The sequence below is a fragment of the Dermochelys coriacea genome, chromosome 7 (assembly GCF_009764565.3).
Source record: "Dermochelys coriacea isolate rDerCor1 chromosome 7, rDerCor1.pri.v4, whole genome shotgun sequence".
Lineage (NCBI taxonomy): Eukaryota > Metazoa > Chordata > Testudines > Dermochelyidae > Dermochelys > Dermochelys coriacea.
Window position 1 is genome coordinate 25004500 of NC_050074.1, and position 273804 is coordinate 25278303.

General features: G+C 40.2%; 2 protein-coding genes and 2 long non-coding RNA genes across 35 annotated transcripts; 1 reads left to right on the plus strand and 3 right to left on the minus strand.

The window, feature by feature from the left end:
* Nucleotides 1-8880: 8880 nt before the first annotated feature.
* Nucleotides 8881-20090, minus strand: LOC122461219. Its single transcript, XR_006283046.1, has 3 exons — nt 19977-20090; nt 15618-15624; nt 8881-8904 (listed from the first exon to the last, which is right to left on the minus strand). It is a non-coding gene; the product is annotated as an uncharacterized LOC122461219 (long non-coding RNA).
* A 41967-nt stretch (nt 20091-62057) lies between these two features.
* LOC119858363 (sarcolemma associated protein) lies at nt 62058-221150 on the minus strand. Of its 29 annotated transcripts, XM_043519972.1 has the most exons (26): nt 220843-221107; nt 219267-220731; nt 152787-152940; nt 140386-140458; nt 133464-133500; nt 131448-131510; nt 124735-124830; nt 124319-124390; nt 122298-122438; nt 117845-117982; nt 117034-117202; nt 116897-116947; nt 116285-116335; nt 106441-106503; nt 101457-101540; nt 98749-98805; nt 95749-95829; nt 95421-95480; nt 87028-87150; nt 86000-86074; nt 82481-82801; nt 79688-79805; nt 71747-71918; nt 68094-68228; nt 63384-63473; nt 62058-62344 (listed from the first exon to the last, which is right to left on the minus strand). In XM_043519972.1, exons 2-25 carry the CDS (start codon nt 219462-219464, stop codon nt 63390-63392), a joined length of 2616 nt encoding a protein of 871 aa, XP_043375907.1. In that variant the 5' UTR covers nt 219465-220731; nt 220843-221107; the 3' UTR covers nt 62058-62344; nt 63384-63389. The 29 variants fall into 29 exon arrangements, with proteins under 29 accessions (XP_043375907.1, XP_043375903.1, XP_043375913.1 ...); XM_043519968.1 differs by lacking the exon at nt 63384-63473 and having other exon boundaries at nt 220881-221114; XM_043519978.1 differs by lacking the exon at nt 87028-87150 and having other exon boundaries at nt 220843-221114.
* Nucleotides 70395-71733, minus strand: LOC122461220. The gene is made up of 3 exons (XR_006283047.1): nt 71389-71733; nt 70761-71159; nt 70395-70701 (listed from the first exon to the last, which is right to left on the minus strand). It is a non-coding gene; the product is annotated as an uncharacterized LOC122461220 (long non-coding RNA).
* A 4960-nt stretch (nt 221151-226110) lies between the features above and the next one.
* On the plus strand, nt 226111-272193 carry DENND6A (DENN domain containing 6A). Of its 4 annotated transcripts, XM_038409654.2 has the most exons (20): nt 226111-226362; nt 233774-233812; nt 233916-233958; nt 239663-239775; nt 242013-242093; nt 243575-243680; nt 245045-245124; nt 247116-247178; nt 252048-252103; nt 252501-252623; nt 252790-252885; nt 259393-259487; nt 261815-261880; nt 261980-262044; nt 262718-262807; nt 263510-263563; nt 263654-263763; nt 268349-268451; nt 268923-268997; nt 270160-272193. In XM_038409654.2, exons 1-20 carry the CDS (start codon nt 226183-226185, stop codon nt 270289-270291), a joined length of 1770 nt encoding a protein of 589 aa, XP_038265582.1. In that variant the 5' UTR covers nt 226111-226182; the 3' UTR covers nt 270292-272193. The 4 variants fall into 4 exon arrangements, with proteins under 4 accessions (XP_038265582.1, XP_043375923.1, XP_043375925.1 ...); XM_043519988.1 differs by lacking the exons at nt 226111-226362; nt 233774-233812; nt 233916-233958 and adding an exon at nt 235052-235082; XM_043519990.1 differs by lacking the exons at nt 226111-226362; nt 233774-233812; nt 233916-233958 and adding an exon at nt 237643-237681.
* The last annotated feature ends 1611 nt before the right edge of the window (nt 272194-273804 follow it).

Below are 273804 nucleotides of genomic sequence, written 5' to 3' on the forward strand. Positions count from 1 at the left end.
CATCTGCCACAGACTTCCTTTGTGATCATGGACAAGTCATGTAGGCCCTAATCTCGCAAACAAGCACTGGTGTTTACGTCAATGAGACTGTTCATGTAGTTTAGTTAAAGCTAAGCAGACTCAGGGCCTTAATGTCACAAGGGGTATGTCTACACAGCACTTAAACACACGTGGCTGCCTTGTGTCAGCTGACTCAGACTCATGGGGCTCGGGCTATGGGGCTATAAACCTGCAGTGTAAACATCTGAGTCTGTTGACCCTGGATGTCTACACTGCAGTTTTATAGTTCCACAGCCCAAGCCTGAGTTAGCTGACATGAGCCAGTCACAGATGTTCAACTGTAGGGTAGACATACCCTTGTATCTCAGGTTTCAGAGTAGCAGTCATTTTAGTCTGTATTCACAAAAAGAAAAGGAGTACTTGTGGCACCTTAGAGACTAACAAATTTATTTGAGCATAAGCTTTCGTGAGCTACAGCTCACTTCATCGGATGCATTCAGTGGATCCACTGAATGCATCCGATGAAGTGAGTTGTAGCTCACGAAAGCTTATGGTCAAATAAATTTGTTAGTCTCTAAGGTTCCACAAGTACACCTTTCCTTGTATCTCAGTTTCTCCATATGGAGAATGGAGATGATGATAATTGATGGTACTTTCTTCCTCCCTAGCCTCTTGGTCTCTCTTATCTATTTGGCCTGTAAACTCTTTACAAGAGGGACTGTGTCCTACTATGTGATTATACAGTGCTTAGCACAATGGAGGCCTGATCTTTATTTGTTACTTCTGGGTGCTACCAGACTACGAGTAATATTAATAATTGTTAAAAGGACATCTAAGATAAGACTGTGTTTTTAGAAACACCAAATGGGGCTTGAGCTCTCACCCATTTATTCTGACTAATTTATTGGCGTACCACTCCCTTCCACAAAAGCACAGCTTGTGATTTGCTACTGACTCATTTGATGACAATAAAGAATCAATAGGACTACCTTATTTGGAGTTGTCACGTCATTATTTCCCCCAGTTTAGTGGTATTTTTCACTGCAAATATGTGACATTAAAGGGTATAGTCAGCTTTCTATATAAGCCTTCTCCCCTAATTAAAAACCCTTATCTACCAAGTATAGTAGTTTGATAACAACAGCCCTGATCCTGCAAATATATACACATGTACTCAACTTTACTAACAGTAGTAGTTCCACTGATTTCAAATTGTACGTGTTTGCAGCATTGGGCCCATTGTTAATATATTTTATAAGTATATCAACACACTGTTTTCTTTAAAACACAAACTCATACCTGTTACATGATTCAGACTTTGAAGATGCTAGAATGTGGCATAGGAACCAAATCTATTAAAACATCATAAATATAATTTTATAAAACTGTCCTGCCTCCTGAACATAAAATTAAATACCAATTAAATACCAATTATTAAATTATTTACCAATTCCCAATTATTTCTTTAAAAGTTTTTTTAATGACAAGACCTTTATTATAATGAAGTGCAAGGGTATTCTGGATTATCTATAGAGAAATCTAAAGGTTTTTTTCAAACAATATCATTTCTCTGATGTAAACATATCTGCTAGGAAATAGAATTAGACCACCCAAAGCAAAGATAAAAGTGATATTAACTCATATTTGAACCCAATTCTCTTTGGTAAGAGAGTAGCAAACAGTTTAAAACAGATCTAGATAACAGGTAATCAATACGTAACAAAAATTAAAATGAACTGAGCTCAATGACAGGTTTCAGAGTAGCAGCCGGGTTAGTCTTTATTCGCAAAAAGAAAAGGAGTACTTGTGGCACCTTAGCGACTAAGGTGAAAGCTTATGCTCAAATAAATTTGTTAGTCTCTTAAGGTGCCACAAGTACTCCTTTTCTTTTTGAGCTCAATGAGTCATATTTTATGGTCTACCACCTATTTCCTTTTTTTTAAAAAATATGATTGGCTCAAACACTGACTAAGCACTGAGTAAGAATGTTCAGATCTAGCCTAATATTTACTTAGGCCCAGCTCCTCTGAGCTATTTAGGTGCCTAATTCCCACTGAAATCAATGGGAGTTAAACACCTAAATGCCTTTGAGGCTCTGGGCCTTCGTGTTTTAAGTGAAAAACTAGACAGTGGGAGAACTATGCCAAACAGTAGTTTGCATGCCCATAGTTATCCATATGCCATGGGCACAAGCTGGTATAGCACAGAACAATATGTGATAGAAGCTATGAGGTGGGCCTGTTTCAAAGGCTACTTTGCATTGTATAATTTGTATTCCTAATTGTGTATCGACCTTGGCACAGGTTGGGGGGAGGTTTTCCCTTTACCATATAGCAACCCTTTCAACAGCAGGATTTATCAATTGTTTATAACATTTTAACTTCAGCTATATTTGCTGTAGTCCTGCTCAAAAAAGTATGGTGTAAAAAGTTACAGTGGAAAAAAATGTTTTATTTTTCATTCTTCTGTAACTTAAAAATTGTGAAAGGGATTTTGCTCAAACTTTCCAAAAAAATTCACCTTTAGCACAGAAAATGTCAACCCAATAGATGAGTGTTTCATAACATTTTGAGCATGTGCAAACAGGGGATTTTAATTAAAACTGTTTTGCATTTTATACATCTTCCCCTTACTTCTCTGTCCTCTCCCCACAAAAAGCCAGTATAAAATGCGGGGAAAGAGTGCAGACAGTTACAAAACCAAGGCCAATCAGCCTTGCCATGTGGCTTAAATGGCCACTCAGAATCCCTTCAGTCCCATAAATGTGCATTAGATGATATGGGTAATCTAGGGGAGTGGATGCTGGACTATGAGGCTGGAGACAGCGGTTTGATTCTTGGCTTTGAACTGCTGTGTGATCTTTGGTAAGTGTCTGTGCCTCTATTTCCCCTTTTTCTTGCTTAGTTAGAGTGTCAGTCCTTTCAGGTAGGACTGTCTCTTACTTGTTTTTTGTAAGTGGTTAGCACAATAGGATCCAAGCCTTGATGTTGTTGTGATATAAATAAATAAAATAATAATAATAATAAAGCACTGAAGGGGTGGGGGTGGAAGGAGCATTGTTAGGGCTAGTCTACACTGGCAACACTAAAGTGCTACCGCAGCAGCGCTTTAACATGCCTTTTGTGGTCGCAGCAGAGCGCTGGAAGAGAGCTCTCCCAGCGCTCTAAAAAATCCACCTCCACAAGGGGCGTAGCTACCCGCACTGGGAGCACATTTTACACTGGCTCTTTACAGTGCTGAAATTTGCTGCGCTCGAGGGGGCAGGGTTCACACCCCTGAGCGAGAAAGTTGCAGCGCTGTAAATTGCCAGTGTAGACAAGCCTTAGGCTCCAAGCAGGCATGCATCAAGAGCCCAATCCAATTCCCACTGGGGAGCAGGAGCAGATCCCAGGCAGATAATGGTGCCTTTAGCAGCAAGCAGAAGTTGCTCCCATGACCAGTGACTAACAGCTATCATCTGAAAGGAATAGCAAAAATAGCTCCATAGAAGTCGGAGCTGGGCTGCCATAAGAAAGGCTGCCCGGGGTCTGACGGATTCTTGTGAATTAGACACAATGGCCAGAGACCCAGGTTCCCCTTGCTGCTCTGGTTGCACAGTGCTTAGGCAGGATTTGGCCTTTGTGTTTACTCTCAGTAAAGATGAATGAGAAACAATGATGGGTTTATAGCATCAATTAAAAAAACAGTCATGCCCTAAGCGGATCTTGTCCCACCCACCCTATCCACAGAAAGCCGTGTCTGCAGGGGAACTGATGTTCCACTGTACAAGTTTGCGGGACAAATTCTGGGATCCCAAGTAGCCCTGCTATATCTGTGCTCCCTATGCCCCAACACATGTGGTCGATACTAGAGCTGAAACAATTTTGATAGTCTTTTGACCACACAGATCCACAGGCCACAGAGAAGTGGTGCAGGGACCGCAGGAGTGGCTACAATGCTGAAGCTGCAGTTGCAACCACAGAGTGGTTCCATCGCTGCTCTGCAGCCTTCCTTCCTCTCAAAGCTGCAGAGAAATCCCCAGGTACTTGGGCTGTGCATGGAACCAGGATTTGGCCTTAAAAGCTGAATATTAGTACAGTTAAAATTTACTTATAAAGTAAACTTGAAGATATTTCAACAAAAATGAACACGTTTCAAATTATGTTTTCATCAGAAGACAGTGAAGTAAAAACATACACTAAACCGTACATCCCTACTTGTTGGAATACCTTCTTTGTTCTATATATTATTGCAAGTATATTAATGTAGGCATTGAAGAAATACCTTACGTATATATTTGTACTAGTAAATGTGTGTTTATGTGACTATATACATATACACATAGATATAGCAACACAATATTCAAGAGTAGATCCTATTTCTTTTATTTATTCTACTTGGCAATTATTGAGTTATGATGTTTCCTCACCAGCCCTTCTATTGCCCAATTAGACATCTATGTAGAGGGGAGAACTTCATCACTATTATTTTCTCCTTCAGTAGTTTTTTTCCATAATTTTTCATCACTGTTTGTTTATAATAGTTCAATGAAAGCCTGAAAATGAAATGTGCTCCTTTATTTAAAAAATCAGTATTCTTCCGTTGCAATACACACATTGATTTGTTATTATAGGACTGCTTAGAGTATTTTGGATCAAAGATGCTATCACAACACATGAAATGTAATATATTGTAATTCTGGGCTACTGACATTTAATTTATATGTATAAAAAACAACACTGAATTACGTTTTGAAATAAAATGTGACATACCAGTATTCAGACTGACATGGAATTACTTTGCAACTAGGAATTACAAAACCAAAAAGGTACAGGAAACTTTGGGTCTGCCAGCCTTGACAATGGCTCTGACCCCTGTGACCTTTGTGGGAGTTTTGCCTAAAGTTCCATTGATAGAAAATAACCTCATCACAAATTATGTATGATATACATAGCATGGTGCTAAACATGTCACAAAAACAAAGTGTCCTTAAATGTTAATACTGTACTGAACTGGCTAATACCTATGCCACTGCCATGTGGTTGATGGAATCAGAAGTGCTGAAATGTGTGTCAGAGAATCTATACTGCTATTCATTAACTGAAATTTTCTCTTAGCTCCTTTGGAAGAGGATGGATTCTTGGAGCAGGAGGATCTGAGTTCTGTCTCTACTGCTTGAGCTCTGTGTATATATGTAGAGGAAAGTAACACTTGCCTGCTATTCTTTGTATATCATATCACAGAAAGAAAATGTAAATGTAAAAGATATCTCTAGTGTAAGAATGTATCTCCTCTCAGTAGCAATACGCTGTGAAAAGCCAATGATATTCTACTTTATCCTTTAGAAAACCCTCTTTCAAACCCAAATCAGACAAAATGGAAATAATGCTTCACACCTCAAACTACAGGAGTACAACTTGCTTCTGAATCCCTAGTTCTCACTCATGACAAAAGCATTAAGCTACTAAAATGAAGTGCTACTTAAGAGTTCTAGCTGAAAATTACATCTTGGATATATGTGTTGATTAGTATTGGGGTCAAATTAGGAATTGGGGTATCATGCAAAGATTGCTGTATATAGTCTTCCCTTCCCCCCAGAATCCCTTAAATTACCGCCAAATTACAAGGCATATGCCTTCTAGAAAGAATTGTCCAGCTAGAACTCAGCAAAAGGACTTTATGTTACATACTTGTGCTTGTTTTTTCTGAAGACTCGTGTTAGGGATAGGGAATAGCAGCTCTCAGCTCTCATTGTTTCTTTAAGGAGTGGTCTTTTTAAACTTCATTTCCATCAGAGGGAGGGTGTGGAAAAGACACTGTTGCTAACATTCATTGATATTATTAAACTGAGAGCACATGATTGTGGGTGACTAATGCAGTCCAAGTTTTGCTTCATAATAACCAACTTTATCATAGTTTCATGTGACTGTGTTCTTGGATCACTCAGAATTATATATTGCTTATGAAATAGATCCCAGACATCTAGGATACAGTGCATACTTTCATTGCAAAACTTTTTTGCATTCTATAGTAACTGATTGCCTTGATTTTAGGAGAGGAAAGAATGAAAATATCAAATGTTAATTGATCATATGCAGAGTTTTGGGAAAGTGGGTGTCACTTATAGCTAAATATAGTGTTTCAGTTGGTGGAAAGATTGCTCTCTGTTTTTTGACAGGGTTGCAATACCACTTGCCTGCTATTCTTTGCATATCACATCACAGGCAGAAAATGTAAATGTAAAAGATCTCTCTAGTATTAACTCATATAGAGAGTGATTAACTAGTCTTAATAGGAGTACATGTGATATGGCTAGGTACATACATTCTTTAACTAGGGTGTATCTCGTCTCAGTAGCAATATGCTGTGAAAAGCCAACAATATTCTACTTTATCCTTTAGAAAACCCTCTTTCAAACACAACATACCATGAGGGTTTCATACCTCCGTGTTGTAGAGCTGTGGATCTCAACCTTTCCAGACTAGTGTATCCCTTTCAGGAGTCTGATTTGTCTTGCATACCCCAAGTCTCACCTCACTTAAAATTACTTGCTTATAAAATCAGACATAACAATACAAAAGTGCCACAGCACAGATACTGAGATATTGCTTACGTTCTCATTTTGTCTGTATGAAATTTTAGTTTGTACTGACTTCACTAGTGCTTTTTGTGTAACCTGTTATAAAACGAGGCCAATATCTTGAGGAGTTGATGAATCCCCTTGGAAGACCTCTGCATACCCCCGGGGTACACGTACACCTGGTTGAGAACCACAATTGTAGAGGCTTGGGAATTGTCAGGACAGTGACTCTGAAACAAAGAGAAAAGGGACAAGGATTGTGGCACCCAGCTCTCTTTGGAAAATTAGCAGTGGATTTAAAATATTTATAAGACTTCAGCATGTACTCGGTTTATACAAACACAGTATTGTGTTGTATGATACAACCAAAATACATGTACAACAAATGCCACAAAATAAAATTTAGTATTTAACACAGTCAAAGCACTACACAAACTGTGATGAAGTTGCCCTTAAGCATCCACTACCACAACTTTGTACTCACATGTCACTATCTGTGCCCTGCACCAACTGAAGAAAAAGGGAAGACAGCTAATTGGCATGAATCTGATTGATTGCATCATAAAGAATTTTTGAGATATTTTATGCAGTGGCTAGACAGGAGGCAAAGGAGTTCTTTGCCTCTAGCCTCTACAATAGCAGCTGCAAAACTTTGAGCAGATTTGTTTTGAGTTGCGGACAGTCTGATTAATCCTTCTTCTTTGCCTTCTGTGACCTTTATCCAGTGTTGGGCTGAGACAGCAGCATGGGTGGGAGTGTTGTGGTTGAGACAGGCAATCCAGATAAGATGGAGGTGATGTCTGTAGTTTAGAAGAAACAACCAGAAGCTATTGTGGAGATTGTGATGGCCCTTGGTACTTACATTCATAATTTGGGAGCAGCCCAGTTAGATCAACATCTGTTTTCAGATGATCAAGTAGCAGCTGTGGCCAGTGTGGTTTTTTTTCATCTATTCTTGGTCAGAAGAGTACAGCCTTTTCTTTCATATGCAGAGATCTTGCTCTCTCCATCCTTGCCTTTGTCACTTCAAGATTAGCCTACTGCAATGTGGATCTCCATCTTACATATCCAGAAGCTGAAATTAACAAAGAAGGTAGCTGCCCATTTGCAGAGCAGAATGTTTTGCTGTGAACCTGTGTTGCTGTTATTGCTCTGGTATCTGCACTGGTTCCAGATAGTCTTTCAGGTGGAATTTAAGGGATTTGTTTACCTGAAAAGCTGTAAACGTCATGGGAGGGACCTGCCTACTTCTGAGACAACTCCCTCCCTCCGCCATGTCGGTGAGCTGTAGCTCACGAAAGCTTATGCTCTAATAAATTTGTTAGTCTCTAAGGTGCCACAAGTACTCCTTTTCTTTTTGCGAATACAGACTAACACAGCTGCTACTCTGAAACATGTCACCATAGTTAGTGATCAATGGAGGCACTAGCATTGTGAGAGGAGCTGCTGGCAGGGCATTCACCATGAGATCCTCTCAATTTCAGAATTCACTCCACTTCTTGATCCAAAATAACATGAATTTGTTGCTGTTCAGAACATGCTGCAAGACCCATCTGTTTTCCTGGGCTTTTGGGGCGGGCAACACTTTAGAGGGAATTGGGGAGGGTCTCAAGATGAATGGGTTTACTGGGGTACGGCTCATTGGGGTGCTTCGTTACATTGCATAATTTTATATGTGCTTTTAAGGGATGGCAGAGGACTCATAATTTAAAGTAGACACTTTTTTGATTCAGAAATCAAAATAAATAAATAAATGCTCTTTTCCATGGATAGAGGGTATCTGGTAGTTCAGACATATAGGCCTTGAGCCTGCAGTCTTTTCTCAGGAAAAAAACTCATTGAGAATTGACTGCAACAACTGCCACTGTGGGTATGGCCTTGGGGGTTTAAATGAAATTTAATTTAATAAAATAAAAACTTTAAAATATTAATTTAAATATAATTAAAATAAATACATTGATTTGAAGAACTTAATTCAGGGTCAAACATCAAGCTCTGAGAAACCAGGGCCATGCAGGAAAGCAGTACATTGTACACCTACTCGTGACTGCATATTCAAATCAGTTATTTGTGTGTGCCGTTTTCATTCAACATCGCAGTGGCTAGTTGCACATGCACCACCAGCTTGCATGTGCAGTCACAATAACTGCTGGTAGTTTAGGAATACAATTGCTCATCCATTTTTGCCTGTGACCTTGGGCTTTTCTAGGTTTTGAAATTCAGTCCCTGAGAAGTGTCTGTCCATGTTTAAATGATATTTTCAGAACAAAATATATTACTTATCCTGGGCCATGTGGATCTCTGAGACAGAAATGAATAGTTTTCAGAGTAGCAGCCGTGTTAGTCTGTATTCGCAAAAAGAAAAGGAGTACTTGTGGCACCTTAGAGACTAACAAATTTATTAGAGCATAAGCTTTCGTGAGCTACAGCTCACTTCATCGGATGCATTGAGCTGTAGCTCACGAAAGCTTATGCTCTAATAAATTTGTTAGTCTCTAAGGTGCCACAAGTACTCCTTTTCTTTTTGAGAAATGAATAGTGTTAGAGTACAGAGGGCTGGCCAAGCTCCTCCTCTGGACAGCTGGATGAACCTTAGAAGAGAATGTCTTCCAGTAGAACAGATCATACATTTTCAAAACAAAAACCAGAGGACTTCTATGTGAAATAAATAGTCTGCAACAACAGGGAAAGAATATTAGGCTATCTTGGCAGCTCATGCTTTAGAATGCAAATTTCTGTTTTGATGAGAATGCAGATGGATGGAATGATTGCATGTAAGCGTATTCATGCTATTTATTAAGAAAGGCATGACAGAGCTGACTGTTCATAACTTTCACTTCCATTGTATTGCTCTCATGGTGGTTTAATAAATAAAAATGATCATTTGAAATGCATCTGCAATCTTGTAACTCAAAAGGAGCCAAATCTTTTATTTTTTAGCTTTCTCACAAAACAAATTTTTCCCAGATGGAAAACTTGCACGAGAAGTCGAAGTCTTATAGCTCATTTTCAAAGACATTGTATGGACCTCCGGGACGGCTGATAAACCTTGGCTGTAGCATCAAAAACACAATTCTAAAATACGGTTCTAGGGCTCAGTCCTGAAATGTGTTGAGCCCTCTGCTCTTGACTCCACCAGCCACTTAAAAATATGCACCTTTAGGTACACAAGTAGTTGGCCCAGCTTGGGAGGTCATACAGTCAATTTGGTGGCATTTCTCTGTTTGGTATTGTTGGTTGATGATAGCCATTAGACATTCCAGCATAACACTGCCCCCCATCTCAGCCCCACTCTTCCTCCCCACACAGCTTAAAAATGCTGACATCACGAGAAAGAAAACTGGGAGATGGGAGAATAGGGATTCATACACAGAGCCCCTGGCGGAAGGGGAGAGAACAGGGGACGATCATGTGTGGGGAATGGGGGGGAAAGAGGGGACCCTAGTCTAGAATGGAAGAGGGAAATGGGGAAGGTGATCTTGGGGTTGCATACAGCCCCTGGAATGAGGTGGTGAAAATAGATGACCATTGGATGGGAGAAAAGGGGAAAGAGGGAATACACAAAGCTGCTGGCATGGGGGAAAAGGGGATAATGGGGGGCACATGGAGTATTTGACATAAGGAAAAGGGGATAATGGGGTGAGGGACACAAAGTCCCTGGCATGAGGGGGGGAGTTGGAGGGAGTCCCTGAAATAGAGGGACATGGAAGAGTAGCATACATGGAGCTGGGGGGTGGGGGCACTGAAGAATGCAAGGAGTCCCTGGTATCTGCAACATGTTTGGCCTACAGAAGCAATGACATGCGGCGACTCTCCAGTCCCACTGAAGTCAATGGGACTACTCAATGCTTACAGTTAAGCACATGCTTAAATGCTTTGCTGGAATGGGTCCAGAGTGCTCAGCACCTTGTAGTATTAAACACTCAGGGTCCAATACACACATACGTATAGTCTGCTAAGGGCAGTTTTGCCCGACAGAATGAATGCAGGTGATGGCATCACTTAGCAAAGTTCCCAAGTCTGTCTCAGTCCTATGAATCCAGGAGTCTCTGGGGTGATCCCGTGGGTGGCACCAGGTAGGGTCAGGGCATGAACTCCTTTGCAAGTTGATGGAAAGTTTGAGAGCGTGGCATGCTGTGTCATTCTGTCCATCCTGATGACGTTGGCAAAGAGCATTAACAGCATTAACGGTGCTTTCGGATACGATGCGTGACTGAAGGGAAGCCAGATCTTTGCGAGACTGTGACATTTTGCACAAAATCAAATCACTTTATACTCAGGATTTGGTCCTGACAGTGTACATGGAATATCTCTAGCTGCTCCAGGTCTGCCTGTTGGAGGGTCCAGGTTTCCAACCCATATAGCAATACAGGTAGTACACAGGTTTGTTAGATCCTGAACTTAGTCTCAGCACAACAACATTTTTGCATCCATAAGTGAGACGTGGACTTCACGCAGGAGGCAGCAAAACCTATTTGCTGAAGAATATCCATTTTGATACGACCATTTGAACTCTGTTTGCAGCCTAGGTAGATAAACTTGTCAAAGCTCTCCACGGTACTCGGTTCCACCTTCACGGGGTTCTGGTGACCCAGCCTCTGCAGTTCTGGACCTTGGACTTCTGCCATGAGATAGTCAGCCCATAGTGCTGGCCCCATCTTGGATACCTTGGAGGGCGGGGCTGGAATTCTCTGACTTCTCTACAAGCAAGTTGGTGTCATTGCTCTGGATAACAATGGCGTTAAGGAGTGGCTGCATCCTGCCAAGCAGAATGTGAATGAAGACCTTCCAGGGACTGATAACAATAAGATTGGTCAATAGTTGCCACAGTCAGTGCGAGGTCCCTTGCCCTTGTTCACGGACAATGTGATACCATCTTACCATTCTGCTGGTACTTTGCCACACTTTTAAGAACAGTTGGTGCAGGCCGATGCTCACTGGTTTCAAAGCACCTTTGAGCAGCTCAGGTGGAATGCCATCAGGTCCAGCAGCTTGTCCATTCCATAACTTTTGGATGACCTTTTGTACTTCCTCGAATGATGGAGGATCAATGGTCATCCCCCATCTTACAATCTGTGTGAAGTCAATGAGATTTGGTTGCACATGGACTGCTGGGTAGGCCTGTCGTAGGGTGTTCCTGCCCTGTAGGGTAGGTATTTAGTGTGGCTCAGTATGTACTCCCTGCCTCACTTTTCCTTCTCAAGAAGCCAGTAACTCTACTTCAGGCACTCTTGATGCTTGACTTAGTAATACCCTCCTTGGAACTTGTTTATGACAAAACCTCATCCATGATAAAAAGTCCCAAACAAACATTGTTTCAGGCTTTCAAGGTGCCTCTGAAGCCTGCCCGCTAAGCTCAGTTTCTGGTCCCCTCAGGATTAGCTCTCTGTCTTCATCTGTCCTGATGGTAGGAGCCCTAGCCCTCCTCCTGGAGCTGGGTAGTTCAAGCAGTTATTATCCCTCTCATTACCACCAGTCCCCAGCTCACCTTCTAGAGCTGGATTGTAATTTATTTGCTTCAGCTGGCCTTAGTTAGTCCTCAAGATCAGAGGGTTTGGCAGCCTTCTCCTAGTGGTGCCTGCCCCCTGCTAACTCAGGGGCCTACAGACACCTTGTTACTTCCTTCAGCATTTACAAGCATCTTCCCTGCAATGCTCAGGGAAGAGGAGGCAGCATTTATGCTGGTCCCCTTCTCCCAGCTCATCCCCAATTGGATGGGTGAGCGGGGAGCCTTGCCCTGCTCTCTTTGCAAGGCTCCTGACCTCTGGCCCTTAAAGAAACAGTAACAGGGTTTCCTGCCCAGTTTCTATTAGTTTCTACCCGTTTCTACTCCCGGTACTGCTTCCTCTCTCCCAATATGATCCAGGTCCTTGAATCTATAATCGAACTTTTCAACTCTGACAGAGCTATGCCAGGTGGTGGGATGGACTGACCAGTAGGCAGTACTGCCCATTAGGGGCAGGCTACCCCGTCACAAGGCCCTAAAGGGATTCATTTTCCTCTCTGTGTGGTTCCCAAAGAGAGGGCACACATAATAAGAGAGGAGTTACACTGGTCTAGTGCATTAGGCACCAGATTGGGAATCAGGAGATCTTGGTTCTGTTCTTGGCTCAGCTGTTGTCTTACAATGTGACACTGGGAAAGTGACTCAACCTCCTTGTGCCTCTGTTTACCAATCTATGAAATGGGGATAATAATACTTACCTACCATTGTGAGGTTCTATGGATCTATATAAGTTATACTATCAGGCAATAAAGAAGCAAATACAGGTGTTATTGGCAAGGCGAGATGGGAAGCAGATGCTAGATTTGTCCATTTCAATGTGTGCCTCCCATAGAGCTGAAACAGCATAGGATAATCCAGAGAATAACCCATGTCACATTTTGTCTGATTTACACAGGCAAAAAATAAAAAATAGTCCCATTTCAATCGGATCCAAAGTGAATTCAACTCAGCAGTGTGGACTGATTGGCAGAGAGTTTCATATTCACCGTCTAGTACCTTGCTCCCCATTAGGAACACTGTCTTCATAAATAATATTTACTATATATTTCCTGCGGGTAAAAAACACTGACAGGTGTCATGCTGTGAAGAGAAGAAAAATGCCCAATTCTTATAATTTAGAGTCATTAAGAGCAAAATTCAACTCCAGCACAAAGTCTGTGCATCACTTAATACCCTATTCTGAGGGCTTCAGTAAGACTTAAGTCTTGGACAGGCCCTTTGTACAGGGATGAATTAAATTCACTCTGAATGCACAGCCAGAAGTACAAACTAGAAATACAAAGAATTCTCATAATGTGTATATACCTTTAAAGCTGATGGATGGCACTCATGTGGTCAGCCTTGGAGAGCCTTAGAGGAGTGCACTCGGGGTTGTCCCCTCCCTATGCCTCGCCTTCCACAAACAGGTCAGGATTAGTGTGTGACTTGGCACACCTGACTAGACTGATTGGGCTTGATTCTGATCTCTCTTGCTGTGGCCAGATTTTCAAAAGAGCTCAGCACCCAGGAGCTGCCATTCAGAACAATAGAGAATTCCCCATTGATGAACTGGGAGCTATCTATATTATTGTGATGAATGTAAGGGGGACCAGGGGTTTCCCTACATCCCCCCCCAGAATTTCCCCAACACCCCCGCCTCCCTCCCAGTTTTGTGAACTAGTTACATGCAGTGTTGCCAGTTTAGTCATTGTTTGGAAATTTGAATTGAAATTGAAACATTAGTACACACTTTAAAAGCATATAAAGTGTATGATAAAATATGTGTATCTGAAAAAGTATAATAGATTTGAAAAGTATGAACATAGACTAGCTTCCTTATACAGCTGTTGTTTTTTATGACAATGTCAGTGCATTCATTTTGGTGATGTTGGCCAACCTAATAATTTCAAATTATGATTTGTAAGCAAAGTCTAAATGAGCTCTCCCTGACAGCTAGTGATGAGCTGGGGACTGGGGGGAAAGGCTTCAGGACCACATCGTATTTACATTCACACCTAATCTACCTAGGTATTCAGCAAATAGAGGTGTGTTGCCCAAGTGATAGATTTTGGCTGGGGTTGGGTTACAAATCACTTGAATGTAGGGAGGTAATGAAATTTTATTATTCTTATTGTAGGAGTAAAGGGCAGTAGAACTGTACTTAGCATGTGCTGATTGAGGGCATTAAGAGAGAGGGTGGGGACAGGTGTTTTGCTTGATGATCTGCCTGAGTCACAAGTACTATTTGACCTGCCCCTCTCCACTGTTTAAAGACAGAGCTGATTAGGCTCCATAGAGAGTCTTTTGTTTTGTTAAGTGACCACTACAGCTGAAGTCACTGATAATCAGGTCTAAGTGCTTAGGCCTGCTGTGGGACAGTATATCTGTGGAAAAGATGACCCAGTCTGCTCGGTGGGGGAACCTCACCGAGAGCTCAGCTGAAATCACTGAGAGCCTGGGGGGAACCTCAAGAGACCAACTTGCAGAGGTCACAGTGGCAGGTGGCAGCAGAAGGTTGCACAGGGTCATTGGCAACAGAGCGATGGAGTAAACAGTGGCACAATGAACAACAGTGGCCAGAACGAACAGTGAGCAGCTGGAGGAATGAGCAAGGTGCCTTCTTGCCCTCCACCTGGGAGATGAAATCGTGTGAAGGCAGCTCTGAAATCTGAGTCTCCATTGACCAAGGACAACACCAGTGAGTGTTAATGAAGTTGTTAATAATGTTGGAGACACAACACAGTTCATGCGAACAAACATGGCTGTGGCATCATACTTTCTATTTAAGCAAGAGATACCACATACTACAAACTGGAGGCCAATGTTAAGTGCATTGTCACTCGTTCATCCTGAAGTTGAACACTGGTTCTGAACAAGGCCAGCAAATGCTCACTATCTTTCTGCAAGAAACTCAGCTGACTGACTAGAAGCATGTGGTGTAACAGTGAAAGATTCAACGGTTGAAAAAGTGAATAACTCTCTCACCACATTCAAAAATTTTCATACATGCCTGATGAATGCACCGATGCAAATGGGCATCAAGTATTAAGTCATTGTGTATGTTATCTTGATGTCAGTGGTAGGCCAGTAGATGCATTTCTAGATGTTCAAGTTATAGAAGACACATTGGCTGCATCTGTAACAACCCACATCTTAGAAGAGTTAAATGCTTGTCAGTTGGACCCCAAACAGATGGCTGCTTGTGCATTTGATGGAGCTGCAAACTTCTTTGGAAGACATGGTGGAGTACAAGCTTTGCACAGAGAAAAGTGTAATCCTGAACTCTCCTATACACACTGCAGAGGCTATCTACTCCAACTAGTGCTAGTACAAGCTGCAGACTCTTCAAAAGACATTTTAAAAGCTATAAATTTAATGTCTTCATTATATTCTTTTTTCAGCAAGAGTCCAAAAAGACTGAATATCTTGGAAAATATAGAAGATACACTGGGATTGAAGTTCAAATTAGTCCAACCTGGGAAAACCCTCTGGCTTTCTCATGAGCGATCCTTGGCTGTTGTCTTAAAATTACTCCAGCCATTATTATCCCATGCACCGCTATAGACTAGGGACCAAATGACTAAGCAGCAGTTCTGCAGAAAAGGACGTAGGGGTTACAGTGGACGAGAAGCTGGATATGAATCAACAGTATGCCCTTGTTGCCAAGAAGGCTAACAGCATTTTGGGCTGTATAAGTAGGAGCATTGCCAGCAGATCGAGGGACGTGATCGTTCCCCTCTATTCAATATTGGTGAGGCCTCATCTGGAGTACTGTGTCCAGTTTTGGGCCCCACACTACAAGAAGGATGTGGAAAAACTGGAAAGCGTCCAGCAGAGGGCAACAAAAATGATTAGGGGACTGGAACACATGACTTATGAGTAGAGGCTGAGAGAACTGGGATTGTTTAGTCTGCAGAAGAGAAGAATGAGGGGGGATTTGATAGCTGCTTTCAACTACCTGAAAGGGGATTCCAAAGAGGCTGGATCTAGACTGTTCTCAGTAGAAGCAGATGACAGAACAAGGAGTAATGGTCTCAAGTTGCAGTGGGGGAGGTTTAGGTTGGATATTAGGAAAAACTTTTTCACCCGGAGAGTGGTGAAGCACTGAAATGAGTTACCTAGTTAGGTGGTGGAATCTCCTTCCTTTGAGGTTTTTAAGGTCAGGCTTGACAAAGCCCTGGCTGGAATGATTTAGTTGGGGATTGGTCCTGCTTTGAGCAGGTGGTTGGACTAGATGACTGTACGGGAGCAGCGCCTGCCGATGTGGGCAACATGCAGAACCCCCTGGGCCCTCCGCCTAGGAGCCAGACAGGCCAGCCCCTTCTGGGAGCCACCTGAAGTAAGTACTGCCCAGCCTGAGCCCATATCTTCACCCCTCACCCCAGGTCGGAACCCCATCCCACAGCCTAACTGCCTCCCAGAGCCCACACACCTCACCCACTCCTACACCCCAACCCCCTCTCCCTGCCCTGAGCTCCCTCCTGAACCCCAAACCCCTCATTCCCAGCCCAACCCTAGAGCTCACACACCCATCTGAAGCCTGCACCCTGTCCCACACCCCAACCCCTCAGCCCCAGCCCAGAGCTCCCTTGTGCACCCCAAACCCTTTATCCCTGGCCCCACCCTAGAGCCCTCACCCCCTCCCGCACCGCAACCCCCTGTCCAAGCCCAGTGAAAGTCAGTGCGGGTGGGGAAGAGCAAGCAACAGAGGGAAGGGGATGGAGTGAGCAAGGGCGGGGACTTGGAGAAGTGGTAGGGCAGAGGCGGGGTCTTGCAGAAGGGGCGGGACAAGGGTGTTCGGTTTTGTGTGATTAGAAAGTTGGCAGCCCTAGAAGGCCATTTACTGTTATGCTTTGTACATGTGAGGAATGAATAAATTATGCTTTGTTTCGAAGAACCTGGCTCTGTTGCACTGCAAACATATACTGTCACCGACTCCCAAAGGGAAACTCCTGGAGAGTCCAAACCACAATTGGACCTGCTGAAGTAGTCATGGCTGGTGCCTGGCATTTAACCAGGTCTGGTTTGAGCACGGGTGAATTGGAGAATTCCACCCCAGGAGCGGTAAAGGCCCGAGGCCTGACACCTAGAGAAGTGCATTCTGAGACCCCAAGAAGAGATAGTAGCACAGCTAGCCTGGTAAGGATGACACCCCCCTCAGCTCAAACAATGGGAGCTGCTGAATGCAGAGCTTTCAAAAACCTGGCTCTCAACTGCTCGGTCTCCATTCTCAATCTGTAAAACAGGGCGACTAGTCATACTTTCTTTGTATCTCTTGTCTAGTTAGATTGTAAACTCTTCAGGGTAAGGACTGTCTCTTACTATGTATTTGTCAGCTCTGATCTCAGGTGGGGCCTGTCTGCGTGGTGATAATACAGCTAATAATTTATATTATCTTCTCTATTCACAAGTAGGGACGTACTTGATTTTGATCTCATTAGACCAGTGGTTCACTCAACCTCTGGTTCATGTGTCAGCAGTGGTCCATAGGGTGCATTTCACTGTGCTTCACCTCCCTGTCTTAATGACGCGTCCCCTCCCCACAGCTCTCCACCTCCTGTTCAGTTGTGCAGTAAGGACAGGAGTTTGGAGCAGCCCAAGCTCCATTGCTGGCTGGAGCCTTGCACACCACTGAATGGAAGTAGTGAACACAAGCTGGGTCCGCCTGGCCCTTAACCTAGTAAACTGCCCTAGAAGTTTGGGACCCACTCTTAAACAGCATTGAGTAGACAAAACATTTGATAAAGGGACAAATTCTGCTTTTATTCACACACAGGCAGCTGCATCAGAATTTTTTAAAATTCGTACGGTGAAGTAAGGAATCAGCACTGTGCTGTGCTGAGATCTAGGTGGAGGGGTGTGCTGAGATTCCGGGCTGCAGGCACCTGTAGTTGGGGATGTCTGGAAGCCACTTGAGGAAGTGCCACGGACTTTGTCACACCCGTTACAGACACAGTTCCCGTGCAGCAAAATAATACCCTGTGGCTCCACTTGTAGAATCAGCTCAAGGGCTCCCTCCAAAATAACATGCTAATTTCCTTCCCAACCATATCCTCCTTACCCTTACTCATGTGGCGCCACAGAAGACATGCTGATAGAGCACACATCTCCCAGACTGCCAGGATAAGTGTGGTCTGACATCCACAAGATTGCCAAGTGAGTTTAGGCCACATTATGTCATGTGCAGCTGCACAGGACACATCAGGATATCAGTTACAATTTGATAAGCACTAGTGAGCACCAGGGTCATAGCCAAAGGACTACATTTAACCTGAAATTATACCAGGTATGTCTTGTGTACAAGAAAGGGGGAAATGGTCAGTCTTTTGGAACAGGAACAAAAAACAGCCCCAACCAGAAGTGTCATGTCTAAAGACAAGGCCCTCCAGCTGTAGTTAATCATCAGGAGTGAACAGAAGAAAAACAGGGCAGGCCTCAGGAACAGCTGCCCTAACCCCAGGGATATACAGTATATATCCCTGGAGGAAGCTGGGCAAACAGGGTTAAGACTACAGCTGGCTGGTGGGACAATGGACTTCTGTAGAAAAAGGAAAGCCTCACTCTGTGAATGGTTTCAGAGTAGCAGCCATGTTAGTCTGTATTCGCAAAAAGAAAAGGAGGACTTGTGGCACCTTAGGGACTAACACATTTATTTGAGCATAAGCTTTCGTGAGCTACAGCTCACTTCATCAGATGCATTTGGGTGAACGTGAGTCTCTGTCCAGGCCTCCCTGAAGGATGGGGAGGACTAGATAATTCTCCTTCTCTTACTCCCATTTCCAGAGAGCCCATACCCAGCTGAGGCAACGTTTCTGTTGAGTCTCTTGCTTTTTACTTTTAAGTAAGAGTGTTTTCCCAACGTCACTTGTGGATGGGTCCTTTGTGGCTTCAACTCTGGCTAGTTGGCCCACTACTGACATGACACCAAGGCACAGAGAGCCTGGCTACAAGAGAACTACAGAGGTGATTGTAGCTCTACTCAGAGGTGATTGTAGCCTCTTCTCCTAGGAGTCTGCGGCTGGCCAACTCAGCTCCAAAAGAGTGGGATGCTGGCTGGGAAAAGAGTGTGCTCTGGGCAGGAATGTACTGACCCAGTGCATTTCCTGGGCAATTTTAAAGCTGTCCTCCTCTGACAGAATCCTCAAGATAATTACTCCAGCCGTTATTATCCCATGCACCACTACAGACTAGGGACCGAATGGCAGTGGCAAGTTTCCAGCAGCAGAATATAGTGTATAGGTGTCTACAAACTGCTGAAATGCAACTATGAAATGCATCAAATTCCATCATTGGTGCTCTAAATTAAAGGTATCATGGCAGGTGGAGCCGTGTTTGAGGTAGCTCCCACCTGCCCCAGAGGCACATTCCTTGCCATCTGCCAACTCCTAGAAACAACAGTTTGCACCCAAATATGTTAGTTACTAGCTTAGAGAATAAAGGGATATTCAAATTAAGCACTTCCAATAACAGCTTGATTGAGTGCACAGTTTGCTTCTTTACAGTTCATATAGGGCATACACTGCCAATCAGAATGGCTAAAAGCAATAACAAAATATCTGTAGGGACAAAATAATGGGGTTTCTTTGCTATTAGTAACTGTACTAGCAAGGCTGATGGTTATCAGGAAGCACCAAGCCCCTCCCATCAAACTTCAAGAGGAGAAAAAACCTAGCCACTCATACTTGCCTAAACAAACAAGAAAACTGACTGTGCAGACAGGCCCTGATTCTATTTCCACTGTTCTGCCACTGACTTCAATGGAAAAAGGAGCAGGCTCTTAAACTGTATACAAGAACCGTATTGAATTTATGCTAACAAATATCTGTATTCAGAGTAGCAGCCGTGTTAGTCTGTATTCGCAAAAAGAAAAGGAGTACTTGTGGCACCTTAGAGACTAACAAATTTATTAGAGCATAAGCTTTCGTGAGCTACAGCTTGTGAGCTGTAGCTCACGAAAGCTTATGCTCTAATAAATTTGTTAGTCTCTAAGGTGCCACAAGTACTCCTTTTCTTTTTGCAAATATCTGTATTAATCCAAGATAAGAAGCTAAAAGCAGAGGCACAAATATTTTACAATGCTGCCACCTACTGCCAACAAATAAGACCAACAAGGGCACCATTAAATTGTAAAATCCTGATCTGAGACTAAACTCCTGATCTGCTTCTCCAGTGCTTTGTGCCTATGTACTCATTTGCACCTGTACAGAGTGTGCCTGCTATTCAATTGCTCTTACTCAGTTTGCAGAGGTTTGCAATAGTGAATTGGTGCCTATTTCTCTACCCACTTAGTCTAATTAAAATTCTGCATATACAGGGGCGGGTTTAGCAATACAGAGTGCAAAAATTGTGAATTTGGGTGTCTTCATGCTAGTTTAAAAATACGCAGCCCCTGGCAAACTCAACACCGGATTCTGATCATGCTTACCTTTGCGTCACTAGGAGTCACTCCACTGAAGATAATGAAATTACCATAATGTAAAATCCGCTGCAGTGTAACTAGATGCAAGCCCTCACAAACCAACAGCAATTTCAGAAAAATAAAACATCTCTTAAACCTGCTACACGAAAGAGCTTACTTCCTCTCTTAGTGCTGACCAACATAATCTGCTTTAATCTGAGGTACGAAGGCAGGAAAGGGAATGTGGTGCTGTTCCAGATTGGGGAATATTGTCTAATGCTATAGGAATGCAGTTGTGTCACGGTAAGTAACCCACACACCCTGTAATTGCCTCATTGCCATTCTGACATGAGAAAGGACAACACTTCTTGATAAATAGTGGGAAGTATTGTTACAGCTGAAGTTAAGGCACAAAATACTGCTGAAAGGACTCATTACCGGGAAAACCTGCAAACCATAACAATAGGCTATTGAGACCTTTTACATGACAATGAAGGGCGTGGGAATCTACTTTAATGGTAGGAGCTGTTGTCAAGTTTAGGGTAAAGTTTTAACAAGTCTGGGTTTAGTAACTTAAGCTCTGTCAGGAACACAGGCCAAATATCGTCAGGTCTACATGCACAGTTTCCATTGACTTTGCTGGCAGTCGTGCACCTGTATTCAAAGATAAAAACTGCCCTGACTCCATAGCAACCCATCACACTGGTTTTTATTGAGACTCTTATAAACTGTTGCTTCCCACTATTTTAATTTCTCTTACCAACAGGGGAGTTTTGTTATCAGCAGAAAGAAGATGAAGCATCTTTTATTAGTGCTACTTCTTTTCTTACGGATTTTTAAAAATCATTGCTTTCTGGGCTCAGAGCAGAAGAATGCTGCATTCATTATAGTTCACAGAAAGTATTGCATGTTACTGAGATCCATATGTACTCTTGAAAAGAGAGAAATGAGGCCAAGTTACTCTTGACAGGGCTGGGTAAACATTTCTCTTTAACACCCCATATCTTGTGTATAACGGTGCATACTGGACATGGGCACAACTATAGAATAGAAGGGAACCAGCACAAAGCCAGAAAAACCCAGCTATAAACCTGATTTTAAAAATAAATAAATAACCATTTCCATGCGTTTCATTTAGAGCTTTAAAATATTCATTTTTCATCTGATAGTCTAAAATATGTCATGCATTAAGACTTAGATTCCAACTCAATGAATGAGTCATCACCCAGTGGATGAAATCCCATATCTTCATGGTCACTCATAAATAATACAAACTAAACTTTACAGTAAACCATAAGTAAACAATAAAGTATATTAAAATTGGAAAATCAGAATCAGCTGTGGCCAGCCATGTTTAAGAACAAGGGCAGTGCACTCACACAAGAATGAAAGGCGAATGTGATACCATCACCATTCAGCCTTTAGCTAATGAATTTTGGATTGCAATTCTACTGAGGTTTCTTATAACACTGGGTGGGGCTAATGGTCACACATGAGAAACCACTGCAGATGTCTATTTGTAATTGCCAAAATATTATCCTAACCCCACAACCTCTTCAATTAGTCTATTTCATCTACTGGTCCCCTTTTCTGAGACAGCCACTTGGAAGCAGTTCTCATCTCTTGTCTTCCTACTACAGACTAATATCTCCAGCTGTTGACAATGTCACGGGGTATCATTTGCTCTCATGGCCTGTTATTGGGTCTGAAAGTTAACTGCAGTCTTTAATGTTAATAAGCAGTTAGAGTATCCAGATAAGCAGCATTTTGGGAGTGTCATTCCTTTACTCTCCGGCAGTACTTATAAAAGCATTTGGGGGTTTGGAAGCTCATATAATTACTATTACAAGTATCCAGGATTGGTGTTGCAAAGTATTTTATTAACAATTTCAAATAGTACTATCATCAAAAAATCTTGACAGCAATGAGTTGCAGAAGGCATTAATCACCATCAACCTCACTACTCTAGATTATGAAGTCAATGGGAATTAACGCTACTCAGCACCTTGTAGGTTCACACCCAATATCATCTTATGATTCTGAAATATACCTGATTGGTGAGAAAGAAATACACAAAAGGCAGCATTTTGCAAACTCATTATGACAAATTCCATAGATACTCTGCAGGGCAATAGGACCTCATGCCATGTTGGACAGGCAAGAGAGTGGCCAGTGGGGTTCCTTGGGAGCCCTTTCTGAAAGTTTAAAGCTCTTGTCCTCTGGCACAAGGTAGCACTAATAATACCACTGTCAGACCCCCTCAGGTACAAGTCCCTCCTCCCATACAAGTAGATGTACCTTTGTCCACATGGATGTTTCAAGCCCACTGTATTTAAAGAAGCTAGGAAGTCAGTTTCCAAGAGCATTTACTCAGCTAAAACCACCCTGCTTCTGAAGAAGAAAAATATTTTGCCACTTGTAAAAATCTTTAGGAAATGGGAATTCCCCCAGCGGCCTCTTATCCTGCCTATTTATTGGTTAATTATGCAGGCTAGACATTTATCTTTAGACCATCAGAGGAAGTGGATTCTTTTATACAGGCAAAAAACAGGATACACTTCACCAGGAATAGATTCATGTCCTGGGGAGGAGGAAGTGGCAGATTGATTTTTTTTTTAACTTGTTGCTGCGATGATTGTTTCCAATTGATGGTGCTTTACATGTTCAAATGCTGTACAACCATTACCCCAACTCATATATTAGTCCTTAGGAAGGGTTGTACTAACTTAAATGTCTTAGCATTGCACAGAAAATTATAGTCAAACAGGCATCCCTAGTTGCCAGCACTTGAAAATATATTCCTGGGACTATTTTGTGAAATAGCCATCGCCCAGGCACCTGCTGTGGATGGAAATGGTCTAGGGAAGTTGGAGGAAGGACTCTTTTAGGTTTGGAGGGCTAAATGGGGTTGGCGGGATTAGTTTGAGGTGGGGTGGGAATTGCTGATTCTGCTCTGTAGCAGCAACCCTGTGTTGTTCAGTGTAACAACTAGCGACCCAAGCTATGCTCCTCCTCACTGCCATTGAAACAACTAATGGCTCCCCTATGTGAGCCAGGTCATTGAGCTTTTGTATTGAAAGAGAAGGAGATCCAGAGGCATCATTTCTCAGGGAACAGGAAGTTTCCAGACCAGCCAGCAGTCCCAGGATGCCAGCTCCCTTGGGACTGTCCTAGCAAAATGTTGGCAGATATCAGTGTCCTCCTTATGGGGATGTTTATATATTAAATGTAGAAAAATTACTTTCAGTAAAAGGACGAAGAATCAAAACACACACATACAAAAGCCAGAGTTGCCAGAAAACTTGCATTTACCAGAATGAATTCACACCCTGCCTGACTGAGAAATCTGACTGCAGAGAATTCACTGGGGTTGGGGGACCAGACCCCATTCTCTCAAACTTGGGGCAGGCAGGCTGTGGGGTTACAGTGCAGTCCCCTCCAGAGCCACTATAGTACCTCTCATAATGACAGGTTTCAGAGTAGCAGCCGTGTTAGTCTGTATTCTCAAAAAGAAAAGGAGTACTTGTGGCACCTTAGAGACTAGCAAATTTATTAGAAATTTGTTAGTCTCTAAGGTGCCACAAGTACTCCTTTTCTTTTTATAGTACCTCTGCGTCCCTATGCAGTTCTACATAACTAGAGTCACATAAGCATGGATCATATGGCCTCTCTCCTTGTCCATCCACTTAGCCTCCTTGATACCATTTGTAGTGCACATGGAGACTCCTACAGCAGCATGCATAGGCAGGGCTGGATTAAGGCAACCTGGGACCCTGTGCATACAACATAAGGGGTATCCATGGCTCCATTCAATACCCCTCCCTGCCATTTACAGTGGTAGTAGCAGGGGACCTCCCACTTTTCTTCCAGAAAGGCAGGGTAACGTAATGACATCACCTTCTCCTCCTAGGTGTGGACTAGACCTCTTGCACTCTTCTTCTGCCACACACAGAGTTCTTTGCTGAGGTGGCAATGGCAGGGGCCTCCAGAGCAGTGGGTCTTGGAATTAACACCCATTGAAATGCCTGGGGCAGTTCACTGCTCTTAACTATTGTTTCAGGATCCCTGCAGACTCAGGAAGACATTCACCCATCGGTTACACTCAGGTCACATTTTCAGGATTTTCTTCACAGCCATGAAGCAAGAGAGTTACTGTTGTTAACATGAAAGCTAAGGTTCTTCTGTAATTCCATGACTCCAGAAGCTGGGGCCGTAGGCATGGGTAGGTATAGAGCAGGGGGTTCTCAAACTTCATAGCACCATGACCCCCTTCTGACAACAAAAATTACTACAAGACCCCAGCAGCAGGGACTGAAGCCTGAGTCTGCCTGAGCCCCGCCGGCACCCCGGCGGGGAGACCAACACCGAACCACAACAGCTTCAGCCCAGGGGGCTGTAATCTGAGCCCCATCACCCAGGGCTGAAGCTGAAGCCTGATCCCCACCACACAGGGCTGAAGCCCTGGGGCTTTGGTCCCAGACAGTGGGGTTCAGTCTTTGGCCCTGAACCCCAGCAAGTCTAACGCCAGCCCTGGCGACCCCATTAAAACAGCGTCATGACCCACTTTGGGGTCCCGACCCACCGTTTGAGAACTGCTGGATAGAGACACTTCTATATAATGAGCCACTCCACCTGCCTTCGTGTAAGCCCAGCACCAAGAGGAGGCACTGCCTCCCCCACAACTAGCTCTGTGAGGGGGTGGGGAGCCCTGGCTGAGCAACCTAGGCTCACTGAAGCAGATTACTGGATTGCCCATCCTGTTCCCATAGGGCAGAGAGAGCCTCAGGGAACATGATAGGCTAGTCTATAGACTAGCTGAGCCTCCAGAAGGGGACATCCCAGGTCAGAATGGCTCCCCTCTCAATTACATAGATCCCCCAGCAATGAGGGGACAGGAGCCGTCCAGGGAGCTGGAATAAGTGGGGATGTTGCTTCATGGAGCAGCAGCCCAGAATCGGTCCCTTGAGTACAGTAGAAGGGTATCACCTGCTCTGTGTGAAAAAAAATCCCAGCCCTATCGACCCAACATCAACCCTATTTTGAAAACATTTCTTTTGTGTCTAACGAGGGGGGCGCTGGTGCTTTGGAGCCCAGGGTTTTGGTGCACATTTGTCAGTATTTAATTTGCCATTTGTTTTTGAATCCCAGATAATAGCAGTTTGGGTCCACCCTCACCCCTCAATTTTGTTTTTGTTTTTGTCTAGATTATTTTAAAATGCAAGAAAGCACAGGATGCCTCCTAGACCCCACTTAAATTTTTAAGCCTCCTGACAGCCTTCCTACTTTTGTTTACCTAGCTATGGGCCTGCTTCCCTCACTGGGCACAGTCACAACTGGTGTGGAAGATATTGTGCAGCCCTCAGCATCTGTGGGAATTCCTCACACATGTCATAGTTTGCACTAGGGAACAAACTATGTTCTTTAAACCCTTATCTATTTGAAACAGGGGAGCACCAGTCCAGACATATTGCCACTTTTGATGTAACTCAGCATGGTACTGCTCTGCTTATAACTCTGAGTTTGCTCTGACAGCTTTGCCAGCTCAGGTCCTGTGTATCAATTGCCTCCAGGAAACCGTAGCAGAATCCATTCTAATTTAACACCAATAAACCACCTTGACTTGTTAACAAAAGTCCTAAACCTAGTGGATAAAATCTCTGCAAAAGTACAGAGTTTAAAACCTAGTAGAAGGGCTGTATTCGTTTCCTTATAATGTTCTTTCTGTCTTATTCTCTCCAAATCAAATGAAGCACTACATTTTTCAATATGTAATTATTTTTAATCATCCCAAAACACCATATTTAATGAAAAACATCAAATTTCTTCTGTTAAAGAAGCAAAATATTATGCCGCATAACACACATTTTTCCTGAAAAAAGAAAAGGAGTACTGGTGGCACCTTAGAGACGAACAAATTTATTAGAGCATAAGCTTTCGTGAGCTACAGCTCACTTCATCGGATGCATTTGGTGGAAAAAACAGAGGAGAGATTTATATACACACACACAGAGAACATTTCATTTCATGTTCTCTGTGTGTGTGTATATAAATCTCTCCTCTGTTTTTTCCACCAAATGCATCCGATGAAGTGAGCTGTAGCTCACGAAAGCTTATGCTCTAATAAATTTGTTCGTCTCTAAGGTGCCACCAGTACTCCTTTTCTTTTTGCGAATACAGACTAACACGGCTGCTACTCTGAAACCTTTCTTAAGAGAAGTTTCCTAAAGAAGATGGATTTTTGTACAGATTCTACTGTAAGTTTCTTTTATTAACAGAAGAATATGGAGCCTTCCACTGGCAAAAATAATTCCATGTGTAAATATGTGATCAAAGACTTGTCGCTGGTGAGACTGCTATTGGAATACTATGTCCTGTTCTGGCATCCACAATTCAAAAAGGATGTTCAAAAATTGAACAGGGCTCAGAAAAGAGCCATGTGTATGATTAAAAGATTTGAATACATGCCTTATAATGAAAGACTTAAGGAGCTCAAGCTGTTTAGTTTACCAAGGAGAAAGTTCAGGAGTGGCTTGATTACAGTCTGTAAATACCTAAATGGGGAACAGAAATTAGATAATAGAGGGCTCTTCAATCTAGCAGACAGGTATAACAACATCCAGTGACTGGAAGCTGAAGCTAGACAAATTCAGATGTGACATAAGGTACATGTTTTTAACAGTGAGGGTAATTACCCCGTGGAACAACATATCATGGGGCTGTGGTGGAGTCTTCATCAGTGGAACTATTTAAATCAAGGTTGGATGTTTTTCTAAAAGATCTGCTCTACTTCCAACAGGAATTAATTCAGGGAAGTTTTATGGCCTGTATTATATAGGAGTTCAAACTAGATAAGCACAGTGGTCCTTTCTGGACTGTTAATCTATGAATCCTAGCATCCGATGAAGTGAGCTGTAGCTCACGAAAGCTTATGCTCTAATAAATTTGTTAGTCTCTAAGGTGCCACAAGTACTCCTTTTCTTTTTGCGAATACAGACTAACACGGCTGCTACTCTGAAACCTAGCAGATAATATATCTGTCCTACCTATTGCAGTGGTTGTGAGTTTCACCCCTTTTAGGAATTCTTATTTTGTTACTTCTTCTATTTTTTTCATCACTGCAATTAGAGTAATTCTTTTCACTTTCCTAAATCAAAAATGTATATTTGTTGTAAATGTTTTAGAGGTAAAAATAGCCTAGTTAGAGAAAGAACCTTTCAGCCATACAAAAAAGGAAGCTTTTTTATTACAGTATAAGAATTGTTTCAGACTGAGGTGATGACTGAGGACGGCTGCATAATCCCCCAGCTGCAGCTCTTGGGTTTCTCTGTAGTGTGAAGTTGGCTCTCCTTTCATTACTGATAACAGATTTACAGCATAGGTTTTTATCAATGCTGTTTTCAGACTTCACTATATGTAGCGGCTTTCAACTACAAATTCAAAGACTGAAATCAGGAAGGCAAATGACTTTTGTGCATGCTCTTGCATGTTTCTATGGTTTCATTTATTTTCCTAATTAATTTATTAGCTATTCCCTTTCATTAACTTTTTTTTTGTAGCTCCTTTTTGACTGTAGTTTTAAAAAAAATCTTCCAGGAAGCAGACAAAATTTTCCAATTGTTTTCCACCGTGTTTGTTTTCACTACTACTTCTAAAAGGAAAAGATCTTTACAAAAACAGGAAACAGTTCTGTACAGTGCTCTGTACTGTAATACCACACACACACACAAACAGTGTGTATGTGTGCATGTTTTAAACTTTTATGAAAAGTCAGGAAAAACAGCATGTACATAAAGACCATTAGGGCTTGATCCTGCTCCCATTCAAATCCATGGAAAAATTCCCACTGAGTTGAGTGGTATAGGATCAAACTCTTAATGAACAAAACCCACCATCTCATCCTAGTTCTGCTCCAATCTGACTAATAAAACACCCGCCAAAAACTCTCCACGTCAATTCAGTTAGAGATCAGATTTGTCATTATCTGTAGTTAGAGACCAGTAGGTGTTATCACTATAGAACCTGCATGGATTTGAAAAGACAAAAGCTGTGACACAGTACCTTCTTACAGAGCATTGTTAGTGCTCAGAACTTTCATTGTGTATTGCAAGGCTGGCCTGAGGTACGGGCAGAAGGTTCTGCTGCATAGGGCCCTCACTGTGGAGGACCCTATGTTTGAGAAGCATGTACCTATGTCTGCTGATCTGAATACACACAGAAAATACTCTCCAGAGATGCTGTCCTTAGAGAATACATGGAGGAGGAGGGGGCTATTTGGTTCCAGGTGGGGACCTCTTGTCCTGCTGCTTCACCTCTATAGGAGAAAGATCTGTCCTTATCACTGATCCTCCTGGAGGAAGACAGTAAAACCTCTCCACAAGAAGAATGAGGGGCTGGAACGGGACCAGAAAGGATACAAAGGAAAAGATCATGATGGTGCCCTATGTTGAGTCCCATCACCACAAGGTGATGTAAAGCCACCTCCGCACTTCATCAGGACCCTTCCATGACAGTCACCACAACTGGGGAGTTCCCCTTCCTCTTACCTGCTTCAAAGCACTGGCCTCCACTGATCTCAAGAAGGCTGGGAGCTCTACAGGCTCATTTCCTCTGGAATGTATGGATGTTTCCCGGGATCCCCGCGCATGTGACTTTGCACAGAAACCCTAGGACTGTCCCTGGTGTATCGCTGGAAATAGAACACTTTGGTGCTATTCTATTTCAAACACTATTTTTACAACTTTTCAGAGCTTCTTTTTAATGTATTCAGCAGTCATCACTTTTTTTCCCCCACAGTCACCCTAATTATTTATTTTTCTTGTTTTATTCTGCATGCTTTTCATTACTTAGGTCCCATGATATGGCAACAGCCTAAATGAAAAGCCATTGACTTCAGTCACAAGAAATTACTGGCTGCTTTTATTGTGAAGTACATTTTCAAGGGATAGTCAGAGAATACTAAAGATCTCAATATTGTTGCTCTCCACATCTTACAATTGTGAACGTTCACACTTTCCATGAACAACTCTGTTTCCCTGTAACATACAATAACAAATCAAACATACCTTTCAGGGGGATTGTCCTTTTTCGTATTCAAGAGACTCAACTGTGGTCGGTAAACACAATCTGGTAATTTTATTCTAGCAACACAAAGATCAGTAAAGAGCAATTTATGTTTTTCTGACTAAATTCTGAAACACATTGATTGCAGTCCCATTCACACTTGTCAGAAGCTACTATTTAACAGCACTCAGTGCTGACTACCTTCCTTCTCATAGATCACTATATTATTTTGATAAATTATACAAACCAATTAAATCACAGCAATAGAAGAAGATTGAAATAATCTTAGGCTGTTCCCTCATTGTAACTAGATAATAGAGGAAAAACAACAAATCCCATAAGTTTTTTTTGGAGATTCATATTACATTAGCTGTCATGGATGAGATGTGAATATCAAAGATAATTAGATTATGCTTCAGTTTGTTTTCTGTTCAATTAAATTTAATGCATATTTTTCCTCTTTAAAAGGTCATGTCTCTCCATTCAGTCTTGATTATTTTAATAAGTTTGTTAATATGATAAATGATAAAAAACATAATAAATGCTAAGATCATTAACTTCTGCAAAATATGCAGGCATTCTATGCTAAGGAAATAGTATCTCTGATCCACTGAGATATATGAAAGCTTTACATTATATAATTTATTTTTGCTCAACAACCAGTATAACAGGGAAGACAACATAGGCTTGACAAAACTAGTTAACATTTGATATGACTTAGAATGAGACCATGATGTTTTCAATGTGGAAGTTTGCAACATGGGTAGTTTACAATCATATGGAGAGGATCTTCTGTTGTTTAGAAACGGTAAATAAACATTTCATGCTGTTTACATTTAAGTTTTAAATAGCTTCCCATCAGACTAGGAAAAGATTAGATAAATTTGTCCATAATTTCTTCCTTACAGGAAAATGTTTAAACCCATAGCATCTTCCATTACTGCATGCAAGGAATTATCTTACTAAACCATGCTGTTCTAAAGCCCTCACAGTGCCTCAATTGCAGTTACCTAAAAAGTTCTACATTTTGCTGGTCTGGTAAATCTTTAGGTCCACAGACTTTATTAACACCAGGGAGAAACTGTCAACAACTTAAATATATTAATTGGTGAGCCATCTGCTCTCCCTCAGTGGAACACAGATCATTCTATTAGAATAAACTTGATCTGAATGTCAGACTGTCACTCCCCGCATTCTGCTTTATAAAGGTGAGCGTGTCGTCTAGTTAAAAAGCTAGCTGTGTAAACCCTACAGAATGATAAAACTATATACAAGGAGAAGTTTCATGGAAAGCGGGGGTCATAGAAGAGCAAACATATGTGCATGATCCCAGTTACAAGATCTTCCCCCTCTACATACCAGGCTAAGAGACAAAGGGAAATGGCCAGGAGCCTTTGCTGAATCCCAGGGCGGTCTTTCCTCTGACTCTCCTGCTCCTCCAAGTTCAGTCACTCTGTGTTACAGATTCCCCATTTTTGTACTGTCCAGTCTTATGTGTTCCTGGAAATGGATCTGATGAAAATGCTGATCTTTGGCTGCTGAATTACTGTTGTCTTAGCAGCAGGAGGTCACCAGGCTGCTAGTTTTATCTTTAATTCATTTTCCAGCTGAGAAAAGTTTAACTCTTTCATGTCCTCTATACTCCTGTTAAAAACCAAACCTCTGAGAACACCAAGTTTTAGCTAAACCCATTTCCTGCTTCTTACTGTACAGGATATGGTAACACTCACCTCTTTACCATAATAAAGCCTAACAGAACAACAAAGAATATACCCAGTGAAAGTCAGAACGCTATTTTTAGACCTGGGACCAAATTTTGCTCTGTTTGTTGGGTATACCTCTGGAAACAGTGCATTGAAGTCAATTGCCAGATTTTGGTATCAATAATTAATCCTTCATCATAATCAAGCCAAATCCTGAAGTCCTTACGCAGCTTGTACACACCTTATGCCAACAAATACCCAGTGAAGTCAGTAGGCTAGAGTGTGACCTCCCATTGGAAAGCCTGAAGGAGAAGTCTGGGGAAGATGACTCCTCTGAAGCTTTCCTCTGAATTTCTTCCAGTGTGGAGCAGAAATAGTGGTGATGATGGGATTTGCTCCCAGTGGAAGAATCTCAGGATTCCCTCCCACCCCCACTCCACTCCTTGGGTGTCTGCTGAAGCTACCTATGGATTCACACACAGCCTCTGTGCCTCCACACCAGCTTCCACCGCTCCTCCGCTGGAGCCATGCGGCCAGAGGTGCTCCAGCCTGGGAGCCCCTAAGGCTGTATGGTAGGATGAGGTCACCCCAACCATCCCCCTGGTTTCCAACTCTCTTCAAGCTCAGATCAGAGGGGCATCTACAGGGATAATGGGGGTCAGTGCCACAAAGGCTGTTGACCCCATCTTCCATATGCACACATGCAGATATGCAAGTGTACGGTGCATTTTACATATAGACCTGGGGAGGGGGGTCATGATGCAGCTCAGTAAACTCTTGCTTGAATGAAAAAGAGTGAAAAGGACCCTGCTGTTTGGCCCATATGGAGGAAGGCTAATCTCTACTTTGTGAGCTCTTCCTGGCAGAGACTGAGTCTTCCTATCTGTCTGTCCAGAGCCTTGCACATTGTGAGAGCTACTGTGGTATAACAAAAAGAAAAGGAGGACTTGTGGCACCTTAGAGACTAACAAATTTATTTGAGCATAAGCTTTCATGAGCTACAGCTCAAGCTTTTGTGGGTGAATACCCACTTCTTCAGATGCCATAAGCTTTCATATTCACCCACGAAAGCTTATGCTCCAATACGTCTGTTAGTCTATAAGGTGCCACAGGACTCTTTGCCACTTTCACAGATCCAGGCTAACACGGCTCCCCTCTGATACTGTGCTATAGTTATTACTGTGGTACGGGCATAGGACTGGGTGCCAGGAGATGAGAGTCCTGTTCCTGGCAAGAAGGCGGCTCTTTGTAACACTCACCACCACCTCTTTGCACTTACCTACAGCCACACTCTAGCTCTTAATTGCTGTGCCACAGTTTTGCCCTCAAACAGGGATAACACTTCCCTCCTCACACGGGTGCTGGGAGGCTAAATTCACTGTTTGTAACGGGCTTGGGGCTAAGGAATTTCAGCAGTTCATGGAAATAAAAAACAATATTGTAGCGTGACTATCCTGGCTTCATCTTAGCCATTGAGTAGCAAATTCAAAGGGGTTTGCTTTTCCTGACAGCCTCTTGCCCCTGTAAGTGCTTCATCTTGCTGCTGGCAGTGCATTCTGCTAGGTGCTGCTTTTCTCGTCAGATGGGCCTCCCCCTACATTTGCTCTGCATTTACTGAAGGTATCTCCCATGCACCCTGTTTGGAGGTCAGGCAAGGAACAATTTTTGGCTCATACATGCAAGATAAAGGTTCTGCAGGAGCTATGCATGCTCAGACAGTGTTATGTTATTAGCAGCCAAAGGAATTGGGTTTTCATGAGAGAATATCTGTGATCTAGTGTTGACATGATATCATCCCCTGGCACCATATCATCCAAAGACAGCTTAAAGCAATTGGTTAGGGCCAGCCTATTGTTCCCATCATCTCTGCAGAAAATCCTACAGGCAGGAGCCAGAAAGCTCTGGAAGCTTCGACTTATGAAGCATTCAGCTGATTGTTCCATTGGAGGGACATGAGGGAAGAAGTTGCTTGGCACTTGGTCCTGAGAAGCTGCAGATCACTAGGAATCTGCCAGAGGTGAGGACCATCATATGCAACATCCTTGTGCCTCCCCTCTGGCTCTGGGATCTCTTTGCTCCCCATCCAGCTGCGTGGGATGACACCACTCACCATTGCCAAAGGACCATTCCTCAGAACCAATGGGGGGCTGCACTGAAGTATTAGTCTGATTTTAGAGGTGCTGAGCACTTGCTGAAGAATTAGGCCCATAGTGGATAAGCAGATTCCCCAGGGAGGTGATGGGGGAATGATGAATGCCATGCATCTGGTCCACAGATTCTCCAAGTCTGCAGAGGCTCCCTCCCACCCCCAGCTATTTCCTAGAATCTAGAGAATGGTGCTGCAGAACTGGGTCCCATGAGCAGGTGGAGCCCTCACTGACCCAAACATAAAAGGAGATGTTTAATGACTGACACAAGTCTCTATTCAGTGATATGCTGTACACGGTCTTGAAAGCAAGTTATTCCCATGGACCACTGGCATTCACACCTGTTCATCACATTCATTTTTAACTGCAGTGTTTCATTCATTTTCCCCACCACTCTCATGCTGATGGATGAAGATTGATGTGGTGGGAGGAGGAAAGAAATGATGCCTTCTCAGAGCTCTTTTCTTCAATATGTCTTTAACACAGATTTTTGACATGCAGACAAGCTAAATCAGTCTCAGGTGAGCCCCTCTTCATCTACCATGTGATGGGATATGAAATCAGTATCCAATACCTCTACCCAGCTCCCAAGACTTGACCTTCATAAACCAGATATTTACTTGCTCAGCTGTGTTACTCAGAGGGCATGCACTGAGGCTGAAAACTGCTAGCTCTCTTTATAGCATTCACCATGACAGTAGGCACTTCATGAGTCATTTCTTGAAAGTTCATGCTTTGGGGATGGGGAAAGGAAAGGAGGTATAGGCAAGTCTCAGAGAGAGATGCTGGAAGGCAGCAGAATAAAATTTTGATTCAGATTTGCTCTCTGAGCATGCAGGGGGCTGCGGGGGGTGGGAGGTAGAAAGTACTTTTCTTCATCAGACATGAGTTCACAGTTTAGTCCATCTATAGGGCCTATGGATCCTAGATTCTGTCAAAGAAAAGTGAACAAAAAGATGGTATAAAAAAACTGTGGCATTAACCTGACATACACTAACTTCATGGCTCAGACACTTGTTGTTGCATCCCGTCCACACATCCTTCATCTATATATCTGTTTAGCTTGTAAGCTCTTTGGGGCAGAGAACATGCCCAACTCTTTGATGTGCCTAGTATACTTTAGGTCCTATAAAAATAAATAATCATAACAAAAACTCCTGTATGGCCTTGAGCAGGGGCATATCTTACTACTCAAAAAGGGAGAATACTGAGAATTTCAGTGCTCAAGTTAGACACAGTGAGGCATAACTCCAAAAGGTCAGTCTAGTCTCCATGGCATGCAAATTATACTGTCTTTCAACCCCTTACAATACCTAGGCACAGTAGGCTACATTAAAGGCAAAATTTTGCCCTAGGAAAGAGATGAAAGTGGAGCTGTCTATGCATATAGTTCAAGAGCTATCCTCCTAGCCTTGGCAAAGTAGATTAGAGCAGGTAAGGGGGAATGCAAAATGGATATACCATATGGTTGCTTCAAAAGAGGAACAATATGCACTCCTGGCAGCACACAGAAGTCCATGCGCTAACCAGCTGGAGGCTTGACTATGCTCTCACTGCACTGACAGGCAAGGTAACCTGGACCCCTTCCTTCCTAGTATTCTCCTGAGTATGAGTATTCTCATCCTGCCACTGTGTGGTGTGCTACTGGGGGAAGTCTCCCTATGCCTTCTTGGCCAGTGCTTTCAAGGGGAAGAGGAATACTAGCAAAGGAATACTCCTCACATCCTGCTGGCCAGCACAGAACTCCCAGGACCCGGTGGGAAGTGTGCAAATGGGGATTCTTTGCTGGTTCGTCGTAAAGGAGAAGTGTGCAGCACTAGGCTATAGCCAGCTGGAAAGCTGCCCATTTCTCCAGCCAGCAGATCACACCCAGCTGTGGCCATTGTGCACATGTTGAGATGAGTATCTGGACATCACTTCTTGTGCTTGCTTGAGTACCAGAATAAGATCCTGTCCAGCTGCTTGCATGGGGGAAAAGAAGAAAGAGTCCCCTTCATGCCCTCTTCCCCATAGCAGACTTGCACCATGGAGTGCAGGAGTCTCTAGCTCAAATCTTTAATTCTATGCACATGGCATTTCCTGTGATTTCACCACTGAAAGAGTGAGAACATTTTGAAGCAAAATCCCACTGTACAGATACTCTATTTATGGGCTAGCTCAGCTTTTGATCTGATGTTTGAGATCAGCTGCACTCTTTAATTTGATTTAAATACCAATGTTTAAAATAATTTTTCAAACCTAGTTCTGATGGGCTAGCTACTGGGTTTGCTATTTCAAATATGAATAATGTAATTAGAGATGACTGTGATTCTTGCCAGAGCTGGAATGCGAGAACCCCCTCACGTCTCAGATTCAAAACCTCTCTGCATTTCATAGCTCTTGCTTGTGTGCTAAAATACAAGAGGGTTTCTGCTTTCATTACAGAACCTATTTGTATTGCATTTTGAAAAGGCTTCTCATTTGGGAGCTCCCTGGTGGCCAGCCGTCTTTCCTGAGTCTGGTGTTACTTAGCCAGCAATTTTTTAAAAAATGTAATGCCTGAGGGCAAAAATACAACCAAAAGACAAAAATATGCGTTAAAATTGTTTAGAGAACAAAACTCTGTTAGACTATTTTGCTAGAGTCCAGGGAAATTACTTTTAAAATACATACACACTATATTAGAAACAGTAATACACTTTTAAAAGCACACTAGTAAAAGGTAATGATATTTAAAAAATTGAGCCAGTTTTTTAAACCCAGTTATATTGGGATCCCATCAGACACATTACTTATATTTTCAGCACAAGCAATGTGAAAGAAATGATAACCTTAGAGTTGGCTAAATATGGATCTTTTAGTTGCATGGTGTATTAGAAACTTAGAAAATGCCATGAATGTCAGTTTTTTTCTTCAGCAAAAACAAGCTGTCAGCCTTGAAATATGGTGACAAAGACATGGTGAATTGACTTCATTTCAGTTGTTGTTAATGGATTCCTACTCTCTAGCCACCTAAACAATTATTATAAGCCAAAATATTGCACTAGCCAACACTTAGTGCATTCTGGTACTTGGCAAACCTTTCAACCAACCTGCTCACAAAAATATTATTTTTCATTTTCAGCTTGGTTCTTACTGAGAACAACTCTTAAGGCTTTATCTACGGTTGTAAATAAAAGACCTTTTTGTGCTATAATAATTCTTAGGAATGGTAAAAATTGGAGGTTTTTTGGGGGGACAAAATCTTGCACAATATTTTTGCAAATTTATTTATCATTTCATATGGTTTCAAGTCCTCAAATTTTTGTTTTCTGTGATAGCTCAAGGACCTAAATATTCCCTCAATTATTTATTTATTTATTTATTGCAGTTCAGTATTTGACATTTTCTTCTGGCTTGAAGTTTTGTAATTTTGGGCATTTAAAATTTTACACAAAATTAATATGGCCTTCTCCTTTGGTCAGTGGAGGAAAAGAGGTGGGATAAAGCAAGCCCTATAATCTCACCCCCTCATTTAAATTGTTTAGACCAACACTCACACAGACAGGGTCAGGCTATGTCCAGTGGGAGCGACCAAGAATATATGTCAGAAGAAAATTTTGAATGCTGAATTGCAAAAAAAAAATTATTGAAGGAATATTTAGGTCCTTGAGCTGTGCTGGTTCCGACACATACCAGTCAGGAAGGTGTGTCTTTAAATGTGAATTTGAGCAGCTGGAGGGGGAATATGAATCTGAGCCTGAGGGAACAGGGGTTACCGTTCTTGGTTATTTATGGTGTCATCTGAGACAAAGGCAGCTCGTTTCCCACCAAGACCCTGCAGTGTACCCAAACCCTGATTGATTCTTACAGTGTGTACATTATGACTCCAAGGGGAGTAAGCTAAAAAATATACCAACTCCAGCATCAACGCTGAATATAAGACTAGCCACATTGAGTCAAACCAATGGTCCATCTAGCCTAGTATCTGAACCGAATTTTTTTTTTTGCTGTTAATTTTTGTCTTTAGCTAGCTGCTCTTCAAATTCTTTCTTGACTTGCATTATTATACTTTTATACTTGACTTGCTAGAGTTTATGCTCCTTTCCATTTTCTTAACTAGGATTTGTCTTACAATTTTTAAAGGACGCCTTTTTGCTTCTATCTGCCTCTTTTACTCTGCTGTTTAATCATGGTGGCATTGTTTTGGTCCTCTTACAGTTTTGTTTTATTTGGGGTATATATTTAGTTTCAGCCTCCATTATGGTGTTTTTAAATAGTCTCCATGCAGTTTGCAGGCACTTCACCCTTGTGATTGTTCCTTTTAATTGAATGTAAAACCATGCTGTAACCTGGCCTCAGTATCATCAAGCTCTCCAGCAATCTAGTGATGGAGGACCCCCAAATGGTTCAGAGCTTATGTCCATCATAATCTATCCCACCCTCCCACACCCAAGCCACATGGCCCTCTGTCCCCCAAACCATCCCTCTCCAAATCTTCCTGATATTGGTTCTTGTGGGGAAGGACTAATGACTTGCTATCCCTTTTGGTGCCTTTCGTGAATTGACAGCTGGTCATAGTCAATCCCTGATGCAGTTGCTGTGCCACTTTTTTTTTTCCTGATTTGCATCCCTTTACAGCACCCAGGAGTATGCTAGAAAAGAACCCAGCTAACATGCCTGTCTGCACACGCATCTCCAAGAAGGTGTGGCCTGTGGGTTAAGGGGTATGTCTACCCTTCACTTCTCCCATGTTGGCTATGGTACATATGTTCCACTGAGTGCCAGAAGCAGAGTTCTGTGCCTCTCTCGGTGGTATTGTGCTCCAGCTGATAAAATATTTGTGGCAGAGGATGCAGTTGGCTGTGGTTCTGCTCTCTTTCATGGACTTTGTTAGGTCAGGAAAAGGCCCTAATACGGTTTTAGCATTTGCTGAAGAAAATGAAATTATGTTACATTAAGGATTGCCTGCATTTCAGTTAGAAGTGAGCAGCCCCAAGAGTAGCTGGTAGCAAGGTAACCCTTTGCACCAACTATCTCTAGTGAACAGAAATAGGGTTTCCTCTTCCTTGTCTAGGATGATGAAGATTTGATGGTCTCTGGAGAGTGCAGTGGAAGCTTCTCAAGGCGGGAGTGGCCTACCTTGTTTTGCACCAGATCATGATCCAGTGTAAACGGCTCCACGCAACACTTTCTATGCAACATTTGCCTACCCATCTTTCAGATGGCACTAGCTTCTACTGACAGGATTTTCCATGGTGGCATATGGAGATCCAGAGTAGGATTCTTGGTGGCATGTACTGAACTAATGTCTTATCATGGCACGAGGTTGATGAAATACAACGCAGACCTACAATATGCTACTTTATAAGTGTTGGGAGATTTCCACAATTTTTTTTAAATGGGCCAAAATAAAACCATGGAATTTCCACTAGAATGAGCAAATGCCACGTCACTGATATTTTTCCCGATTATCTTTGAGGCACTCATATTTTTAGAATTAAAGACAAAAAGAGCTGAATTATCCAAATTTGAGGTAACATTTCCTAGTTATTCAAAACTACACAGACTATCTCAGCCTGTTTTAAATGGTTCACTATTAACAAAAATGATTATCTAAAGCCTTGGCTTTTTTCTGTTAAAAATCTACCTTTTCTATAAAAATAACGTTTCTGTATTCTTACTGTAGATCAGGGCAAGATGCTGAGCTTGTTTTTCTGTTTTCAATATCAGAATGAGCATGTTTCCTAATCCTTGTTACATCCACCACCTCAGCACCTCTGGAAAGTATGCTCAAAGGATATGGAGAAGTGAAATATTTCTCTCTCTATTTATTTTCAAAAGAGAACTTGGTCCAAGTGTTAAAAAGCTGTGGAAAGTAAACCCAGCAGAGAGAGGAGTAGCATGAAGCTATGTCCTCTGAATGCCTCCAAGTCTCTTTCATCTTGGTCTGAAAACCTCATTGTTAATCAAAGTAATTGCATGAGAACCACTCAGGAAATTCTTAAACATTCAAAATGAAAACTTGTCACTACAAATTCACTAGTATGGCTAAAATACAGATTATCTCTGTCAAACGTTGTGGGAAAGTTTGCTTTGCAGCAGTGAGGGCAGAATAAAATATTCTCCCAGTCTGCCTTGTTTATCTTAAAAACATATATACATGGACAGCGCTTCAATTAAACACTATTTTCTTTTCCCTCATGTGCATATCATTTAAACTTCCCATTTGAAGCTCATTTAAAGCATCTCTCCCTGGAATTAGGCTGATGATGTGTTGCCAGCAAGTCAGTCATATGATTAAGCTACCATAGGGCAGGTTGGGCTGCTTTGAATTTTAAGCATCACTTGTTTAGTCTCACCTCTGATCCCATTCAAATCCAAATGACCCCTCCACTATAATGTAGACAGATTTAAAGCTGAGCGCAAACTCCCACTGAAAAAGTATTAGGGAATGTGGGCTATTTTTGACCATAAATATATCACACATATTCATGGTCTCAGCTGGAGTGTGCATACATAACATAGCCAAGACAATCTGAACATTTTCCAAATTACTATGTTTAAACTGTTTCGTATCCGTCTATTTTCTAAGAATGCACTTTATGAAAACAGAGGTGCAGTGTAAACTGAAATAAACAGAACGATTTAATGCCCAGCAGACAAAGGATGAAAAGGCATTTTTTTAGGGCTCTTTACTTAAGGGACTGGAAATAAGCATATTCATATGTGCATCTCATCAGGATCACCACCTCCCAATTACACACTACTGAAGTCAGTGTGAAAACTTCCTCCAATTTCAATTTCAATTTCAATGGGTTTTGGATTAGGCTCCTGCACATATGCTTAACTTTTGAAACCACTGATACTACTCACAGTAGATGCCAATGAAGTGAGCTGTAGCTCACGAAAGCTTATGCTCAAATAAATTTGTTAGTCTCTAAGGTGCCACAAGTACTCCTTTTCTTTTTACTCACAGTAGTAAAGTTAAACACACATATAAGTGTTTCCAAGACCAGGGCCTTAATGAGTACCAGATTGTATTTTCCCCCACTGTCACCCCGAGCAGGTTAGCAGTCTTATTATGCTTATTTGTCATGGCTAGGAGCTCTAGTCATGTACCAGGGCCCTATTGTGTCTATACAGTACTGCCTGCCTATCTTATCACTGCTTCTGTCCCCGTCTCCTTATTCTCTTCCACTGCCAAATTGTCCTAACCCCAGGTATAATCCCCTGCTATGGCCTGCCTATCTGCTGCTGGCTCCTGGCCTAATGGGAGGGTTGGAAGTGCAGGAAGAAGGCTAAGTGAGTCAGGCTTGGCTTCTTCGGTGGGAGGAGAGGTATACTGTTCTCAGAATTCACCCAAGGATTTAATTTATCCCAGGTCAGGTGACTTTGCACAGTGCAGTGCTGGCTTGTTGCACCTAAGACAAGCAAATATTCAGAAGTACAGCAGAAAATTACATAGGAAGTGTCCTAACACTAAAATGAAGGGAGAGACTGGGAGCATGGATTTGTTTTTCTGAGAGATGTGTTCTAAAAGTGCAGGGGCTAGTCTGTAATATAGTTGGGCTGGCATGAGGCTCAGAAAAAGAATCTTTCTCCAGATTACTCAAGAACATCATATTAGAACAACTAGGTTCAAACACAACTGTTTGCTAGCAATACTGGGGACATGTAGCCTTAATGTCATGTGAAAATTAATGATTTAGTATACCAAGAAACATCTCTTTAAAATTAAGTGCTGGCTTTTGGGATTCTACTTCTCTTAAAAAGATACTCAAAATAGGTAACACCACATTTTGACCACATTGGAGTCTTTCTGTAATGTCTGTTTGCAAAGTTAGTGAAATACTTTATAAGTGGAGACTTTATTTTCAAAATACACAGCATTTAAAAAATCCTGTTTTTAAAAAAATCAACACAAGCATTCCTTTACTTCTGAGTAGCCCCTCCAATAACAACCTGACGTGTGAAGGAAGAAAACAAATGAAAGTGAAAAAGTGAATCTGAGCTTCACATTTCAAGCACCTCTTTTAAGCAAGAGTAAGGGAAAATAATTTAAAACATTACAAACAATATATTGACCATGCCCTTGAAACTGCTGTTCAAATGCCATTCCTGGTGCTATTATGGTAGCTGAATAGAGAACATTATTCTTTCCAAATAAGCTTGCCAAAGTCTCTTCATTACATTCTGGGACACTGCAAGGGCATTTGTTGATTTCAATGGCATAACACTAAAGTGGAACAATTCTTTGTGAGGTACAAAGGCTGTTTTTAAATTTGTTCTTCCCTTGCAGTGGAACAAAATAAAAGTGCTACTAACTTTGCCCAGATTACCAAATCTTGGCTGTTGTTCATCTTGGGAGATTGAGGGCTTGATGCTACTCTCACTGAAATCACTGTGAATGTTGCCATTACTCCAGAGGGGAACCACATCAGATCCTAGAGACCTAGATGCTTATCTACTTAGTTGACACCCTACATTTACCAGAGACTAGGGCATTACAGAAACATTACAACAGAAACTAGTTTTAGATACAAAGGAAAACAGTTTGTTTGTTTGTTTGTTTTTGTTACCATTTAAATTACCTCTGCCTCAATATAACAAATCAGGTGACAATGTTTAGCCTTGAATGGACAGGGTGCCTATAAATTCACATGAAGTTATAATTAGTTGTGTAGTTGGAGTCCAATCTCTTCCACACTAGGACCCTTTTTAGTCAAATATAAAAAATTCCTGCAAAAAAAAATCTATTTAATTTTTTCAGCATTTCATCTAGCCATCTTGAAACCTCACAGTTGTCTCTGAGCTGCATGCTATGGCCACTGGCACCTCCTTGTTACAGTGGAGATAGTATTCAGTTCCCTCCTGCTCTAAAAGCAAAGGTCCCTGTTATTTGAGCAAAAGGAGAACTGCTGTTGGCAGCGTGAAGCCTGCTCAACACACAGTTCAGCAGTTCTGCTGCTGTCCAGTAGCATTATTCACATACCTGCTAGCTAGCTCAGTACAGTATATTGGCATCCAATGCACTTAGTAAGGGTCCTTCAGACAAGGCCTTAACAACTGAGCTCATACTCATAGGTTTTTAGTCTCTAGCTGTGGCCTCAAAACCATTTGCACAACAGACTGGGTTGCTAATTTTTAAAATTGAGGATTATCGATTACTAAAATATGTGCGGTCTGGATCATTAATTACTTACAACGGCACTTATTAAAACAAACAAAACACACCATATTGCTTTGTTCAACTTAAAGTTCATGGTCAGAGCAACACAGTGGCCCAGAGGCTGTGCACGGGATATGTGTATATTATGGCCTTGGTGAGAATGAAATAAGACACATTGATATAGGGGAGACCTGGTTTCTAGAGTGGCTTTGGGACTCTAGCGCCTCCTCTGGTAAGCTGCACTATGGAGCATTGTTATGAACTGACTTTAAGACTCTAGGATTGGAAAGGTGCTGCTAGGATTCTTTTTAAAATTCAGTTGGGTTACAGGGTCTGATACTATCTTTGCCTAAAAGTTTGGACATGATACACGCACATTAAGCTAGTAGAGGCAATCTCAGATACTAGAATAGCACAAGATTTCTGTAATGAAATACAGGGTGGCTGGCAAAAAATTTTGACCACCCAAAGGGTGTTATGACTAGATGCACTATTGGTTCATTCTTGTTGTGATTAAAGAAAGCAAAACATTTACCCAGAATGTAATTTGTGGAGACTATTTTAGAGTGTCCATTTTCTTAGCACATCAGAGAATAGTAAAGCAACAGTACCAGGTACAGAGGGGTGGGGGTGGGGTAGTAGGTTAAGGGATTTCTTAGAACCAACTGCTCAGACAAAACAGTTTCTTGAGCTATGGCAAGGAGATTAGATCTGCCAATAGAACTAAGCAGAGGACCATTGTACTAATGTGCAAGACTCTATCTTTGGAAAATCTCAGCTGTAAAGTTTCCATATTGGTGGCACAACTGAAATATTGAGGTAGTTGTGGGAGTGTTTTCTTGGACTACCCTCCAAGTCTACTGTGGCAAAGGAAAAGCTTTGCAGACTTGGCAGAAATAAGAAGATTGGCATTAGTGCTATTCTATCCTGTCAGGCTAAATGTGAATTTCAGGGCCATACGTATACTTTCAGGCCAGTGATTAGGCAGGACCGGCTCTAGGCACCAGCAAAGCAAGCATGTGCTTGGGGGGGGCACATTTCCAGGGGTGGCATTCCGGCCATCCTTTTTTTTTCGGGGCAGTTGCGTTCTCGGAGCTGCGCCTCTTAGACCGAGCAAGGGCGCCATGCCCCCCGCCGCAGTGGGAAGGGGAAGCCCCAGCCCCGGGATGCTGAGCTGCCAGGACCCAACTGCTACCTGGGGAGGAGAGGGCGAGTCCTGCCGGGGAGCCAGGGCTGAGCCGCCACAAATGCACACTGGCCGCAGCGGCCGCAGTCTGCCTTGTGCCACCCCTTATATCGGGGCTTCTCTGCGGGGCCAGGCTGGGGAAGAGGTAAAGCCCCTGCAGGCGCAGGGAGAAGGTGACATCACTCCCTCCGCTTCCAGCACCACCTGCAAGCCCCAGTCCCACCTGAGCTTGGAGCAGCAAATTTTTTTGCTTGGGGCAGCAAAAAACCTGGAGCCAGCCTTGTGATTAGATCACAGCTTTTGTCACTTCTCAGAAGAGTTTTTATGGGTGTTAATATGTTCTTTTCTTTAATTTTCCCCTAACCACAGGCAGAATGAGAGCACTTCTCTGTGTATTGGTCTGGAAGCTTTTTGGTGATGGGACTATTTTATGTTCAGCTTTGTCCAAACATAAAGATAGCAAGCTTTGTGGGGCAGGGAGTAAGGGTCCCACCTTGCAAAGAAATGCAGACACACAGACACTTGCCCTCTACTGGAGACCCATTGACTTTAAATGAGACCACCACCAAAGCATACATAACTTGGTGGCCTTCTTCCCCCTGCCCTCGGCACTCCCAAGTGGTGTGGAGGGCATTCAGCAGACCCGCTGCATCTGGGTGAATTCCACCTATATCCATCCCTGTCTAGTCTCCTCTTAGTACTCTTATATATGTATAATGTTATGGCCTAATAATTCAAAGGGAGTTCCCACTTTAGACACATCACCTCTACGGAATTCCTGATGTTGATAGAACTCTATACAGGAGAAAGTCTCTCCTCTGACTGAAATGAAAATTCTGCTGAAGTAAATACATTCTGCACCCTACTGTATAATTTCCTGAAATTTCACAAGCATCAAGCTCTTAATATTAAAAAGAGAATGCACTCTTCTGGAATTCTATTGCCTTTAATATTCATTTTTTATTAATCATTTTTAATCAATATTTTTATTTAGCATTAGTGTGCTTTGTGCACATATCAATAGAGAGAAGCATGTAAAGCGATAATTCAAGGGAGGTACCAAAAATTGGCTGCATGACAGGGTTCATCTTTAATGAAAGTGAAACAAAACTGCTTGGTACATTTGGGAAGATTTCTGGAATTTCTTAAGGATATATTCTTGTGCAGATTCCACTGTATGCTTCTCTTTTGTCAAAAGAAAAGTATAGAAACCCTGCAGTATCAAAAATAATACACTTGAAATTCAATATCTGCTTCCTGTGTATCCTAGTGGATAATGTATTTGCCTTATATCAGAAGTCATATTTTCCCGCTCTTAAGAATGCATATTTTATTACTACTTCTATTAATTTATTCCATCAGTGCAATTAGAGTAATTCTTTTCACCTTTCTAAAGCAAAAATATACACCTGTTGCAAAATAATTCAGAGTTGAAATTAATGTAGTTAAAAATAGAACAATTCAGCCATATAAGGAAGTGACATTTTTCCTACAACATAAGAAAAATTTCATGTTGAAGTGATGGCTGAACAATCCCTCAGCAGCTGCTGTTGGGTTTTTTGTTGTTTGTTTGTCTTTTCTTGTTTTTGTTTTTTTGTCAAGCTGGTCCTTCGTTCATTACTGCTAACAGATTTATGGCATATAGGTTTTTTTTTATCAATGCGGCGTTAACGTCACTAATTAAAAAGACTTAAATTAGGACAAAAAATAAAATTTATGCAGGTGTTTGCATGATGTCATTTCATTACCTAATTAGGGATTTGGGTTTTTTGTTTGTTTGATTGATTTTGTTTTGTTTTGCACTTTTTTAAAGCCATAGTAAGTTCTCATTACATCATAACATATTTATTGGTATCTGAGTACATTACATACCATCCCCCGAGGCAAGCAACACATGGCAAGTATTAGGGATACAACACATATCTAAGGCAATTTACAGCAAACTGCTCTAGGGAGTGCATGGAAAGCCAACAAATTAATTGAAGGAACTGTGTGTACAATTGGACTGTTTTCTACAGAAGTTTACAAGTGTGAATCAGCAAGAAAACATGCAATTGATGCAACCCATTATGTTGGCATGTTGCAATATTAGTCACTGCTCTCAAGCAAATGGGCATTAGTTTTGAAAGAGAGAGAGAGAGGTGATTAGGAGGGGTGACAAGCATCACAGAGTCCACATCCAAACACCAACCACATGAAGAGCTATGAAAAGATGATGGCACAAACATAAACCATCTTTGGATTTAACTGAGAAAACCTCATGCTTCCCAGAACATCTCTGAATCAGTTCCTCAATGGAACCTCAGGGAGTGCTTCTTAACCAAATGAATTGATGGGCAATTAACTTTACTTCTCTCTCCTGGCGCCAACAAGAAAAAGGTAATTTTAGACTTTGGTATAAACCGTTTCCACTACTTCCCCAATACGGCTTGACTAAATTTTGGTTACCAAACAATTGTTGTTCTTTGCTTTCATCATTCCTCATTTCATTTATTCTGCCTTAAGCATCTGTTTGGGTTTTATTAAATAACCACTAGATCACTTGCTGAAAAGTGTGATATTTTGTGAGAAAGTATAAATGCACTAAAATTTAAAATATACATAAATATATACATAAAATATATTTGTAATTTTTAAGCTTTCCCCCTAACTACTGCTTCTAACATGAGCTTTGAAACTTACATTCATTTCCTTACTAACATTTGTTGGTAAATAGACCAAAGATGTGGGAGTTAGAGGCAAGGTCTCTGACAATGGCCTCATGGGGCCACTTTGTCTCCATGCAGAAAGAGCTTGTACCAGCCGGGACGGGCTGTGCAAGCTCTTGCAACACTTACAGAAGACAGTTAGTATAGTCCATAAGCCATAACTGTACTGAAACTTAAAAGAAGCTAGTTTATAATGGACATAAGTCCTACATTCAATGATACCCTAAAAAGGGCCTTTTTAAGGCAGGGCATTTCCATGTACCATTGGCATTTACCCCTGTTCATTCATTACATGAATTTTTAACACCAATGTCTCATTTATTTGTCCCCCGCTGCACTCACCTCATATAGATCTAAAACTGCCCACTTCTCCACCAGGTCAGGATTTTCTGACTCTGCTATAGGTCTGAATAGTTGCTCTTCTCTATTAGTTCTCTAGCGATAGGTAAAAAACTCTATCCTACATGCGTTCTCCCAGTTCTCCCTCCTTTGTGTCCTCCCAGTTTCATCTCTGTACATTCTTTGATGTAGTCTCTATGCCTGGATCCCCCGCCAGACTCAGGCTGCTATGCCTCCACCTACCCTATCGATGTAGTCCATCAATGACGACCCTATGGACCCTAGTTTCACACTAAGGTGTTTGTCCCTCTCGACACTGGTTCCCTCCTAGATGGATCACCCTTCCTCTTCTTCATCTCTGCAACTCCCAACGGAATCCGTCAGAGAAGGGGCAAGAGAGACAGAGAGAGAGAGGGATACAGCAGGCAGAGGACATGCTTCCAGGTAAGGAGAGACAGACAGACAGACACTGAGGGGTTATGGAGAAGTCAGTCTAGGCTTGAAAGGATTAGAGTTTTATGGGTAAATGTCAGTAAACGTCGATTTCACCATGCGCACAAACTGAAGAAACTTTTTTCCAATCAATAATAATTGAAATTTATAGGTGGACAAAGTAACTTATCAGAGTTTGATTTAAGGATAGTTACTGTGTATATTTTGACATGTGATGTTGACAATTTGTGTTTTAATGCTTATAAAGCTTTTAACTTTTTGAATTTCATCTACTCTCATTAAATAATTATTGTCTGACCCCCTTCCATTGCCTGATCCCCCCTAATGTCCCACTATTGTGAAATCGTAAATCAATAAAGTTAAAATAAAATGCTTAAAACCCATAATTTTGCACAATTGTGAAAATTTAAAATCGATAAAAAATGCTTAAAAATAAACTTCAATATTATCCAGCAAAATTATATTAAAACAATTGAATTGGGCCAAGTCTACCTATATATCAGTCCCTGGGTTCTTAGCCTCCACGGTTCCTAATAGATGGTGCTATAGCACAGGCTAGGACAAAGAGGCTCCAACAACAAATACCCAACCCTTTCCTATTTCCCTTTTACACTTTTGTTTCCCTTTCTTCTCCCCCTTATTTTGAGGCCTCCACTTTTGTTTCCTGTTTGACCCCACATTAATTATACATCTTAGCCTTTTTCTCCCATCTCCCTTCCTTGTTTTCTTTTCCCAGAGTCACTGTCTAGTCTGTGGCAGCAAGCCCTGGGGTAAATGACCTCAACCAGACTGGAAAACCCAGTCTTGTCCCGGCAAGACTGCAGGTAGTAGCAGAGGAGTGGGTGTGCTGCTGTGCAGTAGGGTGGCAAGGAAGAGGGATGACGTGTTAGTATGATTGCATCCTCCCTGGAAGGCCATTTAGGAGCAAGTCAGCTCTCATCCAGCTGTAAAGGAAATATAGCTATTATCAACTCATCCAGAGTTAGCTGTTTGCTGAATGTATTCCAAGTCTAATGACTTGGCCTGTATAGCAGAGGCTCACTACAAGCACCAATCTCAGCCGTGCATTGGTGCATCATTACTTTTACAGCACTGACAAGGAGGACATGGCATTCCTATTTGTGGTATTAAACAGACCAGACACAGCCTCAACAGGTGATCTTTACTAGTACACATTAATAGCCTTTCTCCCGGAGGCGTACAAACTTTTCGTCAGTTCACTGAACACCAACAACATTCTCAGGCCCAGATCCGCAAAAGTAATGGAGATGTTTTGACACTGAGCATTGCAACACCTCACTTTTAGGTACCTAGAAAACCACAGAAACACTGTGATCCATAAAGCCTGAGTTAGATGCCTAGGCTCCTACACAATGAATGGGGACAGCCTTGGAATGTGATCCACAATGCTCGGAGTCATCTAAGCTAACCAATGGGAGATGATAACAAGAGGGGAAGAGTCTTAAGCCCCACTCCAGAGATAAACACCTAAATCCACTCCACAGGAGGCACCTATCTGTGTAAGCAATCCAGGAACAAGGGGAAGATAGGTGCTTCTCTGCCTAAGTTACAGGTGGGGTCTGAGCCCATCGGCATGTTCAGAGGCTGTCTAATTTCACACAAAATAGGCAGGACCCTTATAATCTTCAGTCCATTGGGTAGTGCTCTCACCTGGGAGAGAGGTGAGCACCAGTTCAAGTCCCCCTGCTGCCTCCATAGAAGAAATTTGAACAGGGAGCTGCTTGCTACCTCTCAGGTGACCACCCTAACCACTTAGCTATGGGATAGTCTGATGTGCGTGTCCTTCAAGCTCTCCTATTGAAATTGTTCCACTTTAATTAAATAGTAATCAGGCCAGACAAGGAGCAAGACTCCTTCTATAGTCCAGTGAATAAGGGCACTCACCTGAGAGGTGGCAAATCCTTGTTCAGATCCTCTCTCCTCATCAGGCAGAGAGGTGGGACTTGAATTAATGGTCTCCCACATCCTAGGTGCATGCTTTAGACACTGGGCTAAAGGTTTATGGGAGGTTGTCCTCCCCCTCTCTCCAGCTGTTTTTTGTGGAATTAAGTGGCCTTTGAGTACACCTACCAGAGCAGGCCCCACCTGGAACTTTAGCAGAGGAGTGCATATCTTCCCCTGGTTCATGGATTGCTTTGGAGCTGAGGCAGAAGGCAGGGCACCCCAATGATTTTAGGCACCTACAGCTCTAGACAGCAGCTTTGTGGATCACAGTGGCACCTAAAATGGGATTTAGGTACCCAGCTCTGTGGATTCTTTACCTAAATACCTTTGTGGATGGGGTTCGCAGTGATGAATACAGGGAATCACTGCAATAAGACAGTAGTTACTGTTATTGTATTTCATGCATGAATGATTTGCAGAAGAATTCTGCAAACACAGATTTCAAAAGTGAGCTCGAAGAAAGAGCTAACTGCTACATTCATAGTATTGTGGTTTTCTGAGGATTGCAGGTATGAATTTTCATATATTTTTGCCCTGATTTTTTTTAATTTATAATTTTCTGCCAACAAATTACAATTTAATCTGAACTAGAGAAATTAAATCAGATTCAGAATAATAATTCAGCAGAAACCAAGTCATATTTGTTAAACAATTATGCTTCAAAAGGGAGCGTATATTTCCTGGGGGCATAATTCCTAACATATGCGCTCACTCGCTCTCTCTCTTTCTCAGCTCCTTTTGTAGACTCAGTTTGGCCATTACATCATGATGGTTTCATTTTATTAGTTAATAAGTGTTGCTATGTGGCTTATTTTGGGGCATTGATGCTCATCTTAATTTGATTAACAGGTAGGTAGAAGTGTGAGAGAGGCAAATAGTAGCAGAGAAAGAAGAAAAACTGATCCCAAAAATGCATCTTAAAATATTCTCTTCATTCACAGAAAATTGGCTATGCAAGTTAAAAGCAATATAATTATCTTGGCACACACTCTAAGAACTTTATGTTCTGGAGTTATATTTTGACATGAGAGAAATGTCAATGGAAAAATATCAACATTCTATTAAGCACAGATATGGTTCCAACCCCACTCCCTGTCATTAAGAATGGAGGTAGCTTGCATTTTTGCAAACACAGTGTATGAAGATAACCGACAAACAGAAAAAGCTGTCCTTCCATTGAGGATGTTTAAACTGGAAACTTCTTGAAACATGGAGTAATATCTTCTATTGCACAGCACTGAAAACACAGATGGCACTTTCAATAATAATGCATGATTTTGTCTCTTTCTTTGTTACTCAACTGTAGTGATCCAGTAGCAGGTCTTGTTTCTATCATGTTTGCAGGTGTTCTGTTACGGACTCCAGTGACATAGAGCAACTACTAGTGTTTATTTCTGACTTCCAGGAGCAGCTCTGTTAGGAGGGAATAGAGAAGGATTACTTTTACCTTATGAACTGAAGTTCCAGGGTGTGACCTTACTTCTGCCTCCTGATCACGTACATTGACAGCAAGAACTGAAATCCTCAGTAAGCACAATGCACTGAAATGTGGAGCTGTCTCCTCTTGGACGTTGTACACAATCGTTGAGGCTCTTAACATGAAATTAATAAAAGCTCAAAGGTGCAATTATTGGGCTACTCACAGTTTAAATGACCATTGTACTTAGGCCAAAGAGAGGCTACGTAAAGTTTTAAATGTCTACTGTCCTTTCTTGCTCCTCATAATGTAAGAAGCCATCACACCTACTTTCATTTCACTTTTATTAAACATTAAACGCTTGTTCTCTGAATCTTCAGAGCTGTTGGAGACATTTTACTAGCATTTTCTACTTGCCTTTGTTATTGACAATGCACAAACTACTCAAGTAACTGTCAGAATCGGTTTTCATACACACGCACATGTATATATGAATGAATGTGTGTGAGAAAAAGAAGGCAGAGTGACAAGATTCCTTTTCAGTTTCATAGGAATCCTTGTCCATCTTTTTAATAATAGGAAACTTTTAGTTAGGCTCTATGGATGAGGTAACGAACAATGAAGTAAATATTATATAAGTCTCTTAACTATCATGTACAATGGTGTAGCCTGCGTGATACAACCTTGAATTAAGACAACATAAGGGGATGCTGACATCAACAATTTTTTTTCTACACTAGAAAAAGTTTTACTGGCAAAAATCACCTTCAGTTGGTACAGGTGCCACATGCATCCACCCTTGATTGTGTGTCCTACTGACAAAACCCTCCACTTTTGCTGGCATAGTTATTCCCCTTTCCAAGAGATATTAGTCCTCCACCCATATAGGTCTATTGGTACAATATGTTTCCTGTTTAATATGCCCAGCACATAGCTTGAAGCTGCATCTGTTCCTGTTACCCACTACCTCTCTCCATGCTACGAGCACAGCTCCAGCTTTTCTTTGTGCTGCTGCACAGACCAGGGGAGATCTTGATTTTTCTCAGGCTGTGAAGAAAGCAGTGTACAGGTACAGAGAGGGCACTCGTTTCAAAAGAAATGGGGAATCCTGGGGCACGAGGCCAGGCAACAGGAAAGGAACTGAGACAGGCTTACCAAAACATTAAGGAGCAGAATATGACATCTGGAGTCACCCCTGTCTCTTATGCAGAGCTCGATGCTGTATTGAGCAGGGATCCTATCACCAGCCCTAGGATGATGCCAGATACTTTAATCTCTCCAGAGAAGGTCCTGGGGGACCAGTGGACAAGGGGGAGGTATTTGCTGTTGCTCAGGAAGGGGATGATGAGGCAGATTACAGCGAGTTGGTTAAAAGCCAGGGAGGCACTGTCCAGTCATATATACTTGCCTCACCCTCAACAGCTATGAACTCAGTCTGCCATTACTCCACCCACCTTCTCTCCTCCTGGTACTACACTGACACATACTGGCAACTGCTCTCACTTTTCAAATGCATCCCAGTTAATCAGTCTAACATTGTGCCATGGTCAAATACAAATAAATCTGAGACTATGTTGATCAAGTATTTTTATTGATCTAGTAGATTTCATTTCATGGTACTTGTTAGTCTTCTTAGAGAGAAACGGTGGTCCTGGAGTTAGGGGACTAGCCTAGGACATAGGAGACCTGGGTTTAAGTTCCTTCTCCATCACAAATTTCCTGTCTTACATGGGGCAAATCACTTAGCCACGCTCTGTCTCAGCTCCTCAACCATAAAATGGGTATAAGGGCCCTTCCCTACTTTCACAGGGGTGCTGTGAGGATAAATACATAAGAGATTGTGAGGTGCTCAGATACTACAGTAATGGGGACCAGATAAGTACCTAAGATGAATAAGCTACTTCAGCAGTGATTTAGAAGAAAACCCTCCTCCATGCAAAAAAGCTGAACATGCAGCATTTCTCACTGTGAACTACATGCCAAAATGTAGTTTTTGCAATTTTTATGCTGGCCAGTAGCAGCATCCCCTTGCTTAAAAAAAAAAAAAAGGCATGACAGCATTTGTGAAATAAGCAGGAAAACATGAGAATAGAATGTAAGAAACTGAAAAATAGCCATTCCTGCCCCACCCCAGTTTAACAGTAATAAGGAGGCAACCAGTGAATCAAAGTGTTAAATCTTCCCTTCCCATTGGAAAGGCATTTATTTACTCAGAAGACATCTAGCCAGCTGGGATATAGCAGTGCTGGATGAGCAACAGCTGCCCTATTCTCATCTCCTTTATAGTATTCTAGCTCAGCAGAGACTGGAGATAGCTGGCATCTGGGATAGTAATCCCCCAAACTGAATATTAAAAACTTGAATAGTTTCAGATTTGATGAGAGATCTAAAATTCTAAATTATATTTAGTGTTAAAAAATAAGTAACTTCATTCTGCCATTGTGGAATGGGTGTATTTGTAAACTAGCCATAATTTCCCTATAAACTATTTGTAAAGGGTACCTGCACCTGGCTGTTAGAGCTATAGCATTGAACTGTTGCAAAACAACTTTTCTAGAAAGCACATACTTTATTCATTCATTTAGTCTGGGTAACTGAACATATATAATTTGAGTAAAAATATATTTGTAAGCTACTTACCCCCAGTTAACACAGAATCAGGGCTCAGATTGGAATAGAAGTAGCAATGGAACTCTCCTGTGCTCTGCCCACAAGCCAAACTCCAGCACTTGAGATTGCGAAAATGAGACACTACTCTCGGCAGATTGTGCAGTTTCTCAGAATTTGATCACATGTTAGGCTCCTGATGCTTGGCTCCTTCTCAGCGGGGCAAAGATACACCCATTGACAGGCCAGGTTATGACCTACCACATTAATCACATACTTAAAGCCCAAGATGCCACTTTTATGATGGCATCAGAATCTTAAGTCTTCATTAAAAAAATATTTCTAGCCTCATGATTGTAAAGGAAAGTTTGAAAATGTGAATTGAGTAATTGATGGTATGACATCTGCCTGAGTCTGCAGACAACCTCCAGCAGGTCAAGTAGCAACAGAACCAAAAAGAAGCTTCCTGGCCCAAAAATCACCATCAGATAGACCTTAACCCTGGTTGCTTCAAGTGGGGTAGGTTTGGCTGGTTGTAAGGCATGGATGGGTTTTATGGAATTGAGTCAACCTTGGTAGGGTTTAGATACACATCGGGGTCCTCCTCTTTTTTTGACCCCATTGTCCAGGCTAAGATGTCTCCCTAGTGACATCCTCTCACGGTACCAAAATGAGATGCCACTAGCAATAGATTCATAATATGATCATCCCTCTACTTTTTCCACATGATTTGACAGCAGCAAAATAGTTAATTATCATTGGGCAGCTAAATTAAATCTCATTGAGATGAATGGGGCAGTTTACATCTCTCAGACCTTGTGTTTCAGGCTTGCAAGATGCAGGCAGGAATCTTTTTAAATTGGTTTGTATTTAACATTTTCAAGGTTTCAACCAACAGGACTAGACAGTTTCTATCTTTACTCAAATGTAGGGTGACCATATTTCCCTATGCTGAATACAGGACACCTGGTAAAATTACCCTTATTCAAGTGAGTTCAATGGCAATCCATCAGAACTATGCAGTACAAACATCCAAATTAACATCAAGTTGACTGAGCCCCTCTTAAAAAGAAATACTGCATAATTGGATTCTTTTTATTTACTTTCTTATCTTTAAGGCTTTAGAGTTCACACAGGGAGAGGTGACACACAAACACATGTGCGCACGCACGCACGCACACACACCTCTCTCTCACATGGGGGGCAGGGGGAGTGACTGACCGACCCTCCCCTCCCTGCCCAGCGCTCTCCACATTCCATGCCTCGCTGGGCCCAGGGAGGGACCCACCTCTCCTGGTACTAGGCTCCGTGTCTTCCCGAGGCAACATGTGGGTGGGCATGCAGGGTCACATGCCCCCTTCCCCAGATTTCTGTCAGGGTTCATACCAGAATGGGGCCAGCAGCAACCTTTTGTCGCTGTGCGGGAGGGAAGAGACGGAAGCTGCTTCCAGGCGCAGGGGGACGGGGGTGGGCGAAGGGATGACCTGGGCTGTGTCCTTGTAGAGCTCATCTCTTCCCCACATCCCTGCTCCCCTGTGGCTGGAAGAAGCTTGTGTCTTCCTGCCCGCACAGTGAGGTAAGGCAGCTAACACCTCCAGGCTGCTGCTGGCCACCAACATAACCCAGCTGCCTCCTGTCCCCCGGCTACAGCACGGGCAGGAAGGGGTTAAGCCCTAAGAACGCATTGTGAACCAGGGCCCAGGAAACCTGGGCAAAGACATGGCTCAGCAGGGGAGGGTGCTTAGGGGATGGAGCAGCCCCATGGTCCCTGAGGGCAGGACCTGGGGGGAAGGGTGGGTGAAGAGGGTGCGAAGATCTTGCTCAGGGGGTTGCTGTGGAGCCTGCAGGGTTGGGGCATGAACAGGCTGGAAATTGCTCCCCCCAGCCCCGCCACTCCAGAGCTTAGCTGAGAGGCACAGAGGCTGCCCCATGCCTGTGCTGTGTGGGGCTTTAGCATATGCAGGGCTTGGCTCCTCCTGGCCAGCGTCCCAGGCTGGAGGGTCTTGGGCTTTCCCAGAACGCCGACCCAGCCAGAGAGGCAATACGGGAAGGAAGGAGCCTGCCCATCAGGCTGTTGCTGAGCTAAGCGCTTCAACCAGGGGCTGGTTCTCCACACAGTGCTGGGAGTGGGATGCGCCCCGCCTAGGGGGATATGGAGGAGCAGTGGGGCTGGTGGTGGTGAAGGGGCACAGCAGGGAGAGGACAGCGAGAGGGGGAGCATGTAAAGGGCCAATGGGTGGGCAGCAGAGGTGACGCGAAGCCAGCCACTGCCTGGCGCCTGCCCACCCTCACCAGCCACCACAGCTCACAGTGCAGAGCCTGTGCTTACAAAAAACGGGATGGGAGATGGAGCCCTGCTGGCCAAGAGCCAGCACACAGTGGGGGCTGTGCTAAGGGACCAAGAGGGGGAGGGGCCAGCCCTGCATGCTGCAGCTTTGCCCTGCTACCAACCTTGCACACCCACCCCCATCATTGGCCACTAGACCCCCACCCCCACTCACCGCTGGTGGACGGGCAGCTGGGGAACAAGGAATCTGGCCAGCAACAGTACCCGCCAGTACTATTGGGGGTGAAGACAGAAAATACAGGACAATTTGCCCATTTTTAAGAAAAAATCGGGACACCTGCAGGAGGGCTTAAATATGGGACTGTCCCTTTAAAAATGGGATGTACGATCACCCTACTCAAATGAAAACCTACACTTCGAAGAACAAAATGGCATCATCATAAAAAAGATAGGTAGGGGGTTGCCACCCCAGCATGATCTAGCTCAATCTGAGCCCTACTTACAGTATAGCCAATGCAAGAAGTATACTGGAAGTACGTGTCTTACACCCAACTGTTGTCTTATATTTAAACAACTTACGATGTTATAATAATCTTCGCTTAGCAGAGTTTAATTCAGGTAAACTGGAAGTTGGTGATCTTAAATGAACAAAGTTAACCACTTTGTATTGGTTTTGGTGTTTAAGAGAATTGATGTGTCTTTAAGACAGGCCTGTGAGCCGATATTTTAGTCCTTTCATCCCAGTGCAATCTGCAGCAGATTAAATCTTGCAGATGTTTCTCTCTCTGCCCCTCTGAGAACAGCAATTGACCATGATTTTCCTGATAAATATGTATTCTGTGTAGATGCAAGACCTAATGCATCTGTTAAAATTACTGAGGGCTCACAAAAAGCCGTCGCATTTCAGCTTTGAAAAGTTTCATGGTTTTGTTTTGTTAAGTTGTTGTTCCTCTGCTGAGGCTGTTGACAAAGGTGAGCAGGGACGGTGACTGAACTGACACCCGTTTATTTCACGTAGGACCAGCAGCAGGAATCAAATTTTAACAAAAACTTAGTTTACTGCCACTCCTCGCTAGATCTGAGAGGAGAAGCTGTATATACTTAGCATGCTGCTTCCCTAGTGTCTACTAAAATTCTCTCTACAGAGGAGTAAGAATGTGCTCATAGAACTGCATTTGACTATCGTGAGGGTGGACCTGCCCCATGAAGTACTGATTAGAGAAATTACTGTAATAAATTGAAAGAAGGTGGCTGGGATATGATGAAGGGACTGAACCATCACAGCATACCAGGGGAAACAACAGAGTTACAACTTTGAAATGAATTGTGTGAACAGGCTCTGTCAACTAAAACTACTAAAGTTCAAGTTTTGATAACTAGATAAGAATTAGTAGGGAACATAGGTCATTGATGCAATGTTTGATTTAAAGAAGATAAGTGCTCACACAGTATTATCTGACCAAGGCAAATGTGCAAATGCGGGAAGAACCATTACGAAGCTGCAACGACCACCATTCTTCCTTCTGCCCCCTCACCCCCCAGGTACTATTAATTAGTGTGTATACATATATACATACATATGCATACACATATATACATACACACAAATATTTTGAATGAAAAATCCCCAGTTATGCTTACATTGCAATCGTATTCTATAATAGAAACAGATACATACTTGATGAAGAAAAACAGGTCTTCCCATTAGTGAACATTATGCACAGCTAGCCTGGGTAGAATGTCAGGTGATAGGGAGCCAGTAAGTGTGAGTTAGCTGCACTACTCTCTTCCACCCCATTGCATAAAGAGAATCTATGTAATTTTTTAAAACTGTTTTTGCCTCCATGCCCCAAGGAAAGGTATTTTGTAGTAGTGTTGGCAGATAGGGATTTGAGAGGAAGCAAGAGAGCAGAGCTATACAGCCCTATCTCTCTGGATTAAAAGAGGACCACTCAAAATCAAAGTCATATCAAAAGTCATACCAAAGAGTAACTACAACCCAATGATAAATACACACCCAGCCATCTTTACTAGAAAATGGTAAAAGTACATAAAACTGAATTACATTAAATCAAAAGAATACACCTTCTTTTGTTTTGGGTGGTGTGGAATGGGGTAAAGGTCCCTAAAAGTCAACAAGAGCATTCTCTTAATTGACAAAACAGCTTCAACTGAGGGATGGATAATCTTAGAGAAAGATGGCCAATAAAATAAGTTATCTGCCGAGAAGCAGACTACACAATTATGATGGTCCCTTCTGGCCTTAAAGTCTAAGAGTTCCACCTTTGTTACATGAAAACAAAGGTAAAGAACTACTGAAAGAAAATACTTTGATTTTGAAGCTGGAGAAAGTGCTTAGAGGAGTTGATATAAAGATAGATATAAAAAATAGTTTTAGACAAATAAGTTAAGATAAAGTATAAATAGCCTTACACTATGTTTGCATACGTGTGTGTGTATGTATGTTTTAAATGACAAACCTATATATCAGTATATCCGTAACTCCAAAATTACTAGGGAAAGTATGCCACTTTCCCACAAGGTATTGTAGTTGTCAGAGTGACACTGATGACCCGAGATTTTTTTTTTTTTTTTTTAAGAAGTGCCTAGAACCAGACAGAATGCATGTGCGAAGGTCAATGAAAGCTGTTATTGATGACAGCTCTAGAAAATTTGGTCAGAAGACACAAAATAAGTTGGGATTCACAAGTTTACTTGTCAAGATGGATAGTTACATTGACTCCAGCTATCATGCAGCAGTCAATCTGGCACTGACTCTTCAGTGATAAGACTGCTTGTTTCCTTTATGACATAAAATTGTGTCTCTCCATAAAATTCAGTCTTCATTTATCACCAATGTTATTCTGAAATTTCCTTTGGCAAAAAAATGACAAATCGTTCAAAAAGAGCTCACTGATCTGATCACAAGACGACTTCAACCATATTACAAAAGAGAGGTCAACTAATATAATTCAGTATAATATAATTATAATTTTATATTTATAATTCAATATAAACACGGTACAGGTAAAAAGCTTCTATTTTCTTTTAATTATACTTCCCCTTTAGGTTGTGAATCAAAGGTCTACTTTTGCAGTCCTTATACAGGTAAAACTCACTGAAGTCAGTTTTGCATCAGTAAGGACTGCAGTAGAAGACTAAAAATGATAAAACAGAGTAATATAATCTGGTTAGAGGAGACATGTTTTTAATGTGTCAGTTGGGCTGTGTAACTGATGAAACAGTTTTCTGGAACCAATCCTGCAAGATGTTGAGTGCCTCTCGAATATTATTAACTTCAATGCAACTTGAGGGTGCTCATCACCTTCTAACAGGCTCTCATTGCAGCAGGGATTTGTTAGTTTAAAAAAAATAAATAAACCCCCAAACTTTTGTTGTAATAATCCCCAGACTGAGTTAATTAGTAGTTACTCTCAGGCCTTGTAATTCAAAAAGGGTTGTAGATGTGCATGTAAATATAGATAATTTTGTAAACATATGCAGTAACAGTCAACTAGGAAGGCAGGTTTGTGCTCATTCGGGTGGCTGTGTTTGGAAAAGTTTTTTTTATCCACCTTCTCTTTTATTGTAAAAACTCTGGAGATCAGAAAATTCTGAGACACTAACCAATGCTCATCCAGGTATTCCCTAAAAGGAGCGTGAACTATGCATCTTAATTTATTCTTGATCATCTTTTAAACATGCGCAAGTTAACAGTTCCATGGAAGAGCACTGTACTATGGGAAATACTGTATTCTATATCTGGACACAGATGCATATACTGAACACACACATCCATGCAAAGTATACACATTATGTGTGTCTGTGTATATAAAGTGAATATAAATATGCATACATGCACATACATTCACTAAGTTAGGTACTTTTTTCTCATTTTAAATAGACATGCTAGATTAACATGGTCAGCTTTTGATGTTTTGAAGACTACTGAAAACTCACAATTCTTGTATTTGTGTAAAGGAAATAGTGCTGTGAAAATAGTGAGGGCTGTCAATGGTCAGGCATCTCACGGAATACTCAAATTGGCAGCCCTGTCATGCTAAATCTAGCTGGGCTGCAAGGTGGAAAGGATTGCTTGCAGTTCCTGCATCTGGCCACCAGGAGCTACTATATCCTCAGGTTTCATGTGGCCTCTCTGCCTCTCTTCTCCTTCAGCAGACCACAGGTCTGCCTGGAGGCCAGCACCAGGGAGGAGGCAGTTGTGGTAGGAAGGTGAATGGAGCAAGGTGGGGAAGAAAAAAGGGCTAAAAAGGGACAAGGCAGAACTAGAGAAGCTAGTGTGAGAAGGAGGGAGACTGCCCCAAGCTCCTGCACTACCCTCAACACCTCCTTTCACAGCTGCCCCAGGATCTCTGCACTATACATAACCACCCTCCCACCTTATCCATGGCTTTCCACCCCATCATAGGCACCCTCCAAGCTCTACCACCAAAAAAAAATAAATCTCTCTTCCAGATTTTTCCACAGCACCAAACCCCAACCCCCCTCACATTCCCATTCCTTTTCTGCTTAAAACTAGACCTGTACAGGAGAGAGATTTAAATTTAAACCGGTGTGAATGTGAAATGAAAAGTAAAACCTTTTGGATTATCAAACATGCTGCAAACATTGTAGTAATCCCTAGCACACACTGAATTTAACACAGATGTGCGGTTTTCAAATGAGATTCAACTCAAACATGCATATGGAGAGTAAAGTTATTTTATTAAATCATGCACATCACGTGTGTTAGTGCAAATAGTTTAATCTGTACTCGAGAAATTCTATTGTACTTTTTATACCTTTACAAAATAGATTTAAAACAATTATTTACTTTAAAAAATGTAATTCTGAAGTAAAGCATTTCAGAACAATATTTGCAATAATCTATATACAAGAGGTACCGAGTACCACTGGCATATGAGTGTTTTGTGATTGGGTGGCTTCCTGCAACTGAAAAAGATGAAATGTTAACTAGATGACCCAATATTATATTCTAAAAGTCACTTGTGGACTTATTCTTCCATAAATCTAATAATCCTCCCATTAGCAAATCCCAAATATTTTAAGATAGAACCTTTAATTAAAGAACAATGACCCTCAAAACCTCACACGGCAAATTACATGCTAAAATTCTATTTAAATATTCAACTATATCTGTTGATTGCCATTATATATTTTAAAGCCAATTAAATCTTCGCCGAGATTATCTTCCTATTCTTAGATTTCCATTAGATGAATTCATTTTACTTTTGACAGGTTTCAGAGTAGCAGCCGTGTTAGTCTGTATTCGCAAAAAGAAAAGGAGTACTTGTGGCACCTTAGAGACTAACAAATTTGAGCATAAGCTTTCGTGAGCTACAGCCCACTTCATCAATGAAGTGAGCTGTAGCTCACAAAAGCTTATGCTCAAATAAATTTGTTAGTCTCTAAGGTGCCACAAGTACTTCTTTTCTTTTTTCATTTTACTTTGCAATCTTTTAGTATATTATATAGGACCTTAATAAAACTTTAACTGAACTGTTGAGTTGCACAAGACAACTATAGCCAACACTTAATTCATGTTTTAACTACAGTGGTTACCCAATCAAAAAGTGGATAACTAACAACAGTTGCCACCCTTCAACTAGGAAATAAACTTTTTAATGGGGACCACTGTATGAAGGTATATTATGCATAGTGTGTCATGTAACATTGATGCAAAGGTTTCTAATTACCAAAAGTAAACTCTCTCAGCTTATTAACTTGATGCATACATGACCAGTTAGATGACTAACTTGGCAATAGCTTGCCTATCTTGGATTTTTTTACCCATAGATACATTATAGCACTCCCATATTGAAGTTTTCAGTAAAAACTTATCTAAATAGACAAATATTATTTCTCCAGTTCAGTTTTGAAAGTATTAAATGACTGAAAAAATAAGTTGCTAAAATGTGATGTGTGAAAATATTCAGACTTTAAAGAATGTGTCTCTTTAAATATATGAATTTAATAAATTAACTTTCGAACTAAAGGTAATATAAATTGAATCACTGCACTATGTCCACCAAATGACCAAGATTTTGCTCCCAGAAATACCTTAGTTCACTCAAGAACACACACAAGCACACACTCCCACGCACACACACAATATCCTAGGCAGGTGTTTGCCATCCAATGTCTTATCTATCTCTTTAAGGCTGGAAATGAATTGTATTTATTCCCAAAATTATTAATAGAACAATCTTTACTGAAGCAAAATATTTGTTTCCTTCAAAAGGCCTGGAAAGAGAAGTTATTTTAAGTCTTGTTCCCACTAGCTCAGTGACTTACAGCAAGTAAGAATGGTACATTAATGTAAAAAAATATTTCAAACTGAAAGGCACTGAGCATACTGCCTCTGTTTCCAAATATCTGTAAGGTTATTTGGCATGGGTATCCAAATCAGAAATGTGTTTCTCTTTTAAATCTGGCAATCGGATTCTAAAGTAAAATATCCACAAACCTACTCATTATAAATAATTTGGTACCAAGAAGCCTACTTTAGGCCACCATAATAGTATTTAGAATCCCAACATACTAATTTAAAAATTACATGAAATTGTAAGCAAAAATATTGCTCACAGTAGAATGAAGTCATAATTTTATTCCCTCTTTATAGACAGATACATTTTATACAGTTTAAAGCAAATGACCCTACTACTGTTCTCGTGCAGAGCTTTGTTGTATTAAGAGGTAAAAAGGAAGAGAATTAATCTGTTTTTCCCCCAGTATGTGAGTGATGCCAGCTTCTAAAGGGAGGACGGTGAATGGATTCAACAACAGTTCTCATGAAGAAGCTCTGGTTAGGCCTGGGTACAGCACCACAGCTGTTACAGCAACCAAAGCTGCCATCAGAGGCATCCAAGGCCATTGTCTCTGTGTGGAGAAAAAAAAAATCAATATCATATTTGTTCTAGTTTACACTACTCAGTTTACCCCTTGGTTCCGATAAGTCCTGAGCACCTGTTGATAAACATCACTAATATGTTTCCCAGCAACCCTTACTGTTGGGAAATCCTGACACCAAGGGGTCAAACCACATTTGGCTTATCACAAGGAACTCCAAGAGTCATCACAATGGCATGTCACAACGAGTCTCTTTAGTCCTACTGTATTTCCAACTTCGTTACAATACACACCTAGGATAATATCTCCTCTTAAACCTTTGAGGGATTAAGATGCTCTAATATTGTTTGTGCAAAAGTATTGCTAGGCCTATGCTATGCAATAACAGCATCCAACTTCTTTGCTTTGTGTGTTTAAGCCAGCTCTGAGATATTAGTGCTAAGTGGACACTATAAAGATAATTTATTATTTTATGTCAAGGGTAACAAGTATTTTACACAGGACATATTGGGAGACATTGTAAATGTAGTGCAAGCTTAGAGTTAAAAATGCAAACCCACCACCTATCTCTTATTCCCATCTTGTCCTTTTTCCACATTCTTCACAGCAGTAGTGAGAGAAGTGAAAAAAAGTGTACAAAGTCAGAGAGGAAATTCTAAATCCACAAATAAGAAATAAAAAGGACCAAATTTCAATTTAAACAGACAAACTCTTCATTTTCCGTATTTGATTAAGTAATTAGTTTTCTTTCAGGCCCTGTCACTGCAGTATTTCACAAAATATGCCCCATTTTGCTAAAGACAAACTGAGACCAAGTTAGAAGAGATGCATTCAAAATTGGTTAGGTTAGAATTAATTCATAGTTAGAAATATCACAAAGAAACCACACAGATGTTAAGTGATTAGTTGATTGTTCAGCTTGACAGCATCACCACTACGGCATATTAAATGAAGGGTTTGCTTCAGGTAAATAAATATCCGTGAGCATTTCACCATGCACTATTTTACAAACATGGCACAAACAGGCGACAGGGACAAACATACATTGACTGAACAGTAGTGCTTGTACCTTTCTCTACCACAATGGGCCGTAACACCAATACAGGAAAGCCAGGATTAGGCCGATGAATACGGCTGGGACGGGTTGTAATATGGAAGGCTAAAGAAGGGAAGGGATATTAAAAATCATTTTTTGCTATAAAATCAATAAGGTAAAGATGATTTAGATTGGGGAAAATAAGTCAGAGTGAGTTTTGTTTTAATCGAAATGTATTAAAGACATCTAAGACGATACAGCATGATCTAATTCGGTATACAAAGTTAGTACACCATTCTACTCAAATTAACATGGATATTTAAAAATAAGATGAAGTAAGCAGAAAAATGTTCTAAGGAAGCCCTTTGTCACCACTTAGAATTTAAGGTCAAAATGAGGCTTAGACTGATTTGTCAATCACATTAGTGTCTTCCTTTTTAAAAGGGGAAAAAAAAAAAAAAAGATGGGAGACTGAGCATGGGTTTTCCTTTACACAACGAAACCTCATCCAAGCATTACTAGGCAGTGGGCTCTGCATATTCAGAAGTTCCAAGCAGCACTACAGATTCTTCATCCACTTCTTTACATTCAGCAATTTTCAACCTCCTGCCCACAAGAAAAAATTCTCTTCCTATGAATAACTTACAATTATATCACAATGGAAACCCTATAGTCAAGACACGTCTATGAGAGTGCAACATTATTCAACATTAGCAACGAAATGTACCACAATGATGGAATACATATCCATCAGGGGACCCTGGGGAACAAAAATCTCCACCAGGTCATCAGCTTCTGATAGCCCAAATTGCTAAAAGTTGGACTTAAGTCTTGATCTCTCACGTTGTGACAATGTTGTGTCTCTAGACAAATTTCAGGCCCTCAACATAACATATATTGTCATCTTAACGTTTTATTTGCACAGAAATTTGTTCAATTAGTTTTAATAGACACTAACACACCTCTTTACTTTGAGCTTTGGCTAGATAACCTCTATCCTGTGTCATGCATTGGTTAATTCAATTTAAAAGGAGTGACTGATATAGGTGATGAGAATTAACTGATTAATTAAGTTTATTTTTTAAACTATCCTTAGAAGACACCTGCTTTTTCTGTTTCTCTGGCTATATATACGTGTGTAGACATACCCACTCAGAAGTAAGTTCAGATCATGCTAGATGTCTTTTTAGTGCTCTTTTGTGCTAAGCCATGTTGATTTTGTATAGTCAGCGAAATATGAGAAACTCATGTTCACAGACTTCATAGAATAAGTTACTAATAGATTTTTTTTAAAGTAATACAGGCATTTCATAGCATAACTTCATATAAAGGTCAATATATATGAAATTTAGAAGGTGTTCTATCCTGTGCAATACATGCCTTGAATTTATGCTAATTTAAATTTGTTTTAATCAAAGCAATATCCAATAGACAAGTTATGTGTAATTATAATCAAGGCATTTTCATGCAGTATCACTCTTGTAGTTTGTGCTGAAAATCCAAGTGACATCTTCCCACAAGAAGCATGGTGGTAGAAATAATCAATGCAGTGTCAAAAAAGTGCCAAAAGAATTTCAAATTGATCAAAGCACTTAACATGCTCAGAATCATTCACATGGATAAATCCATCACTTCAAGTCTCAGGAAATCATCAATAAACTACAAACATGCAAATACACATAGCTCCATAGGTCTATGCGTTTAGAACATAACATTGGGTTTTAAAATTACTTCTTCACCCCTTCAAAAGAAAGAGGAACACAAAAATCCTGTGAATTTCCAATATAAGTTTGCAAATGGAGTAAAGGAATTCTCTCCTCTAGCATTTATAGCACATAGAATGGTCTACTGCATTTTATTTTAGCTATCATTACATGCACCCATACAACATGCATGACATACATTAAAAGCAGCCACCACATTAAATGTATTTGCCCACAAAAGACAAGACAAACTTTTTATTCTCTCCCCCCACCATCCTGAAATATAATGAACGTTTCCTCATTGCTGTCCTCCTGTCAAACCAATGCTTGATTAAAAACATGCCCCTTACACAATGATTGAAGATCTGTAAACTCAGGCTTTGGCAGGCCACAAAAGGGAGGAAGTTCCACAGTTGGCGTCCTTTCTTCCAAAAAATCTTAGCCAAGAATGAGGTGAAAGATGATGGCTTCAGCCAGAAGAAGAGATTAGTGGTACTTGGAAAAAATCTTCTAGCCCCTTGGAGGCGTCAGGATTTTTTGAGTCACCTACCAAGATGATCCTTGAGAATGCCCAAGCTTAACTAAATTTTCAAAGTTTTAAAAACGTCACCCCATGAGTGTTGAATGGAGACTCCTCTTAGGACTCCCTCCATACACTCTTTGCTGTTGCTCATCTTATTCTGACTTCCTCCAGCCTCCCCATTCTCTTGTTTCCCCTCAGTCCTTCCTCACAGTTTTTCACTGACATACTTAGTTTGCTTCCTGAGGTCCAAGTTCTTAAAAGCTTAAGTGTAATGAATCTACTATTTACCACCAGCCACTCAGAGGATGTCTACACTGCATTATAAACTCAGGTTTGAGCCCAACCCTCCCCTTCCATCCACACAAAATCTATCTGACTCAAGTCAGCAAGCACTCGGGGCTCGAATTCTAGGACCCAATCTGGTGGGACCCTCCTGGGACTTGGGTCCTAGCCCTGTCAGTTTGCAGTCTGGACGCAGATCAAGCTATAAATCCAAGTCAGAAGATCTGCATAGTGCAACATGGGTGTGTTAGCATGGTTGTCAGACCTGGGTCCAGCAACTGTAAACCAAAGTTTTGAATGCAGTGTGGATGCTCAAGCATGGGCTTGGAAACACCTAGTCCACAAATGTGGGTGCCAAAGACCTGGGTTTAGAGGTATGTCTGCACTGCATTGTAATGTATTCCCAGCTGAATCAGGACCTTTTTCCTGTTCCCTCTCACTCACAGTGCTTAATGCCAGAAGGGACCACTAGAGTGTGGTCTGTCATTAAAAATTTGGGGAAGGATTCCAAGCAGGAAAGAAACTGCTGTGAGATCACCAAGAATAGCACATACAGCAAAAAGAAGAGTGAATGTGGCCTCCCCTTCTCTTTCCTCCTCTCCCAATTCTGCTGCATGTTAAGAGGTCTACAGGGGTTATATTAGCTCTAACAGTGTTGGTGGCATTCAGAGGACGCTGTGCTTTGTAGGCACAAAAAGTTGTCTCTGGCAGTACACTCCATCCTGTGATATATTTAAAATTAATTACTACAGAAAAGACCATTCCAGTTACTGAGACTGGAAAGTGTAGTGCATTTGAGCTATACTTCCCAACCTAAGTTCCCAGTAAGCTGCGCGGCTCTGCAGCAGCCTATTTAGCACCACGCAGGCGCTCAAGGAACCCGCCCGGGGACCTGCCATGGCTGGGGCAGGGGTGCCCTTCCCCTGACCCCCACCTAGCCCGGCCCCCAACCTGCTGTGCCTGGACCTGCTGGGATGGTGTGGCCAGAGCCACGGTTGGGGTGGGGCAGGATGGCCAGGGCTGGTGCCAGGCACAGCTGGAGCAGCCCATATCCACTGGGGCAGCATGGCTGGAGCGGCATGGGGCCAACCGCAGCCAGTCCTCTCTCTGCCTGGACCCAGCTGCAGCAACCCTCCCCGAGCCCAGACCTGCTGGGGCCAGGGGAGAAGCACCTATCCTGCAGCCGCAGTCCCAGAGCTGCTGCACCAGGGAGAGGTGCCCCTCACCCCCACCCCAGGTGTTGCTACGAGGAGAGAGAGCTGGGGGGAATCCTCTCTCCCCGCTGTAGCCCATGAGCACCCTCCTGCACCACAAACCCTTTATCCCCAGCCCCAACCCAGCGTCCACACCCCCAGCCAGAGCCCTCACACCTTGCACCACAACCCTCTGCCCCAGCCCTGAGCCCCTCATCCCTAGCCCGACCCCTGAATCTGAACCCCCAGCTGGAGCTCTCACACCCTTGCCCCAGCCCTGAGCCTGCACCCTCAGCCAGGGCCCTCCCACCCTATACCCCAAGCCTCTGCCCCAGGCCTGAGCCCCCTCCCACACGAATTTTGTTATGTGCACCAATATGAAGGTGATGTGTCACATACCACCTCCATATTGGTGCACATAATAAAATTCATTCCACACATGGGTGAGAAATATTAGAGGGAACACTGTTCTCAATGTGTGCAGCTCTAGCCCATCACGGCCCTTTGTCCTTAAGAGGCAAGACCAGAAGACAGTCAGAGGATAACATTTACTGAACGGACCACCACACAGAAAGAAAATATCCTGGGAAAGATCTGTTTTTCCTGTTATTTTTAATAAAATTGTGTCCAGGTCTTTCGGCTTCTGTACAGAAGATTTTCAGAGAGGATTTTTTGCATTTTTTTGTGAAGTGAAAACATTTTACCTGGCTTTGTTTGCTAGTCATTAGTCCAGATTTTTAAAGAGAGCAGAAGCACAGGGACATGTGTAAAACAGTGTATGGAGTTATGCACCTAATTTATGCGCACTATTACTGCAATTGTGTATTCAATCTGCATATTTGCACATGGAAATACACAGGAATCTAAATTGTTATTTGTATGTACAAAGACAGTAGGGCAGCACACATTAGGCACTTGCAGGTGGATTTTTGTACACATCCCTTTTGAAAATCTGGTCTTTACTGTGTAACACTCAGATGTTGTCACAATCAACAGAAGATTTGCCATCACAGAAGCCCACACATAATTTGTACAGACTTACATTGTTTCCTTTTTCTTGTAGCAGCTTCAGGTTGTCTTTACATTGTTTGAGCTCATCTGTGATTGATTGCTTTTCCTGCTCAGTCATCTCAAACTTCAACTTCAGCTCTGAGAGTACAGTCTGTGTCTTTTCATACTAAAAAAGCAAAGAAAAAATAATCTACAGACTCATCTTAAATTGGACATTAGATGTTAAGTTCTGTTGAAAGTAAGTCAATGAAGCTTCAGAAACAAACTTTATCAACCACGTTTCAAGATAATTTGGTCTGAACTAGCAGTTCTATATAAAAACAGCAGATGAGAGATCTGTTTGGAGGATAATTAAAACCATCTTGTATCCCAAAGAAAAACTACAACAAAGAACCTTTTTCCATTCCTACTGAAACAGTCCTCTAAGTTTTCTTTTTACTATGATTTCTCCCCCTTGTGTTGAAGGCTTAGAACTAGTTGCATGTATGCATTTGCTTTTTTGTAGCAAAGACACTCATAACATCCTACTGCAGGTATAACTAAAGGAGAACAAAGTCTTATTTATATAACGGCTTATCTTGCATGATACCAACATCTTTACTAATGCCATATGTTATATTCATAAATTACATCGCCTACTACTAGAATGCAGCCTTCTTCTTGGATAGAAGGCAGCAACTAAAAGTGCATACTACAGCACTTGGTTTTAAAAAATAAGTAAGGACCACCATTATCCAAATAAAACTGCACAGGGAATTTAAGAAGGCAGAATATAACACCACAAATCAAAATTTAGCCTAGAAATTAAGGCTACACTCCCCTATACTCCCCTAGTATAAAGTGATATGCAAACTTTATTGACAACTTCAGTAACTCTTTTACATTTCATTCAAAAAAATAGCACATCCAACCACAGTATGCCTCCTATGGACATACAGGACATGAGTTCAAAATGGACTCAAAGTAGTATTTCTCCTACTAAATAACTCAATCTACTTCCTACCACATTCAGTTTTCCTATGTAGGTTTCCCGTACATTTGCTAACCAGATCAGACCCAGCTTTGTTTGTGATATAATCAGCAGTGATGTTTCATCGGAATGATTTAAGTTGCCTAGGATATTCTAAAATAGTCCACTAATTCTGGAGTTTATCATTTACACTAACTAAAATATTTTCATATCCGGGGAGGAATTATGCAATTCTCAAGAAGGGTGAATTCACTATAGCATGTCATGTGAAACTACAGTGTGCTGGTAGCCAACTCCACTGACAGCAGCACCTGAATATATTCAACTTATGTGCCACACCAAACACAATGTGATGGTGTCCCTCATTAATCAAGAGGGACAATAAATAGTAAGAACAGGTGTTCGCATTGCACGGTTGTAGCCAGTGTCGCAAGATATTTACGTGCCAGATTCACTAAAGATGCGTATGTCCCTTCATGCTTCAACCCCCATTCTAGAGGGCATGTGTTCATGCCGATGACTGCTCTGCTTGACAACGATCCAAAGCTGTGTGGACCAATGCACATTCATTTTCATCATCTGAGTCAGATGCCACCAGCAGAAAGTTGATTTTCTTTTTTGGTGGTTCAGGTTCTTTGGTTTCTGCATCGGAATATTGCTCTTTTAACCTTTCTGAAAGCATGTTCCACACCTCCTCCCTCTCAGATTTTGGAAGACACTTCAGATTCTTAAACCTTGGATCCAGTGCTGTAGCTATCTTTAGAAAACTCACATTGTACCATCTTTGTATTTTGCCAAATCTGCAGTGAAAGTGTTCTTAAAATGAACATGTGCTGGGTCATCATCCAAGACTGCTATAACATGAAATATATGGCAGAATGTGGGTAAAACAGAGGTGGAGACATGTAATTCTCCCCCAAAGGAATTCAGTCACAAATGTAATTAATGCATTTTTTTTAAACGAGCATCACTAGCATGGAAGCATGTCCTTTGGAATGGTGGCTGAAGCACGAAGGGGCATATGAACGTTTAGCATATCTGGCACGTAAATACCTTGCAATGCCAGCTACAAAAGTGCCATGCGAACGCCTGTTCTCACTTTCAGGTGACACTGTAAATAAGAAGCAGGCAGCATTATCTCCCATAAATGTAAACGAACTTGTTTGTCTGAGTGACTGGCTGCACAAGAAGTAGGACTGAAGGGACTTGTAGGCTCTAAAGGTTTACATTATTTTGTTTTTGAGTGCAGTTATGTAACAACAACAAAAATCTACATTTTTAAGTTGTACTTTCACAATAAAGAGATTGCACTACAATACTTGTATAAGGTGAACTGAAAAATACTATTTTTTGTTTATCATTTTTACAGTGCAAGTATTTGTAATAAAAATATAAAGTGCGCACTGTACACTTTGTATTGTGTTGTAATTGAAATCAATATATTTGAAAATGTAGAAAAACACACTGAATACATTTGAATTGGTATTCTGTTTCACAAGTGTGATTAAAAGTGCTTAGACAATGTGTCAAACACTCCTCTGTCAAGGGAAGCTTCTTCCTATCATTCAAGATCTATAGGTATTCAAATTATTTTATAGGCTACAAGGCAACCTTCACAACAGATCATTGGGGGGCTAGAAACCATTGCTTTAAGCATCAAAGCTAAAAGCTGAAAGTTCTATATCCATAAAGGAGCTAAAAGTAGCAGCTCCTTTATGGATATAGAACTTCTACAGTTATAACGTAAATTCATGTTGTTAACATGTAACATTTTTTTCTGAAATATGAAAATGGTATATAACATCATGGTGATGAATTTATGACAAAGCAAGGAAAAGGATTACAAAAAGAATAATGAAAAAATCCACCAGTGGATTGTGTTCTTGAGAAAAGGAACTAACTATTGCAGCTTTTTTCCCCATAGAGTATGTGCTTTAGCAGCCTCATCTGAAGGGTTCTAACTTTGTCACATGCACTTCTTAATCACCTTCAAAAGTCCTGAGGATCCAAGTGAAGCTCTATTAAATAGGAAGGAAACTCATCTTTGCAGAGGATGTGAATTCCTAGTGCTTAGGAAAAACGGGTGTGTCTAATATAGTACACAAATTGTCTCAGAACAGTTACTACCTATTTATAGGTTTCAGAGTAGCAGCCGTGTTAGTCTGTATTCGCAAAAAAGAAAATGAGTACTTGTGGCACCTTAGAGACTAACAAATTTATTTGAGCATAAGCTTTCGTGAGCTACAGCTCACTTCATCCGATGCATCTGATGAAGTGAGCTGTAGCTCACGAAAGCTTATGCTCAAATAAATTTGTTAGTCTCTAAGGTGCCACAAGTATTCCTTTTCTTTTTTACCTATTTATAAAGGTTACTGGGAATTTAATGCTGTGGTCAAGAAGATGACTGCCTATCTAGCTGCCATCTGAATGGTAGTCGTAAGGGAAAGCTGCCCATGAACAGCTTAACAAACAGAGAAAAAGCAAGTATTTAGAAAGTTCCCAAACACACAACTTATTTGAGCTTCCCTTTTAGGTTCACAAATTTCCTCATTTGTGCATCAAGTCCCACTGACACAGAACCACTTATATTAATAACAATTTTCAGAAGTTTTGAGGTCATAACTCAAACTTTTCACTGTATTTCCATCTAGCATAAATATCAGTTGCTGGTCATAGGATCCAATCATAACAGGAATTAATGTCTTTCCTTTTACCTCTTTCTGAACGTCCTTTGCTTGATTCTCAGCTTCACTGAGTAGAGTTTTTAGACTAGCTGCATCGCGTTGATTTTGTTCCTTCAAAGATCCCACCTCATTTTCAAGTTCCTTTCGGGTCATTTCAAGAACACTTAGATCACTGGTTAGCGCTAAACTCTGTTTCTGAGAACTGCAAAACAATATTCAATTCATACCTCACATTTTAAAGTAAAACGTTTACATAATTTATAAAGCACTTTTTATCCCTAAGAACTTTACAAACCACATGCATACCATATGGCACTACCAAATTGCTCTACCCCTGGGATGGAGAGCAGCATCAGCACACCATATAACAAAGGAACCGGGGAACGTCGGTGCCACGGGTCTCTATCAGAGTCTGACTGTGGTGCCGTTCCTACTGCCGAAGCTGGGGTGCGTAGCAAAGTGCTCAGTGTCAGGTCTTGGCGCACCACCGGAGGCTGAGAACCAAGAGACAGCTCCATGGGGAGCTGTCCTAAGCGAAAGTCCTGCTCCTTCTTAGTCCGGGGATGAAAGCGCTTGCAGATCCTGCAGTTCTCTGCTTGGTGAGATTTGCTTGAAGTGTCTGGGGCAGAGTCGTGGGGGTCGCCCCTTGGCATAGGCTTGGAGCAGGAGCCTTAGGGCTTAAAGCCCGGAGCCTTGGGCATGAGCCCATGCAAAAGATGGAGAGGAGGGAAACCCCTTCCAACCCCACTAATAAAAACAACTATACTATAACTATAACACTATACTATAACTATCAACTATTAAACTATGTAGGAAAAACGCTAGGGAGAGTGGAGAGTAGCAAAGCCAAGCTCCACAGTTCCAACGACTGTCATGGGCGGTAAGAAGGAAGTAAGAGAGCGCTGGGTCGGCTGGGGTATATATCCAGCGCCATGAAGGCGCCACTCCAAGGGGCTCCATAGCTGACCCACCGAGTGTTGCTAGGGTAAAAATTCTCTGATGGCCGTGCACGTGGCGTGCACACACCTAATTGAAATTGATATGAGCAAGCACTCTAAGAATAATAATATTTTTCGGATTATCTATTTATACACAGAAAATAATTACGAATACTTTGAGTAGAAACTAACTCAGAAGAACAGTGAATCTCAATGAGATAGTTACAGTATGCATAATGTACATATATCTACTTCAATTCTAGCTTATCAGTAACAAATTAATAAATATCTTGAATATTCTAAAATAGAAAATATAATGGTCTTCATGAAAATCTAATTAATTATTTCATAAAGTTTTGTACTTACTTCATTAATGTAAAAATCTGTACGTTAATAATTAAATACCAAATATTTAAGTTAAGCAATTGTAATTTGTGCTTATAAAATATAAGCAATAGAAATATGAACCACTGTCTTAGAAACCACTGGCTTTCTTTTAAGAATAGAAACAGATCGTCTGTGTCCCCACATCTGAGCATGAACATTTTGTGTGAAGAAACACAAGTGCAAAAGTGATCACATATTTATGTGTACAGACCACTACAACTACTTTTAGAAAATTAGCTTGTGCTGCATTTTTACCTAGTCAGGATGGAGTAAGATCCTGTGGGGAAAAAGATGGGTGCACGTCGTCAGTGAGAATATTCCACTAGAGAGGCCTGAACTGGCAGCAGAGGGTTGCTGGGAATATAAAAGGTCTAGATATTGTTATATGGGAAACGGTAATAGGAAGGTGTGGTGGTGATGGTAGTGGTGGCGTCAGACTGGAAACAGTAGAAACGTGGGGTAGGAGAGAAGAGGGGAAATGTCAGGAGTTAGAGAAAATGGGGAGCAGAAGCAGAATGAAGGGAGATTCATGTATAAGATTTGGCTTCAGTTTGCCTGAAACAATGACTCATCCCTTCTTGGAATGCTCCACTGCAAGGAACGTCCATTGGTAACTACAACTAGAACTTATGGCACTGAGAACATAAATTTTTACCATGTACCTACCCTTTTCTTTTAAAGTCTAAAAGAAGAAGAGGTTACTCTGTGCAATAACTGCTTCTCTTTGAGCGGTCTCTCTCTATGGATGCTCTGCTTCAGATGTCTATGTGCCTCTTGAGCCCCTGATCAGAGATTTTACATTAACCATGTCCGTTTGGTCCATGCATGAGCCCTGTACCTCCTCATGTCAGACACCAAGGCTATATGGGGGTGCACAGGCAACCCACCTTCAGGTTTCTTCTCCACCAGAATGTCCCCTAGAGAACAGTCCAAAGCAGAAGGGAAGGAGGGTAAATAGTGGAGCACCCACGGGACACACATCTCAAAGAACCACAGTTACTGCATAAAGTGACAGGTTTCAGAGTAGCAGCCGTGTTAGTCTGTATTCGCAAAAAGAAAAGGAGTACTTGTGGCACCTTAGAGACTAACAAATTTATTAGAGCATAAGCTTTCGTGAGCTATGCTCTAATAAATTTGTTAGTCTCTAAGGTGCCACAAGTACTCCTTTTCTTTTTGCATAAAGTGAGTAACCTCTTCTTAGACTAGTGTCCAGGTGCTCCACTTCAGCTGCCTTTTGAGCAGTATCCCCAGATGGAATTGAATCCAGAACTAAAAGTAGTACTGCAGAATCAAGTGCGCATTTGATCCGGCGGCATGAATCAAACTGTAATGTTTCAAAAATGTATGCACTGAAACCTATGTAGAAGCCCTACATATCTCAGATACTGGCACAGTCTTAAGAAATGCCACAGATGTTGCTTGTGATCTGTCAAATGTACTATCGCCCTTTGGGTTGGGGGGAAGGGAGAATGAATGCCTGCAGCATCATAAGTGATACTGCATTCAGATATCCTTCTTGATAGTCTCTGAGCAGATATTACAGACCTTGTGGATCTATCTGCATAGTAGATGAAGAGCCTAAGTGACTTTTGAAATTGTTTGGTCCTATTGAAGTAAAAAGCTAATGCCCTAAAAATACAGGACATGGAAACAGGATTCCTACAGAGCTATGTGGTGTCGGAAAAAACATTGGCTGATAAATGGATTGGTTAAACTGGAATTCCAATAGAATCTTAGGTAAGAATTTAGAGTGTGGATATAAAAGACACTTTGTCTTTGAATACCATAAAGAAGGGGGAGATCTGCCATCAAGGCTTCCCTCTCCCCAATTCTGCAGGTCGACATGATGGCTACTAAAAAGGCCATCTTCATAGTTAAATGGAGCAGAGAACAGGTTGCCATAGGTTCAAATGGAGGTCTCAAGGTAACTAAGGACCAAGTTTAGGTTCCAGGTTTGATGGGGACTTTTATCTGGGGTAGAGATTCTCCAAACTCTCAATAAACCTAGAGGATACCAGGTGAGCAAAAAATGGAGAATTCTTCTCCCGAAGGATGAAAGGCTGATATTGCAGCCAATTGGGCTTTAATCAGACTAATTTTCTTCAGATTCAACAGGTAATCCAGGATGACAAAGTGGCACAAATTCAGGAGGAGGCAGCACCACCACCACCACCAATGGAAAAAATCTCTTCTATTATTTCTGCAGATAAGAAGTTTGGGTTGACCTCTTTCTACTATTCAGTACACCTGTTGTATTTCCACAAAGCAAGAGGATTCTAACTCCATGAACCATCAAGGAACCATCCCCTGAGGTGGAGAACTCCTACAATGGTGTGAAGCACATGACCCTTATCCTGTGAGAGGAAATGAGATGTGGTTGTCTCTAACCACCATTCAAGCCCAAAGGTGGAGCAGGTAAGGGTACCAAACTTGTCTCGACCAGACTGGCACTACAAGGGTAACTCTGGTCCTGTCTGATTTTGTTCATCACCCTTTGCATCAGCAGTGTTGGGGAAAATGCACACAATCGACCTTTCTTCCAAGACAAAAGAAAGCTTCTCCCGTCAAGTAGAAAAAAGGGCACCTCTTGTTCCTGCAGGTGGTGAAGAGATCCACCTTTGGCGGTCTCCATCTTTGCAATATGCTGTGGAGAACTTGAGCGTCTAACTCCCATTCATAGTCCTGTGAGGACATAGGCTATAGTGTTCTGAATACCTGGGAGGGTGGACCACTGAAATTTGGATTTGATGAGCTATACACCAGTTGCATAATTTCATGGCTTTAATGCACAAGTGCTCCTTGCTGCTTGTTGACATAAAACATGCAGGAAAAGTTGTCCGTCATGACCCTGATTGATATGTCCCTAATGAGGAGTATGATATGAAGGTAGTGTTCCTCAGAGCCAAGATTGATCTGGAGACTGGTTTCCTAAATTGTCCATCTGCCCCGAGTCATGAGGGCACTGAAGTGGGCTCTTTGTCCCAACTGTGAACAGTGGCAGGTGTCTGTCGCACATTGTTGGCTGGATCTCAAAGCATCTCGTTAATGGGTACCACCACCCTGGAGGATGTTGCTGACTGCACAATATCCAACAGTTTGTGCTGAGAATCCCTGACTTCTTCAAATGGAATTTGAAGAGCATCTGCTACCCCCTTTATGAGGTCCTGAAATTGCCAAAAATGGTTGGCCAGGGATGATGGTATAGGCATAACTGCCTCACTCGGAGACAAGGATAAAATAGGTATTTGAGGGGTGGCCTCTATCTGCCCTGGCCTCCTACTCCTCAAATGTCTCCTCCTGTGTATGGCAGAAGGAGGGCAAGGGAAGGGGAGCTGGTATGGGAGGAGTGTGCTGTACAGCTCTAATACCGTAGGAGATGGTACCAGTAGTCTGGTGAATTGCTGTTGATAAGCAGCCCAGGGGTCCCAGTCTGGTCACTTGGGCCCCCCCCCCACAGGAATGGGGGTGGCATGCAGGGTTGGTTCCACCACCTTAATGACGAGTGCAATCTTCCCTGTGATTGTTAAAGAATGGATTCCTAAAGAACCCTGAACGGAAACAGAAGAGACCACCTGGAAGTCTCCTTCATCCTCCTCACTATTATCCAATGGAGGGGCACTGGCAGAAAATGGTGGAAAGTTATGCGGTACTGGAGGACGGTGTTCCAGAGATCAGGGTCTTGGTACCGAGAGGTGCTCAATACCTATGAGAAACAGGGACTCTGGTTCATCCATTACGGAAAGGTCCTGTGTGTATCTGAACTTCTGTGGTATTGAGTAGGGGTTCGGTAGCAATGCAGTAGCCGAGGACAATATCACACTGATGGTGGGCGTATCGATGTAGATGCCAATGATGCCTTGGCACCATTGCTTGCTTGGTATCAAGAGTGCTGAATGCATATGTATCAACGGTGGGGCTGTGCTTGATGGTGCCAGTCCAGAGTGCCTATGCTTGCCCTCCTCATTCCTGGTAGAGGGTACCAAGGATGTCCCTCTCCTTTCAGCTCCAGGACTTTCCAGCTCCACCAGTATTGAGGGAGGAGTCCTTTGACTGAATGGTATCAAGTCAAGAGGTCTAAGCTTTGGAGGCTGTAGATGTCACAAGGGACCTGGGTTTTTTTTCAAGCTGGTTCCTTAAGATGAGAGTCCACATTTCTCTTTTTTGGAAGGGTTCCCTCAAGCCTCCAAAGTCTTCCACTTCTTAGGGGAAGCCTGCACTGAGGTTGAAGGGACACTGGATCTGTTCAGAGCAGATTTATGGGTGGGGGAGGAGTCTCCTGACCCAACTAAGAAACTGGTCAAAGGGAGCATTCCATCATCAGCAATCTGAGTTTAATCTCACTCTTCTTCCTTGCCCTGGACTTGAGGGCCAAAGCAGAAGTTGCTCTTCTGGGAGATGCAAGACTCCCCAAAGCAATGGACTCACTTAGAGTGGCAGTTGCTCACAGATATAGCCTCTTGGCAGGAGAGGCAGTGTTTGAAACCCACTGAGGAAAAATATGCACTGCCAGGAAAAATAAGTCTCTCAGAGGAGAAAGAAAGGAGTAAAACAATCCTCTTACACTTTTTCTTTAACTATAACTATTACTAACAATTAACTAATCTTAACAAACAACTCTAGAAAAATAGAACAGCTGAGACATGCTCAAAGTGGACGTGCTAAGGCTCAGTCTCAGGGTGAGGTGGTGGAGAAGGAACTGAAGGTAGTTCACCGACACACCCCTATACAGCCTTGGTGCCCAGCATGAGGAAGCACAATGCACATGGGCAGGTCAAACAGACACTGCTAATGGACCGTTTCCAATCAAGGACTCAAGAGGTGCATGGGCACCTGAAGCAGAGCACAGGTGTGGATACTACTTGAAGAAAAACAGGTTATTGTCTCAGTACTATATTCTAGATGAATAATCAAGACACAAGATTCCAAAAGTGAAGACAAAAGGGATAATGGAGGAAGAGGGGATAAAACGGACAAACTACTACTGTGTAAACTGGATGTTTTAAGCACTCTTTAGCAGTAAAGTAAAGTGACTCAAGAATGAAGGAACAAAAAGATCAAAACATATTCTAAATAATCCTCTCTCTCTCTCTCTCTCTCTCTCTCTCACACACACACACACACACACACACACACACTTATTTTATTGTGAAGTATATACTTGTTGTAAGAATGGGAGATTTACCTTTATTAATTGCCATAACATGGTAAATGAAATACATCTTGCAACACAGTATCACTTCAGTGAAGTCTACCATAACTGAGGCTAAGATTTTGTCATGGATATTTTTAGTAAAAGTCACAGACAGGTCACGGGCAATGAAGAAAAATTAATGGAATCCCATGGCCTGTCCCTGACTTTTACTAAAAATATCCATGATAAAATGGGAAGGGACTGGGCAGCTGTGGGGTGGCTGGAGGCCCTGGGGCCCCCACCACCCATGGGGGCTGAGAGCTCTGGGGCCCCCCTGCCCTCTTCCCAGCAGCAGGGAGCTGCAGGAATCCCTCTGCCGCCACCAGAGTGGGGAGCTGCAGGGGTCCCCCTGCCCGCCCCCATGGTGGTTCGGGGAGTCCCCATCCCCCACAACAGCCAGGAGCTGCAGGGTATCCCCCCTGCCTATGGTGGCTGGGAGCTTGGGGGCCCGCTGCCTCAGGTGGTGGGGATACTTTGCAGATTTCTGCCACTGCAGGAGGTGGCGGGACCCTGCAGCTCCCAGCTGTTGGGACTGAAGTTACCGAGGTCTTTGGAAGTCATGGATTCCGTGACTCCTGTAATCTCTGATAAAATCGTAGCCTTAACCATGAACATTAGTGATGTGAGAGAATAGAACAAGGGTCAGCAACCTTTGGCACCCGGCCCATCAGGGTAAAGCCCCTGCAAGCCAGGCCCATTTGTTTATCTAGAGCGTCCACAGGCATGGAGCCCTGCAGTTCCCACTGGCCAGTTTGCCGTTCCCGGACAACAGGAGCTGTGAGAAGCAGTGGCTAGCAAGTTCCTCGGCCCAAACCGCTTCCCGCAGCTTCCATTGGCCGGGAATGGCGAACCGCAGCCAGTGAGAGTTGCAGGGCTCTGTGCCTGCAGACGCTCCAGATAAACAAACCAGCCTGGCCTGCCAGCAGCTTTACCCTGACAGGCCGGGTGCCAAAGGTTGCTGACTCCTGAAATAGAGGATCCTGTAATCCTATCTCAATGTTATTTGCAAGATCCAAATGTTAAGCATTTTCTCATCCAAGTTTTTATACATTTTTTTTTCTTTTGGGCAGTAAAGGAAGACAACTTTTACTAAGTTTAACCAATGTTAGAATGCATATTCCCAAGTCCCTATTAAAGTGGCAAAATTTAATTTAAAATAGGATGTCTTCTGAAGCATATTCTACGTTCATTAGTAATATACAAATATTTAAAAAATGGAGCACAAAACGTGTAAATGTAATTAATTGTGAATGTGAACTGTTCTTTGACCAAAACGATCTGTAAATCAAAAGTTAATAAAATGCATAATATACACTCCAGTTCTCTTGTGTGCATGCTATTTAAAAAACAAAACAAAAAACATAATTGGCCCCTAATTTTTAAAGTCCTTTTTAGCTGTTATAGAAACCTTTTGAGCTAAGGCCATTTGTAACCATTAGAGTCAGTAGCTCTTACCTATGAAGCTCCTTCTCTTGTCGTTGAAGTTCAGATGCAAGCAAAGTATTCTCATTCTTTAAGGAGTGGCATACAGCTTCTAGATCACTCCACTCCTTTCTCAACTTTTCAAGTTCACCTGTAAACAATGTAAAGTTACTCCGAGTAAAATAGTCAAAGAAATAATGTTTCAAGTGCCCTCAAAAAGTAACAAGGAAAAATCTGAGAGGACTTGTAAAAACTAACTTGTCAAGTTGATTATTATGTTATACAATTTTTTTGTGGCACAGAACTAGTATATATCATATATCAAACTATAAGCCAACATTATTAATAGTTTGAGACACTTAAACACTTAGATTAAAATCATAGAAGATTAGGGTTGGAAGAGACCTCAGGAGCTCATCTAGTCCAATCCCCTGCTCAAAGCAGGACCAGCCCCAACTAAATCATCCCAGCCAGGGCTTTGTCAAGCCTAGCCTTAAAGACCTCTAAGGATGGAGATTCCACCACCTCCCTAGGTAATCCATTCCAGTGCTTCACTACCCTCCTAGTGAAATAGTGTTTCCTAATATGCAACCTAGACCTCCCGCACTGCAACTTGAGACCATTGCTCCTTATTCTGTCATCTGCCACTACTGAGAACAACCGAGCTCCGTCCTCTTTGGAATCCCCCCCCCCCTTCAGGTAGTTGAAGGCTGCTCTCAAATCCCCCCTCTTTTCTTCTGCAGACTAAATAAGCCCAGTTCCCTCAGTCTCTCCTCGTAAGTCATGTGTTCCAGCCCCTAAATCATTTTCATTGCCCTCCACTGGACTCGCTTCAATTTGTCCACATCCTTTCTATAGTGGGGGGCCCAAAACTGGACACAATTCTCCAGATGTGACCTAACCAGTGCAAAATAGAGGGAAATAATCACTTCCCTCGATCTGCTGGCAATGTTCCTACTAATGCAACCCAATATGCCGTTAGCCTTCTTGGCAACAAGGGCGCAGTGTTGACTCATATCCAGCTTCTCATCCACTGTAATCCCCAGGTCCTTTTCTGCAGAACTGCCGCTTAGCCACTATTTCTTAGTGCTGCTATTTCTTATAAAAATTCAAGACAGTTACCAAAAAAAGTCTTTAGAGGTCTATTACTAGAATTTGAAAACTGAAAGTTATGGACAAGTTTATTTGAAGCATCGGCTTTTCCAGCCACTGACATCTAACTACAAAAATTATTAGCACTAGTAGAGTTCAGGAGAATCAGAAGTTACTAGCTGCCATATATGTCAGAGTCACGTAACAAAGCATTCAAAGCAAACATTAGAAGCTTGAAATCACATCTGTGAAAATCAGCAACCAGTGCAACTAGTGGAGAAAGTCTTGGGGATGAAGTGACAAGAGACTGGATTAGGCAAAGCTCTCTTAAGGTCTGTCTATACTGCAATTAGGTACCCCTGGCTGACTCAGGCCAGCTGACTTGGGCTTTGGAGCTGTTGAATTGCAGTGTGACTTTCTGGTTGAGGCTGCAGCCTCTCACCTCACAGGGTCCTAGAGCCCAGGCTCCAGCCCACGCCTGGACATCTACACTGCAATTAAACAACCTTGCAGCTCGAGCCAGAGTCAGCTGGCATAGGCCAGTCATAGGTTTTTAATTGCAGTGTAGACAGACCTCAGAGACCTTCACAAAGAGTAATTAATGCAGAATTCTAAATGTTGGGTATGTCCCAACTTCCATCTACATACCACTGAAGAAATTTCAGTACAAGTATAATTTATACTGTTCTTACTGTATATTGTAATCCATATCCTAAGCTCCTTGAAATTCTTAATGCAGATGTCAGTATGGGAAGTTTGTATCACTCTTTCCTCTAACATAGGTTCAAGATACACACCAGAATTGGGGCTGACACTGGAAGATGCTACTGGAGTGCAGTACTGTAGGGTGCAGTTCCATTCATCATCTATATAGTTTTTGTATTGGTGCCCATCTTTGTAGTATCTGAGCACATCGCAGGTTAGCAGATTGGCACAACAAGATCCCTAGTGAACTTCTGGAGTCTATGGCTCTTCCTTTGATCAAGGAAAAAGTAAGATCCTTTTGTAGTGAGAGAGATTGGTTGGGAGAAGTAGTTGTCACTCTGGTTATTGTGGTAAAGCTTTTGTGAAAGAGGTAGATCTTGATGTGTGCCCTAAATGTGCCAGACTCCAGATTAGTTTTCTCTCTCCTGGGAATTTGTTCCCTAGCTGGATTCCCTGCTCTGAGAAATGCCTTGTTGCCTGCTCTCACGTGATCATGGTTTGCAACCTGTATTACCCAATATGAGTGCAATAGTCTTGACAGCTGATAGACTGCACTGAAAGGATCAATTCCTTGAACTGGCAGCAGAAGTGAACTGGAAGCCAGTGGATCCTCCAGGCCTCTTAGCCAAATGTCTAGAAGATTATAGCTACAGAGGTTTGCTGAGCACTTTGCAACTCCTGTAGTAATGTATATTCCTATAATATGCTGACTTTGCCATGCTTCTCAGCTAATGCCACTATACTCTTATTTCAATGAAAAGCATAGCTACGTTTATAACAAATATCTTATAGGAACAATTATACAAAATTTAAACTGCTATTTAAGTGACAAAGCAGTGTAGAATTATTCTGTAGTGTATTCATGCTAAGTTTCTAGTTAAATTTTAAATTTGTTTACACTATGGATTTTGATAGTAAAGAAAATACACAATAATAATGGCCTGAGTAATTTAATTCTAAATATCTGCCATTCAGACATCACAAAGTGATTGTGACAGTTCCCATCAGGATGAGTCATGACTTTCTTACCTTGTAAACGAGTAGCTTCCTCTCTCTGCTGATCCTCACACTGCTGACATCGCAGCTGGAAACTGGCTTGAAGATTGACAATTTCTTTTTCGTATTCTGAAGCTTCTTTCCGCCAGCGTTCAAGTTCAGCCCGCACCTCCTGCAGCTCTTCTTGCAAAGCAGCAATATCAGTTTCTCGTTCTGATGCAGCCTTTTCTGCCCCTTGTTGAAGTAGCAAAATCTCATCTTGAGCACTTAACAATTCATTTTGAGTGCTTGAAATTTCATTCTCCTTTTCCTCACGAAGATTCTCAATATCTCCCTGCAACCTATGCAGCTGGGCTGGAAAATAACGTATGCAAGTATAGATTTTTCTAAGGTTTATTTATTACATTTGAAGAAAACCTACAGGAAAAAACTCCTCCCTTAAACAATTGAAGCTCAATGGTATTAAAAAACACAAACATGATTGAAATAGTTATATTTGCAAATATTATACTATTAAAAGTACAAGTGGTGATTTATCTCTGTTAACACTATATTCTAAGTAGATTAATAATGACACCTCTAGCAACTCAGTTCCAGATTTAACTTCATAGTTGGGATTAAATTTTGAATGGGAATGGTTTCTCCGGTCCAGGATGGATTTTTCTGGTCAAAGTAAGAATAAGTAAAAGACAGCCCTTCTCCAACACCAGAATAGCCGATATCCCAGTGGCTAGGGTACTCACTGGTGATCTGTGAGATCTGGGTTCAAGTCCCTGGTGTACCATTGTCTACATCCCTAACTATCAGGCTATTCATTATTCTAGGGTGGGTCTCTCCCAGTCTCTCCTGTTGGAGCTGTTCTACTCTAAAAATATTCAGTGAAGTAGGGACTCAAACAGGATCTTCCACATCCCAAGAGAATGCCCCAACCACCAGGCTATTGGCTCTTCTGGGATCTCTCTGGTTTCCATGAAAACATTTTTTGATAGATTTGGCATAACTTTTTAATTTTTATTCCCCCATTAAACCTGGTAAAGGACCAATAAATATTCCTTCAGTTAGGAATATTTTTTCTTGAAAAATTTTGAATTTTAGTGCAGTCTCAGTTATTAATGAATAAAAAGGTCTCAGAATCCTTTGGGCTGGGGTCAAACATGGGAAGATTCATATCCAGAGCATATTTTTTCAGAAAGCTATTAGCATTTGAAAAATATGGTCATGTTGTAAGGTAATCTTCATTGTAACAATAGCTGCCAGGCAGTGTTAGAATGGTTTCTGAAACAGTGGGTGTAATCTGGAGAGCTATCAAATGAAGTTTCCATGACACCTTTTTTTTTATTTAGGCAACAGACAAAAGCCATTACCTCATGTGATTTGAACTCTTTAATTATACAATGACTAATTACATGGGCCCTTACAGTCTCCCTACTCTTCCCATCCATGGATGGAGGGAGCACTACTCTTGTGGAGGTAGGGGATTCAGCTGCTTCTGTGGCACTACACCTTCCCATCCCCCACTCTTCTATACTATAGAAAATTCTTTCCTGGGTATCTGGCTGGTGAATCTTGCCCATATGCTCAGGGTTTAGCTGATTGCCATATTTGGGGTCGGGAAGGAATTTTCCTCCAGGGCAGATTGGAGAGGCCCTGGAGGTTTTTTGCCTTCCTCTGTAGCATGGGGCATGGTTGACTTGAGGGAGGCTTCTCTGCTCCTTGAAGTCTTTGAACCATGATTTAAGGACTTCAATAGCTCAGACATGGGTGAGGTTTTTCATAGGAGTGGGTGGGTGAGATTCTGTGGCCTGCGCTGTGCAGGAGGTCGGACTAGATGATCAGAATGGTCCCTTCTGACCTTAGTATCTATGAATCTTCTCCAGAATCACAGATGTGTGTCAAGGAAGAGTGGTGTGCCAGAGGTGTGATGAGTCTGACCACTGTCCACTCTCCTAAGCCCATGCAGATCTTCTAGAAAATATACCAGAAGAAGATCTTCCAGGACAGGGGTAGCCAACCTGTGGCTCCAGAGCCACATGCGGCTCTTCAGAGGTTAATATGCAGCTCCTTGTACAGGCACCAACTCCAGGGTTGGAGCTACAGGCGCCAACTTTCCAATGTACCAGCGAGTGCTCACTGCTCCACCCCAGGCTCTGCCAAAGGCCTTGCCCCCTCCCCTAAGCCTGCAGTGCCCTTGCTCCTCCCCAAGAGCCACCTGCATGCCACGAAACAGCTGATTGGGAGTCACTGATCAGTGAGGCTGCTGATGGCAGGGAGGCACTGCGAGTGGGGTGGGGGAGCTGATGGGGGGCTGCTGACATATTACTGTGGCTCTTTGGCAATGTACATTAGTAAATTCTCGCTCCTTCTCAGGATCAGGTTGGCCACCCCTGTTCCAGGAGTCCTTGGGAACAGTTAAACCAGAGAGAGTTCACTGTAAAGCATAACCAGCAAGGAGCTAGGGAGACAGCAGAAGAAAAGAGTTAGAGCAGAGGCCCACGGCTTCATTGTGAGTCTTCCAGGTTTGTGAAGCTCTGAGGCTTATTTTTTGCCAGTGGCTCCCACTCTACAAAAGAATAGTAAAGAAACAACTTGAGGGGATCCTTGTTGAAATTTCTCCTCCTCCAGAATCCGATTTCCCACTTTTGCTATGGCTTTGGTTGGTTGGTTGGGGAGACAGTTTTCAGCTAGGCTGTTAACAGAGCAGCCAGCTCAATCAGATTATTCCTCAGATTTTTCTGCAGGAGGGTATTATCTGGGAAAGGCCTAAATATGTTTTGCTGGAAGGCATATGCGGTACTCTATACGCTTTTCAGTGTGAGTGATATATTACTGAAATTATCACCTGTAAATTCATTTGCTGTAGCTATTTTTATTCTCATTAGAAGTTGTTCTTCCTTAGCTTGGTAATGGTCGCTTCCAGATCTACAAGTTTGAATGTAAAAATGATGTAAGCATTGGATTCCATTTTGCTTTATCTGTTTTGGGCTGGAAAACTCACGGTTTGCTTCTTTACCACAGGTGGAAACAGACAGTAATGCAATGCCATTCCTTCATAAAAGTATGGGCAATGGTTTCACTAAAATTTTTATTATTTCAGATTTTGAATTTGGAAGTTGCTTTGGAATGGACAGAAGAAGAACTTATTTAGGGAAGTTCTACCAATAAGGGAAGAAGCTGACCAGGGCATAAAACCTAAATAACTGTAAGAATTGAGCATGCCTGTCAAGTTCAGAATGCCTGTCAAAAGACAATGTAAAGTAGCATAGCAGGACTTTTTGAAGAATCTAAAGGTGAAAGGGAAAGAGAAAAAATGCACACTAGAGATTATTTCCTGCTAAAACCTAGAAAATACAATGAATCAGTAGTGTACGTATCATTGAGAAGCATAAATTGACACAGTTCAACTCTCAACTGCACTCAAGAGAAATTAGACTAAGATTCATAGATAATTATTTCCTTTTATAAAAGCTATCCGATGCCACCAAAAGTGACTGAAGTGTTTTCTTTTATGCCTGAGGTATAAAGAGTAAAGAGAAAAAATTAATTATTTCATACCTTGCAGAAACTGTATTTGCTTGGTGGACTCCTCAACCTGCAGCCGGTATGCTTTTCTCTCTTCTTCCAGTAGTGCTATAAATGAAAGTGGAAATATGCCTAAAGTTGTAATTAGTTCAACATTTTAAAAAAACGTTCATCTGTATAGTTTAATAATTTAAAAGTTAATCTCAAAGTCAAATTATTTCCCCCAAAATGGAGTTTGAAAGATTAAAATAATCAGATTTCAACAAATCAAAGCTAATGCATATACAAGTAGTTTAATGAAAAGTTAATACTTTTAAATTATTTTTGGTAGTAGTATAATTAATTTTAGGTTGTAAACAATTAATATTGCCAGTTGTTTTGTCTTGGAAATGCAACTGTACTGTGTGCAAGGGGAAAGCACATAGAAAGAAATTTGTAGAGATTTCCCAAAAGAATGTTGACTACAATGAGTTTGAACTACATTACATAGTTTTCTGCAAAAGTAAACCAACACTTTTGACTGATAAGATTGTAACAGGATGTATGGATGGGGAGTCTAAAAAAGGATCTAGCTATCACTGAACTCATTTAACTACCTTTATTATCCAATTAAAATAGATGAATCAAAGAATACACACAGATAAATAAATGTTGCATTTCATTAACTCACTTAAAAGGTGTGGTACTGCTAAAAGGAGACTGTCACATCAATTTAGGCCCAAACTTGCTCTCCTGTTTTTTCCACCAAATGCATCCGATGAAGTGAGCTGTAGCTCACGAAAGCTTATGCTCTAATAAATTTGTTAGTCTCTAAGGTGCCTCAAGTACTCCTTTTCGTTTTGCATAAAAGATTACTTATAAGCTAGACACACTGGCAGGTTAAAGATACCTTTTTCTACATATGGGCAGTAAAACAAAATATTTACTGTTTTAGACAAAATTGGTTTAAGCAGCCCCTTTTAAGATTAACTGATATATTTACTTAAGGACAATTACTCAGATTTGCACTTAAATTTGATTCTGCAGGACAGTCATTCAAATCTTATTTATCTCTGTCTCACCTTGAAGTTCAAAGCATTTTTGTTTACTTGTTCTAGCTAGCTCTTGGGCTTCAATCAGCTCCTTGTGCAGCTGCTGAATTTCTTGTTTAGTCTCTGTTTCTGATTGTGCACCCTGTAATTCATCTGATAAAAGAACATTTTTATTTTAAAGCATAAGTTTGCATAGCAACTTCATTTGTACTGCCACATAAAGACAGACAATGTTTTTGGCTTCAATCATGCAACATTAGTCACAATAGTTATCACTGGGTTAGGTAGAAGTTAGCAAAAAACATTAATTTATTTAGCAGTTTGTTTTAATCTTGAGGGAAATGAAAGTAAAACAATCATAGTTAAATCCAACATGCAAAAAAACATAACATATACAAGGAATCCCAGTATACATAACACTTAGTGAAATTTAAACTTTTTTTTTTTAAATATTGCAAAGAATTGGCATATCTCAGGATTATATTCAAGAAGCCTTAATGTTGCTGATATTTCATTATAAATGCTCTTTTTGTGCATGTAATGTAATTTATAAAATATAAAGAACGTACACTGTTTCTTTGAAAGTCAACTTCACAAGTTGCTAGCAGAAAGAATTCAGTATGTCATTTCAGCAATGATAAAAATATATAAAACACAACATGATTTATAATGCCATACTTGGGCTAACATTTTTGAACTTAGGTGTCTCAAGGTAGGCACCTACATGAAAGCATCCTGATTTTACAGAAGCGCTGAGCAAGCCATTTGAAGTCAACCGAAAAAGCAGATGTTAGGCCCAATTGAAAGTCAAGCCAAGTTTTGGCCTAAAAATTTGCTTCGCTGTGATATTACTTTGAAAATATTAAAAGTTCCTTTAATCTGAGATCATGTCTAAGGATCTATTTTTAGCTCAAATAATGGTAAGCATATGAATTACAATACATAAAACTTGTCAAATCTGTTCTTCCCCATCTCAAAGTTTTTGTATTATTTATAAAATTGCACAAATAAAAGACCTCAGGGAATACAAAGAAATCATTTGTGCCAATGGATTAGAAATATTCATATTTCTCTGAAATAAATACAAAATACTTTTTCAACTTAAATTTATTGAATGCTCAAGTAGTAGAAAAGAGAAACATATAAACAAACGTGTAACTAATAACAGCTTATCATTCCCATTGTCTATTAATAATGGAGTACCAGTAGTATGACTTGGTAGACTACAGGAGAAAGAGACAGTTCTAGCTCCAAGGAATTTGCGATATTAAGATGTGATCTTTGAAACTCTTACGCATTTAACATTTCTCACGTAAGTGTTATTCACGTAAGGGTTTGTAGAATCAGGCCCTTATAGGGAAGCAGACAAAGTCAAACTATACATATTACATCCATGGAAGGTAAAAACTTCAAGAAATTCAAGTCAATTGTCTGGTTGCAGAAAAATTGGAAGAACAAGACAGTCCAACTATCAGACATGAGAAACAAAAGAAACATGTATTACATAGCTTATGGTTAATAAACTGACAATCCCAAAATCCATACAGAACTAAAATTAATTTATCCTGGGCAGAAGAAAAGCCCTAGTCAAGACCCAGAGATACTTTTGCTGGAGAGTCCAGACAAACTACTACTGATTTCTCAGTATTAAGTTTTACTTTTGTTATAATTTGTTTATACTTGTTTATTTATTTAGCTTTATATTAGATCAAGGAAATAACTGTTCTAGTTAGTTTCTTGTCTCAAATGATTATTTTTCTTAAATAAGCTAGTTATTTCATCATACCACCACAAAGTACTTATCATATCACATCTCTCCAGAAAAATATCTTGTGCTTGTCTTATTCGTGCAGTAATAAACTCCATGTCTTGGACCTCTTGCAATTTCTTTAACCACATATTAATGGATTTTCCCCTTGAACGCCAAAGTAGCGTTATACATTTCCATGCTGCGGTAGTTAACATCCTGAACATGGATCTTTCTTTGTGGCTGAACACTGTTGCAGGTGTCTCCCCTAAAATATAACAAATTGGATTTCTGTCAAACTGAATATTTATATTTCATGTTTCTTGTGTCCACAAGTTTGTGTCTTATTATATCCTCAAAATATAGGAAAGGTGTCCATTACAACATCTCCAGCAGAGATGAGAAATGTAAGAGAATAGCTTTTAGATCATTACAAGGATATAAAAATTAAGCCCTACAATTAATTTCCACAGCAATTGCCTTATGGATAGGGAAGTAATGATGCCAGCTTTTTTTAAAAAAACAAAACAAAATACACTTTTAACATTTAGATTTTTACAGAGTGGGATTATAAAAAAAGGACAAACTGAACAAAAAAAACCTGAACAAAATATTTTCCTCTGTGGTCTACCGGAGTTTCTAACCACAGTTTCTCTTTATTATAGAGGTATTGTTCTCAGTCTCCCAGAGATAAATGCTTGTGTAGTTGGACATTTTGTCCTGCCTAAAGATGTTGTCAACCTTTTCATTCATGTACTGAAAACAAGTTATGTTCAAGTCAGGTATGATAAAGAAGTAGTGCCCCACCCATAGATAGAGTAGAAATCTCAGCTAAGATCTCTGGTGGACAGCTTCTCTGCCATCAATTGAAGATTCCATTTTAACAGTAACATTGTTCCTTAGGAATTGGAAAACTATTCAAGTTATCAGGCAGGCCTACAGAGTGGGAGAAGGCAATAGACATACTTCTGGGTTTTCTTCCTCTTACCCGCCCTCCTCAGACCAAACGAATATTTATTTATACAAAATGGAACAGCTCAAACAGGACAGATTGATTCTGAGCAAAGGCTTGAACTCGGATCTCTTTCCTGTTTGAGCTATTCCACTTTGTATACATAAATATTAATTGGGTCAGAGACAGAGAGAAATTGACTCTTCAGCCCAGTGACTAGGGGCACTCATCTGGAACGTCAGACACCTGGGTTCAAGTACCTGCTCCGAATCAGGTAGAACAAGAACTTCAGCCTGACTCTCCCACATTCCAAATGACTGCCATAGTCACCAGGCTATTCAGGGGGTCAGTTGCTCTTATTTTGACCAGAAATTCCATCTGGAACCCAAGAAACCTCTCGACATAGTTTCCTTGAGCCCAGTACATCTCAAATAGTTCCAGTTTTTATGAATCAATATTTTCCAACAAAGAAAATTTTATCAAAAAGTTATCAACCAACTCTACATAGTAATCAATGATTACTCAACTGTGTGGCAATTAGTTTGTAAATGTATAATTTTGCACATTGTTCTTCAGAACAACTTTAATCAGAATGGAAACACACAGTCTACTTGCTCTTTCCCTTGCTTGGGGCAATTTTGAGTGCAATTCTAAAAGGCTGGGCTTAATGTTTTGACCATTCGAGCTTTAATTAAAGGTTTCCATTAAAATCTTTGGTATGTTTATTTCCACATCTAGAATAGCACACAATATTTTTTTAAGTCTAAATGGGATTAGAGTATGCTCATCCCAAAATAAATATTGTACAATTTTCCCTCTAATTGCCACACAAAGATTTGTAGAAGGAATTCATGTAAACTTATCAGTGATATGAGAGTTATAAACAGTATCTGAAGACTGCTTAGCGGTAAACCACTTCAATCTTTAAGAGTTAATCTTTTATGTGGGAAGAAAGTGAAAGGAAAAACAAAATATTTTAGAATATTTATCTAGACTCAAGTTCTTCATCAAAACAATATTTCTTGATCTCACAAATAGTTGTGACCTATAACAGAAGTAAGAAGGCAAAGATAAAAAATAGGACAAACCCCCCTCCTCAAAGCAGACTTACACAAAGTGACGTGTGATAGGGAAAAAAAGGGCATCATATTTTCTAGTTTATATAGACATCTCTTTGAGAGTGACAAGTATGAGAGTTCTGAAAAGTGAGAAATAAGTAGTTTTCCCCAAAACATTCCCCTAACCATTCATATAAGCAAATCCAAAAGGAAGTATAAATCACCATCTTAAGTGTAGAAGGCATCCAACTTCCAAAACATCTAGAGGAAGAGGACAAATTACACTAAATTTTAGAAAGCCTTCAGTTGATATCAGGCAGGCTAACTTGCTATATACTCAAACCAGAAAAAGGCGCAAGGGGCAACATTCAAAATAGCTTCCAGACAAGTGCCCGATGTTATATGTATCTAAGATAATCAGAACTCCACGGGCACAGAAGTCAGTGCTGGCTCTATATGCCTATCCTTAAAGCTTGTGCCCCATATTAAAGTATCAATGCACTGAAAGAATAAGTTAATCACTTCCTTAAATATCAAGGATTTCTTCTATTTTGTCTTCATGGATAGTGTTAGAACTGCTGTGTAAAAGTTAGTATAATTTGTGCCAAGGCACGAGACATTTGTTCCCCCACCAACCTGGTTCAAAGCAAGAAGTCTGAACATGAATATTCTTCCTAAGGCTGTGAGCCATGTCACAAACATTTGAGGAATATCTTATGATGGTCTGTGAGGGACAACTTGTGGAAACATTTCCCACACAATTTAAAATTATCTTTCCAATGTCAGAATCTGCCATCAAATAAATTTTAAGGCCCTAGAAAGTCATTACAGGAAAAATAAAACCCAGATCAGTCCAACACTTCAAAATCTGATGACAGGCAGGAAAAAAAAAGGCACCAAGAGAACTCCACCGATATGGTTGCCTTTACAGAAGTGGTCTTAGTGTACATATAGAAGCAAAGAACCCTGGCTAGGCTCTGCCTTTTAATTGTCCCATATCCAAGTGCATCCATAGCAGGCAGAATCTGTGGAAGAAATTTCATGAAGACAGACATCTGCACAGCTCTCATATTTGAGGCACCTAGCTCACTTCCAGGGCTCTTGAAGGACCCTATCCAATAGCGAGCCGCCCTCTGGGGAAAAACCATTGTTCAACTGAAACCAAATAAATTAGATTAAAATGACAAGTTTTTGTCAAATTCCTGAAACACTGAGTATGCCAACTGTATTAAGTAACAACTGAATACATCATTTGCAATCTAAAGAAACATTAGGAAGTTGATGATAAGAACTATCAGTGCTAGCTGCCTTGATTGTTTCCTGGTGCTGTATTTGTTGGACACAGACACCTATTTTTAATTCTTCAACTTCTCTTTGCAATTATCAGCCACTGACAGACTTAGCCTATCTTTAGAAGGCAAAGTTCAAGAAACCTTTATTAGTGGCTGATAAATACATTACCTCATCAACAAAAGAGTCTGGCAAATGCACAAAAGTATTATGGATTTTTTCTTCCACAATTTGGCTTGTATAAAATAGAAACAGCGTTAACAAATTTGAACAAGTTTAATGATAGAAAACACACATGGAAGAAACAGAAGCAGAATTAAATGTATCACCATCTTCTTGTTCCATGAATTACAGTAACTTCCTAAGTTGTTTTCTACATTCAAGTAAATAATTGAACAAACTGAAACACTATTTGTCCATCTGACACTTCTGCATTTCCCTAGAAGCCCCAGGAACAGCTTCTAGTTAAAAAAAACACAAACAAACCACTTTTGTATTCCAATGGCTCTACTAATGCATAGCTAAGACAACTGAGTCCTACTCTAACAAGTAAAGTCATCTTTAGTAGGGAGGGACGCGAGATGCTTAATGCAGCACTCTGAAAAGTTTGTTGAATAAAATCGCTGGCTTACAGGCAGTGTGTGAAATTATTACAATAGAAGTTAATGATTTGCTGAAGATATTTAAAAGATATTTCGTAATATCGAACTGTAAAGAGCAATAAACAATTTCAGCATGCAAATCAATGAGGTCATAGCTGCCAACTCTGTGGGTGCTCCGAGGCTGGAGCACTGACAGGGAAAAATTGGTGGGTGCTCTTCACCCACCAGCAGTTTCCCCCCAAACCCCCGCCCTAGCTCACCTCTGCCTCCGCCTCCTCCCTTGAGTGTGCCATCCCCACTTTTCCTCCCAGCACTTGCTGCTGCGAAACACCTGTTTTGCGGCATAACAAGCTGTGGAAGGGAGGGGGGAGGAGCAGGAAACCGGCGCATTCAGGGGAGGTGGCGGGGCTGGGGCAGGGATTTGGGGAAGGAGTCCAATAGGGGCAGAGAGGAGGTGGAAACTTTGGGGAAGGGGCAACAGCAGTATTATTTCTCTTGTATGGCAAGACAAAATACTAAAATGTAAAAAATGAAATTACTTTCCTGCTGGAAATAATTTGGAAGTTCAGTATTGATGACTACTTGGATTTTCAATTGTGGTTAAAGGTTGTTATGGCACATATAAATAATTCAAAGGTGTGAATAATTATACCTTTCTGAACGAGTGGCCTAAGTAAAGTAACGTGACTGATTAGGGGTCTCAGGTTTTAGTGCTGTTTGGAGAGAACTAATGTTTGATTTTGCTGGGATCTGATTAGCCAAAATCTTCTCTTCTCACATGACATAAGCAGATATAGGGTAGCTAAAGCATTCATGAATAAATCAATAGGAACCCACTTGCATATTATAGGAAAGGGAACTAGATGGTCTGCCAGCTCTTTTCCACCATGACTTTTTTTTCCCCACCAAAAACATGATTAAAATCATGTTGACTTCCAGAATTGCTCTTAAAAATAAATTGTTTTAGAATGGTAAAAGTAATACTTCTATAATAAGGCATTTTTTGCCTACAGTACAGCATGCCTATCTTACAAGACAAACTGATTTTTAAATAAGTGAATTCTTTCATGGTCTGATACGCTGTTTTACAAATTTCAGCCTTGAACTCATTTACATAGTTGAATTATAATTCTTCAACCATAGGCCTTAAGACAAAATTTTATACATTAAATACAGAGGGATTAATGAATTATATTTCAACATTAGAAATCAGTTCCTGGTTGAAATATATACATTTGAAATGTGGGTTGAACAGGGATTTGCTATTTTACTACATGACATATTGCACATTATTTCTTAGCTTTCTGTCCTGCATAAGAACTGCAGACAAACACATTCTGAAGTATGGACACGTATTTTGTACTTCAAGGTTTGTCTACTTCAACAACACATGTTGATAAAATTCACAACCAGTAATATTCATGTAGCTTTTCTTCGAAAGAAGCAACACATTCCACACATTGAAATTTACTACTAAAATTATTAAAGTAATTATGTTAATTTATGGAACATGACAGTATTAAATTTTATCTATTGGCAGATGAAGTCAGTAACTATCTCTATGTTCCCATCAATGGCATTAATTACAGTTACCAAACCAAACTTATTGGTATGTCCTCGACTTTTTAAACACTTGAGTTCTTAAACTGTTTCACCAGACTCTAATCTGCCAAAATAAGCTATACTCCATGTATTTTTGTTGGTTAGCTATTTCACAGAACATTTTGTAATTGCTCTGAAGTACTTCAGATATAAAAACCTCTCATCTTTTCCAGTAAAAAACTGGGAGAACATATACAATTGAGGAAGAGATCTTATGTTAGCCTTTCAGGTTTCTGTATGATTTCCAAGTTTTGCGAGAAAACAAAAAGTTGGTAGCGTTCCTTTCATTTGTAACCCAACATAAGCACTGTGCCACTGCTGACCATAAAAGAAAAAAAATCTATAATTACAGAAGTGAAGCAAAAGTGTACCTTTCAACATGTTAAATATAATGGTATATTAATATTTTATCACTCGTATTTCAACTATTTTTCATGTGGTCAATTTGAAAAAATTAATTTGCTGAACATGGCAAGTTTGCAGTTAAATAGTAAATACATTTTTAGGTCTGACTGCAGTATGAAGTTCTCATGCAGAAGAATTTGATTCTCTAATTTAAATGTCCAAAACTAATATATCCAACAAAGGCTCTTTTGTTTAGCAAAACCTGAAAAATCTAACATAACATCTATGATGAACAATAAATACATTCATAATTGAAGATTTAACAGTTCTTTAAATATAAATACCACCAAAATTACAAACTAAGGAGTCTTTTCATCACTGATGGAAACAATTTACAAGATAATAGCCATTTTAAGCATTATTGGGTAACAATGAACAGAAGAGATACACAGATTATTAACCAAGAAACAGAACATGAAGAGAAATTATTATTTTCTTGACTCATGCTTTAAGTTACACATGAAGATTTATTTTAACAGTACTGGTGTGAACTGGGAAAAAAAGATTACTCTAATTTAAAATGTCACTTATCTCTAAATTAACAGTTGGCTACATTAATTTATTTCAGATGAATGAATCACAATTTCTTTTCAAACATACTTCCTTAATAAAGTAATTTAAATATTTAAACTTGAGCACTTCTCACTTAACTACAAATATTCATCTGACAGAAATACAGAGTCCTAGAATAAAACACACATGTATTATTCAGAATGTGGATCTGTCACACTACATCTTAAAGTTAAAAAATATGGAAATTTGTTTACCTTTTAAAAGAGACACTTTAGCAATAGGTTCATTTAGCTCTTGTTCATCCATTTGGGCATCTAAACAAAAAATTTAAATTGCTTTAAAACAGTGGGTAGACTAGAGTCAAGTTCTACAAACAGACCAGAGAAACCTTTACTGTCCTCTCTCTCTCCCCCTACCCCACAAGGTTAGAAGCAAAATACTACATCTCATGTTGTTCTTTAATTACACTTGATTTGGCTGAGCGAAATATAAAGTGTAACTTATGTTCTAGATTCTAATAGCAAACCTTAACATACTTGCCAACACCAAAGCCATTTTGCAGAAATTTACACCCAAATTTACCTGTAGTGTCGTCACTGCTTTTCTCCTTGCTTGGACTAAGAGTATCTGACAAATCAGATTCTTTTGCTCTTGCTTGGTTTTCTGTAAGAGACAAGGAGAACCTCAATTAAAATGTGTGTGCATTTCCTATGGCTTTTCCTCTTTCCCTTAGTATAAATTCTAGATCTACTGCTAGATGCTGCTGAAAGTGCAGAACTGAAGAAAACTGTTACACTTGTGCTTTAATAAAAGCCAGGGTTTTTCTTGTGGCTTTAAAATCCCACTCCAAAATGAATTAAACAGCTGTAGGATCACATATTTAATGTTACAGTCCAACATGAGATGGTAACTGCCTCGCAGATAGCCTCGGCTTTTGTTTAAAGTTGTACTCTTGCCAGTTGGAACCCAGTGTAAAAGCTCGTTGTTTTGTTCAGTCTTTCCGGGAACAAATCAGAAAAAACAGCAGCAACATTTTCAGAACAATACAGATATTGTATCATGATGGAAAGAAAATGCTGCTGAGAACAAAACTTGATTTTGCAGTGTTTTGAATAAGTAAAACGACAGCAATAGATGCCTACGTGCATTGTGTTGTAATATAAATTTGAAATGAACTATGAATAAAGATTAATCTTAGTAATGTGAATCATCAGTATTTTAACTCGTTTTTTAAAAATAGTTTTAAGTTTAGGTTATGTTAATAGGAAACGGTCTACATGCCTGCACAAAAGCACCTCTGAAAGGGCTTATGGATCAGCCTCTGTATTCTGTCCACTTGATAGTTACATGAAGTTTAGTGGAACGATGGAAGCAGTTTTTTGGCTAGGTCTAGAGACCTCACAAAGAGAGAAAACGGGAAGGGAAGTGGACTTCATTATACTAATTCATCCTTTTCCCATGCAACAGTCCGCTTGACTCAACAAGGCCAAAGACTCACTTTATATGCCTGTAATAGCTTAATTTTATTTCTGAACTTCAATTTAGCTCAGATGGATGCACGCAGATACAATGATGGTGGACCAAAAGACAAGATTATGAATCATGCCCTCATCATCAAGGTTTGAGGACACGTGTAATAAACTATTCCTGGTTCACTGCACTCTGGCTTGTTTGGATAGCACTATTGTCTACCCACAAATTGGAGAACCCTTCTCCTCAGGCACAAGTGCCAGGTAATGAGGAATTTAGATAGACAGCTATTATAATGCTCCCAGTATAGAGTCTTTCCTTCCATATCAGCATGAAGCACTGTCATCACAAATCCTGTCTTCACCTGCTGATATTTAACGTACATGCCAAAAGAAAAAAAAAAAGCATCTGGAAGAAGAGGGAAGAAAGAACATGCAGTTATAGACAAATAAGTGCATGGGAAACCTATCAGGATTGGCATAACTTTCTTTTACATAATTTGATATCAGACATTGTGAACTTGCTATTTCTTGTCAGATAATGACTCCATGGAACTGAAAAGCAAAAACAAATTCAACAGAAACTAAAGTCCTTGCTCTGGGAAACAGACAAGCAATCAAAGCAAAACAGACAGATAGATTAACAGAATACACTTTTCCCTTTCATACTTTCAGACAAAGTAAAAAAGATTGTACCACGTCATTATGTCAGAGGAACATCCAGTTGTGAGAGTCACAACAGAAAGTAAACAACAAATAAGATACCTCATTTTTGTTAACAGACGTTAGTCAAGAAAGAAGGTGGTAGCCATCAACATATGCCTTCCCCTAAGACTAATGGTTCATGATTTCTGGCAGCTATTTTTATATACCACAATTTGGTAACACAAAGCTCTTTCCTGGGATTTTTCTTTCATTTCCATTTTTTCCACACTTTCAATAGTGCAAATGAGTTACTTTAATACATGAGATAATAAAATAAAATCTATTTTAAAATTTTTTGACACCATACTTATTACAGTATTAATAAATACTAAAAATAGCTCATCATTTTGCAAGATAATACTGGCATGCAAGTGTTAAATTACAGTTAGGCTTATCGTATGCATTCTTTTGCCAAACATGGCATGTTGTCTGGAGTTATACAAGCTCGGCAACAAGCTAAAATGGAGTTGCACAGAGAAGATGAAGTAATTTTAAAAACAAAGTTGGAATCCTGAATGACCAAAATATGTTTAAATGTAACAATATCTATGCTGATAGATGAGCAGAAATCAATACTCTGATATATTAAGAAACATTAATGAAAAAAAGATGAAAAAATTAATGGTTAAATGTCAGCACTTTACCACTATATCCACTGAACAAACAAAATATTAAAAATGTTAATATTGTGCTCAATATGGGGACTATCATAAATTACATAAATTTATTACATAAATTACATAAAATTACTCTGTAGCACTCCTGATTTTGGCTCTGCAACATGAGGCTCGTTAATATTAAGGGACTTAAGTTGCCCAAATACATATTTGTATTTTAGTTTTTCTTATAAAAAGATTGTGTAACAAGAAAGTGACAAACTTTAAAGGGTTGCACATTCATGTTTTATCTTTAAAAAAGCAGGTTTATAAGATTAGGGTTCATTTTAACACTATTAGGATATTTCTAGATTATTTACAAAAACCCACACCTTTTCCCTCTTATCTGTCAACTAAGACTAACTAATATTTTCTGGTTCTGCTCAGTGAAAAAACTCAGTCTGAAATTAATTTAGTAGTGAGAGATTTTAATTTGCAAAAAAATTCCTTTTTAAAAAAAACCTTTGGATGAGAAATACACAGGTAAATCAGTCAAGACCAGTCCACCACACACCCCCATCCCTCAAAGTATAGTTTCCTTCTGGTTTATCCCCCTAAAATAGTTATACAGTGATGTATCAATGGATACCAACTATATTTACTCTCTTTGTGGACTTGTTAAAAAGTTACCTTATATTTCCAATATTTAACAAAAATATTACTAAGTTATTGGTTTAATCAGAAACTTATTTTAAACACACCCATTACATAAAACATGTTTCAAAAAGAGTTATATAAATCAGAAATCTAACCTCTCAAAAGCTTTGTTTCTTCCACTTTGGTTAGATGTCCTTCGTCTATGAACTTGTCTGCCAAACAAAATAAACGTTACTATCCAAGTCCAAATTCAGCAAGCATTTCCCTGTGCATGTCTATGTTGTCCACATTCCATGACCAAATTTAAAAAGGACAGTATTACTCCATACCCCTGCTTAAACAAAAATTTGATTCTGGCATGGGAAATTAAACAGATCATCACACAGTTAACTATAACTTTGCTATAATGCGAAGCATAATGAATACAGCAGAAATTATGTTAAATATTTGCTTTTACTATTTAATATACATTGTTAAATACTTCAGCTAATTAATGAAGGATTAATTTTACTTTGTAAAGTTATTCTAACGGTTTTTTATATATGACTGAAAAGTCAAACTGAGAACAATTAGCATTTACCAGCTTCTTAGAAAAACTAGATTTATCAGAAAGTGGAGTTTCTGAATTTATAGCCTCCCCAGATCTCCACTTCTAGTTCTGTGCCCACAAAGATGGCCATAAGAAGAGCCATTTTATGCAAAAAGAAGAGTGGGATGATGAGCATTTATTCAAATAGGATTGGACAGCGGGCATTTAGCACAAGGTTTTGACTCCCTGGATAACAGTCTTATTTGCGCCTCTCTGCTAAGTAAGTGCCTTAGAGAACCTGTTATGGAAGACTCCAATAGGAACTGTCCTCACTTTCCCAAAAATCAAGGAAATCTTAATACAGTGATGGGCAGTAAAAAAAAAAAAAGCCACAATTAATATGAGAGATTCTAATAGCAAGGTCCCTAACCAATTTATGGAATCTTCAGCTCTTCTCCCCTTTCTCATTACAGGAAGATCTGCTTGTGTGTTTGTGGTGTTCTGTTTTGGGGTTTTTTTGGAGCAGAAAAGATATAGTTTTTTGTTTTTGTTTTTCAAGTGGGAGAAATAGTTGTAGTGATTGTCCTGAATATAGTAAAAATGCTTAATCAAAAAGATAGACACCCAAGAGTCTGAAGTAATCCTGCTTCAGATACGAAGTAACAGTAAAATACCCCTCCAGTGCTGAACATGCTAAGGAGAGACAAGAATGGTTAGAGCTGGTTACCTTTAGTTTTCCTCTAGCTGTAAGAAGCTTTGGATTTAAATCCCTAACTGCAAAAGCAATGCTGAAGTTTGTTCTCGGTCTGTACTTCACTAAAGATTGCCTCATGAAAAAGATGGATTAGGAATCAAGTAAAATGTGTGTCTCTCATACAAAGCATGAGTGGGGAGGTAGTTAATTTTTTCTCCAAGACCTCCTTTCAAGATTAAGTCCCCAGTATGCCTCTGGAGAGTAAAGAGAAAGTTTGGAGGAGCTATCTACACCCTAGAACAGACTAAGATCTTAAAGCAAGGATGCAAGTAGCCATGATATTGCCCGCTAACAAGATGGAATCTTGAGCCACATTGTTGAGTACATTCACAGTGAAGAAGTGCTTTGAGAGTTTGTTGAAGCACAGGATAGTCACCCAATTCACAACTGGTTTCCTCTCCCACCAATCATTCAGACTGAGCTACAGCAGTTGTATGAAGCCATGGCGGGTGGGGAGCGGGAGGGGGAGGGAGAGAGAGAGAGAGAGAGAGAGAGAAAGAGAGAGTGTGTGTGGCGCCACAATGGATCCCCTGCCCAAAGCATGCTCAACCCTTCTTTCCTGGCTTTTTTGGCGGGAGCAAGAGGAAAGGAGGAGCAGGGCAGAAAAGTATTCTTTGTCTTGCCTTGTTCCATGTTGTTACAGAACTCTACTGAGGTCAGGAAAAAAGACTGGATTTCACATATACACCAGCCAGAGTTTCTTCTAGCAAGGCCAAAAAAGCGCCTGGGGAAGACTGCCTGCACCCCTGGAGAAGGAGCTGAACATAAGAATCCTGCATCCACGTTAGCTACCCACTTGCCTCATTAATAGATGAGAATGACTCCATTCATAACAGTGGCAGCCATATCATAAAACAATTAGTTAGAATGGGTGCGTAACTAGTTTATGGCAGCAAAATGTGTTGCAGATTTTGGACTCTGCACAAATCCATGCCTGGTCAAAACTAAAAGCAGTCTACAATTAGCATAAAAAAAAAAAGTTGGTCTTTTTTGACCTTCGTCTATTTTCCTGGCCAACTCAAATTGCTTTCACCAGTGTATTTTCTATGGTTTTTTTTTTATTAAAAATTCTGATGAAAAGAACTAATTTTTAACGTTTCCTCCACCACAATGATTCATAGTGTGTTCATGTGTGTGGAGACAGTTTATGAGTTTAATACAGGCTTTGCAGACCACAATTTGATTTTTGGCATAACTCCTTCAGTAAACCCAACATCACACATGAATACAACTGATTGATTAAAAACTGCTGTTGTTGTTTTCCATTTGTATACTATACAACAGTTTAATAACAGTATGCAAGATGCCATGAAGTATCAACAAAGTTCAAAGCAAATGGAAAAGTTTGTTTTGACTTGGCCATATTTATATATAGTAATAAATACACAGAACTTGGTGATATATGTAGAAGATTTTGAGACCCTGCAAACCAACTTTGGAATGTGGCAACATAGTTTTGAGCAGGCTAGACTTACAGCGAATATTGGTAAAATCGAGGCTATGACAAATGGGGGGGAGCAGGACTCACCATAAAGGACATCACAGACAGACAGCTTAGAAGAGTGAAAGAATGTAAATACCTGGGATCAATGGTTGGTGCCTATGGTGCCATCCTGCGGTATGCCCAGCATTTTGGTGCAAATGGAGGGAACTGACTCCAGTTCCTTGTGACAAGAAGATGCCAAGAATGTTAAAAAGTACAGTGTATAAAACTAATTTGATCCATCCTAATATATGGCACTGTGACTAGGCTAGCCATTAGAAAATATTTCAGTATGCTCTCCACTACAGAAATGAAGATGTTCAGATGGAAAGACACTCCATAATGGGAAACAAAATGAGGTTGTTAAGGGCCTAATGTGGGGGTTGCTCCAACTGAAGACAAATTGAGGAGAACTAGGCTATGCTGATTTGAGCATATCCAGCAGAGACCGGAGAGCTATACTGGTATGATTGCTCTTGCAATGGTTGTGGGTGGAAGATGACCAAGGGGGAAAACAAAGTCTTGATACATGGACTGGATATTAGCGGACCTCAGAGAGACCGATCTATACAATAGCCTGGAATTCAATCATGAGTTTTGAAAGAATTCTATAAAAGCTGCAACCCCAAATAGGAAAGTGGCAAGAAAGTAAGCAAAGAAAAACATAGGACCAAATTCGGCCTTCTTTACTTAAGATTAGTACCTTATTCCACAATTCTGCAGCAAGTTACTACTCAACATAAGTAAGGCGAGCAGACACTGGATTTGTTAGAGAATCTGAAGTACTCCTGTCTGTATATTTTTGAGAAATTTATTTTCAAGAGGGGCTTACAAAGCATATTATTTGAATAAAAACAGATATATCCATATTTTTGGCTGAATATGTTTATGCATTTGTTAAAGTTTTTGATTACCATACCAGAATTGATATTCTCCAGTGACTGCCCCCCAAGAAGCTGGCACACTAATACAGTATAGTAGTTTATTTTAAGAATTATTTACTGAGACCGTGTACTTTAGAGGTAAAGTGCAAATAATTGTTTTGAAGTTAGACTGTGGCCTGAAGGGTTTTGGGGGGGCTTTCTTAGGGTTTTCTGCTTGATTTTCTACCTTAGAATTACCCTTCGTCTTTGTAATTTATATTTTAGTATCTTTGGGACAGGGACTGTCTTACTATTATTTGGTATTACTATAATAATCATACCTAATCATGGACTAGGACCCCATTGTTCGAGGCACTGTGTGTTCATACAGCATACAGCACAATAGTGCCCTGTAATTATTACTACTACTCTAGTAATAATAATGTTAAGTCTTCTTTTGCTCAGAACCATTTAGGTGCATCAGCTCACAACAAACATGTTGGATCTTTAACAAAAAGATCTTTTATCCAAAGTGTCAGTGTCTGAAGTTACATAGGAGTTAAAAAATAATTATCCCGCATGTTTGAAGTCTGACTAAAAAATGCTTTTCCTTAATTGCTCACAAATAACTCTTTAAGCATTATCATTTTATTAATACTCAGACAAAGCATGAGAGTGTCTTCAAGGGCAGACAAAACTTTAAAGACCATTTAATATATCAGAAAGAAGCAAAAGGACACAAGCCCAACTTTCCCTTTGTAGGTCACCTTTAACGTGTCCCATATATTATTTATGAAAATAATAGAAATAACCAGTAAAATAATTTAAAAGAAATTTCCACTTTTAAAAATAAAATACTTGCTTAAAAGTTTAAGGAAACAGTTAGTTGTACATAAAATATATCCACTTTTATTTAAAAAAAGCAGAGAAGCAAAAGGTTAAAATAAGAATGGGAGAAAAAAAAAAGGCAAAGCTTAAAATAGGAGGAAAACTGCATATTGCATCACTTTCCTCTTATCTGCATAGCGTTTTCACCACTTTTGGTATAATCAAATGCCCCACGTTAACATCCATGTATCACCACAGACCTAACAAAAGACTGAAAAAGTGAAATCCTGGCCCTACTGAAATTAATGAGAGTTTTACCACTTACTTCAAAGTGACCAGGATTTCACCTTATGAATATGGTGAAGCAGTCCAGCAGTTAATGCAAAAAGCAGTGAGAAATGGAGGGAATAGGTGAGGAGCAATTAAATACATCAAGCTACAGTTCTCCCAGATCATTCAAAACAGGGTTTCTCAAAACTTTTCATAGTGTGGCCCAAATCTTAAGGCTGGCAGAGGCTGGGATTTTCAAACAAGCCCAAGGGAACTAGGTGACTAATTTCCATTGCAACTGAATGGGGATTTTGCTGTAAATTCCATTAGGCTCCTCAGCAAATTCAGGCCTTAGTGTCTTCTGAACTATATGCCACCGTTCCTGCCCCCAGTTTATGATGGCACCAACTACCTTCACTCCCATTACTGATCACATAACATCCCTGTGGTGACGACAGTAGCTGGTTACATGGATTACAATATCTATGAACACAGTAAGTATTTTGTTCTCTTTAAGAGTTAATCACTGTCTTCTGATGCTCTTCATTTCATCTTCCGTTTTTCTCTCTCACTACTTGTGCTTTGCTAGCACATAATTCCCCTTTCTTCCTGTCTCTGCAGACATGCTTCCCTTCTCCTCTGTGCCCTTAGAAATGCTGCTCAGCCACCACAACAGCCTCTTCTCTTCTGGACACACTGTACAGCTGTCTCATTCCTTTCTCCCCTGCTGGTGCTTGGCATATCCAGTCTTACTGGTTCCTCTACTTCTCTTTTGTAGCAGCAAACACTAGCAGAGGAAGCTAGACAGACAGCTCCTTTTCAAAAAGAAAAGGAGTACCTGTGGCACCCTAGAGACTAACAAATTTATTTGAGCATAAGCTTTCGTGAGCTACAGCTCACTTCATCAGATACATGCTTATGCTCAAATAAATTTGTTAGTCTCTAAGGTGCCACAAGTACTCCTTTTCTTTTTGCGAATACAGACCAACACGGCTGCTACTCTGAAACAGATCCTTTTCAGGCATTTTTACAGATTTCCAGTCTCTTCCTGTGGAAAGAAAAACCTGGACAACTGTAAAAACTCCTGGAAACAAACAGAAAAGTCAGTATAATGTAGCTAGCTCTGTGGACTAGCAGTAATCACAGCCCAGTTGCTTTCTCTGGTGATTTTAGCATGAGTGATAATATTTGGTATATATTTTAAAGTCCCAGCTCCCAGAATCTTAGGGTTGGCATTCTGATAGTCCAGATTACAGTTCAGGAACTGCTAATTTAGAATTTCTGATTTCTTTTCTCATCTGCTTAGAAGGAAATATAAATTTACTCTTTCAAAAAGTTTGTTTATTCATATTTACATATTATTCCTCGTTCAGTGGGACCATTTTTTTTAAAAAAGCAAGAATGAAATATTACTATTTGATCGGGTTCTTGAAGTTTGGTGTTTTCAGCTATCAAATTCTCCCCACTTCTTTCAAAACGTTTTATGTTTTATCTTTTATCTTCTAATCTCTCTTACTTCAAAGGATGTTGAAATCTTTTAGTTAAATCAAGATGATCACTTTTGTATCCTCGTAGTGACAGAAGTGCTCATCCGCTTTAGTTAGTTGACATCTTAGCATGAGATCCGCAAATATACAATTTTAATTAGCTAAAAGAGCAAACAGTGTATACATCATACCATTGAAAATGAAGTTGACTTCATCAATTAGGTCAGCAAGCTCACTTTTACTATGCCTTCTGTTAGAAAGAGGAGCCTTAAGTAATCTCTATCAAGCTTAAAACTACTAAAGATAATATTCTTTTTAAGTCTCCACTTGAGAAATTTTGGATCATTCCCTAAAGTTTTGGAAGATACAACCCAAGCCATTTTTTTTTTTTAAAAGGAATTAACCTGTATTTACTTTTTTGTATTTTGGTTTATTGATCATTTTTCTTAGGTCTTCTGAAATGGGCACTAATTTATATCAGAATACTCTTAAATGTATAATATTGTATTCCACACCTTAAAAAGCAGAAACCCACCAATAAAGTCATACTATGCGATGTTCATTACATTTTGGCAGTGAATCTTAGAAACAACAGCGGTCAACATGCAAAACTACAAAAATCAATTGTCAAAGAAAATTATTGCCTCACTTCTGTTTATGCATACTTCTCTCTGCTCTATTAATTTATAAATTTAACTTAAATGTTTAAAATTACACCTAACAAATTTTGTAAAAACCTTCCTAGCACAACAGTAGTGTGTGTGTGTGTGGGGGGGAAAGCAGTGTTCTTTCTGTGGTCTCCATGCTATTAAAAAGAGTTCTATTTTCCAGCTATGCTTTCATAGTGCTTTCAGGTTTGTCCCCAGCTCGTGCTCCTGTCCCAGCTCACAGAACAAACAAAGTATAAATGGAGTTTTTCCTTAAAGATTTGCTCCATGCAAACATGACTGCTTCTCTACTAATTATCCTTAAAACCATTCGCTTTGAAAAGCAAGTTTTTCACCTCAAGCACAAAAATTATCTGCATTCCTACAAGATCAGTAGTAAGCACTTATGCTCCATTTCTATACATTTTTTGGAAAATCTTATATTTCCACATGAAAACACTAGACTCTTTTATAGTTTCGTTCCTGCAGTCACACTTGATCCAGTGCAAGCTGCATTATAAAACCTTAAAATTATCAGAAATTACATACATAATGCTAAACAGAAAAGAGATAACAGGCACCATTATCTCATCCCTATCTGTCTGCTGCAGCCTGCAATGTTTGTTTTAACTGGAATTGTTAGTCAGGCTTCCAGCTTCTCTTATTTTCCATCAATGTTACAAAATTAGGTCAATCTTACACACATACGGCAACATTGTAGCACTCACACTCTCTTGCTGATAGAAAGTAATAATAGATTAAAGTGTTAAACACAGATCATGTGCTCGGCACTTTACAAAAAGCAACAAAGACATCTCCTACTCTTAAAGGGTCAGCTTTGCTGGAGTTCATAATGCCATAATTCTATACTTACAGTGCATTTCCATTACTGCAGAAATATTAAGTAGTACTGATAAATGTATTTTTCATTTTTGATATTTTGGTTTTTTGTTTTAAAGTCAATGTGATGAATGCTCTGTACTCACTCTGGCACTCTATGAACTGATGAATAAAAGTGCAGTCCCCTCCACTCTTTGAAAGAAAGTGCTCTAGTAAAGAAAGAAACACTTCAGTTTATATCTCCTCATCATCTTAGAACTGATTTAACTGTAAAATCTGAAATATACATTAAAATATTGTAAATTAGGCGTTATTCTCAGATTTCAATATGATGAATCAACCTAATATACAAGCAGACAAGACATATTCTGTTGAAATAGTTAAGAATTATTTTTTGGAGATTAGAAATTTTACAGATTGTTTATTAGACCTAGTTGCATAAAATATTGGGAAAGTATACTTAACATATTCAATTAAAAGTATGTTCAATTTTTAAAGTGTAAACTTTAATACTAAATTCTATGGAAGTTATTAATGAAAATGAATGAAAAATATTTACTTCAAGAAATATTATACTATTTCTAAAAGTATTTATTTAACAAATTTAGTAACTGATTCATTTTACAAAAATTCCTACATTTAGCACCAACTAGAACACCTATTTCAGTTTAGCTATGTCATAAATTACACACAAACACACCCCTGACTCTGCTTCCACTGGCAAATCTATAGTTGCACCAAAAATATTTAACTCAGTGTTCACCAACAGACTTAAATTAAAAATAAATTTAGAATATATAAGATGATGCAATCCTTGACACCTTCTTACGCTGCAGTTTACTGAAATATCATACCCCACAGCATTGAGAGACAAGCAGTTCCTACCATTAGTATATTAGTTTTGAACAAAAAAAGATATTAAATCCTTGCACTAAGGGGGGAAAAACATTTTTACGTATTTTATTCTTAATTTGAATATTTTTATCCTTATTTTAAAAAGTCTTAGAGCTAAAGTAATTTTTTTTCTTTGCTCTTTAATTGTAATCCCTCCTAAAATTTGAAAATACATACACACACAGGTTTTTTTTGTTTTGTTTTGTTTTGTTTTTTTACATTAGCAAAGGTTATTTTTCCTTGGATTCTTTTGGTTGGAGTCTCATCACAATAAAACACAATTAGATTTCTTGCAAACACAATGGTCTTGTGTATAACATCCTGCAGTGGGTTCAATTCCCAGCTCTGCCAAAGACTTCCTCTGTAACCATTGTCAAATCACAGTCCTTGCGAGGCTCAGTTCTCCATATATAAAATTGGGATAACAATACTTCCTTCTTCATACACAGTCTTGACTGTTTAGATAGTAAGCTCTTTGGGTCAGGCATGGTCTGTCTTTTATTACATATGAATAGCACCTCATGGAACAAGGCCCTGACCTCTGCTGGGGCCTCTATTATTCTTTGTATTACAGAAAAATGAATGGAAATATGGGGGCATAGTGAATACAGGGCAGAAGTGGATGACAGGAGATGGGGCGAAGCATGACAGAGAATGTGAGTGGGGCACCTGCCTATCTTTTCTAGATAGACAGAAGGAAAGAAGGAGAGCTTACTCACACCTTGTGCAGTAACCGGAGTTTTTTGAAATGTGTCCCCCTATGGGTGCTCCACTTCAGGTGTGCTCATACCCCTTGCACCTTTAATCAGAGATTTTTGGTATTAGTGCCTATTTGGCCTATGCATGCACCTTGTGCCCCACGCCAAAATTATATAGGGCTGTGTGGGCAAACTGCCCACAGTTCCTTCTCTACCATGAGGTCCCCAGAGGAAACCCCAAAGCAGAGGGGAAGGGGGACAGATAGTGGATCACCCACAGGAACACACATCTCAAAGAACTCCAGTTACTGCATAATGTGAGCTAACCCCTCCTTCTTCCAGTAGTGTCCCTTCGGGCCCTCCACTTCAGGTGACTACCAAGCAGTACCTCCAGCTGGAATAGGGGGTTTCGGCACCAAGTCCACAACTGAAGACAATACAACCTTTTTAATAGCAGTATCTGATTTAGAAAACTGGTATGTATGGAAATTCATGTGGCAGCCTTACAAATATCCAGAATAGGAACATTTTTGAGCAATGCCAGAGATGTAGATAGAGATCTTATGGAATGGGCCAACCCCCCACGAAGCAGTAAAGCTCTGGAACTGGTATATAGCCAATTGCATCCTTATTTCAGCAACTTACTGAAACAGATTAGAATTACTGAAACAGATTACTGTTACAACCCCCCCAACCCCTCCATATGTCTGTAAATTTATAGCAAATGTGATACAGACAGAAATCCACTTGGAGAGTCTCCGGGTGGAAACCTCCAAACCTTTGGAGCTATCCACAACAGACATGAACAGTCTGGGTGACTTCCTAAATTACTTAGTTCTGTCCACATAAAAGGCTAATGCCCTCTTAAGCATCGAAGTGTGTAAAATGAAATCCCCTCTCGAATTTGGGAAATAACCAGAAGGTGGATAACTTGGTTCAGGTGAAACTCAGATGGCACCTTGGGTAAAAATTTTGGGCATGGATGTAACGAAACTTTGTCCTTGAAAAATACTGTAAAATGGAGGCTCTGCCATTAGAGCCCCTATTTCTCCAATGCTATAAGCAGAGGTGATGGTCTCCAGAAAGGCTGCCATAAGAGATAAATTAAACAGGGGAAAGAGGTAGTTGTTGGCTCAAAGGGGTGGAGAGCCCATGAGGGATCTAAGTACTAAATCAAAATCCCAAATAAGAGTAGGTTCCTTAACTTGGGGAAAAAAAGAAAGATTCCCCAATCCTCTCAGAAACCTTACAGATGTAGGATGGGAGAAGACTGAGAATCCCTCAACCACTGCATGGTAGGCTGTTATAGCCACCAAGTGGACCCTGATAGAGCTCGTGGATAATCCTATCTTTTTTAGCTCTAGGAGGTAATCAAGGTATGATTGAGAGGGAATCATCAACAGGTGGAATACTTCTCTGGATACACCTCAGGCTGATACTTACCTCTACAAGAGAAAAAGTATCTCATGGAATCTTCCCTACTCTTCATTAAAACCTATTGTACCTCCTTAGTTGACTAGTCCCGTGAACCATCAAGGAGCCACGCTTCGAGACAGAGTATCTTCAGGTTCGGATGAAGCGTGGGGCTGGCATCCTAGGAAAGAAGATGAGGAATGGGCAGAAGGCTAATTGCCTGACCGATTGCTAGGTGAATCAGATAAGAATACCATATCTGTCTGGGCCACACTGGGACTATTAATACAATTCTGGCTTTGTCATGCTTTATCTTGTTTATTACATTCAGAATCAGGGGCATGGGGGGAAAAAAAAAACATATAGAAGACTTCTTGTTCATGGAACAAGGATGGCAGCTCCCAAAGAGAAAGGACCCAATCCCCTTCCTTGAGAAAAATGTTTGCATTTCTTGTTGGTCACAATGGCAAAGATCTATTTTTGGAACCCACTAAGTCAGTAAAATTTGATTGAAAATCAGAGGTTCCAACTCCCATTCATAGTCTTGTGAGAAATGCCTGCTGAGGTAGGTCTTCTAACCTGTTTCAGTAATCTGTTTCAGTAATTCTAATCTGTTTCAGTAAGTTGCTGAAATAAGGATGCAATTGGCTATATAGCAGTTCCAGAGCTTTACTGCTTCATCACAAAAGGAAGGGGGACCTGGCCCCTCCTTGCTGGTTGATATAGAACATGCAAACTATGTTGTTCATGAGGATTTTTATGGACTTGTTCTTGATTAAAGGCAGGAGGTGGATATAGGCATTCCTGACTGCTCTCAGCTCAAGGAACCTAATGTGCAGTTGTTTCTCTTGGGTAGACTCTTTGCCTTGGGTGGTGAGGGTCCCTAAGTGTGCCCCTAGCCCATCAGAGATTATGGTGATAGAGGGAGGAGGCTGAACAAACCAAATCTCTGGTCAGACATTATCTGGGTTCCTCCACCACTTGAAAGTCTCTTACCTGATGAGCGACTGAGACTGACTTGTTTAGGCTGTGTTCGTTCAGAGTAAAAAACAGTCCTGAACCAACCCTGGAAACACTGAAGGCAGAGCCTGGGATATGGCATCACAAAGGAAACCTGAAATGTATCTGAGTAATTGAAGACAACTTATTGATGTCTGTGGACTGATATGAATCTTTGAGAGGAGATTTACCAATTTAGAGAATCTGTTGGGGTGGGGTGGAGTTAAATCCTGGTTAATGCAGCATCTAAGGAGGCTCCTATGTACTTTTTTTTTCCCCTTCTTTTCTTTTTTAATACCAAGGTCAAAAGGGGATTTCTTGATGTTGAGCTGCAACACTAGTTTGCAGAACAGGGATCTCATCATCTTTGTGGTATTGAAAACCTAGTTATAAGACCAGCCATTGAGTAGTCATCAAGGTATGAAAAAATGATTATCCCCAGATGTCAGAGGTCAGCTGTGACTACCACCAGCACGTTTGAGTACACACTTGGGGCAGATGAAAGAACAAGTGGGAGCTCTCGATACTTCAGGTGTTCTACTGAAAAGCACAGGAATAGTTTGAGACATGGGTGAACTGTGATATGAAAATAGGCACCCTGAAGGTTGAGGGCCAAAAACTAATCCCCTATTCTAATTCTGATGGAATTATAGCTGAAAGAGATACTATCCTGAATTTTTGTGACTTGACAAAGTTGTTTGTCTTAGATTCAAAATCGATCTCGATTCTCTGTTCTTCTTTGGGTCCAGAAAATAGCAGGCACAAAACCCCTTTCCTCTGTGCTGAATAGCTCCTTGTACAGCACCCATTGGCAGAAGTGAATGAACTTCTTGCTTTAAGAGATGCTTGTGAAAGGGGGTCCCTAAAGAGGGATGGGGAAGGGGGCTGGACATAGGGGAGGGAGGTAAAAAGGATAGCAAACCCTGATATAACTTCTAGCATGCATTAGTCTGATCTGATTTACTCCCATTTTCCTTCCGCATGGGAGAGAGCCTCCAAAGGGTTGAAGGTGAATAAAATATATATGCAGCTCGATGATGTAGGATATTTTCAGGCTCTCGAGCAGACTATCATCTGAGCATTAGTTTTGACAATGATGCCTCAGTAGTGGGTGCAGAGGAAGCAAGTGGTTTCTTACTCTGGAACCTTGACTTTTTCCTGGGTGGTTCATATGGTCTCTGGAATTCTGAGCATGAAGTGGAGTGGGATCTTTGAGCAGTTTGGGACCTTGGATTCAGCTACAGCATTGGCTGCATCTAACGAGCTCTGTAGCAATGCTCTAGCTAACTGACCTTCATAATAATAGCCTGAAACAGGTCATGCTGACCAGATGGCAAGCGCTCAATAAAGGTGGTGAATTTAGCATATTTGAGTGATTGTATTTCGCCATGAGAGATTCATGGTCCTAAATTGAAGAGTCATGGATAAATAGGTCTTTCTGATTAATAGATCCAGGCACTTATAATATGGTGCAGCTTTTGCATTATATTGTCTGCCACATTGGTTTACTGCCTCCACAGCCAGGGAGTTTGGTGTTGGATGGGAGAACAAAAATTCAAAGTTTTAAGACAGCACATAATATTCATAATATTTCCGTTTACACATTGGCAGAATTATTGCAGGGGTTGGATGGATTTAGTAGGATCCAACAGGGCCTCCTTAATAGGCAGGGCAACTCAGGTAGAGGGAGTTCTTTGGAGAATGTCCATGAGCTTATCTTGTGACTCCCTGACCATTTCCAAGGGGATCTGGTGAGAATCCATGATGTGCTTCATTAATGCCTGCAAGTGTCAGACATCAGCCGATGGGGGAAGCAGAACCACTGCATGTGGGGAAGATGAATAAATATTTCTTTGGTAACCTCTATCTGCCCTGGCCTCCTGCGCCTCAAAAGGATTCTTGTGCCGAAGGTGGTGGAGGAAGAGCAATTGGAGGAGGAGAACATCTCTCCCGGTATTACCATAGGAGAAACTAGGGGAATGGGAAAATAGCGGACAATATGCAGCCCAAGAATACCAGTACAGCCATTGGGGAGGTCCAAAATTCATAGGGGGTAGTATCCACTGATGCTCAAACCAACTTGGGGAAACACAGACCCATCTTTGGTGTAGCTCCCCGCTCCTGTCAAAAAAGTGTCAGGATGGAAATTCTTTTGTCTGAGGTGCCAGCAAACTGTGGATGGAAATATTCAAATCAGAGGGGAATTCCTCCTTTTCAAGAGATGGACAATAGCACTCTCTGAAGATGTTGGAGAGTCAAGCAGCACTGGGGAAAGGTCAGACCTCAACAACCATGCTTGTTTTGGTACTGATAACCTTTCAGTGCCAACTAACAAGGGAGACTCTGGTTCCCTCAAAACTAGACCCCTTGAGAATCGGAACTCACCGAGTACTCATAGAGTACTAGGTGGGTTTGAAGAGCAGGACCCTGTTTTGTGGTCAGTACTGAGGGTCTATGCTGCTCTGGCAAGTCTACTCTGGTTTAAGTAGAGGGTACTAATGATGGTGTCTTCCCGCTACCAAGGTTATCTTAGTGACCAATTTAAATGTAGACAGTACTGAATGAGTTGTGGGTACCATTCTCACAGAGGGGCAGGCTTCAGCGATGCAGTGTCCGGCACTGAAGATCTCAATTGTGAAGCATGCTTGTTGTTCTTTTTCTCTGATGAGTCTAGAGCCTTGGACACAGGATTGTATCGAGAGTATCTGGAGCCTCAGCCATACCCAGAGTGCTCTGCAAGGACCAAGGTCTATTTTAGATTAACTCCTTCTGTGGGGAATGACTCCCTTTTCTATGGGTCTTCTCCATGGATTTACCTTGGGTAGATCAAGATGAACATGCCAAAGTTGATGGAGCACTCAGCAACCAAAGTCCTGGGGGGGTCTCTTGGTCTGGATCTGAGGCCAGATAGAAGGAACACTTCATCATTAAGAGACTCAGTTTTAGCTCCCAATTTTTCCTTGCTCTGCCTTTAAAAGCGGAGCAGATGCAACACTTTTGTCAAATATGGGACTCTCCCAAGCACCAGACACAATGCGAATGCCTGTCACTGATTGGGATGGCCTCCCAGCAAGAGATGCACTGCGTGAAACCAGGAGAGCCTGGCAGAAACAGGGACAATAGTATTCAGAAAGGGAATGTCCCCTTCCACAAAGGGGAATGGATTGAGAGAAAGTCCCCCTAAATCTCTAAATAAAACTAAAGAAAAAAAATAATAAAGAAGGGTAACTAAGCTAAATAGACTTAGAAAGTAAGGCACATTAATGCTCCATCTCAGGCCAAGGTGGTTGACAAGGAACTAAGGGCAGCTCGCCCACACAGCCCTACATGTCCTTGGAGAGGGACACAAAGTAGTGCAGGGTGTATGTACAGGGCAAACAGGAACGATTATGTATTTAGATTAAATTTTGAACCTCAGATGACCACGTACAAATTGGGAGTGTGAGGCTTCCCCATAGAGTTGAAAAAACCCACAGCCAGCAAAACACAATGATTTATTTATTTATCTAAATATAATTTTTCAACCAATTTGACTCTTACATTTGAGGGCTTGGCTCATCATTTTTCAGTGCTTAGAGGTGGCAGTAAAGTCACAACAATGGGAAGAGAATTTTCAAAATGAAAATATGGCTGTAAAACTACAAAAATTGGCGTATGCATTAACTGAAATGACTGAAAAACGTCTGGATTTGACAGTTCTTTTCAACCTTTTTGTTCTAAAATACATACATTTGTAATCCGGAAGTCCACAATTTAAAAAAATAAATAAAACATTTCAGCTGAGCTTTAAGCTACTCTTGTCCAAAGTAGTGTATTCCTTGCTGAAAAAAATCCTAACCCACAATTTTCTTATGGTTTGGATAGCATGAAGTTTAAAAGTAATCATGGTGCACCAAAGTGTTTTCTACAAGATACGTCACAATTTCAGTAACTGAAAACATGACATTTCAGTTTTAAACCATTCTTTCACTTACAAAAAAGTGAACTCACTTTCTTATGCAATTTTTTTTTATCATTTTCTAGAGATTCAAAACAACTCTACATCTGAAGAGCTTTCTTAAACAATTATTAAGATGTCATTAAGGTTAAAATTCCAAAGTTTTGAAACTCTGGACACTAAGATAGAATGCTACATCATTAAAAAAAATAATTTACAGCCAATCTGGTGACTTCGCAGTAGGTCAGAGAAATAGCATACACAAAAGACATTAACACTAAGGAGTAAGAGACAATGTGCATCATAGTTAAGTGTCTGGAATTCAGGATGGAGTTAGGAGAGATAAGTACCAGTTACTTATGAACTTTACTTATATGCTAAAGTCCCCTCACACTTTCACTTTCTTTAGGTATTAATCTAAGTTTTCCCCGTGTGTGTTTTACACATTCTGAGATAGCTACAAACCTCACCTAAGAAGCCTCTGTTTATATAAAAATCTAATAAAGGATCAATATATAGTATTTTAAGGTTTGCTTCAAAACGCATATGGCACTTATAAAGGCTGCAGACATTGGTCAATCAAACTCTCTACACAAGTGTTTTCTGCTGGATAATTCACAGTATCATCAATCTCCATGGAGGCCATGCAATAAAGTAAGCACATTAACAGCAGTAAGAAATCTATTAGTGGAAAGAGAACGTCAATATATATAAAAGAAGGAAATGGTAGAACTTCAGAACCCTGTCTGGAATAGCACTGGGGGCAAGGTTAAGCATGGTAAAGGGAGAATTCATGCTTGAAAGATGATGGAGGGCTTTATTGACAAAAATAAGTCTGCATGCTAAAAGTTATGACATACTTAATATGCAAGCAAAATGCAATTCCCAAAATTAAGCCCTATAGAAGAACTCCGTTAGGAAAAAAAATACTGGATTAGCAGTAACAATCCTTTTGACTCTATAGAAGTAGAATAAACATTTTTTAAAAGCATTGGATCTGAACTAATATGTGCCAGTTTATTAAATAAGATTAGTGATCAAAAGCAATAATGCTTCCAAACTATCAATATTTACTGCAGCAGATAAAAGAACATCTTCAGCATTCACCAAGCAAAGTTATTTTAAAAATCCTTTACTGCAAAAATATTTTTCCATTTTAGCACCATTTACAGTACATATTTTCATATATGTGACAAAACATTTAAATTATGATTTATTGCAAAACTTAAAAGTCTTTTCCAACATTTTATACTCTCAAGCACTCTATGCCCAGTTCTAGCCTCATACATGAGCACCACTCTGCATGTGATCAAAGCCTGGGGTTGATTACTATATATGGTGTGATAATGCACACTTTTTGACAGCAGGAAAAAGCAATCCCAGTCTTAAAATATATAGGTAATTAAACCCCAAAAAAGTAAAAAGTTATTTAACTTAAAGGGACACAGGTCATAAAAAATCATTTTAAATTCATTTGTGGAAAAAGGAGATTACTGTATCTGTTTTATGAACATCTCGGATAAAAACTGCATTTTAAAAATCTTATTTCATTTTTACCATTTATGCTGTTTATATACTTATACATTTCACTCAAGGTAGACTTTGAAAACATTCACTTGCTTCTAGTCAGGCCTATTTACTTACATCTTCTGACTTACTGTTGAAAGGTATGACGTCTGGGTGGCAAGCAAGTATAAAAATGTTTACACTGGTTTTTTTAAAAGTAATGAAACTATTTCTGCTAATATAGTGGCAGGATCCTGACATCTTAGGTAGACTTCCTTTGAATTCAATGGGAGTCCATCTGAAGAAAGGTTAAGCTATAACTTCCTGGTTTGGCGCATTAGGTTTCGAAAAGCCTTATTACAAAACCTAGATTTGGAGTCTAACCAAAAAGACTGCCTTTTTAAACAGGCGACAATCTACATATTTTTTGTTTTAAAAAAGTAACAGGAAATATTAAAAACAAAATCTTAGAGAATAAACAATTTTTTCAAGTTTAAACAGCAACTATAAGAAAAAAGTTAGTCTTTATTTAGGATACACTACCTTTTTCTGCACTCCCATTAATTTTAGGTATGAAGTCATCAACTTGTATCCCTACAATTAAGAAAGGGTATTATTTCTGGATTCAAGCCAAGTATTTTATGTAGAGCACTGTGAAATGTAATTGGCTTTCCATACTGCCTCCTTATTCTAAGTATTGAAGCAACAATCAAACCAAATAATCTATGTTAGGACACACGATACAATTTAATGATACTTTCTTGCATGACAGATCCTGTCATATATTGATCAAATGTGTCAAAAATTACCATCAAGTAAGTAAAAAAAAATTATTTTTTTTTTAACACATTTTCCTACACAAACATAGTTGAGTTCACAAGCGAGAACTGGACAAAAGAAAAAAACTTGATGAACATTTTAAATAGCAGTGCCCTCTTCTGGTATTTTGTTACATTGACATTACTTTCGATTTTAACATGTCAAATACAACTATGATCAGCGATTAAGAGGAAACAGACAAATGCATAATTTTAAATGCTTTTTTCTTACTGTCAGCAATACCTAGATCATAAGGATTGCTATAATATAATTAATGGGATAAAAATTTAAAGATGAAATCCAGCTCTGAGCAAAGAACATTAATATCACACCTACCTAAGCTGTTGTGTTCTTTAAGAGTTTTCTCTTGAAGGTGTTCTAACCGTACTGTAAACAGAATTCCAAGAAAAAGATATTTCACAGATTAAAAGAAAAAAGATATAATCAAAGTATTTTTTGACTAGATGACTGACCTTGTAAAGCAGTTAGCTGTTCATTGGCGAAATCATTATTTGCTTGCAAAGCTTCTATTTTTGCCTGAAGCTCTAGTTCTCGCTCTTCCATTTCATTTATTTTATGTTGCAATTCCTTTTTCTCTGCCTGCCCCTTCTGTTGGATTTCCTCTTGTCTTCCTTCTGCCACCTGTTCAAATGTGAGAAAAAATTAAGTTATAAAAGACAATGATGCACTAATTTTTATGTGAGTGAACATTCAGATGCGACTCCCTTTTTAGCCACTCTAATAAAGGAAGTTTAATACCCACCTGTAACCTTTTTCTACAAAGCCGTTTCCAGAAGTAAGTTCATGGAAACCTTATTTATTTATTTCATATAGATGCATTTTCTCCTGTATTTCCATTTCTTTAATGTAATTCCACAGCAATTTATTCCACCATTTGTCCTAAAAGCCTCTGTCCATCAAGACACACCTTGTTTGGAACCATAACAAAAGATAAAACATCCCAGAACAATTTCTACAATTTATTTTCAATAATTTTATAGTAAAACAGAACAAACACCTCAGTTTTATCTGGATAGCATAGGTGTCCAAAGAACTTTTTAGGACAGCTGAACTGCTTCAGTTTCTCATTTCACCAATCAAAATGCTTAGGTTCATGAAACAGGTCTGTATTGTTATTTACTAGCTTGAAAGAGAGCTGTGTCACTCCCTCTCTGGTGGTAAAAAAAAAAGTTACCTTGAGAATGTTATTACTAGTTTTTACTTAGCAATGCTAGATTGCAAGGACTAACAATTGCAGAAGGTTAGATAAAGTTCTGTTCCTACCTTTAGTTTGTCAGAGAGGTCTTTAATTTCATTTACAGCTCCATTGTACTTGTTTGCTAATTCTCTTAATTCTTCCTGAGTCCGCTCATTCATTTCTTTCAGGTGAGTACATTCATCTTCAGTGTTACTTAAACTTCGCTATAAGGAAAAAATTAGTGCATGTGAAAACCAAAAAATAGCGACAGTTTACGGATATTGAAGTTTGATACTGAAGATTTCAATTTATGACAAGAAATATGATCTAAAAACCTCCTTGCTTCTAATTGTTAATAAAGGCCAAATGGCTAGATCAAATGTTGGCAAAAATATTCCCTATTTAAAAACACCTTTGTAATATTCAATTTAAATAAGAATAACCACACATTAAGTGGAGAAACAGGTTGTGTGTGCAAGAAAAAATGAGAGTAGGCTCTGGAGAAAAAATGGTTACTAACCTTCCATAACTGTTCTTCGAGATGTATTGCTGATATCCATTCCACCACTAGCTGCGTGCACGTCACCTGCACTGTGGCTGGAAATTTTTCCTTTACTGGCATCCACTGGGCCAGCTCTAGCGCCCTTTGGAGTTGCACACTTATGCGCCGATATAAGGGGTGCCACTGGCTGCACACCCTCTCAGTTCCTTCTTGCTGGTAACTCCAACAGAGGGGTAGGAGGGTGGGTCATGGAATGGACATGAGAAACATCTCAAAGAACAGTTACGAAAGGTTAGTAACTGTTTGTTTTTTTTCCTCTGAGTGCTTGCTTACATCCATTACATGCTAGGTAACCCACAAGCAGTTCCCCAGGAGATGGGCTCGGAGTTCATGGACATGCTGACTGCAACACTGCTCTCCCGAAACTGGCATTGTCCTGGCCTTGTTGGACGATGGCGCAGTATGAACTGAAGGTATGAAGAGACATAACTGAAGGTATCAACTGAAGGCTCTGCAGATGTTGTGGATTGGTACCTGTGCAAGAAATGCTGCTGACGAAGCCTGGGCTCTTGTGGAACGAGCAGTCATAATAACTAGAGGCAGGACATTCGCCTGTTCATAGCAAGACCAAATACAGGCAGTTATCCATACATGCTTCTTTAGGTTGACACTGGTAGCCTCTCATCTTTTCCACTACTGCCATGAAGAATTGCAGGGATTTGCAGAAGGGCTTAGTCCTCTCAATATAAAAAGCAAGGATCTGTCTAATGTCCAATGTACAAGTGGTTGTTCCTCTGAGGTTTTGGGAAGAAGACAGGTAGAAAAATGACCTGGTTGTGGTGGAACTGACACACCACCTTTGGCAGGAAGGCTGGATGAGGGTGCAGTTGGACCTTGTCCTTGAAGAACACCATGTAAAAATGGTTCTGACATAAGGACCTTGATCTCAGAGACTCTTCTGGCCAAGGTGATCGCCAGGAAGGTGACCTTGCAGGAGAGAAGTAGTAGGGAGCATGATGCTAATGATTTGAAGGGGGCCCTCCGTAAGCCTCGAAAGGACCAAGTTTAAGTCCCATGGGAGTAGATGAGAGTACCAGACACTGATGCTTTACGTGGAGCAAATAGTCCAAGATAGACTCAAGAGAAGATCAGGATGGAGAGAGATCCTGTTCAAAGGTCCAATAAATGGAATGTTTCCACTTGGCCAAGTAGGTAACCCTGGTGTAAGGCTTTATACTACCTAGCAAGACTTGTCCAACCTGTTCCAAGCAGGCCTGTTTTTCAGGGTTCAGCCATGTGTCACCCATGCAGTTAGGCGCAGAGGCGAGATTTGGGTGAAGCAACCGGCTGTGGTCTTGTGAAATCAAGTCCAGGCAGAGTGGCAGTGAGAGTGGAGCTGCCACTGAGAGGTCCAGAAGTATGCAGAACGAATACTGCCATGGCCACACCAGTGCTATCAGGACAACTCTTGCCTTGTCCAATTTGATGTTTAGGAGAACCTTGTGAACCAAGGCAATCATTGTAAAGAGGTACAATAGGTGGCCTGCCCACGAGAGCAGGAAGGTGTCGGAGAGGGAGCCTGTACTGTGCCCGGGCAGCGAACAGAACTGATGGCATTTTCTGTTTTGCCTGGCCAACAGGTTCACCTGCGGAGGCCCCCACCTTTGGAAGAGATGGATGACCTCCAGGCAAGAGACCAATCATGGTGAGAGAAGAAGGACCTGCTGAGGTGATCCACCAACACATTCTGGGCTCCCAGGAGGTGAGACGCCTCAAGAGTAATGGAGTGTCTAACACAGATGTCCCATAGACCAAGGGCCTCCTGACATAGGGCAGAAGATTGGGCCCCTCCTTGATTGCTGATATAGGACATGGCTGCGTACTGTCTGTCAGGACTCGAACCACCTTGCTGAGAACTGGGGAATACTTGATATGCCAGGTGCACCGCACTGAGCTCCCTGACATTTATGAGCAGGGAGAGTTTTTCCCAATACAAGAGATCCTGAGTCCTGAGGTTGTTGAAGTGGGCTCCTCACCCTAGATCTGATGCATCCAAGACTAAAAGATATGGAAGGCTGTGGAGCCACAAAGGGCAGCCCCCTTCATTACTGACCTTGACTCCTTTCACCAGCCCAGGGAGGTGAGGACTGGGAGAGGGATTGTAAGTACTGAGTTCAAGTGGTGTCTGTTCAGGGAGTATACTGACATTAGCCACATCTGAAGGGGCCTGAGGTGCAGCCTTAAATGTTGAACCACCATATAAGCGACCATGTGACCCAGTAGCTTGAGGCATACTTGAGCTGTTGTGATTGGGTAGGCCAAGACTTTGGATATCAGGTTTGTCATGGTCTGGAAGCAGGCCTCTGGCAGGAAGGTCCTGGATTGGGTTGAGTCGAGCACTGTCCCAATAATTTCTCTGAACTGGGAAAGAGTTTTCTTCTGCTCATTTATCAGCAGACCCAGCACTCTGAAGGTGGTTCGGACTGTGCACCGATTCGGTCTTGAGCCTGTGACCAACCTTTGATCAGCCAGTCATCAAGGTACAGGTAGGCCTAAAATCACCGGGAAGAAATCTTGCCAGAGCAAGAAAGGGTTGTTCCAGCAACTGTCACTGGTGGTAAGAAGGAACTGAGATGGTGCACGGCTGGCCGGGCCCCTTATACCAACGCATACACACATGACTCCAGAGAGCACTAGAGCCAGCCCAACATATAGCACAAAGGGAAAACTCTCTGGCACAGTACACGCAGCAATAGCCTGAGTTGTTACATTATTTTACCAAAAACCTGAAGCAGCATCTGAGCTTAGATTCCCCTAGTAACTAAATCGCCAAGAAAGAGGTGAAATGCACATTTAACAACAAAAGCATTCAACTACAAACTCCATCTGCAAGTACCGAAGGACTTTTAGAGTGGAGAAAATACGGTGGGGGAGGGGAATTTAAAAAAATAAAAAAAAAGATGTATACAAAAATCAAATTAGGATTTGATTAAGAGTTTTCTCTCAGAGACAAGGAAATTAATATATCAAAATGTGTCACAAATTCGGTATGTTTTTGTTACAGGATCAAAAAGTGTGTTTGAAGGAGCAAAAATGCATCTGCAATAATTAGCAAACTTGTCAAGAGAAGTAACAAAACAAAAAATAAGCATATTTATATGTCAAGCCTTAAGTTTATTATAGTGCCATAACATTTCATGATACTTTCCATACATAAAAAGGACAGGTCCTACCGAAAGAGTTTACAAATCTAGAGGCCCAATTTTAACATTTATGCACGAGAGTAACCTTATACACATGAAACTATGCATAGTAACACAAATTACTCATTGTAGTAAGCTGTCACAGGAAATGAAGATAAAGAAAGGAGCAAGAAAAACAGGAATTAAAGAGCAAAACAGTGGGTTTAATTATACTGTGAATAGATTTTAAATTCTGTTACTTTTTAAAATGAGAATTAAGTTGGATAAGAGGGAAGGAATAGATAGAGATCACTGGTGAAAAGGAAAGAAAAAAAGCAATTGTTGAGGAAGGATTTGAAGGAAGGGAATAAAAAAACAGTTGGTAGACTGTGTCCAAAGAAATTTCATTAAAAAAAAAAAAAAACAACACAACACGTTTTTAAATGGTATTTTGCATGACCAGTTAAGCTTTCATTTTTAAAGTCTTATTTAACTATTGTCAAACTGTATTTTTTAAATATATGAAGTATGTCATAGGGGAGACAGGAATTATACAGCACTCTAATTTCTGCATAGAGAACACTTTCACCGAGTTTTTTAAAAAAATGAAAAATAAGGACTTGAGTTACTGATCTACCACTGTTTTCATTACTGTGCATTAACTTCTTCCTTGTTGCTTAAAATACTATATAACAGGCAAAACGCACATCTCCAGTGCTTTCCAGTATACTGTTCCTAAATATAACAAACATATACTGGTGCAGTGCAGGTGCTAGAATAGAGTAAAGGACTAGCAGTTCGGAATATTCAAATAGTGCTACAACATTGATTATAAAATAAACAAAATCTAAATACCTCCACTTCAGAGAGTTTTCTGACCACCTCAATTTTCTCCTGAAGGACCCGCCTCAGGGACTCTTTGGCTGTTGTCTCATAGTTGTGTTTGTCTTCCTGTAATGCTACAAGTTCTTTTCGTATAGTATCTTCTGTTTGATTCTGTAAGTAGAAGTTTAAGATAGCAGAGCTCAAAACACTACTCTATTGTAGGTTAACATTTTGTTGAACATACAGTAGTTCTCTACCATTAAAAATCTACTTTGCCAAGATGACAAGAGGAACAATTTTGACAAATGTAACAAAATCTTAAGGGCAACAATATGTTCAGTGTCTTTTTGTAGGGCTGGGTATCAACTGGTAAGAGACAGGCATTTGCTAGAATGTTTAGGGCAGCAGACTCTAGAACCATATTTGATTATTAAAGTAACAAAAATTAAAACAAAATCTACTCATTTCTATCAGTGCACTACCAGTACAGTGTCAAGTTTAGTAGACCTAAACTTTGACATAGTATACGAGAGGTCCCATTTGGAAGGTCTAATGTAGGTTCTTATCTTACAGGATTTTGTTTTTTCTCTTTTCTAAATACAATCCAGGCTGTCATAAGATAACAATGAAAAAAATAAAATGGTACACAATGTACTGGCAAACTAACAGTAATCCAGCTAACCAAAGCATGCTTGCCATTCTGTCTCTAAAATCTCAGATGTCATATTCACAAAGAATTATTCAAGTTTACATTTGAAAAATTTGCATCCAGAGCGAAGAGGCCAATGAGCACTGATTGTTGTAGGAAAAAAACCCTCCAAAATTTGACTACATATTTACATGTATAGGCCTAAGATAACACTATTCATGGTAAAAAATGCTGAAAACAAAGTTTTAGCAAGGTTGAATGTCTTTTCCTGGCATATTTTTGGCTATGCACAAGGTCCCAGGAAATGTTGAATAAGAAGTAATATGAAAACTTGATTACAATTACCATTTTGTATAATTTAGGTTTGTCAAAAATTACTTAAAGAAATGTTTTAGTGGGAAACTTCGTAAACCCCACTGTTGTGGCCACACAGGAAAACAGACAAGACACAAGGGTATTGTTTAACTAGGCCACAACTTTTATCTGGAAAATATCTGGCAATGACCTGCACTTCACAGTTTATCAGTCTTTTTTTAATTGTTCCCAACTTTTTGGTAAGCCTGCCATCAGCTTTCCCCTTTCCCTATCTGGTCTCTGCCTGTTGCTGGGAGCCCACCACCTCCCACATGAGGTTTAAGGGCCAGCTAGTAAAAAGGGGCCGGTTATCCCGCCGCTGTGCCAGATGATAGGACTGCCAACCCCCTTTTCCTGCTTCCTTGAGGGAAGCCTTCCCCTAAGTCCACTTCCAACTCCAGTTTATCAAGGAACCACACTGCCCCACTGAACAAGTACCTTCACTGGACGCCTGCCGCCTGTTAAATTGTGACAATTTGATTTACTTCATTATCTACCCCAAGATCCCTTAACTTGCTCCAAGTAAAAAACAAAAAAAAAACAACCCCAAAACATCCACTCTGCTTTGGCCAATCTGTCAGGGAAAAATTCTTTCCCTGCCCCAACAAAAAACAGCACATATGAAACCCAATCCTACCCTAATCTTATGCGTGAGTGGAGTATGCACTGCTTTTGTGGTGAGAGTCTTGGCTGGGAGGAGCAGGGTACAAATACACAACCGACATGCTGATGGGCATCCTCACCTGAGCCAGTCCCTGCTGGTTGCTCTTTGGTCCAGGAAACTGACCCCCTCAACGCCCATTTCCTGTCTATTCCTCGAAATCCAAGGCAGTGGGGGCAATCTTAACCGAGCCAGGACACTTTTCTCCTTACCAGTCAGCCAGCATCCCACCACACTGAAGCTTCAGTGAGCCCATTTGAAAGTTTGTGCTCCAACTGCACTGAAAGTTTGCTTTACAATAACTATTTAATTTTGAAAGCTTTCAGGAGGACACTGCCATTCAACTTTCCTAAATACCATATAATTAATCTGAAGTGAACTACCTACTTTTGAACAGGCTTGTAATTGGTTTCCCATGACGTCTAACCTTGATAGTAGTCTGTCTTCATCTATTAAAGCCTGTTGGAAAATATAATAAATTTAAACTAACAGAATAAAACAAAATGTTTATACGGTTTTTGCATTTCATTGGAAAAAAGTCTAGACATTAAATATCTGAAAAGGGTAAATATCACTTCCTTAAGAGACATTCACTTTGGAAGCAATTAATAGTACTGGTTAGTTCTAAGATAAACATATGTGTGCACTTCGTCTATTAGGAGTAATGTCTCCTTATCAGTTAAGTGAGAGAACCAACCTTCAACTTTTACTCTTATTTATTATAATAAATTGAAAGTTACAGTTTATAGCCCACTGTATATTAAGTTCTTAGGCCTGTACATTAAGAGAAATCTTGCAGATACCTGCCAACTAGTATCTGAAGCCTCTTGTGTGACAGCAAGCAGTCGCTGAAGGGTGGCCAACTTCTGTTCCAACATTTGTTCCCTATGTAAGGCCTCCTACGATGAAAATATAAATGCAAGCAGGTCAGTTCAAACCAACTACTGGAAAAAACAGAAGCAATGCAATGTATAACCAATACTACTATATTGAAAAAAGGTGGGAGGGAAGATTGGAAGATTTTAACTCATCAATCATTTTAAGTTATAGCAATGCACTAGCAAATTTAAATTCATTTTTATTTATACATATTCCTGTAATTGTTTAAGTGAGCTTAGATTCTTAAAGCCATCCTTTTCATACCAGTTCCAGATGCACTGAATGTACCTGTCCTTCAGCATAAGAACATTTTGACGAAGTCTCAATAGCAACTTATTGGTGGGTTCTATATCTGTAAAGGCTGGGGATAAAACCCTATTAAAAGTGATTTAGTGAAATTATGCTGGAAATAAAGGACTAGAACTTCATTTTACCTTTCAAAAGTTAGATTTTACAGAAAGTTACAACTATATTCTAAAGTACATGCTTTAGGAAAAAGTTATATTATATTAATCAATAACATGTATCAGCTTCCACTCCATCCTGTACATATTAGAAGAGTAATGACATCATGACACTTTGCTTCTTACAACTACAGATGAATAAAGAGAGAAACTCAATTTTTATACTGTGTAGAAGATAGTTTAATGGTAAACAAAAATTAACTTAGTGGTGACATCAGGAAAAGACTGCTTATGTTCACTTTATGCATTTGATGTAAATTTGTTTGGAGAATTGACTAGAAAAAGGAACAGTTTTTCCAAGACTTTCAGTGTACCTTATGGACTAATTTTTATAAAACTTTATAAAACTTTAAGATATAAATTTTTTATGATTTTTAAGATATAAATATTCTTAATCTAATTAGACACATTGCAAAAAATTCTCTGATATATTCACTGCTCCCCATCAAAAAATAGGCCAGCAAATACTGATTTTTAAAAGGCAATATTACTTCTGCTTGAGAGCTACTATTAACGTAGCAGTAAGTAATATTTAAATAAATACATAATAAATCTGTGTAATTACATCTGACAAAAATAAGAGCGTAATAATACATACATTGATGTACATGCAACGTGTGAAGAATGGCAATACATATAATGAAGTCAAGAGCAAGTTTTTCATGAAACCAGGTAGTATTTTAAATTTGAAGTATTATATAGGAGATGCTAACTATCTTTTCTGTTAAATTACATGAAAATGCCAAACTAAAAAAAAAAGGCAGGTTATGTTTTCTTTCCACAGATGGAAGGATCATTTTGAGTTCACGACAGGCTTGCCTATATGGCAAGTTACTGTGCTGCGAACCTGGGCTGAATCTACAGAACACCAGCTTGCCGCAGAGTAACATCCCACGTGGACACTGCTACAATCCAGGAAAATTTCTTGAGTACAGCTTAGCATACTGCTATTTCAGAACACAGTACGCTAAGCCACAGTCCCAGACTAGGACTTTCACTTCAGCTTTTATTTAAAAGTAAGTACCTAGCCTTAGCTTATCTTTAAAATATCAACTGAATATAAACTACTGCAGTGTTGTCTTTCTGAGCCTGAAACAATAGCTCCCCACTCATCTCTGGATGCTAACTGAAGCATGGTAACAGTTTAAATGTCAACATTAACTATTTTACTGCTGAGTACTTTATAGCAGGAACAGTCAGTGTTGTGCTTATCCATCGCTGTTCAATGCAATGACTGTTATTGGACTATGGCAATGAGACAGATAATTGCTGGGTGAAAAATTAGAAAGGAAAGTTCTCCCCATCCCTGCAAATCAATCCTGCACCTGCCCACATGGTGCAAGGAAAGAGAAGCAGCATTTAATGTCATCACTAGTGACAAAACCTTCAGCCAATTCCTGGAAGCCCAAACCCCCAGACTCCCTCCTACACTTTTACAGGTACTAAATGCCCCAATTTTTCATTATCCAATTTGTTAAAACTTCCTGTTCACACCTATTTGCCCTTCTCTAAAACCCAAAATAGTACTAACTTCATTGTAGAGGTTATGTCAATATTAAAAAAAAAAAATCAGTGGGAGAATGAAAATATCAAAATGAGGAAAGGGCAGCATAAGTATTTTAATATTAAAATAAATGTAATACCATCATGATCATTAATTTTCATAATTCACAACCTCAATTTTTTACATATAACATCTGCCTCACAATTTTCAGCTTTCTACAGAACTTAACACTAGAGAGCTATAGAAATAATTTAGATCCAGCTTGTTATTGTGCATACTATATAGGCCCTTATTTTTAATACTTACTCCTGGATTCTGTGACACTGAAATTCTGTGCCATTGCACAATGCAGAATTTTGCAGAAACTTATGTTGTGTGTGCAGAATTTTCCTCTTCTCACCCTCCCCTGACAGAAATGGGCTGCAGAGCTGCTGGCCACCACTAGGGGCCTCTGGACCCAGCAGAGCCCAGCTTGCAAGTAGAAGACACTGCCAGGGGATGAGGGAGTTGAAGCTGGAGGGTTCCTGGCAGCTGCAGTTCCCAGTGTGCCCTGAAGGAAGGAGGCAGCATGCAGGAAACTCTGTGCAATCCCGGGACCCAGCATCAGTCTGTTTCTCCCTCCGGATTCCTGGGCTCTAGAGAGGAGAGGGTGGGAGCCCCTGGGCCAGGGGAAGCCCCCATGACTTGGCTGGGTGGATAGGGAGCATGAGCATCTGGGCTGGGGGGCCCCGCAGCTGGGCTCGTGGGGGGAGGGAGGAAGAATGTCTGGGCCATGGGGAGCCCCACGGCTGGGCTCGTGGGGGGAGGGAGGAAGAGTGTCTGGGCCATGGGGAGCCCCACGGCTGGGCTCGTGGGGGGGAGAGCGGGGGCAGAGAAGCAGGACTGCTCCTGGGGTGAATTTTTGAGTGTGTCTATATTATTATAGACATACTTGCTGACAGGTATTTTGAAATAAATTACAAAATAATTTAAACTGGCATGATTATATAGTGTTATTTTGACAAATAGAATTTGCAGAATTTTTTAAAATATCGTGCAGAATTTTTAATTTTTTGGTGCAGAATTTCCCCAGGAGTAAACACACTTAGAACACTTATACACTGAAATGTACAATCAGGATCATCTCTAACAGGCAACATACTCTTTAAAATATATCTGGAGAGAGTGTGTTTAACCTTCTATTAAACACTACCTCTAAGAGACAAGTTTTTGTCAGTCCTCTGAATCAATTTACAACCATATACATCATGTAAAACCAAACATTGATTCAATTATATGTATAGAGTGGGCACAGCTTTTTTACATGTACACAGTAACATGCATGCACAAAGGACCAGCTAAATGTCCAACTGGTCATTTCCAAACACAATTACAATAACTCCACATGAACTGTCCATGCACATTTTCATGTGAACAATTTTTAAAATCTGTACTTCTTATACAATGCTACACTCTTCTACCAAACAATATTATAGTGAACTTTCTAGCCAAGGTTACTTTTGCTTTATTCAAAATAAATTAAAGTAGTATGTTATGAACATTAACGGAGATGTACAATATGTTGCCATATTGAAACTTTGATAACCTGTTCTAGCCTTCATTAATTCACAAAGGATTTCTTAGTTATAGTAGCTTAAATATTTGTATAATTTGCATATGTAAAATGGAAGTCTACTTTCAGGAGTAAAATGGGAAGTACAGTACTGTGCTTTTACCATCTAATTAGATTATAAACTCTTTGGGGGCAGGCACTGTTTTCGTTACGGATACATACAATTCCTTGCAGAATGGGTCTCCAGTCTCTGGGACCTCTAGGCACTATCATCATATAAATATAGCTTCCATTATTACATGGGTAATCCTCCTACTGTACCTATTAGAACTGGTTCCCTTAAATGAACATTATGTCATCTTGAACTTGCATTTCACTAGCAAATAGAGGGCTCAATCAGGAAACAGGGCCCCACTCTGATACGCCCTATACATAAACAATAAAAAAAGTCAGTCCCTGCTTCAAAGAGATTACAGTCTAAACAGTTCAAAATTACCACGAGTAAACTAAAAACAGAAACAGCAGAAATGTAATTGAAAGTAGAGAGAATTGTCAGAAGGGATGATTTACAAGTTACTTTCAAAGAAACATTTATTTCTACAATCCCTCTTTAAAAAGGGTTATTTGGATACTATGGCCCCTCTATTTTGTGACCCATCCATAGGTCCCTCAGTAAAGGTGACTATCAGTTTCAGAGTGAATAAGTTCACTTGTATATTCCCCAGTCATGTCACATCCTACTCAGTAAAGTAAATATAAGTAAATATAGGTGTTATGCAATTCAGTGACATTAAAATCTAGTTACATTTAGCAAGGCAGAAGGGGGAAAGTAGTGTAAATTATGTTAACTGAGCACCAGAAAAAAGTACTGGTTTTATAAATGGTTACCAAAATAGAAAATAAATGAATTATGTAAGAGAGTCAAAAAGCCTGAGCAGGCTGTCACACCAGAGTCAACAAGGAATAACTGCTGAAATCAGTTACACCTATGTGAAATCAGTGTAAGTGAGAACAAAGCCTTGTGTATCTTGAACAAACAAGTTTACAGTAGGCACCTTGCCCAATTCTAGTACAAGTTAGCTACTCCATTAATTAAGCTTAAGCGAAAAACTAGTTTCTAAACAAATAATTTTTAAAGTTCTCCTTCAAGCCACTAGATGGTGCAGTTTACCCTTCTCTATTCAGAGAGGCTTGGAGCCACATGTATCAGATCTTGAAGAGTACCAGAAACTTGGAGGTTACTTTTGGCAAGAAGAAAGCTTTAGTCTCAGATTCTCAAAGTATGCTATCTGCAAGAAAATGTATATAAATATCAGTGTGTACACATTTATAGTACACACAGATCATGCTCAATATAATCAATAAATGAAATAATTACCAATATCTGCAATTCAACTACCTTTCTAAAAAAGTTAATTGCCATAAGCAGGGTTATTTCCCAAGAAAGAAATCTAAATCACAAGATTTTCAGAGATCCAAGACTTATTCTGTAAAAATCTTTACATAAACTGATGGATGATCTTATAGGGGAGTGAGCAGTATTTTATTGGATGGTCTTAAGTCTTGCACACATGCTCAGAGTTTAACTGGTTGCCATACGTGGGGTCAGGAAGGAATTTCCCCCACATCAGATTGGCAGAGACACCTTGCAGGTTTGAACTAGAGTAAATGGTGGAGTCTCTGTAACTTGAAGTCTTTAAATCATGATTTGAGGACTTCAGTAACTCAAGCCAGAGGTTGGGGTCTATTACATGAGTGGATAGGTGAAGTTCTGTGGCCTGCAATGTGCAGAAGGACTGACTAGATGATCACAATGGTCCCTTCTGACCTTGAAGTGTATAAGTCTAAAGTGTTTTATTCCTATAACGCTACTAGATTAAACCATTTCTAAAGCTTTTCTATTTTTAGAAAACTGCAAGTTTTACTAGGTGAAGCCTAAAACAGAATATGTAAAGATTTAGAAATAAGATTGTCTATTGCACTGCAAGCCAGGTGATATCAGTCCAAATTATAGGTCAAAGTCACTTCTGCTTACTCCTGGCACTTTCCCATCAAATCAGTTTGAGACGGAGAAATCCACATTCCCTTCTAATAGAGGAATGCAACAAAGCACATATTTGCCTTTTACCTCAGAGTAGCTTTATGATTACCAGAACTATTTGGCACTAACAGCAAGAAGGTAGCAAGATGCTTTTGCATGCCTTAGAGGAACTTTGGGAAGCGTTTCTAAAAATACACACAGTTCCACAAATCCAGCTATTATTATCAACCTCACAGATCGTGATTCACAGTACAGAACATAAATGTTACTTCCTAGTTCCAGAATCAAAAGGAAATATGCCATACATGAAAGCTAATCCAACATCCCTTTCCCTTCATCTTTTCCAAAAGCTAGAATTTTCTTTAAAATATCTCTTCCTCTCATTGGAATTATAATTTTTTCTACAACCAACCAATCTATATACCTTCATTTATTCTACATTTTGTAGAAAGGAGAACAAAAATAAAGATAATCTATTTAAAAGAAAAAATGGTGGTTAAGTGATAAATAAAAAATTATTTCTTTTAAAACCAGATAATTTAATCCATTTTAGTATTTCCCATTCATATTCTCCTATGAATTTCTTTGTTATACTATTGAAAAGCTTCACAGACAGCCCTTTAATATTTTTCGAGTATTAAAATGATTCCAAAGAAGAATTATAAATACAAGAACGTTGGAACCTATTCTCAATTCTAAGAAAAGTGAGGGAGTACCAGATTTGTGCATATGCATATAGCATATGAAACCACTATCAAGTCTGCAGAGATGTGCATATATAGAATTCTATACTTATGCAAGCCAAATAATTTATCTATAAAAATATTCATAAAAGAAATTATGATACCATATAAGGGCAATTACCATATATTTTAGGCTGTTTTCAACAGACAAGGCAGTTTATAAACACTAACAGTTAAGAATTAACTGAATCATACTTTGAACATACACAGGTGTACACATACACATGAAAGATTTACACTCTAAACAAAGATTAACTACTTGATTGTGTTATTTGCATAAACTATCAAATTAATGAGTAAAAAAAGAATGTCTTCATAGAAAACCAATTTTACCTGTAGATACTGAGAAAGCTGAAACAGTTCCTGAGAGTACATACTGGGAGTGTTAGCAGCAACCTATGAAATAAGAAATCATCGTCAAAATCATGTTGGGTATTCTACATCAAATTCAGACAATTCAAAGTGTATTTGTAAATATTTAAGAAAGATCACTGCCTACCAGTTCTTTTTCCTCTTAGCACCTTTACTATTCTACCATTACTGTATTATTGTTTATTGTTTGTATTACAATACTACCTACAAGCCCCAAACAGGACTGAGGCCCGACTGCACTAGGCTCTATACAAACAGATACTGAAAAAAATCACTGACCTGAAGGGTTTACCATCTAAATTAAGACACACAGACACAAATGCTTGGAAGGCAACAGATGCACAGCAGTGAAACCACTTGCACAGGATCATATAGCAGGTCAGGGGTAGTGCTGGATATGAAACCCAGGTCTCCCAACTCCTAGTCCAGGGCCCTGCCCACTAGACCATGCTACAAAGCATCAGTCTGCACAAGGTTCTTCCACCACACAGAAAAAGTGCAAGGCACATATCTGCAGTATGATTTTTGAAAAGTTCTATCTAAATAGTAGCTGACTGCTCTTAATATCATCTGATTTTCCCCCAGCATGGCTGAACGGTCAAGGAATCAGCAATGGACTGATTCAATTTAAAAGTTAAAACCAACTCAGTCAAAAATTTTGGGTGAGGCTTCATTATTACCTATGTTTTGCAACATACCAAGGACCCCAAAATTTTCTCTAGTGCTTTGTTGGACAATGACTCTTGCATAAGGAGGCTTTAGAGTCTGGCTTGGGCCAACTTAGAGAAACACCTACAAAACAGCAGAAAGTCATTCTAATCATGCTCGACTCTCTCCAGACCCACCAAGAGCAGAAAACTCATGGGAACAAGAGATACACCTTTGCTTCAATACCTGATCTGCCATAAGATTTGGAACTAGTGGAGAGATGTCAACTAAGCTGGGGGTTTTGTTTTGTTGGGAAATACCTAATACATACTTAAAACAGGAATAATAATAGTAATTAAAAAAAACCACTGCCAGACACAGACAAAAGGGAAAAGAAACAGGTTCATAAAGACAGTTTGTCAGGCAGAGGAATAGACATCAGGTTATTTATAGCCTTGGCTCAGGGCAGGTAGAGGCTTGAGGTATACATGTGCATCCCCCAAAGGGTCAACCAACTCAATATAACAGTCAATAAATGCTGTTCTTGTCACTTCACTGTTCCTAATCTAATCTAATCATCTCATATCCATATGGAGTAAAGGGCTCCATAACCGTTTTTTAAAAGTATGGGATACCACTGCCTTATTTTTTTAAAAATTTACAATTGTAGAAAGAAAAGGAGTACTTGTGGCACCTTAGAGACTAACAAATTTATTTGAGCATAAGCTTTCGTGAGCTTATGCTCAAATAAATTTGTTAGTCTCTAAGGTGCCACAAGTACTCCTTTTCTTTTTGCAGATACAGACTAACACGGCTGCTATTCTGAAACCTTACAATTGTAGATATCACAGTAGTTCAGGCGGGATATAACCGTCAGTCCTCCTTAAAACTCACATTGTCTCACACTCCAAACCATAGAGCATACTGCAGCAAAAGCCATCTTCCATGCCAGTCATTTTGCTCATATTACTCCCCTTCTTAAATCTCTCATTGCCTCTATCCTATTTCATCAAATTCAAACTTCTTGTTACCACCTTTGATACTCTATAATTCTGCCTGTCTTGATTTACCCAAGCATGTAGCACTTCATGTTATTTTGTCAACGTTTCCACCCCGACCACCAGTGGAAAAAGTAGAGTATTCTCATACCATAAAAACTCAGCCTGCCATGCATATACTTGTGATTCTGAACGAATGAATAATATTTAATTTTTTTAAACAGTAATATTAAACCATGTAAAGTAATCCAATGCAAGGCACACCTACAAATAGTTAGGTTTTTCTCATTCTTTCAACTTTTTAATTAAAGACCGAGTACAAATGACTTACCTTGTCAACAGGACTTGGTAATGGAGCATGGATGACACTGAAAAAAGAATTAAAAACACTTTATAATCTGTTCAGTAACAGAATTATGCAAGTAAACATCAAGTACAGAACAGCAGTTCAAAAATCCACAGAACTATCAGTATTCCTGTAAATGTTTAACTTAAGACATTCTTCATTTTTAAGTTCATTCTTAAAGAAAAGTCACAGAAATTAAAAACACTGTTTTTACATCTTACGCTCAGTACCATTTTGTGAAATCGTACTTTGATGTAGATTTTTCAAATTTAGTTTTCAGTTCTAATCTAAAAATTAAACAAACAAATGAGCCACTTCCTAGAACCTTGATCACTATTTTTATATCATATAATTAGATAATGTTTTATATGTTTTTGAATATAAAGAAGATTTGTTAAGGTTCAAATGCAACTTACATGTAGAAATAAGTTACATGCACAAAAACATGCACTTACAGGCACTAGATAAATCACCCTAATATACAACTTTACTGATGAAGAAAGAAAATGTTATACAAAAAGTTGAATGAACTAATCTTGTCCAAGGAAATAGCTATTTTTGTACAATTTCACATTTGAACAACATGAGCAATTTACATAACTTCCTAATTTTAACAGTGTTGTAGCCTGACTGGTCCCAGGATATTAGGGACACAAGGTGGGTGAGGTAACATCTTTTACTGGATCTGCTTATGTTGGTGAAAGAGACAAGCTTTTCAGTTTATGCAGAGCTCTTCTTCAGGTCTGCGAAAGGTACTCAGCATCACTGCTAATACAAGGTGAAAAGGATTGTTTAGCATAAGTAATTAACACATTTCAAGGGACCATTCAAGGTGAAGTGGCCTGGTAACACCACTCCAGTCATAATGAGGAAAGGAAGTGGGGGAGAACAGGTGGGCAGAGGTAGTTGTTAGTGGGTTACTGATTGTTGTAATAAGCCATAAATCCAGTCTCTCTATTAAATCGATGATTTTTAGTGTCTGGTAAAGTTATCAATTTCAGCTCCCAGGCATGTCCCCATCCTTAAAAAATAAAAACATAAAAATAAAATAATAATAAATATAAATAATTAAAAAAAAATCTTTCCTGAGCCCTCTTCTTCTGGCCTTCAAATAACTCACCCAAACTCTCAAAGCTCATTATCAGAAACAAGCTCCCCACAGACTAGGACACACCTACTCAAAGCAGCACCAGACCCTGCCAGAACAACAAACGCAAACTTGCAGATATATCAACACCCCGACAACACACCTTTCAAGATCCCTGGATCCTATACATGCCTATCACAACATGTGGTCTACCTCATCCAGTGCACTAAATGCCCCAATAGCAACTATGTGGGCGAAACAAGACAATCACTATGCTCTTGAATGAACTCACACAGGAAAACGATAAGACAAACACACCACATCACCTATGGGTGAACACCTTTCACAAAGCATTCATTTGATATCTGATTTATCAGTCCTCATCCTCAAAGGAAACCTACACAACACTTTCAAAAGAAGAGCCTAGCCTGGGAGCTTAATTCCATAACTTTGCTAGACACTAAAAATCATGGACTGACTAGAGACACTGGATTTATGGTTTATTACAATGATCTGTAACCAACTAAAAAACCTCTCGCAGTTCTCCCCCCTCAAGACTGGAAGGGTGAAAAAGGGCCACTTCACTTTGAATGGTCCCTTTAAATGTGTTAGCTACTTATGTTAATCAATCTGTTCTACCTCATATTTAGCAGCGACACTCTGAGGGCAAATTTATACTTAAAATGCTGCATCAGCGCAGCTGCACCAATGCAACTGCACTGCCTCTGCAGCACTTCAACGAAGACACTGTAAGCTGACAGGAGAGCACTCGCCTGTCAGTGTAGTTAATCCACCTTCATGAGAGGCGGTAGCTATATCGGCTACACAGTGCTGTCGGGGGAGAAAGAGTTAGTTCAGTATAACTACGTCACTCAGGGGTATGGGTTTTTCACTCTCCTGTCAGTGTAGTTATAGTAATGCAAGCCTGTAGCATAGATGAGACCCCAGGTTTGGTCTACAGAACAGACTTACGTCGGTAGAACTAAAAAGAAAAGGAGTACTTGTGGCACCTTAGAGACTAACAAATTTATTAGAGCATAAGCTTTCGTGAGCTACAGCTCACTTGTTAGTCTCTAAGGTGCCACAAGTACTCCTTTTCTTTTTGCGAATACAGACTAACATGGCTGCTACTCTGAAACCTGTCGGTATAACTACATCACTCAGGGACGTGCAAAATCCACACCCGAGTGTTGCCATTACACTGACCGAACTCCTGGTGTAGACAGCGTGATGTTGACAGGAGGGCTTCAACATAGCTTCCGTCTCTCTGGGAGGTAGAATACCCAGGCTGACGGGAGAAGCTCTTGCATCAGCATAGGTAATGCCTTCACTAAGCACTACAGTGGCACATCTGTGTCGCTGCAGCAGTATATCCGTAGTATATACAAAACAAGCCCTTAGTTTCCCAGACCTGAGGAAGAGCTCTGTGTAAACTCAAAAGCTCCTCTCTCTCATCAACAGAAGCTGGTCCAATGAAAAATACTACCTCACCCATCTGCTCTCTCTAATTTTAACTAGTAATAACAGTTTAGATTCCCATATTCTGACACGGAAGTTGAGATTTAGAAACCAAATCACAGTAAAATAGAAATAATTTCCTATACTAAGTAATGCTGACTTAATTGAATCACTTCAGAATAGCATGTTAAACCAAGTTTCAAAAAAAGTACGTTTTCATATATTAGAAAACAATGATTTAATAGGATGAAATTCAATTTGATGTTTAATTCACAGTATAGTAGTAAATATCCAAGAAGTACCATATAAAAAGATTTAAGACGAAAGTTCAAAAACCTATGTTTTATGAAATAGAGTAGTGATATTGCACCATGATTAAATTTGGATCATGTATTTTTACTTGATACTAAAAAGTTCTCCAAAACAGAAATTTTAAAAGCATGTCTCTTGTGCATGAAAGGAATATTTTATTTCATCACCTAATCAAATTAAAAATAAAACATGGCATCTGAAAAACAAATTATAGAAGCAATTACAAGTAGAGCTGGTTGGAAATTTGCCAACAAAACAATTTCTTCAGAAAACGTTAATTCACTGTAGTGAAATGTTTTGCTGAATTACAGATTTGACAAAAAAAAATCTGAAACACAGGCACGTTTCCTATTGGAAACCACCACAGATCTCCAATTTGCCATAAAATTTCAGTAAATTGCAATGAAAACAAAATGTGTGAATTCTGAAATCCATTAATTTTGTTTTAAAACATTTTTCATTTATTTGTTATGGGTCTTCATACAGCTTCTATCAGTGCTGTATTCAGGGTATTTGATTTATATTACAAAAGGTGATATTTCCTAATTTTGGGGAGCCAAGACCCATTATTCCTGTCACAACAACTTTACAGGACAGCAACAGGAAAACTTTGTCAGAAGACTGAAATCTAACGCTGCAGCTGCCAGTTACCAACCACCATCCCCTCAAACTGCAGGTATTTTTTTTAATAAATGGAAAAACAGTTTGGTTCAACCCATCTTTCACTGCCAGGGCCATTCACCAAAGTTATTACAGCCCCAGAATGGCATCTTAAATCACCTTAGCTTGGCTAAGAAGCAGAGAGAGAAAAGCTGGTTGAGAATAAGCAATTGTGCAGTTCCACAATAGATGTCCATTTATTTGTGCTTCTCCATTTTTCAAACCACTTTGCAACTCCCACATTCATACTGCAAGAATTTGAGTCCATGTAGTTTGACCACTTCACATTACTTCTGGGGGGATTCTGCAGCACTGTAGTTGGCCTTCGGTTAGTTTTGCTATGATCTTGCTCAGAAATGGGAATTTTGACACTGGGCTGTAGTTATCTTGAAATGATGTATCCAAGGTTGGTTTCTACAATTCTGGTCAAACTATTCTATGTTTGAAGGAGGAAGGAAGGATTCCTTCACTAAAGGATTCCTTTGCTATTTTGGTCAGGAGTGGCACTAGCTGTTCATATCTCTTTTTCAAAAGCCAGAAAAGCTACGAGTTGGATTCACAAGTCATGGGTCGAGACTTCTTTACAGTTTTCAGAACCTCTTGATGTGTGAATGTGCTGAACTCTGGGAATGCAGATGGGCTGTTGGTTGGTGGGTGGGTACAGGCAGAGCATAACATGCTGTTTGAGAAGTCTTCCTAAATGTGCATGCTCTTTTCTGCAAAGTAAGATGATAATTCTTTGTGCTCATTTCTGATGTAGGCACTCTGGATTGATGAAATAGTTTACCACCCTGGATAGCTCCCGTGGAAAATCAGGGTATATAAAACTGAGGTCACTGTGTAGGACCCGAGTGTCTTATGAATTCCACACTATAGGGATTCCTTTCTCTAGGTTACAGGACTAAGAAGAAGATTTGACTGATCCCACAAAGAAGCTTCAGACTCAAGGAATTCTACTGACACTCAGACCAGCTCTGTGGGAAAGATTCTTCCCTATCCCAGGTTAACAGGACTAAAAAGAAGCAGTAAGATTTCACTACAGAGATTATATTAAAGAATAGAAAGAGAAATACAATAACTGGAAGTTGTCTTGTTGCATCTAGACTCTTTCTAGTCAGACCTCAAGTAATCTTATTTTGGATTTTAATTAAGTAATGCTATATGCATATTTCTCCTTTATAAGTCCACACCCATTGGCCTAAGAAAGCCAATAACTCAAAATAACAACTTCCTTTCATATCAAATAATTCTAACAGCAGGCCCGCTTAAAATAAGTGCATCCTCGCTCCTTGGAGAATTACTGGAAGAGTGATATGTATTAGAGGTACTAAAGAATAGATAACTGATTATTATAAGTAATTGTACTAAGAAGTCTGGGTGATTTATATTGTTCCTTGGTATAGTTGCTTGGCCCCTGTGATGTCCCATTCAGGATCGCAGAACTGCGGGCCTCTGTGTTAGCACTCTGTCTTAGCAAGAGTGAGAGCTTTGCTGCTGCTAAGCTGTGTGTCAGCTTCCTGACACACCAGTCTATCTACCTTGCCAGCAAACTCTTCAAGACTCTACCAGTCTAAACTTGGCCTTGCAGGTAACTGTCAGTGAATCCCAGTTCCCAAGCTCTCCAGAGCCTGCAGTGTCCATTCCCTCGCCAAGAAATTATGTTGGCTGTCTCCAAATTGAGAGCATGCATCAGCGTGCGAGGGTAGGTGAAGATTCACATTTCACTTTAATACACAATACTGTGATATTCTTGTTTAATTGCAAAACTAACTTTATTAACAAAGATTTGAGTGATATTGAGCAAGAGAAAGAGTTAGGTATATTTACAAACAAAACAAAAAATAGGGACATGCATTCTAGTGACAAAAACGTAATCTTAGCAAGTTAAAATTGCTCAGGCAAAGATTGTCTTTCTTACTGGCATATGCAGCCCTCCAGGCCAGGGGACCCAATGTTCACGGAATCAAAGGGTGCTGGTTCCCTTTGTTCCTGGAGTCATGGATAACTAAAATGGCTTTTTTCTCCCCTTATATTACCTAAAGTTCACTGTCTTTGTCTCAAGAGCCAGGAAGGATTCCTGGGGTACAGACTCTGTCCCTGCCATCTGTGCATTAAGCTGCTGCTTGTTCACTTTGTTTATTGTATATGTAAATGTACTTTCATTGTCCTCTTCCAGTAATCAAGCCAGTAAGACAGGTAAACCAACATTCCTTTGTCTTGGGCAGCCTGGGTTTATGCACTCCCAAACACACACACAATTTTGTACACAATCTGTACCATGCCATGTGCCATGATTTTCAGGACCAGTGAGCCTTGAGTTCACATATGCTAATTTACATAACACCTTTTAGATATATATTATGACAACACCGTGCTGGAGCAATCAGTGTGTCAGGCCTGATGCGAGTTACAGTATGGTAGGCTCTCTGCCAGTTGGCACTGAGGGGCCCCTAAGGTCACAGCCACACTTTTGATTTTTGTTAATCACTTATAAACCTGCATGCATATTTTATGTTCAGTACGTGCCTAGCACATTTGTTTTATCTAAACTTGATAGATGAACTTTTGACTGTTTATTCACCATGAAGCACAAGAGTACACAACTGTTGGTTAGGTAAGAATTACCTTGTGTACTCATCTGAGAAATACTGTCCAAGGTAAAAGACTTTGAAAGAAATTAGTACTAAAATTCACAAACTAATGCTCCCTGTACTCCAAAGTTATCCTAATTAAATTCCATCATAATATTGGCTATAACACTTACCAATTGGCAAATCTAGTTTGCTAGATTTCAGTTTTTAAATCTAAACAGCACCTCAACAAATTCATAAAAAATGACTCCCATTCACTCACAGATGCATAAAAGTATATGTCTTCATGTAAAGACACAAAAACACATTTTACAAATCCAGTTTTCCATTCTATTTATTTTTCTGAATACCACTATAAAATTAAAACCATTCAAGTTCATATAATTTAATTGTGCGTTAACAAAGTTTCCAGTTATGATACAAGTTCATACCTCTACGCTTTTATCTACCCGAGCAAAGCATACACAATAACAGTTTATAACAATTTTAACATGTATATTTGTAATTTGAGCATAAACCACTACATATAAAGGTCCTCACCAAGAGAATGTTCTCCTCTCCCACTTTTGTCACCCCACTAATCTCACACTTGTGTGAGTGCTGCCTTTTAATTATATTACCAGTGCACATTAGATTATAAAAGGTTTGGGGCAGGGATCTTATATGTTACGTACGACATATACCTATATAAATCTACATGTGTTACATGTTATTTATTACAATAGGAGTATACTTAACAAGAAACCTCATAAAATATTCTAATTTCAGTATATATTAATAAATACTTAATTATACTTACTCTGATCGTAATCGGGCTTCCATACCATCTGGGAGAAATAGTTTTATTGCGGAGACTATACATCCATGGGTAACTGAGAAAAAAGAAGAATACTGTGAGTCTTAGTAATCAGTTAATAAGATTATTTATTTAATGGAAATGCAAACATGGTTTAAGGAATTATGCAGCTATGTTACAATCAAGGAACTCCAGTGGATGAGCAAGAGAAGGAAGGGGAAGTCTCTAAGCATTAACCCCTAATGTCTGGGTCTGCCTGCTCATACCTCCCCATGAGAAAGCAAAAAGCTGCCAATCCGAAACTTTAAGACTTGATGCCGTGCTGATTCCTGACCTATAGTGTAGTTTCAACTCTGGTTCTTCCACACCCAATAGTTCCTGCACAAATTTTTTTTCCAGATAACTAGCTCTCTGTAGACAAGAAAATTAATTGCAGATTTCAAAACACAACGCTGACATGAAAGACTAGGCAAAAAATGTCTTAACTGAATTTAGGTGACAGGAACGTAAATTCTGGAAATAAGGAAAATGCCGAACACCGTCCTCTGTTTACTGGGTAGCTTTCTATGAGTGTATCTGGAGATTAGAAGTTAACAGGTAAAATATATATTTCCACGTTGCCAGACATGAATCTATATCACCTGGGATCTGCTTAACAATCCTCATTTCCAAGGGGACAAAGCACGGTAGCACAGAGGAGCTATTTGTTTATGATCTTTCTAAGGATGCACTTGCTGAAGGTTGCAACCAAGGACAGAGGAAGAATTTCTGCGGTGGAATTCCTGTAGAACTATGTAGCAAGGACCATGAAACCACCCTTCAAAGCCTTCTCGCATTTCAGAGAAAGAGGAAGAGACAGAAAGGAGTAGGGTATAATTACCCTTGAACCAAAGATACCACTTAGAGTAAGATACGGAAATCCAATTTATATTTCATTTATACCACATCAGGAACAAATCACTGTCTCAGATATTCTTCAGAACTTGGTTTTATCAAGAAAGATCTTTCTATGGCTCTGCAGATATCCATATAACATCTGCATTTTTCTGTATGATTCTTCAGATTTGGAAAGTGAAATCTCCTGGGTAATAAGGATGGGAAGGTATGGACCGTTCTAGATATTTTCTTATAATAAACTAAACTATGAATAAGCACAGGATAGGTCAACTAAGCACAAAATCAATCACCTAAAAACACAAATTATAAATATCAACACTTATTAAGTTTAAAGGCTTATAATTTCAGAGATATGGTGAACCTGGATTTGAACGGAGGGGAACAAATGTTTCAGAACAACATTAAGACAGCTACCCAATGGAAGCTGGAACTAAGGGAGAGGTAACCCAACAAGAGAGTTAACTCTTCCTTGGTCTATATCAAGTGCCAAAATACAAATGTTTAGAGAAGTATTTTCTTGTCTTTAGCATCTGTCCTCATTAAGAGCCACCTGAAAAATGTTAACATTATTTGTCAGAGAAGACTGGGCAAGAGTTCGGTTATCTTCATGAGATATGTCATGTCACTAGAAAACATTTGTCCTGGTCTGCAATTCCTTGGCTTTGGATTCACTGAAAGAGCAGGGAATAGTCTTGGAAATTTAAACCCCACTCTTTCTAAAGCACTAATCACAAAAAAAAAATGCATAGGCATTTTCAACTATAGGGGAGGAGTAGTCAAATGCCTTTCTCAGCACAGAAAAAAAATCTGTCAAGTACATATTTAGGAAGTATTGCTTTCAAGGGGAATCACTGATCACATTTGAAACTAGAGACTACAGAGACCTTACCTTCAGGTAATGTTCCCAGATAGCCCTTTGGGTTACATAGGTTCTAAACACAGGTCTACACTTAAAATGCTGTGCCGTTGTGGCACTTCAGTGAAGATGCTACTGTACCAACAAGTGAGCTTCTCCCAAGGGTGTAGTTAATCCACCTCCATGAGAGGCCGTAACTATGTCAATGGGAGAGCATGCTGGCTACACTGGGGGGTTAGATTGGTACAACTATGACGTTCAGGGGTGTGGATTTTTCACACCTCTAAGCAACAGTTATACTGATGTTAGTTTATAAAGTAGACCTGACTTGAGACATTAGGAGGTGGCCAAGAATTTGGAATGTGGATTTTACCAAATAAACTAAGGAATCATTCTACTGCAGGATGTATAAAATGACAAATTATTTTCCAAAGAAAGAACGGCATTTGAATGAAAATCTTTTTGAGGAGGGTCCTCTAATCGGACAATGACTGCAGAAAGTTGTAGGACCCTAAATAGGAAGCAAGTGCTTTTAAGTCACCCATCTTAGTTCATGGATTAGGGACCCCATTTTATGGGGTTCCAGGGGCTTCTGTATAGAGTTAGGTTAATCTTTCTATCTACCCAATGGGACTCAGTGCTCAGTCTAGAAGATACCATCAGAGAAGCTTAGTTTTGCAGTTCTCAAACTGTGGATTTGTGTCTCCAGAGATCACATGCTTGTTATCAGCAAAAATGTTTTAAAATAAATAAAAAATAAATAAATAATATAGAGAGATGAGAAATAACAGACCTCAACCCTATTGTCCCTCGGCAAATCAGTGTACACGGTTAATCCCTTACCTCTCTCTAAAAGGGCAAAGATTCAAAAAGTTCAATGAACAGAAGACTGTTGGGGATGGAATAGTTCTGGACAAAGAGAAGAAGTCAGGAGATAAATGTGAGAAGGGAGGGACAGGCAATGGAAACAAAAGTGAAACTGTTTGAGCAGCATATTCCAGAAGTCTTGAGGTCTTTTTGAGTGTAGCCTTCATTGATTTGAGATCTACCATACCATTCTCTCACTAGAAGGGAAAACCTATAATGGAAGCAGGCTGTAAGAGAGACCCAGTTTGGGAATATTTTAATGAAATTCCTCTACCTGTGGGTAAGACAGGCATGCATGCAAAATGCAAACAGTGCAACAAAGAAATGCAAGGCCCGGTTGTCCGAATGAAACAACATGATGAGAAGAAGTGTTCCTTCTCAGGAGGAAGCTGCATTGAAGATGATGAAAGGAACATTTTTGAACATGCAGGATCTTCAGGTTGATTAAAAAAAAAAATTATTTCATACTTCCATCTTAAGGACTGCCTGTCTTTCTTATGGACTATTCTTGAATTCTCATGTCTGAGCAAAAAATATAGTTGTTACTCTATGGATTCAGAGACCGTTGACGTGATAATCTTACTTTTAACAGCAGTAGCTTCTTCAGCCGGCGTAGAAAAAATATTTTCTTATTTTGGACTAATTCATTCCAAATTGAGAAATTGTTTGGGACCTCAAAAAGCAGGAAAGCTCGTTTTTCTTTTCCAGATTATGAACAAACAGGAAAATGAAGGTGAAGACGATTGAGTTAGCTGCAGAAGCCAATAGTTTAAGTTTCTCATGTTGATCTGACTGACAGTCAATTGAAATTAAAAAAAAATTAATTTAACTATTTTAGTTAAAAACAATTTTAACAAAAAGAAACCTGATTTTAAAAAACTTGAACATTTAACTAAATTAAAAAATTCATATGCCTGTTTTGTTAAAATATTATATGTTTGCTGCTGAAAAAGAAAATCCAGAATACATAACATTGTTGTTTTAGTTTAATAAAACAATTTAAATTTTTGTCTGGCGATGTTCTCCTCCTAATACAGCTTGGCAAGAAAATGCTCCACATATTAATGATTAACCTGTTGAATTGGAGATAGTTCACCTCCCAATGACTTCATAAATATCTGCTTCAATTATCTTTGGTAAATGAAATAACCAAACAATCATTCATTTTCTGATATAGCTGTAAAACTAACCTGAAACATTTTCAAAATAAATCACTTAATAAATTTATAGTGTACCTTCTAAAAATGAAACCTACCTCTATCTCCAAATTGCAAAGAATATGAATTAAGGTTATAACAACCAACAAGAATACACTTTTATGTAGAAATCCATGATTATCAAGACTTCCTGACTAGTGATTTAAATCAAATCCACCCTGACAAACCAATTATATGGTCTACATTAGCTGTTACAACTCAAGAAAGAACTTGAGGTCATCGTGGATAGTTCTCTGAAAACATCCACTCAATGTGCAGTCAAAAAAAAGCTAATGTTCGGAATCATTAGGAAAGAAATAGATATAGACAGAAAATATCATAATGGCACTATGTAAATCCATGGAACACCTATACCTTGAATACCGCATGTTGTTATGGTCACCCCATCTCAAAAAAGAGATATATTAGAAGTGAAAGAGGTACAGAGAAGGGCAACAGAAACGATTAATGGTATGAAACAACCTTCATACAAAGAAAGGTTAAAAAGACTGGGACTGTTCATCTTAGAAAAGAGAAGACAAAGGGGAGATACAATAGAGGCCTATAAAATCATGAATGGTATGGAGAAAGTGAATAAGAAAGTGTTATTTAGCCCTTTACATAACACAAGAACTAGGGTCACCCAACTAAATTAATTGGCCGCAGGTTTAAAGCAAACTTAAGGAAATACTTCTTCACACAAAGCACAGTCAACCTATGGAACTCGTTGCATGGGGATGTTGTGAAGGCCAAAAGAATTAGATAAGTTGATGGAGAATAGGTCTATCAATGGCTATTAGCCAAGATGGTCAGAGATGTAACCCCATGCTTTGGGTGTCCCCAAACCTCTAACTGATAGAAGCCAGGACTGGAAAACAGGGGATGGATTATTCAAAATTACCCTGTTCTGTTCATTCCCTCTGAAACATCCAGCACTGGCCGCTGTCAGAAGACAGGATACTGGGCTAGACAACCATTTGTCTGAGCCAGTATGGCTGTTCTTATGTTGTAAGCGGTAGCAGTGGGGAGGTGGCAGCAACAGAGGGCGTCAAGCCTTGAACCATCTGATTATCCAGCTACTCTCACAGACTACCAAATGAGAAGTATACAGAAGAAGGTAGAGTCTAGTCTATAAACAAATGGTGGCACAGCATTCAAAGCACAGGAGAAATACAAAAACAGATACCCAAATACATGAAACAGCAACTTTGCCAAGTTTCAATAAAACAAGCTCACCAATCAGAGGTTTAGGTCATTATTCTGACCATCACTGAAAGTGGAAGTAGAGGGTAACTAGTACTGCTTAACTTGTTTTGTAACTTATTTGCTAGTTCTTCAGGTGCAGAATAATGATTTTGAAATGTCTATATAAAATGAGGATGTAATTGCACAATTCATGTTCAAAAAAGAAAAACAGCCACATAACATTCCATGCAGTTACTCAGTGAATGAATAAATGATCGATCAAACTTAAAGGTGAAGCTTAATAAATGTGTGTGTTTTGTAGCTCAGGGCCATAACTAGAGCGGGGCGTGTGGGGCAGCCACCCCGGGAGCAGAGCCAGCAGAGGTGCAAAAAATGGGGTGGTGTGCAGGATTGGGCCCTGAAGTATCACCCCACCCACCGATCGAGCCCAGCAGCATCTCCTCCACTCCCCCCCCGGCGCAGGATCAGGCCCAGTGGCATTGGCTGGAACCCAGCGTGCTCATTGCTGCCCTTTCCTCTCTCCCCACTCTGCGATCACAGGCCCAGTGACCCTGACTGGAGCATGCTCTCCCCATGTTACAGGCAGGCACAGCACTGAGTGCGCTGCTTGGCTCATACTGGACATGCTCACATGAATCAAGGATGGGAAAGCTCGAGATAGAGGGGACACCTGTTGCAATTTGCTATCAGAATCTTCACTAATCGCATAATGTTCTGCGAATGTATGGACAGAGGCCCCAAATCATTGCTCTATAGATTGGGGAGATGGGGTATCCCTATGGAATGTGATTGAGGTAGGAACTGATCTCATGGAGTGTGTATGGACGGAAGCAAGTTGCACCCTTGCTAAGTGATTAATGCAACTAGAGACCCATTTGGATAGTCTTTAAGGAAATATCACAGAGCTTTTGGATCTTTCTGTGGATGAAAGGAAGAGTTGAGGGGATTTCCTGAAGTCCTTAGTCCTGTCCAAGTAGCATGCTAATGTCCTTCTAATATCTAGCATATGCACAATTGTCTCGCAGTTGTCACAATGTGGTTTTGGGAAAAAAACAGGGAGATGGATCTGTTTATTCATATGGAAAGTGTAGAAAAAGTAGGGAGAAACTTGGGATATGGCCTTAGAGGAGGAGTTATTATTATTATTTTTGTTTGTTTATATTTTTTTAAGACAAAGGCCATGAATGATGGGGGTTGCTATTTCTCCTATGTGCCTAGCTGAGGTGATGGCAATTAGAAATGCTGTCGTCATGGACAGGAGTAAGAGAGAACAAGTTGCCCTGGATTCAGAGGGAGGTCTAGTCCAAGTCCTGAGAACTAGATTGAAGTCCCAGGCTGGAGTGGGTGGTCAAAGGCGGTAGAAAAGGAAGAGAGGAGGGTTTGCCCGTGCAGTGCTAAATAGCTTCGAGGCAGACCATGAGGGAGGGAGAGCACATGCGCAGGCTCAAGGGGACACTCAAACAGCCAAAAATCTCCGATTAGAGGCGCAGGGGCACACAGACACCTAAAGTGGAGCACCTACAGGGACACTACTCGAAGAAGAATGTAAATAATCGCTATAACAGAAAGCAAGCCATCACTAAACAAAGCAACATGCAGAGACATGTTGATAGCGAGGAACAGAGAAAATAATCACTAAGAGGGAAAAAGTGAATAGGCCTAGGTGCTCACCAATAACAGTCAGGAGATGTTAAGAAAGTTATGCTCTTCAATAAGGAAAAAAAAAGTTTGGACGAACTCATCTCTGGCTTATGTCAGGGATTCTACCTCAACACTAGGAATTTGAGGAACGAATGCTTACACTACAACCCAATTGGGGCAACATTACCTTTTTACATGTGCAATTATTTGGATGAACCAGACCAAAGTGGAATTTTTCTCTATTGGGAAAAGTGGTTACTCAAACAAATAAAAATACAAATAAAATACAATAAAAACAGGTTATAATGATATCTATATATATCCAAGGGTTTTCAAAAGCACAACTACTACACTTTGCTTGTACAATCACTACATTATCAGCACGTAATTGTTTTTCAGAAGGCGAAGATGACTAGTGTCTGTTTTAGATGCTATATAAATATCAGAATGGAATTTAGTTTTAAAGGAGTGTTGCTACTTATATATGGCATTTTTGTCTGCATTTTTCCTATTATTATTATGAATAATATTATAGTAAATGAAAAGAAAAGAAAGTATTGTTTCCATTTGTTTTCTATGTACATTTTAATAGCTCTTTGTGTTTTCTGTATAGTCAGTTCATTATGCTGCTGTTCAGCTGTAGCTCCTCATGTGCACTGGCATGACGATGTCACTCTCATTCATGCTTTCAAGGGAGCTAATCTGTACGTTCTTCCCCAGGAACTGCATGAGGATGTTCATTAGTAACAGCAGTGCAATGGATGGGGTTTCTATGTTCAGAGTCTCCTTATTGTGGACTTCTGCATAAAGCTAGGGATGAACAGAAGACGGGAAGGCAGCAGGGGAACCCTACCCTTCCTCACTCTCCAAGTCTAATAAATGGGGGCAGGGACCACATTTTGTGCTATCATTGGCTGACCCAGTCTCCTCCTTACTGGAAAGTAGCGTGAATATCAGGAAAAAAAATATTGCATTTTAAAAGATAAAAAATTTCAGAACACATTATATAAAGGGTATAATATAAAAATGTTTTTAATACATCAATTTCAAAAATTCACGTGACAGTGTTCCTTTAAAAACGTTAGCATAAACACTTAACTTGTCAATTTACAACTGAATCTATGTATGTACTTGTCACTTGACTTAAAAATATTCCTTAATGCCTAAGACAGGGTTAAGTTTTCAGCCCCATTTTAAATGAGAAGTTAATCAAATTAATGACAGACATCTGTTCTGAATGCCAATTTCTCCCCTCATATACTGGTCATTGAAAATGAATAAAAGAATGTATGCGTTACAGGAACTTATTTTTAAAATTATGTATGCAACCAGTACATAGGAAGCTTTTAAATAACCTTCCTTCAAACAACCCATCTTTTGAACAGTTTAGGTTTACCAAAATGAAATTTGTGAAGTGACTGGATTGCAATATAGTCTAAGACAGGGATCGGCAACCTTTCAGAAGTGATGTGCCAAGTCTTAATTTATTCACTTTAAGGTTTTGCATGCCAGTAATACAATTGAACGTTTTTTAGAACGTCTTGCTCTATAGGTCTATATATTATATAACTAAACTATTAACGTATGTAAACTAAAACAAGGCTTTCAAAAAGTTTAAGAAGCTTCATTTAAAATTAAATTAAAATGAAGATCTTATACTGCCGGCCCACTCAGCCCACTGTCAGCCTGTGGTTCCGTTCACTGAGGCCGGCAGCAGGCTGAGTAAGGGGTTGGCAGCCAGAACCGCAGACTGGCAGCAAACTGAGCGGGGCCAGCAGCTGGGACCCCAGACCAGGCTCAGCCCACTGCCGATCTGGGGTTCCGTCCGCCGGCTCCTGCCAGCCAGGGTCCCAGCTACCAGCCCCACTCAGCCCGCTGCCAGTCTGGGATCCCAGCCCTGCCCACATAGAGTGGGTACCTACCTTCTCCCTGGCTCTAGCCCATTCTCTTCCTCTCTCTCTGCACTGAGCTGAGGGTAGGAGTGCACTGAGCACAAGGCTGAGGGTGAAGGAGTAGGCTGGGGGGTGGAGTGTAGGGTCTGGTCAGGAGCTAGAATGAAGGAAGGGGCTCAGAGTTGGGGCAGGAGGTTTGGGTGTGGAGTGCTTACCTGGGCAGCTCCCATTTGGTGCAAGGGTGCAGGTGGGAATTGGGGTGCTGTGCAGAAGCTCCCATTTGGTGCTCAGGGTGGGGGTGGGATGTGGGGGATGCAGGAGTCAGGACATGGGGGGGCTGGGTATGCGTGGGGGGGTGCTGGAGTCAGGGATGGGCATATGGGCTAGGGTCGAGGGGATGCTCCCAGCCCCCTGCCCAGAGCGGTTCACAGCAGGGGGCTGGAGGGGATATGCCTGATTCCACCCCCTCTTCTCTGCCTCCTCCCCGGAGCAGTGAGCGTGCTGCAGCTCCGTTTCTCCCTTGTAAGGCAAACCGAGGTTCACCATACATCCCTGCAGCGTTATCCTGGGTCTGAGCACCTGGTTTAGTCCAGCCCAGGCGTGAGCAGCCGCACGCAAGGGCCATCAGCTGATCAGCGGCAGGGAGGGAGAGGAGGAGGGCAGGAACCCAGCACGGCGGGGGAGGGGGAGCTTGCCTGCCCTGCAGCAGCAGCCAGCAGGACCAAGCTTCTTCACCCTGCCCCCGTGGGGGGCGGAGAAGAGCGGGCCGGGGCGGGCAGGATTTTTAATGGCATGCTGCTGCCTGCCAGGTCCCAGCCGCCAGCCCGGATTCGACAGCGGGCTGAGCGGGGCCGGCGGCTGGGACCCGGCAGGCAGCAGCATGCCATTAAAAACAACATCGGCTTGCATGCCATAGGTTGCTGACCCCTGGTCTAAGATACTGTGGTATTTTGAAGGAAGAACTTAAAACCATAAGAATACTTACTCTAGCCATACTTGGAACACATCTCCTTAGTGCATTCTCCAGAAGATTTTACAGAATTTGTCTTAATTGTAGATATTGACAAGTCTCAGACTCACCTTTCTTTTCACAACATGAAAGTTCTAAGTGTTCTCTTTAACTAGCTCACATGGCCTTTTGATTGGCCCCAGATACTCCAAACTCTAGTAGCTGCTATTTTAGTGTAAGCAACAATTTTTGGCAAAAATATAACATTCCCAAGTTTATTTGCAGTAGAGTGTACTCTATTGCAGTGGTCTCTAAAGTGGGGTGTGCGCAAGACCAGCCATGGGGGTGCACGGCAGGAGGACTCCTGGACCTTTGATTCTTCAGCGGCAGCTCAGCTCTCCCCGCTCCGTCTTCTGCGGCACGCTGGCAGCAGCTTTTTTCTTTTCTTTTCTTTCTTTTTTTTTTTTGTTGCTTCCCCAGAGCTGGCCCTGGGGGTGTGCAATTCAAAAAGTTTGGAGACCCCTGCTCTATGGCACAGTGCATTCTACATATTCCTGGAATGCACTATATATGGCATTCATTGATAGTAGATCTAATGGCATTTTAAAATAATTCCCAGGCAAGTCTGTAATGCATAAATGTTGCTTCATTTTTTACCCACAACACTGATTCCTCATCAAAATCAAGTTTGCAGAGGACTGAAGGACACTTGATGAAATTTTAAGTTGGGTAAGTTATTAGATAAAATTATTCAATTCAGCAAAATGGTGCTTAAATGTCATTCTACTTTTTTTCTATTAATACAAAAAAACACCCTAAAAATGTTTAGTTCAGAAAGAAACTCAAGAGATATATATAGTAAGAACGTTTGGAATAGAAATAAAAAGCAGAGTTCATTTTTATGACCTTTACTCCCAGCCTATTCTGAAGGTAATTTACAACCCTATAAGACCCTTCTGATGCCTTGATGAATTACTCCCCAATTACTTAACATATTCCTTAATTCCCTATTAAATTTTATTCTTCATATATTAGTGTCCAATATAAACTGCAAGGCTAGAGCCACACACTTACAAATATATAGGGGGAAAGAACAAAAAACACTAAACAGCAGCATGAATTCATAATCTCATCTTATTCACCTTATGCCCTTTAAAATTTCTGCTATTCAGGATTACTATTGAGTAAGATACTATTTCATCTGCGGTTAATCCAGTAGTTTCCCTCAACTATCAATTTATCTTAAATACTCTCTTCTTCCTAATATAAGGTTTTTGAACATCATCTTTATAAAAAAAGTGAAGAATTCTGGTACAGGAGTAGAGACTAACTTTATGCTTCCGTTGAGGCACTTACATTTTCTTGCCAAACGTTGTGTTGCTGAATAAATAATTCATGCAGGATTCTTTCAAAGAATGGCCAGAATTCTGATGTGTAAATCACCTAATGGGCACTCATTTTCTTAATAAATTTCTGAGGCTATATATTATAAGCCTATTACAAGCTTATGCATAGAACAGTGGTGGGCAAACTATGGCCCAGGGCCACATCCGGCCCTTCATATGTTTTAATCTGGCCCTCGAGCTCCTGCCAGGAAGCAGGGTCTGGGGCTTGCCCTGCTCTGGCGCTCCAGCTGGGGGCTTGCCCCACTCCAAGCGTGCTGTGGCTCCACACGGCTCCCAGAAGCAGTGGCATGTCCCGCCTCTGGCTCCTAAGCATAGTGGCAGCCAGACGGCTCAGTGCACTACCCCCACAGCTCCCATTGGAACCACAGCCAATGGGAGCTGCAGGGGGGGCGCCAGCTGAGGGGGCAGCGCGCTGAGCCACCTGGCTGCGCTTCCGTGTAGGGGGGGACATGTTGCTGCTTCTGGGAGCTGCTTGAGATAAGCGCCGCCTGGACCCCCTCCTGCGTCCCAATCCCCTGCCCCAGCCCTGATCCCCCTCCGAACTCCTTGGTCCCAGCCCGGAGCATCCTCCTGCACCCCCAATCCCTCATCTCCAGCCCTACCCCAGAGCCCATACCCCCAGCCAGAGCCTTCATCCCCTGCATCCCAACACCCTGCCCCAGCCCAGAATCCCACACACTGAATCTCCTCATTTCTGGCCCCACCCTAGAGCCCATACCCCCAGCCGAGCCCTCACTCCCTCCCACAGCGCAACCCCCAACTCCGTGAGCATTCATGGCCCGCCATACAATTTCCATAGCCAGATATGACCCTCGGGCCAAAAAGTTTGCCCACCCCTGGCATAGAAAAAGCCTAACAAAGAACAAGAAATGACAATCACTATTAGAAAAATTAGCTAAACTGTACATAAATGCAGAAGAAAGGGGCTAGGGACAGCAGGTCTACCAATTAACCCAGAGATGCAGCTTTTATCTTAATACAGGGCTTTCACGAGTATGCATGCTTATAGGACAACACAAGTTCAAGTTGGAGGATGAGGCATTTCTTTTTCATTTAACAGTCACTCAATTAGCAGCAGCATATCTCTAGCTTTCCATCATCTTTTTATCCCTTTCCCTCTCAATTTCAGAGTGCTCCCAGTAGCAACAGCGGCAGGAGGAGGAGGGGGGAGAAAAAAAAAAAGTCAGCCAGCAAGAGCCTCATCAGTTTCAAACTATTGCTGACCATGCTATCAAGAAATACTTGATGCAAATGACCATCTGCACCAGTACCATCCTCATCCTACTGTTTGAAAATACTGTGGGATTTTCCTATCTGGAGGGAAAAACCACACAGGAACCCCTGGATTTCCCTACAATACCACAGCCTATTTAAAACTTTTAAATTTGTTTGTTTGTTTTTCCCATTGAAGTTTTCTGTGTAATACAATGTTCCCAATAAGTATACTTGACAACTGAAGTTAAAAATAGGAACTAAAAAAAAGGTGATCCGTACCCTTACCTTTCCGCGTGTTCTCTGTCACATCTACACCAAACTGGATGATGTCACCAGACAGAATCTCACATGGTGGGCTTTCCTCAGATCCTCTACTCAATCTCTGACTGTTTATGAAGGTACCATTACTACTCTTAGTGTCTTGAAGATAGAACTGTAAAGAAAGAAATTACACTGCGATAAGTTTTCTGCAAGAAGAAAGTTTGATTAAATGGAAGCTACAGACAAATTCCATTCTACTGTAGAATGTCAAGTTAATACACAAGTTAGGAATAAGAAATACTTCTGTTTGCAAACTTCACATTTTACATTATGTCTATACTTGAATTTTAATGTGTGTTAATGAACCCTACTGTAAATTCAAGCATAGCTGCTACACAAACAATTGTTGCTAGTTGTGTTTAAACAGTTAAGTATGACTAGCAACACGCATTTTTGCAGTGTCTGTTCTAAAATTCACGATCATGTCAGTTAACACATCTAACCCTTAAAGTGGTAGGCATACCCGTAAGAAATCAGCATTTCTATGATACAAATAAGCCAGGTTGTATAACAGGGCACTGATGGTAAAAAGAAAAGCTTGGGAAAAAATGACGACTCAGGAAATAGATATGGGGCCAAGAAGGTGAGACAAGCAAGCCCAAATGCAGAATGGAGATACTGCTGCAGAGGACCAGCTCTCAACCCCTCCCAAATATTTAAAAAAATACTGACCTAAAGATAGGCCATATTTAGGCATCTAAGGGTGAGACTTTCAAAAGCACATAAATGACTTAAGCGTACATTTGCAAATAACTTCAAATGTTGAGTACAGCCTAGCCAAAACATTTTTTGATTTTTTATTCTCATGTTAAGCATGTTAATAAGGCCCCTTTACTTGTCGATTGTCTATTTCAGCATAAATATAAAGTCTAAGTATGAAACCTCTGAAGAGAATAAAATTCTATGTAAAATCTTAAATCTATTAATTAGAAAACTAAAGAAACAAGTACAAAACAAACTAACAATTTAAAATTATAAAATGGGAAGAAAACTTACTACAAAAAATCTTATTTATATTGAAATGAAATTCTTTAAATTTTTAATCTTACAGAGCTGTACATGAGAATGATGACAAAGTGTTCTCAGATATACAATTTAACTGAAAAAAATCTCCAATATTGATAGTAACCTTAGGTGTTACAAGGTGGTGTTTTCAAGTGGAAATGCAAATTTTAAATTGGTGTCCCCCCAAAAAATCAAACCCCGAGAAGGTATTACTATACCAAAAGTTTCTAGTGCAGGCCTGGCTTTAGATGTATTCTTTGAATTGCAGTATTTAGTAATTAGTCTCCATGAAGAAACATTATTAGAAGGTTGTGGTTTCAGGAGCAATTTCTGGTTTTGTAACTTTCATATCCCTCAAATTATTTCACTACATTTATAAAACAAATATAAAATTTGACTAGTTTGCATGACACATGAGCACACTTTTCAGCTATTAATCTCAAACACAGGACTATTTTCTATAATTATGCTTTTGCAGTTTTAGGTTTTATTTTCGTCTACTGGTATGAGTGGCATCTTCACAGTCACTATTGCTCCACAAGCCTCATAAAGGCTGAAGCAGCAGACTGGGGCTTGTACAGTGCAAGCTTCTTCTGTTCTTTGCCTGTCTTCCCCTGGGCGCACAGTTGCCTGTAAATGCTAGAGTCAGGTCTTTGATTAGGCGCAGGCTCAGTCCTACCAGTGCCTGTCCTCTATCCAGAGCCATCCCTTGGGTAGGGTGAATTGGGGTGACCGCTCTCGGCCCCGCGCTTTAGGAGGCCCCACGGGCCGGTGTGATTGGCCGGCATGGTCAGTCCTGGAAAAGACAAAGCCTTCACTTCCGCCCTGGAACCCGCCCTGCTCCAGGCCCTGCGGGCTGGTGTGACTGGCCAGCGGATTAGTCTCTTCCGGGCCCAACCCATCACTTCCGCCCTGGGGGCCCGCACCCGCCTAGGGACAGCCCTGCCTCTCTCTCATCCTCCCTTTCCTCTTGTATAAGCATGGAGCCTTTCTGTGGTAGACCTGCAGGGTTTTGACAGATAGGCAGTCTGCTCTGGGGCTCCTCAGCCCTCTCATGCTTCTGGAAGGCTGATTCCCTTGAGACGTTATCCCTTGCAGGACTCCCTACTTATTGATATTCACTAGAGAGAGTATCCAACACAGTGAACATCTTTTGAGTCTAAGCTGTCCCAGTAGTTTACACAGAACTTCTAGCATTGTAGGACGTGAACTGGAGCTGGACAGCAGAATTCCCCTCGCACCAGAATGGGGTTTGACACTTCCTGGAGCCATCGTGTTTGAAGACTGAGAAGGCATATTTTGTTGCAAGTGGACCAAGTGCCTTAGGCTAGGGCTACACTGGCACTTTACAGCACGGCAACTTTCTCAGGGGTGTGAAAAAACACCCTCCTGAGTGCAGCAAGTTACAGTGCTGTAAAACACCATTGTAAACAGTGCCCCAGCTAATCCGCTAAGCTAATCCCCTCATGGAGGTGGAGTACCAGGAGCACTGGGAGAGCTCTCTCCCAGAGCTGGCGTGCAACCACACTCGCACTTCAAAGCGCTGACGTGGGAGCGCTCCCATGGCAGCGCTTTGGAGCTTCGAGTGTAGCCATGCCCTTTAAGCTAATGGTAACTCATATAGGTTACAAGGAAAGCTGCACACTGAAGCATGTGACAAATCAATTTTGCCCTTAAGCCTCCAAGGCCACCATCTTTATTCTAACAAGAGCCTGCTCAGGACCGTGTCCTCGAACAGATGGAGACAAACTACCGAAAACAAAGATAGCTAGTCCCTTATGTGAAGGAGGGAATGACATCAAAAGTCTTAATTTTCCACATCCATCTCCAGGAATTATTACCCAACCCCCAGTGGTATAAATACTGAACACAACTATCATTTTCTAGTTGTAGGAATTATACTACCATCAGTTTGTATGATTTTTTGTTGTTCGATCTCTCTCATGGTTACTTAACTGTTTTAGGTTGTATAATTGAAGAATTACCTTAACAACCAATGGAAACTTTTTCTGGATTTAAGTCACTGTATGAACTGGTACTTTTCTAGAAGTCTAGCAAGTAATTAAGAGAAGCCTTAATACTGTATAGATCTAATACTGAAAATGAATCAGAGGCTTATGTTATTACCTCTAAAAAAGCAGAGTGAAAGAACTGTACATTTAAAAAAAACTAACATTTTTCTTTTCAAGAACTAAGTTGAAAACACTTTTTTTGGTAACCAATAATGCAGCTGTTAACTGGTTTGCTTAGCATAAGCCTGGCATGCATGATGAATCAAGGAGACTTCAATCAAGGAATCTGAGGAAAAGGAGCCTTTAATATTCCTAGTAGAATTCTGTACCAAAAAATTAAAAATTCTGCACACAATATTTTAAACTTCTACAAAATTCTGGATACTTTGTCAAAATAACTCAATATAACCCTGCGAGCTTCAATTATTTTGGTAATTTATTTAAAAAAAACTGTCAGGAAATGTCTATAACAATACAAACAAAACAAAAAAAGATTCAGGAAATGTTTGTTTTTTTAAACCACACAAATAGATTCCTCACTAAGCATATTAATACAGGACTCTCAGTAATTCCTTTAAACTACAGTACAGAAACCTATTTCCCGCACCCCTCAGAAGCGGTGCTGAGGACTGGGGGAGTCGTGAGTAATGGAGAGGCTGAGGGAGAGAGAAGGAGCATGGAAGTGAACCTGGAGGGTTGTTGGGTGTGGGTGGGAGAAGTATGGAACAAATTTTTTGGGGGTGGGGAATGGGGATTGTTAGGACGTTGAGGAGTCTCCCCCATGCAGACCCTGGCTGACCCCTATTTGTCCCCATCCCTGTGTCCATGCAGCCTCCTTCCCCCATCCCTGTGTCCCTGCAGCCGCCCCCTCCCATTTAGCCCCTGGCTCAATGCTGTCACCCCTCTAGCTCCTGAGCCCACGCCCCAGTTTGCCCCCCCACTAGACTTTCTGAACCCCAATCTGTGACCCCCCGCCCCCAGCATCCCTGCCTGTCCTGCTCTATCTATCCTGTGCCTCTTCACCTGGCCCCGCTGTGAGGAACGCATCCTCTTTGCTGGCTTGCTGCCCTCTCTTCTTGTGCCACAGCAGCCCCTGGTGGGCAAAAGATGTAACTGCAGTGCTTCACCAGCAGAATCCATATTATGCAGAGAAAAATCTGTGTGTGTGGGGGGGGCGGGGGAGAACGACGACGATACCACATGAATTCTGCGTACGTGCAGTGGTGCAGAATTCCACCAGGAATACCTAAACCATACTCCTGCCAACTTAGAATGCTACAAAAAGATTGCTTGTTATCTCCACAGCTTTTGAATTTCTTCAACTCTGTGGAAGTACTAACTAGAACTGAGCATAGGACACTGAAGTTTGTAATGAACGAATTAAAGGAAGTAGAATTCCCAACTAAGTCTGGAATTCATTTCTCAAGTGATTCAACTAATGTCCAGTCAAGAAATTTTCTGCCATCAGAACACATCGTAAGTTAGCAAAAATCCAAAGTGAAGAGTACATTCGTGAGATACAAGAAAACATTTTGCTCATCTGATGATCTGATCTTTGCTGTCGGTTGACATTCTGTTAGAATCTCTCTACCTGGTTCCTGAAAGGCAATTGTTCATTTTCCTTCTCTTGTTGTGGGACAGTTTTCCTCAGCTTATGATTTTAGACATTTGCTGTACAACAAAGCTATTCTCTTTGGAGGATTAATCTAAATAGTATTAGGTTTTCCACAATTGTGTAAATCTGATACAGAAATCAACACTTGTTGCAGAACGCCAAAGTAAAGTGGGTTTGGGTAGGGAAAGAGTGCACAAAAATCAACTCCCCAATTTCCAGGCAGAGCAAAGAACAGCTCAGTGGCTCCTTTTATAGCTAACGGATTAAAAAGGGACTGCAATCTCACACACCCTTTGTTATCTGGCCCTAGGAGCCAAAACTCTGCCTCCCTTCACATGCTGATGTATAAAGAGTCAGCACACAACCCAACTCTACTGAAGAGTGTGCAGAATTCATTATCCATCTCTCCAAACTTAGAAAATGACATGGTTACTATAAAGGTCTAATATGTTTCTCATTTAGAGACTGCATTAAAATTTAGATTAGCAAGTCAAATAAGACTGCTTGCTATGTAGCCATTGCACCTGGAAAAACTTAAACCAGGGGTCGGCAACCTGTGGCTCATGTGCCAAAGGGGGCATGCAAACTGATTTTTAGTGGCACTTGGCTGCCAGCCAGGGTCCTGGCTGGTGGCCCCGCTCAGCCTGCTGCCGGCTGGGAACCTGGCTGGCAGGAGCCAGCGGACGGAACCCCAGACTGACAGCGAGCTGAACAGCTCAGCACACTGCCGGTCTGGGGTTCTGTCTACTGGTCCCTGCCAGCTGGGGTCCCGGCTGCCGGCACTGCTCAGCCCGCTGCCAGTCTGGGGTCCCGTCGGGGGTGCCCTGTAAATTTATTACTGGCACGCAAAACCTTAAATTAATGAAGACTTGGCATGCCACTTCTTAAAGACTGCCAACCCCTGACTTAAGCCATCCTATGCAAATCAGCCCTATCTTCTTAAAATCAAAAGCCCAACTGCTGCTGCTACAAAAACACAAAAAAAGTAATGCTTAAGCCTGAAACATTTGAGAAGAATATCTGAGTGGGCAAACTATTAACCTCTTAGTATACAGCCAATATTTGTGTGTAACGGCTTTTTACTGTTTTTATATTTCTCCATGAGTGGAAAAAGGGACGGAAAATACTCAAACCATGTAGATCACCACCTAACAGGCTAAACGTGAGCCAGCAGGACTGCTATTTAGTATTAGTATAAGTGTCACAAATGTAATTTGAAAAACTCAGAAATGCCACATTAGCCAAAAGAATAAACTCAAACTGTAGTTTCTTTTCTGGAAACCACTGAGACCCACTGATTGCATCAAGCTGGGTAATGTAAACTTTACCCAACAGGCAAAATCAACTGAATCAGAAAATGGTAACCAAACTCTGGAAAAATGATTCCCAAACACCCTGAACAGCATTAAGGCAGCACATAAGATCACTGTCAATCCAGTAAGAAAATTAAAGAGACACTGGGAAAAATATGGCCTGAGGCAGTCCTCCTCTCCCCAGTAGCATGCTAAACAATGTTATCCCTCTTACTGAATGAATATTTTTCCTCTATATCAGTGGTCCCCAAACTATGGAACGTGCCCCCCTAGGGGGCATGGAGCAACATTTGGGGGGCATGCTGCAGAGACTGGGCCAGCCCCCACAGGCAACAGGAAGGGAGTGCCATAAAGCTGCAGCTCCACTCCAGCCCCTGCTCTGCCCCCACCCTAGCTCTGCCATCATTGCCTCCCTACCCGAGGCCAGCTCTGCCTCTAGCCCCAGCTCCTTCCCCTGCCCAGTTCAGCCCCCAGCTCCATCTTCAGCCCAAGATCCTCTGCTGGGACAACTAGGCACCACTCTTGTCTGGAAAAACTAAAGTGCTGCGTATAAACAAAAGGTCAAAGTAAAATTCATCTCCAAAAAATTCAGGTATCCATTGCATCATTCAGGTACGGCCATTAAATTGCAAATACCGATCAGATATTAAAGGGAACAATTCCGTTTGATACTTCGCCCTCCCCTCCAAAAAGATAAAACATTTTACCACAAAATATGAGAACACTTTACAAAAATAGACTTCCTTTAACATCCATGTCACTAATTTTGATGTAGAAGGCATATTTTTGAAGACAGCCAGATCTAGAGGAGGAGTTCTAATTTACAAGTACTTTACTTTATATATAGCTGACTGACTTGCTGCAATAAGACATGTGTCACCAAAGTTACTAATTACTACTTTTTAAACATCTCTCTTCCTTTATTTTGTCATTGTGGCTCACATAAGAATTTGGGGAAATAAACCTTTTGCTACAAATGCTGGGCAGAGTCAATACAAGTATTAACTTCAAATTCAATTCCTTTTCTTTATAGCGTATTCTTAAAGTTTGTCGCTTCACATTCTAACTTTTCCCTTTCTAAACAAACTGTAAAGAAAACAAAACAGTTTATGGAAGTTGATTAACAGCCTCGGAAGAGGTGGTGTAATTCCACTCAGGAAGAGGATAATAGAGAAAAGTTGTCAGCAAAAGCTCCAAATTAGATGTAGTACTAATTGTATAAAACTCTCTTAGGTAAGAGCGATTTAAACTGACCTTAGACTTAAAGCTAAAGAATGTTTAAATACTAGAAAGTTGCTTTAATTAATAATAAATTATACAATTATAAAGGCAAAGGCCATGGCAACACAGAGCAAAACACATCTGACACCATCAGCTAAGGATTAAACGAAGACTGTGAATGGCTAGCCAACTACAAAAGCAGTTTCTCCTCCTTTGGTGTTCTCACCTCAACTGCTAGAAGAGGGCCTCATTCTCCCTGATTGAACTAACCTCCTTATCCCTAGCCTGATTCTTGCTTGCATATTTATATCTGCCTCTGGAAATTTCCACTACATGCATTCGACGAAGTGGGTATTCACCCACGAAAGCTTATGCTCCAATACGTCTGTTAATCTCTAAGGTGCCCCAAGACTCTGACGCTTTTACAGATCCAAACTAACATGGCTACCCCTCTGATACTTGATACATTTTTATATTACAATAGATCCTCAAGTCCCCAACTGGGATAGAGGGCCCACTGAGCTAAGCATTGTATATATTAGGGTGACCAGATGTCCTGATTTTATAGGGACAGTACTGATTTTTGGGTCTTTTTCTTATATAGGCTTCTATTACCCCCCACCTCCTGTTCCGATTTTTCACACTTGCTGTCTGGTCACCCTAGTATGTATACACACACACACACACACACAGGCTTCCAAAGGGCTCACAATTTAAATAGAAAAGACAAGAAGTTGGGAGAAAGGAAGTATCTCAGTTTTACAGACAGGAATCTGAGGCACAAGGAGATTCAATCATTTGTCCAAGGCCACACGAGAAAAATCTGTAGCAGAGCTAGGAATTACTCCAAATATTCTAAATCCCAGACTAAGTGCTTTAACCTCAAGGCCATCCCCTTGTCGCAATTTATTTTTCATTACTTCTGTGATAAATAAAAGGGGGGTGGGAGCTCTCTTTTATGGACACCCAGCCAGCCAGTTAGCTATAAAATCCCTCTTAGCAGTAGTTATCTACTTTCTTTACCTGTGAAGGGTTAAAAAGCTTCCCTGGATAGGTAAAAGGAAGGGAGCGGGCACTTAACCAAAGGAGCCAATGAAAAGTCTAGAACTTTTTAAAATTGGGGAAAAGCTTCCCCTTTGTCTGTCTGTTGTTCTCCAGGGAGAAGCAGAGACAGGGCTGGAACGATGCTGTAAGAAGCTTGGGGCCAGATATGAAAAATCATCTGAATCATACCTAGAAATTACTCACTTGAAACCCCCAGATACGCAAGTAGATCAGGAAATGTCTAGGAAGACGCACTTCCATTTATTTTTTTTTTTATTTCTTTATGGCTTGTGGACTCCTCTGTGCTAACCCCAAATGCTTTTGTTTTGCTTGTAACCTTTAAGCTGGACCTCAAGGTGGTTATTCTTGATGCTTAATTTTTGTAAGTGGGTTTTTTAAAATCTAGCAATACCCTGAGTTTTCAAATGTATTTATTGCTTTGTTTTTAATGAAATGTACCTTTTTTAAGAACAGGATTGGATTGTGTGTCTTAAGAGGTTTGTGCACGTTGTTTAATTAGTTGGTGGCAACAGCTCATTTCCTTTGTTTTCTTTCTCAGCTCTTCCCCAGAGGGTGGGGTGAAAGGGCTTGAGGGTACCCCACAGGAAGGAATTCCCAAGTGCGCCTTCCTGGGTTCTCAAAGGGGTTTTTGCATTAGTGTGGTGGCAGCATCTACCCATCCAAGGTCAGAGAAAAGCTGTAAGGTGGCCAGTATTAATTTTTAGAATCCTTGTGGGACCCCACCTTCTGCATTCCAAGTGCCAGAGTGGGGAATCAGCCTTGACAACTTCAACTTAAAAGTTTTAGCTCACTTCTCAGAAGGCATTTGATCCAAGCACAAAAGAAACATTAGACTTTGCTTTACGCTTCCAAAGCCAAATTCTCACACAATGGTAAAATATAACTGTTACACCATTATAAGATTTAGCACTTCTTACTAGAACTTCATTTTATTCAAGAGGGCAAAATTACATCACTAGAAATTACATCATGGCAAGTTCTAGCCTAGTAACTATTCACTATTTTTATCAATGACCAGGAAGAAAGAGACATTATTGATAAAATATGCAGATGACAGAGACTGGGGCGTGGACAATAAAGAAGAGGTCACTGACAGCTATCTGGATCACTTGGTAAGCTGGGTTCAATATGAATTTTAATATAACCAAAAGCGAAGTCATATACCAAAAACAAAAAATGCAGGTCATCCTTATAGGATGGGAGACTATCCTGGGAAGCAGTGCTTGTGAAAAAGACCTGCGGGGAAGGGGGGTAATGGCAGATAATTAGCATAACCTGAGCTCCTAGCAAGATGCTGTGGCCAAAAGGGTTAACGTATCCTTGAATGTATAAACAGAGGGATATCGAGTAGTAGTAGAGAGGTTAATAATCTCTGTGTTTGGCAGTGGTATGATTGCTACTGGAATATTATGTCCAGTTCTGGTGTTCACAATTCAAGGAAGATGTCAAAAAATTTAAGACAAAATTCAGAGGAGAGAAATGAGAAAGACTATGAGATTGGAAAACTTCACTTGGAGTGAAAGACTGAAGGAGCTCTATCTATTTAGCTTACCCAAGAGAAGCTTAAGGGATGCTGCTTCATGAGAAAACAAGGTGGCACTATCTAGTGGGAGAAATTTCCTGGAATGTAATTGAGACATAAAAGGGCAGTTCTTGATACTCTGTCAGCTGATCTTGAAGAAGCATGTCTGTTTTGGACCTAAAAATACTTTTCAAAAAAGTTGGAGGGGGGGGGGAAAGAGACATGTTCATTGGATTAAAGGCAGTAGTTTATGTTTGAATCATTCAGGGCTCTTCTCGGTGGCGGGGTGTCTGGCGCCCACCACAGTCTTCTGGGAATAGCAATATGTTATTCCCACAGAAAGGTTGGGGACCATTGCTTTAGATACTGAGAAGAGGAGGCGGGTGTTGAATCCCCAGTCATGAGCAACAATGTAAGGTGAAATATGTCAAATCAAAAAATTACCAACAAAAAGCAACCCTCATTTACATGGATAAGACTGAGTTTTGCTTTTAAATTGAAATTGGATTAGTTAAGCTCAAGTTTGAGCTTCCCCACACTGCAAGTGTCCTTTTAGTTTACATTAATAGAACATCCAACCACAGGCCAAATTCCTGAGAAATTGTTATTCACTACATAGCCTTGAGATAACCAATCAATCAGTTTGTTGTGTAACCATTTTGGTTCAGAATGATTTGGGGGAGAATTTGATGAAGAAATGCCTTCAAAATGTTTAACTGGCAATATGTGATTTAAGAGATCAAAATATGTATTTTACAGTACTGCTCCTGTAGGGAGGGGAGAAGGCCTTATGCAAAAGATATAAAAATAAATTTTCTGTAGTTCCACCTAAAAAGGCTGAGCCAATATAGTGTAACCAACTATAGCTTTAAAAGACTGAAAATAAGAAATCTCAGGGTGAGCTCTGAAGGCTACAGGATAAATATAATGGATATTTATCCTACCTAGGATAAATATAATGCTTTGAAGAAATAAGAAATTATATAATGCCATCATTATCATCATCTGTGTTCTCTTATGATTTACTTCCTGGTGACTTGGATAGTGAATTGAGTAGAGCTAGTATTATTGCTTACTATGGGCAACTACAAAATGATAGGGGTTCTGGTGGGCAAAATATGTTCAAATTTTAGTGATGAACACACTAAGTAAAAATTATTTGAACAGCAGGCAATACTAAAATTCAATTGTAGCGTGTGCTGATTTTGACAGAGAAAGTGAGGGAGGTAGCTAGACAAAGGCAAGCTTCCCCAAATAGCTCTTTCAATCCTTAACTTGATTTCCATAGGTAGAATGCCATTGTATCAAAGATTTAAAATTAATTTATTCTCCCCTTAAGTGGGAAATATTGCTACCCTCAACAGAATTCCTGTACTAGAGAATAAAAAGTGTTTCTAAGATCTCTCAGATAGCAAACAACTTCCTAATCTTAAAGTAATGATCAAGAGGAAGTGGTGAAACCTGACAGTTATTTTTTTAACTTGCTCTGCATGAATAAAAACATTAGTCTTAAAAAAAAAAAAAAAAAAAAAAAAAAAAAAAAAAAAAAGACTACAGTGGTCAGAAGTGAACTATAAAAAAAGGAGCTCTACCTTGCTTTGACAGAGCTTCAGTCTAAATTAAGAAACTGGCACTAAGCCAAATCAATCCTAGAGACTTTTTTGAAAGTCTGAAATTACTAAAATCAGATGTGAACTGAATAAAACTGAACAAGAAGATCCATGACTTTTAACAAAGGAACCCTTGATCATTTTACAGAAAAAACACTGGAAGGCGGGGACACTGGAACAATTTGTATAGTGGGAGTGCTGAGAGCCATTGAACTGAACTCTAAACCATGTATATGAATACTCCTGGGGGTGTTCTGCACCAAAGAAATTAAAACTGCTGCACCAAAAAATTAAAAATTCTGTGCACAATATTTTAAAATTGCACAAAATTCTTCAAATTTTATTTGTCAACATAAAACTACATAATTAAACCCGTTCCAATTATTCTGGTAATATATTTCAAAATACCTGTCAGCAAGTACGTTTGTAACAGTACAGACACATTCAAAAATAACCCTCAGGAGGCAAGAGTTAAACACACACCTATGACAATCCAGTTCCTCTTTCTCTGCCCCCTCCCCCACCCACAATGCCAGCCAGGGGGCCAGATACCCACAACCTCTCCCCCCACCAGAGTCCAGCTGCAGGCCCACCCTAGCCAATACACCCAAACCCCCTCTCCTCCTCCCCTGCCCCGCGAGCCCAGCCACGGGTTCCCCTAGCCTAGCTACACGCACCCCCTCCCCCCAGAGCCCAGCTGTGATCCCCCAGCCAAAACACCTGTCCCTCTTTCCCCCGCAGGGAACAGCCTGATGCTTGGTCCCAGGTTTGCACAGAGTTTCCTGCGTGCAGCTTTCTCCTTCCCTCAGAGCACACTGAGAACTGCAGCTGTCAGGAATCCTTTAGTTCCCACCCCTTCCCCCAGGCAGTGTTTTCTATGCAAGAGCTGGGCTCTGCTGGTCCAGCAGCCCCTAGCAGCGGACAGCCGTACTGCAGACCATTTACATTGGGGAAAGTTAATTGCTGCAAAACTCTGTATTGCGCAGTGGCACAGAATTCCCCTAGGAATAATAATATGAAGGAAATCATTTCAAGCATGGGGGTGGGGGTGCAGCAGCACCCCTAGCTCCAGCACCTATGCTGGAAGCTCAGTAGTTGATAGACAAAGAAGGTAAAGGGAGGAACAAACACTGTTACATGTGTTAAGGAAATCCTGAAACATCAACCAGTTTACAGAAGTTTGTCCGGTTTTATCAAATGAAGGGAATGAAGCGTTTGAGGAAAAAAAGGTGAGGCTAATTATCCAAAATTAACATGATCCATTTTTTCTGCATCCTCAGAATGTGAAGCTTGTACAGAAAAAGAAGTGTTTATAGTTTACAAAACTTTGATTATCTGAAGAAACCCGATGTCCCTTGAGATGTTTGAGTAACTAATTTTTCCTGCAAAAGGAAGCAAATTAAGCCATCATCTTTTCCTTTTTTTTAAAAAAAAACATAAAAGATGCATAACAAATGAATACAGTAGAATTGTAAAAGTTTATCAGGTATCTATTAGCCAGGAGACCAGACCTACTAATCAGAAGAAAATAGGAGAAATGAGGTGTGCACCAACAGTGACATTCAGGACAAGAATCTAGGAAGAACCCAAGCCCCCAGCTTCAACTCAAGATGTTTGGAAAAAGGTAAAGAGCTAAGAACCATAACAGAATGCTGTCCCTGGATCCTACTCAGGAATTTCATTTTTTGTCTTAGTCAGCTACCAGTATCAAATACAAAGCCCCACTCCTCCTTCCAGACTGACGGAGAGAGGAGAACGAGTTCTCCCCGCCTCACATCTCCTGATTGTGAATGGGATGAGAAGAGGTTGTCTCAACTACTTCACCCTTCCGTCATATTTTTAAGACTTCCTCCATGAGCAATTGCAGCGCTTATCTATACTGTTCCTAAAGCAGCAGCTTGAAAGAGATATGATTCCTGTCAATTCACAGTTGCACACAAAGCTCTGAATAGCTTACAAGTTCGGAAAGCTATGAACAGATGCATTAAAGCCATTTCCAGATGCTATACTGCTTCCTATTGAGGCCTGGTCTACACTACACATTTAGACTGATGGATGACACCTTATATTGACCTAATAATGTATTGTCTACACTACCCAGGTCCCTTCCACCGACCCAACTTGCCTGTAATTTTCACTTAATTACTCCACCTCCATGAGAGGCGTAGTGCTTAATTCGATGTTGATGGGTCAGCAGAGAGGCACTTCAGACACAGTATTGTGCAAGTTGATGGAATTGGCCTCCAGGAGGTGTCACACAATGCTTCACTGCGACCGCTCTGGAGATGGTTTTCAACTCTGCTGCACAGCAGCCAGGTACACAGGAAACAGCCCCTCCCCTGTTAAAGCCCCGGGAACTTTTCCATTCCCATTTTTGGTTTGATCAGCGTGGTGAGCTTGCCAGCCCAGCTGATTATAGTGATTCAATACCACAAATGCGCTCCAGCTTGGAGTACACGAGAGGCGGTGGATCTTATTGGTCTGTGGGGAAAAGAGTCTGTGCAGGCACAGCTCCAATCCAGCTGAAAAAAAGCAGACATCTATGAAAAGATAGCGCAGAGCATGTGGGAGAAGGGCTACACTAGGGACATGCAGCAGTGCTGTGGGAAAAATTGAAGTACTTCAGCAGGCGTAAAAGACGACAAGGGAGGAAACAGTCATTCTGGTTCTGCACCACAGACATGCTGCTTCTACACCACAGACATGCTGCTTCTACAACGAGCTGCATGAGATACTTGGTGGTGACCCCACCACTACCCCCAAATGCAGTGTGAATACCTCTCAGGAATCTGAGTCCCAGGTCACCTCAGGAAACAACAAGGAGGACATTCTGGACAAGGAAGAGGAGGAGAATGGGTGACAGGCAAGTGGAAAATCTACTCTCCCTGAGAGCCAGGAGCTACTTTTAACCCCAAAGCAGTCCAGCCAGTTGCAGGACAGTATGGTGACCAAGCATGATGCCAGGGAAGGCACCTCTGGTGAGTATGCAATTCCAATCAAACTGTAGGGATTACATGCTCTTATATTTTATGTTTAATCTGGAGAAAAAGTGAGGTGCAGTGGGTATCTGCTTCCCAGTGGCCACTCCAGTTTCGCAGAGGGTGCCTCCCAGAAAAGATTGTTTATGTGCACAGGGATTGCCTGGAAATCCTCCATGGAGATCTCTGCAATCCTTTGCAGAGGGCTGCCTTATTTCTTTCACCACAGTAGGACACTTTCCCATGCCACTCCAGCGTTAACTCTGGGGGCATAGCAGCATAAGGAGCAGGTCTATACCCAGATGCTTGCCGCCTCTGTTATCCTCAGAATACCGATATCACATAGGGTGACTTAGGGGAGACAGTAGAAGTTTTCATTAAAAGTGCTCGTACTACAAACAAACAATAGAGCATGTGATTCCCCAACCCATGGTGATTTCCGGGTCCCTTAACCAGAGTCAACATGCTGGTGGTTTTGGTCATTGACCTCAGAATCTGCAAGCCCAGGGCACCTGCTACCAGCAGCGTTAAGAGAAGCGCTGCGGGAGGGAGAGGGGCTTCCTGTGTTCTCTCTTGGCTACAGTTCCCCCTCCTGGAGCCACCTTGGACAAAGCCTGCAATTTGGGAGACTTAATGCTGGTCCCTGATCTCAAAGCAGCCTCCAAGTTCCGAAGGGGAGGGAGAAATGGTCCATCTGCCTGCCTGTGCTCCCTACCTGCGTTCCCACAAGTTGCAGCACAAGACCTGTCGCCAATGCCTCTGGCCATACTCACCAGGGCTGGAACAGCAAACCAGTTCATTGAATAGCTAGGGATTTTGATTATGTTCTGGATTTTACTTAAGTGTAATAAGGGGAGTGACTTTCAAACAGCAACCATGTACCAGACCCAGGATATGTACTGACACTGGTTGCCTTGTGCTTTGCATGCCTTACAGTGGAAAGCTTGGCCTTCAGCACATCCTCCACATCAAGTGAGAGGCTACAGCAAATTAGAAGATGGAAAAAGAGAACACATGGTGACATGTTCAACAAGATAATGAACATTTCCAAGACAGCTGATTCAGAGCCTGGAGGATTTCATGGTCTCAAAAACTGGACATAGACATGGAGAGCAAGAGACCATCCCAGCAGCATGAGATGCTGCAGATTACGAAGGGCCAATCAGACATGTTGAAGCATCTGGTTGAGTTTCCAAGAAAAACAGCTTGAGGCTAGACTCCCTCTGAAACCCCTGAGCAATGGCCTGCAAATACTGACCTGTTCCCAGTCCCTCCAAAACGTACAGGAGGCAGGGGGAGAAGGGGCATGGAGGAAGGTGCAGTATCTCTTCCACTCAACAGTGGGGGAGGGTACTAAGAACAAAAGATGATCATTCGAAGGCCTTTGATGGGCAAAACTTCTGTGCTTTCACAGACAAGTTGACTTGGTTTCTCCCCTCCAAATTTTATCCCACTGTTTGCCCAAGGTTAAGTTATTTTCCTGTTCTTTCAGTTTCTTTATGATTGTACAATAAAAGTCAGCATTTCGAGAATGAAATACTCAATTTATTCCAAGCATGGTGACTTTGTGGGGGCGAGGGAGAAGGGGAGGTACAGGGAAACTGAAGCAATGGAAGGGAAGGCACAGTGCAGATAAATGGCGCACATTACTGTAGCTCATTACTGAAACAGGTTTTCAAAGCCTCCCAGAGATGCCAATCTCCTCACTGGGCTCTTCTTATTGCCCTGATATCTGGCTGCTTAAAATGACCCGCCAGCCTATCCACCTCCAAGCTCCACTCCTGTGGAAACATCTCTCCCTTTGCCTCACAGATATTATGCAGCACACAGCAGGCAGCGATAACAATTGGTATATTGCTTTCACCGAGATCTAATCTAGTAAGCAAACTTCACCAACAAACTTTTAAACACCCGAAGACACATTCTACCACCATTTTGCACTTGCTCAACCTATTTTTGAGCTGCTTCTCACTGCTGTCCAGATGGCTGGTGTATGGCTTCATAAGCCATGGAAGCAAGGGGTAGGCTGGGTCTCCTAAAATCATGATTGGCATTTCAACATAAATGGTTATTTCTCAGCTGGGAAAGAAAGTCCTTGATTGCAGCTTTCTGAACAAACCTGTGTTCCTAAAGATGTGCACATCACGCATCTTTCCTGACCATCCCACGTTGATGTCGGTAAAATGCCTCCTATGATCCACCAGAGCTTGCAACACCATTGAAAAGTATCCATTTCAGTTTATGTACTCTTTGGCAAGGTGGTCTGGTGCCAAGATAGGGATATGCGTGCCATCTATTGCCCTACTGCAGTTAGGGAACCCCATCATGGCAAAACATATGAATTCTATTTCCACTCATTCAGGATCAGGGCAGCCAAAGCTGCCCAACTCTTGTCTAGGGGCTTGGATAAACACTGAAAATATGTCTAAGACAAATGTGAAGTCCCAGATGGAAAATCAGAGTCCAGTAGTGTGACTAGCTAATTTTACTATATCCAATTTCAGGAACAAGAGAACAGGTCACATGAGCTAGTGTGGGCATCTACAGACACAGTATTGTACACTAGGCACAACAGTGGGTCGGCCAGTTCAACTCAAGTTCGCAGTTGGGGCTCAGTGGCGAAGCAATCCTGAGTTGACGGGGAAGGAGGTGCATGTTCTTAGAACATGCTGATGCCCCTTGCATATTCTTTAGAAGCCAGGAAGCAGCCACAAATGAGATCATCATTCACCTTCATGAAAATCTTTTGGAAATTTGTACAGGGGTTGACTTGATCGAGGGATTTGAGGCAGATCCAGGACAATTTTCCTGGAGCTGATTATAATTTGGTCCAAAACGTTACAGTGAAGAATACAGCAGGGAGCTGCCAAGCCTCCACGGGTTGACAAAAGTAGAAGGTGTGTGAATCATGAGGTGACTAAATTTATACCTGAATGGGGAAGACCAGTAATTAGCAATCAAGAAATGTCATAATGGGAACCTGAATTTAGGGACAATGAGGTACACTTATCTGACTGGGAAGCAAAAATTTCTGAGCCAGTATTAGGGAGGGAATGATCTGTGTACCTGCCTCAGGATGGGGGGGCGGGGAGGGAGGAGGCAGTCAAGCTAATTGCTAGTGCCTCTTGTGGCAGGTGTCTAGTGCAGGTACTCGTTCCATGATAAACTGAACCAGAGCTAGAAGTAGACTTGGGGGAAGGCATTTCTTAAGGAAGCCAGAGAAAGGGACTCTTAACATCTGATAGACCAGGGAGTCAATCCCTTTTCCCCCAGTGGGGTCCCAGCAATGGGCAGGGACAAGCTGACTGCAGCCCTCAAAGAGGTGGGAACAATTAGGGAAGTGTGATAACCTACACTGTATGATTTATTGTCAGGTATTTCCTAGGTGAGTTAATAAAGCTGCAGCCTAATTAAACGACACTGCTTGCATCTTGTTTTCTTTCTGTGTAGCCAGGACAATCCCAATACAGCTATGACAGGGGCTGAAATCCACAGAAGGCAAGGCCTAAGAGTCATGATGCTGAAAGCAGCGATAGCCAGTATTAGCAACTGTGGCAATTTTTTCAAAACACAGACAAGATCCAAGTCTATATAGCAACTTCAGTCAAAAGTAAATGTACTCTCTGGGGAGAGTTAGCACCCCATTAGGGTTATAAACAAAGGAGGATAGTGGCAAAGTTTTAGATTAAATCTAAACTCCTATATATAGGTGTTTTGATATTAAGCCTACTAATTAAAAAAATAGTACCATGTAAATTATTATTACTGGAAAGAAGATTTGCCATAAACATCACTTTCTTCAAGAAACTGCTTTCCATCCAGTATTCTGAAACTTCAGCATTCCATAGAACAGACTAAGATAATTAATTGGAAAGAGACCTCAGTCATAGAAGGGTGTGGCTGCAAATATGTAGAACTGATTTCCAGCACAGAAGATAAATTTTATATTTGGAAGTTTAACATTTCCTCCCATAACTCCAACAAAGCAAGGATGAGAAGAGTCTACTAGAAGGTTAGATTTGATGAACCAACTCCTGATCAAGACTTTCTTAAAGTAAGCAATAAAAGGAGCTCAGCATCCCTGGACAAAGGTAAATTATACTGGGACTTCCTTTGAGATCAACAAGTACTTCAAGACAAGCACATGACTAAATATTTTGAAACCTAAGGATGAAATTCTATATAGTATATACACACACACTTTATATATGTGGCAATAGTAATCATGCAAGAAGACTGAAATTATAATACACCTTTGACCATTTAACTGTACACTGATCTGTCTCTGATTGCATTGTTTCTCACATTCCGAATCTCTAAGATGCTTTCTATTTTGAATCCAACCTGACACAGCTAGGACTGGTGAATTATGGCTGAAATCCACAGTTGTAGACAAGGCCTTAGTTTTTCTTTTTCTCCTAGATCTGGAACCAAAGGGCCCAATTCTCCCACCGATTCTACTGTTCTACACTGGTGCAACACCACTGACGTCAAATATAGTGACTCATGATTTTCACTACTGTGAGTGACGAGGAAGTCAGGCACAGGGTAACTACAGATACATCTATGCTGCAATAAAAGATCTGCAGCAGATTCAGGTTCACAGGGCTTGGGCTGCCGGGCTGTAAAACTACAGTGTAGATGTTTAGGCTTGGACCGGAGCCCAGGCTCCGAGAGATTCTGAGAGAGGTGGGTTCCCAGTGAAGCCACGCTAAGAAATATATTTTGGTTGTAAAGGATTAATACATTTCCAAAAAAGAGAGCATTAAGAGCATGTGGATGAAGTGCCTCTCACTTGCTAAGGAAAGAGCAGAACCTTTCACTCAAAATTACCACAGATAGTTGACAGTACTGTATCAACTAATATGTATTAAAGGTGATTAATTCTGCTTAATTTACAAAAAATTAGGTACGATATGGTCGCCGACACCATAATATTAGAGTCCTCAAAATTAAAATTTCCCTCAACAATTTAGACAATACCTCCATAATGTAGTATATTTGACTATTTAAATATTTTTCAACACTTCCACAGGTTGGTTACTCACTGCCTCCTAAATTTAACAGCTGCACTGGACACTGTTTATACTTTGATCAAAGAAAGTCTGCTAATCCTTTATACTACCTATAATTAAATTAGTATTTATACAGAGTCTTAATAAGCTTTAGAGTAGCAGCCATGTTAGTCTGTATTCGCAAAAGAAAAGGAGTACTTGTGGCACCTTAGAGACTAACGAATTTATTTGAGCATAAGCTCATATACAGCTGTAGCTCACAAAAGCTTATGCTCAAATAAATTCGTTAGTCTCTAAGGTGCCACAAGTACTCCTTTTTTTAAATAAGCTTTAGTTAGCTTTGGACACTGGAGACTCTGGTTTTCTTCTTTATTATTACAGGAAAATAGCTTGCCTTGGAACTAAGCCAAAATAATAACAATAATGTTAAAGTGACAACCAGTAGGTTGTTCATTAATTATAGCTATAGATATAATTTGAGATTCTGTGGCCTGCGCTGTGCAGGAGGTCAGACTAGATGATCAGAATGGTCCCTTCTGACCTTCGTATCTATGAATCTATGAATTACTGAAAATACATAAACTAAAATTTTGTTTTTTCAGAATATGCGTGCATATATATTCATAGGGGGAGAGCTGGTGGTGATGCCTATATTCAGGTTGCCTAAATTTACATTATAAAAGATTCATGCAATTTTTGAAAAGCTCCAGTACCTCGGTACACTGTTTGCAGATGACCTTTGAAATTCAGAAGGGAGAAATCCCTCAGGCTAGAGAAGTATCTTTTCTTTGTCCCATGAAATTCCATTCAGGTTTAGTTGAATTAAATTGTTAAAAAAAGTCATCTGCTACCATTTGCATTCCTTGGGGAAAATTTTCAACTCACCTAATTAGTAGCTGAACACAAACATTGGTAAGACCTGGGTTCCTGTGACCACCAAAATAAGAGCAGCAGCAATACTACTATTGCTACCACAATGCGAACACCCCGGAGTTGTAGGTGGGTGAATTGGGAGGGCTGGAAGCCAAGCCAAGCTTAGATGGGCTGGGTTCTCCACCTGCTCTAGATAGAAATACATGCTACCCTCCAGAATAACAGCCTTCTTCTGCTGCAAGCTAATGTAATTAACACCTGTAGCTCAAACTGCACAGTAGGTTCAGGTTTCAAACCCTACAGGTGATGACTGAGGGGATTGTTACAGTTGTAAATAGAAGGGTTTTTTAGCTTTTTCCCTTTAAAATCCTTTTACATTTCATATAAAAACGATGTTAAAAGAACACTTAGATTGCAAAGTCAATCAACTAAAAGTTAGGAAATACCTGATTTACGATAGCCAGTGCAAATTTAATTCTGCTGCCTTGTGGGTACAGGCATTATGATAGTAGTAATTAAATGATTACACACTATTTCTTTCAACAGGACTCCTACCTCATTAGTACACAGGCTGGACACACCAAGGGGAAAATTAAGGTTGTACAGGCAACAGTCAGTCTGACATGTCCTAATTTCGATTCCTTGACTTTACAAACTAAATAATGTTCAACAATTTTGTGTGTATGTATATACGTACTATGGAGATACCTGACAGTAACTCCATAGTTACAAGCGGATTCTCAAATGGGCTTGAAATTAGACACAAATCTGTTTCTTCTCTTAAAGTGAATGGCAAACTGGTGAAAAATTTCCATTTTAATTTTTGTGACCTTTGAATGCTTTCTGTAGTTTTTGTTTTCTCTTCATAAAATGTTATTAGGAAACCTTTTAATTTGTACTGAAATTTTTTCTTTAGCAGTTCTACTTTTCACTGCTGACTGATGTACTCAAAATTTGGAGAGAAACCGTCATAAGTCTGATGCAATAGGCAGCTTTGGACTTTTATAGAAGTTGGATTTAGGATTGTTTCTAGCACATATTCACATTATAACGAAGTTTATGCACTGTCCATGCAAGCCTGAAAACACTGATAGTAGCTAGGGGCCCTTAAAACCGTCACTATCAGGAAGTACATTTTTCGGTCATCTTTAACTCTACAACACAGAAGGGTTCATGCACCATCTCCCTCAGCAGATGCACTCCTACCCCTCCTATATGTCTGACTCCAACGCCCCCATCCAATCTTTACTCTCAATTAACCATTAAAAATAAAATCAGCAAATGAATGCACTAAACACCTGATCGAAACCCACAAAGGCAAGAAAATCAAATGTTAAGCCATTTAGCAGTAATATTGTCAACCCTTGCGCACACACAGAGACACACCTTACCATCACCACAAATCACAGAAGACATCACAACTGAAACTCTGCTCCTTACAGAGGTCAGCCTTCCATCACCCCCATTAACAGCCCTACTACCCACAATCCTTTACCAAACTACCCACTCCCAATAAAAATTTGTACGAATATGCACATCTACTAAAATTGAGGGGAACATAATCCAGTAAAGGGGAGCATGAAGAAGGGCAAAAAGGTGCCCAGAGTTGAGGTTGCAGTGTCTTGTCTGTGGTATATATAGTCATAGGTAAGGTATGTGCCTGCGGGTGGAGAAAATAGAGGGTATATGCTGTAAAGTGGCTTAACTTTTCATTTTCTTGCTTTTGCAGTGTTTGTCAAGTATGTCTTGTGTGTAGCAACCCCATTTCAGAACGAAGTTTGTTGGGTATGTTACATATTATACAAAAAAAATTAGACCGAAAGAACATTAAGGTTGCAAAGTCAAGCACTCAAAAGTTAAGAAATGCCAGAATTAAGGTTGCCTGTTTAATTTTAATTCAGTTCCCTTCTGTCTATTATGCATTTTGATACTGTCTTTAATTACATGATCACATAGTTCACCTTTCTGCACCCTTATCCAGAGCACCCCTGCATCACTCTGTACACAAAATGGGCTGTGCTACTTAGTGAACAGCTATTCATTTGTCTTTCCTCATTCACAAATGCACAGTTTAGAGTCAGAAGAACCATCAGATCATATAGTCTGACTTGCTGGATATTAGAAACCATTGCATTGAGCTTTAGTTACAAACTGACTTGAAAGTACTTCATCAGCCTCATATGATACAAGTACACCATTCTGCTTCTTTCCAAACACAGAACTGAGTAATTTATCCATGCCTTACCTGGAAATTTTGTTTCTTGGATTTGTGGACCTCATTAATCCAGGACACTGGGTCTCTGCTCTATGCAGCCTTAGAGACAGACTAAACCTCCATCTCTAAGAAAATGCATCCGATGAAGTGAACTGTAGCTCACGAAAGCTTATGCTCAAATAAATTTGTTAGTCTCTAAGGTGCCACAAGTTCTCCTTTTCCTTTTGCGAATACAGACTAACACAGCTGCTACTCTGTACTCTGCAAACTATAAGTTGAGACACTTCCACAGCCTAAGAAAATCCTAACCAATGTATCAATAAGCAAAATTAAAACATTACAACTAAATACAACAATCCTGCAAAGAACTGAAACATTAAAGCCAATTTTAACCTCATATCTTTACCCAATGAACAGCCCATTCAGGGTGGCTTGGATCTGTGGACATCATTACAGGCTTGCCTCTGCGCTCTACTTTCTCCCAAGAGGCTACAGTGTAAATGCCTAGTTATAAGTTAGCGTACAGCTCTTTCTAAGCAAACACATTTATTCTTAAGGTACAAGTATTACAGAGAAAGCAAATGAAAAAACAACAAAATAACCTACATGTACTCTAAAAAGCTTACCAGAGATCACCTTCAACTCCAGCAAGGACTCTGGTAGGTGATCAGTCCTTCACATTACCCCAAGGGTTTTTTCTGTCGTTACAAGTTCATAAGTTTCAGAGTAGCAGCCGTGTTAGTCTGTATTCGCAAAAAGAAAAGGAGTACTTATGGCACCTTAAAGACTAACAAATTTATTAGAGCATAAGCTTTTGTGAGCTACAGCTCACTTCATCGGATGCATTTGGTGGAAAAAACAGAGCGGAGATTGATATACACACACAGAGAACATGAAACAATGGGTTTATCTTACACACTCTAAGGAGAGTGATCACTTAAGATGAGCCATCACCAGCAGCGGGGGGGGGGGGGGGGGGGGGGGGACAGGAGGAAAACCTTTCATGGTGACAAGCAAGGTAGGCTATTTCCAGCAGTTAACAAGAATATCTGAGGAACAGTGGGGGGTGGGGTAGGGTGGGGGGGGGAGAAATAACATGGGGAAATAGTTTTACTTTGTGTAATGACTCTTCCATTCCCAGTCTCTATTCAAGCCTAAGTTAATTGTATCCAGTTTGCAAATTAATTCCAATTTGGCAGTCTCTCGCTGGAGTCTGTTTTTGAAGCTTTTTGGTTGAAGGATAGCCACTCTTAGGTCTGTAATCGAGTGACCAGAGAGATTGAAGTGAAGTGTTCTCCAACTGGTTTTTGAATGTTACAATTCTTGACATCTGATTTGTATCCATTCATTCTTTTACGTAGAGACTGTCCAGTTTGACCAATGTACATGGCAGAGGGGCATTGCTGGCACATGATGGCATACATCACATTGGTAGATGCGCAGGTGAACGAGCCTCTGATAGTGTGGCTGATGTGATTAGGCCCTATGATGGTATCCCCTGAATAGATATGTGGACAGAGTTGGCAACGGGCTTTGTTGCAAGGATAGGTTCCTGGGTTGGTGGTTCTGTGGTGTGGTGTGTGGTTGCTGGTGAGTATTTGCTTCAGTCTGGGGGGCTGTCTGTAAGCAAGGACTGGCCTGTCTCCCAAGATCTGTGAGAGTGATGGGTAGTCCTTCAGGATAGGTTGTAGATCCTTGATGATGCGTTGGAGAGGTTTTAGTTGGGGGCTGAAGGGCTTCATAAGGGCTTTCAGCTCAGAACAAGTACACTCGTGAATGTTCACTCTTTCCTTTATACAGTTTGGGCCCTTGATTTGGTACTCATGTGACAGCTGATCAGCAGACAAATGTCTCCTCAAGGCAAAGCTTCAAACTACTCAATTATTGAATAACTGCAGGTGGTACATTTGCATACCTCCCTCTAGAGATTTCCTGGGAAACCCACATAGCTTTGTTTATTCAACATGTTTCTTCTTGTCTGGCACGTTGTCTCAAATAGTCCTTTGAAGCTCATAATGCTTGCCAGCATTTATACTGGTCACATCTCCCCCATACAGAAGTTACATACAATGCCATGGTAATACATATAATTTACGTTTTTAACACAATGGTCTCCAAAGCTACTTAAACTTAATTCAACAAGGTTCATTCAGTGATCTTGCAAGAAATTGCCACATCGGCAACAAATGAAGCAGGGGCCCTACAGATAACAGTTTCCTTGACTTCACAACCATGCAGGTGCCACCCTGTGTACTGAATGAGTCAGGGGACCTATGGAAAAAATAGTATGTGATCATGTATTCAAGAATGTAACAGTGTATGCATATGGGGGTGCAAATTAAGGTTGCACAGGCAACCTTGTCATTCTCCACATGGACCAACACTAGAGGAAGACACTTTGCCAGTGTCTGTCCACATGTTTATTCAAGTGACACCATCATAGGGCCTAATCACATCAGCCACACTATCAGAGGCTCGTTCACCTGCGCATCTACCAATGTGATATATGCCATCATGTGCCAGCAATGCCCCTCTGCCATGTACATTGGTCAAACTGGACAGTCTCTATGTAAAAGAATGAATGGACACAAATCAGACGTCAAGAATTATAACATTCAAAAACCAGTTGGAGAACACTTCAATCTCTCTGGTCACTCGATCACAGACCTAAGAGTGGCTATCCTTCAACAAAAAAGCTTCAAAAACAGACTCCAACGAGAGACTGCTGAATTGGAATTAATTTGCAAACTGGATACAATTAACTTAGGCTTGAATAGAGACTGGGAATGGATGAGTCATTACACAAAGTAAAACTATTTCCCCATGTTATTTCTCCCCCCCACCCCACCCCACCCCACAATGTTCCTCAGATATTCTTGTTAACTGCAGGAAATAGCCTACCTTGCTTGTCACCATGAAAGGTTTTCCTCCTTTCCCCCCCCCCCCCCCCCCCGCTGCTGGTGATGGCTCATCTTAAGTGATCACTCTCCTTACAGTGTGTATGATAAACCCATTGTTTCATGTTCTCTGTGTGTGTGTGTGTGTATATCAATCTCCCCTCTGTTTTTTCCACCAAATGCATCCGATGAATTGAGCTGTAGCTCACGAAAGCTTATGCTCTAATAAATTTGTTAGTCTCTAAGGTGCCACAAGTATTCCTTTTCTTTTTGCGAATACAGACTAACATGGCTGCTACTCTGAAACCTTTCCATTTAATGTAATGCTTTCCTGATTAAAAATAAAATTCAAGCAAAAAGTGACTATATTTGATAAAAATGCATTAACTAGGTCAACTGTAGACAAAACTTCACAATGCATAAATGCTTTTAGCAGCTCTCACATTTGTGAGCATAATAGGTACACTTACATCATATGATGCAGAAATTAAGATATTTTGATTGGTTAAAAATATATTCTAATTGCTAACTTTGGTACAGACTTATAAATAGACCAGTAACAGCTAAAACTCTGCTACATACAGTATTGGTCTTTATAATAGTTCTCCATTACCCCATTCCACATAAGCACCACTATAAATAGATAAATCTGTATGTGATAAAGGATACAAGACAAGCACCTAAGCCTTTGTTTTGCCACTTAATTCAACTGAAAGTCTGTTCTATGACACATACAGGATTAACCCCTTGATGCTGGGCATCAGGGTTTCCTCAGTGTAAAACGTCACCATTAAACTCCAGTAACCCATGACTCAAGTTTGGGCTTCAGTAGATTCCAAGTTTTTTTTTCCCCCCTCAATCCAGAAGAGCCCAGCGGTCCCCACCCTAGGGAAAAACTTTTTTAAAAAAAACAAAAGTTTTATGAAATTGAACATACTACGCTTAATCACTTCATAAACACATTTATTGCTCAAGCCATAAAGATACATGCATATTTCCTGAAATAAAAAGTCTTCATTGTCCATGTAATTCTGTCCTCATGTCTTGAATTCCTGGCATATTAACTAGTTAGGCCTATACTTTTGTATTTGCACTAGACACCAATTCCCAACTTATTTGCTTTTGCTGCAAGTATCTATGATGACATTTTGATAAAATCAGCTTCAATGTGCTAAAAATATGTTTGACTTGTTAGAGCTTGTTCAAAAGACAGCATGTCTTTTTTAAAAAAAATTATGAAAATTCTGAAATTGCTCGTCTTCCATGATTTTACTTAGAAAAGTCTCCTCAATTCTGACACAATGATCTTTGATACAAGCGCCTTCACTGAATAGGACAGAAATCTATTTTTCCAATTTGGAATGCTGGAATAAAAGGAGCAAACATGTTCCTTCAGCCATATTTCTGCCTCTTCTGCCTGGTTTGGACTCACTTTGTGATGTTTTATTAGGGACCAATCATTGTGGCTAAGTATCAGAAAGCTTCCATAGCTTCTCAAATCCTCTATTTTGTGTTTGTGTGGTTCCAGTTCTTTCTTGTTAGCCATAGGAATCCAAATTTCCAATGAAATTCTGACTATAGTGTCAGCCTGTAATCCATAAATTCCCTATTGAAATGTACTTCAACTGCTTTAATAAGTTTAGTGCCTTTAGTGACCCTTGTGTAAAATGTGGACTATGTTTTGATCAAAGCCCTCCTCACACTCAGTACAAATTTCAATACAAGTCAATAGTTGGATACAAATTTAGGACACCATTCTTATTCTGTTTTTGTACAATACCTAGAACAACACAGAGCCCCAACAAAGGTTGGGGCCTTTAGGACTACCTAAATATTTCTGTTGCTTACACCAGTAAAGAAACACCAGCCACTGCAGCCAGCACTCGGGAAAACAGACCACACAGCTTACAGGCCATCGTCCACAGTGGCCAGGCAGGTGGCTCTCTTATAAGAAGATTCCTCAATGGACAATTCCCATCAACTGTAACAAGCACCAAGATTGGTCTATCTATAACAGGTTTTGCAAAGAAGCAAGTATCATAGGGGTAGCCGTGTTAGTCTGTATCCACAAAAACAACGAGGAGTCCAGACAGCTTAAAGACTAACAGATTTATTTGGCATAAGCTTTCGTGGGTAAAATACCCACTTGTCCAGACGCATAGAGTGCGTGCAAAGAAGCAGTAATTCATTCTCCTGCTTCATCTCACATCACCTCAAATCTTATCCTTCCTCACCTGTTACAACTTCTGAAAGGGGCTGTTTAATAGGTTTGAATTACTGGTACCATGGTGTGGTTCAGATTCTGGATTCTAGGACTCTTTTTGGGTCATCTGGACTTCAACACACTTCTCCATTTGTGTTGGCAGAACTACAACATGTTGGTTAACTGCACAGGTGAGATTTGTTAGCTAACTTCCTAACATACTGTTGTGAAGTTGCAATGTTATCTATGGATTCAGTTGGGCCACAGGCGCTGGAGCACCCACGGGGAAAAATTAGCGGGTGCTCCGCACCCACCAACAGCCAAGCTCCCACATCCTCTCCTCTTTCTCCCTCCCCAGAGCGTGCCACGTCCCTGCTCCTCCTCCTCCCTCCCAGCACTTCATGCCTCCCTCAACTGACTAACAACTGTTTGGCGGCACTTAAGACTTTCTGGGACGGAGCGGGAGAAGTGGGGACGCAGCATGCTCAGGGAGGAGGCAGAGAAGAAGCAGAGAAGGGACGGGGGCTTGAGGGAAGGGGGGGAAATAGGGGTGGGACTTTGGGCAAGGGGTGGGGCGGGCGGGAGGGTCAAGCACCCACTGGAGAGAGGGAAGTCGGTGCCTATGCATTGGGCTAAGAGTTGGTGTCAAGGCTATGATTGTGATACAGGTCTTTGACACTGTTATGCATTTGATTCACACAATCTGAACGGTGGGCAGTAGGTCCTGACAGTTAGGATGAAGAATTCCGCTTCTTAAAAAGTGGCTAGTAAAGGAGGTAAGGCATGGGACTAGAGGGCTTGAGGGAAAGCACATCCACCCCCACTGCAAGTTAGGCATCAAACCCCTCACCTGCCAGAAAATTGGGGGAAGGAGTGTGGATTTGCAGGGATCCGTAAGCAATGTTCGAAGACTCTGATAATTCCTTGGTAGTAACATGCCCAGGATCTCAACCCTGGCAGGCCCCTAAATAAGAAGGCTCGCATAAGGCTTCTTTAGGGGAGTTGGACATTCCTTAGAGAGATCAAGAGGCTCTGCATTTCCATTTCTAGGGAGGTTTGTAGAGGCCATCTTCTGCTTGCCTCTCCTTGTGCTGATGCCCGGATGGATTGCCTCTAGTTACTGTCTGATACCTTGTCTCAAGTGTTAAAGTTGCAGCCATCAGTCCAAAAATTAAACATGTCTGTGTCTACCCTAACTGGCCCACTGGTATTTGAGAACTCTACTGCAGTTACAGCTGTAAAAGTGAAAGGACAATCAAACCCAGAATCTTGCATTCTACCAAGCGTAATTATGGGTCTGGGAAATCAAGCATGGTTTTTTTCCAGGCAACCAATCATGAAGATGGACAAGTGTTTTTGAGGGTTTTTTGGTGGGTTTCCTGCAAACCCCCCCCCCACAACTTTCACAAGTTACTTAGGAATATATTAGGAATTATTTCTCTCACTGAGGTTTAAATAGTGTGCTGAAGTTCAAGTTTTGTTTTGTTTTCATTGAGTGACAAAAAAAAGCTTCTTGCCATATTTTTTCTCTGCATTTTTATGGTATCTTCACCAAGTCACACACTAATTTGCAATTTCTTTTTCAGACAGAAAAAGAAAGAATACACTTTACCTCTGTATACATGTTTCTAACCTTTATAATATTTAACCTTTAACATTTCTTGTCCTTGATTAATCATCCGTCATCCTACCATACGTCTCTCCCCCCCACTTTTTTTTTTTTTTTGGTTTACTTATAACATCTAGTAGTGGATCTAAAATTTATCTGGAAGAACATATACAGCGTAAAGTGCTTCTATAATTTCTTTAAACTGCTGACGTAGTCTTATACTGAGCTTCTCTAGTTCAAGTCTTTGCCTTTCAGCTTTTTAATGACATAATTGTTTAACTTGACCTTTGATTGATAGATTAATAGACTGTTCCTGAATGAATCAGCCGCTGGAAGCCCTGGAACAAGGACCTAAATCATCACTGGTATATCACAATAGCGTAGGCGACATCTTACTTGCAGGATCCAACTCTATATTCTCCTCTTCCAATTCAGTAGAGTTGGATCTTGTAGAATATCAAAAAACAATTTCTTCACTTTTTCAGATGAGTGAAAAACCTGTAACCTAATTATTAAAATATTTTCATTTTAAAATAATTCTGTTTTTCTTACTTCATTGCATTCAATTACTTGTTTCCTACCATTTTTCTTCAAGTTTAGTCAGATAAATGAATCCTGCTTGGTAACCATGAATCTCATTAGCAGTATTGATATGCAGCTTTTACATATATCACAGTTAGAATGAGTAATACTTAAAATTCAAAACTGAAAAATTAAATTCAACTAGCTAGCCTTATATAGGACCAAGTTATTAGAGACAGTGTCCAGCTTCTAAGTAGTAGCTAGATTCTAGCAAGCCTTCTCTCTAGAGTTCATAACTCCACTTATTCACCTCTCTTCAGCTAGTGACAGTTGATTTCACGCACAATGCACACACCTCATTCATCATCAAGAGCCTCACCCATTCCCCTCCCCCACTTTTTCTAAAACTTGTTTCCTAATAGGCATATGAGGAACCTTGATGTTCTCTTCACTTCCCCTTTGAAGTTTTTCCTTGCACATTTAACACTAGAAACATTAAGCTCTAACAGTTGAAACTAAATTTTAAATATTCCCATAAATACTTCATGGTGACTAATTCTAAAGAGTGAAAAAACCCTAAAAAACTCTTTTCTGGCAGAAAAAAAATTGGGCTTTTCACAACTTCTATCTTTTCTTAAATATTTACTAGTGTGTATTTAGTTTAAATTCACTTGTCAGTACAAGCATTTGCAGACAATTTCATCAACATTTTGAATATGCCACAATTTAGGAAATATTTAAGGACTTTCCTAATCATCATCCAGGTTGGTTTTTTTTTTCTTCTAAATACACACACCGAGCAGGGAATACATTTCTTGCCCAGTTTTCCTGAGTTACTCTCCTAAGGGAGATAATATCAAGAAGAGACACTATAGTAAACATCTAAGAGAAATAATAGTTATCAGACACTGCAGTATGTTTTCATTAGCTTTTGCGGTATTGCTGCACCAGGCCTGTGACCCAACGTAACTGACTCCTTGGGTTAGGTACTTGTCATTTTACTACTTGTTCCAGCAGGAATTAAGTGGAGTGCCACCTGTGCTATTTCTTCTTTTTAAAACTCGATTTGCTGGGAGTGATTTACAAATATTTTGCCGCACCCTCACAGCAGAAGCTGCACCCAATGAGTCAAGGACTCTGAGAGAATCTTAACAGGAAATATATTTGATCTGCAATGCCTGGGGATAATCAACAGTGAGGAGAAAGGATAGAGAATAATCTTTTTCACTGTAAAATAAAAGATGACCATAACGCTGGATTAGAAGCAAAAGTTGACTAATTTATTTCTTCCATGTTTAAGATGATTTATACATATTCATCTTTGTTCAATAAGTGGATTTTAGCAAGGTTTTTGCCAGTACATCAAATAAACCAAGAATTCCGACAAGCTACCTTTTAATATTTTCCCTGAAAATGTTAACAAATGATGTATTTTATTTTTTAAATTTAGATTCATCTATTATAATTTTACATCACACATACCGATGGTGAAAACAATTGTTCAAAGCAATGCTTAATCTGAAAAATATATATGCATTTTATAGTCATTAGTAATAAATGGATAAGCAAGGCCCATATTACAGATATTCAAATATTTCTAAACAAATCTAGTTTGTTCCTTAGTATGAAAGAGTTACTCTCTATTAAAAGCACATTCATTTTAATTTAAATGAGAGGTTTGTTAATTCAGCCTGTACCAATCCAGACAACAGGATTTATTCCAGTACCAGACAGACAACAAAAAAGCTAGGTAATTTATCAAAAAGTCAGTGGTTCCTAGACACTTTAGCCGTCTGTATCAGGTATGAAATAACAAAAAAAAAAAAACCACACTTTTTGCTGGTATTTGTAAAATTTGTTTAAAACTTTGAACATGAATGTACTTAGAAAAAAGAAGCAGTACACATGTTGCATTTCTACTCAAGAGTTGTTAGAAATACATACAACCTTCATTTTTTCTTGCATCTGCAGATTAAGCACACTTCAAAGTGGCATAGAAAGTGGAAAACTATAAAATCTGTTTAGAAATAAGAAACATTAACAGATACCTTTATGGTTAATTATTGCTTTAAGAATAGATGCTGGTAACATGTTAAGGTTGCAATAATTTTTTCTTCCATGTAACTGTAAATTTACAGCACCCTTAAGCATTTGTATAAATGCAGCATCCTTAAGCATGGGGTTTTTTTGGTTGTTTTTTTTTGGTTCACATACTTCCTTAAAAATTAGAAAAACAGTAATACTAAACATAGTAAAACATTGTAAGCAAAGCAGTATCTACATCAACTATTTCTGCCTTTCAGAAGCTGTCCCACAATGCCCCACACTGACAGTTAAACCGGTACAAGCAATCCTGGTGAAGACGTGCACCACAGACACAAGGAACGTAATGTGGACATACAAAAGCAAATTACTGTGGTGGCTGCACGTCGATGTAATTTTGGTTGACCCAATTTTGTAGTATAGATTTGTCCTCTTTTTTAAAAACCCAATCTAAAGTGTATCCCTAAGGTAACAGATAGTAAGCTATTTGGGGCAAGATCGGTCTTTTTATTCTATGTTTGTACACTGTCTAGCATGGTGGGGTCCTGGTCCAGGACTAGAGCTCCTTTGCAGAATGGTAATACAAATAATAGTAATAAGTAATAGAGAAGTTCACGATATTCCAAGCATTTCTTAAAGCAGACAATTTTATTTACTGTATTTAAACTGAACTTCATTACTTCGTTTACCTTTCATTGCCACTAAATATTGGAGCTCAGATAGTTAGCAAATCAGAACACATGCAGAGGTAGAGACAGGCTCAGAACACACTGAATTATAAAACACAACTACAATTTATTTTTAGATAATAAAGCATGTCTCATACCAAAACACAATTTAAAAATTACTTCAACTTAGAACAAACATTACAAATCTCAAGTTTTTTCCTAAATAATTATTTTGAACCATGCTATAAAATGGCCTGGTATATTTTTGCATAAACTACAGAATCCAAAAAACACATCAAGTGTACACTGATACATTTTTTTAGTTGAAATGGAATAGTATGCAAGTGAACAGAAGTAGTTCTGTGTGTGTAGTTAAAATGCAGAACAGCAGCAACTATCAAACCCAATTTTTTGATTTGTATCTTAATCTGTTAAAGTGGGATTTAAAATGGGTTAAGTTTATTACATGATAGTCTCCATGGAGTGTGATAGTCCAAATCTGGCCCAAAATATATATTCAGTCCATGTTCAAATGATTAAAATACAGTCAAAGCATCAGCATTCCTTATTTCTTATTGAATTTAGCCATGATTTCATTTTAGAAATACCATAAAAAGAACCTGTTAATTCTAACATCCTTCATTGGAGATCAACTACTCTGGTACACAAGCAGTTCCATGAACAATTTGTTTGATTCGACAAAATTCCTGTTCTTCTGTAAAAAAGCATATTACAAATGCTGCTTGTGAATCTCTTAGTGATAAATCTATTTCCCATATTAACCCTACTTTTACACACAACTAAGCCAAGTAAAATAAAATGAAATGAAATATACATTCTTAAACAAGATATGTAGACAACTAACTGAGTAAATTAAGCATTTTTTTCAATTAAAAATCCCATTACCTTCATATGGTAACTTGGATCTTAGATTACCATTTTTCTTGAGACCCTCCCTAACAAGAAGCAACTCTGCTCTTCAAGCACCTAACCTTAATGGCAGACGTGTTTTTTAAAATGAGGAAGTGACAGTGCAGATTGTTTGTCTGTTTAAGCAGCTGTGCAATCTAGAATGTGCAATTGTAACTAATTATTTTAAAATCTTCATTATTCCTCTCAGCACCACTTCACCTCCTTCAGAGTAGCAGCCGTGTTAGTCTGTATCCGTTAAAAGAAAAGGAGTATTTGTGGCACCTTAGAGAGAACAAAACACCATCCTAGCCACTATGGATGTTGAAGCCCTCTACACCAACATTCCACACAAAGATGGACTACAAGCCGTCAGGAACAGTATCCCCGATAACGTCACGGCAAACCTGGTGGCTGAACTTTGTCCTCACCCGTAACTATTTCACATTGGGGGACAAGGTATACCTTCAAATCAGGGGAACTGCTATGGGAACCCACATGGCTCCGCAATATGCCAACATTTTTATGGCAGACTTAGAATACTTCCTCAGCTCTCGTCCCCAAATGGCCCTACTCTACTTGCGCTACATTGATGACATCTTCATCATCTGGACCCATGGAAAAGAAGCCCTTGAGGAATTCCACCACGATTTCAACAATTTCCATCCCACCAATCAACCTCAGCCTGGACCAGCCCACACAAGAGATCCACTTCCTGGACACTACGGTGCTAATAAGCGATGGTCACATAAACACCACCCTATACCGGAAACCTACTGACCGCTATGCCTACCTACATGCCTCTAGCTTTCATCCAGACCACACCACATGATCCATTGTCTACAGCCAAGCTCTACGATATAACCGAATTTGCTCCAACCCCTCAGACAGAGACAAACACCTGCAAGATCTCTATCATGCATTCCTACAACTACAATACCCACCTGCTGAAGTGAAGAAACAGATTGACAGAGCCAGAAGAGTACCCGGAAGTCACCTACTACAGGACAGGCCCAACAAAGAAAACAACAGAACGCCACTAACCATCACCTTCAGCCCCCAACTAACACCTCTCCAACGCATCATCAAGGATCTACAACCTATTCTGAAGGACGACCCATCACTCTCACAGATCTTGGGAGACAGGCCAGTCCTTGCTTATAAACAGCCCCCCAACCTGAAGCAAATACTCACCAGCAACCACACACCACACAACAGAACCACTAGCCCAGGAACCTATCTTTGCAACAAAGCTCGTTGCCAACTGTGTCCACATATCTATTCAGGGGACACCATCATAGGACCTACTCGCATCAGCCACACCATCAGAGACTCGTTCACCTGCGCATCTACCAATGTGATATATGCCATCATGTGCCAGCAATGCCCCTCTGCCATGTACATTGGTCAAACTGGACAGTCTCTACGTAAAAGAATAAAGGGACACAAATCAGACGTCAAGAATTATAACATTCAAAAACCAGTCGGAGAACACTTCCATCTCTTTGGTCACTCGATTACAGACCTAAATGTGGCAATTCTTCAACAAAAAAAAAAATTCAAAACCAGACTCCAACAAGACACTGCTGAATTGGAATTAATTTGCAAACTGGATACAATTAACTTAGGCTTGAATAAAGACTGGGAGTGGATGTGTCATTACACATAGTAAAACAATTTCCCCTTGTTTATTTCCCCTCCTACTGTTCTTGTAAACTGCTGGAAATAGTCCACCTTGATTATGACTACGAAAGGTTCCTGCTCCCCCCACCGCTCTCCTGCTGGTAATAGCTCACTTTTCCTGATCACTCTTGTTACAGTCTGTAGGGTAACACCCATTGTTTCATGTTCTCTGTGTATATAAAATCTCCCCACTATATTTTCCACTGTATGCATCCGATGAATTGAGCTGTAGCTCACAAAAGCTTATGCTCTAATAAATTTGTTAGTCTCCAAGGTGCCACAAGTACTCCTTTTCTTTTCACCTCCTTCAACATTGTCCACTTGCCTCCATCTGGTCAATTATAGTGCATAATATCTATATTGCTCAGTATTCCCCACTCCCAACTCAGTTGTTGATCACCACCACTCCAGAATCCTTAGACACTCTCCCCCACAACAAAACACCTCTTTTCAACCCTCCAATCTGGCTCATATCCCAGCATCTGCTCCCTCCACTCCAGTAACGTGCTTAACGCCTTTGGAAAAAAGAGAAGGATGTGTGGTCACAGGGCTACTACAGGTTTGTTCTATCATCTGGCAGGGAAGATGATAAAACAAACCTGTAGTAGCCCTGTGACCACACATCCTTCTCTTTTTCCAAAGGTGTTAAGTGCGTTACTGGAGTGGAAGGAGCAGATGTTGGGATATGTTCACACTAACAACCTCATTTGATTTGCTACCTTTGACACCCTATAGGACAGGGGCGTGCACAGGAATAAAAATTTGGCTCGTTTTGGAGGGGCAGTTTCTGTGCCCCCTGCTGCTCCTCCCATCCCCTGGAGGCCGGAGGAACTCACTCTCCCCCTGCAGCTGAAGGAGATAGTTCTCCCCACTGCAGCCCTGCAGCCAACGGAACTTGCTCTCCCCTGTCAGCTGGATCTCCCAGCCTGGCCTAGGAGGAGTTTTGTGCTCCCACTGATGGGGGGCCTGTGCCCCAGCTTGCCCCCCTTGCACATGCCCCTGCTCTGCGATGATTTGGAGGATCTTTCTGACTAATTTATTAATTCTGTGTCAGATTATCAACTCTTAGTATGTATCTTTACCAAGCTGCAAACTCCGTGTTGAATGGGAACTAGATGTCTTCTGGGTTTTTTTGCCTTCATGTTCGACTGGAATTCCAAAAGGTGAGTGGCAAAGGGCTAACAAAAGAGGGTCACTGAATTAAGTGCTAGTCCACTGAAATGTAGTCACTAGGTAAAAGCTTTACCCTTGCCCAGAGGAACTGGTTTAGCAGTTAAGTGGTCACCTAGCAACAAGGTCACCTGTTGGGGGCTGACCAGGAGATCACCTGAGGTTCTGGAAGGTTTAAAGAGAAGGATAGGAGCTAATCTTTTAGCCCTCTTCAGCCATTTTCACCAGCTCAAACTAAGGGTATGTCTACACTGCAATTAGACACCTGTGGCTGACCTGCGCCAGCTGACTCAGGCTTGCCAGTTGACTCAGGCTGTTTAATTGCCACAGACAATTTGGCTCAGGCTGCAGCTTGAGGGGAATCCTTCCATCCTGAACACAGATGGACTACCCAGGACTTCTAAGGAAAGGGTGAAGTAATGAGGGGCACTGCATTTAGCTTGTTTGTTGTTTTCTAAATGATCTGTACTCTGTATCTTTTGTGATTAACTAAAGAGTAACAACGTGTTAGACTTCTGTGCAAAGTGTGTGTTACCTGTATAGCTTTTTGGGTGGGTGTGGCGGCGTTATTAATTTCTTTTTTCCAGGTTCATTTTGTAGCCCTTTAAGTTTTTTTTTATGTAGTTGTCCAAATATTAGGGTGCTTTGATGCTTTTTTTTAAATATACTGAAATGAGTAATGTTTAGTATATCCTGTCCTGAGTAATCTTTGTAATGTTCCCTAGTGACCTTGAACAGAGTTCTGTTTCAAACAGCATTATGTTAAAATGTACTAGGGAACCTTTAATACCATCAGGGTCTACACAGACCAATTAATGGGCAATATGTTAGCGTGTTTTAGAATTCACACCCGCATAGTCCACATTACTCATCAGTGTAGACAAGCCCTTAGACAAGTAACCATTTCTGGTATTTATCCAATAAACACCAACTTCTCTCTTTTTTTCTACCAGCATTTTATTGGTGTTTATTGATTAAAACCTAAAATCAGAAGCCCATAATATATGCTACAGCTACCATGTGCTCTCTTCCCCTACCCATTTGAGGTAAGCCAAAAGGCTCATACTTTTGGGTAGAGTACTGGCAAAGGGTGTTTTTAAGCTACTGGGTTAGGGTTAAGCACAGAGCCCCATTTCTGTGAAGAGGTAAGAGTCAGTAACTACAGAGTGTTCCAGAGAGGCCCAGTGCTACAGTCTACCGAGACCCAAAGAAGCTTAAAGCATATGGGGGATTCAGTGTTTGGATCTTCTCACTGCAATCTGGCAAACCACCAGTAAGGGGAAGCCAGACAGAGCTACAATAATCTCCCATATCCCTTCCCCTCCTGCACTCTGCTAAACATCTTGTAGATATTTTTTCTGAAACTATCAGTAGGATCTGTTGTGATCTTCTTCCTCTCTCTTAGCTGTCATCCCTCCTCTTGCCCATCAGGAACAAATGACGACTTCTCCCAACTGCTCACCACCAGGTTTCTAACTCCCTTGCCTCCACTTTCACCCTCTTCCTTCTCCACCTTTTCTTCTCTCTTGGGCAGTTCCACATAAGGCATGCCTTAGTGTTGCCCCCCACAATCTTCAAAAGACACTCGTGACTTCATTTCCCTTCTTTTCTTTGCCTCTAAATTTAAAACTTGATATTTGCAACCAACGCCTCATGCTCTTTTACTCCACTTCCATCGTGGGTCTCCTGTAGTCTGGCTTCCTTCTCTCCACTCACCAAAATTGCTTTCAGAAGATCTGCTCATCTTCTCAGGCACATTCAAGAGCTTGTGCTCCATCCTCCTTTTCCTCACCGACTTCTCTGCTGCTTTTGATTACATATTCCTTCTCAAAATATCTAATCCTCCCTTGGTTTTCATGACTAGGTCAACTAATTCTACCTCCCAACTCTCTAATTCTTCCTCTAGAGTCACACTTTCTAAAGATTCTTGTCCAACTCTCCACTGTGGCGTTCCCAAAGTGGTACAGTAGAACCTCAAAAGATACAAACACCAGAGTTACAGACTCACCAGTCAACTGGACACCATATGGCACTGGAATTAAGCGATCAGGAAGCATCGGAGACAAAAAAAGCAAGTACTGTACTGTGCCTGTGTTGCATCTTAAAGGCAGGCACGTCTGGGCTTTCCCAGTGCTCTCCTTAAGGAGATGGATCTGAACTTGCTATCTGAAGTCTCTCCAGGTGCATGATTGGCCTTGGGGAAGCTGAGCACATACCTCAGAGGGTGCCTTGCTCATCACCCTTGCAGTCAGGAGGCTAGAGCCAGCTGCCTGTCCCCACTTCCACTCACCATGCGCGAGGCAGCTACTTTTAGATAGGAGGTGAAGATGTTGAGGTTTGCAGGCACTGCTGTGAGCCCCTGGTCTGAGCAGTCCACCCTGATGAGTACCCCATCTTGCTCACACTGGCACAGGGCCAGGCAGACCTCTGCCACTTTGCAGGGGAGAGGGAGTTGCAAAGGGGGTTGCTAAGCCTCCGCAGCCCAAGCAAGAACCGCACTGGGGTCTGTACCACTTTCCAGTTTTCACCTCCCACCCCTTGGGTCAGAAGGGGGACAAGTTTGCAAGCTTAATCTGAGCCTGGGAAAGAAACTGTCACAGCCCGAGCTGCTGATGCTGCAAGGAAGCTGCCGGGACAGGAGCTGCTGCTTTTGCGGCTGAAACTTGGTCTGGAGTGTGACCTGCTGGAGCCACCGCCAGCCCGTTGCACTCTGGAGAAGCATCTCAGTTGTAAAGGGCCACAGCCTGCACCACACACCCATTGATGAGGCCCAAGCTTAGCCCGTGGCTGCGCTCCTAGGTCCTGCCAGCACCTCTGGGAGTGCGAGGGGCAGGGGAGGAAGAGGCACTGGTGGCGGGCCGGTGGCCACTCCCTGCTACGTGTTGCCTCTGGAGTGTGGGTAGTGCACACTTGGGGAGAGGCAGCCAAGGGCTGGGGCTTGTAGCGCCAAGGGTGCGGGGTAGGCCCGCCCAGCTCAGCCCAAAGGCAAGAAACAGGAATAGGGCAGGGAGCTCCACGCAACCAAGCAGTGCCACCAGTATTAAATCTTAAAGGAAGGCACAGCTGGACGGCACTGACTGCAGAGTACATAAAAAAGCACAGGGGTAGTATTGGGAGAACATTTCCCCAAGTGATCAGCCTCTTTGGTTCCTTTGAAAGTTTTACCCATAGTTCTTATGCTGTATTTAAATGTGATCAACAAGGAAGCTTCTTGAGAAGTTTAATCTAACATGTTATTGGCCTTGCAGTACAAGCACATCTGTGGGCAGTTTCACTGGCCTCTGAAGTGATTTCAAGTACTGTACGACTAAGCAAAATGGCAAGCAGTGAGAAGCACAAACATGCCATACTTTCAATTGACAGAAATATTAAAAAACCTTGATGATGGCGTTAGCCTCAGCAACAAAGCAGCAGAACATGGTATCAGAAAATCAACCATCGGCAACATTTGGAAAAGCCAGGAAAAAATAAATCAATTTGCAAAAGAAGCCAAAGACAATGGAGCAGTTAAAAGCAGGTATATTATATGCAAAGCTGATGATAATAATGATTTTGATAAGACAGTGCATCTGTGGTTTGCACAAGAGAGGTCTAAAAGCACTCCTATAAGCGGTGTGATGGAAAAAAAGGAAAAAAATTACTCTACTGAGAAACGTATCCAGACAAAGGTGAGGACCATTTTAAAAGCAAGCACAGGGTGACTGTCTGTTTAAAAATAAATAAATAAATTAAAAAAAAATCGGCATGGGATACAGCAGTTGGGGATAGAAGGAGTGTCTCTGACAGCTGAGTTGAATGCCACTGGTGAATTTTAAAACACTTTCCAATCATGTATTGAATAAGCATGAACTTACCCGTAACCAAAATGTTTAACTGCAATGAGATGGGCCTGTACTGGTGCCTACTTCCAAACAAGACTCCGGCGGACAGATCAGAAAAACAGGTGAAGAATTTCAAATCCAGTAAACACAAGTTTCAGAGTAGCAGCCGTGTTAGTCTGTATTCGCAAAAAGAAAAGGAGTACTTGTGGCACCTTAGAGACTAACAAATTTATTTGAGCATCAGCTTTCGTGAGCTTCCGATGAAGTGAGCTGTAGCTCACGAAAGCTCATGCTCAAATAAATTTGTTAGTCTCTAAGGTGCCACAAGTACTCCTTTTCTTTTTTCAGTAAAGGTAAGGTCACCCTGATGGCTACTGATAAAGAAAGTGGGGATTTCAGTCTCCCATTGGTGTTCATTCACAAAAGTGTGAAACCTTGCTCCTTTGCAAACATCACTACATCAACTCTACTTACTACAGCCAGTGCAGTGCTTGGATAGATACAGGTGTTTTCTCCAACTGTTTTTTTGTTGTTGTTGTTGTTTTAATATTTTATTCCACTTGTGAAAGACTACCATATGTCAAAATCTTTACCTATCTGAGCTGTGTTACTGATGGATAATGTGCCATCTCACCCTGCCACTGAAAAATCTATAAATGGAAGCATTCAGTGTTTGTTTTTGCAACCAAACATCATCGGCCTCATTCTGCCAGAATGAGGTGTTCTGGAAACCATGAAATGGCAATTAAAGTGAAAACTCTTATGGCGATTACTGAGATCAATGCAATTTGAATCATACACAGATTTTTGTAAACAGCTGACAATCAAGATGTTGTCTATATATGTGTTGAGTCCAGGAGAGAGACTGGCTCTCAGCCTTTGAGACGTTTGTCGAATACACTTTGGCCATGTATTGGTAACACTGAACCAGATAATTCAGAAAACCATGATAGAAATAAATCAACTAAATTTCTCTGAAGAGTGACAGCTTTTGGATATCACCACGAAGGAACAGAAGGAATGGTTACATGCGGATAAACATGAGAATGGACCCTCTATTCTTAGCAACCATAAGTTAATTGAACTGGTACAAGAAACAGCACAACCAGACAGTGACAAGGAGGGGGCAACTGCCAAGAAAATCCCACACACGCAAGCAGAAGAGTGCTTTGCTACTGTCTTCAATGGCTCAAACAACAGCCTGAAGCTACCCCAATTAACCTAATGATGCTTCAAGAGCTACACACCTTGGCAGCAAAAAATGTGTTAGCAACCTCAAGCGAAGTACCATTAAAGATTTTTTTTTTCAAGTCTACATAGTTTCTCCTGTAGTACTTAAGCAGGGAAGTTAAATTTGGATAATTTTTTTTTAAATTGTCATTATATAGACTAGTGCCATTATGTTTTGCCGCAGCATTTTTTTTTAAGTGCTATTTGAATGGACATTTAAATCAGAGGGTTTTTGTGTTGGCTTCCCCTGTGCCCCCCTCCCCCATGCATAACAAAACTAAAGCAAAGCAGGAGAAATTACTTAAAATTAAAATATAGTACTGTGTTAAATGTAAACTACTAAAAAAATAAAGGGACAATTTAAAATAAAAGATTTGACAAGGTAAGGAAACTGTTTCTGTACTTGTTTCATTTACATTAAGATGGTTTAAAGCAGCATTTTTCTTCTTCATAGTGAAGTTTCAAAGCTGTATTAAGTCAATGTTCGGTTGTAAACTTTTGAAACAACTACCATAACATTGTGTTCAGTTATGAACATTTCAGGGTTATGAACCAACTCCACTTCCGAGGTGTTCATATCTTTGAGGTTCTACTGTATATCCTTTGTCCTCCCTTATTTTTTTCAAACCCCCCGAGTTATCTCATCCACTCACACTGTTTCAACTACCATCTTTACACAGCTCAACTGCAAATTTATCACTCCACTCCTGACTTCTGGCCCTCTCTCAAAACCTGCATCTCCACCTACATGCATCACATCCGCTTAAACTTTACATGATCAAAGCTGAACTCCTGATTTGTCCCCCGCCCCATACTCTCTACATTCCACCATTCTTGGTCACTGCTGACAGCATCACCATGCTCCCAAGTCCTTTATGCTTACAAGATCTACAAATTATAGCCAAGTTATTGAGAAAAGATAGGAAGGAGTTCTTACTGCACCAGAATTTAAACCACCCAAACACATTCAATAAGGAAAAGACAGGAGCCTCACTCCACCACCCTAAGTCACACCACATAGTCATCCATGCTATACTATGCATATATATGCAACCTATATACTAACTGTGACAGAAAATCTCAGACCATTTACTTTGTAAATTTAAAGCAAACAGGATTCATTTCAGGATGCAGGATCATATACAGTGCTTGTAATCCTCCTTATCTATCATCAGGAGAGTTTATCACCACTTCTGTGTCTCAGGGAAACATGATGTCTCATCAGTAAATCACAAATAACACTACTAGTGAGAAGTGCTATTAGAATTAGAGATCATGTCTAACCAAGTGAGAGAGAGAGGAGGACTGTAAAGGAAGAAGTGGTGAAAAAGTACAATAGAAGGTTAGTTTCTTCCCACTCACTACCACAGCCCCAGCTTTCTTGGAAACAAACCTGAGAACATGAGTTGTAAACTATCCAAAGTAATAAAAAAAACAGTGAGTTTTCACACAAATTCAGCACATTTCACTGCTCATGGTTCATCCCACTGTTACGAAGATTAAAAACTGTTAAAAAAAGTTAATACATCACTATGCTCCAAGTATTATTTTTTTAAAATATTTTGCCTTTTGATTCATCCTTCTCCCAGCACTTCCGAGGCCTGAATTTCTTGTTTTGAGAGTAAGAGGTGTATTCCCCCTTTCTGACCCCTTCGCCGCCTCCTTTGTCCTCTTGTGGCATGGCCTTTTTTCTACTCCCTTTTGCCCTTCTCCCACGCTCTCTGCTATTAAAAAATGCTCCATTTTAGACAGACTATGAAAAGAGGAGGTTCAATTCAGCTATGTAAAAAAAACCCAAAAACAAACATACATCACTAAAAATTACAATATTAACAGAGACATTTGAGGCTGTCAGATACCATACATGTCAACCATTAAATAAAATTCTCCTTCATCCTCCCTAACCAGTAATTTATAGGCATCTGTATTTCAGGACTATGTTTTTAGTTTACAGTACAAATCTACCTTCCTTTCCAGAAAGATTGGAAAGGGGAATGCTTTTTAAAATCACTTGATATAACAAATAAGGCAAAATAAATAATCAAGTCAGTTTCCCCTTGCAGCAGCATCATCTATAGATCATCCTATTTAGTTCACAAGCAATTTCATACACAACCATTTCAGGAAATTATTTTTTCTTGATAATTTAGTGGTTTCCTGCTACTAGATTTTTTTTGTATTTCATTATGGGGTTGTTGATTTTTGTTGGGATGGGGGGCAAAATGAAGCTATGAAACCCATCTTTTGCTTAAACTAGTTTAAAGCCACCCTAGCCCAGCCAGGCTTTAATTCATTGTTTCCCTAATTGCATTTTTAATTTTAAGACACAGAATTCAAGTTCTCAAATGCAGTTATTTTCTTTCAAAAGAAAAAAGTTTTAAATGTATTAAGTGGAGTGAACAAGGAGTGTATTTACACTGAAAAATCTACTTGAAATATACAAGATAGAGCCCATCTCTCAAAACATGACCACATTTGGCATGTAAACAGCCGCTGAGTAATAGGAGCTTTTCTGAGTGTTAAATATTGGAAAAATTAGACCTGCATATATGCAGAAAAATGTTCAGTTACACTAAGGAGTGCAAATAAGAGCTGATACAGCTAACAAGTTGTTCAACTCATAGTTAAATGCCTTAAACCTCTGACATGATATAAAAACCCTCACTCTGCCCCCTTCTTTCCTCAAAACCCACAGGCCTACTAAATTAAGCACAGCAAAAAGAGCAAACAGATCTACTTTCATTCTCCCCAATACTACTGATTGGTCTTAGTACAGCTCTGCACTTACAGAACATTTTACAGAGACTCATTAAGTCTCACAATACCCCTATGAAATAGGTAAACATTATCCCTATTTTGCAGATTTGGAAACTGAGGTTCATAGTTACTTTAGTAGCTTGCCCAAATTCACTCTGCAAGTTAGTATAAAAGCTGAATTAGAACCCAGGTTTTTATGACTAATCCACTAGTCTACACAGTGCCTCCAAGGCAAATCACAAAGCTTTTCTGTGCTAGAGTTTTATGCGTCTTATGGAAAGAGTATGGTACAGAAGAGGCCAGGAGAATTAAGGTTTGTACAGTATATGCCTTTTGTATTTTGAAAGCAAATATTAACTCTTGCAGTTTGAACAAACAAATCAGCACTGCACAGAGAAAAACAGACCTTTGTGTCTACTAGTTTTAACACCTATTACAAAATCCAAATAAGGGAGATGCTTAGAGAATAAATTGAGTGAACAGAAGCAAGATGCAGATTTATGAAAAAAGTGAGAAAATTAACTCAGTGCAACTGGGCTTTTAGACTTCAAGGAATGATTTGCCTAAAGAAATAAATATCCAATTTGAATTACTTGATTTCCATGAAAGCCACAGGTTCAAATATAGACAAAGTTGGCTCAGGTCTTCAAGGAAAAATAATAAATTGTATGGAACATAAATTATGTGAACATTTCAAGACAAAACTAGACCTCAAAAATTGTGTCTGTAGACATTAAGTAACAAATGTATTTTATGAAAGAGTGGGGTTTACCTTGAAATCACTATACGATAGTGAGGAGTCGCTCTACTGTTCCACTGGACAGAATAGTAACATTTTATGAACTGATTTAACCAGTATCACAGCAGCAAGCCTCTCAGCCTGAAATAGACAGATTCAGACTTGTGTGGTTTGTATTAGTGCTCTAAAAATACTGTAGCTGTGTAGGCAGTGCTTTGAAGTTGGGGCTTGACCTCTGAAGCCCACCCCTTCCCTAGGCTCAGCACCCGAGCTCCAGTCAGAGGACTCGAAGCTTGGAAGCTTCTCTCATCAAAAGAAGTTGGTCAAATAAAAGATACTATCACACCCATCTTGTAAGCTGGCGGACAGTTGCAGCTGAGTTAGAGACTGAAGTCCCCAATGAAATAAAGAATCCCTTCATTGTGCTAATCTGATTTCTCTTTTTTTGGGGGGGGGGGGGGAAGAGGGGGAAGAAGAGGAAGTCCTATGGTTGTTCTCATCTAATTAAAAAGTAATTTTAGTTACCTAAAAAGGAATGATTGACTTATTTGAATATGGAGAGATGGACCTGTACATTGCTCAGCTGATGAACAGTGAGGAGTTCAGTATAAACAACCTGAACAGAAGAGAATCTTAGCATTTTGTCATCTGATGTAGTGTAAGAACACCTAGTAAAATACTGCATAATACAGGGAATCAAGTTCTCCAATACGAGTAATGGTGTTTGAAAACCTATGCTCTTGGGTAGTCATTCTGAAAGATAAACTAACCACTGAATGCATACATACATAAATTCACAAATCTTTCCCTTTAGTTCTGCCACTTCAGAGCATGTACATGCATGTGTGTTATTAGTACTGCAGTCAAGCTTTCAATCTGTCGTAAGAAGATTTTTCTTTAGAAAGTCCTAATTCTGTTATCTTCCACTAAGCAGCAGAAAATGCTATTTTTATTTTTATTAAAATGATTACTACCATGATCCACTGCTGCTGCTGCTGATGGATGATGATAAAAAAAAAAATCTTCTAGAGAACAGGAGTGTCCAGACCATAGGAAGAAAAAAAAAAATCTGTTTGGTAAATGCAAAATACAATAATTCATTAAGCAAAAACTCTTGAGGAATTTTTAAAGTATGTTTTCTAGGCACTTTCACTTCTCCAAGAGTAAACGAGCACACAGTATACAATACACATGGATCAGAAACTTCAAGAACTTTTATAAAAATTCTTTATTGTTCACAATGAAATGACTGCAACATTTGCTGAAAAAATTTAGAAGAAGAACAATATGCCACAGCAAACGGAGTAATTCGTATTTGTGAAAAATACAGAATATAAAGACTATCACGTTGCCAAATATTTTTAAAAAAGCTAGAACTGAAACATTCAAAACCTACATAAGCTTTATAAAAAGCTCTTCACTCAACCATTATTTGTCCTATTATTTTTACTTTAAGAGCCATGTCACAGAAAGTGCACTGTTTTATGCTTTATTTGAAATTCTGATAACATTGCACCCATGTCACCAAATCTACACCTTCTTTATGAAAAAAAACATCTTCCCATCTCATCTAATGAAATCAGTTAGTTTCTACATAGCCCATGTTTCTAAAACTATGCAATTCTGAAATAGAGAGTAAGTCAGACACACATCATGAAACATCGAAGTATTAACTACTAACAATATTTTGATTTTTTTAATAGGAAGATCAGAGACAACTACTGTGTAAATTACAATTCCTGAAGTGGATATTTAAAATATTTCAATTTATGTTTTTAAAAAAAACGACATCTTAACTGTTGCCTTCACAGACACACACCTACAGTACAATTTTTCAGCTGTTACTGAAGGTTAAGACATAGCACTGGTATGTTGCAAGTCAATTAGATCATCATATTGTTTCAAATGGCTTGTAGATGTAGCACTGCTAAAAACATTGTGGTGGCATAATATTCTGACACTGATTCTGTGCAAAAAAAAAAGTCTGGCAGTAGCTTCAATCCCAGTAATATCAGTAAAGAAATCTACCAGCAGCAATGAGGAGGTACAAATATCACTTCGGTAGCCAGCGCATGTCCCAGACCCAGATACAGATGGTGGACCTTGATTTAAAGGCTATAAAGGGACCTGGAGTCCCAGTCCATGACTACAGTATATACCTACACTGCATGGTAAACCCCAGTCTGTAGGACCCAGGCTTGTAGACCTGGTGCTTCCAAGCCCATGCTTGAATGTCTACTCTGGATTGTAAATCTGGGTTTAAAATTGCCAGACCCAGGTCTCAAACAAGTTAACATATCCATACTAGAATATGCAGACTTCTGACTCCAGACTGCAGCTTCAGCTACACCATATGAACAACCACCAGACTTGGACCCAAGTCACATGAGAACTCAGGATCTGACCCACCCTGACAGAAGGGTCCTTGGACCCAAGTCGTGAGTGCTTGCTGACCTCCATCACACTGATCTGCAGGTGGATGGAAGGAGGGTTTGGACTCAAACTTGAGTCAGAGCCTGGGCTTAGCATGCACTGTATCTACATGATACAGTAATACTAGTAATCAGACCCATGTGATCACAACACTGGGCAATAAACCCCTATTGTATTCAATTTTTAGAGTAATTTCTCAGTCACAATTATAAAAGTATACCAATATAAGGATCACTCACTATTAATTAAAAACTTGCCTCTACATGAAAAGTTGTATGCTGTATAAGAGTCCAATGGGTTACTGAGGTCTCTACTCTGCTTTAATACTTGAACACACAGAAAAATAATAAAGTTAAATATTGCAAAGTGTTTAAAGTTTTTGCTCCCAATTGTTACAGCAATATTATAAAAATTGCTTTTAAACATCAGCTAACAAGTTAAAACACGAGATACAAAATTACCAACAAGATCTAATCTTCTGAAACTGTTTTGTATGATTAAGGCCATTATAAAGTAAGATTCATAAACCCATTGAGCAGACGTAGTTTTGAAAGATACAGAAAAGTAGTGAAGATTTCATATTGTGGGCCTTTGTAAACACTGCAGTTACAAAGAAAAGGGGGTACACAGGTATAGTTCCCCAAAATACAAGTTTTAGATTTCAAAAACAGGAGTAGCCATTAGGGACAATAGCAAAGAGGGACAATACTACTTTAGTATTAACATACAGCCTAAGCCTGTACTACCCTGATCACCTTCTTCCCATTTTCTAATAGATAGAAATGGATTTAGTCTTAAATAAGTCTATATCTGCATTTACATTATTAGCTAAACTAAGTTCTTAGCCCAAAATTCCTGTTACTGAGATCTCCAAGCTATAAGAACCTTCCAGTACAAACTTATCTCACTCTAATACCTAAAATGCAAAATACATCTTTAAAATACTGGAAAGATTCAAGTGGCAATAATAAAATATAGGATAGGGCTTGCTTTTCAAATTAATCACAATTCTTTCTATTGCACTCCAGGAAAAGCTTTAAGTGGCACAAATGCCGTGTTTATACTGAATGTAAGGCAACTAACTATACAACTACAAACATCTCAACCAATCATGATCCAAAATAAAGCTGTATTTGGGTGCGAAAGGGGGACGAGGGAGTCGAGTTTATACATGACGAGTACCTTCATTTGGTCAGCTGAGCAAAATAAAAAAGCCCAATCGCTTTTGTATTAAAAGTCCATCAGAACTCTTATCCTCTTATCAGCATTTACTATGTCATACATAACATAGGATACCGGTTGGCTGAATAATAAATCACAAAACTATTCCAGAATAGCTGAAGTTGGTTTTAACTTCATTCATCATTAGTTGGAAGTAGGAATATTTCATGGACAACAAGCACTCATGTCAGCAAAATCGCAGCAAATAGTTACCTTAAATAGACTATTCTTCAGCTGATAAAAATCACGAAGTACTAACACTTAGACTCTTTAAAACTGAGAGCTGGAGTTGCCGGTCACATGCTTCCTCCCAGTTATGCACTGTATAGGAAGTCATATATAGGACTTCCTGTCTTTTAGGTACAGCAGCTGAGAGGGTGACCTCTGAGCTGCAGCTGGCAGGCAGAAGGATGGAAAAGGGACACCTGCAGGAATCAGCAGCTGCCAGTGGGGAGAAGACTCAGCCAGGAAGAGTGTGAAACCCTGAAAGCAAGCCTGTAAGGGCTGCAAAGCCTGGAAGACAAGAGTGGGACAAGACCCTAAGGAGCTGTGAGGCATCTGTTGTGTTGAACTTTGACAATAATAAAGTTGTGAAAAAAACTGGAGCAATAGCTTTGGGGCATGATTTTACTGTCCCTGGCCAGTAGCTCAGCTCATCAGCTTAAGTCTTGTCTACATGGGGAAACTGACCAGTAGCTATTGTGGAATATGGTATTTTGCGATAGATTCTTGTGTGGACACTTATGGAATTAAAGTGACTTTGGAAGCACACAAATTATTCTGCAATCAAGTGGATTTTATTCTGAAATCGAGTGTCCAAATACAAAGCTATTCTGAGACAGCTTTTGAGGAATAACTAGCTATTCTGATCTATTTCTCTGTGTAGACGAGCCCTTGCACATGGTTAACAGGGCAGAAAAGTAAGGGAACTGAAGCTGAGAGCTAGGAAAAAGAGTCTAGTTCAAAAGACATCTGACAGCATTTCCAAAATGCACCCAGACTACAGTTTAGATAGATTCCAGATACCCAGATGTATTTCAAGGGCTTGTTACTGACATACACTGCTTCAGTCTCCTTTCACACTTACTCCAGGGAAAGAGAGCTTAAAAATTTCAGATGAATGCAGATACTAAGGTGTGTTAAAAGAAAGATAGCTTGAAGTACTCATACCATTCCTGGATTTGTAGACAACAACCTGCATTTCATTTATATGGTAAAAACGGTACCCTGTGCGCTATGTGGATATTTTATGGCACGCGACATGATTTTCAGTGGCACTCAGACTGCCTGGGTCCTGGTCACCGGTCTTGGGGGCTCTGCATTTTAATTTAATTTTAAATGAAGCTTCTTAAATATTTTAAAAAACTTATTTACTTTACATGCAACAATAGTTTAGTTAGATATTATAGACTTATAGAAAGAGACCTTCTAAAAACGTTAAAATGTATTACTGGCATGCGAAACCTTAAATTAGAGTAAATAAACCAAGACTCGGCACACCACTATCTTATTCAGAAGCAGCGAGGCAAACATATTCTGCACTAACAAAAACTTCCAAGTGATAGTCCATTAGTAGAGTTGGTCCTGAGTGGAGCATAGTTGACTAGCCTTGTGGAAACAAACATATGGGTAAAACAAGTCCACCAATTTTTGACAATAGATATTAATGACAAAATTCTGCTCTCACATACAAATGTAGACGTCCCATTGAAATCAATGAAAATGTTGCATATATAACCGAGAGCAGAATTCAAGTTTTGAAAGAGCTGTTGGTTAATGCAGTGCTTTGTTTCTTTTTGTTCAGGTACAAAATACTGAGTTTTCCCACTTTCATCCTGTGTGTGTCCAAATTTGGAAATCAGAGGGTGTCAGGATACCATACAGATACTTTTAAGAGTTCCAATCAACTGTCTAGAAGATAATTTAATTGGAAGTTAGGATGAATACATGGGGAAAGAATGTAGAAAGAAGTATGCCTTCAAATGTTCAGTAATAACAACAGAGAACATGTGTTTCTATGTCACATGCAGTAGAATTCTGTACCATCACATTTAATACAGTCAATAGAAACACAGGTTTACGAAGTCTCCCTTTCATAAAGCACTAAGATCCCTACCCACATTCTAAACAGCTGGCTTAGGGTCAGATAGAATTTGTATTTCTTTGAAATGCCCTGCTCAACAATTACTGTGGCTGTATCTAATGCAAAAAGAAAAGGAGTACTTGTGGCACCTTAGAGACTAACAGATTTATTAGAGCATAAGCTTTCGTGAGCTACAGCTCACTTCATCGGATGACTAACACGGCTGCTACTCTGAAACCTGTATCTAATGCCAACTTGCTACCCTTACATTTAAGTTTCTTCTGTTGCTTCAGAGATTATGACGGTATGGGTCTCCTTTTGGTGTAGATGTGTATTCCTGGATTTCATGCTCTCTCTCTCTCTCTAGTATGTGTAGTCTAGGAAAAAAAATGTTCAAATGAAGAGGAACATAAAAAATAGGAGTTTCCCCTTGAGTATTTAAAAAGGAAGTAGTGGTTGAGAGCCATCATGCGAAAGTACTCTTATTTCCACTCTTGCAGAACTAATCATGTATTTTCATTTGACGTTTCATTTTCTTCCATCACGTAAATTTTAGCAGAAACTAAGGATGTAAATATTGTTTAAAAAAAGTTAACCAGTTAAAACGATGAAAATGATATTGTTTAACCGGTTAACTGCCAGGGCTGCTCCCGCCAGGCAAACAGCTATAGGCCTAAAGTTCTATATCCTCGGAAAAAAGCATAAAAAGCTTCTCTATCCTTCCGTACTAGCATGTCGGAGTCTGCATTGGATGAATCCTTTAGTGCTTAGGGCTATTTCCATTTTCATTCAATGTTTGACCTCTCTGACAAGACTAGCAAAGAAGTCAGTTGCAGTGGTAAGTTCAATGTGGACACAAGACTTCTTTAAAAAAAAAAAAAAAAAAAAAAAAAAAAAAAAAAGCGATGACAGTGACTTAGCTTTTAATGAACAAAACCTGAAAAGTTTCAAAAATGGAAGATCCTCAAGCCACAATGAATATATATTCTAGAGCTTAATAATATATAAATATCAAAACTATTTATCCTCAAAGCCATTTCACATTTAACTGAGAAAAATTCCTATAACTGTAGTAAGAGTTAAACAGCTCTAACAAATGACATTTTAAATTAACCATTAGTTAGAGATACCTACCATGCTCAATGATTTTCTAAAAAGTTTTGTCTACACAACAGGCTTTCATTACCAAATACTATTCTTCTCGCATTTCAAAAAAAAATAAACTTAGCATTGCACTTCACATATGCTAGTCATTAATTCAGTTTTAACAAAAGGAGTTTTAAAATACTTTACTGATATGTTGCGTTTAATAAAGTACACTTTACACAAATGGAATCTGACAATGCTTCAGTAATGTCTGTACAGAAATTTAAGGCGGTTTAAATGCCATGTGAGATTAAGAACTTTTCACTGGTTTCCATTCACAGTTCACATTACATTATGTAGATAATTAGATCTTAAATACTGAATAGAAATCATTTTACAGTAAAATGGAGGATATACATCACAAGTTCATATAGCAGGAAAAAGCCTAATGTCAACAGCACTTCTAGTTGCCTTTCCAAGGAACTTATTTACTCTCCTTTTAAAAAAGACTGTAGTTTGAAAGAAGAAGAAGAAGAAAAAAGTCAGTTACTTACATAAGGATTCTAAGGCCTGCTCTACACTAGAAAATTAAATTGTCTTGATGAAAAATCCACACCCCTGAGCAGCATAATTAAGCTGACCTAATCCCCGCTGCAGACAGCGCTAAGTCACCAGAAGAATTCTTCTATCAACTTACCTACCACCTCTCACAGAGGCGTATTTCCTACACCCATGGGAAAGTCCTTCCCATCAGCATAGATGGTATCTACACTGAAGCGCTACAGCAGCTTAAATAGTAGCAGGTTGTTTTACAAAAATGCAGTTGACTGACTTGCTGCACTGATCTTTTACAGTTAAGACATTCGGAATAGATCTATGATTCTATAATAACAGCATGTTCTGTTTAGTCATCTCAGCTGGTGTTATAAAGAAATACAAGTCAGTATCAGGAAGCAAACGAGTCACAATTCAAATCTGCCTTAAGAGAAAAGAGTAGACTTCTGCCTTTATAAATCTTTTCTGTTTCTTGAAGGAGTTTCAAATAAGATAACCAAGTCACAGCAACACTGTATTTGAAGAGTACTATTTGGATATTATTGCTTTCCAAAAAGCTGCATAATTTTTAGCAATCATTGTGTCTTTGGGAAATTACCTTAGCAAAATGATGTACAGCATCTGCTTCTATCCTATTTAAATTCCATGAGGGAACATCAATACATATGTTGAGCCCCAGTAGTTTTGAAAGTGCAAGACAAGGTTGTGTATTTAATATTTCTATTAAGTAGCACCCAGAGTCCTCACAATCAGGATTGGAGCTCATATTCTACATTCTCTATAAAGACTGACAAAGGCACAGTCCTTGCCCCAAAGAGCTTGGATGGTAAGACGAACAACATACTAAAAGTTGGAGTGATAAAATTCGATATTCATACTGTGTTTTTTAAAAATGACAAATGGATATTTTTAGGTCAGTATAACCTGAAAGTTATGAACACCAGAGTTACAAACTGACCAGTCAACCACAAAACTAGTAGGGGAACACTCCAGACCCTCTTGGAGGTGGCTATTCATCCAGGTGAGTATTAGAGCGCTTTGAGGAATGGAAAAAAAAAAAGAGATTCATCAGCACAAAAAGCCACCTATTGGAGGTTAGAAAATGTAGGAATAGGAGTGAGAATTGCTAAAAGGCAAAAGCTATTTCAGCTTGACAAGAAAACTAAAGTTTTTTAAAATTATATAAATAAAACAAGAATAAGGAAGGATGAGGCTGGGCCACTATGCAGTGGATGTGACGGAGGTTAAAGATAATATAGGTATGGCCCAAAAATTAAATGAATACTTTGCTTTGGTTGTCACCAAGGATGATCATATGGAACAGAGGCATGAAGGCAGGACAGCTGATGGAAACAACTTATCTGAAGTGGAAGGAAAGCTTAAAGAGCTCAAATCAGGGGTTGGGGGGGAGGGGGGAGAAGGACCAGATAACTTCCATCCCAGAATACCGAGATGGAACTGGCACATGAGATTTCTAGTCCAGTAGCAAGGATTTTTAATACATTTATCTATTCAGAGGTAGCAGCATATTGCTGGAGAAACATCTAATGTCGTATATTTAAGAAGTGGGGGGGGGGGGGGAAATGATCTGGGCAATTACAGTCCTATTAGTTTGACCTCAGTAGCATGAAAGGTTTTAAAACAAATTGTGAAGGAAAGAATATGTCCATGAATTTAATCAAACAGTAAAGGGAATATAATGCAACACTGATTTGCCAAAGTAGATCATGCTGAACAAACCCGATTTCCCTCTTTGAGAAAACCACCAATTTTTAGATAAGGGTAATCAAGTACAGTAGTACCTCAGAGTTACAAACACCAGAGTTATGAACTGACCAGTCAACCACACACCTCATTTGGAACTGGAAGTACATAATCAGGAAGCTGCAGAAACATAAAAAACCCCAAACGAAATACAGTATAGTACTGTGTTAAATATAAACTAACTAAAAAACAAAACAAAAAAACCAAAGGGAAAGCAGCGTTTTTCTTCTGCATAGTAAAGTTTCAAAGCTATATTAAGTCAATGTTCAGTTGTAAACTTTTGAAAGAACAACCACCATAATTTTGTTCAGTTACAAACATTTCAAAGTTACGAACAATCTCCATTCCCGAGGTGTTCATAATTCAGAGCTTCTATTGTAGGTCTAATATACTTTGACTTCAGTAAAGCATTTCACATGGTGCCACGTGGGAAATCATCAGTTAAATTAGCAAAGTTGGGAATTTGTATAAGAATGATACTGTGGATAAAGAACTATCCAAAGGGGAAAAGGCAATAAGTTGTGCTGAAACGTGAACTATCAAGACTGGAGGAAGGTTACTAGAGGAGTTCTTCAACAACTGGTCTTGGGACCAATTTTATTCAATATTTTTATTAATGACCGTGGCATACAGAGTAGAAATATGCTAATGAAATTAGCTGATGATACAACGTTGGGACACCTCATCAATACAGAGGAGCAGAAAATCAGAAAGGAAGATCTGGATGACCTTGAAGACTGGATTAACAGAAATGGGATTAAATTTTATAGTACAAAGGGCAAAGTCATGCACTTAGAGTCTAATAAGAAGAAATGACATCTACAAGTCGGGGGCTCATCAGTTGGAAATGACAAAGGAGAAACAGAGACCTGGGTGTGTTGCTCGATCACTGTACAACTATGAGCCACCAATGTGATTCAGCTGTGAATGAGGCCAATGTGATCCTAGGATGCATCAGGCGAGACATTTCCAGTACAGACTGAGAAGTATTAATGCCATTGCACAAAGCACTGGTAAAAACTCATTTGGAATACTGTGTACAATTCTCCTCATCCACGTTCAGAAAGATGAATTCAAACTGGAACAGGCGCAGAAAAGCTAGCAGAATGATTAGGGGGAACGGAGAGTCTTTAGTATGAGAGGAAACTAGAAGAGCTTCACTTGTTTAACCTATCAACAAGACGACAGAAGGGGATATGATTGCTCTCTATAAATACATCAGGGCAACACACACCAAGGAAGGTGAAAAAGCAATTTAAACTAAAGGACAACGTTGACAAGAACAAATGGGTATAAACCAGGCATGAACAAATTCAGGCTGGAAATCAGAAGGAGATTGCTGCTAGAGACAGAGAGCTGGACAAGTGTATTAATGTGATTGTACAACAGAGGTGCTTATGATAGTAAGGGGGAGGGCTCAACAGCCCTGAGGCTCATTTCAGCTTTGTGTCAGGTGTTCATAAAGGGATTTCCCACCACTCATCCATACTGATGGCCCATGAACCACAGCTTAAGAGTCACTGTGATAAAGAATTTATCAATGTGAAATGTTCATGTGTTAACATCTTCAAAAATTTGGAGTACCTTTACTAGTTTTTTCCCCCAACAAAACCACTATATCTGGTCCCAGGTGCAATAAAACACAACTTAAACACAATCTCTCAAAAAATTGGTTCTTAAAGATTAATATTTACAGAAACAGTTTTAAAATGTAAAATGAGTCACATATACTACCAAATATTGTTGACATTTAGAAAACTTGCCTTACAGATAATCTACATGCCACTACCACTTTTTGCTGCAAGGCTGCAATTTCCTCAAAACACCTGGAAGTAGCAGAAAAAACCCCATAGCTGAACAGAGAATAGCACTCCTAGGACCACTTGTGACTGACATCCAGTGCATTTAAAAAAACAAACAAAACAAACAAACAAAAAACACACCCACAAAAAAAATTAAAAAAAAAAAACAAAAACAAAAACCCACAAATTCCTGGAATGCAGTTCAGTCAACTATCACAGCTAAAATCTGCAAAATAAGGAAAAGCAAAAAGTTGAACTGAAGAAAGCCTGAGAGAAGTGCTACTGAGAGGTGTGTCTCACAAAATTTCACTAAGTGGTTATTATAAACAAGTATGAGGGCCAGAAGCCTGAGCTTACAAAACCAGGAGATCTGCCTGGTGCCCAAGATTCCCCACCCCCCCCAGCACCCAGTACAAGATATTTCCATTAGCTAACAGACACCAAGAGTGCATCTACATTGCAATAAAAAACCTACAGCTGGCCTGTGAGAGCCTACTCAGACTCCTAGGGCTCAGGCTGCAGGATTGTTTCATTGTAGTGTAACCTCTGGACTTGAGCTGGGGCCTGGGCTCTAGCCCAAGCCCGGAAGCCTATACTGCAATGAAACTGCCCCACCGCCTGAGCCCCGCAAGCCCAAGTTGGCTGGCATGGGCCAGCTGCGGTGCCTAGTTGCAAAACAGACATATCCTCAGTGATTCTGCAGTCTTATGAAAGCCCATTCACAGAATATATGCACAAAATTGACACTACCTGCAGAAAATCTAGTTTAGTGTCTAATACAGTTGAACAGTTACTGCATCATCATTACTTGTTTATCATTCCTACAGGGCCACCTGTTCACAAGAGTTGCTGAACATGCACTGCTGGAAACATTTTTAGATAAAAAAGTTCTTCCACTGCAAACAGAAGAGCTGCATAGGGGAAAGGAGCTGTCAGCAAGGAACAGTCAGCATAGTCTTATTTTCCCTACACTAAAATTGTTGATGGAGATGATCTGGGTGAAAAGGTCAATGTGTGGGCATCTTTTGCCCAATGAGAGAGGGATGACAATTCCTGCAAATGAACATCCACCTGTAGTGTTTGTAATCTCAATATAAAACAACCCAAACACCATGTTAACCAGGAAGTATAACTGATTTGAACCAAAATGACAACCTTTTCACATGGGTTATTCTTACAGAAAACCAGAGTTAACTGCAAACATAGTGAAACAAGCCTATTTTTAATTATTCAGTTTTAATAGTCTGAAGTGTTATTGTAGTACAATAAGTTTTTAAAATTATATATGTATACTACTCGTTACAGTCAATTACATGGTGCAGAGCTTTTTCTTTCCATTTTCACAGCATTAACTCAAGCCATTTTTTGAAGCTTTGAATATGCAGCAAATACACTGAAAGGGCACATGTACCCCACAGCAAGCATCTATCGTTATGAGAAAACCAGTTCAAGAATGCAAAGGCAATATGATGCATAGAAATCAACATTTTCAATTTTTTTTTTTTGCAAAAATACATTGAATACATTAATACACACCTCCCACAGGTTTATGTGAATAATTACATTGCATTAAATCCATTTGTGAATAACTGCTCATTCAAAATTAAGAAAAAGTAGCACTATACCAAGGCACGACTTAGGAACACAAGGATTGCCATGCAGATCAGACCAGTACCAGATGCTTCAAAAATGTGCAAAAAAAAAAAAAAAAAAAAAAAAAAAAAAAAAAAAAAATAGCTGTCACCTGCAGGTATAGGAAAAACCTGTCCATAGAGGAGATTTTCTTCCTAAGCCTGAAACATAAGGGTTTACAGCCCTTGTAAAATGTCATTCAAGTTTAAAAACAAAACAAACAAACAAAAAAACCAAATCAACATGTTGGTATTCCTAGCTCAGGACTGATATTCCATGATTGTAGTCTATCAGTCCCAAAAATTACAGTATTAGTTCTCTGGCAACAGTTCTAGTTGGTATCTCTCTGGGGAAATCCTGATTAGGGGGCAATAACTAATGTCAATCATTCATGGCTGACACCCCATCTACTCTAAATTTGAAAACAAATAGCAGTAAAGTGTGGTCAAATTAAGAACTCTATGCACCCAATTCTTTTACTTACACCACTGTCAATTTGGATAATTTTTTTGGGATCACAGAATAGAATAGACATAAAATAATAATAATAAAACAATAAAATAATTAAATGAGAGTATCAGATTTCATCTTGTTACTGGAATGCTTCTCTTGGGCTTTGAAATATCACCCTCATCACCAGGGATAAAGGTCAACGTTTGGAAGTGTGGAAAAGGAAATGCCTCAATTTACTTGACAAGGGCCACTCAGCACAAACAAACAGCAGCACTGAAATTTGCTAAAAAGATACTTGTAGCTGACTTCTTTCCAGCTGAAAGCAGAACACCATAGCCTCACGGCACGAGTATTAAAGGGAAAATAAACATAACTACCACCATACTGGGTCAGATGACTAGTTCAGCTAATCCATTATCTTGTCTCCAGTAGCAGTCAGCACAAAATACTTCAGAGGAAGGTTGAACAAATCATAATGTAATAATCTGCTCCCCACAAGGCAAACTCCTGACCTTTAATAATTAGAGACGAGTTAAACCCCAAGAGAGGTTCTATGTTTTATTTCCCACTAAAACTTTTTAAAGTGGTATTTACTGCAACAATTCTGGATATCCTGTTCATTCAGACAAGTATCTAATCTCTCTTTGAATCCTTCCAAGGTCTTGGCTTCCATGACATCCTGCGGCAATGAGTTCCATAGTCTAATTATGTGTTGCATGAAAACTTATTTCCTATTATCAGTTTTTGAATTTGTTGCTTTTCAATTTCATTAAGAAACTCCTGCTACCTTCTCTGTACCATTTTTCCATGCTCATATTATTCTCAACATGGTGTGAGCTCTCTCATTCAGCAATATCCTTTTTCAAACAGGGTGATAAATACTGAACATAGTATTCCAGATGATGGCAAACCATTGCTTTATATAATGGTGTTATAATATTTTTATATTCTTCTCCGTTCTTTATGTATCCTGACATTGTTTGCTATTTTTTAAAGCCTCAGCTGCTACTAGATAGAGGTTTTCATTCATCTGACCACAGTGATGCCCAGGTCCTTTACTGGAGTCGATACTGTTAATTTAGATACTGGTGGGGCATATTATTAGTTCTCATTTTTCCTTCCAATGTGCATTACTTATTTTTCCCCCACAGATTTTTAAGACCAGTTCATCTAGCCTGATCTCCTTTATGAACATTAAAACTTAATGTACCATCACACTACCCGTTCATTTAGCTTGGTTAGGTCCCTCTGAAGCTCGTCATAGTCCTCTCTGGACTTGACTAACCTAATAATTGACATTTGAAAACTTTTTCACCTTACTACTCAACCCCTTTTCCAGACTGTACATGCATTGAACACCACCTCTCCTAGTATGGAACCCCATGGCAACCCACTTCAGTTTTTGCATTAATGAAGATTGACCACCTCCCTAACTCTTTTTCCCATCTCATGTTTTTTGATTCATGACAATACTTCGTCTCTCACCCTATGGTTAATTAGTTTCTTTAAAAGCCTCTGGTGAATGGACCTTTTTGAAAACCTAAATATCTGAAGGGAATTTCAGGGTTCTACCAAGGACTTTCACTCTAAATTGGAAGTGTTCCAACATTTCAGCCAGGAAGAAGTCACACCCAGAGTTCTACAGTATTTGAAGATGCAATTTTTCAAGGCAAAAGTTGTTCAGGGTTTGAGACTATTAAAATTAAATAGGGTTTTTTTTTTAAAGTTTTTACATGTGAATAGCTTATATATTATGGGTATGTTTTAGGAGTGGAAGTAAAGGGATGCTAAACAATTATTTTATTAAAATTTCAAAGCGACTTAGTCTCTCTCTCACTTTCCATGTGTCAAGTAACCCACCCTCTCTTTCCAATCCCTCCTTAAAGTGATGACTCAATCTGTAATAGAATATTTAAAAAATAAATTAGAAATAGTTTCGGGTAGTACTTGCCCCCAAAAGCTTGAGACCAGTTTTTATTATTTAAAGACTTTGTTTCTCTTTCCTCTCTACCTTTGAGTGAAAAACCCACAAGCAAAGCAGGGCATTACTGTCTACACGAGGAAAACAGTATAATTGACTATTCTTAGAGTGCTGCCAAATACAAAAGAAACTTTTTAAAAGATTTCTTTTCCCCCATTCCCTTTTAATCACAGTGATCTTCAGTGCAACCTCTAACAGTAATTTTTTTTTCCAGACAGTGTTACTTCTAACAGCAATTTTTTTCAGACAGAAGTGCAGATTTTAGTTCATGTGACCTTTTAAACCAGGGGTTCTCATCGCAAGGTTATTACATGGCAGGGGGCGGGGAGGAGAAGAGGTCAGTGTCCACAAGCTGTCAGCCTCTACCCCAAACCCTGCTTTGCCTCCTGTATTTATAATGGTGTTAAATATATTTTTTTTAAAAAAAGTGTTTTTAAATTTATAAAAGGGGGGGGTCACACTCAGAAGCTTGCTATGTGAAAGGGGTCACCAGTACAAAAGTTTGAGAACCAGTGCTTTAAACCCTATTTTCACTTGGCTTTCTATTACTGATATCCCACAAAACCTGTCCCCACTTTCACACACCACTTTTTTTTTTTTTTTTAAACTGTTAGTACCATTTTAGTTTTACATAGATGTAAGCTTCTTTGAGCAGGGAGCTTTTTCACACATATGTAAAGCACACTACACAGTGTAAGGTACTGAAATCGTTCAGCAAAAAGTTCCATGACATTTTTAGACAGTGATTTAGTGTAGCAGCCTCAAAACCAGTATGGCAACCAGTCACTCTCAAATAAGCTTAGTATCCAGGATGGATAAAAATAAGTTTTCTTAAAAAAATAAAACTATTTACATTAATTTGAAATTGGAAATGTAAATTAAGGCCTAAACACAATTAACAGTATTTAAATGAAATTAAAAAAAAATATGCAAGCAGTATGTTTGCCACCAAGTTTCAAAAGAAAGTCAAGCCATTGACTAAGCTCCCGGAATCAGAGCTTGCTGAAGTGTAGCCAGCAGTAGCCTCTTCTACATGTACAGAGAGTGCAAACCGAGAAACCAATTAGGATTGAAAAAGCAGGAAAGTTGGTTTTCCCTCTTCCAATCTATGAATAAAAACTAGGTGGGAGAATGAATTCGCCCTGTAGTAAAATCCTGAAGGACACGACGACATCAATTCACTAACTACAAATGGTTTTTAAAAGTTAAAAGTCAGTTTTAAACATAAAACATGTTTTGGTAAACTTTTTTCTTGTGTGTCCAGCACATAAGGTCATTTTCTAATAAAAGAATTAAATGCTGGCTTTTGTCCACTTTTCACTGAATGCCCAAGAAAGTTGACACAAATTACAAGTAAAAACAACAAGGAGTCCGGTGGCACCTTGAAGACTAACAGATTTATTTGGGCATAAGCTTTTGTGGGCTAGAACCCACTTCATCGGATGCATGGAGTGAAAATTATTATACTGACACATGAAGAGAAGGGAGTTCTCACAAAAGTTAAGAACTAGTGCTGACAGGGCCAATTCCATCAGGGTGGATGTAGTCCACTCCCCATAATAGATGAGGTGTCAATGCCAGGAGAGGCAAAGCTGCTTTTGTAATGAGCCAGCCACTCCCAGTCCCTAATAAAGCCCAAATTAATGGTGTTAAAAATTTGCAAATGAATTTTAGTTCTGCAGTTTCTTTTTGAAGTCTGTTTCTGTCTTTTTTTTTGTTCAGGTATAGCTACTTTTAAGTCTGTTATAGAAGGTCCAGGAAAATTGAAGTGTTCTCCTACTGGCTTTTGTATGTTACCATTCCTGATGTCCGATTTATGTCCATTTATTATTTTATGTAGGGACTGTCCAGTTTGGCCAATGTACATGGCTGAGGGGCATTGCTGGCACATGAGGGCATATATAACATTAGTAGATGTGCAAGTGAATGAGCCACTGATGGTGTGGATGATGTGGTTGGGTCCTCTGATGGTGTCGCTAGAGTAGATCTGCGCATAGAGTAGGCAACAAGGTTTACTACAGGGATCGGTTCCTGGGTTAGTGTTTCTGTGGTGTGGTGTGTAGTTGCTGGTGAGTATTTGCTTAAGGTTGGGGGGCTGTCTGTAATCAAGGACTGGCCTGCCTCCCAAGGTCTGCGAGAGTGAGGGATCGTTTTCCAGGATAGGTTGTCGATAGTTGATAATGTGCTGGAGAGGTTTTAGCTGGGGGCTGTATGTGATGGCCATGGCGTTCTGTTATTTTCCTTGTTGGGCCTGTCCTGTAATCAGTGATTTCTGGGTACCCGTCTCGCTCTGTCAATTGTAGTATTAAGAATGCTTGATAAATATCTTATAGGTGTTTGTCTCTGTCTGAGGGATTGGAGCAAATCCAGTTGTATCTTAGGGCTTGGCTAGAGACAATGGATCGTGTGATGTGTCCTGGATGGAAACTGGATGCATGTAGGTAAGTATAGCAGTCAGTAGGTTTCCGGTATAGGGTGGTGTTTATGTGACCATCACTTATTTGCACTGTAGTGTCCAGGAAGTGGGTCTCTTGTGGGGACTGGTCCAGGCTGAGGTTGATGGTGGGATGGAAGTTGTTGAAATTCAGGAGGAATTCTTCAAAGGCCTCCTTCCCATAGGTCCACATGATGAAGAGGTCATCAATGTAGCGCAAGTAGAGGAGGGGCGCTAGGGGACGAGAGCTGAGGAAGCGCTGTTCTAAGTCAGCCATAAAAATGTTGGCATACTGTGGGTTCATGCGGCTACCCATACAGTGCCACTAACTTGAAGGTACAAGTTGTCTCTAAATCTGAAATGGTTGTGGGTGAGGACAAAGTCACAAAGCTCAGCCACCAGATGTGCCGTGGCCTTATCAGGGATATTGTTCTTGACAGCTTGTAGTCCATCTTCATGTGGAATATTGGTATAAAGAACTTCTACATCCATGGTGGCCAGGTTGGTGTTTTCAGGAAGACCAGCAGTGCACTGTAGTTTCCTCAGGAAGTCAGTGGTGTCTCAAAGATAGCTAGGAGTGCTGGTAGCGTAGGGTCTGAGGAGAGAGTCCAAATAGCCAGATAACCCTGCTGTAAGAGTGCCGATGCCAGAGATGATGGGGTGTGGGTTCTAGCCCATGAAAGCTTATGCCCAAATAAATCAGTTAGTCTTCAAGGTGCCACCGGACTCCTTGTTGTTTTTGTGGATACAGACTAACACGGCTACCCCCTGATATTTGACACTATACAAGTATAAAATTAATCTTAGTTAGAAAATGGTGAATGATGCATTTCTAACATAACTAAAAATTAAAAATCTGAATTAACGTCTATTGAGGTATATAACTGCTTAAATAAATGTGTATAAATATAATTTAGACTCCTGGTTACTAAAAAGCACCAAAAATTTACTGTAAAGACTATATTTACTTGCACATCAATGTGTTTTACTGGTTACCAATTGATGAAAATCAACTTTTTTTTTTAAAAAAAAGAAAAACAACAAAAGCACAAACGCAAAATAAAATTAAAGTTGATTGTTGAAATTATGGTTTCCTGTTTAAAAAAAAAATCAGTCTAATTTATTGCTACCTCAAATCATTATGCCACTTGCAAGGCACTTCTATGAACATTTCTCCCCATTACAAAATTTTTAAATTTACTGCCTAAACTGTCATGAAAGGTCGACTTAAGGTATTCTGTTCCATCTGCAAGCTTCTGAGAAATGATTACATATTACGTTAAATCAGTAAGATAAAGACATTAGATCACTGGTGGGCTAATAACATTCCTGGGTAAGAGTGGCTATTATAATGGCTGGCTCTGCTAACCATTTGTTATTTCAGTGTTTGTGTGGAAATGTTACTAGCATGTCTAATTAATTATTGTGTTTTTTGTTTGCACTCTGCAAGCACTGCAGATTCTGTAAGAGTAAAGAATTATAAGCAATATAGCTGAATATTTTTGTGATTGATCATAAAGGAAAATTCAAGGACCATATGCATCTGTCTTCAGCTGCCTTTTCACTACAATGTTTTTATTTATTGTTTTAAGAATCCTTGGGACTAGAACCCAAGTCTGCAGAGTTTAGGACAGCTAATCTTATCACATCACCACTGAGAGGTCCTACAAAACCACATCCAAGGAGCACTGTGGAGACTAGGCACCGCAAGAAGTGTCGCCCAAAAGGTCCAGAGTGTTTGTTATAATTTTACCCATCCTGCAGCCTTCTGATTGGCCCATGCTCACTCTTTAACCCTGGATGGTGTCCCAGAATGTTGTCTAAATAACTATGCAGTAGGCCAGAAGTCTAACTCCAGAGCTCACCTCACTTTCTGTTCTCCAGTCTCCAACTCCAGCCTGATGCTGATCCTGACTCCTGCCTGTCGTTCCCAGCTCTAGGAATTAATGAACAGGAGTTGGAGTGACTACCACCTCATGACTGTCCTTGACTTGCGGACACCAGTCCAGTCATAGCTGCTAGGCCAGACTGTACGGGACTGGGGTGTAGACAATCATGTTGCGATATCATTAAAAATACTATCTCCCACCACCCTCAAAAAAGCCACCTTAACTTGTTGCAATTTATTGCTCATATAGGACTCCAAGCAGACCCTGAGACTGAACTCTCCCATTTAGCCACACAACAAGTATACAATTCAAGTTGCCCCACATTGTTATACCAGCATGCTTCAACCCTGTTTCAGAAGGACCATCTTCAAGAAAGAAAATGTAGTGGATTCTCCATTCATTCCTAGGTATCTGCCAAAACTACCAACAAGATAACCAGTTACGGTTATGGGTTTATTATGTGGAGATCTGTCCAGAAGCACTTAACCAAGGCCAGCTCCTCATATGTTATAGGCCCATCCGCCATCAAATCCCTACATCTTTTATTCACTACCAATTTGGGCAAATCCAGACCTGTAATTTAAAAATGAAAGATTAAGTAAACTACTACAAATCCAGAGTCATGCAAAGAAAATAAAGCAATTTAAAAACTCATTTATTTGATTTCTGTTAGTGAGTATAACACTAACGACTCTAGATTAAAAATGATTCAGTTGCCTATGTTGTAAGCTCTGCCATCAATTTAGTTGATTTGCCCAACATCGAAGTCGCTCTGTGCATCAGTTTAACTGTCTGTAAAAATATTCACTGACCTTACAAGGTTGTTGTGAGGCTTAATTATGTTTGTAAAGCACCGAGAAACCTGGATGGAAGGCATTATATGCAAAAAATATAAGTCAGAAATGCTAGACTAGATTGGAACAGACATTTTAGGTGACTGAGTCCAACCCACTACATAAAACAGAAAAGACCACATATATAATCTCAAATTGAAAACATTAAATTTTATAGACTGATGTTATGATCCAAAATGGTTATTTCATATAGCGCATTATGCAGAATATAAAAAAAATCCAGTAAAATATTAATTCACATAAATAGCAGTTTGTGATAATTATGTGTAAGCAACTTCAAAGTCATGACACAACCCAGCCTTAAGAAATTAAACTCTTTGCTTGTCCCATCATGCCTAAGTATTGAATAACATATAGTAATTAATTAGAAGATTTAAGAACTCTTACTGCAGCATGTGGTTCCTTATGAAGGGTCACAATTTTAAATAAACAGTTGGTTACCCGACTATTCTATTAGAATTAACTGAATTATTGAAAAGTACTTCAAAGAGAAGCATCAGAGTGCAAAACTGAACAGCAGCAAATAAGGAAGCACTAGGCCAAGGAATTTTTAATACATATTTTTAAAGCACACTGCTTTTTGACTGACTGACTGAAGCTTGTGAACAAAGCACAGCTTTTGCTATTAGTTAGCAATTTAAATTTAACATGACAGATTAAGTAAAATAGCTTTGGTTAACCCAGTTCAGTCCCTAGTGGACAAAAGTATTACAAAGCCCCTAAACTTCATTTTATGACAGCAGTCATCCTTATTTGAGAAGGCTAGGCCCAGGTTAAGATAACATACTGGATGTTTTAACTCCATCTCACTAGCAATGAGAGCAGATTCCATAGACTATTCATTATAATCATTGCAGCTAATGTTATCCTGATTGAACATAAGCTAAGACTACAATATTTTGTCCAACATTCAAAAATGTAAGTACGTAGAATACCATATAAAACAGATTTTAGCCATTTATAATGCTTTGTTTTTGGGACAGTTGCTCGAAGTGACATGTTCACCATTAAAATTGTGAGCCTTATACCCAATATAAAATACACTGTACATATTAGAAAGACTAAACATTTGTTTATACACAATGAACTGTGCTTTAGGAAAAACAATCTCTTAGAGAAATGATACCTAAATTTAAGGTAACAAGTTTCCAAAATAAACATTTGCTTACAGTAACTTTTTCAGGTTTTATAATTTCAGTTTTTCTATTACATAGAATAAGACTTCTGACATCATGCTTTCACAGGAATGAATAATGAACATGGGCAAAGTTCAGGATCCACCAGTTCCCTCTGCTAACAATTTTATGTTTTTATAATGTTTAATATATCCTGTTCTCAAGCTTTTCCTTTAGCAGGGCTTTATCAATTTAACAGAAAATCAGAATTCCTGATGACAACTTAAACCTTACTTGCTTCAAATTTGACCATACTGACTATTTAGAGGGAAACTTCAAGCCAGCTGCAATTTACAGGAACTTGCAGAAACCCAATCCTTGATTAAAGTAATCTAGTATTTCATTAATTAGTCTCCCCCTTTCAAACACAAACAGACTTACCTTGCCTGTCTTGTGGTCGAACCAGACAAGGGCATGGTTCCTGGACAACACTTTACAGTCAAAAGTAGCATTATTCTGAGCTGGCCGGCAGCGAGCCACTGAACGGCCGATTTTGACAGGCTCATCCAGGTAGACATGACGCTCCTGAAATGGGTGAGAGTTCGGGCGGCAAGTGAAGATAGCCAAGGCTGAAGGCATCGAGGACAGATTGCGGATATCACGCCAAACAGGGATGAAGAGAAACTCTTCCTGATCCAGACTGCCTTCCAAAAATTTTTATCCCAAATCTCCCCCACAATTTTACATTAAAGCAGGACAAATGTTACCTGTACATGAGATGCCTAACAACTCATTGTTGCAGTGTGTAAACTGATCCTGGCAATAATCCAGTGAAAAAGCCCCATTATGTCCTTCAACAGTATCAGCAGCACCCTGGAAAAAATCTAGAAGGCGCAACTTTCAATCCATGCTCATCAGGAAGAGCAGGAACATACATCTGACTTCACAGAAGAGAAGCAAGACTCCCCAAAGGTGAAGATGTCTTTAAATCCAAGTAGATGAGTCACACACAAATACTTGTGTTGGGGATTCAGACTGCCTTCTTTTTTTTTTTCCTTCTTGTTCTGTAAACAGCACTTACCAAAAATGTGACCAACGCAGCATGAAAACAAGGAAAGATTTAGGGGGCGGGAGTCAGGGGATAAAAAACGTTTAGCATCCAGCCAGCCTCACAGCCCAGACCAAGAACTGGAAAATGCGTATGAAGCATTCGCTCCACAAAAGACAGTCAGTTTAGCTGATCCACATGGCAGTCCACATTTCATCTTCTTCAGACATTAAGATAAAGTAGCGTGGGTGGTCCTGGACTAGAGGTAGCAAAGCTACACTGTTCTCTTTCCCTACACCAGAAAAAACTGACCTGAGGCTACAGTTGCAATTGGTCACTCAGGTATGGAATTTGATAAAGGGTGGAGAGGGGCTTCAAACTCTTCTGCACCCCCAGAGAAACTAGGAGGAAGGGTCTTCCAGGACGAATGAAGGGGTGAGGGCCTCCTCAACTCGGAGAGGAGTGGCAGCCAGGGGATTTGCAGGCGCTCACGAAGGTTGGGCTGACAGAAGAAGGGATCGCCCCTCAGATGGGGAGAGGGGAGAATGGGTGGATGTCTCACTGAGGCGGGCCGCCTTAGGAGGGCGGAGGGGTGTCTCTCACGGGGGCTAGCTACAGTAAGTCTCAGGGAGGAATCCCGGAGGTCTCCCGCCGCCCGGCCAAAGGGGGAGGGATCTGTTCCGCTCAGGGTCTCCGCAGGTGGCTGCGCATCGGGATGCCGTTTGTCGCTCTCTCCTGAGGAGCAGGGTCTCCGCTGGCCCTGCTCCGGCTACGGGAGCGGCCTGGAAGCCGGGCCCGGATGCCTCCCGCTCAGTGTCGTTCTCAGGCGGCCGCCGACAACGAAAACTTTCTTCTGACCTGCAAAACCAAAACAAACCCGATCAGGCTGAGCCCCGGCCTGGCGGCCCCCTCCCCCGGCCCGGCGAACGGCAGAGGGGCAGGCGAGCGCTCCTCTCCCTCCCTTCTTACCTTCCCAGCAGCAGCCGCCATAGTGACTGGAAACCTACCCGGTGTAGCAGCCGCGCTGCCGGGAGAGGAAGGGGGGAGGGAGGGCTGGGCAGCCGGGAGAGGGAGGAGCCGTCGTGAACTGAGCCTGACCGAAGGCTGCGCCAGCGACCGCCTACCCTCTGCTGCGCATGCGTCGGGCTCGCTCGCACAACAGTGCGCCGATGTGGAGCGCGCGCACCTGCGTGCTGTGGCACATGAAGCCCCGGCGGAACTTTGTTCCCCAGCCCTGACCCTAATGTCTCCTGCGAGCTGCGCTTCCGGGTTGGGGGCGTGAGGGGAAGCGGGACGGCGCTTTGAGGGCGTGGCGTGGGGCCGAGAGAGGCTTTCCCGAGAGGAATGTTGTGGTCTGTGAAGAGCCGGTGGAGGGACGTTTCCCGGAGAAGAGGGGCTGTTGCTCTGCGGCTGTTGGAGGAGGAGGGGAAAAGCCATCGCCCCACGGCTGGAGAGGGAGGTTCCATTGAGGAAGGGTTAGAAGGTAGAGCAGTCAGGACTCAGAGATGGGCCCTTGAAAGTGAGTGTGGCTAAGCAGGGCCCCAATGCCCTTTCTCCACACACAGAGTGAGGAAGTTGCTAAAAACTCACCCATTACATGAGACTGCATTTCATCTTAGTTTAAATAAAGCTCTAAGGCAGGACTGCACTTACAAACCTCAGTGTACTTTTCATGCCCATAAAAATTTAGTTCCTCCCTTCACGACCTCCTATGCATCCGATGAAGTGAGCTGTAGCTCACGAAAGCTTATGCTCTAATACATTTGTTAGTCTCTAAGGTGCCACAAGTACTGCTTTTCTTTTTGCGATTACAGACTAACACGGCTGCTACTCTGAAACCAACCATTTGAAAGAGACATAGTGAACAGTCAGTGAAGTTGGGAGGAACTGGATGAATCAAAAGCCCAAGCAGATGAGGGAGTGATTGACAATAACGGAAAGGTCAAACCAAAAAAAAAAAATGAAGCTAAGGTCTTTGCGCGGGGCAAGAAAAGTGATCTTAGGGGAGTGGAGGGTGCAGAAGTCAGGTGACAGTGAATCAAATAAGGAGTTAGGGACAAGGAAGTCAAATCTAAGGTGAAAAACAAGAAGGCATGATTTTGGAAATAAAAGGGTAATGGGTATGTCATAGTAGAAGCAAGATGGATCTACACAAATGATTCTCAAACTTCAAGAACTTGCATATCACTTCCCAGACTCAAAAGTATTTGGCATACCACCTTCATAATTGTCATCAACGATTTTTAGTAGATTGTTATTCTTACCTTATACCTCAAATTTCCCATATACCATATGACTGAGGCCCACATACCACAAGTTGAAAATCAGTTCTCTAGGGAGTTATTATCTAGGCTACTGTATTAAGGTATGCTGTATGAAAGTAGGAAGAAAATAAAGGGGATCAGGAGAGGGAGGAAGTGGTAGAAAGTGCAGCTGAATTTAGATTCATTTGAGGAAAGAGATTTCGAGATGAGAAGCAGATATAAGGACATTTTAAAGTTAGTAAGTGTAGTAAAAAAAGAGATAAGGGAGCATAGCTGTCCAATTCTCAGCCTGGGCTCTGCCAAAATCTCCCCATCGATGTAAAATAAATACATTAAGTTAAGTATTCAGAGATTGGGGCCTTATCCATCTCCTCTCTAAATTTAAATCCTATTCTTTTCATCTCTTTCCATATGGATGTCTCTCCATGCTGCTATTTAATTTAATTGCCAGTCTCTGGACCCCTCTGTTTCTGCTGTGTCTTACTTGACATTGGCTGACCATTGTTCCAGGTGAATGTGTACTACTGGTTTATATAATGGCACTATGATATTATTTTCGATATTATACAAGGAGTATATTATACTCTTATACCAGGAGTTCTGAACCTTTTCTATACTGCAAGCCAATTTTCCATATTAGGACCTGTATATCAGCAGCACCCCACCCATTTAGCTAGGACCTAGCTGGTAGCCCCCTCCCATTTTGCAGTTTGAGAAAGGCAAGGTGGTCATGACCCCCAGACAAATGCTCACAACTTCCAGTGTGAATACCTCTTCCTTATACAGCCAAATAATTTGTTTTCCTTTTTGATCACCACTGCACAATAATCAGATCTTTACACTGAGTTGCTCATAACACCCAGATCTTTCCCCTGGATGGTTACAGTTAATTTGGAATTCATGGGGGCCACTGCAGCAAAAGATGCTGAGATTTTGAGGCAGTCCTCAAATAAGAAGTTAGGGACAAGGAAGTCAAATCTAAGGTGAAAAGCAAGAGGGCATGATTTTGGAAATAAAGGGGTAGTGGGTGTGTCATAGTAGAAGCAAGATGGATCTACACAAATGATTCTCAAACTTCAAGAACTTATTTGATTCACTAGAGGGTTGGAGGGAGATGTGTGCAATCGAAAATATTTAATATGTGTGGAAAGTATACTATCTTTATTGTAAAAAGTCTCCTTTTTGCTGCTATGATGCAGTGATTGGAAATGTAATAAATCTTTTCTTAGGTAGCAGAAGTGCTTTCACAAAATTAATTAATCAAGGGGAAACAGCATTGTGACATTTTGGTCACCCACTCTGTCATTTGTTGAAATGGTCCTGTTGCAATACTTAGTAGAGTAGCTAGTCTTATTTGAATGCATGGTAATTCAAGCCTTCAGAGTGTCCATGGGTGCAAATCATGTAGCAGCCGAGCATATCAATTCTGAATTGTGAAATGATCCAGTCTGAATCCCTGAAGAGCTTTTTGTCTGAGAGCTGTACAACACAGATGTATGGCCTACAAATATGTTCTGTAGTAGGCTGTCACTTTCTTTGCTGATGCATTGGAAACATACAATGAAAGAGCATGTCCCCAGAGTGCTAATCTTTGGTTGATTTCAGTGACAGAGTTATTGGTTATTGGTTAACCCACTAATGGGTTATTTTCTGTTTTAATGGTTGGTGTTGACAGATAAAAGTCCAGATTGCACTTGGCCTTTGTGCGGATAAGTATGTGTTGGGGAAGGCAAGAAGCCTGTCACAAATGCAGTACGTCAAAGGACTGGTCTATATTTAAAAGTTTCACTAGTACAGTTATTGGTTAGGAGTATAATTTTTACCAACATAATTATGCCAGTAAAAGCCCTAGGGTCTGTGGATGCAATTATACCAGTAATAAAATGCCTTATACTGGTATGACTTATTCCATTTCCTGAAACTCAACAAGTTTAACTGGTATAACTGCATCCACATTAGGGGACTTTTCCCACTTTAAGTATATTGGCATAGTTAAAGCAGCAAAATTTAGGTCCTTAGGGCATGTCTGCATACCTTTGTGGTATCAATTTAACTATATCAGTTTAGAAATTATAACTATATCTATTTACTGAAACAATCTGTATTAATATAAACACCTTTATATTGATATAACTGCATCCACACTGCATTGCATTATAGTTAATTATATTGGTTTCCAAACAGTTATTTAAAGCCAGCATGACTGGTCTGAAAATCCTGTTAGCAATGACTGAAGAAGAAGTTGCTGCTGCAACACTCCCTAATCAGTGTTTGGCATTACTCTGCTGAGAAGTGGACTTTCACACCTTCACGCCTCACTGAAGCTAAGGCTTAAGGGCACATGGCCTGCCAGCACAGGGCGAGAGTAGCTGCTATCTGAGAAATAACCAGCGTAGGTTTGAAGCCTAAAGTTGTATAGATCTGAGGAAGTCCCGTCCCATCTGCTGTACAAGACAACTAAGCAAAATGATAAAAGCAGGGCATCTATTATGTGTGAAAAGAAAAGCAGTACTTGTGGCACCTTAGAGACTAACAAATGTATTAATGCATCCGATGAAGTGAGCTGTAGCTCACGAAAACTTATGCTCTAATAAATTTGTTAGTCTCTAAGGTGCCACAAGTACTGCTTTTCTTTTTGCGAATACAGACTAACATGGCTGCTACTCTGAAACCTGTTATGTGTGAAATGTCTGTAATGATATGTACAAGCGTAATTAGAGGAAACTATTATATTTAGAAAAAATAGTATTACTTATTCAAAACAGAAAGTACTGTTTAAAATATTAATATGTTTGTTGCTTTTTCTCATTCCTTTAAAGACACACTGTCAACCTGTTAAGGCCCCACACTTTCCTTTCCCTAATGGAAAGTAAACTCCACTTAGTGCACCTGGAAAAGGACTTTTTAATAATACCCCCACTCACAAATCTTTGTTAGCCTGGAATTATGGTTGAAAAAAATCTATCACTTCAGGGAAGAAACATAAAACCCTGAGAAAACATTGTTTCTCAGAAAACAAATATTAGCCTGAAAATGCAAAGGACCCTCGAGTGGCTTGGGTGGCATTGCTATGACCCAATAAATACACCCTAAAGCAAAAAACAGCTAGTATGGGGATGTTGAGAACATCACAAAGTTCAAAATATATGCAGAAATGGCTTTTAATGACTTCCCCATTTCACAGATAGAGAATGGAGCACAGAGTAACCTAATGACTTGTACAGAGGAGGGCAAGAGCCAGGAATAGGACCCAGATCTTTTAAATCTCAGTCTAGTGTCTTAACCAGGAACAACAGTATGTCTCAAATAATCAAGCCCCTGCCACTGCAGGGCTCTCAAGTGTTGGTTCACCTCAGTTCCTTCTGTTCTCTACCTGTGTGTGACACACTAGTTGAATCCCCCTGAGGGCGCAACAACACTTTGGTCTAATTCTGGTTGTTTGGGCTTGGTGCACAGGTGAGGGGGTGGTGTCCAGTGTCCTGATGAACAGGGACCTGGCAGTCTCTTCTTGCCTTAAACTCTGTGACAAGAGACATAGCATGAGACGTGACAGAAAACAAGCAAGAGGGCACAGCGTGGGCCGGGGCAACCAGCAAGATGGAGGAACTGGCCCCAGGACAATTGTGAGGCCAGGGGTCAGGTACCATGAAAGGGCCAAAGGTGAGATCAGGACTGTTAAAGAGGGACGGGGTCAGGCAGGTCTCCCCTCCTCTGTGGGGCCACAGCGGGCAGGGCGACAGTGGTCAAAGTTCACGGCCTGCCCTGAACCTCCAGCCCCCGTGGCCGGACGGACCCTGTCTCCTCATACAATGGGGAGAGCCGTGGAAACTCTCCGCTGCGGCGGGCGGCTTCTTTCCCTTTCGCTTCCTCGCTCGCTTGGGGACGCTTTAGACTCTCCCGCTCTCCTCCCCCCGAACTAGTTTGGACGCTCCCATCCCCGAAGAAGACGGAGCGCGCAGCGTGTCACGTGATTCTCTTTCTTCTCTCTCCCGCCCGCCCGCTCGCTCGCTGGCTGGAGCCGGCTCGGCCGAGCCTCGCTAGTGCCATGTCCGTGCAGGAGCAGAGCCAGAGCGGCGCCCTCAGCGCGGTCTCGCGGAGCTCCTGTGTGGCGGAGGAGGCTGCGCTGGGCCGGTGCCTGTCGCTGCTGCCCTGGGACGGTTTCTCGGCCTGGCTGCACTGCGTGTGCGTGGTCGGTTTCGACTTGGAGCTGGGCCAGGCCGTAGAGGTGAGCGACACGGGCGGGAAGAGGCCACGACCGTCGGTTGGGGGGCGGGGGGTAGAGCTGCCTGTGCGCCGCTCTCGGCGGTATCCCACCCTGGCTCCTTTGCCGCAGGGAGACTCTGCCGCGCTGAGCCCAAGCTCGCCCGGCCCTTAACATTGAGGAGGGGAATGGTCCGGGCCGGGGGGCCGCGCTGGGCCTTGCCGGGGAGATGCCATCCGCACGAGACTCTCTCTCTCGCTCTGCACGAAGGCGCCGCACCTGCCCGTCTCTGGCCTGCGTGACCCTGCAGGTCAGCGTCACTGGCGGGGGGCTTTGGGCCCGTGCTCTGAGGTGTTTTTAGTTTGGGCTTTTGACAGCACTTTGTGTAGAGTCAGTTTCACTATCGCGTTCCCGGAGTCGGACACTTCCCCAGTTGTTTGTGTTACACAGCAACGGAGAAGGTTAAAAAAAAAAAAGGGGGGGGGGGAGGAGAGATTTGATTGCACGAAATCAGAAAACTTGACTCGGAGGTAAGGGTAGTATCTTGAACTACTTTAGACACATGGTCTTAAAACAACTAGATTTTAAATTGACTGGGTTCCTCTACATTTGAAAATAAAAAGCAGGCAAACACCAAGAAAAATAATAGAATTAATTAACTTCAAATAATTGTTTAGCCTACACCCATCACCCCTCAGTGCATTTTTCTGAACTGTTGTCCTCTTGATCCAAAATGAATGTGTTTTTCACATTTCTCTAATAGCATCATTTTCATAGTATCCGGGTGTTAAATAAAGGTTTAAAAGATGTAGTGTAGCAGTCTGAGTGTAGACCATCTTCTCAATCTCCTCCAGATCCTAGTAAGTATATATTCCTAAGTTTCTGAAACTCAACTTTGTTAAGAGCTGCAATGTCTGGAACAGACTTAATGGCATTTCTTTGTTACAGCCAAGAGAAATGTAAATAGAATAAATAGTGATAAGTAAATTGGAGTTAAAAATTTGGTTCGGTTAATGTTATAATGTAGTACTAACAACAAAGATAAATTAATTTGTTTGCAACACATGACTTAAGTAAACACTGCCCTTTTAGCTTTCCTCAGTAGTGAGGAGTGCTCACATTGGCCCATATTTGGCAAATGCTTATTCATGTGCTTAACTTTTGCCACACAAGCAATCCCATACATTTCTGTGGGAATCTCTTTTTAAAATTAAGTATCTGCAGGCTTAGGGTCTAAGACTTTTCTATCATTTAAACTGTCTTTAATCAGCAACAAGATTTTCACCTTGAGTAACAAAGTACAAGTAACAGAGTAGCAGCCGTGTTAGTCTGTATTCGCAAAAAGAAAAGGAGTACTTGTGGCACCTTAGAGACTAACAAATTTATTAGAGCATAAGCTTTCATGAGCTACAGCTCACTTCATCGGATGCATTCTCAACCATATGGGATACCAAAAGGTATGGAAGTTACAAAGCGAACACTTTTATTTTTCTCTTAACTGGAATTAATGAACACGCATCTGGTCTTCTGTCTTGAAACTCTTTCAAAGGAAAGAGGGAGCAATACAGTACCTTGTGTGTATAGAAAACTGCAAGTCTGCAAAGAACTCAGGAAGGCTGTCTTATATAGGCTGTCTTTCTTTTCAAACAGCTTGTAAAATTTGGTTGTCTCCAATGCCAGCTATTTTCAAATCACTTTGCATTGCCTTTATTTATGAATTGTGGCTTAGGCTTTCACCATTAAATGGGGTTTTATTAACGCTGGTTTGCTGAAACTTCTGATATTCATGGTTAAGGCATTTGAATGCCATTATAGCAAATTAGATTCTATCCCTGTCTCTGCCACAGTTCCTATGTGATATGAGGCAAGTAATGTAAACCAAAACTTTCCATAATGATCTATAGTGGTTATAGACTCTTTTGCCCCTGTCATCTCCAGCCTCTCTCCTCCACTGCTGCTATTCCCCTGTCCTCAGCCCCTTTCTGTGCTTCTGCCTGTGTCCCCTGTTCTTGTCTTTGTCTTCCCCCCCTACCAGTGCTTTGAATGACCCTGGCTCCTATTCTTACCCTGTCTTCCCCTCGGTTCTGATCCTCCTCCTTTGTCCCCTCGTTGCATTCCTCCCCCCACCAATTTCTCACCCCTCTGCCTTCAAATCATGGAGTTTCCTCCTCCTCCTCACTGCCGAACAATGGGAGAATTGGGAACATTTGTCCCCAGTTCTGGTACTTGGCACTACACCAGTCACCAGGAGGGTCAAATGCAGGGAAAGTGTTGCCTTCATCCCTGCAGTCCTGGAATGGACCATGCTTAGTTGCTCTGTTGGGATAATGCATGCACAGTCAAGTTGACATCTGCTAGGTGTGAAGTCCTGGAGCATGCTCAGTAGTGATAGAATCTTCAGAGAATTAAGCTGCCTAATTCTAGCATGTCTCTACTGAGCATATGCAAACTAAGATTTTTCAGAGGATTATAATGTGGCCAGATTTTGGCTGATTTTCATGGTGGCCTCAAAAGGCACATCCTTGACACCTTAGTGACCCCCTCCACCTCCTGACAAATTTCAAGTATTTTTTCTAAGGCATGGAGGCACCAAAGCTTCTCAACATAATAGTGGTAAAAAAAATTTAATACGGAAAAAAAAACATATTTTCCCCATGTCTCATTCTGAGAAATGTCTGAATTGTTTTAGCTGAACACGCCCCTCCCCCAAATCAGTCTGAGGCAGGCACCAAGCATGGAGAATTTCCAATCAAACAGTTTGGTAAAGGTATAGGCAACTGACCTCCCCACCCCCTTCCAGCCCCCCTGCCCCTCAAGAAACAAACTTATAATGGAAAGTTTCAGGCAGCCTTAACTAGAAATATTGCTACCTGTGCTGCCTATAGTCAAATGTAAACTGATCTAAATAAGTGTGTCTGTATTAAGTATTGCACCAGTTTAACTAAACTGATATTTTAAATAATAGTTTAAACTGGTGCATTTTCTCTGTAGATAAGGCCTCATTTCTGTGCTGCTAACATCCATTCTGTCTGTTATGTGCGCTGTTTGAGATCTGAAAAGGATGAGACCCATTTAATAATAGAAAGGGAGACCAGTGAAAACCCAGGCTACTACTGCTACAGGTGGTGTTGGTGACTTGGTATACGGCAGTTTTCCTTCTGAGAGAAATGAGGTGCAGTCTATTTGTGATTAATATAATTTGGCACTTTTTGCCTAGGTAGAATGAAATTCCTGTATCCTGGCTATATTTCAGTCTTGGTAATTACATTAATCCTACTTATATTTCCCTTGCATTTTCAGTTGGAGACAGCATAAACTTCCTATCCTAAACTATTTGAGTGCTAAAATTTAATAAAAAAACAAACTGGATTTCAGTGGGGCATTAAGTTATTCTCTTGTGTGTGAAAGAAGATATTGTGAGTGTGTTTTTGTCAGTTTTTTAGTAACAGGACTTAAGTTGTTAAAGATGGAGTTTGTAGCAGCAATTATATTAAGGTTGTTTACTACTCCCATTATATAGCCACTGTTTCCAACTGAATTGAGCTCTTCCGAAAGGTTAACTGCTTGGTTGAACTTTTTCATACTTAGTCTCTAGAGCCTTCTATAGAAATGTTTGGAAAAAAAATTGTGCAATACAAGTTTAGCTGTTTTTGAAAACAAAGTTAGGGAAAAATGGATTGGTTTGCCAAAGTTAAGTTGTTTTGTGGTTTTATCTGAAACAGTGCTGTTCTAAACCATGGGGTGCTAGGAATTTGAAATTTGGCAGGAGGCTGATCTTAAGGTTGGAGAAGTGTCTTCTGATGTCACTGAAAATCCATTAAGATTTTGTCACTTTACAAGCTTCAGAAATTTGCCATTTGTATACATGCAGTAGAGCTTGTTCAGCACTTGTCCCTTTATTTACTGATGCATCCATCTGCGTTGCACATCCTCCAAGCTCACTGAGCCTCCTGCATCATTCTGAAATGGCCACACAAACTCTGTAAGATATGACAAAATGGTGGCAGCAGCTTTTGCTGCTCTCCCTCATCAAAATATCCTTTGGACTAGAAGAGGGTACACTGGGCTGGGAGTCAGGAGATGAAGAATTCATGTCTTCACTTTTATCACTGACTAGTATTAGTGATACAAAGTTTATAACCCTTACTCTTAAACCAGATCTCATACTGCCATCCTAGGATGGAGGCAAGCTTCCTTTGTGGAAAAATTAGTACATAATCATGTACTTAAGGACTGTAAAATTAAAGTTGCAGGTTGACCTTGATTATGATACTTCCTGATTTTTAAGAGCTTGTTTCATAGAACTTAAGGCCAGAAGGAACCATCCTATCATTTAGTCTGATCTCCAGTATATCACAGGCAATTAAATTTCACTCAGATACCCTAAAAGCAAAGGCTTTAGTTAGACCGAAGCACTTCAGTCCTCAGGAGACTAAACTGTGTCCAATGGGCAGAGAATAGGAAAGACTAAGGTGCCATCAATGTCTGAGGCCCATACAGTAGCAGGAATTGATTAGGTGAGATACTGAGGATATGTTCCCTGTGTATGAACCATGTGTCATGCTACAGAGGAAGGCAAAAAACCCGTGAGATACCTGCCGATCTGACCTTGGGAAGAACTTCTTCCTGACCCCATTTTTGACTATCTGTATGACCCTGAGCATGTGAGCAAGACTCACCAGCCAGACATCTACAAAGAAGATTCTTGGAACCACTTCAGAGTGCTGATATATAATGCTTCAGAGGAAGGTAAAACCCACCTCCAGAATACATATGGGAATGGCTGTACATCGCAGGGGAAATTCTTTCCTGACCATTGAAGGCAACTGACTGAAGCCCTGAAGAATGAAATTTGATTACAGTCATTATCTTAATACAGATGTGTAAATGTAATGAGCATGATGAGGGCTGTGCAAGCAATTCTGTTCTCTATATGACCCATGAAGGAAAGGGAAGTCTTTGCAAACTTAACATTTTTTTTTAAAGCAGTTTTTGTATTGTGACAAAGCTCTGTCTTTGCCTCCGTGGGGCCCACGTTTCCTGGCGGATTTCGCTAGCCTCAGAGGCTCACTGTGACCCTCCACGTAATCCTTCTTTCTCTAGAGACAAGGGTCACAGTCTACTGAGCCATTTTCATCATAAGCCAGCGAGGGAGGTGAGGAGAAGTTATCCTTCCTTGCACAGTCTCTGTTGTCTCTCAGTCTCAGTGATTAAACAGGGGACAAAGATGGGGGGCGGGGGGGTGGGGAGCCCGGGCCCACCCTCTACTCTGGGCTCCAGCCCAGGGACCCTAACGGTATCAGCTATGGTAGCTGACCTTTTAGAAACATGACATGTACAATTTCCTGGGCTACTTCCTCCACAGCTGTCCTCACTTCCTCAAGCTCCACTTCACCCTTACCTCAGGACCTCCTTCCTTGTGGCTGATATGGTGTGTACTACTCAGCCTCTCCAACAGCACAACTTCTTCCCACAGCTCCTGACATGCACACCCATCAGCCAGCCCCTGATTGACTTCAGGTGTCCCAATCAACATAGCATTCTCCCTGCCTTCTGGAAAGTTCTTAATTGGCCCCAGGTGTCTTTATTAACCTGGAGCAGCTTCTATTTCACTTAACCTGGTATCAGGGATTTGTTTAGCCTGGAGCTAATATATCTATCTCCCACTACTTTTCTATTAGGCCCGCTGGACCTTTTAATTGGACCCGTGGACCCAACCGACCCCTTCACTGGAAGCCGGCTGCACGAGATGCAGCCGGTCTGCTTTCAAACCGCGCCAAGAAAACATCTATACACACTTGTGCTTCACGCCCTGACCCTTGTGTCCCGCCCTGATACAAAATGGCGGGACCTCCTGCCACCTTTGGAGGAGCCCCGGTGTTCCAAGGCCCGCCGGGGATGTCAATTGGCGGCTCTTTCATGGAGCTGTGAGCACGGGCGTGTACTTGGCACGGTTCACCTCAATCCCAGACACCTGCCCCTTTTGCGGCGTGAAGGATACCCTGGCACATACATACCTGGAATGTGCCAGGCTGCAGCCGCTATTCTGGCTCCTCACCAATATTTTATTACGTTTTTGGTTGCACTTCTCCCCTCACCTTCTTATTTATGCACTCCCTATCCGTGGCCCCACAAAGTCACGGGATCTCCTAGTCAACCTCCTCCTGGCCCTAGCTAAAATGGCCATCTATAAAACCAGAGTGAGGAGGCTGGCCGATGGAGTCTCCTGTGACTGTGGGGCCTATTTCCGATCCTCGGTCCGTTTACGCATCCGGGCAGAGTTCCTCTGGGCGGCATCCTCTGACTCTCTTGATGCCTTTGAGGAGCAGTGGGCGCTGTCCGGGGTTCTCTGCTCGGTGTCCCCGTCCGGTTCCCTTCCTTTGACTCTTTGACCACACTCCTGTCTCTGTTATTTCATTAGTTGTCCCCCGGAATTTTTTAGGTATCTAGGTCCTGTGAATCCCCCTTTTAGGCTGGGGGGGATCCTTTAGCGGTGGATGGGCTTCGCCCGCCCACTTCCCGGATCCCAATAAGATTACTTTTCTATAGCCATCTGGCCTTACCCTGTCACAATATGTACTTCTTATTACCTCAAGATAAATCTTCAGTGTATTGGTCTGTCTAAATATAAAATATTTTGCCCTCTTGCTGCTGTTAACATTTGGCTCATCTCTGTAAATACAATTTGAGTTTTAAGTTAAAGGGTAAAATCTTGATCTCCATTAAATTTATGGGACTCTTTCCATTGACTTCAGTGGGGCCATGATTCCATCCTAAGTGTTGTAAACTTTGGAACATACCTGTCCTATTTCTCCAGGTGGCTTTCAAAGAAACTGTAGACAAGATGTCAAATTGGTGAAAGGGCATATGAGGAGTAAGCTATGCATTTATTTAAAAAGCCAGCTCTGTACTTTCTCTCTCTTCGGTTCCTTCATGCACACAATTTTAATGTTTTTTTATCACCTCAAGTGGCTGCAGTAGCAATTATGTTCGCTCCAGGCTACATCATCCCTAAACTAGAGTTAACACTGATTCTCCACAAACATACTCTAACCAGTTACCATCCTTATTCAGTCCATTTCTACCTCCCCCCTGCCCCAGGTGTGAGGGAGAGACAGTAAGCTTACATTTTTTGCACCAGTAAGGTTTTTACAGTGACTAGTTGAGAAGACAAGTTATGATATAGCTAGCAGCTGTGATAATGAAAACTATCTGAGTAGGAAAGAGCACTGATTTTGAGGAGTATGAAAGTCAAACTCTAGCAGATGGAAAAAGGATAGTGTTATGAAATGTGATTTCACTACCATGTTCTGAAACTCGGATAGACATGGACTGGTCAGTGAATATTGCATCATAGCAGCTATTTAAAAGATTAACGTATTACAGTCTAAACTTATCCATTCTGTTTTCAAACAAAATAACTTTTTTTTTGTAGGTAATATATCCTCAGCATTCAAAACTTACAGATAAAGAGGTGAGCAAAAGCTATTACATATACAGTACATAGTACAGTATGTCACTTTAAAATTGTGTGTTTGAGAAAATATAACTGCTCCGTTGTTTTTTTTTCTTTCCAGAAAACCAGTATTTGCTATTTGTCTTTTCCAGATTCCAATTCAGGTAAATGCTTTCTTTACTTTGTCATCTGAAATCTGTGTGTGTTCTATTTCCAGACCAAACTATACTAAGACAGAGTTAAGTTTGACTGTACTTATCAGTAATTTAAGGTAAATCTATATTACAGGGAATGTTGTGATTATCCACCCCCACCCCCAAGCATTACAAACCCAGGAAATTCACAGTTTAACCTTCATTTAAAATAGGGCTGTGAAACGATAAAAAAAAAATTAATCACACGATTAAATGCGCTGTTAAACAATAGAATACCATTTATTTAAATATTTTTGATGTTGATATCAATTACAACACATAACACAAAGTGTACAGTGCTCACTGTTTATTTTTGATTACAAGTATTTGCACTGTATAAAACCAAAAGAAATAGTATTTTTCAGTTCACCTAATACAAGTACTCTAGTGCAATCTCTTTGTCATGAAAGTTGAACTTACAAATGTAGGATTATGTTCAAAAAAATCTGCATTCAAAAATAAAACAAATGTAAAATTTTAGAGCCTGCAAGTCCACTCAGTCCTATTTCTTGTGAAGCCAATTGCTCAGACAAACAAGTTTGTTTACATTTGCAAAAGATAATGCTGCCCTCTTCTTCTTTACAATGTCACCTAAAAGTGAGAACAGGCGTTCTCATAGCACTGTTGTAGCTGACGTCACAAGATAATTATGTGCCAGATGTGCTAAAGAGTCATATGTCCCTTCATGCTTCAACCATCATTCCAAGGGACATGCGTCCATGCTGATGACCAGTTCTGCTCAATAACAATCCAAACAGTGTGGATCGACGCATGTTCATTTTCATTATCTGAGTCAGATGCCACCAGCAGAAGATTCATTTTCTTTTGTGGTGGTTCGGATTCTGTAGTTTTTGCATCAGAGTGTTGCTCTTTTAAGACTACTGAACACATGCTCCACACCTCATCCCTCTCAGATTTTGGAAGACACTTCAGATTCTTAAACCTTGGGTTGAGTGCTGTAGCTATCTTTAGAAATCTCACATTGGTACCTTCTTTGCATTTTGTCAAATCTGCAGTGAACAACTTAAAATAAACAACATGTGTTGGATCATCATCCGATACTGCTAGAACATGAAATATGTGGCAGAATGCAGGTAAAATAGAACAGGAGGCATACAATTCTCCCCCAAGGAGTTCAGTCACAAATTTAATTAACGCATTATTTTTTTAACAAGTGTCATCAGCATGGAAGTATGTCCTCTGGAATGGTGGCCGAAGTGTGAAGGGGCCTACGAATGTCTATCATACCTGGCATGTAAAGACCTTGCAATGCCAGCTACAAAAGTGCCATGCAAATGCCTGTTCTCCCTTTCTGGTGACATTGTAAATAAGAAGTTGGCAGCATTATCTCCCGTAAATGTAAACAGACTTGTTTGTCTTAGCAATTGGCTGAACAAGAAGTAGCACTGAGTGGACTTGTAGGCTTTGAAGTTTTACATTGTTTTGTTTCTGAGTGAAGTTATGTAACAAAAAAAAAAGAAAAGGAGTACTTGTGACACCTTAGAGACTAACAAATTTATTAGAGCATAAGCTTTCGTGAGCTACCGCTCACTTCATCGGATGCATTTGGTGGAAAAAACAGAGGCTCTGTTTTTTCCACCAAATGCATCGGATGAAGTGAGCGGTAGCTCACGAAAGCTTATGCTCTAATAAATTAGTTAGTCTCTAAGGTGCCACATGTACTCCTTTTCTTTTTGTGAATACAGACTAACACGGCTGCTACTCTGAAACCTGTCAACAAAAAAAAAAGTACATTTGAAAATTGCACTTTCATGACAGAGATCGCACTACAGGACTTGTATGAGGTGAATTGAAAAATAGTATTTCTTTTATCGTTTTTACAGTGGAAATATTTGTAATAAACAAGATACACTTTGATTTCAGTTACAGCACAGAATACTATATGAAATTGTAGAAAAACATCCAAAAATATTTAATAAATTTCAATTGGTATTATTTAACAGTTCGATTAAAACTGCGATTAATTGCAATTAATGTTTTTAATTGCAATTTTTTTGAGTTAATCGCATGTTAGTTGCAATTAATTGGCAGTCCTAATTTAAAATATTAAAATCTAGTTATTTGTACTGCGGTAATCTGTAGGAACCCCAGTTTATTATGTGTAAGTGAAATATTAGGAATGTTAGCTTGTGAAATGTGTGCTTTTCTCTAGTTTTTTCCACCTGATGGTCTCAAAGCATTTTACAAACAGTGACTAAACCTCCCAATATAACTATGAAATTGGTGGGTTATACAGATGGGGAAACTAAAGCATGGAGGTTAAATATTTAAGGTTAGTAGGAGGTGGGAATATTGGATTGAAAGAATTAAATGCTTCTAACATGTTAAAGGTCTGTATTACATTATTATAAAAGCATGTCTAGAAGTAGAATGCTAGGCTTTCTGTCTTCTGTTTCTGTAATCCTTGCCTCTGTTAGTGTGTGGTCCTGCTTGCTGAACTCTTCTTTCACTTATTCTTTCCCTTCTCAACTTCCAAAGGGAGTTGAAGACTTGTGATTAGCAACTTGGGCCCCCTGCAAAGTTCGGATTCTGTAATTTTTAAGAGGAAGGATGGGGGAAAACAGGTTTGCTGGTAATATGCTCTGCCAACATTTTTTAGCTGTTAATGTAACTTTTACAATGTGCTTAGCCTTATTTTTGCTTATTGACTTGTGGCTAAAAGTGAGATAATATATTTTCTTTGTTTTTATACCTGCAGTAGAGGAGCAGTTCCTTCCTGAGTCCTATATAATTGGTTTACGTTCTGAACCATGAAATGTATTACCTTCACCTGAGATTACTATAAATGTTAATGGTTGCAAATTTATCCAACACTTAAAAAATCACACTGGAAAGTATAATGTATCAAGAATAAAACCTAACTTGAAACTCAAATAGTACTAATGTACTTTTAGAAAGAATAGATTAAATTATTCTAGGCATATAGTGTATAAAACTGGATTAATTTGAGGAGAGAAACCATTGTGTGTTGCTGATAGCGTGACTTGCTTTAGAATTCCTATCATCATGATCGTGCATGGAAAAAAAAATATAAATCATGAGAGTCCTTCCCTGGATGAAAACACTATTCCAGAGGTTAACCTGGAAAATTGTTTATATTAACAATTAAAATAAAAGCGATATAACTTGAAGGTTTTTCTTTTTTTTTTTTTAGGCTTTAAATCTGAGCAGGAAAGCTTAATACAACATAAGAACAAATTTTGAAGGAGGTTGTTAGCTTGCAGCTGAATCAAGAGCCACAGTCTATCAGGCCTTCCATGGCATAGAATGTATCATGCTGCGTGACAATGAATTTTGTTGAGAAGTTATCAGTTGATATATGCACTGTATTAAGACAAGTTTCTTTTGTTTCTAGAATATAATGTGAGTAGACTTTGTAGTGGTAATAGATTATTTTCAAAGCAAAATATGAATGTTATTTTTCCTTAGTTTGTTATGCAGACCTGCCTCATATTTTGTCTTTCAAAATAATTGAAGCAGATGCTGGTGAGACTTGGAGGTGAAACATACCTGTGCTGTCCACTTTTCACTTTACTTTTTTACAACATTTCTATTATTTGTTCATTTCTGTACCAATTAATTTAACTTGCCCATTTTTCTTTCAACAACCATGATCAGAAATCGGTTTAAGACATTATTGAAGTCACTAAATATACTGCAATGGCCATAAAAGTAAGAGTTAGTTAAATAAAACAACTATAAAAAACATAACTACTTTTTTTCCTTTAGTTCTAATTCGCCTGAGAAATAGTAAAGCAGAGTTTAGATTGAAGTAACTACAGTTAAAAAACAAACCATCGTCTTGTGTTTGATGCTGCATAGATGGTTGTAGAAAGAAAGAGCGTTCATGTACCTTCTCAGTTAAATTACACAAGTAGAAAGAAGCTGTTAAATAAATAGCCGTTGAGTCCTGAACAATGTGACAGTGTGTGTAGTCATTTGGTGATAATGATTTTAAGGATAACTTACTTTCAGGGCTTGTCTACATGGGTACCTTACATCGGATTAGTTTGTTAGCTCTGAGTGCAGCACATTAACTGTATTGAAATAAAGTGTGCCCACACTGCTTTTTATACTGGCTTAAGGTACTTTCCTCGTTGATCATATCCATGCTTGTCTGTTTGTTCGAATTAACTGCACAGCAGTATGGGCAGATATTCCATGGTGCAATGTTCTGCTGCTCAGCTGTATGCTCTGGGATTTTTCTCAGTGCATTGTGGGATGCTTACTGAAACCTACAGGAATTTTGGGACTTGAGGTCAAACTAACCAATGCATGATTCCTCTCCTGCCATCCCATAATTCATCTGTATTTTGCCAGCGACACTTTTGTACTGCTGTCAGGCAACATGGAGGGCACACAGCTGCAATCATAACAGTCATTAATAAGAATAGGATGATTCACATGCATTGGCAATTGTGCAGTTAGATGGATTTGGCTGGGCATCTGTGAACAGCTTTGGATGCCACAGCAGTATGGCTACAGGTAGACATAAAATGGAGCAGTTACCTTTTCAGGGCATTTTTCTGGAGCAGTTTCATTCAGTTGAGCACCACTGACTGGTGGGAAAGGATAGTGATGCAGAACTGGGAGGACCAAGAGGCTACTGAACTTCAGGATGTGGAATGCTGCTTTCCTAGATATCTGTGCGGTGCTCATCCTAGAGCTGCAGTGGCAGAATACCAACATGAGAGCTCTCCTCAGCTTGGGGAGGCGTGCCACGCCTGATTGCTACTGGTCAGCAGCCTAATCACTTTGGTGTTGTCATGAGATGTTTAATGCTGTTAAAATAGTGCTGCTGTGCCAGGTCATCAGCATCACAATGCATGTAGCTTTGTATGGATGGGGCTCCTGAACTGCATTGGGCTATAGATGGGGCCTGTGTTCCTATTCTTTGAGCCACCACGGCCATACGAGGCCAAAGACTGTATCAAGAGGAAAGGGTATTTCTCCAAGGTGCTGCAAGGCCTACTTGATCACTGTGAAGATCACATTCTTAATGTAGGGTGGTTGGGAAAGGTCCATGAGGCTAAAATATTTAGAAATTCAGGTCTACTTGCTGAAATGAACAAGGGAATTTTTGCTCCCCAAACCACTATGGTCACTAAAGGAGTTAGGATTTCTCCTGTCATTTTGGGAGACCAAGCCATACCCGTTGCTTCCCTGACTTATGGAGCTTTTACTGAATAAGAGAAAGGAGTGATTTAACTATACCCTGAGTAGTCGCAGAATGACAGTGGAGCATGCATTTGGAAGACTGAAAAGAAAGTGATGGTGCTTTCCATCAAGGCTGGATGTTTTTCATCATTATGTGCCTTGTGTGATAAGTGCTTGGCATATATTTCACAACATCTGTGAGAGCAAGGGAAGACACCCTGCACGAGGGACGGAAGCAGATGGCAGGGAGACTTTTTGAATGTTATGAACAGCTGGAGAAGGTATATTGTAAGGAGGATTATTTTCTGTGGCCCAAAACATCAAATAGTTCACTTTTTAAAAAAAAGTTGCATGTGGACTCAAAGCACTGTAAGGCAAACAAACTGAAGTTACTGTGATGTATCATCCCCGTGTAGACAAGCCCTCAATTAAAGTCTGTTGAAATCAAGATACCATTATTTCCTTTTTTTTCTTCTCTGATTTTGTTTTGGCATAGGTTGTCTTGGAGACACGCAGTTTTGTTTTAGATTCCGACAATCTTCTGGTAGGAGGCTCTCACTGCATTGTATGCTGGACCAGCTGGATAGAGACTTACCAGTTTCCTTAAAGGTTGGAAATACAATAAAAGGAAATATATCCCAATTTAAAAGCAGAAAGTTCAGAAGTACATTAAAAATTTAGCACAGGTACCCTAACTCTGATCTGAATTTTTGGTGTTGGCGTCATAATGACCAAATTTAATTTAAAGAAGTTGATTAAGAAACATTTTCGAAGAGAAATATTCATCAGATTGCTTCTTTTGTTGCATGCCATTACCAGATGGTATTTGAATTGTAAAGTATTCTAGTAGTTATCACTTTTATTAAGTGCTTTTTCTGTATATTTGCTATTCATGGCTAGACAAGTGGTATGGTACAGGGAAATTCCACCGATGACCAGATCCACTCCATGGGTTGCCCTGAAAACTAAAGCTAGAAAGTAATCAGATCCTTGGTCCTGAATAAATAATTGATTTGGTTTCTTAATGAAAAATAAAAACTTTTTACTTTCCAAGATCTGAATTCAGAGTTCTGTTTTTCTTTCAGCTGTTGATGGCATCACGTAAATCGAAGCTGCAGTTTCTGAATTCCTTTACAAAACTAATTATCTTCATCTACTTCTGGGAAAATACAAAACCCTGAACTCAAGCCTTGATTGATAAATATAGGTGGGAAAGGTTGTGAATTCTTAGGTTTAGGGTGGATGGAAATGGTTTAAATACTTTTGTGCTAAAATAGGTTTCTTTTAAGTCTGCATTCTTTTTCGTAATGCTTTGGGAATGTTTTAGATTAACTTTTTAACGTGTGTTTTTAAACATTAGTTCATAGTCATATGATTTCAGTACAAATCAAAATCAGCAGATCAAGATTTAAATTAGTAAAATATGAAAAGGAAAGCAAAAACATCTTGAATACTTACTGAAAATGTCCACAGTCAGATTAGAACGAAGGATTCCTTGTTTGTCAGAGACAGGTTTTAACTAAGGCTAAGATTTTATCATGGTTATTTTTAGTAAAAGTCACAAACAGGTCACAGGCTCTGTGAATTTTTGTTTATTGCTTGTGACCCATCCCTTACTTTACTAAAAATAACGGGGGGGGGGGGAGTAGGGCTAGGTAGGGAGCAAGGAATGGAGTCTCATTTGTGGGGGGAGGGGGAATTGACAGGCTGAGCCCCCACCCTTGGTTTTAGTGGTTGCAGGGGGGGGCGCAGCCACGGGGAGCACACAGACCCCGCTCCAGACCTGGCTGCAGCTGTAGGACAGGGGTGCGAACCCCTGAAGGCAGCCCTGCCAAGTCGCGGGGGGGGGGCACACAGACCTGAGAAGCTGCCAGCAGGGTGCATGGACCCTGGTCTAGCCACCGGGCAGGGTCCCAGCTGTGGCCCCCAGCAAAAGCGGCTGAGCAGGGGCGTGTGGCCCCGGCTGCAACCCCCGGCAGAAGCAGCCGGGCTGGTGCTGCAGGATCCTGATTCCAGCCAGCCCCAGTTGTAGGACAGAGGCGCACAATTCCACCTCCTTCTCGTGGAGCCCTAGAAGTCACAGAGGTCCAGTAAAGTCACAGAATTTGTGAACTCCGTGACTAAACCGTAGCCTCAGTTGTAACATATGAACTGTAATCCAAGTATATATGCCTGTTGGTTGGTTAAGTTAATTGTATTGTCAAGTGACAAATTTTAAACAATTTTTTCTTAGGTCAGTAGAAGCTCTTTAGTTCACCATTAAACCTTACACTATGTAGCATAACGCGCTTACGCGCGCGCTCTCTCTCTCTCTTTCTCTTTTATTTTTTTAAACAAATTTCAGTATTGACATGTTTTTTTTCTTAGTGATGATCCATGCCAAACTGTTATGAGCCAATGTATAGCATTATATTGGACTTTCTGATTGTGTTTTCCAGGGGAAACTAAGTCTGGCTGCAGAAAATTTCAGGGGGACGGGTACAGAGAGAATAGAAATGGCAAGCACATTGAACAAACAATAAGTTCACCTAGTGCTACAATAAGTCCATCTTGAACTTTTCTGTTCAAGCAGTTGTAGAATTTTTAGTTCCTGTAAAGAGGGTGAAGCAAAGTATCCTTTCAGTTTACCATATATATTAAATTTAGAGTATGTAAGAAAACATGATGTTTTAAGACAGGTTTCAGAGTAGCAGCCGTGTTAGTCTGTATTAGCAAAAAGAAAAGGAGTACTTGTGGCACCTTAGAGACTAACAAATTTATTTGAGCATGTTTTAAATAACACATAGAATGTTCGAAAATAGGGAGCAGTCTTTACTTTCAAATTACTGATTTTTTTTTTTTAACAGAAGGACCCTGCATATTACTATGGCTATGTATATTTTAGACAAGTTCGAGACAAAACATTAAAAAGAGGCTACTTCCAGAAGGTAATCAAATGTCTTACTAGAAAAACATGTACAACATCAATTGCAGAGGCCATTAGACTTGAAGCTTAATAAGGCAGAAGCAGTGTCTCATGCTTTTCTTTACAGTTCTGAGCATATTGGTGCTCAACAAATGAAATGACTTACCTACCATTGAACTGTAGCTGCAAAAAAAAAAAAATTGTAGGGCATTCATTGTGTTCTTCTTACTATAAATTTTATTCATAATTCATTATTATATATAGTCTGCATGTATATCTCCAAAATAATTCTATCCACAGTACCTTTTAATAAGAGTAGTTCATTAAACGGAATAAAAACTCCAATAGCAGGTTTGGTTTTTTTGTATGTTTTAGTTTATAGGATCAGAGAAATAGATTCCTGATACTCTGATTACTGAGGGTGAAAACACTTATAATATTGAGCTGATGAACATTACAATGTGAAGAAGCCATACTAGAAAGTAACTCAGACTAGGTGATTTATAGCAATTTTGTAAATGAAATTTCTGTCCACACTGGTGAAATTAAGTAACCATGTTATAAAAAGTTGGAGAATACTGTTCTGAGAAAACTGCTTAATGGCTCTGGAACTGTTATAGCACATTTTCAAGCTATAGTGTGGACCAAGCTTTAAATAGCATTCATTTTTATAGGAGGAAAAACATCAACTCTGTTGTTGAATTCAGTCCTTTCTAAGTTTCTTCTGATATTTACATCTCTTAGCTGGTGATCCTCTCCCTTCCCATTATTAGTTCTGATCTAGACCTTTTATAGGTTCCCATATCTGGAGGGTGGAAAGGCGTGTACATGTGAACCAGTGCTGTTGTGGCTCTACTCTGAAAAATACTCAAATTTTGTTTGTTTTTTTTAAAACCCCTTACTCAACACATCTTCTTTGGCTGAAGTAATATTTGTGTACTTCAGTGACAAATAATTTAATCTACTTTTCACTCTTGTTAGCCCTTGAAATCCAACAAAACTACAGCAGAATTAGCTGAATTTTATTCTGGCTTTTATCTAACCAACAGAATTGTTAACCAAATTCCAATTGTAGGGCTAAACTTTACTCTCACTAGAAGCTTGCATAAGTATAACTGAGGGCAGAATTTGGCTTGCAGAGTATAAATTACTGGTGACGATGCACAAGCCAGAAAGAACTCCGTTTGTCTTTAAGTTTCCTTGCTGAGCTGCAGGTTAGGCTGTTATTAAAGCCACCTGTTTAATTGTAGTAAACTGAGCAAGCCTAACACAGAAGCCCTTGTATTGCACACAATCCTACCATGCCATTTGTTTTTCAAAGCCAAACTATACTAATATTGAAACAATAAATTGATAGCTGCTGGCATTTATAGATCTGTTTGTTGTTACTTATAGTTACACACTTGTTGCTAAATGATCGGATTTCTTGTAAAAATGCCTATTTCTACTTTTGAAAGGGACTTGATTTAATCTTGGATTATTTTGCTGCTTTCTTTATTCCAGTCCTTGGTTCTCATCAGCAAACTACCTTATATCCATCTTTTCCACACTGTGCTTAGGCATATAGCACCAGAATATTTTGTAAAGAATGAACCTTTCCTGGAAGCAGGTTAGTTAATACTATTTTATTGGTTTGGAAAAGCTCATAAAAAATTATAGAAATTCCATGCAACACATGAGCTAAATACTGATGGCATTTTCTAGCTTGTTAATAATAGGAAAAAAAGATTGTAGCTTGCATGTATTTTCCATTTGGGTGGGCCGTTAATTAAACTCTTAAAAACTGGGTTGAAGACTTATTATCTAGAAGATTATAATATGGTAGAACCTGACTCCTTCCAAGGATAGCACAACGGTCCCCATTGAAGAGCCTCTGTCCTCTCAGTCTGGGGACCCACCAGCTTAACACAGGTAGTTGGCAGCTGCCGTAATTTGCTCTCCTTGCAATTTGGATTCACTGTCACAGAGAAAGGTATAATAGCTCTTGAGCTTTTGCTGATGAGAAAGGAGAGTACATGGAGGAGGCAGTGGTATTTTAATGGCTTCCTTATGCCCATTGGATCCTCTGAACTTCTGGAGCTACTGATATGGGGTCACTAAGAATCTGGGTTTGCCTTCATCTCCCAGAAGCCACAGCAATAGGAGACTACCAATAATAAGTGACTCATAACTATCTCAGAGCTTCACTAAGTGCCATAAATGGTCCAGGTACGAGATACGTTCTCCTTTTTGCCCCAGCTGGTTCTGTCCTGAGCAGTGTCGTGCTGCTTTGTGCTTCAGTGAACAGCAATTTTGGAATCAACTTTCAGTGGGGATTTGTAATTTACTGAAGTGCATATTAGCAGGGTTTTACTGTATTGTATCACAACCTTTGACCAAAAAACAACTTTTTCTTCTGTGCTTTAAGCTTGCACCTGCTGAACTAGTGAACAGTATTCACAACTCTCAAATTCTAGAAAACCTGTAAGCTTTCTAGCCAAATGGCTTTATTATTGGCATATCACTAATATTTATTGTTTATCTTTAAAAAATTTAGTAGCAAACTGGGCTTACGGCTAATCTGTGTAACTGTGTGTTCCTTTTACTCTCTCTTGCTATGTAGTTGTACTTACCTAATACAATGGAGTCCTGGTCCTAATGGTGGCCTCTGGCTGCTACCGTAGTATAAATAAAAGGAAAAGAAGACAAAGTGATACTTCTTATTGGACCAATGAATAATTTACAATACCTTTATATTAGAATAACATGCACCATTGACCTTGTCTATGGTATGCAGTAAAATGTCTTCAGAATGTGAGGCATACAAAATAGATGACTAAGTGAAAAGGTCTCAGGGGAGTGATGCTGTTAGGAACAAATTTTAATTTAAGATTTAAATGGTTCAGTATGTGTACAAGTAATTTGAATTTCTAGGAGTATAGGATATATAAACTAAATATACAGTATACTTACCTATTTGACTCTGTTTTTCAGTTTGTAGTGATGTTGATCATTGGCCACCACCAGTCCCAGGGAAAACACTAAATTTGCCTATTATGGGCATTATAATGAAGGTAAATGTATGGCTTTTTTATCAGGTTCCCTCTCCCCCATTTATTATATATATTCAATGTATTCTGCCTTGTTTTCTTAGTTAAGATTGGGAGGATTCAGAGTAAATGTCCTGGAGCCCTTTGAAAACATATTAAAATATATATTTATAATTTTAATCACTAATATTTTGCATAGAGGTTCAAAACAAATATTTCAAAAACAAAATTTCCAGTGCTCAGCAGCTAGCTAATTGCTGTTTCAACACCTTTCCTCCAGAATATACTTTCTAAGAGGTTTTCATAGCGATTTCATTGATGTGCCAAAATATACTGGCACATTGGAGAAAACTTTAAAATATTTAGGGCTAAATTTTCTACTATATGAATGTAACACCATTCAAGTCAGTGGAGATAAACTGATGGAAATTGGAGGAAAATCTGGCTTGTCATAGTAGTTTTACAATATTTTACAAATCTGCAAGTCAGTCAATATATGGGGCCTGGCAGTCCAAGAAATTAAGCAACTTTAAAAACTATCCCTACCCCTAATATTGAATACAAAAAATTTTTTAAAAACAAATTTTAAAAGTTTAAGCTAGTACACACTAAACTAAACCATAGCAACTGCAGTGGTTGGATGGGGATAGGAACTGAAGCATTTGGGAGTCACATTCCTTCATAGCCTTGAATAGATTTCATCCATGCAGTTTGTGACTGCACAGTTGCTGTTAGCAAATGGTTCCAGGCTTGTGGCCAGAAGCCTGTGCTTCCCAAAGATGGAGATCTGCGTGAGACAATTTTGGAAGAACTGTTGTTACTAGTAAAGCAGTGTTCTGTTGTTTATTATAATTTCTAATTGGCAAGAATTGGATCTGCCTTATTTTGGGGTATCTTCTGTTTTTCTAAATTCTGAATATTTAATTCTCGGATACAAGAAAACAGAATGCTCTTTTATAATGGCTTTATTTTTTTTAGCATTTAGTTACTTGGAAAGTGTGGGAGGCTGCTGCTGACACTTTCAGCTGTATCATGGCTTTTTTCTCCCCACTATGCTTAGGCAATTACTAGCTCTGTTTCAGTCTGCACTCCTGAGCCTCCACTCCTCATTGGTTTCCAATATGGTATGATTTAGGGTTGCAGTACTAACAGCTGCAGGTTGTGAGGTCAGGAACTACATAAACGTTTTTCAGTTTGTTTTGGTTTCAACCAATATTTACAAACAAGCCTGAGGTTTTGGGGGAGACATTCTCAGTGGTAACTACCATTTTAAACTGAGAAGTGTAAAACCTATGTAGGATATTTTTTTCCTAACTTCTAAAATGTCACAGGTTCTGAGCTTTCTGTTTTCATTAGGATTTTTTCTATTAAAGAAACTTTCAGCTTGCCCCTAGTAAAACAAACACAAACCAATCATACTCTTATTTTTAAAAATGTTTAGTCATGTAATATTGTGTAGGATTCTTTAACATTAATATAGTTCTTGTAGCTGTGGTCTCTAGCTAGATTTTCAATATTGTCAGGGGGAATTAAGTATCACTCTTTGAAGTAGGTTTCAGAGTAGCAGCCGTGTTAGTCTGTATTCGCAAAAAGAAAAGGAGTACTTGTGGCACCTTTGAGACTAACAAATTTATTGGAGCATAAGCTTTCATGAGCTACAGCTCACTTCATCGGATGCATTTAATGTAGCTCACGAAAGCTTATGCTCTAATAAATTTGTTAGTCTCTAAGGTGCCACAAGTACTCCTTTTCTTTCTTTGAAGTAGAACCCTCTTATTTATTATTTTGCAAAAAGTTCAGCCCGAGGCAGACAGCCTGCATGGAAACGTTCAGCCCAAATAGTTAAAATTTGACAAAGTTATAAGCAACTGAAAACATGGTCTTGTAATGGGAAATGTCAGGCAATCTTAATAATAGGCAGTGCTGTGAGCACTGCCTAAAATGTCCCATACTTGGTATTATAAGCGTAAATTAGTTGGATAGAAAAGCTAATTATTTTTTTCCCCCCTCCTAAGGTGCAGATTCCAACATGTCATGACAAGCCTGGAACAACCCACATAGTACAGTTCACACACCAGGTAGATATCAGATATTGCTATAGTACGGACCACTGAAAGAGAGCGTGTATCTTTTGGTTTTAAATTATTACTATCTTGGTGTATTCTAGATGTGTGAATTATAGCATTTTTGATGCTGATATACCCAACATATCAGTTTTCTTGCTTTTTTGGATGAATAAGTGAAAGCAGTTTGAGATGGCTTCTTTGTCTGTACAAATTTTAATGAGCATGATCTTAAAGCACTGCCCATTCTAAATTACTTATTTTTGATTTCTAAAAGGGGTAAATGTAGAATCAATCTTAATAAAATAAATGATGAAAAATCAGTAGTATTATGCTGTCACACAAAAAGAGGCAGTATTGATTATAGTTAGGCCCCAAGTTACTGAAGGCTGAACACATCGACTTGCATCTGGATAACAAATTGAAAGTTGATGCAGATATTGGCGCACAGTGTAATATGTTCCCTATGAGAAGCACAGAGGAGTTCTTTAGTGCGTCCCTTTCAATATCTTTGCAGACCATCCTTTCACTGCAGTCTCCTGATTTCTTATGCTCTTGTATATTTTGCACCTTGAAGAAACCTATCTGAAGGAGTTCAACAGGTCTGTTTTCCTTAATGGCTTTTGACACTGTGTTTCACATCTCATGCTCTGGATTGCATAGCCACACAGGCCATTTAATTTTGTGATACTTGGGCCTAGCAAAAGGGCAGCTGTACCTGAGAGAACATAGTGCTCAAATGTGATATGGTGGCTTAAGAGATGTTTCCATGAAGCATTGTTTGCCTGAATAGTTTGAGAAATGTCTATACAAACCATTTCTGGATGGGTTATGCAACAATTTTAGAGTGGGCCTGTGATGAAAAGGGAATTTTCTGTAGTATTTTTGTGAGTCCTATGTTTGCCTCAGTTTCCCCTGAAGGTGGGGAGGACTAAGTCTGCTCTCAGGGTGGGCTTAGAGAGAGAGGTGGAGGTATGTCACTTAGCTGTCTGGAGCCTGAATGGGTCATTAAAAAATGACTGGTCAAGGCCAACTCCATATCAGTGGAAAAATTCGAGAAGACACCTGACTCTCAGCAGGGAAGCTGGGCACAGACCCCAGCTCGAGAACAAAGGACTTGGAGGTGTAAGGTTGGGGGATAAAGGGTTGGCTTCTGGAATGAGTCTGGGCTCTCACCTGGAAACTGGCAAAGGATGTCAGATTTTGAGAGAAACACAGAACCTGAACAAGGGATTCACTACAGTGTGGCTGGGACTCTGGGTTAACCAGAATGGACTATAATTTAACCTGCATTTCTCTATGATAACCTAAGGACTTACGATGCTGTGTGCCAGATGACGAATAAATGGTTATCTTGTTTTTAAAAGACTGACTGTCTCATTGAGAACGTGATGCTCTGAAGGGACACAGTACAAGCCTCCTGCAAGACTCTGGTTTGGCTGGATTTGCTGCAGTGAGCCATGAGTGAGAGATGGGGATGCTGGTCCTGAAGGCCCACTCTTGGAGGCCACAGGCCTGGCCCTGTGGAACTGTGTGGGCCCTTGGGATCTGGCACATGAAGGAGTCACTCAGGCTGATAACCAGCTGGGGCATAGACCAGATCCTGTGACTCCGTGACAGTGCCATGAACCAAGAAGTCAGGATACTTCCCCTATAAACTATTTTCATTTTCAGTGGCTTATAAAGGGAATGGTGGTTTTGTCACAGTGGTAAAATCAGATTAGTAAATACGAATTTGTAAAAGGTCACAGAGGAGTCATGGAATTTCTTGTGGTTGGGCTAATGGTTAGGGCACTAGCCTGGGATTTGAGAGACCTGGATTCAGTTTTCTGCTCTGCCAGAGACTTCCTGTGTGACCTTGGGCAAGTCAGTTAGCCTCTCTGTGCCTCAGTTTCTTATCTGTAAAAATTGGAACTAATAATACTTCCCTACTTTAACGTATTTACCCTCATAACACTCATGTAAAGATTGTGAAGTACTTTGCGATCTGCTGCTAAGCACTATATAAAATATAAGTATTTGTTAATTAATAAATTAGATAGCCCTTTCTCAATTCCAGGTGTTTATGGCAATTGCAATTGCAGTAAACAAGTAGCCATATTCAGTGTTTTATCTAACAGTTTATGAATTCAATTCCCAACAAAATAATCTGTAATTCTACTACTTTAAACCCCTCCATTAAAAACTCAGGAGCATATTTTCTTTCTGTGCACCTTCTCTACTTGTGTCCTGATGGCAATCCAAGTGCAGACTCCCTTAGACTAAGCAGCAAGTTCCAGGGTTGAAAATTCCTAACAGAAAATATCCTGCCAATGGCCCCCTTTTTGATCAAGGGGTTTATGATACAGAGGCCCACTGGTGGTTCACTACTCTGTGTCGGCATCTCCTGTCAGGCCTGACATACTCATTACACTTGAGTCATGATAGATACCTAAAAGGTGGCATATAATATATTACTGGAAGGCTAATAACTCACTGATCATTAATATTCTTGTGTGATGTATGTAGGGGCATGTACAGAGTGTTATAAATATGTGCTAGAATTATGTTCTTAATGTGTTTGGCAAGCAGTGCATAAGCTCAGTCTGCCTTAGACAAAGAAATGTGTATTTGCTTGTATGACCAGCCTGGTTATCAGGTAGATACAATGAAAGCACATTAATATATAAGGTAAACAAAGCTATCAATCTAGAAAGTAGGGGAAAAGACAGCATGGTTCTACTTGCAAGCAGGAAAGAGAAGCTTGGTGTGGGCTTATTCTTCGAATAATATATTTAAAAGGTTTATTGTCAGAACATCAAATGGTAAGCAGTTGATCAACTGATTTATAATACAGTAACACTGTATACAAAGTGTAGTGAATAATGTCTTCTATGAAAGCCTGTGACACACTTGAGGATTAATATCATTGTGGGCTGTATGTATAACACTATGAGGATCTATGGATACTAACTGATATTGTGCTTTAAAATCTGTAACCAAACAAAGGGAGAGACAGGTTTTCTCCCAGGCAGGAGGGAAGCAGCTATCTACCTGTCTCCAGTGTCAATTAAGCAATATGGAAGCTCTATTTACATACAAATCAGCAGGGGGCTGGGAAGAACAGGAAGGGGAAGAATAGCAAGAAGCCCTCCTGGCTCTTGAAACAGAGATAATAAATTTGGGCTGATATAAGGGGGGCAAAAAAGTCATTTGAGTTACCCATCACTTGTGGGATTCAAAGAGGGAGAGCCCTTGAAGTCACAGAGCACTGAGTCCTTCAACCAAAAGGTTGAAGTCCCTGGGACTGAATTTGGTGAAAAACATACTTAGGCAAGGATTATCACTTGCTTAAGTTACACAGTCAACCTGTGGAACGCTTTGCCAGAGGATGTTGTGAAGGCCAAGCTTACAACAGTTCAAAAAAAAAAAACTAGATAAGTTCATGGAGGATAGGTCCATCAATGGCTATTAGCCAGGATGGGCAGGGATGGTGTCCCTAGCCGCTGTTTGCCAGAGGCTGGGCAGCAGGGAACGTATCACTTGATGATTACCTGTTCTATTCATTCCCTATGAAGCACCTGGCATTGGGCACTGTCAGAAGATGGGATACTGGGCTAGATGGACCTTTGGTTTGATCTAGTATGGCAGTTCTTATGTACTCGCAAAAGCATACTTTTACTACTGTTTGTAACCATTGCTATCTTTACTCCTTATACTTGGTATGACTTAAACCTATGACTTCTTGTTTAATAAATTTGTTTTATTTTTGCTATAAAACAATTCAGTGTTGTGATTGAAATAAGAGTATTTGTCAAACCCTGGTTAAATTAATGAGATGCAGTTTATTGTCTCTTTTAAAGGAGCAATTAATTTAATTACTTCTGTGGGTGTTCCAGGAGATAGCTGTTCACTAATTGTTGCCTGCAAGGACAGGAAGAGTCCTGAAAAGTTTGCTGGCAAGGCGTACAAGCTGGTGTGTCAGGGAATTGCCACACAGTTTAGCAGTAGCAAAACTCTCATTTGCTCAGGCTAAGAGGGGTAACACGGTAACTCACAATTCTGGGAATCCCAGCAGACTGTCTCATTGGCAGAGGATTTTGGGAAAATTTGGGATTGGAAGAGTGGTGAGATTACTTTTCAAAAAGGACAAGGCAGTGGAAGTCAGGGTGTGAGCTGGATGCTTGTATGCTGGCTGTTGGCATCACAGGGAGCTGAGAGCCACAGCAGTGCAGCATTTAAGGCACCCAGAGTTGCTGGGCAGGTGGTGGCAGAACCCCTTACTGGTCTGGGTTGAACCCTAAAGCATCAGAGGGCTGTTAGTTCAAGCAGCTTAGTTGATACTATTACAGTTGAGACCCATAAAGAGAGGTTACCAAGTGAAAAATCATTTAAGGCTAAAAGACAAAACCATCGTCTTAAATTTCCCCTACTGAAACTACTGAAAAGAAACTGCAGGCTCTGGAGCAAGGTTCCTTTAAATAAGGCGAATTTCTTCACATTGATTTCATGATGCGGGTAGGTGGATTGCAGCTTCCTCAGCATTTGGCTATTGGGGAGCTAACTCAAAAATTACTGTTTAGGGGACAAACCCCTAAAAGTTCCATATTTTGTCACAGAAGCCATGGATATGATAAACCCACTGTCTTATATTTTCTCCTAAATCTTGGGCTGAAATGTCTTAAACATTTGGTATCATCTCTGGGCTAAGACTGACAGTTGCAACAAACTTAATGGATATCCTTACTTCATCCTTAGCACAGGTAAATAATGAATATGGATATGATATAGTACATGTCCTACTTTTCATTTTTGGCCCACTGTCTGTAAACATTTCAGGGCAACTTTTATTCAGTACTTTAATGTGTTTTATGCTGACCAGAAAGTTAATTTTCTGCTTTTCAGGAAGACACACACATCTCTATTGCTTTACCTACTGTTCATGAAGTGGATCTTTTCAGGTAAGAATTTGGCCTTATTTTTCAGTAGTATTGCATACTCACAAATCACACTCAGGTCAATAGGAGTTTCACAAAACATGACTCTCTAGTTAACCAACTAATTTTAACCGCATCTTTGCAAATAGTTGTTAAGGCATTGTTTGCATTAAGATGATTAAAGGAAAGTACATCTAACACTGGTTGAAAGTAACTACAGTAAGTAGCAAGGTCTATATAATTGAATATTTATTTATGAGGAAACTGTTCTAATAACTTGAAAAGCAGGTAAAATATTTCCTATAGTTTTAAAATGTCCTTTATCTAATTCTGTCCTTTTAACTGGAATTTGTATTCATTTTGGTGATAAGTATATTGAAAGTGTCTTGAAAATATGCTCTTTCTATATATCTGTTTGCAGATGTTTCTGTCCAGTATTCTTTCACATTCAGATGCTTTGGGAACTAGTGTTGTTAGGAGAACCAGTTGTTGTTATGGCACCATCCCCTTCCGAATCGTCAGAAACTGTTCTGGCACTTGTTAGGTAACTATGATAGAGCATCCTTACAGTTCAAGTTCTATTGATCTAAGAAGAATATTGGATCTTCATCTAATGAAGCCCTAGAAATTTGACATTAGTGTAAATTTAAGTGAAATACTGTATCTTTATGTATATACTTAATTTAACCTTCTATATTTCTGTTCCACAGTTGTATTTCACCTTTGAAGTACTGCAGTGATTTTAGGCCCTACTTCACTATACATGACAGTGAATTCAAAGAATATACCACTCGTACACAGGCCCCGTAAGTAAGATTGATTACAGGTGTAAAAGTTGATGTTCAGGTCATTCTTGTACCACAACCATGGCTTAAAGTGGAAACCGAAAAAGAATAAATCTAATTTTTTGAGATTTTGGTTCTGGACATTTTGGAAAGAAAACCCCTTCTTTTTGGTGTTGTGACACAGCAGGCTATAGTTAACTATTTTATACAAAATGGGGAATGAACTCACTAGGCATTAGTACTTCTGAAAAGGATCTGGCAGTTACATTGGATCACAAATTGAATATGAGTTAACAATGTGATGCAGTTGTGAAAAAGGAAGATGTACTTCTGGGTTTATTAACAGGAGTATCTGTTCCACTCAGCTCTGTAGTGGTGGGGCCTGAGCTGAAGTATTTTGTTCAGTTTTAGGCTCTGCTCTCTAAGAAAGAAAGATGTCCAGATTGGACAGAATCCTGAGGAAACCAAGGAATATGATAAAGGGTTTAGAAAACATAACCTATGAAGAAGAGTTAAAAAAGTAAAACAAAACTGAGCATGCTTAGTCTTGAGAAAAGACAACTGAAGGGGGACCTGATCAGTCTTCAGATATGTTAAGGGCTGTAAAAAAGAGGATGGTGATCAATTGTTCTTCATGTCCATTGAATGTCGGACAAGAGATAATGGGTTTAGTCTGCAGCAAGAGAAGTTTAGATTAGATATTAGGAGAAACTTCCTAACTGTAAGGGTAATTAAGTTCTGGAACAGGCTTACAAGGGAGGTGGTGGAATCCTCATCATTGCAGGTTTTTAAGAACAGGCTGGACAAACGCCTGTTAGGGATGATTTAGGTATACTTGATCCTGTCTCTCGAGGTCCCTTCCATCCCTTCATTTATATGATTCTATTTTAATTTTGGTTAATCCTGCTATTTAAGAGAAAAAGAATCATAGAATATCAAGGTTGGAAGGGACCTCAGGAGGTCATTTAGTCCAAGGTCATCTGACCTTGAAAACCTCAAAGGAAGAAGATTCCACCACCTCCCTAGGTAACTCATTCCAGTGCTTCACCATGCTCCTAGTGAAAAGGTTTTTCCTAATATCCAACCTAAACCTCCCCCACTGCAACTTGAGACCATTACTCCTTGTTCTGTCATCTGCTAGCACTGACAACAGTCTAGATCCATCCTCTTTGGAACCCCCTTTCAGGTGATTGAAAGCAGCTATCAAATCCCCCTCATTCTTCTCTTTTGCAGACTAAACAATCCCAGTTCCCTCATCTTCTCCTCCTAAGTCATGTGCTTTAGCCCCCTCATCATTTTTGTTGCCCTCCACTGGACTCTTTCCAATTTTTCCACATCCTCCTTGTAGTGGGAGGCCCAAAACTGAACACAGTACTCCAGATGAGGCCTCACCAATGTCGAATAGAGGGGAACGATCACGTCCGTCGATCTGCTGGCAGTGTCCCTACTTATACATCCCAAAATACCATTGGCCTTCTTGGCAACAAGGGCATACTATTGACTCATATCCAGCTTCTTGTCCATTGTAACCCCTAGGTTCTTTTCTGCACAACTGCTGCCTAGCCATTTGGTCCCTAGTCTGTAGCGGTGCATGGGATTTTTCCGTCCTAAGTGCAGGACTCTGCACTTGTCCTTGTTAAACCTCAACAGATTTCTTTTGGCCCAATGCTCTAATTTGTCTAGGTCCCTCTGTATCCTATTCCTACCCTCCATCATATCTACCTCTCCTCCCAGTTTAGTGTCCTCTGCAAACTTGCTGAGGGTGCAATCCACGCCATCCTCCAGATCATTAATTAAGATATTGAACAAAACCGGCCCCAGGACCGGCCCTTGGGGCACTCCGCTTGATACCGGCTGCCAATTAGACATGGAGTCATTGATCACTACCCGTTGAGCCCGACAATCTAGCCAGCTTTCTATCCACCTTATAGTCCATTCATCCAGCTCATACTACTTTTACTTCCTGACAAAGATACTGTGGGAGACCGTATCAAAAGCTTTGCTAAAGTCAAGGAATAACATGTCCACTGCTTTCCCCTTATCCACAGAGGCAGTTATCTCATCAGAGAAGGCAGTTAGGTTAGTCAGGCATGACTTGCCCTTGGTGAATCCATGCTGACTGTTCCTGATCATTTTCCTCTCCTCCAAGTGCTTCAGAATTGATTCCTTGAGGACCTGCTCCATGATTTTTCCAGGGACTGAAGTGAGGCTGACTGGCCTGTATTTCCCCAGATCTTCCTTCTTCCCCTTTCTTAAAGATGGGCACTACATTAGCCTTTTTCCGGTCTTCCAGGACCTCCCCCGATTGCCATGAGTTTTCAAAGATAATGGCTAATGACTCTGCAATCACATCCTCCAACTCCTTTAGCAACCTCGGATGCAGTGAATCTGGTCCCATGGACTTGAGCTCATCCAGCTTTTCTAGATAGTCCTGAACCACTTCTTTCTCCAAAGAGCGCTGGTTACCTCCTCCCCATGGTGTGCCACCCAGTGTGGCAGTCTGGGAGCTGACCTTGTTTGTGAAGACAGAGGCAAAAAAAGGATTGACTACATTCGCTTTTTCCACATCGTCTGTCACTAGGTTGCCTCCCCCATTCAATAAGGGGCCCACACTTTCCTTGACTTTCTTCTTGTTGCTAACATACCTGAAGAAACCCTTCTTGTTACTCTTAACATCTTTTGCTAGCTGCAACTCCCAAGTGTGATTTGGCTTTCCTGATTTCACTCCTGCATGCCTGAGCAATATTTTTATAGTCCTCCCTGTTCATTTGTCCAAGCTTCCATTTCTTGTAAGCTTCTTTTTTGTGTTTAAGATCAGCAAGGATTTCACTGTTAAGCCAAGCTGGTTGCTTGCCATATTTACTATTCTTTCTGCACATCGGGATGGTTTGTTCCTGCAACCTCAATAAGGGTTCTTTAAAATACAGCCAGCTCTCCTGGACTCCTTTCCCCCTCATGTTATTCTCCCAGGGGATTCTGCCCATCAGTTCCCTAAGGGAGTCAAAGAAGAGCTGAAACCTGTGGTATAATGTTAGTCATCTCATATTTAGAATCATACTTCAAGTCAGTGGGATGTCTTTCTACCTGATTGATGAATCCTGAATGAGTTGAATCCTGAATGAGAAAAGATGCCTTGCCCTTCCGTAAGGGCTTGTCTGCATGGGGAAACTGACCAGAATAGGTACAGCAGAACAATTATTCTGTAATAGTCATTCCAGAATAGTTCCTCATGGAGATGGTATATTCTGGAATAAAAGTCACTTTATTTCAAAATAATTACTGCATAAAATGACTAATTTTGGAATAGAGCATCCATACAAGGGTCTATCCTGGAATAGCTATTGCATGACAGCTTATTTCACAACAGCTATTCCATTAAATTTCCACGTATAGACAAAATTTAAGAAAAAGTTTGTGCTTTTCTCAATGAACCTGTGTAAATGTATCAGTCATATTTGTGGATTTTTGTATTTGGGAAATATGATTTCAAATCTTGAATTTTCATAATTGCTCTAGACCAAATTGTGGCACTTCAGATCCATATTCAAATCTTGGTAACCAGATCATATACTTGTATTCAAAATATGTATTTTATTGAAATATTACAACTTAATCAGTGATTGATTGTTTGCATTAGATTTACTGATCATTTTCTGAACAAGGTTCCTTTAAAGCCTGAGCAACTGGTGACTGTTCTGCTAATTTTTTTTTTTTTTTTTTTTTTAAAGAAAAACACCTCAGAAAACACGGTAATGGAAAAGCATCCAAACTTGGACGCTATATTTGTGGTTCATTTATTTTTAGCAAATAAATTGCAAACTGAATAACCAGTCACATGGAATCCGAAATAGTGTTTGTCTAAACTTTAGTGACTTATGTTTAAAAATAATAGCAAAAGAGAGAAATGCATCCTTCTGGTTTTTTTCATTTAAAAAATTTAGAGACTGGAAAAGGCCTTTATTTCTGAAAGTTTCTTGTTCTAAAGATGGTGAATTCTGACAATACAGTTTCCATGCAGTACTTCAGCATCCAGGGTAAAAAGAGTGTTACGGTGTTTTTGTCTTACCATTTTTCATTTGAAAAATTATGATAAAAAGACAAATACCCTATCACAGAACGATCACTCTACATCTGACCTCTCAGTCCTCAAAGGAAACCTGCACAAACACCTTCAAAAGACAAGCCTGGGAGCTTATATTCATAACTTGGCTAGACACTGAAAATAATGGACTTAATAGAGCCACTTGTTTTGTTTCACTACAATAATCTGTAACCAACTAACCCACCTTTGGCCTATGACTGCTGTAGTCAGTTGCCCACTTTCTCACGTGTTAATTCCTTATGCTTAACAGTCTGTTCCATATTGTATTTAGTTGTGACACTCTAATTACCTTTTACCAGACCTGAGGAAGAACTCTGTGTAGCTTGAAAACTTCTTTCACCAACAAAAGTCGGTCTGATAAAAGATACTACCTCACTCATCTTCTCTCTCTTGTATACTGGGACCATCAGGGCTACAACAACAGTGCAAACAAAAAGGGAAAAAATATTAACAGTGAAATACATTGAATTATGAAATGGTCTCCCAACACCTGGGACTTGTTCAGTCTAGTTTTAGAAAGCACAGCATTTTCTAATAGCAAACAATCATGCATCAGCAGGGGAACTAGGCTAGATCTAATAAGTTTCTCCCCTCTTAAATTCCTGGTCACCTGGAGGAGCAATAGGTTATTTGACAAAGGACATGGACTGACACAAGTTTTAAAGTAATAATGGCTTGTCATAGTAAAACCTTGAAGTAGCCATTTGGCCTTTAGATATACACAAGAGTAAATTGCTGTTATATCTATGTAAATCCAGGTAAATTCCATAGATTTGCATAGTTATTCCAGGGTTGTATCAGTGCAACTGAGGAGAACTTAACCTAGATTTGGTACAATGTGAGATATGGCAGGAGTGCTGTCTTATTACAGTATAGACTTTAAATAAGGTTATGTCTACTCTTGGAATTATTAATATTGCTATGGGAAATCACCAAATACTAGTTTAACCATACATTCCTTTATTAAGTCCAAAGGCCAAATGATATTTATACAATTGCTCTTTACATGCCTAAAAAGGTGGTTAATAAGCAGTTCACTGCATCCAAACAGTAACAAAACATTTATAAGCAGTTGGTCAAGATACTTACAAATTGGCTAAACCCAGAGGTGCTTAGCTCCGTATTAGTTGGCTCCAACACGATCAGGCAGGTATTAGCAATGAGCCCTTTAAGAGTTTACTTTCTATACCCTTTAACAAACACGTGATGTCATTGCCAATTACTGACTTCAGTTAACAACCAATTTGAGACAGTTCACTCTTATTTCCAGGCTTAATCCAGATAAGATTTACAATCTCCTTTCTTCCTAAGGCAGCCGTCCTCAAACTTTTGAGAGTTGCACCCCCTACTTAGCCCTTGTCCACACACCGCCTTCTCGTCCCACTCATTGGAGTGGGAGCAGAGCCACAGGCGGGGGCTGGGAGCCAGGCCCGTGGCCAGGTGCACCTCCACTTTTAGCCTTGCCCCCAGTCTCGGCCCTGTTTCGGGAATGGAGCCATGGCCATTGGCCAAAGCTTGGGGCTGGTGCAGAGTGGGAGTGGAGTTGCAGCTGGGCCATGGTGGGGGCTGGTGCTGGGCCCCCAGCGGGGGTGGAGCCATGCCAAGGCTGGAGACAGGGCCAGGTGAGGGGATGGGAGGAGCTGGGGATATGGTTGGGGTGGGACCGGAGCAGAGCTGGGGGTGGCGGGGGGGTTGGGTGGCAGTCCCTCCATGCCTCTCTACAGGAGCACTCCCCACGCTTTGGGGACCTCTGTCCTAAAGCCTTTCCTCCATTCCTTCATGCTGTTCAATAGTTTTCCCATTGGATTTGGGTTCACGTAGGTTTTAATGTTGGGGTATGGGTTGGGGAAGAGCCATATTGGCTCATTTTAAGACATCTGCAGTCACCTGTATCAGTCAGAAGCCTTCTTTTTAGAAATTTCCCCTTATTTCATTAATGATTTGAACCAGACTTTCTCCCTACTTTATTCCTCTATCACTCATTATTTTCAAGGCCTTCCTTCTACTTGCTAGTCTGGGCCTTTCTTTACAAATATATATAACATATATATTTCCTTAACCAAACTTAAGGTAATTTTAATTCTTTAATTTCATAATTATCCTACATCTACACTATAAGCTGGTGGGGGTGAGTCCCATGCTTGCGTACACATACTCGAGCTAGCACAAGTACCTCTACGTTTGCAGGGAAATTGCATCACTAGTGTATACATAGCTTGTGATGTATCTGTTCTGCAATCTTTTGAAAGCTGAGACTTTGGGAAATGCCTTTTAAAAAAATAAGTTTTTCATGTGGTTAATTATTTATTTGAGTTGGTATTAATTTCTAACTCTTAAGAATAAGTTCGTTAGAATAATATTTGATACCTAAATTTCAGTGGCAAAAACTGTTGCTCTCTTGATTGAAGAATTTCTTCTTTTTCTAGGCCTTCTGTCATTTTAGGAGTGACAAACCCTTTTTTTGCGAAAACACTCCAGCACTGGCCACACATTGTCCGAATAGGAGAGATTAAACTTCCAGGTAAAACATAAGCTCTACTACAGAACTCTGCTTCAAAGTGTAAAAAATATTAACTTTTCATTTTTTCCTTTAATGAAGTCTTGAACATTAATAAAGGATAACTTAATCTAAATGCTTTGTGAGCCAGTTTCCAACTTTGTGAGTTTATTATGCAAAACAGTGTTAACCATGTTTCTCATAAAATTTAAGGATGTTAAATGAACTCAAACTCTCGAAAATATTGGAGGGGTGGTACTTAAGGTAAAGTCCATCGATCATTCTATTTTTCTGTCTTCAAGGTAGGAGGTAATGATACTTACTAGCGCCTGTGTTTTTATCTTTAAAAACTCAGTCTGTTTTCAGACCTCTGCCAAGAAACTAAACTTTTGCTAATGTGTCACTCATGAAATTTCTGATGTTGATTTCTTTTAGAATCAGTAGAATGCAGTAAGAGCTTGTCTATTTCAAACAGGAGTACCTCGATGCATACTGGAAAACCACTAAAGCACTGTAGTAGTGTCCACACAGAGCGTAACTGCTGAGCAGGCTAGTGTGCAGTAATCACACCCGGGTTTACTGCACGCTAATGTTCTGTGTGAACAACCCTGAAGAATAACAGTCATTAAAAAAAGAAAAGGGGTACTTGTGGCACCTTAGAGACTAACAAATTTATTTGAGCATAAGCTTTCGTGAGCTACAGCTCACTTCATGGATTGCATCCGATGAAGTGAGCTGTAGCTCACGAAAGCTTATGCTCAAATAAATTTTAGTCTCTAAGGTGCCACAAGTACTCCTTTTCTTTTTGCGAATACAGACTAATACGGCTGCTATTCTGAAACCAGTCATTAAAAAGTGCACAGAATACTACCCTGCATAAAACTAGCTAATGGTGCCACTGTTTTAGGAAAAGATGCATTTGCTGACATGATTTTTTTAAACTACTTAGATTTTTGTAATATGCTCTTTAAGTCATTATAGTACTTAAAATTGTATGACTATTTTTATACAAATGGAAATTTCTGACCACTTATCTTTTGGATATCAAAGAAATTTTCAGCCAACCAGTAATAAGATCATAAAGTGCTCTGTGTGTGTGATTGTGATATTAAGTATCTGAACTCAGTCCTCCTTTTCTCTGATACATTATTTTGTTCTGGGCCAAGAATGCAGGAATCACTTCAGGCAGAGTATTTCTGCATGAAATCCATTTTTCATGGAAAAATATTTCGTAGTATTCCACCTTCTGGAGTATAACTGTCATTACTGGCCTAGGAACTGTCTTCCCCAGAACTAGGGAAGTTTTTTGAAATGCGAGAGGAAAGATTACTTTGATAGAGAGTTTTAAAGTATCCTACAGCCATGAATAGACACGCCATAGTGAAAGTAGCAAAAAGATTTGTTTAAAGTCAAATTTTCAGACCTCGTCAAAATCCATGTGCACAGTCAGATTAGCTTGAAAACTAGTATATCATTTCAGGGACCAGGATACAATTTGTGGTGCAGATGTGTAATCATTTGGTCAAGCAGTTCCTGAGAAACAGCTGCCCCTGACCTTTTTTTAAAAACTTCAACTTTCCCCTGTCTTTGCCCAGAAAAAGAGTTAAAGTCTGTAAAGAGTGTCCATATAGAACTTACAGTAGTGCACTAGCTGGCCCATTTAGAAATCTAGTGTCAAGCTCCGAAACCTAATAGCAACATTGTCAGACTTTATTTTTTGGTTCTACAGAGCACCACTAGGCAACTACGTGCTATGCATGGAGCACCAACACGGTGTGGAGGAGAAAAGGAGAGAACATCTTCCACAAAATAGTAGTAGTAGTAGCTTAGGGAGGATGGACTGGCCTTGGATCTCTCCCTAATAATATTTCTGTACAGTTGACAACCCTAAATACTATATCGACCAAATTGTGAAGCACTGTTACTGAAGGTATGCACCCTATAGGAATCAAAGGGAGATGGGATAAAATTTAGGAGATGAATGGAGAACGCAATCCTCTTGCTATAGGGGTAATATTTTTTTTTAACCATGTGTATCATTCTGAATCAAATGGCCACCTTTTCTAATTTTCTCCAATATAGAGGATTTTTAATATATTTTTATTTTAATGCACTTTTGTTCAATGGAAAGTCTGCAAGACTTAGTTTATCTATTACATTTTCATGTATATATTTTAGTTGGGATGCTTACCTTCACTTTTGATATCTTATGTGTCATCAGGCAATGTACTGAATAAAAATAAGGATTTGTAAATACATGTGTCATTTTGTATTATCTAATGTATTAATTGTGGTGCATGCACCCAAAGAAAAGATTTTTAAGGTGGTGATGTTTTTAAATATTTTGGCAGGTGAAGTTCCAAAACAAGTAAAAGTGAAAAAGCTGAAGAACCTGAAGACTTTGGATTCTAAACCTGGTAATAAGCTTGATCATCATAAAAACATAATCCTTACCATTTTCTTTACTAAAAATGCATACCCTAGTTGTTTTTTGGCTGTATTCTCTTTTCTTCCAGGTGTTTACACATCTTATAAGCCATATTTGAACAGAGATGAAGAAATTATAAAACAGTTACAAAAGGTAAACTTGCAGATCTGTTTATTGAAACTGTTTTGTATGCTGGCAGACCTTTTTCTTCGTATATGGGTTGTCAAGTATGTAGACAGAACTCGCAGTGACTAAAACAAGAAACTCTGAAAATAATACCTTTTGACACTTGTCTTTGCCCTGCCTGAGCTGATTCAAACATTGTCTTCCTGTCAGCAGTTGTAGTCATGTGCTTTAAAAAAAAATAAAAAAAATTGAATGGTGGAATTTAAAAAAATTAGGGTAAGAATCCAGAGAGTTTAGATGATGAACCAAAGTCTGTCCTATTTGGCCTAGAAATCTCTTGTGTGAGTTTTCTCAACTCAAATTTTCCTAGCTTTGACTGGTTTAAGGTTATTCTCAGAATATTGTTTTTCTCCTAGTGTTTCGGTTTCCTTTCCTAGATGAACTTGAAATATAGAGACCATTTACAAAACATAAACAAAAAGAAACAGAAATCACTGTGATCTATATTAAGATTATTAAAGTTCAACACAATTAATAGTGTTAGTGATTTCTCTACAGCAATGCATTAAGCCTTTTAAATAGGTGTACATCAATGGAGTGTGAACCTGGTCTTTGGTGTGTCTCCTAATTTTTTAGTAATTAAGAAATCTTTTTGTCATATGTTGGAATAATAGATTATTACTGTGGTTGCTTCTTACAGGGTGTACAACAGAAACGTCCCTCAGAAGCCCAAAGTGTAATTCTTAGACGTTATTTCTTGGAACTGACACAAAGCTTCATCATTCCATTAGTAAGATGACATATTTAATATTTGTTAGCCAACACTTATGATAAAATATGTCTTCATTATAAAAGCTATTGTCATAATTTCTTTCATATAACTAGTTTCAGGACTACTTTTGTGACTTTATTTTTTAAACATATAGTTGGTCCTGCAGTTTTAAATTTTCTCATGTGCACTAGGAAGATGATGACTGTTTAGTAGTCTAAGCATCAGATTTGAAGCATTTTAAACTCCCTGAAACCAAAGGTTCAGATCCCAGCAGGGAACATTTATCTGTATATCCGTAAAGGCAGATACTGTGAGGTAGTCTTTCAGCTGAGACCTCAGCAGTAGAGATCCTGTCTGTTCTGAATGGACACCAATGATTCCATAGCTCTTTTTACTTTGAGTACTTCCTCTAATTCTTCGCATATTCTTTGAATAAATTTTCTCTCCCCACACTGTTGAACATGCTGTCAACTGCTTTGTTGTCTCCTTAAATTCCAGAGCTGGCTGGATTTCAATGGTGTTGAATGTACATAGTTTATAGATCACTTTGTGATGAGAAGAGCTATATAAATTTATATTATTATAGTTTGTTATGATAGCTGAGAAGGCTGTTCTAGGCTACCTATTTCAACCAAGTGGCATATTACTGCAAATTGATTAAAAATACAGTGGCTCCAAGATCAGGATTTTTTTTTTTTCATTATTTTTCTTCCATCTCAGGAACGTTATGTAGCAAGCCTGATGCCTCTGCAAAAAAGCATATCTCCATGGAAGGTAAGGAAATAATCCTCAAATGAGCTGAAAATGTTTGTGACTAAAGAAAACTCATACCGTAAGCTACCAAAAACTTGGTTTCTTTTGTAGAGTCCACCACAGTTGAGACAATTCAGCCAAGAAGAATTTATGAAAACACTTGAGAAAGCAGGACCACAGCTCACCTCTGGATTAAAGGGAGACTGGATTGGTCTTTACAGGTCACTTTTTAAAATAAGTCACCAATTTGTATGTAAATACAGTGATGCATAACACGTTACATGCCCTTTTTAATTGGGGGGCAAATCTAATTCTTTTTATAACTGAATATTATGCAAAAGGATTTATTTTCATAGTTCTTTGTGTCTAATCAAACAAATTCATAATGTTTAGCAAACTTTAAATATCCATTTAGATATGCCCCCCTGGGTAACCTGTTGTCAGGGTTCCCTCCCCACTCTGAACTCTGGGGTACAGATGTGGGGATCTGCATGAAAGACCCCCTAAGCTTATTTGTACCAGCTTAGGTTAAAAACTTCCCCAGGGCACAAATCCTTCCCTGTCCTTGGATGAGTACTGCTGCCACCACTAAGTGAGTTAGACAAAGATTCAGGAGAAGGACCACTTGGAGTTCCTGTTTCCCCAAATTATTCCCCTAAGCCCCTTCACCCCCTATCCTGAGGAGGCTTGAGAATAATCTGCTAACCAGATAGGTAAACAAGGTGGGCACAGACCAGACCCTTGGGTTTTTAGGACACTAAATACCCATCAGATTCTTAAAAAACAGAACTTTCTTTTACTTTTTGTTCTTTATAGTAAACACCTCTGTAAAATCAGGATGGAAGGTAATTTTACAGGGTAATAAGCTTTAAAAGATAGAGGATTCCCCTCTAGGCAAAACTTCAAAGTTACAAAAAACAGGGATAAACCTCCCTCTTAGCACAGGGAAAATTCACAAGCTAGAACAAAAGATAATCCTAACACATTTCCTTCCTATTACTTATCATTTGTAAGCTTAGATGCTTAGTTCAGGTATGGCTTTAGGTGATGTATTTTCCCTATCCTGATTCCTCGCTGATCCGGAGAGAACACAAAGAAACACAAAACAAAAAGGTTCCCCCCACAGATCTGAAAGTATCTTCTCCTCTTTGGTCAGGTGCCAACCAGGGTTATTTTAGCTTCTTAACCCTTTACAGGTAAAGGAGGGATTTTATGCTACTCTTAGCTGTATGTTTATGACACCTGTTAATGGTTTTCATGTGACAGTGCAAAGTGTTATAGATCACTATATTCTAGTATTAAAAAATTACTAGATAAATGGGAAGAAAAGCTTTTCAGTAGGGAGCTCTAAATAGCTGAATGTGGGATCTCATAGTTTCATTCTGGTCAGTCTTATATTCTGGATGTATTTTATACCCAGAACATCTCTTCCATCTATTTGGCTGCAATTGTAATACCTTCTCAAATGGGAGGTTAAGATGCAGTTTTCCTGATGAAATGGCCAGCAAGAGGTGCTGGGTAAAGCACCTCTTTCACTCCATCTTTTTTACATCATAAGTGCTTTGATACTACAGTGGGATCCAGTGGATAAGCGTACTTGGATTTTCAGAAAGCCTTTGACAAGGTCCCTCACCTAAGGCTCTTAAGCAAAGTAAGCTGTCATGGGGTAAGAAGGAAGGTCTTCTCATGGATTGGTAACTAGTTAAAAGATAGGAAACAAAGGATAGGAATAAATGGTTAGTTTTCAGAATGGAGAGAGGTAAACAGTGGTGTCCCTCAGAGGTTTGACCTGGGACCAATTCTCTTCAACATATTCATAAATGATCTGGGAAAAGGGGTAAACAGTGAGGTGGCAAAATTTGCAAATGATACAAAACTACTCAAGACAGTTAAGTCCCAAGCAGACTGTGAAGAGCTATAAAAGGATCTCACAAAACTTGGTGACTGAGCCACAAAATGGCAGATGAAATTCAGTGCTGATAAATGCAAAGTAATGCACATTGGAAAACATAATTCCAACTATACATGTACAATGATGAGGTCTAAATTAGCTGTTCCCACTCAAGAAAGAGATCTTGGAGTCACTGTGGATAGTTCTCTGAAAACATCCACTCAGTGTGCACGAGCAGTCAAAAAAGTGAATGGAATGCTAGGAATCATTAAGAAATGGATAGATAATAAGACAGAAAATATCATATTGCCTCTATATAAATCCATGGTATGCCCACATCTTGAATGCTGCGTGCAGATGTGGTCGCCCAATCTCAAAAAAAGATATATTGGAATTGGAAAAAATTCAGAAAAGGGCAACACAAATGATGAGGGGTATGGAACGGCTGCCGTAGGAGGAGAGATTAATACTGGGACTTTTCAGCTTGGAAAAGAGACGACTAAGGGGGGATATGATAGAGGATGAATACATAAAAATAGAAAATTTTTATGACCCATTCATAAACTGACCCTATAATTCAGGGGTCAGGGAACTTTGGCTCCTGGGCCATCAGGATAAGCTGCTGGCGGGCTGAGATGGTTTGTTTACCTTGAGTGTCCGCAGGCATGGAGGTAAACCTAAGTAAACAAAGTGTTCCAGTGCGCCAGCTGCTTACCCTGATGGGCCGGGACAGCAACTGGTGGGGAAATTTTTTGCAGGGGAGAAGCTGGGGGTCAGGGGAGCAACCCCTGTGACCACCCCCACATGACCCCACTTGTAGCCCGGACCCCCACACTCTCCCTATCCCTTCCCACCTTATCTGGGGAGGGCCAGGGGAGAATGTCTCTGGCCTGGCCGCAGCCTGCTCCGGGCAACGTGGCCGCAGCCTGCTCTGGTGGGCGGGGCTGGGCAACGTGGCCGCAGCCTGCTCTGGTGGGTGGGGCTGAGCAACGTGGCTGCAGCCTGCCAGCCCTGGAGCTGCAGCTGCTTTGGAGGCTGGGGTGAGAGCAGCGTGGCCAGAAGCGGAGAGAGACGCCCCCCCCCTTCCTTTCTCGCTTTGCTGGCTGTGCTGCTTCTCCTTGCCCCACTGTTGCGGGCTGTCTCTCACCTCTCCCTCTCTATACCCGTTCATAAACTGACCCCCTTCTCTGATGCTTCCATTTTTTACTAAAAAAAATTTGGCTTATGAACGCGTATATATGGTAGATAAATTCCTGGAGGATAAGTCCATCAGTGGCTATTAGCCAGGATGGTCAGGGATGGTGTCCCTAGGCTCTATTTGCCAGAAGCTGGGAATGGATGACAGGGGATGGATCACTTGATGATTACCTGTTCTGTTCATTCCTTCTGGGGCACCTGGCATTGGCCACTGTCAGAAGACAGGATACTGGGCTAGATGGACCTTAGGGCTGAGCCACTATGGCAATTCTTATATACAATGATAGGCTCTTTTAAAAAATGCTCCTGTCTTTCAAAGTGCAATTGGTAAGATCATCTTCCTGGGTTATGTTCCTGACCGCATCATAATTTTCTTTGAGTTCTTCCTCTAGTGCCTGCGTTCACGTCCACATTACTTTTTGTCTTGACCCTGTAAGGATCTTCGCAATTTAGCCTCACCCTCTCTATCTGACCTAAAAAGAAAAGGAGTACTTGTGGCACCTTAGAGACTAACAAATTTCAGTTTACAGTGTTACAGACTAACACGGCTGCTACTCTGAACTCTATCTGACCTAGTATCATACTGTACCATTGAGCCCTGCCTTCGCACTGCCAAAATTCTTAGCTTTTACTGCCCATCTGACAACTTTTTCCTTAAGCATCTTTGCCATACCACCCCTTATACTTTTTTTTTAAAATCCCTACTATAATCGTTACAGCTAGTACCTTTATCTTCTTTCACATGCCCCCTTAACACTCACCTCTGCTGTGATGCCTCCAAAACCCTGCTTGCTGATCATGGATAGGCAGAGGAGCCGTGGCCGGTGCCCCTCCCTTTTGTCCGTTTTTCCTACTCCTGTACATTTAGACTTGGCCAGTCCTCACTGTAACTTACCCTAATTTTTTTTTAAAAAAGGAACTAACCAAGCTGTGTTAATTCTTCTCCATGTTTATTTTCCTTGCATGTTATATCTCCGTTTTTCTATCTTTTGGATGGGAGGTCCTCCAGGACAGGTTTTCTCTCTAACATATGTTTGCACAGCACCCGGCATAATCAGGCTCTGGTCCTGATAGTGGCCTTTGGTTGATACCATAATATAAATCATTACGAATAATCTGTATAAACGGGAATAGATGGCTATACTGTACTCCTATACCTATCCATGTGGGAAGTAAGAATCCCAAGGTCAAAGACGCTGTGTTATATTAACCCGTAAACTCATGAAGAACTAGCAAGAACAATAATCATAATGAAACCCTTTAATTCTCAATCACCTTTCCTTTCATTAGAATGGAAACTGTTAGCCAAAGCATAATGGCAGGGGACATCAAATTGTTTTTGATAATCAACATTTCAAATAAAACGACAAGTCATTTAAATACAAGCATCTTTGTGCCTGAAGACTTCATAAGGACTTCAGAGCATAAGGCTTCTTGGTGTATTTTTTTTTTTTTTTTGAAGGGACACAAACCTGTAGTGATGCTTTTTAATCAGTGTTCCACTACATAACTTTCCTTCACACGCAGAATCAATAATTTTTTCTGAAGGATGAAAACTTCCTAATGGATATTTATATCCTCCTCCTCCTCCTCCCCACAACAAAACTACTATAAAATCTTGTGAAGTTGTGTAAGAGACTTGATGGTGGGGGAAAATGAAAGAATTGAATTGAGAATGCAATTTAAAATATAAATTTGTTTGCACTGTTTTATTAAAGACACTTCTTGAAATCTCCAAACTTCAGTGGCTGGTTCAGGACCCGGCGGAAGGAAATGACACAGAAGTTGGAGGCCCTCCATCTAGAAGCGCTCTGTAATGAGGTAAGAAAAGTAAGATTTTTTTGCTTTTAGTGATTTATAAAATAGTTTGTTTTTTTTTTTTTACATCAAAACTTTGCTCCATGTTTCAGAAGTGTTCTGTCCTTGCCACCTGTCAACTGTAATCTTTAAAAAGATTGAGACACTTGTCAGAAACTTTTATTTCAACTAAAAACAAAAATAAAAAAAGTTAAATTCCAGTTTGAAACACTTTTTAAAAAAAATAAATTAAAAAAAATCTCTGCAGCATTTGGAACCTAAAGAGTGTAACCTAATGCTAGAGAACTGGAAAATTGAAATTGATCAGCCTGTGTTTGTCTAAAATGACAATTGCATAAATAGTGAGAAGTAGTATATTGCAGTAATATTCTAAATATACTAGAAGTTTTTCAAAAGTAAATTAATGGTATTGTTGAAAGTACTGTGTGTTTATGTATGTAAATATTTCAGAATTATGAATTTTTATCCTGAAAGGACTTGCTTCTCTGGAGTCAGAAACATACTGAAGTAGAAACAGTGGATCTTGTCTTAAAGCTAAAGAATAAACTGGTATGTAACTATAGTAAGTACAGATGAAATTTGTCACTTCATATTATACAGTGAGTGTGTTTGTGTGTTTTACATCTACTTCAAATTGAACTGAATGTTCCTCACAAGATTTTGATAGCTCTGAAAATTGATGGTGATCATCCAGGTCACTGATTCAAATGTGGATGGCCCAGTTCAGCAGTTACCAAAATGCTGTTGGGTGAACAGCAGTCAGATGGTTTAATTGATTGTTTCAGTCCTGTGCCTAGCTGACAGCTCAAAACTCACTTTAACAGGACCCATGGCTTCCTGAGTGTCCCACTCATGGCCAGAGGTTGCTCTCCAGTGCCTTGCCTCTGTTTCCCTCTCTTCAGGGACCCTGAAATAACTGCACACAGGCTTTTCTCTGTGTTTACACCACTCCTGCCTAGTGCTGGTTTAATAACAGAAACATTTCAAAACAATCCTCAGGGTCCCAAAATAAAGTCCATCAGCACAACCCTAAAGTTAATACTTAGCTCTGGCATCTTCTGTCACAGCCAGAGCTCTTCTTCTGTCCCAGGACGTTGTCCCATCTCTTCTAAGCTGGAGCTCAGCCTTTTGGCTCTGATCTCTAAGCCCATACCCAATTAGGGGTTTCCCATAGGAGCCTCCGACTCACCTGTCTCTAGCCTCCAAACTCTCCTGATGTCAGCATCTTTCCAGCATCTTTCTCACGCCCTGCAGTGGCCTGGGCTTCCTGCTGCTCTTTGTAGGAAAATCACCTGATCTCGTTTCTGGCTCATTCAGTAATCAGGGTTGGCTAGCCTCAGACCCTCAATACTTTGAGGGACAAGGCACCCAGTTACACTTACTGATGTTGGCAATCTAAGTAGAGATGCCAAAAATTAAGGGCTCAGTCCTGCTCCCATTGAAGCCAATGGGTGTTTTGCCATTGACTCCAATAGGAGCAAGACTGAGTCCTAAATGAACCCAGAAACCAAACTTCCCTTGATTCCTGGAAGTCTGTCCAAATCAAGGTTGAAATAAGCTGGTGGTATGACAGGAAGCTTGCATTCCCACTGTCCCCGTACCTGTTTATTAGATGGAGGACTTCAGATCCATTAGTCTGATTTCTTTTATGAACATTAAATTCACTTGCAGGTTTTTTATTGAAAAATGTGTTTAATTGTGCCTCCTGTAGTTCCAGGCTGACAGAGAACATCTACCCATGAAACATGACACTATGGAAAAGCTACAGATACACATTGATGCAATTATACTAGCACTCCCAGATGATTTACAGGATATTCTGCTCAAAACTGGTACAACATGATTTCTATTAGGATTTTTATGTCACAAACACACAACATATTTCAAAGCTTCACAGAAGAGACTGGCAGAGATGAATGGAATGGAGCTGTGAATGGTATATTAACACTTGTAATTGACAGTAGTAATAGTGGAAAAACAATTTTTAGCTTTTCTTTTAAAAGAGAAATCTACAGGGTTCCACTTAAATCTTGATGGCACTAAAGAATTTGTGTTCATTATGTTTAAAACCAAGTGCTCTTATGAAAAACCTGTGGGTATGTGAAATTATGAAACATGCAGGACCACAATGCAATGCTGGCATTGCAGAATGTTTTTTTAAATTGGTGCTGCTGTGCACATTCCTGTTAACTCAGGGGGAAGCAACATTCATCTTGGCTTTGTAAAGAGACTGTCCCATTTAAGGTAATATCTAATTGCTTTTAATGCCTTCTCTCTTTAGGTATTTTTCATCTGATGTTAAAAACTAACTGTCATGCTATTGTGACTTGGATGAAGTACATAATAGTTGAGGAATTTTGTCGGTAAATCATTGTTTACAATTTTATGATTTATAGAACTGCTATTAGCAGAGACAAGTGAAAGCATTAAATTGGCCATTAATTTTGTTTTGTTTTTTTTTTACTCTTTTTTTCAATTATTATATTACATCTGCCTCTGCACAGAAAAGAAGGTATCCTGAGAAAGAGAAACTGGTATATTTTCCTTTAACTTTGTCCATTTAAGTGAGATAATGGGTGATTGTCTTCACAGGCCTTAATTAATGCTAACCTCAGATTAGCTGTGTTTTTATCATTGAACAATTAAAATGATTTTAAAACTGAACTGCTGAAATTCAGGATTTAAGTTTCCATTAATCAGTCTTAACTATATAGTCTTCATCACAAAATATACAGTGTTGCTTACTAAATATACCAAGTGTAATGTTACTGTTGCTCATCCTGTAATAGATGTCAGTAGTGCTAGCTGGCACTGATTCCACTGTAGTTGAGGATCTTTGTAGTAGTAATCTTATGATGTGCTTCTCTCTCCTGCCAGGAAATGATTGTTAGATTATTTTTTAGGAGGAGGAAATGGGGCAGGAGAGAGGAGACTATATTACTTTCAGCTGAAGGAGTCTTATGGATTGCTGAGACTATATCCAGAAGGGGTTGCAGCACAGTGAAGCTACTTAAAATACATGCATACAGTAAATATGCATAAATAACCATTTTTCATTCTATATTAAGCAACAAGAATTTGTTGCCACTAGATCACTTTAAACCAAGAAAACTAAGACTGGTAAAAAGTGCACATTTGCTCTACTTGCAAAGAGTGACTTTGAGGATCCATTCCAAGCAGGATAAGATGAAGCCATGATATACAAATAAATACAGTACATACTGTATACTCTTAAATGACAAGTGGTTCACAATTATCAAAACATTCTGCTTTACGTACTTTGGGTAGAATAAGAAGTCTTGTGACATTGCAATCCTGCTATGGAAAAAATGCCTTTGTATGATAAATATTTCAGACTATCTTTCTAAAAATGTCTTTAGGTATAAACAGTCATTGTTATTTTTAAGAAAATATGTATTTTAATACTCTTACAGTTTATATAAAATTATTCATGATCAGAAGTTAGTTTAACAAATTGTATTAAGACTGTGATTTAAATTATACCACTATGGCATTAATTAATTTCTAACTTGCAATTTGTTTTGCACAACTGATGACTAGCATTTCTAACCCTGAAACTGAAAAGTGGCCATTACTCTGGTAAATTATCTTTAAATATTTAACTGAAGCACTGTATGGTATCTTAGAACCATGTAAACTGGCACCAATTATGTCAGCCTATTACCACTTGACTGAAAATATGTATTTTTGTAAAAGGAAATAAATGTCAATCTTTTGGAATGTTTATTTAGGTTTCTTGTTCAGCAAATCACATGTCCAAATTATCTCCTGCACTGAGGAATTGTTGAAGCTGGTCAGCAGCCTACAGAGACTGTTCCTTATTTGCCCCTCTGCCAGACCCCTCATCATTTGTCTCACTCTCTCTCACACACACACACACACACACACACACACACACACACACACACACACACACACACACACACACACAAAGGAGAATGTGTGATGGTGTGCAGTTGGGAAAAGACTCCAGAGGGATGGGGAGTAGATGAGAAAGGAAGGGGAAAATTCTGGAAAAGGGAAGCAGAGAGAGGAAGGAAGGTGATGCAGTATAAGCAAATAAGTGGTGAAATAATGGGGGAGGGGGGAAGACAGTTTGGAGGGACAGACAAGGGAAGAAGTCCTAAGGAGCAGAAAAGGAGGGTAATGACCTCACAGTAGGAAGGTGAGATGATGCCAGATGCTTCTGCTTACTTTTTGCCCTCTGAAAATGCCTGGGGGAATTGAGGAGACAATCTGCTTGGGCCTTCTGCAAGCTAACAAATAGAGGCATCAGTGACAGATATGGAACTGCCCTGTGACAATTTATAAATACTGTATGTTGGCCTGGTTCCTGGGATGCTTAAAGTATGAATGTATTTCTTTTAGGGTAATAGGGGACTGTCTGGAAAAACGAGCAGGAAAGAAAAGAATGGCCCAATATAGCCACCTCTCCGCAAATAGTTAAAAGTTGTTAAGGGACAATGCAAGAACTATTAGTTTTGATGATATTGCCTCTATCTCCAGCCAACCTATAACAGTGGTTTTGACCAGGACAGAAAAAGGTCCACAAATACAAAAGAACAAAGCAACTCTGGGAGGATTAAAAGGGGCACCCTCAAAAGAGAGGCCGCAGTAGTTCAGGGGAAACAGACAGAGATACACAATCCACACTGGGGATGTACGAAGAAGTTACACCTGTCTGGGTTACCAGCAGGAGATGGTAAGATTTTAGATAAGATAAACACTCTACATGTATATCTATCTTAAAATCTTTTTCTCTAAAAGCTTTGTTCTTACTGCTAAAATAAACAAAACTTTGATTTTAAGGCTATTTTGTCACTATATGCCACTGGTCACAAATTCCTGAAGGGAAGAACCACAGTCCCTGAACTCAGTTGGGCCTGTAGGATAATAACAGTTGATATACAGGATACTGTACCCCAGGGCCCAGTCTAAGAGTGGGAGAGTTGTGCAGTCCCACCTTGTGATAGGTAAAAATACAAGGCTTAATGCCTGCAAGGGTGCACTCAGACCTGAAAGGAGACAGAGGTGCAGCTAGCTTTTTAACCATGACGGCAGCTATGGTCTGATCAGAAAAGAATGGAAAGAAAGGTGTGAGTGTGACATATGGTTCTGCTGTGCAACCAAATTTCTACCAATTTTGAGACCCTGATCATTGATGATGTATATTCAGATTAAATAAGTCATGAAGTCAAATAACTAACTGAGTTGAAGTTTTATTTAAGTAAAACAATCAAGCAATACTTATTACAGCACTATGCAGAATACAGAAAAGGAAACGTATACCAAATTTGAGACTGGAGAAGTGAAGTAGTATACTTGAGTTCACTTA

Coding starts and splice junctions, on each gene's coding strand:
- LOC119858363 (XM_043519968.1), bottom strand. CDS start 219,464: ATGCCTTCAGCCTTGGCTATCTTCACTTGCCGCCCGAACTCTCACCCA. Junction 116,948..117,033: donor ACAGCTAACTGCTTTACAAG/GTCAGTCATCTA, acceptor TTCTGTTTACAG/TACGGTTAGAACACCTTCAA. Junction 87,151..95,420: donor TAAAGTGTCTCTTTTAAAAG/GTAAACAAATTT, acceptor TTCTTTTATCAG/ATGAATTACAGGGTGCACAA.
- DENND6A (XM_038409654.2), top strand. CDS start 226,183: ATGTCCGTGCAGGAGCAGAGCCAGAGCGGCGCCCTCAGCGCGGTCTCG. Junction 243,681..245,044: donor TGAACCTTTCCTGGAAGCAG/GTTAGTTAATAC, acceptor TCTGTTTTTCAG/TTTGTAGTGATGTTGATCAT. Junction 268,452..268,922: donor TAGAAGCGCTCTGTAATGAG/GTAAGAAAAGTA, acceptor TTATCCTGAAAG/GACTTGCTTCTCTGGAGTCA.